This window comes from Onychomys torridus, chromosome X, assembly GCF_903995425.1.
Source record: "Onychomys torridus chromosome X, mOncTor1.1, whole genome shotgun sequence".
Classification (NCBI taxonomy): Eukaryota; Metazoa; Chordata; class Mammalia; order Rodentia; family Cricetidae; genus Onychomys; species Onychomys torridus.
Window position 1 is genome coordinate 93,516,761 of NC_050466.1, and position 288,358 is coordinate 93,805,118.

Below are 288,358 nucleotides of genomic sequence, written 5' to 3' on the forward strand. Positions count from 1 at the left end.
AAGCCAGGCACCTTGAAAATGCACCATTCTTTATTACCTGCCTGTCTTCCTACAGGGACTCTGTTTAACTTCTGATCCCTCATTCCTCCCTCTCACAGGGGTTTTGAGCACAGACCACTCTAACTGCTTTAAAGCTAGCAAAATGGTGATGTAGACGGTGTAGCTGTTAGAGTACATCAGAGGAGGGTAAATCTAAGGGGCCATGATAAAACTTTACAGATGGCAAAGATACAGAACATAAGATATCCATCTCTGTGGTGACAGCATTCATCCTTAGAGCATGTCGTGTGAGTGAGGTAGCAGCTGTAACAGGAGAAAAGTAAGGCTGTTAGTACTACCATAGTTCCTACTGAGAGCATAATTAAGAAAATCGTTGGGGCAGTTTTGCCCTTATTAGAAGGAGAGGACAGTTAGGAAAACAAAAGTAAACAAAACAAAAACATCCAAAGAATTTTTGGCAGCCTTTGTCATAGGCATAAGCAGGATGGATGATTTCTTTGCTACAGCTGTCCACTATAAGACGTGCACTCTGGAGAAAGCCATTAGTTTGGATTAAGGGCCTGAGATGCTTTTCACAGGCCAGTGTCAAGTTCAGAAATCAGCCACCAGATCTCCTTAACTACAACTTCCTGGAGAGCATTACCAAGTTAGTGAGGAAAATTCCTCCACATTGAGATTAGCATTAAGTCCTGCTTAGTAAGGGAAGCACAATTGTCCCAGAACCTTTACCAGATCCCTGGAGAAATGAGGTCTTTTCTGTATCTAGACTGATATGAGTTGTGTTTGGCCGATCAAAGTGTGCAATCATCTGTTTGTTACATCAGACCGAGCCACATAAGGACCGAGTGTCTGGAACTTTCTAAGATAAGCCATTTAAAGTAACTTTCTCATAGGCATGATAGGAAGGTGTAACCGTTGAGCTGCTAACACCCCTCTCCAATCCTGGGGCTGGTAATTTTATTTTCTTGTCTCTAATAAGGACAGTCCCCTTAGATGCTTCTCCTTCTAACCTAATGTCTGTGTATACTAGGAGGCAAATTAATCCGTTTGGTGGCTAGAGCCCTCTAAACAGAAACTGAAACTTCAGTACTAAGTTAAGTCTAGCTCCATAGTGGTGTTACTTCCCAGGGGTCAGGGTGGAAAGCCGATCTGCGGTGCTAGCCGGAAGGAGGGACACTCCTTAGTAAGGCTTTCCTTCAGATTTTTCAAAGTGCCTGTAACTCCCATCCTCCTTGGTCCCTTCGGCAACCCCAGGGAGTAGGGGAAGGGAGCGGGGAAGGGAGGGGGTTCACTATTGTTTTGACTTAAAAACCGGATAATGGTTAAATTTCTTCTCTGTTTCTTTATCTGAGAACTCACACTGATTCAAGCTATCCTAACAGATAAACATGCGTTCTACTTCTTTGAGCTGAGAACATGAAATTTCTTCCTCTGTTTCTTAATTTTGACGCTTTGGGCAGAGGACACAGGTATCATCTCCTCATATAGCCATACTAACCTAAAAAAAATGTATTTTTTAAGAAAAGGGATGTAACAGTCCACATTCAATCTGTGAGATGTGTGGACTCCACAGGGACTTGTGCCTTGATGGGGGATGGGAAAGCTTTACCAAGGAACTGAGCTCACTATTAGAAGAAAGCAACAGTGTGATTTGCCATCATCTTGGCTGGTGACCTCATTAAGTTGACAGCAATCATGTGACTTGACTGCCATCATTGCTGATGATATCAAAGAGAGGAAATACCATGTGGCTTCACCGACACAAAGCAAAATGGTGGCACCTATAAAACTTTCTGGTCCCACTGACCTTTGGGGGATTTCTGCACCCCTTTTGATTTTTTCCTTTTCAAAATAATTTATTCTTTTTCTTTTTTTCTGTTCTTTTGTATTTTTTATTTTATTTTTATTTAAATAAATTTTTCATATATTTTACATACTGACCACAGTTTCCCCTCCCTCCTCTCCTCCAAGTGCCCCCCCCCCCCCCCCCCTGCACACTTCTCATCCACCCCCTCCCCTTCTACTCCTCCTCTGTCTCCATTCAGAAAGGGGCAGGCCTCCCATGGGCTTGAGAAAAGCGTGGCACATCAAGGTGAGGCAGGACCGAGCTGCTTCCCCTGCATCAAGGCTGGGATAGGTAATCCAACATGGAAAACAGATCCCCAAAAGCCAGCAAAGCACCAGGGTCAGGTCCTGATCTCACTGCTAGGATCCTTAAAGAGACCAAGCCACACAACTGTCACACACATGCAGAGGACCTAGTATGGTACCATGGAAGCTCCCTAACTGTTGGTCCAGAGATCATGAGCACTCACAAGCTCAGGTCAGCTGTCTCTGTGGATTGCCTGTCAGGACCCCCCTGGCTCATACAATTCCTCTTGCCTTTCTTCAGCAGGACTTCCAGAGCTCACTCCATTGCTTGGCTGTGAATCTCTGCATATGCTTCCATCAGTTACTGGATGAAGGCTCTCTGATGACAATTACGATAGTCACCAATCTGATTACAGGAGATGGCCAGTTCAGGCACCCTCTCCACTGTTGCTAGGAGTCGTAGCTGGAGTCATCCTTGTAGATTCCTGGGGGTTTCCCTGGTGCCAGGTTTCTCCTTACTGTGAAATGGCCCCCTATCAAGATGTCTCTTATTCTCTCCCTCTGTCTGGTTCCCAACCCACCTCCCACACCCAGCCCACCCAACCTGCTCCCACCCCTCCATCTCCCCTCCCCCACCCCAGTTTACCCAGGAGATCTCTTCTATTGCCCCTTCCCAGGGAAATCTATGTCATCGAGGAAGGACATGGCAGCATGCAGGCAGACATGGTGCTGGAAAGGTAGCTGAGAGTCCTACATCTTGATCCACAAGCAGGAGAGAGAGAGAGAGAGAGAGAGAGAGAGAGAGAGAGAGAGAGAGAGAGAGAGATTGGTCCTATCTTGAGCATATGGAATCTCAAAGCTCATCCCCAGTGACACACTTCCTCCAAAAGGCCATATCTACCCAACAAGGCCACACCTCCTAATAGTGCCACTTCCTATGAGCTTATGGGGGCCAGTTACATTCCAACCACCCTCCAAGGTTTTTTTTTTCTATTTTTCTTTTTCTTTGTTTCAATTTTTGACACATTATTTTACATGATACATATTTACTGGTTTCCAGAGGGTATGTAAGAGTTTTTCCAGCCAGGCATGTGCTTCCAATATTAATAATGGGAGCTAACACTTAGAGATTTAGGGCTGAATACTGGTAAGGTGTGAATTCCAATGCGGACTTAAAGCATAAAAGATTTATTTGTATTATTATTATTTTTAGAGACAGGGTCTTGCTGGAGGATGTCTTTCTGTATGCTGTGAATATATGTTGTTCCCATTGGTTAATAAATATGCTGCTTTGGCAAGGCAGCTTAGAGGCAGGCGAGAAATCCAAGGAGAGAGACAGGAAAGAGAAAGGCGGAGTCTGGGGAGATGCCAGCCGCCGCCGAAGGAGAAGCAAGATGCTAGCAGACCAGTAATGCCCCTGCCAGGTGGCAAAAAATAGATTAATAGAATTGGGTTAATTTAAGATTAAAGAGCTAGCTAGCAAGAAGCCTGCCATAGGCCAAAGCAGCTTATTTATTAACCAATGGGAAAAACATATATTCACAGAGTACAGAAAGATATCCCCCAGCAGGATCTCTTTATGTAGCTCTGGGTGCCCTATAGCTTACTATGTGGACCAGGCTGGCCTCAAACTTAGAGATCTGCCTGCCTCTGCCTTCAGAGTACTGGACTTTTTAATTATGTGTGTCTCTCTCTGTGTTGGTGTGTGGATATGAATATATGTATGCAGGTGCTTATGAATACCAGGGGCCACAGATCCCCATGGAGCTGGATTTATAGGAGGTTGTGAGCTGCTTGATGTGGGTCCTGAGTACTGAACTTAGGTCCTCTGGAAGGTCAGTACACGTTCTTAGTCATTAAGCCATTTCTATAGCCCCTATAAGTAGCATGTTTTAATTACATGCAACTAATATTTTTCCTTACTTTTGTCACATTTTATATTAAGTTTTATATATAAAAAATCTATCATGACATAATTGTCATCAGAGAGGCTTTATCCAGCAACTGATGGGATCAGATGAAGAGACCCACAGTCGAACATTAGGTGGAGCTCCAGGAATTCTGCAGAAGATGGAGAAGAAATAAAGTAGGAGCCACAGAGGTAGAGAACACCACAAGAAAATGGCCGACAGAATTAACTAACCAGGACTCACAGGAGCTCACAGAGACTGAAGTGATAATCACGGAGCCTGTATGGGTCTGACCCAGGCCCTCTGCACACATCTTATGACTGTGTAGCTTCGTGTTCTTGGGGGACTCCTAACAGTGGAAGCAGAGGATGTAGAGAGATACCTCTTGGGACCCTTTTCCTCCTATTGGGTGCCTCATCCAGCCTTAATATGAGGGTTTGTGCCTAGTCTTATTGCAACATGATGTACCATGTTTGGTTGATATCCCTAGGATGCCTGTCCTTTTCTGAAGGGAAATGGAGGAGGAGTGGATCTGGAAGAGAAGGAAGGTAGGGAGAGGGGCTGGGAGGAGTATAGAGAGGAGAAACTGAGGTTGGGATGTAATATATGAGGGAAGAATAAAAAAATTAATGTAAAATAATAAAACAAAAATTTTTAAAAATCTGTCATGACAATCTGGAGATTTTTGACCACACAATTTTTGTTTCTATCACAATTATTATTATTATTATGATGATGATGATGGTGATGATGATGATGTGTGTGCACGTGTGTTGGGTATTATATGTGCATATCCATGGGGAGTGCATGTGTGTGTACATGTGCACATGTGTGCATGTGTATGTGGAGGTCAGAGGTCAACTACAGGTGTTGCTCCTCATGAACTGTCCACCTTATTACTTGAAGCAGAATCTCTCTCTGAGACCTAAGGTTTACCTATTCATATAAACTGGATAGCCAGCAAGCCTCAAGGATCCACCTATCTTGGCATCCCAAGCACCAGGGTTATGAATGAGTGCCACCATGTTAGACTTTTTACATGGGTGTTAGGGATGAACTCAGATCCTCATGATTTTGTGGCGAGCACTTAACACACCAATCCATCTTCCCAACTCCTTGTTATATTTTATGATAGGCAAAGGATCAAATGTTTTGTTAGCTGATCTTCACTTTGAGAAATTCAATGAGAGTTAGGTACAAAAATAACATTTCTGCATATCAATGTGGTTATTTGTTTAAAAAATTATTTGAGGATTTCATATGTGAGTACACAGCATTTGCATCTTTCCATCCCCTTTCCTCCACCAAATCTTCCTATATTCTCCCAACTGCCTGTTCTGGAATTTATGACCTCTTCTCATACCCCGCCCCCTAAACAACATTAAAAGTGGAGCAGATTGCCGAGTGGTGGTGGTGCACGCCTTTAATCCCAGCACTCGGGAGGCAGAGCCTGGCAGATCTCTGTGAGTTCGAAGGCCAGTCTGGGCTACAGAGTGAGATCCAGGACAGGCTCCCAAACTACACAGAGTAACCCTGTCTTGAAAACAAAAATGGAACAAGTACAGAGAATTTCTAGTTGAAATTCCCACTCCTGCCATTGCATCATATGACCAGGAGGGACATCCCAGTTCTTAGATTCTTTTGGAGGATAAAAGAAAATAAACTGCACAGTTCACACCAAACAAGAGGGTAGTGTGTATCTCATCTATCTCAGATTGATGACAAGACCTTGCATTAGAGTCCATTGGCGGATAAAAAACAAGCAACAGCCTGAAGTATAATGTGGCATCTACCATAGCTCCTCCCCATAGCACAGGATAAAGTGGTAAGTGATATATGCTAGCTCCCTGCTTCTCCTTAAGGAGGGAAAGTGTGGACTGTACACTCATTGTTCCACCTTCCTCGGGTGCTGGTTGAGTGACTTCTGACCTGCACGTTTCAGAGTGCTGATAGGACCAGGCAGACTCTAGTTATCCAAAGACCACCAAACACCAATGTGATATAATGGACTAAAGGTTTCAGAGTTCACAAAAGTTTTATCCTGGATGATTGATGAAAGTATTCTGTTTGAGGCCAATCTAAGAAGTCAGGAAGAGGTGTCACTTTTTCACTATGGCATAGTAGAATATTAATACAAACACACCAAAGCAAGAGCCAAAGATAATACTAAAGGGGAAATACACTCAAGAAAAAAAAAACTAGATTAAAGTCGCAAAGCAAATGTACTGCAAAGGAAACTTGTAAAATATTTGATAGAATGGGTCTGAGGTCCCAAGGAAATGATCACACCACCCAAAGAATTTTGGCAAGGCAAGTTTCACTTCAGCAGGAGAGCTCATAGTCACATCAAATAAAGCAGCAAATATACCCAACAGAGTGCCTGCTGAGTTCTTACTCCTAATGCAAAGGTGACCTGTGTCTTACTGAGTGGTCAGAGCAAGGCCTCACATTCTCACATGACTGGCTAACTTGAAGTGGTGATAGGAAGGATACAGTTGGGAGTACCAAGAACAACCTTGAGCACAGATTTTCATTTCAAGAAGTGTTGAGCCTGGATGAATTTGAATTTCTGCCAAACAGCTTCTTTACAATTTTTAATGAATATTTTTTTCATATTTAAACCTTTGATTGAAAAAAAATAGTGCATCTCTTTTACATTTCGCACACAAAAAATTCCAAATTTCATTGGATTCTCACTGAGCTCAGAGAACAATGGGCCAAAAAAAGGATAGAATTTCAAAGAAGATATAAACTTTTAGAAACAGGCAAGCAAAAATCTTGGAACTAAATATTATAACTGGACTTAAAATTTGAATATAGGAGTTCAATAGCAGAGTAGAGTATGCATCAAGAACCAACAAAAACAAAACAGGTCATCTGAATTATCAGTCACAAACAAAGAAAACAAATGAACAGACAAATAAAAAAGATAGCAAAAAGAATTTATGGACCACCAACAAGTGAATAAGTACAACAAACTATGAAATGGAGAAGGGACTAGAAAGCACATGCAAAGAAATATTTGTAGAAATTTTCCAAAATCAGGAGGAGATATCAAAGTTTACAGAATGAAACTCAAAAGTCTCAATATGAATTAATAAAATATATACCAAACCATATTGTAATTAAGTTGTCAGAAATCAAAGACAAAGTAATAATTTTGAAACTATTTAGAAAGAAGGGAATTATTAGTAGCATTGTCAGTCTAAGTAGCTTAACTTCCTTTAAGATAAGATGTGTGTGCATGTGTGTGTGTGAGTGTGTGTGTGTGTGTGTGTGTGTGTGTGTGTGTGTACATACTGTTATATATGGTATGTGCAAGAACCACAGACTAATAAAAACCCCAGAACCAGGAACCAGAAACTTCCTTTTTAGTGGTTGGTCAGGGTAGAGCAAGTGACTCCCCAATACAGATTATAAATATAGATGTAGCACTTTATTGCCTCTAAGAGGTTGAAGGTGGACCCTATTGCTAAATATACCTCATACTTTAGGACACAGGACTCACATGATTTTAGCTGGATCTGTCCTGAAAGCCACTTTCTCATTGTCTGGCTTTCATGATTCCAGAAAATGTATATGCAAGCTACCAAGGGAGGGAATTAATTAATTAAACAACTGATGAACCATGACAATGAACAGCATGGCAAGATATACATAAAGATGCAATAAGTGGCACCCACATGTCAGTAATTTGTTTTTGTTGTGGCAAATCTAATCACTGAAAACTGCCCTTATCTTGAGTGCTGACAGTTGCTGTCCAAATTGGATGAGCAGGACACAAAGAAAAAAGACTGCTGAACTTTGTCAAGACAAGGTAGGACTGTCCTTCAAAATTCCTGCTTCACAGAAAAGTCTGCCAGCTATTCTAGTCCTGTGGGTCAAAGATGTATGCCCCAACATTGTAAAAGAACAGCTGCTTCTGTCGTTTCTAGTTTTGGAAGATGCCTGCTCTGCACTTCCTGTTCACACAGGATTGTTTACACAGAACTTCTTGGGTCTCTGATAAAGTTGTAGTTACAGTTTTCCTTGTTACCAAATTCAGAAAAGAAACTCACAAAAGAGGTACAAAGTGTATAAGGTTGAGAGACATAAAAACATAAATTGTTTTTCTAAGAAAATGTTTTGAGGTCTAAGAAGACAGTTTTGTGTTGGTAATACAAGTTAGAATACAAAGTGAATTAGTTACAAAACTTTGGATTCACCAAGATAGGATAGATAACAGAGTAGTTCCTCTGAATTTGCCAAATACAATTGGACTAGCCATTGTGAATATAATCCTTAGTTGATAATTGTTCTTATTGTATATCATTTTATTGTGTTAAAGTTGAAACTTTTCCTTTTTGTTTAGACAATATCTGATAACTGTTCCTATTGTATATAGTTTTACTATATTAGAGTTAATATTTTCCTTTTTATGGAGAAATGTTGGGGGATATTGGATCACACTGTGAACCTTGAGTTTTCATTTGCATTAATTTAATAAAATTAACCTGGGGTCAGGAAGCTGTACTAGCAACTAGTTGACAGAAATCAATCATAGAGCATCAGGGCATCAGGAGAGATAAAGAGACACAGGAAGTAGTAGGGTAGGGTTTGGAGTGGCACAGCTTTTTATGGTTTGGCAAACAGGTCTTTTTTTGGCACAGGTCTTTTGGAGACACCAACAATGAGGGAAGGTTAGCTAATTGCAACTCAGCCTTTCTGAGCTCACAGGTTTTCACCACAGCCTTTGAATCTTGAGTCTTATAAATAGAATGATAGAGATTTAGTTCAAGCTACCTTTAGCAGCAGTGACAGGGCTTGTGCCTGCAGGAACAGAATTCCCGCCAGGCTATGAGTGGCCAAGCTGTTGCTACAGAAGCAGGCCAGTAACTATAGACTTGCAATTGCTGGCTGAAATAGCAGTAGATTAAGATGCAGCCACTATGCTGAAGCTAAAACAACATATGTATTTGTAAAATTTTACAAAATAAGTTAATTAAAAGAATTAGTACAAGCTGGGCAGTGGTGGCACATACCTTTAATCCCAGCACTTGGGAGACAGAGTCAGGTGGATCTCTGTGAGTTCAAGGCCAGCCTGGTCTACAGAGCGAGATCCGGAACAGGCACCAAAACTATACAGAGAAGCCCTGTCTCGGGAAAAAAATTAGGACAAGTATTTTTTTTTTCAAACTTAACTTTCCTCACAATACAAAGTATAATATAAAAGCAAAATGTATGGGAGATATTAAAAATTTTTAATGAATTGGTTCTTCACAAAGGAAAAAAGATAAATAAAATTGACCAGAATTTAAATCATGAAAAAAAGACACAAGATTCAAATAGTTAAATTATGAATGAAAGGGGAAACATTACTACTGATAGAACAGCAATGAAAAAGATTATGAGAGATTCCTATGAATAACTACATGCCAGAAAACTGGATAACTTAGAAAATGAAGAAATTTATAGAAACATACACTCCACAAAGACTGAATTATGGAGACAGAAACTCAGAACAGACCTGTAACTAGTATGGGAATTGAATAAATTTAAGAAAAAAAATCATTCAAGAAAGGAAAGCTCAGAACCAGATGGCCTCACTGTCAAATCTACCAAACATTTAAGTAAAAAATAAGTGCCAATCACTTACAAACTGTTTGAAAAAATTTTAAAGAAAACTTGCAGAAAATTGAAAGGAACATTTCTAAACTATTCCCTTGAGGTTAGCATTCCCTTGATAACTAAACTAGACAAAGACAACGCAAGAAAGCTACAAGCCTCAACTATCATTAGAGAAGCTTCCTCCTGCAGCAGATGGTAACAAATATAGAGACCCACAGCCAGACATTATGCAGAGAGTGAGAGACCTTGGAACACTCAGCCCTAAATGAGATGTCTCCATCAAATCTTTCCCCTCATGTCTCAGGGAACCCCTCAGAAGAGGAAGCAGAAAGAGAATAAGAGCCAGAGAGGATGGAAGACACCAAGAGAACAAGTCCCTCTACAGGGCCTGTGCAGGTCTATATTAGGTCCTTTGCAGATATTTTGGGGTTTCCAGTTTACTGTTTTTATGGGATTCCTGACTGTGAGGATGAGTGAGTCTCTGATTCTTTTTTTTAAGTATTGATATTTTTATTTTTAAAAATATAAAAATTGAGATTCAAGGCAATGCACCTGGAAAGTGGGGAGCTTGAGATTCTCATCAAAGCCCTCTATGACCAGAAATAAATTGTATGTTAATAAATAATGGAAGCTGCTTACAAAGATGAGAAAGGAACTAATTCTCTATAACCACATTTTCTTACTTTGGGAGTTTTTATATTCTATTTTTTTTCAAAAAGGTACTCTTCTACTAATACTATAATTAATACTTAATGAAGGTAATCTAAGTGAGTTGCAAATGTGCATAGAATTTGTAACACAAATGCATATTTTAACCCTATTGTTCTTTTCTCTTTGGGTTTTCCTACTCAACAGTATAGTGAAGAGCCTAATATGAAAAGGACCGTCTTTGATCATAATGATGGGGGAATGTTTTTCTGTACACTGTGAATATGTGTTGCTCTGATTGGTTGATAAATAAAGCCATTTGGCCTATGGCAAGGCAGCTTAAGAGAGAAACAGGAAAAAGGCGGGGGAGATGCCAGCAAGCCGCCCAAGGAATAACATGTAATGGGATGCAGGTAAAGCGACGAACATGCAGCAATACATAGTGATGGGTCTATTTAATATATGAGAACTATCTAGCAAAAAGCCTGAGCCATGGACATGCAGTTATAATTAATACAAGCCTCAGTGTGTTTACTTGGGGGACGCGAGTGGGAGAGATTTGTCTCAACCGCCAGAACACAGGAAATCTTCTTCTGGCTACAAATGGCACCCAACGTGGGGCAAGAGTTTCCACCTAAAACCTGAAAAAGCTTTTTTAAAAAAGTTCCTAAAACAGAGATAAAAACAGCTTCCTAGTTGTCTCTCTCAGGCCAGCTACAGCCTGTGGCTTGAGCTAATCTATGGCAGGTTCGTGGCATATGGTGGATTCCCACTGCAGTACACAGAGGCATCTCCAAGCTGCACAGTATACTGCATGGTGAATTTAGCCTTTGCTAGTACAGAAAAAAGTTTCTGGGCTACAGACTGCGTTGATAAAAGCATAGACCCACTGCCTACCAGAGTCAGTGAATAGCATGGCTCCCAGAAATGGTGGTGAATTATCTTCATCATGTTGAAAAGCTGAGATGGGCAGAGTCAGCAGCCAAGGCTGCTGCTTCAGTACTAGCACTGCAGTTTAAAGCAATAGATTCACAATAAGGCAGGTTCAGATGGGAAAAACCCTAAACAATTTGCAGTGTGTGTAAAAATGTATATAGGCTTGGAAGAGAGAAGAAAAGGAATATAGACAGTTACATAAAGAAATAGAAAGTTAGGGCTGGAGAGGTGGCACAGAGGTTAAAAACACTGGCTGTTCTTCTAGAGGTCCTGAGTTCAATTCCCACCAACCACATGGTGGCTCATAACCATCTACAATGGGATCTAATGCCCTCTTCTGATGCACAGGCATATATGCAGACAGAACACTGTATATATAATAAATATATAACTCTTTTAAAAAGGAAATAGAAAGTTTAAAAAATAAAGTCTTTAAAGAGAAAGTAAAATATAAAAAAAAATAAGCCATGTAAAGATGGAAATCACACAGAGAATCTGGATTATGTTATCTTTGGGATTTTTTACTGGAGAAAGACATTTGGTTGTAAAGGCTGCTAAGTTAAACCAATATGTATATTTTAAAGGTATCTTGACTTCAAAATTTGGATCTAAGGATATGTTGCTTTGGAAAGGAGGCTCTGCTTTTGTTTCCACAAGAATCAAGAGGCTATGGATTTGTTCCAGGTTAAGATGGATCAGATTTGATCAAGCCAGACCTCCTGAACCTTAACAGATGGTGACTATCAACAAAGGTTATAGCTGGTCTTCCCAGGACTTGAACATTATCTCAAATTTTCTCAGGATCCCCATAAGACTACCAGGGCCCTCTATCAGCAGGAAGTAGCCTAGAATACTATACCCACATTCCCAAAAAATGGATTATGGATGTTTATCTTTGTTTAGATTGTTGGTTACAAATTGTTATTGGTCACAGTCAATCTCTTTCTAAAAGAAGAAAGGAGGATATGATATAGAAATATAGAATATTGATATGATAGAATAAAAGGTTAGATATTGAATCTATTTTTAAAGAGCAACTTGTTTTAAATTGCTATAGATTTTAGTTTATTGACACACATTTAAAGTTAATTTTGTTATACTGTATGTAAATTTCTACACTTGTTTAAGGTATTATGTTTGTGCAGCTCATTTGAAATTGTAATGGATAATAAGAAATACAGATTAATAACTAGTCTTCTTCTATGATAGTCAAACTTATAGTCATGTTAGTTAAGTTTTCTAGGTATACATAGATATAATTCAGTTAGGTTATGTAATGTTCCAACACTTCAAAGACTTACATAATATGGCCTTTAAAATGTTTTAAAAACTTAGACTTTTCTGGATAATGAGACACATCTGCTCCTGGCAGCACCAATTACTTCAAGGAAGATGATGGGCACCAAAGACACTCCACATGGAGTTTATCTTCTTCTTGGCAGAACTGGCCATTTGTGCAAGAAACTGCTCTTGCCTGGACTGCTTGACAGTATGCTGTATAAACTGAACATGCAGGATCCATATGAAGGTGACCACAGAACTTTGCAAGATGAGATGGTCCGTTGGGTTCCTGCTTTGCAGAGGAGACTGCCAGACATTCTACAGGACACATGGAGAAACAACTAAAAAACTTTAGGCCTATAGGCTGAAGATGGATGCTCCAATGTTGCAGAGGAACTTTGGGTGATTGTCCAGGCAGCCAGCTGTCTCTGTCATTCTAGATTTTTGGAAGTTGCTTACAATGCTCTTCCTGTTTAGTTAGTTATATCCTTCTGAGGTCTTTGATGTAGTTGAAGACTAGATAGTTTGTGGCAGGGTCCTGTGCTGTTGTGCCCTTTGGGGGAGAGGGCCAAGTAGGTGCATAGTCAAACCACACAGACTCTAGGGTAATGTCACAACAACAAGCTCAGTTTATTCAGGAAGAGGCAAGCGCTCTACCACTGAGCTAAATCCCCAACACCTTTTTGTTTGTTTGTTTGTTTTGTTTGTTGTTTGTTTGTTTGTTTGTTTTGAGACAGGGTTTCTCTGTGTAGCTTTGCGCCTTTCCTGGAACTCACTTGGTAGCCCAGGCTGGCCTCGAACTCATAGAGATCCGCCTGCCTCTGCCTCCCGAGTGCTTGGATTAAAGGCATGTGCTGTGGCCACTACCACCACCTCCTGTTACTGAGTTTTGACAGAAATGCCAAAATACATATTTGGGAAAAGTCAGCATCTTCAACAAATGGTACAGGATAAACTGGATGTTTGTATGTAGAAGAATGAAGCAATCTTTCCTTATCTCAGTCACACACAAATCATGTCCAAGTGGATACAGATCTCAACTAAAACCTGAAAGGTTGCAACTCTAGATGAAAGTGTGGAAAATACACTAGAAGACATAGACATAAACAATGACTATTTTTAAAAGATTTATTTATTTATTATGTATACAATATTCTGCCTGCATATGTCTCAGCAGGCCAGAAGAGGGCGCTAGGTCTCATTACAGATGGTTGTGAGCCACCTTGTGGTTGCTGGGAATTGAACTCAGGACCTCTGGAAGAGCAGTCAGTGCTCTTAACCATTGAGCCATCTCTCCAGCCCAACAATGACTTTTAAAACTGGACTCCTGTTGCTTAAGAAATATGGCTAACAATTGAAAACATTTCAGTATATTCAGAAAACTATCAGTGAAAGGAAGAGGCAGCCCACATCATAGGAAAAATCATTTGCCAGATTATTAATATATGGAACATGAAGAATAAAAAAGGATATCTGGAACATATCAATATTGATATATGGAACATGAAAAATAAAAAAGGAAACAAACAACCTAATCAAAATAATGTACCTGAACATATAATTTTTTTTTCTGCTGAGTAGCATTTTAATTCTGTTCTTCATAAAAGCAAAACTAACCAATATTTTGGTAATCTTTTTTTTTAACAACAAAATAAAATATAATAAGATAAAACAAAAACTATCACATTGAAGTCAAACAAGGCAAACCAGCAGGAAAAGAGCCCAAGAGAAGGCACAAGAATCAGAGACCCACTCCTTTGGACACTCAGGAATCCCATTAAAAACACTAAATTGAGCTGGGCGTTGGTGGCGCACACCTTTAATCCCAGCACTCGGGAGACAGAGGCAGGTGGATCTCTGTGAGTTCAAGGCCAGCCTGGTCTACAGAGCGACTTCCAGGAAAGATGTCAAAGCTACACAGAGAAACCCTGTCTCGAAAAAAACAAAAACAAAAGCAAAACAAACCACTAAACTGAAAGCTATAATATAAGAACAGAGGAACTGGTGTAGACCCTGTGATTGCTGCTTCAGTCTCTATGAGCTCATATGCACCTTCCCTAGTTGACTCAGAGGGTCTTGTTCTCCTGGTGTCCTCCATGCCCTCTGGCTCCTATACTCTTTCCACCACCTCTTCTTTGTGTGTGTGTGTGTGTGTGTGTGTGTGTGTGTGTGTGTGTGTGTGTGTGTGTTTCCTCTAGCTCTGGGGGGAGGGATTTAATGGAGACATTTTATTTAGTGCTGATTGTTCCAAGATCTATCTCTCTCTCTCTCCCTCTGCATAATATCTACCTGTGAGTCTCTATATTGTCCCTGTCTGCTGCAGGAGAAAGTTTTTCTGATGATGGCTGAATAAGGCATTTATTTATGAGTATGGCAGAATATTGTTAGGGGTTATTTTATCACTACTTTTTTTCCACAGATCAGTAGTGTTTGGTTTTACCCTAGGTTTCTGGGCTATCTAGTCTCTGGTTCTTGGCCACCCAAGCAGTGTTGGGTATGGGTTCCATCTCATGGAATGGACCTTAAGTCAAATCAGATGTTGGTTGGTTACTCCCACAAGTTTTGTGCCACCATTGCCCTAGCACATCTTGAAGGCAGGACAGCTTTGTATATGAAAGATTTTGTGGCTATATTTACATTTCTCTTTTGGAAGCCTGAAGAGTACTTCCCTGTACCAAAGACACTTGAACATAGGGGTAAAGGTTCTATGTAGGCATCAGTTCAACCTCTCCATGTTCAATAAGTTGTGTAGGTGTCTTCAGCAATGGGGCCCTGATGTCAGTTTGTGAAGAAGAGCCAATTGTCTTGACAACCGCTTGAGTTGTTTTGGGGTTTCCATGGGACCCCTTTAGCCAACAACTCAATTGGATGCAACCCAGTTCTGGAACTGGAATCTTCATTTGGTGACTAGAGAAGACCAGTTGGGACTCTGTCTCCCCTATTGTTTAGAGATCACTTTCTTATATTTTAGGAGGTTTCCACTGCACTAGGCTTCCATACCACTTCTTAAATGCCCTTCAATTCTAGCTGTCTCTCCCTGCATTTCCTCCCTCAACTCTATCATCCCTCCCTCTCTCTACCTGATCCTCCTGTTTCCATCTCCTCATACCCCCAGTCCACCCATCAAATCTATTCTATTCCCTACTCTCAGGGAAATCCTCATGTCCCCCAGTCCCTTCTTCTATACCTAACATCTCTGAGCCTACAGCTAATATCCAGATATAAACAAACACATACCATATTTATCTTTCTGGGTCTGGGTTATCTCATTCAGGATGATGTTTTTCTAGTTCTACCTACTTGCCTCCAAATTTCATGGTCCATTTTTTTAACAGCTGAGTAATACTCCCTTGTGTAAATTACTACATTTTCTTTATCTGTTCTTCTGTTAAGGGACATCTAGGTTGTTTACAATTTCTGGCTATTAATGTAGAGGCTTAATGAACATTGTTGAGTTCATGTTTCTATGATAGAGTGATTTGTCCTTTGGATATATGCCCAAGAGTGGTATAGCTAGATCTTGAGGTAGAACAATTCCCATCTTTCTAAGGAACCACCACTCTGATTTCCATAGTGGCTATATAAGTTTGCACCAGCAATGGAGGAGTATTCCCTTGCTTCACATCCTTGTCAGCATGAGCTGTCACTTGTGTTTTTGATCCTAGCCATTCTGATAGGTGTAAGATGGAATCTCAAAGTCATTTTGATTTTGCATTTCCCTGATAGCTAAGGATGTTGAATATGTGTTTCTCAGCCACTTGAATTTCTTCTATTGAGAATTCTCTGTTTAGATTGTACTAATTTTTAATTGGATTATTTGGTTTTTTTTATATATATTTTCTTGAATTTTTTTTAATACATTTTGGATATTAGTCCTCTATTGGATGTGAGGTTGGTAAAAATCTCTTAACATTTTGAAGGCTGCTGCTTTGTCCAAATGATGGTGTCCTTTGCCTTATAGAAGCTTTTCAGTTTTATGAGGTTCCATATTAGTTGTTGATCTTAGTGTCTGTGCTATGGGTGTTCTGTTCAGAAAGTTGTCTCCTGTATCAATGTGTTCAAGGCTGTTCCCCATTTTCTCTTTTACTAGGTTCAATGTATCTGGTTTTATGTTGAGGTCTTTGATCCATTTGAAGTTGAATTTTGTGCAGTGTCATAAGTATGGATCTATTGTCATTCTTCTACATGCAGATATCCAGTGTGAAGAAGCACCATTTATTGAAGATTCTGTATTTTTCTACTGTATATTTCTGACTTCTTTATAAGAAAATCAGGTATTCATAGGTGTGTGGATTTATGTCTGGGCCTTCAATTTGACTCCATTTACCAATATGTCTGTTTTTGTGCCAATACCATGCTATTTTAATTACTATAGCTCTGTAGAACAACTTGAAATCAGGGGTGGTGATACCTCCAGCAGTTCTCTTACTATGATTGTTTTAGCTATCCTAGATTGTGTGTGTGTGTGTGTGTGTGTGTGTGTGTGTGTGTGTGTGTGTGTTTCCATATAAAGCTTAAAAATTGTCCTTAGAAGATCTTTGAAGAATGGTGCTGGTTTTGATGGAGATTTCCTTGGATCTGGTCTCCAATTCTTGTATCTTCTCTTGGGCTCTTTTCCTTCTGTTTAGTCCAATTCTGATATTTTAGTTTATGTTTTATCTTACTATATTTTATTACTAACCCTTAGAAGCCTGTTTGTTTTCCAAAGAGAGACAGAAAGGGAGTGGTCTGCATGGGAGGGGAGGTGGGAGGAACTGGGAGGAGTAGAGGGACAGGAAAACAAATTAGGATATATTATGTGGAAAAAAATCTATTTTTATTAAAAGGGAAAAAAGAAAAAGAGATCTGCAAGTCAATAATGATAAACATACATGCAAAAAACTTCAATAGCAGAGCATTAAAAGGATTATACAGTACTACCAAATGAGATATATATCAGGAATGTGTGATGGATATTCTTGAGGGCACACATGAGAGTTTTTTGTTTGTTTGTTTTTTGGTTTTTTTTGTGTTTTTTGTTTTGTTTTGTTTTTTGTTTTGTTTTGTTTTGTTCTTTTGCCTGGCTTGAAGTGTGTTAATCCACTTCTAGTCTGGATCTTTGAGGTAGTAAAACATACATCTTTGATCTGGATCTTGAGGCAGGAAAACACATGTCTTTAATTTGGATCTTGAGTTGGGAAGACACACCTTTAATCTGGGCCATACCTTCTTCTGGAAGTCTATATAAGGAGATAAAAGAAGGGAACTTTTGCTTGCCCTCATCTTCATAGCATATCTCATTCCTTCATTGGCCTTAGCCTTTCTTCAGAATTCCAGCATATATAGAAGACCAGGTGAGACATTGAGCCTTGTGAACTGAGCAACTACTAGATTCTTGGACTTTGTGTTCACAGCTAGCCATTTTGGATTATCTAGACTGTAAGCCATCCCAACAAATAAAGATTCATCATGTAAGTTCTGTTACTCTAGAGAAACCTAATACAAAGGGAACCATGATTCAATATATGTAAACTGTAAGATATTTCACATTACTGATTATAGAGAAAACCATATTAATGTATCAATAGATGAAAAGACAGTATTTGATAAAATTCACTACTCTTTCATGCTTGTAAGAAAAAGCCAAATTGTGGCATTCAGAAAAAAATGGTTCTGACATAAAGCTATACATATAAACCAATGAGCAGAATGGGAGCTCAAAAGTAAATCCACACATATATGACTAACTACACTTAGACAAAAATGCCAAGAATAAACAAAATGGAAAGGGCAATCTTTCCACAAATATTTTTTTAGGAAAATTAAATATACACATGCCAAAGAATAAAATTAGATATTTATATTGCACACAGATGGGAACTCAAAATAGATTAAGACTTTCTTTTTTTCTTTCTTTAAAGATTTATTTTATCTTTAAGTATATGTATGTATGTATCTGTGTATGGGTATGATGTGCAGGTGCCAATGGAGACCAGAAGAGGGTATTAACTCTCCTGGAGCTGGAGTTACAGATAGTGTGAGTTGTTCAAGGGGAGAGCTGGGAAACAAATTCAGGTTCTCTGAGCAGTACACAGCTGTCTTAACCACAGAGCCATCTCTCCTGCCTCTTAACTGTTTTGATTGTGAGTGTGTTGTTGGAGGGGCTGTGCACATGCTTGGCACATATCAGGAGGCCAGAGGACAACTTTTTGAAGTCAGTTCTCTCCTTTAACCTTTACATGGGTCCCGGGGATCAAACTCAAGTCAAGCCATCAGGCTTGTGTGACAAGTGGTTTACCTGCTGAAGCATCCCAAGGGCTCTTCAATGTACACTCTAAAAATTTCAAACTCATAGTACAAAACTTTAGGATATGGTTTCATGATATTGTCTTGGATATGAAAAAAAAAACCAACAGGCAACCAAAGTAAAAATGGATGGTTGGTACGACATCAAGCTATAAAGGTTTTGTACAATAAAGGAAATAATAGGATGGAAAGACAATTGTTCTCCTGTGACAGAGCAAGACAAAGAAAAGGTTCTTCCATCTAGTATTATTGCTGAGGCCATTCCAGGTTTAAGAAGAATTTGATCTCCTTGATGGAGAATCTCATAGAAAATTACCCAACCTTATTCTAGAATCAAATGTTAGGATGTCCCCAGCAAATTCATCTTAGCTTCCATTAAACTGCCTGTTTGTGCAGAACCCCTTCCAGCTAACTGCTTATTTTAGCTTCTGTTAAACTGCTTCCTTCTCCGAAGGCCCCTGCAGCTTCTGAGCTAGATGCCAGGAGGTCATTTCTGCCTTTCTAGACATTCAGGGCCACACCTAGGTCCCGGAACACTTGGGTGTGGTCACAACCAGCTGGACTAAAGACTTTCAATGGGCTATAAACTGTGCCTGAGTGATCATCTTTAGGGGGCTACCCATAATACTACCTTCAGTCCCTGGCTATAATAAAATACTCTGGTGAAAGAAACTTAAGGAAGAGAAAGGGTTAATGTGGCTTACACTTCTCGGTCATAGTCTATCATTGACAGAAGTAAGGGCAGGAGTGCCAGCAGGAAGTTTGAAGCAGAAACCATAGAGGAAAACTGCTTAGTAGCTTACTCATTCTCAGGCTCGTGCTTAGCTAGCCTTCTAATACATCCTAGGATCATGTGCCTGTGGATGGTGCTGCCCACAGTGGGCTGGGCCCTCCTGCATCAATTAAGAATCAAGAAAATCTTCCAAAAATACATCCACAGACGAATCTGATATAGGCAATCCCTCAACCAAGAGGCTTTCCTCTCAGACAATTCTAGGCTGGGTCAAGATGACAAAGCAAACTACAACAACAACCTACAGAATGGGTAAAAATATTCCCAAGTCATATTCCTAGTAAGAGTTAATATCTACAATAAGAAAATAGACTAAACGTCAATCAGCAATTCTCCAAGGAAGACATCCAACTGAACTTCACTAACTCAGCCATTGGCAAATCAAAATATTAATAGTTTATCACCTCACACCTGTTGGGTTGACTATAATAGAAAAAAATCAACAGCATAATACACGTGTTGTAGAGTTGTAAAGGAATTGGAACCTTTGATAGGAATGCAAACTAGTTAAGGTTGTATGGAAAGCAGTGTGGTGATTCTTCAAAGATGAACTCCAATTCTGAGCATTTACATAAAAAATGAAAACAAGCCAGGCGGTGGTATTGGTTAAGGCGGCGGTGCTCGTGGCTGCGGCGGCCATGCTGACAGAGGAGAGTGCTGGAGTCATGAGCTATAAGTTACCTTTCTAGAGGTTTATTGGGAGACAGAGAGAGAGAGAGAGAGAGAGAGAGAGAGAGAGAGATCCAGAGAAACAGAGAGACCACGTGGAGGGAAGAGAGCAGAAAGAGAAAAGGAAGGCACAGAGGGCCCGCCTGATTTTTAGGCTGGGACACTGTCACAGGCTGATGACGTAATTAAGGACAGAATCCTTACAGGTGGTGGCATATGCCTTTAATCCCAGCACTCAGGAGGCAGAGCCAGGTGGATCTCTGTGAGTCCAAGGCCACCTGGGCTACAGAGTGAGTTCCAGGACAGGCTCCAAAGCTATATAGAGACACCCTGCCCCCAAAAACAAAACAAAACAAAACAAAAATAATGAAAACAATCTTCAAGACATATCTATACTCTTGGATTCATCATACCATTTATTACAATACTCAAGATTTGTAAATGAAACAGGAGTTGCTAATACATGAGCATGAAATATCAATTACATTAGTTAATTCTAAAAATCTGCTGAAAACCACTATGCCTATAAATAACACTAATCCACAATATCTTTAAAATATATTGAGAGATGGCTCAGCAGCTAAGAGCACTGGCTACTCGTCCAGAGGTCCTGAGTACAATATAAGCAGCCACATGGTGGCTCATAACTGTCTGTAATGAGATCTGATGCCCTCTTATGGCATTCAGGCATGTGTGGAGATATAACAAATAAATGATTTTTTAAAAAAATTAAAATCCACAATATTATTCATCCTATTAAAACTTAGTACACATACAACTAATATAGAAATTATGAAACTAATAAAGAAAAAACAAAAACAACTGTCCATAGAGGAGACTCTGAAAGCCAGAAAGTCCTGGACAGACATTATGCAGACACTAAGAGACCATGGATGCCAACCCAGATTATTATACCCAGCAAAACTCTCAATTGCCATAGATGGAGTAAAACAAACTATTCCATTATAAAGCCATATTTAAACACTACCTATCCAAAAATCCAGTCCTACAGAAAGCTCTAAAAGGAAAAATCCAGCCTAAGGAAGTTAGATACACCCATGAAAACACAGGCAATAGTTAATCCCACACCAACAAATACCAAAGAAGGGAAACACACAACACTACCACTGAAAATTAACAGGAATTAATAATCACTGGTCATTAATATCCCTTAATATCAATGGACTCAATTTGCCTATAAAAAGGCACAAGTTAATAGAATGGATACAAAAACAGGATCCATCCTTCTGCTGCATACAAGAAACACACCTCAACTTCAAAGACAGACACCTCAGAGTATAAGGCTGGGAAAAGACTTTCCAATCAAACAGACTTAAAAAGCAAGCTGGTGTAGCTATCCTAATATCTAATAAAATAGACTTCAAACCAAAATCAATCAAAAAGGATCAGGAAGGACATTACAAATTTAAGACAGAAAAAATCCACCAAGATGAATTCTCAATTCTGAACATTTATGCCCCAAATACAAAGGCACCCACATTTGTAAAAGAAACACTACTAAAGCTTAAATCACACATCAAAACCCACACATTAATAGAGAGAGACTTCAACACCCTACTCTCACCAGTGGACAGGTCTTCCAGACAGAAACTTAACAGATAAATAAGGGAACTAACAGACATTATGACTCAAATGGTCTTAATAAATATCTACAGAACACTCCACCCTAACACAAAAGAATATACCTTCTTCTCAGCACCCCATGGAACCTTTTCTAAAATTTACCACATGCTCAGTCACAAAGCAAATCTCAACATATACAAAACAATTGTAATAACTTCCTGTATTTTATCAGAACACCATGGCTTAAAGTTAGATTTCAACAACAACAAAAATTACAGAAAGTCTAAATCTCATGGAAACTGAATAATGTCCAACTGAATCACCAATGGGTCAAGGAAGAAATAAAGAATGAAATTAAAGATTTCCTAGAGATCAATGAAAATGAAAGTACAACATACACAAACTTACGGGACACTATGATAGCAGTGCTAAGAGGAAAATTTGTAGCACTAAATGCCAACATAAAGAAGATGGAGAAATCTCACACTAGCGACTTAACAGCACACCTGAAAGCTCTAGAACAAAAAGGAGCAAACTCACCCAGGAGGAATAGACTCCAGGAAATAATCAAATTGAGGGCTGAAATCAATAAAATAGAAACAAAGAGAACAATACAAAGAATCAATGAAACAAAGAGTTGGTTCTTTGAGAAAGTCAACAAGGTAGACAATCCCTTATCCAAACTAACCAAAAGGCAAAGGGAGCATCCAAATTAACAAAATCATTAGTGAAAAAGGAGACATAACAACAGACAATGAGGAAATCCAGAGAATCATCAGGTCATACTTCAAAAACTGGTACTCCACAAAATTGGGAAACCTAAAAGAAATGGACAAATTCCTGGGTAGGTACCACATACTAAAGTTAAATCAAAACCAGATAAACAATTTAAATAGACCAATAACCCCTAAAGAAATAGAAACCATCATTAAAAGTCTCCCAACCAAATAAAAGCCCAGGACCAGATTGTTTCAGTGCAGAATTCTACCAGATTTTCAAAGAAGAGCTAATACCAATACTCTTCAAATTGTTCCACACAATAGAAACAGAAGGAACATTATCTAATTTTTATGAGGCTACAGTTACCCTGATACCCAAACCACACAAAGATGCAACAAATAAAGAGAATTACAGACCAATCTCCCTCATGAACATTGATGCAAAAATACTCAACAAAATATTGGCAAACCAAATCCAAGAACACATCAAAAAAATTATCCACCATGATCAAGTAGGCTTCATCCCAGGGAGGCAAGGGTGGTTCAACATATGAAAATCAGTCAATGTAATACACCATATAAACAAACTGAGAGAAACAAACCACATGATTATCTCATTAGATGCTGAAAAAGCTTTTGACAAAATCCAATACACCTTCATGATAAAGGTCCTGGAGAGACCAGGAATACAAGGAACATACCTAAACATAATAACGGTAATTAACAGCAAGCCAACAGCCAACATCAAATTAAATGGAGAGAAACTCAAAGAGATTCCACTAAAATCAAGAACAAGACAAGGCTGTCCACTGTCCCCATATTTATTTAATGTAGTACTTGAAGTTCTAGCTAGAGCAGTAAGACAACAAAAGGATATCAAGGGGACACAAATTGGAAAGGAAGAAGTCAAACTTTCACTATTTGCAGATGATATGATAGTATACTAACTGACCCCAAAAATGCTACCAGAGGACTCCTACAGCTAATAAATAAGTTCAGTAATGTGGCAAGATACAAGATTAACTTTTAAAAAAATCAGTAGCCCTCCTATATATAAATGATAAATGGTCTGAGAAAAAAGTCAGAGAAACATCCCCCTTTACAATAGCCACAAATAATATAAAATACCTTGGGGTAACTTTAACTAAGCAAGTGAAAGACCTGTATGACAAAAACTGTAAGTCTCTGAAGAAAGAAATCAAAGAAGATATCAGAAAATGGAAAGGTCTTCCATGCTCATGGGTAGGTAGGATTAACATAGTAAAAATGGTCATCTTACCAAAAGCAATCTACAGATTCAATGCAATTTCCATCAAAATCCCAACACAATTTTTCACAGACCTGGAAAGAACAACACTCAACTTAATATGGAAAAACAAAATGAAAAAAAAAAAAAAAACCAGGGTAGCTATAAGAACCTTGTACAATAAAGCAACCTTGGAGACATTACCATCCCTGACCTCAAGCCCTATTATAGAGCTAATAGTAGTAAAAACAGCTTGGTAGTGGCATAAAAACTGGCATGTGGACCAATGAAATTGAATTGAAGACCCTGACATTAATCTGTACACCTATGAACACCTGATTTTTGACAAAGAAGCCAAAACTGTACCGTGGAAAAAAGAAAGCATCATCAACAAATGGTGCTGGCATAACTGAATGTCAACATGTAGAAGATTGCAAATAAATCCCTATCTGTCATCACACACAAAACTTAAGTCTAAGTGGATCAAAAACCTCAACATAAATCCAGTTACAATGAACTTGATAGAAGAGAAAGCAGGAAGTAGTCTTGAATGCATTGGCACAGGATACTACTTCCTAAATATAACACCAGTAGCACAGACACTGCGAACAACAATTAACAAATTGGCCCTCCTGAAACTGAGAAGCTTTTGTAGGACAAAGGACATGGTCAATAAGACAAAATGACAGCCTACAGATTGGGAGAAGATCTTCACTAACCCCACATTTGACAGAGGGCTGATCTCCAAAATATATAAAGAATTCAAAAAACTAGACATCAAAACACTGAACAATCCAGTTTTAAAAAAAATTGGCTACAGATGTAAACAGAGAATTCTTAACAGAAGAATCTCAAATGGCTGAAAGATATTTAAGGAATTGCTCAACATCCCTAATCATCAGGGAAATGCAAATCAAAATGACTCTGAGATACTGTCTTACACCTGTCAGAATGGCTATGATCAAAAACACTGATGACAGCTTATGTTGGAGAGGATGTGGAGCAAAGGGAACACTCCTCCATTGTTGGTGGGAGTGAAAACTTGTACAGCCACTTTGGAAATCAGTGTAGTGGTTTCTCAGAAAATTGGGAATCAATCTACCTCAAGACCCAGCGATACTATTCTTGGGCATATACACAAGGAATGCTCAATCATACCACAAGGACACATGCTCAACTATGTTCACAGCATTATTTGTGATAGCCAGAACCTGGAAACAACCTAGATGCCCCTCAACTGCAGAATGGATAAAGAAAATATGGCACATAAACACAATGGAGTACTACTCAGCAGTAATAAACAATGACATCATGAAATTTGCAGGCAAATTGATGGAACTAGAAAATATCATCCTGAGTGAGGTAACCCAGACTCAGAAGGACAAACATGGTATGTACTCACTCATAAGTGGATACTAGATGTAAAGCAAAGGATAACCAGACTACTACCTACAGCTCCAGAGAAGCTAGCTAACAAGGAGGACCCTAAGAGGGATGCATGGTTCGCCTTGTGAAGGAGTAATAGATAAGCTCTCCATGAGCAAACTGGGGGTTAGGGTGTGCAATGGAGGGTAGAGTATGGGGGAGGAGAACACAAGGGAACATGATATTCAAGCTGGAACAAGGACAGGGTGGAAGAGCAAGGAAAGAGATACCATGATAGAGGGAGACATCATGGGGATAGGGAGAAACAGGGTGCTAGGGAAGTTCCCAGGAATCCACAAGGATGACCCCACCTTAGACTACTAGCAGTTGTGGAGAGGGTGCCTGAACTGACCTACTCCTGTAATCAGATTGGTGAATACCCTAACTGTCATAGAACCTTCATCCAGTAACTGATGGAAGCAGATGTAGAGATTCACAGCGGGGCGCCAGGCCAAGCTCCAGAAGTCCAATTGATGAGAGAGAGGAGGGACTCTATGAACAAAGGACATTGAGATCACAACGGGAAAACAGACAGAGACGACCAGGCCAAACTAGTGGGAACTCATGAACTGTGGACCAATAGCTGTGGAGCCCCCATTGGACTGGACCAGGCCCTCTGGATAGGCAAGACAGTTGTTTAGCTTGAACTGTTTAAGAGGCACCCAGGCAGCAGGATCAGAATCTGTCCCTGGTGCATGAGCTGGCTTTTTGGAGCTCAGTGCCCAAGGTGGGACACCTTGTTCAGCCTTGGTGCTGGAGGAGGGGCTTGGACCTACCTCAACTGAATGTACTAGGTTCAGCTGACTCCCCATGGGAGACCTTGCCTTGGAGGAGGTGGGAATGGGAGTGGGTTGGGGGGCAAGGCTGGGGAGAGGGAGGAGAGGGAGACTCTGTGGTTGGTATGTAAAGTGAATAGAAAATTTCTTAATAATTAAAAAAAACTGTCCATAGAACCTGATCAGAATTGACACAGATTTAAGAACGGGTATTCAGCAGGGGATATATCACAGTGATAGAGTACTTGCCTAGTATGTGTGAGACCCAGGGTGCCACATCTAGCAATGTAAAAGAGATAAACAAAGCCACCCCCTTCAAGCAAAGAAAAACAAGAATTAGCATAAAAGTTGAAGCAATTATGTTAATTTTGTATTCAAAACATTAAGTAAAGCTAAAGAAAAATCATAAAAAATGAACTCAATTTGAACTTTTAACAATGGAAACTACAAATAAATAAAATAAAACATATGTGGATTTTAAGTGATCAAAGTACAGAGAACAACTGACCTTGAGGTGACCAGCTCAAATTGATACATATCTATACACAACTCCCAGACCTAAGACTCAGGGAACATGGGGGAAAAGAGGATGGAAAGATTGTTAGAGCCAGAATAATAGGAAGTCTGCTAAGAGTGTGTCTTGTAGATTTGACAGCAAAGCTCTAGCCCTGAAATCTCAACAGTGTAGCTGCTTAAACAGGCGGTGAACAATAAAATAATAACAGCACTAGTTGACATGCCAAAGTGTGGTGGGGGAAATATGACAGGGCTCTACCTCCAGATGACGAATTGCAAGCAGTTAAAGACTGCTGAGAGAGGGAGAATTAATCTTTTCAGGAGATGAGCCCTAACTGCTTATCAGATACCAAGTGGTCAACCTGAGAAACATATACATACAAGCAACACTAGAGATTCAGCCGGTTGTGTTTACATACTTATTCATTTATATATGTGTCACAATAATAACTAAAGTAAAGAAGCCATAAATTGGGGGCTGAAGAGATGGCTCAGTGGTTAAGAGCACTGGCTGCTTTTCCAAAGGTCCTGAGTTCCCAGTAACCACATGGTGGCTCATAACCATCTATAATGGGATCTGATGCCCTATTCTGGCCTGCAGGGATACGTGCAGACAGAGCACACATACCTAAAAAGTACATACATAAATAAGATTAATAAAGGAATAAAAAACCCAAGTGTTAGGATAAAAAGCCATGAATTTGAGTAGAGGGGGACATGGAAGGTTCTGGAGGGAGGGGGAATGTTATAACAATATCTTAATTAAAAATAAAATAAAATTTAAAATAAAACATCATGTCATGGGAAGTATGTAAAAATGCTATGTGGATTTGGCAGTAGAACAAGAATTCAGAAGAAAAGAGAAGTGAAATTCTTGGTATACCTGGAGTAAAACTGAAAGAATTGTCTAAAAGGGAAAACATTGAAAAATCTGATTGACAATATCCACAGGCCACATATGCATACATCTGGAGTTCAAGGGGGAATAAAGAAGAGAAATGAAGAAAAACGGCCGAATTTTCTAAAAGAACAAAGAAGCTAAGTAAGCCCTAAAATAAATGTAAAAAATAAAGTAATAACAACCATATTCTTAAAAACCAGTGAAAAGAAAACATTAAAAATGCCCAGAGGGGAAGCAAAAGCCATATTATATTTTCAGAAAGATATAAAAGGGCAACATTTCTCATTTGGAGTAATGCAATAAGGAAGACAGACAGTACAGCTCTATAGTGGGATGGTTAATTTTCTGTGTGAGTTGGCAGGGCCTTGATACCCAGGTATTTGCACACACGTTATTATTGCTGCTTCTGTGAAGGTGTGTTTTAGATGAGGTCATATTACTGTCTACTCCAACCACATACTGCTGAAGAACAGGAAGATTAAACTAGAACTATTGGGTCTGGGACTGTAGCTCAGTAGTAAAAAGTTTGCCTACTATATGCAAAACCTAAGTTTGACTCCCCAGCACCATAAAAGAATTAGAAAAGGAAGCCAAAAGAAAAATGCCAAATCGGCTGCAAAAAGCCAAATGCCAGCAAGTGTGAGTGCATAAGGCCAGTTCTCAGGCATGAACAAGTTTTTCCTTTGTGGCTTTTTCCTAAGAATATACCAGAAAGACCAAGGATCCCTAAGAAAGCTCCTTCCTGGCTGGAAGAACAACAGCCACTGTCCATGTCCACCTAGTCTGACATGCACACTACATCTGCACTATGAAACTATCAGAAAGAACTATCTGATGGAATCTCATTAGAGTTAGGTGAGAGACAATTATGAAAACTGCATCCATACTTGTCTTCTTAGATGCTTCTCCAGTAATGTTGTGAATAAGAAACCCCACAACCCAAGTTAAAAGTATTTGTTCAAGATCAAGGCTTAAGAGAAACATCAGGGAACACCCAGTTTTGTCCCCGACCCCTGCCAACCAGGCAGCCAACCTTGAACAAATACAGTGTGGTACAGCGGGAAGAATGGCAAGACAGAAGAAAGATCCGGAGCCAAGTGCAGAAACAAAAACAAGGTATCACTAGAGGATTTTGAAATCTCTGGTGCCCATGGCAACAACAAATTCCAACTCTGATAACCATAGCAACAAATTCTAACTCTGGTAACCATAGCAACTATAGCAACTAAGCAAATTTCAAACCTAGACCAATTCCTGACTAGATCAACACAAACCCCCACAATAAAGTCCTAGTAGAAGGAAAATCATGCTAATATCTAAGTATAAAACTTAATATCCTTATATAGAACCCTATACATGGTCATCTTTCAACCAAAAATAAAGTAGCACATAAAAACATAAAAATACCCAGTAGGAAGAGACAAAGAAATCATATGAAACAAACTCATATATCATATAGCTGTTGGAATTATCATAAAGAGTATTTAAAACAATTATGATTAACATGTTTAAGCACTGGTTCTCAAAAGCAGATAATGTTTTTCTACAGGGAACAATTGGCAATATCTGGAGGCATTTATCTGTATCTTAATAGAAAAGGCGCTACTGGCATCTAGTGGGTAGAGGCCAGAGATGGTGCTAAATATCTTACAATGCACAGGATACCACTTTCCAACAAATTTCTGGCTGAAAATGTCAATTATTTCAAGGCTAAATCTGTTTTAAAAGCTCTAATGGACAAATTCAGAGACACACAAAATTACACTAATACGTTTGGCAGAAAAAAATGGCAACTGTAAGAAACAAGTAGACATTTTAACATGACTATAGCAACCATTTCATGATGTATCTTTATATTCAGACCACATTTACACCTTACATATACAATAAAGAGAAAAGATGGAAATATCCTAAATAAAAATCACACAACATTAGATTATCTCTGTTGGGGTCATCAATAGACTCACTAAAGCTGAGCAAAGAATCACTAACCAGGTTGTCAATAAAAATCACCTGAACTAGATTACTAAGTGAAAAAAAGGACTGGTGTACAGAATATGCAAGTGATGTAAGACAATAACAACTAGTCTAATATACATGTCACAAAAATGATAGAAGAGAACAGAGAAGGAGCTATCTGAAAAAAAATAATGCCTGAGAAGTCTCTAATATGAGTAGCAAACACTGCAGAATCAAGGATTTCAGAGAGTATCAAATAGGGTAATATCAATAAAAGCAAAACAATGAAATTTCTTCTTGATGTACAATGATTAAACTTTTTAAGTTTACAATAGTTTCCTCCATGCAATGATTATGTAATTTAATTTTGGTATAGTATTTAATCAATTACAGAAGTAATTAATACCTTACCAAATAGACGAGTTAGATGATATTACCCAAGTGTAAACTACTATGAGTATTATCATGTTTAAGATAGTCTAAGCTAAGCTGAGATGTTTTGTAGCTTATGTATATTATTCAGTGTATCTTCAATTCATGACACTTTCAACTTACAATGGGCTTATTATGTATCAATCTCCTTCCTCATTATTGTGACTATTACACCTGATGGAAGCACCTTAAGGGGGAAAAGGTTTATAATTGCTCATGATAAGGGACTATACTCCTTTATGACAAGAACAGCATTGCACCTGGAGATCCACCTATTTCAATAATGTTTGGTGGCATGTCTCATTATATGGCACTGACTAGGAAGCAGAGAATTCAAGCTGGACATAATGGTGCCATGTAACTCTTTTTTTTTTTTTTTTTTTTTTTTTTAGTTTTTCGAGACAGGTTTTCTCTGTGTAGCTTTGTGCCTTTTCCTGGAACTCACTTTGTAGCCCAGGCTAGCCTTGAACTCACAGAGATCCACCTGGCTCTGCCTCCTGAGTACTGGGATTAAAGGTGTGCGCTACCACCACCCGGCGCCATATAACTCTTAAACTGTACTCTATAACTCTTAAGCTGTGCTCTTAGAGCCCTATGTCTAAGGCTCTATGGACAAGAGGTGTTCAAGAGGTCCCATGGCCTCCCAAAGCAGTTCCACCAGCTGGAGATCAAGTGTTAAAATACAAAAGCCTATCGCTTCTCAGCCTTTTGGCTAAGATCAAGTGTAAAATACAAAAGCCTTTGGGGAACATTTCACATTCAAACCATAAGACCATACATTGAGGAGCAACTACATACATACTTAGGCATAGCATGTTTATACTGCTAAGAAACCAATGGCAAAAAGAGATTCTTGGAATTGGTCAGGGTTGGGAGCACACTGCCTACAGAGAAAGAAGGATAAAAAGGACAGGAGATTTCATTTTAGAAATCTTGAAAATAATACTACATTTTCAGTATTTAAAAAAACTTATCAATTTACTATATCCTATTAACCAGTAAAATTATCTTTCAAAAGTAAAACCAATGAGAAATAACTGACCTTAATAGAGTACCCTCTCAACAACAGAAGACTATATATACTTCTCAATTGCACATAAAATAGTCACAGAATAGGCTATATACTGAATCGAAAGACCAATCTTAGCAAATGAAAAAGAATAGAGATCATCTGAAGTAAATTCTCCCACAAGCACAATCAAAGCAGAGTCAACAACAGAGACAGCTGGAAATCCAGCACATATTTGGAAGTTAAACAAAACTCATGTGTGAAAGAAGTCTCCAGGGAAAGCAGAGAACATTTTCAACTAAATGAAAGTAAAATGCAATATATCAAAATTTGTGATTTACGGCTAATGAAGTGCTTAGAGAAATATCAAGAATTAAGTGCAATATATTAGAATAAAAGAGATCTGAAAACCAGTAACTAGGCTTTTGTCTCAGGAAATTAAATTAAGGAGTAAATAAAACCTAAAGCAGAAGAAAGAAAATGACAAAAATTCAACAGAAATCAGTAAAATTAAAATAAGAAAACTACAGAATAAATTAAAAACAAAAGATGATTCATTCAATAGATAAGTTGGTAGGCTCTAGGGCAGTAGTTCTCAACCTTCCTGATGCTATGATCCTTTAACACAGTTCCTCACATTGTGGTGACCCAACCATAAAATTGTTTAGTTTGCTACTTCTTAACTAATTTTGCTATTGTAAATATCTGATATGCAAGATATCTATAAAAGGAGGTCATGACCCTCAGGTTAAGAACCACTGCTCTAGGGTAAGTGGCAGGGAGAGACAGAGAGAAAGAGAGAAAGGAGGATGAGAAGGGGGAATGTGCAAATCAGCAATGAAACAGGAAACATCACTATTTGTCCTAAAATAATAATAAGAGACAAATATGAACAATCTATGCCTATAAATTGTATCATGTGTTCGGTGATTTACTAGTATTAAAGCAAAATTCGACAAACCATATTATTCACAACGTACAGAAATTTATTTTTTCACAGTTCTGAAAGCTGAGAAGTCCAACATCAAGGTGCCCCCAGGCCTCTGTTTCTAGAATTGTACCCCGAATCTGAGTCTTGTAGAAGGGAGGAATACTGTAGTCTTCTGTTTTGGAAAACACAAAGGCAAAAGAGAATCTGGTCAAGATATTTTTGTGATTGAGTCGTTCCATTCAAATGATATTCATTTCTTTTCTTGTTGCTGCGATAAACATCCTGACAAAGGCAACTTAAAGGAGAAAGAGTTTATTTTGGCTCATAGTTTGGGAGTACAGTCCAATATGGTGGTGATGTATGGATGGCAGGAACTTGAGGTAGCTGGTCTCACTGTACCCATAAAAATTGGAATGATGGATGCTAGTGCTCAGCTCATTTCTCATTTTTTTATTCAGCTCAAGAATAAAATGGTGCCACCCACAGTGGACAAATATTCTTATCTTTATTAACCTAATATATAAAATCCTTCACAGGCATGCTTAGATGCTAACCTAATCTAGATAATAACTCACAACACACCCAGAAGCTAAGCTAATCTAGAAAGTCTCGCACAGGCATGCATAGAAGCTTGCCTCTCAGATGTTAAGTTGAAATAGAAGCAGTAATTAAAAATTTCCCAACTAACAAAAGGCAAGCCCCAATAGACTCAGCACCAAATTCTACCAGACCTTCAAAGAACATTCAACATAAGAAAAGGTACTAGGAAAGGAAGAAACACTTCCAAACTTGTTCTATGAAGCTGTGACTACCCTGATACCAAAACCAGACAAAACTCTGACAAAAAGAGAAAATTATCAGCCAATCTCTCTAATGAATACAGATGCAAAACTCTCAATAAAACACTTACAAACAATACAGGAATATATCAAAAAGATCACCCACATCGATCAAGTAGGCTCTATCCCAGAGATGCAGGGATAGTTCAATATACATAAATCAATTAATATTATCTACTACATAAATAGACTCAATGCCAGAAATCACACAGTCATCGCATTAGACACAGAAAAGGCTTTTGACAAAATCCAGTATCTCGTCATGATAAAAGTCCTAGAGAATCTAGGGATACAGGGAACATATTTTAAAGTAATAATAATAATCCCACAACCAACATTTTGTTAACTGGAGAAAAACCTCAAAGAATTTACACTAAAATCAGGACAACTGAATTTTGGAGAGAGTACATTCAAACTGTACCAAATCAAGTCTTATAAAGATAAAACTATTCAAAAAAATCACTAAAGAAGAAATGGGTAAGTTATCCATTAAAACAGTGATTTTGTAGTTAATCTGTGAAAAGGTGGATTGAGCTCCATATTGTTTCATCAGTGAGTTCTATTAAGCATGTAAGGAAGAAGTAGTGCCAAAGGCACAATCTCTTCTAGGAAATCAAAGTAATTTCATAAAGCTAACTTCAATACTGAAACCAGAAAAGGACAATACAAGAGATGAACTTATTATACCACAAACAAATATCTCTTATGAGCACAGATGCAAAAATACTCTAAAAATGAAAAAAAAATCAATACATGAAAACGGCATTACTTCTTCAATATAAAAGCTTTCAACATTTGCAAGTAAAGCTGATAGGACAAAAAGTCTACTGCATGATACCCGCAGCTCCCAATGCCTTGAAGACCAATGGAGAGGTGATGGAGAGGCGGGAAAGACAGAGGGGTGAAGTGTTGTTGTTTTGGTTTGGATTGTTTCTTTTGTTGGGGTTTGAGCTTTGTTTTCTAATTAACATTTGTATTTGTATTTTTCATTTTTATTTCTTTTTAAAGTTTCCTGGGGGGAGCGATGCTATAAGGGTAAGGACTGAAACAGAAGGAAAGGGAAATGAATGGGTGCATACCGTAAAATTCCAAAAGGATAAATAAACAATTACATCTTTTAAGAAAGCTTTCAACAAAGTGGAGACATAAAAGGCCTTCCATAACCTAGTAGTTTCTGAGAAAAAAAAAACCCATAGCTAATACCAAAGAACAGATAGAGTGAATTCTATCCCACAGCATTAGGAATAATGAAAGTATATGCAACTACACAGGACTAGTAAGGTCATGGCTCTTGGAGGAGAACCTATAATCACCACTCTACTAAACCAGCATAATCCCTAACTACACTCTTAATATTTGCTCCTATACACATAGATAATGTAGTCCTCACCCCACATCAAGTAAACCTCTCTTTGCAACAGAAACCATTACAGAAAACCACAACTAATCAATGTGCAGAATGGTGGAGCCCAGTCCCAATGGATACATCTACAATGTAACTCCTGCATCCAAGATTCAGGAACATTGCAGAAGAGGAAGCAGAAAGAGCGTAAGAGCCAGAGGGCCAGATGAGTTTGCTGTGAGACTGTGTCTCCTAGAAATAACAGAAACTGCATCTATAAAACCTTACCAATATGACTGCCTAACATGAGCTGAACAAGGATGACAACAACAGACAAGCCCAAGTGGACGGGGAAAGATCACCAGGCCTCAGGCCTACACAAAGAACTAAGGGTAACTAAGGGATGTGCAGTAGGAAAGACAGTCTTCCCAGGAAAGAGCACATCAGTTGGTTATCTAGTACCAAATAGTCAGATCTGAAAACATACATACAAGTAACATCATGCAGACTGATCAAACTGATTTAGGAATACATAGACATAGGTACATACACACATACACATGTAACAACAATTAATTCAACATAGACCATGAATTTGAAAGAGAGCAGGGATAGCATATGGGAGGATTTGGAGAGAGGAGAGAGAAGGGGGGAGTGATATAATTACATTTTGATCACAAAAAAATAAGAAAGAATTGAAATGCAGGATGAAGTGTAGAATATTATTTTTAGGTGTGTTACTTTTGTTTATGTTGCATTTGTTTAACTCTGTGAAGCTGTGTTACTGTGCCTGTGTGAAACACTTGATGGTCTAGTAAAGAGGTGAACGGTCAATAGCAAGGCAGGAGGTAGGGTAGGTGGGGCTGGCAGGCAGAGAGAATATATAGAAGGAGAAATTTGGGAGGAGAAAAGGAAGGAGCAAGGGAAGGAGGATGACATCAGGGGCCAGCTACCCAGCCACTCAGCTACACAGCAAGCCATGGAATAAGAGTAAGAGTTTTAGAAGTAAGAGAACAGGAAAAACCCAGAGGCAAAAGGTAGATGGGATAATATAAGTTAAGGAAAGCTGGCAAGAAACAAGCCAAACTAAGGCCGGGCATTTACAAGTAAGAATAAGCCTCCATGTATGATTTATTTGGGATGTAGGTGGTGGGACCCTCAAAAGAGCAAAAACAACCAACAACAATGAGGGGACCAAACCATAGAAAAGCAGACTAAGCAGGGCATGGAAATCAAGCCATTAAGTAACCAGTATTCTTCCACAGTCCCCTGCTTCAGTTTCCTCCTCTAGGTTCCTGCTGTGTTTGAGCTCCTATCCTGACATCCCTCAGTGATGGAGTGTGACCTGAAGTAAACCCTTTCCAAGTTGATTTGGTCGTAGTTTTTAATCACAACCATCGAAACTTAACTAAGACACATACTTAACTTTTAAACAACAAACATAACCATCTTTTTATGACAATACACAATTATTCAAGATTAATATTTGGAGGAGGAAGGGGGTCCCTGTCTATAAGGTTTGTCTCACATGAATGTATGTGGGTAGGTAAGTTCAGGACATTTGTTGCTATGACAAAAATTAATTTTGGCTTTTACTCTTTAGCTTGATTGAAGCATTGTCTTATCATAATGCCAATGCCAGCTGTGCAGAAAGGACTCTAAAGAGATCCTCATAGCAGTACCCATCATCAGTTCTTCTTGAGCTCCAGAGGACTTACAAATATCAATACTGCTTTCTCTGTATTTTTGTGGAATTGAAGAGCATGCCGCATATTTGAGGGCCTTTGGCGCACAGGCCAGCTTTTCCACAGTCTCTGTAGTGATAGGCTTTTGTTTGTTTTTGGCAGGGTTCTCAATCGTAAGGAGAGTCAGCTCTAAGATTAGTTTACATTCCAACAAGCAAAACAGAAGTGTTGTGTTACATTTTCAAATGAGATTATGAACTAAAGAAAAGCAGACTAGAAATATATACATTTGTGGATAACTTGGAGGGCACAATACTATTTCTTTGAAGTATCAAAAAGTCCAAGAGTGTGGAGATTGCCCTTAATAATAACTGTGACTTTAAGAGCTAAAAACTAGTCAGTGCTTATTCTGATGGAAATGATTGAGTAGAATATTGGAAGATATGTTTCACCAATAACACTATTGCCACAACAACACACTCAGTTGTCTATGTTGCTGAAATAGTTTTCTGACCACCTTAAATATTTCAAATTTGATATTAAACTCTTCTTCTCTGTGGGAGTATTGGCAGCACTCACATTTTTTCAATTTCTGATGTAGTCCAATTTATATTTTTGGTCTGTGTTTCAAATCCTAGAACTCATTGCCAAGTTGGATGTTATGAATCTCCCTGTGTTTTACTTTAAAAGTTTTATATCCTGGCTTTTTGTGTAGGTCCTTCATCAATTTTCAGTTAATATCAGCATACAATATAACATAAGGATCCAATTTTAATTTTCCATATATGGATAACCAATTTTTCAAATATATTTGTTGAAAAGATCATTTTACAATGATCCTCACAATCTGTGGGAATTTAATTTCTGGCTCTCTCCTCTGTTCTAGTGGCCAGCACCATAAGGACTCCATCTTTATGATGTAATTGCATCATTCTCCATGAAATAATCATTTCTATCCCATCACATAGATGGTTAGGCTTCAATGCATGAATCTGAGGAATATAAACATTGAGATTATAGTGACCTCTTTGGTTCAATTATTCTTAAGCAGTCTATTCTTTTTTGGCTATTGTAAACAGAATTGTTTTCAGATTGTTCATCTTTAGGATTTAAGTGGAACTGATTTTTAGCATGTTGATTTTGTAACCTGAACCTTTGCAGCTTGAGTTTTAAATTTATTTGCTAAATATTTAGTGCTCTGGATATATATAACATGGCGTCCTACAAACATGGATAATTTTACTTCTTCCTTTCTATTTTAGAAGACTTATTTCCTTTGCTTGCCTAATTAGTGCTTCTAACAAAAAGTGGAATAGAAATGAAAATAAGCATCCTTTTCTTGCCCCTGATTTTAGAGATAAATTGTTCAGTCTTTCACTATTGGTTAAAATTGTATTGTGGTCATGGGCTGCTCATATATTATATTTTTATTATGCCTAAGTAATTTCCTTCTATTACTAATTTGTTAAATGTTATTCTTTTTTTTTTTTTTTTTTTTGGTTTTTGGTTTTTGGAGGCAGAGTTTCCCTGTGTAGCCCTGGCTGTCCTAGAACTCACTCTTGTAGACCAGGCTGACTTTGAACTCAGAGAGATCCGCCTGCCTCTGCCTCCCAAGTGCTGGGATTAAAGGCATGCACCACCACGCCTGGCTGAAGTGTTGTTCTTTTATTGCATTAATTGAGATTGTTATGGGGTATTCACCAGAGAAGACTGCTCAAACTGGGGCTTAAGCCAATAGAAAGTCTTCATTATCCCTCTGTCAACTACACTGGGTGTTCGGGATCCCAGTGTAGCACCAAGCTTTCTTCAGGGTGAGCTTTTAAGCACAAAAACCATGTACTGGGCTGACATACTTCAGTTAACAAGAACAGTTAGCCAGAAGCAGAACTACAGAAGCCAAAAGGCAAGGTTAGTACATTTAGAAACTTTTCCAGAACTATGAATTTTGATGGATTAGTTATTTATTTTCATTTTGGCAGGTGGTGCTGTCTACATGCTGAGTTTTACAGCCTGAATGGTACGTCCATCATGGAGTCAGTTTTGCTAACATTTCAGGGCCTACTAAGGTCTGGGGCATGGTATATTCCCCACTGGTCTTAGTGAATGAGTCAAATTGTGGACTCATCCTGCTCTGAAGAGATGTAGTTGGTCCTAAGGACCATTAATTTTACTGAACTGATACATAATTTGCCATATAGCTAAAATTTAGGAGCCTTCCATTAATCTAATCAGAATGAGTATTAAAGGCCCAGTCAGTGCTGATAGCAGAGTAGTTAGTCAAGGGGACCAAGAGAATAGAGATCTGATTTACATGTTTATCTCTTTCTCTTTTTAAGGTGTTTTTTAAAAACCATGGCAAGATTGTTTTCATTACTCTTGATCAATTAGCATAGGAACAACAGGTTGTTCCCAAAGCCAGATGTAGCTTTCTCATGAGAAGTTTAAACATCTCCAATTTTAAGACCATTTCTGCAACAAAATCTGTTGTTTTAATACCTCTAGGTTCTAATAAGCCTGTCTACTTAGTTGGGAAAGCATCAGAAGAGGCATGTTTAGTCAAACCATTAGTACATGCCCACCAGGTATTCCCAGTGACTCAGTAATATTGTTGTCCAGATGAATTAACCCATAAGGCAGAATAGCAGGCATCAAAATAAGAGGAAGTGCCTAGGCTAAAGGTTTTGGATATAAGACAAGTTTCAGCCCCTTATATGTCTTCTAATGTTAATTTGGGGTACCTCCAGTCACATGAGTTTTGTCAGTCAGGGGGCTGACAGTCTGGTTAGTTCCTATCCCTATACACTACAGGGGCTGGGTATGTAAGCATAACCAGCAATCTTGGCTGATTTTTGGCTGGGAATTATCCCCAGGGTCCCTTCCTGTGGCACAGAGTCTGATTCCCCTGATTTTTTCTGTTTCCTAAAGGCCAGAGTCTTTTTTAAAATAATTTTTTCAGGAAACCTCAGTTTTACAACCTCAGTTTTTGCAATGGAAACTCCCTTGTTTCTGGCAACTAGGAGACCCAACCACAGTATAGAACTATAGACTGTGTTTTTATCTTAAAAGATAATTATATGTGTGTGTGTGTGTTATATTTTATATACATGTGTATTTTACATAAACACATATGTGTTTTATTTATTTATAACCAGACATATCAGTAAGTAAAAGTTAAGACAGAATATGGGTTGCTGGTCTATAGTAACAGTAGCTAATACCTTCCCTGTATCTGTCTTCCTCAGTTTCCAGTCCAGGCCTGAGGGCTGTGGGGGTTTGATCAGTGAAATTGAGAATCAAGATACATTTTTCCTTCCATAAGTTGTTTGTCTCACACATGCAGAGGGTCTAGGTTGGTTCTATGCAGGCTCCCTAGCTGATGGTCCAGAGTCTGTGAGCTCCCACGAGCTCAGGTCAGCTGTCTCTGTGGGTTCCCCTGTCATGTTCTTGACCCCCTGGCTTGTACAATCCTTCCTCTCTCCTGTTTGTGGGGCTCCTAGCAGTGGGATCAGGACCTGTCCCTGGCACTTGCCTCACCCAACCTTGATGCAGGGGGAGGAGTTTGGTCCTGCCTCAACTTAATGTGCCATGCGTTGTTGACTCCCATGGGAGGCCTGCCCTTATTTGAATGGAGACAGAGGAGGAATGGATGGGGGAGATTGAAGGAAGGTAGGAGAAGGGATCAGGAGGAGAGAAGGGAGGGGATACTGGTCTGTATGTAAAATAAAAGGAAAAATTAGTAATATTTTTAAAAAGTTGTTTGTCTTATGGGAGGAGGGGATGAAGATGGGGTATATCTGGGAGGAGTTATGAGGAGCAGAGGGATGAATATGATCAAAATTTATTGTCTGCATGTATGTAATGCTCAAAGAATTAATAAAACTATTATATTAAAATGGGTGAATAACTTCAATAGGCTGTTTTCCAAAGATGTGAAAAGTTTGTTTGGGGTGGTTTCAAGAAAAATCAGGAATAAAAAAATACACAACAATCTTCGATAATCTTTGATATAATAGCAGAGAAGAGATGATATACTAGACATGTTTTTAAAGGTAACATTGGGTTTTTGTTTTGCTTTATGTTAATATGTGATGCTTTGTAGAAAGTTTGTGTGCCAGCGGGAATCACTCATCAGAGAAGGGTAAGTTTGTGGAAGAGATCATCAGGATTATCACTAGGGCTATGCACTGACTGGATATAAAGGTTTGGAATCAACCGATCAAATACAAGGCTTGGTTTAGACAGCCGTGTGGACAGTTATCCAAAGTGATGAAAGGACAGCAGAGTACTTAGATACAGGTACATGGCATGTTTCCTTCACTTGTACATTACTGCAAGGATGTGGCCATCCAAGTATTAGACGATTTGTGGAGAATGGATGAGGTGGGAACTGCAATGTGTACAAGTAGAATGAGTTGACTTCGCAGAAAAAGATGTGCAGCCGTGGACACGCACCTTAAGAGTATATGTACCATCACAGATTTCTTTAGTAATGATTTGGGATGGGGGCAAACAACAAACATTTTGTTGCCAGCATAATGGCTCATGGGAAGAAAATGTGCTCTGCTTATTCTCATAATTTTAGGCATGGAGGATAGGGTGGGGTGTTTAGTGTGGTGCACTGAGTGTGTGTGTGTGTGTGTGTGTGTGTGTGTGTGTGTGTGTGTGTGTGTGTCGGGGGGGGGTCAATGGACTACTCCTCTCTAGCTGGGAGTTATTTTCCTTTAGAGTGAGGCCCTTTGCCACATACACTTCAATAAGCTTTGATGTTCAGTGACAGCAGCAATCTCCTACTCTGGCTTCTGGTTGCCATGGCAATTCTGCTGGGGCTAGGAGCTCTGATCTTAGTGCAAATAACGGGAGCCTGTGAGTAGAGAGAGGAGTATTGAGAGGGTGGGGGAACTCTTACTGAAAAGAATAACCACATGCACTTAAATGTTTATGATCACTTCCTGTGCCCTACTTTGGGTATTCACACTGTCATGACTAGAACCAGGCCAGCTGGACTGTAAGCAGGAACCTTAAACCCAATGGAAGATGATGACTTTCCCCAGAAGAAACCATTGCATTAGGAAATTGTCACTTGTTCATTATCCAAGTGGCAGCACTGTCCTTTTGTTAGTGGAACCCTACTGTTGGGAGTGGGCACTAAGAGCCCCTTATGAGAGCCAGGTATATTCACTAAAAATGCTCTGTCTCTCTCTCTCTTCTCTCTGTCTCTGTCTCTCTTTCTCTCTGTCTCTGCCTCTCTCTGTCTCTGTCTCTGTCTCTGTCTCTCTCTCTGTGTGTGTGTGTGTGTGTGTGTGTGTGTGTGTGTGAGAGAGAGAGAGAGAGAGAGAGAGAGAGAGAGAGAGAGAGAGAAAGTGTATGTCCCATTTGTTTGCCTATAGAGGCTAGAACAGGGTTGGATGCCATGGCACTGAAGTTACAGACAGATGTGAGCTAGCAGATGTAGGTTCAGAGAACAAGATTCGAATCCTCTACAAGAATAAGTACTGAATCTTCCCTCCTCAGCCATCTCTTAAGAACAAGGGCCAGGTACCTTACTGGGAACTTGGGATGCAAAATGGGCATAGTTCAACGACAGAGTTGGGAACAGAGGCAAAGTGAAACATACATCCTTAGTAGTATGTTCCCCACAAGACTCCTGCAATCTCCCCCTTCATCAAGAGAACGAGGCATATTAAAAGGGAGGTCATGCTCAGAAGTGTAAGTTTGATGCCTAGCAGGGGGATGCTCTAAGAGTGTGAGCTGACACCCAAATTCAGGCAATCATACTTAATTACAGGCAACCCCACCTATAACTACTGCTGTCTCATTCTTCACCCCTACCAAAGCAAACAGGGTCAAGATGAAGTCAGGAGCTGGGGTTTCAATGAAGTCCTGAGCTGTTGAGCTGCCCCTGCTCTCCAGCTAAGAGCCCCTTGTCCAAATTCCAGGATTCTTGCTCAGCCATCCAAGTTTCCAGACCCATAATCAGTTTTGAGTGTCAGTGTCCAGACCCATAATGGCTTAATCTGCCCAGTAGCCTGTTGCTATGGCAATTCTGCAAGAGCTTTATTCAGTAAGTGAAATGAAAGGCAGCAGGAAACCAGAGCTGGGGGGGGGGGGTGCGGCTTAGGCACATAGGAAAGGGGTCCAATTATAATTTGAATGTCTTAATTGTGCTAATTGATACATGTGCGATTAAAAACGCACAAACACAGACCAGAGCAACAGGGGACATGCTTGGGACCAGCAAGTCAGAAAAGGTCCCTTTCATTGGAGAAAACTCCACAGAGTAAGGGGGAAGGTGAGGGAGGTACCAATAATTAGGACTCAGGGTGAACTGTGTGACTGCCCCTGTCTGTCCTGCTGAATGTCCTTCAACACTGCAGACTCCAGTGGCTGCCTGGGGACTGTTGAGAGGGGGCATTCTCAGAGCAGGAGAGGTGACCTTTCCTGGCTTGGAGGCCTGGGACACAGGCCATGGAGACGACACACAGGCCCACAGCTCGCGTGCTCGGAGCCCAGGGTGCCAAGGATTTTCAGCACTCACCGCCTATGCCACTCGTGTCTCTCAGCGAGGACCTGCCTTGTTTGTCTCCTTTCGGCCAATATTTTGGACTCTTTAATCAGCTTAGGAGTCTAATGGCTCAGTCATGGCTTAATTGGCCCTCAACTCTGGTTGCTATGGTGATGCAGACAGGAGCTCTCCTCACTAAGTTAAAACAGGAGAGAGCCAAGGTGGGAGGGGGTGGGGGAGACAGAAAATGAGACAGGCCAAGACTGAAGATGAGAACACATCGTTAATTACACTAATTGACGGCCTTTGGTGATTAAAAACCCATAAGCCCAAGCCACAGGGCCAGGGCAAGGGGGCCTGGAGGCTGACCTGGGCACAAAAGCATCCAGCACAGAGGGAATCTATCAAAAAGACACTTCCAAGAAGAAATCCAGAGGATGACAGAGACTCTGTGTATCCGCTGCGGGTCTCTGGTATGAGCTGTAGAAAGACATGGGCACGGGAGGGGTCAAGACCCTCACCTAAGGAATCTATGGCTCCTCAATTGTCAGTCCTGCTGGTCCCTGGGAAACTGAGGCTCGGGAGTGACAAGCCTAGAATTTAATGCATGCTGCACATAAAGCAGAACCGCATGGACTTCTGGGTTCCTGACCACTTAGAACTGGCTCCCATCAAGCCTCCAGTTGAGACCAGCACAGTCTTGCTCCTCACTTCCCAGAGTCATGAAGCCCAGAAGGAGGAGGCCTGCCTACAGCCACAGCCCTCCATGGCAGAACACAGCTTTCCTTGCACCTAATGCAGACCAGGAAATGGCACATGGCCAAGAGTGACCTTGGGGGCACGGAAGGATCACTGGGTTTTATAGGCAGTCTGTGTGACTTGAAAGGCAGGATGAGGAGTTTCCCAGGGACTCTGCATTCTGGAAGGAGATAATGGTCCTTCAGAGGTGAGAGATAATGGTCCTTCAGAGCGAGGTGAGAAGTGAAGAAATGGGAGGAAGAACCTCCTCCTTGCCCCCTCCTGAGCAGTGTCTGCAAATGATTTTCAGAGTTTTCCCAGGGCCACCTTGCCTGGGGACATGTGGTGCTGATCTGCAGGGTTCTGAGAGCCTTTCTGCGGTGTGCTGTGGGGCAAAGGAATATTCCACAGTCAGGGGATCGCATCTGCAACACTGGACTCCAGCCTACTGGCAAAGCTGGATGTGGACCCAGAGTGTCGTGACCGGGCACCTGGGCTGTGTGTGTGCAGCGCACAGCTACAGTTAGAGCACTTTCCACATGCCCACCCTTCTCAAACAACGTTCCCTGGGAAGATGCTCTCACCTAGGTGTCAGCGGACATGATGGGAGCAAGGCACTCTGTGCACTGTCCTAGGGCCCTGGGTCCCTGCTCCTGAGCAGAGACAAAGGTTGTGTGACTCTAACCAGGAGGCTTTCCTTGTACTTCCTTGTGTGTGTGTGTGTGTGTGTGTGTGTGTGTGTGTGTGTGTGTGTGTGTGTGTTCTGCGTAATTAGCTAACAAAGCACAGCTCTCCTTCCAGCATTTCCATTTGGTTCCCTCTCATCTGGCCTTCTTCACTCCGAACACCCATATCTCTGACTCTCATTTTCCCAGCTGTGCCCTCTTGCCCCCAATATTCCTGCACTTCATTTTAATATCTCATGTCATCTACTGTTCTCCCCACCCCCTCCATCAAAGCCTATTTTAATTTTAATTTTGAGACAGGGACTCAAGTAGTCCAAGCTGGCCCTGATTTCACTGTGTAGCCAGGGGTGGTTTTGAAGTCCCGGTCCTCTGTTGTCCACTTCCCACGTTCTGGAATTACAGGTATGAGCCACCCCACACTGATCTGGAAGGCTCTGCAAGGATACTGGGAGAGAATGGTGGCTGTGCTCAGAAGCAGCATAGAATGAGTTAAAACCAATAGTGACGAGAAATTAGAGGGATGCTGTAACACACCGGCTGGTATGTGGAAAGGGCAGGGGAGATTACAGGATTGCCTTAACAGTGATCTTTGAATGTTTCACATTGCTGGACTCTTGGGAGCTGGGTCAGAGTGAGGAGACTTTCTGAGTGGACTGAGAAAATGTTGTAGGGAAAGAGACGTGAGTCAGGAAGCTTCCACCATGCCAGGCCAAGGACAGGTATCTGGAGCAGTGAGATGGTAGAGCAGAATCCGAAGTGGATACCTGGAGGAGGTTTGGGGCTGACGAGGGAATGAACAATGAAAAGAGAGGTGAAGATATGGGGGGGGGAGGCAGAGAGAGGACAGGCACAGAGAAGAAAGAAGAGAAAAAGAGGAAGAAGAAGGAGGAAGAGGAGAGGAGGAAGAAGAGAAAGAAGAAGGCAGAAGGAAGGAGAAGGAGAAGTTGTTGAGGAGCAGCACAGAGAGTTGAGAGGAGACAGAGGATGGATGAGAAGATGAACCTTGTCCACCACTGCGTGTTGGTTTCAGAAATTCCAGACAGGGTCTTGAGACGCAGCTCAGTTGGTAAAGTGCTTACTATCCAAGGTTGAGAACGTGAATTCAGTCTCCAGCACCAAATGAAAGCTGGGCCTGCTGAATTCATCTTTGATCCTGCGCTGGGGAAGCAGAGTCAAGGGAATCCCTGGGGCTTGCTGGCCAGCTGTCCGGTTGAACCAGAAAGCTCCAAGTTCAATGAGAGACCCAGTCTCAAACAATATGGGGAAAGTGACTGAGGAAGACACTAGAAGTCAAACACACACACACACACACACACACACACACACACACACACACACACGAAGAGAGATGGTGTGGAGGGGTCATACAAAACTGCCTCCCCCGTGAGAAGCTATAGCTGATGTACAGGACACCCATGTGGTCAGACACACCCACACAGAGGTAGTCTCAGGTGAGTACCAAAGGTACCAGCTGAGAGAGAAGGATGACACCTCATCTTTGTGCGTGTGTTTGCCTAGACCAGTGACTGGAGCTGCCCTCCTCTTGTCTGTCCCCTTGAGCACAGCTGAGTAGCTTTGATCTTTATTACCTGCAAAGAAGCCCACAGTTGCATCCTGTCCCATGGGAGGAACTTCCATGCCCAGTGACAGGACGTAGTCTTCCCTTTGAAGTTATTCAGGAGAAGATATTGACAGGGTCTTGTAGTGGGTAGCCATCCCAGCCTTGGCCTGGAAGTTCCAACCCCCACTGAGGCTTCGGTAATGGTCACACCCACAAGGTGGGGCTGAGGGAGGACACTGAAGACCCAAGATGGAGAGTAAAGGCCTCTCTTGGTTCCAGACCCTGGACGCTGGAGGTAGACTGAGCAGAGTTCTCCAGAGAACACCGCTGGACTCTGCCACACCTTTCCCAGACCCTGCAACCTATCCCTTCATTTGTAAGTTACCCCACAAAATAAACCTCTCTTTTAACTACGTGGAGTGGCCTTAATAATTTCACCAATAGGGTGGCTCATCAGCACGTGTATTTTCATGTGGGCATGTGAGGGGATGGCCCATGTTAAGATCCAAACTCAAATGTCTTAATCAGACCTCCGTGTTCCAGCAGGAGGTCTGTGGCAGTCTGCCCCTTTCCTGAGTGCACACAGCGGTCCATCACACAGGGCTCGGGGACATCACCTCCTCCGAGAACCCTCAGTGTGATCTGGTGCAGCACGTGCTTCTAGGAAGGCCAGTCCCTGACACGGGTTTTACTCTTGTCACCTGATTGGCCCTGGGGATTAATTCAGGGAGGGACCTGGGGCACAGATCCACAGGTGTGTGCTCAGGCAGCTGCAAGATTGAGGCTCATGGAAGGTCCTCTGTTCTGCACAGTGTCCAAAGGCTCACTAGCAGACAAGGGGAGAGCTTGGGCAAAGAACACAAGCCCCTCCTCTGTCACCTAGAGGAACTGCAGTTCCATTTTAGATCTCTACATCTCCCAGGAAATTGCAATTGAAAGCAGCATCTGCTGTGGGGTCACGGGGTGTGTGTGCACATCATTACCGAGAGGCTGAGTGTGGGAGTAGGGCTCGTGACCCAGGCCTGTCTCTGCAGAAAGCACAGATCTGTTTGTTAAGGAAAACTCTTGCTGCATCCTGCAATAGAGGCCAATGATAGTGCACAGTGGAGGAAGCCAGGAAAAGCAATTTCATGAGCTTCCCAGACACAACTACAAAAGCTTGCTGTTGGAGAGGCATCTGCACACACAGAGACAATGGGCAATGTGTCCCTGGGGCGAACAAAACTTTATCAGCTCTCTTACAATGACGCTCTTGGTGTGTGAGAGAGAACTGGCACTCATCTGGTCAAGAGGGTCTTCCCAATCCCACTGTCTGCTCCCCAAAGCAGTTTTTCTCCTGGAACACTTTCTGCTCTGCAGTAGGAACATGTTCTTTGTGTTTGTTGGTTGTTTGGGTTTATTGTTGTTTTTGTTTTGACAGGGTCCTTTCTTAACCAGGATGACCTCAAACATCTTATCTCCCTTCCTCCACTTCCCAGTTGTTTGTATACCTAATACATGCCGGCACACCCAGCTAGAAATATTGTTCTTTCCAAGTGCCCCATCGTCTTTTATATTTTCTTTTATTGGCACGTATCGATTACACACAGCGATGGCTTTGTAGTGTCATTTCATTCAAACCTACTGTACTCTGACCATGTTTTCCCTACACTGTCTTCTTACTTTTCACTCGTCCTATTCCATCCCCCAGTCTGACTTCAGCTTTCATGTCACATGATATGGTATATGGCATATAACATGTAGGATGTCTGTATTAGTTAGGGTTTCTATTGCAGTGACAAAACACCATGACCAAAAGTAACTTGGGGAGAAAGGGTTGACTTCACCTTCCATCTTCTAAGTCCATCACTGAGGGAAGCCAGGGCAGGAACTTAAAGTAGGAACCTGGAGGCAGACATTGATGCAGAGTCCTTGGAGGAGTGCTAATTGCTGCCATGCTCTTTGTGTCTTGCCCAGACTGCTTTCTTATAGAAACCAGGACCGCTAGCACATGAGTGGTAGCAACCACGACGGGCTGGGTCCATCAACCACTAAGAAAAGGCCCTATAGGCTTGCCTACAGTCTATTCTTAAGGAGGTATTTTCTCAATTGAGATTCCCTCCTCTCAGAGGACTGTAGCTTGTGTCAAGTTAACATAAAAAGTAGCCAGAACAATGGCCAAACAAGAGAAACTATGCAGTATAAAAATGTGGAGATATGCCCTTTTGTGTCTGGCTTAGGTTAATTAATTTGATATTGCAGTTGTATTTATTTTCTACAAATGGCACAATTTGATTCTTGTTTATAACTGAAGAAAATTTCATTCTTTCTCTCTCCATATATATATATATATATATATATATATATATATATATATATATATAAATTCATCATCTATCCCTAACCAAGGAGAGATGGTCCTCTGCACAACTTCTTGATTATTAGAAGAGCTGGGATTGGAGTTCAGGGCTGCTGACAATTACATCAGTGCTTTACCTTGTATGGCTGATGGGCATGATTGAGCATGCCCATTTTGTGTCTGTAAGTAAATTCTCTAGACACTGAAAAAGATTTTGAGGTTGTACCTTAGTGATGGTAAGATAATCTCTCTCTCTCTCTCTCTCTCTCTCTCTCTCTCTCTCTCTCTCTCTCTCTCTCTCTGTGTGTGTGTGTGTGTGTGTGTGTGTGTGTGTGTGTGTGTGTGTAGACATTGAAGGCCCAGAGGACCAAGGTGCAAAGACCCAATGTTCTCTATCCATCACTCTGTGGTTAAAGGTACAATCTTTGTTCCCAAAGCCAAGTCACCAATACCTATGAAACAAGAAGAGAAGAAAGAGTAATGTTCAGTTTATGAGTTTTCTCCTGTCTTATAGGTTTACAGTTGATGAAGCTGAATGCAAAAAACTATGGCAGAGGATTGAGTACACACTTGCCCTCTTCTAAAAGATAATTTTTTTTTCTTTCCACAAGCTCCATATTCCACCTAAATGATATAGAACTGAAAATCTGTTTCATTAAATAACTCACATTCCTGATTAGTCGGGTGCTTATTGCCATAATACTTTGTACTTGTGTTATACTCTCCTAGTGAAAACAATAAGGAAGGAGCCTGGAAGGGTTTGAGGGAGCACTATGTATGGGTGAAACAAATATTCCAAAATAAATGTTTGTGAATTTTCAATAGCCAGTGACTAAGGACCTATGGTAGGAAAGGAAAAGACTTGAATGTAAGTACTAAGCCTCAAACAGGAAGGAAAGAATTTTTATTAGAGAAATTTTGGAGAAACAAGCCAGAGGGTTAAGTTTTCCCATGTTCAGGACTCAGAGTCTATCCAATCATAGACTTACAAGGAACCTATAATAGAATTCTTGAATGCCAGGTAGGGTAAGAAGATATCTTTTGTTTGTGGTTTTTTTCCTATGAAAATTTGGATAGAAGTTTCATGAAGGGACTACTTTGTGTAACATATTATGCTACTCATTTTCATATTGTTTCACTGATAACTTGTAATCCAAAAATAAGGTTGGCCTGATTACTCTATTTCATGTACAAGAAAGATAACTAATACTTAGGAAGGCTGAGAAATTGACTTAAACCATGGCAGAACTCCTAACCACATTATGGTTACAATATGTGTTTGAGAGTTAGAGACAAACAGATAGCACACAATGAAAGAAGAAGCTTTAGATATGACCTTACTAGGCATACTGTCCTATATTAGGTTTGCACCTAATGGTATAGTGTAGGGCCTTTAAAGTGTAGTTTTAGAGAGGTCCTATGCATAGTGTGCCATCATTTTATTTGACTGTAATTTAATCAGCCCCTTATTGATGAGTGTTTGGTTATTTATGTCTTATTTTGCATTTACAAATCGGTGAAGAACACCGAAACTATATCTTTGTGTACATGTATATGTTTATATAAAAGATTTCTAGAATACGCTTTTTTGATTTATAAATCTATTATGTGTGTGTGTGTGTGTGTTTCAGTATCACATTGTTTTACATTCATTTTGAGCATATTCATCCACTAGGCCTCCTCCTAACTCAAGTGAACTCAGAATGGCACAAGGCTTTAAAACCTCAAAGCCCATCCCCAGTAACATACTTCCTCCATCAAGGCCACACTTCCTAAACTTACCCAAACAGCATCACCAACCCGGGACCAAGTTAGTCTATGGAGGACATTCTCATGTGAAACTAGCACACTCTCATAAAATTTGTTTCATTATTGCACCCAAGGGCATATCTCTCCTTGCTGGTCATTATTGTGGTTCCCAGCTGGGAAAGACTGATGATGCCTCATCTCTCGCAACAGCCTCCATAGAAACCTTCTAGGACTGTGAAAGCTAGCCAACAGTAAGGAAGCTTCCTGACCAGTGCCGTTTTGATTTCTCCATGTCCTGTGACCAAAGTGTGTGGTATCTTCAGCAGTAGTGTCTTGCTATCAAGTTTTAGTTGGCACCCAAGAACAGTGGCAATAGCGTGTATTGATATGGAGTTGCCAGGGCACCCCTGACCGACAGCTCGAGTGGAGGTATAACTCACCTGGCACTGGGCTTTTTCTATGGCAACCCATGGCTTCTCGAAGGAGCATTATTCCCCGTGTAGGATAACGCCAGTTAAAACTCTTTTATATGAAAATATAAAAAGCTTATAAAATGGTATGTTTCCATATGGCTTTTCCACACATACTTATTGTTAGTTATCCCTTTGAATATTCTATTTATATCTTTTAGTCATGTCTCTACTATGCTATTTTTCTTTTTCATTATTATTGTTAATAGCAATTTTATTAAGAATATCAAAGTTCAATGTACTCAAATGTCCCAAATTTAAAGTGTTTTCTATTTGTGCTTTACACCTGACCAGTTTGGGATTCTTCAATGTATAAGGTGGTGTAGAGGCTAAGATGACAGACTGAAATCAGACTGTCTTAATTCAAGGTCTGGTTCTACTCTTTGCTAGCTGGGTGTAAAATGAGTTGTTTCTAATATCTTTGCTTCAGGTTTTTTTTTCCATCAGAAAAGTTTTAGGGAAATAAAAATATTTCATGTGGTCATTGTGAAAGTAAAATGCTAAGAATCATAGAGCATATTGTAAACCCTGAATAATATAAAGGACTCCATGGTCTCCTAGACTGTCTGTTGACATTGTTACAAAATTAATTTTAATAACCCACATAAAAAAAAAAGTCAGGTATAGTGGCAAGCATTGGTAATCCCAATACTGGGGAGGCTGAGACTAATAGATTCCCGGGGCTCACTGACCAACCAGTCTAACATATTTGTTGAGCTCTGGGCCAGTGATAAATCCCATCTCAAAACAAAATAAAACGAAAACTAAAATTTCCACAAAACCAAGAACAGCACCTGAGGTTGACCTATGGCCTCCATGTGAATGCACAACACACATACAAACACTCCTCCAAAACCTCCCCAAGTATTGAAAATGATGACAAATTCCACTGACAGTTTATACTATAAATCAATAATCACTAAATCTTTCACCCAGGGCAAAGAAACACTGATAAGATATTGCTAAATATTCTTCTATTTTAATATATTATATCATTACAGAAGTAATAAAGCACAGTAAAAGGTTTAGAAGAATTTTTTTTGCTGTGGGTCTCCATTTGCTGTAAAGAGAGGCTCTTTGAAAAGGAGTGGGTATAGGGAAAAGATTTAGAACGTAGTAGGGATTAAGCTGAATATACATATCTATATAATATATAATGTATACATACGTATACACACAAATATAAGTTAAGCCCTTTGGCCTGACATTGCTACCCACAAGAACCAGAGACTAACCAAAACACTAGTAGAATGCATGAGAAACCTTTCAAAGGGTTGGTCAGGTAGTTCAAATGACTCCCAAAATAATATAGATTATATATGTGGCCCCTGATTGCTTCTCAGGAGTTGAGGATGAACCCCTATAGCCAAAGACACCACACACTTAGGACACAGGACTTCGATGATTCAAACTGGATCTGACTTGAAACCTTCTTTCCTGTGGTCTAGTTCCCATGGTCCTAGATAACACTATGCAAGCTACCAAGGGAGAGCAGGAATTAAACAGCCCTCCCAAGGTGTTTAACACCTACCAACCATGGCAATAACCAACATGTCAGCATATGCATAAAGATGCAGTAAGCGGCACTCACATGTCAGTGGCAGCCAACAGCTGTCTAATTGGACTCAAGGTTCACTCTCTCAACAGGAAGGAAATCATGTCTGAGTCTAGAGACCTAGCCAGAGCTAGTGAGGTCATGGACCGTAGGAAAAAAATCTATTACCACCACTTTGCTAGGACAGCATAATCCCTTCTTGCATTCTAAACCTTATCCTTATACCCACTGATAAGTGTAACTACCACCCCTCATAAAATATTCTATCTTTACAGTAAATAGAAACCATCACAGAAAACCACAACTGGACACAACAGATCATGGGGAGCCAGTCCTAATGGAGACACCACAGCCTCTGCATCTATGGCTCAGAAAATATCTCAGAAGACGGGATGGAAATATTGTAAAAGTCAGAATACCAGATCAAACAATCTCCCTTAGACACGGCAACATAAACAATATCAGAACAATGGTAATAACAATGGATGTGCTAATGTGGAAGGGGAAATTTTTTGCTGGCTCCCACCCTTAAATGAAGAACTATGGGCAACTGATGACTGCTGGGAGAAGGAGAATTATCCTCTATCAAGGATGAGCTCCATTATTGGTTGTCCAATGCAGAGTGGTCAGCCTTGAAACATATACACAAAAACCACAAAAAACAGACTCAGCAGGACATAGATACCTGGTAAGGGCTGAAGTGAAGAAAGGGAAGGAAAAGTGATGTAACTATTTCAATTATTTATATGTATATGTACACACACACACACACACACACACACACACACACACACACACACACACACACGGGTTTTTTTCTCAAGAAATGATTTCTCTGTGTAGCTTTGCTGTCCTGGAACTCATTTTGTAGCCCAGGCTGGTCTCAAACTCACAGAGATCCACCTGCCTCTGCCTCCTGAGTGCTGGGATTAAAGGCATGCAACACCACTACCCAGTTTACAAACATATTTTTAAAAAAAGAATTGGGACTTTGTTTTGAAAGAGGGAGCTTCTTAGATAAATATGTATGTCATTTAAAATGACAACTTATCAAGAAATACAGTGCTGAGATAACTTAAAGTAAAGTAGAAACATTTTCTAAGGATTACCTCTGGCAAAATGCTTCCAGTGTGGATCATTTTATAACTGAATATTTTAAACATGCAAAAAAAGCTCTTTTCTCTCCCACTGTTTCCCTCCCTCTCTCCCTCCCTGTCTCCTGGTGGTTGAAATCAGGACTTTGCATGCTACCACTAACCTCTATCTATGAAACCTTATCAACTAGTTCTTAAGTAATAATAATTTTCATAAAATAGAATAGAAATCCTCCTAATTCAGTTTTTGAGGCAACTGCAAGTTTGATACCAAAATATTACACAGAGAAAATAATTAATAGTGGTGGCAGCAAAATAATAGAAGAGAAAACACAGTACCTCATTTCTCCATGGAAATATTTTTTTACTCTAGGCAATTAATAAAATAAGTTTGTAAGATCCTTGGAAAATAGTCCAAGATTGACAACAAAGTCAATGCCTCCCAAAATTAAAATGTCCAATTCAAGACAGAAGGAATTCCATGTCACTTTTGCTGATTGTTTCCCCAACCCCTATCTGATACAACATGGGACAGACTGGAGGAGACAGCAAGCAGCCCAGAGAGAACAGACCTTGTTATAGCACTCTCCCTTGTCTGGAAGTCTGCCCAAAGGACTGGCCTGTTTCACTGAAGAGCTCATATGAAGAACACTAGCATAACTCAATCCCTAGCCTAATAAAAGCCATGAAGTGTTTGAAAGGTTCAGGGGGACTGAGGGCACTTGTGCCCAGGGCAAGATTATGTGTAGAGTAATAGAATAGAAAATCTACAGCCCCAAGAAGCTAGAGTAAGATACCTGGAAATTAGTATATTTTAAATAAGCTATGTATAGGGGAGCATTTCAAAAGTACATGCACAGATCTAGGCAACATACATACTCAGAAAAGAACAGACTTCAAGCCTCACTGGGGACTGATTCCAAGGCTCACAACACACACTGTTAATTGGCATGGTGAGGATCTTCTCAGGTGCAGAGCTAGTTTACAAAATCTAAAACCATAGCTACTTTTCTAAATATAAAATGTGTGACAGATACAAGATGGAGGAGCACAAGATGTACCGAGTTCAAAGGAAGAAAGATGAATCGTCACTCAGGAGGCTTAGGCAGGAGGATTTCGAATTTGAGGCCAGCCAGGGCTACATAGTGAGACTCTATGTTTGAAGGGGGGGGGACAAAGAAAAAAGAAAAAGGAGAGAAAGAAGATGAGGAAAATACTGTTCCTGAAGAAATGGTGCCTTTGTAGCACTGTGATGGTTTGAATGAGATGCTCCCAATAAGTATTAGACACTTGACCATTTGGTCCATGCTTGGTAGCTGTTTGGGGTTGATGAAGTATGATTTGCTGGGGAAAGTGTGTCACTGGGGAGGAACTGGCGTTTCAAAAGACTCACACTATCCCTGGGGTGCTCTCTCTGCCTCCTGCTTGCAAATGCAGGCGTGAGCTCTCAGCTGTTCTTGCATCCATGCGGTTGCTCCATCATCATGGGCGCTAACACCTGGAAAACATAAAAGCCTAACTAAATGTTTTCTCTCGTATGTTGTTCTATAGCAGTGATGGCAAAGTAATTCAGCACACCTTCAAGCGATTGTCCTAACTTTCAAATTATTGTCTTAAATATGCACAAATGTGTTCAAAGAAAACAAAGCTGAAGAACGAAAAGAAATCAACAAGGACACAATAAACAAAATAAAATTGTAAACAAAGATATAAAACTTACAAAATGGAACTACATAGAAATGCCAAGTTAATCAAAATTTTCAGTAAGGATGTTCAACAGCAGATTCAAACAAAGAGAAATCACAGTGTTCAAGACAAGACATTTAAAGTTGTTGACCCTGAGGTTCAGAAAGAAAAAAGAAATATAATGAAGAGCTGCAAGCATAATTTAGGAAAATTGAGCTGAATTGAAGATGCATTGTAAAAGTCAACAACTAGTCAACAACCACTGGGAGGGAGGGAGGGAGGGAGGGAGGGAGGGAGGGAAAGACAGACCGGGGTAGGGGGGGGGGGGGAGAGATTGAAGACAAGCTATCCATTCAAAGAGCTGAGTTAGCTATACTGAGATCAGCAAATATAGACTTTAAGTCACAACCTTACAAGAGACAACGAAAAAAAGACATTGTATATTGGTAAAAGGACCAATTCACCAGGAATATATAATATTTATAAAATATACATGCATTAACATGAGAGTTCCAATGTATATAAAGCAAACAGCAAGAATACAGAAGAGGAAGTAAGCAATTTTACAGGCCAATTGAACCTAATGGACATAGATAGACTACTCTATGCATAAACAGCAGAATATATAATTTTTCCAATTTCACATAGAACATTCTCCAACATGGACCATATATTAAGCTATAAAACAAGTCTTAATTAATTTCCAAAGATTGAAATAATTCACTTTTTTATTCTTCCTTTCACTTTACAGGGAGGGAGAACATATTTTTTTTCTTTTTTCTTTTCCTTTATTATTATGTGTTTTAAATTTTATACATCAGCCATGGGTTCCCCTGTCCTCCCCACTCCCGCCCCCACCCCTACCTTCCCCCCAGCCCCTCCCCTCCATTCCCATCTCCTCCAGGACCAAGACTCCCCTGGGGATTCATTTAAACCTGGTGGATTCAGTACAGGCAGGTCCAGTCCCCTCCTTCCAGGCTGAGCAAAGTGTCCCTGTGTAAGCCCAAGGTTCCAAACAGCCAGCTCATGCACTAAGGACAGGTCCGGGTCCCACAGACTGGGTGCCTCCCAAACAGATCAAACTATTCAATTGGAATTATAGTGTCACCTAACAGGAACCAAAAAAACTTGCAGTTCTTCTGAGGTATGAGGCAATGATTACAGTTGGAGAACCTGTATCTTTGGGAACTTCAGTGTATTTTCCATCTTCTTCTTCAACTATCAAGCTGAGTACTAAACCTGGTCACATGTTTATATCCTTCTTCAACCAGTTTTGGCGAAGATGTTCTAATCCCTTGCAATATCTATCTATCTATCTATCTATCTATCTATCTATTTATCTATCTATCTTCTCCCTTCCCCCTCTGTCATTTTCCTGAAACAGGGTGTTGCTATAAAGTCTGGGCTGGCCTGACACTCGCTTGTGCTGGCAATGGACATTATCACAGTCCTCCTGCCTCAGCCTCCTGAGTGCTGGGATATCAGACATGCACTAACATACCAGGCTTGTTGTTTTCAAGGGAAGGAAGACAGTATCACCATGTATTTCAGTGCAGTTTTAACTCACTATTAGCTCAGCTTGGCTTTGAACTCACAATCCTCCTGCCTCAGCCTCCTGAGTGCTAGATTATATACATTAACAACCACACCTAGTAGCTATGAAGAATCTTTTGTAACGATATAATCATGAAATGTAATCTGGAAAATTAACAAATGTAGAAATTAAAGAACATACTCTTAAAGAACCAATGGATCAAAAAAGAAATCAATAGACAAATTAAGATAAATTTTGAAAAAAGGTGAACATGATACAAAACATACAAAACCTCCTGGAAATAATAGTTAACAGGTCAGATTTTTTTATATAAATACTTTCATTAAAAGAAGTTTCTTAGGGTTGGTCTGAAGCTCAGATGCTAATGTGCTTGTTTAGCATGCATGACACCCAGCTTTTAGTCCCCAGCACTGCCTAAATCACACATGGTAGTACAATCCCTGTAATCTCAGCAATTGGGAGGTGGAGGCAGGAGGATCAGAAGTTCAGAGTCATCTTCAGCTATATGATGAACTAAAGATTGGCCTGGGCCATGCAGTGGTAGTGCATGCCTTTAATCCCAGCACTCAGGAGGCAGAGGTAGGCAGATCTCTGAGTTCAAGAACAGCTTGGTCTACAGAGCGAATTCCAGGACAGCCAGGGCTACACAGAGAAACCTATCACAAAAAAAAGATTAGCCTAGGATACATGAGACCCTGTCTCAACAACTTTTTCTTAAACCAACAATTCAATTTTATACTTTGTGGAATTACAAATAGAAGAATGAACTTATTTAAAATTCACTCCAATGAAAACAACAAAAACAATAGGAAAATTAAAGCAAGAGTGAGCTCTTCAAAAATAACAACAAAATTTAAGAAGCTGTATTGAGTCATAAGAGAGATGAGAGAACACATAAATATTTAAAATTATAAATAAAAGAGATTTATTATCAATTCAGTGAAAACAAAAATAGATTATGGGGTAGTACTATGAATAATCATATAACATGTGTGGTGATTAATCTTGGTTGTCAACTTGACTACACCTAGAATCAGCCAAAAACCCTAGCAACTGGGCATACTAGTGGGGGATTTTTTGTTTTGATTTGTTTTTCGAGACAGGGTTTCTCTGTGTAGCTTTGTGCCTTTCCTGGAACTCACTCTGTAGCCCAGGCTGGCCTTGAACTCACAGAGACTCACCTGCCTCTGCCTCCCGAGTGCTGGGATTAAAGGCGTGCACCACCACCACCACCACCTGGCGTAGGGGATTTTCTTAATTGCATCACTTGGTGTAGGAAGACCCACCCTAAATCTGGGCCACACTTTCTGATGGCAGCCTATATAAAAGGAAGCCATTGCTTTTTGCCTGCTTGCCCTCGCTCTCACTGGCAAGTTCACCTATCCTGTTGCTGTGGCATTCCTTTCCTGGAATTCAAACCTACTTATTCAGGATTCCAATGCAGCCTGAAGGCCAGCAGCTCTGTAGGTATTCCCTGGGACTCTACCATCATCACATTGAGACTACTGAAACATCTAGTCTCATGAACTGAACAGCTCCTGGATTTTAGCCTTTCCACCATTGTAAAACTACCTGGACCATAGCCTATAAGCCATTCTAATAAATCGTGTGTGTGTGTGTGTGTGTGTGTGTGTGTGTGTGTGTGTGTGTGTGCGCGCGCATGTCCAGTTCTGTTCCTTTAGAGAACACTAATACAACACTTAGTTGGATAAACTCTGTAAAAGGACAAATTCCTAGAAAGCCTGCTATGACTGAATCATGAATATACAGAAAATATGAAAAAGAACTGTAAGTAGTAAGGACACTCTCTCAGTAATCAACAGACTCTTGACAAAGAAAAACTCAGAACCTGATGGCCTTATTAGTGAATTCGTTTTTTAAAAACCTCTATTCTCAAACTTTTCCAAGAAATTCTTGAGGAGAAAATGATCCTTATTTCATTCTATGTTGCCAAAATTCACTTGATATTAAAGCTAGAAAGGATAATTACACAGAAAGAAAACTGCAGGCCAATATCTTTTCTGAATGTTGACACAAAAATTTTCAACATAATCCAGAATAATTTGGGAAAAGAACTTCAATGAGGTATTGTCCAGATCATGTTGGCCTGTGGGTGTGTCTGTGGAGGATTATCTGATTATACATGAAGTGGGAATATTCTCCCACTGTGGGTGGCACCATTTCCTAGGCAGGAAGCCTGACCTTTCTAAAAGTGGAGAAAGTGAGCTGAGTACAAGCAAGCATGCATGCATTTGTTCTCTCTCAGTGACTAGCTGCTTCAAGTTCCCACTTCTACTTATTCTCACTGATGGAGTGTAACTTGAATTTATGAACCAAATAAACCCCTTTTCTCTAAAAACAATTGTAAACAAAATATCAGCAAAGCTAACTCAACAAAAAGGCTTACACACCATGCCTAGATAAGGTTTATTTATTGAGTGCAAGAGTGATCACAGCATGATATTTAGTCACTACTCCATCTTACTAAAATGAAGGGGCAAACATAATCATCTCAAACTTCACAGAAAAAGAATTTTATGGAATTCAGTAGACTTAAGGACTGAAAACACCCAACAAACTAAGAACAGAAGAAAACTACAACAACATAATGAAAAACTATACTCAATGGGTAAATTCTAAAAGCTTTTTTTCTCAAGATATGTTTGTTATTAGAAGCCTTAGCCAGAGTAACTAGGTAAGAAAATAAGACACAAAAGTTGGAAAGGAAGAAATAAAACTACCTGTGTTTGCAGTTGACATACTCTTCCATGTCGAAAAATGTAAATATTCCACACCAAAAAGAAAAATCTGTTAGTTCTAATAAATGAATTTAACAAAAGGGAAAAATACAAAATCAACACACAAAAGCCAGTTACAGGGCTAGAGAGATGGCTCAGCCGTTAAAGGCTAGGCTCACAACCAAAAGCCAGTTACAGTACATACATTTATGGAAATGTCAATGAAATCAATTACTTTGCATAATATATGCTAATAAAAGTGGTTAGTGTAGAATAGACTGTCAGTTATATTTCTGTATATTAACAATGAACGAACCCAAAGGAAATTAAGAAAAACAACTCTATGAATAACATCAAAAGGAATGGAATACTTAGTAGTAAATCAAATTATACTTTAAAATAGATGTTTATTCACTCTTAGAGAATTTCATACAAGGGATTTTGAGCGTATTCATCACCCAACTCCTCCCAGATCCACCCTCTCCTTTACCCTCCACACTTACTGTCCTCTTGTTTGTTTGTTTTTCAGAGGAGACTATCACACTGTAACTGTTTTTTTCCTATCTCTTACAATCATCCCCTCTTCCACAATGCTCCCTGAGCCTTAAGTGTAGGGGTTTTATTATAAATTTATTCATTTGGGGTGGACACCCCAGAGTCAGTTGATATTTCCATTTTGACCAGTTGTGACTTTCTGTAATGATCGTCATCTGCTTCAAAAAGAAGCTTCTTTGAAGAGAGTGAATATAAGGAGAAGTATTTAGAATGCAGTTAGATATTATACTGGTTTAGGAAACTGGCAGTAGTAGGTCCTCCTCTAGGGTCTATGACCTCACCAACCATAAGTAGTTAATTAATTTTACAGTGCCAAGCATGAATTCCCTCAAGTGATGGTTGATTACCCCAGGATGTAAGTGCTACTATTGCACCTTTAGAATATCTTTTCATGGTAGCCACTGTTGATATGTTGTATTACAGCTGGATAAGACTATTGATTGTTTTTCTCCACTGTTGAAACTGAGAGAGCTAGTCCTCAAGGAGGAGGCCTCTATGTCAGATCCAGGTTGATTTCCTTAAATCCTGTTTACAAAGTGTGTCTCCAACAATAGTCTGTCTGTCTGTCTTCCTTCCTTCCTTCCTTCCTTCCTTCCTTCCTTCCTTCCTTCCTTCCTTTCTGTTTTTGTTTTTGTTTTTGTTTTTCGAGACAGGGTTTCACTGTGTAGCTTTGTGCCTTTCCTGGAACTCACTTGGTAGACCAGGCTGGCCTCGAACTCACAGAAATCCACCTGGCTCTGCTTCTCCAGTGCTGGGATTAAAGGTGTGCACCACCACCACCCGGCTCTTTCTTTTTTTCCTTCCTTCCTTCCTTCCTTCCTTCCCTTTTTTTGGAAGGCACCAAGGGCAATTGCAATAGCCTGTAGAGGCAGGGTTTCTAGCCCTAGCTGGCCTCAAGCTCTTTATGTTGCTGAAGATGATGCTGAACCCATAATCCTTTGCTCTTCATGTCCTGAATGCTGGAATTGTGCATGCACACACCCAGTGCCACTTTATTTGTTGTCAAGGATGGAATCTAGAGCTATGCGCATGTTAGGCAAGTAATCTACCAACTCTGCTACATCCCCAGCTTTCCTCCCTGTCACATTATTCATCTCAAATTTAACTCAATTTTTCTTCAGGTACTGGAGATTGAAAATAGAACCTCACACATCTGGACAAGGAATCTACCACTGAGTTATATACCCAGTCCAATGAAAGACATGTATATTGAAAGCTGAAAAACTGCTTTGAAATAAATCTGAAGACAGAAATAAACATAAACTTTTCCCATTTCATTTTCATGAAGTGGAAGAAGTAATGTTAAGAGGTCTATACTGCCCCCAAACATCCACAGATTTCAGATTCAACGCAATTCATACCAAAATTCCTATGATATTTTCCCAAAAATAGACAGATCTCTAATAAAATTCATACAGAATCTCAAATGACTAAAACAGTTTTGAAGAACTTGGACATCTCACACTTACTGATTTAAAATGTATCACAAAGCCACAGTAATCAAAACAGTGTGAAACAGGGCAGAGAGCCCAGAAATAAATCCTTGTCTACACATCAAATAAGTTTCAGCAGGAATGCTGAAAATACTCAATGCCAGCAAGATGGCTCAGCAGGTAAAGGTCCTTGCTATACAAGCCTGACTATCTGAGTTTGATTCTTGGAAACCATGTAAAGGTGGAAGGAGAGAACTGATCCCATAAAGTTGTACTCTGGTACACATACACCATGGCACACATACCCTCCCTCCCCATACCATGTTCATATATATATATATATATGTACATGCACACACAATAATAAAAACTATAAAAATCATGGGAAAACCATATATTCACATTCAAATGAATAAATATGGTCCCTTAACTTTGAAAATGCAATCTCAAAATGGGATCCATTTCTTTGAAAACCATACACTTTAATGAGCTATTTGTAGGTGGAAATAAAATTGTGTGCCAATACTTAAAAGACAAATATCCAATTAATAAATGGACAGAGTATCTGAATAGACATTTCTTCAAAGATAAAGAAATGGCTGATAAAGAAGTGAGAAGCTGCTGCAAGCCATTTACTATCAAGGACATGCAAATCAAAACCACAATGAGATACCACTTGACATCCAATGCAATGGTAACAAGAGAAAAGAAAAAGTGTTGTCATAGAAATTGAGGAACCTGACCACATTCACTGCTGGTGAGACTCTTAAGTCCTGTTGTTCAGAACAGTTTGGCAGTTCTTCAAAAAGTTAAACATAAAAGTACATGTGACCTAACAAGCCTAGCCCCAACAAAGAATTGAAAATGTCTATACAAAAGCTTACACACAAATATTTATAGCAGCATTGTTCATAAGAGATCCAAAGTGGAAAAGAACCAAATGTTCATTAAATGATGAGAGCCAAAATGTTCATACAGTAAAATTCTATACTGCAAATGAAGAGAATCAAAGAAAGGAAGAATCGACCAGTGAGACTGCATGAAATTAAAAAGCTTCTGCACAGCAAGGAAAGCATCATTAGGATGAAGAGACAACCTACAGAATGACAGAATTTTCCCTACTATACATCCAACAAAGGATTGTTAAAAAATATCTATAATGTATAAACAACTCCAAAAATTAAATCCCAGGAAACTCCATAAGTCAATAAATGGGCTGATGAACTGCACACACGGTCCTTGTGGTCACTGACCACCTCTGGTTCTTACACTCTTTATGGCCTCTGGAAGAGGGCTCCCACAATGATGCTGAGCCTTGGGAGAAAGGGGTGAGATAGAGATGTCTTGTTTAGGGTTGAACATTCCACAGCCTGTTTTTGTGGGACTCGGTGTTAATTGCCATTACTGAAATGGGAGCTTCTTTGATGAGGATTGAGAGTTGTATAATGAAAAGCCATTAGGAGTTGGTTTACCACCATGTCCTTTTAACAGAATAATAGTAATGGCTTCTCCTCTATGGCCTATGACCTGTCTGGCTGTAGGTTCTTGGACTTGTGGATCATGCCTTAAATCTAATAAAAATGTGGTTGGTTACTGTCATGACAAAAATGTGGTTGGTTACTTTCATGACATTTGTGCCACTTGCAGGGCTCATAGCTGGGTCAGACAATTATATGAAGTTAAAAAAAGAACTATGAGAGGAGAGGAAGAGGTCTAAAAGAAGGCAGAACACGGGAAAGCAGTAACACAAAAGCAGAAGGGAAGATTATTTGGGAGGAGAAGGGGTGCCAGCAAAACCTGGTACAGTGATACAGATGAGGATAGTGAAAAAGCAAACAAAAATGGAGTATAATAATTTCTATGTATGAAAACTTTACACTGAAAAGTATTTCTTTGTATGACAGCCAAAAATTAGCTTAAAAATAAAAAGCAAAGAAGAATGAAGGTAAACAAGTAAAAGACATATGGCACACCATGAATGAACCTTGAAAACATTAGACTATGTAAAATAAACCTGTCACAAAAGAACACATTGTATGATTTAGTTTCTGTAAAATGTCTCAAAAGAGAAAATTCACTGAGAATGTAGATTACAATTTGCTTATGACTGGGTGGATTGAAGGAAGATAGAGGGAGCTGTGATGGTCACAAAGATCCACAAATATATTCAATTTAATTGTAGTAAGTGAATTATATTTCTCCTTAGTTTTCTACAAAGAAATTATATGGGACACATAAAAGAAAGAAATCATCCTTTACTTAAGTTTGATTAAACATACTGCATAAAGTCATATTTCTATGGTCTCTCAGTTTCACTGTGTAAGCATCTCTCTGTTATTCACTCTAAACTGCTTTACCTAAAAAGGGACATGACTTTGGTTAACATGTATGCTTTGGCATGGTACAAGGTAAAGCAGCAAACTTCCATTTGTAGGTTCTTAGAATCTTAATCAGTACAAACAAGAAAACAGTCCTGGGCCAAAGAAAACACCATCCCAGCTGGCAGAATATGTTCCAGCAAGAGTAGTGAGCGATTCTTAGGACTACTGCTGATTAATAACATGTCTCTATCTGGAGCAGTAAGAGCAAAGACCATGGAGTCTGACAAAGCTTTGGCACTGTGCACATAGTTCTATAAATAAAGTGCTGGGAAAATCTGCTCATACTCGTGTGTTGAGGGTACAATGTTGAGGGTACAATGTTGAGGAGAGATTCCCCCATGTGTCTCCTTGAAAGGACCTAGTATCCCCACTTGGCATAACGTTTAAAGACAAATGCCATGATGTTAACGCCTAAGTCTGTGGCTCCTATGGAGTGAAGGTAGAGGCTGGCTCTTCTCTCTAGTTAAGATATGCCTCATCCTCCCTCCTGCCAGCTTGTCTCCTCAACTCAGTATTCCGAGCTCTATGAGCAACTTAGGTATCTAATTACACAGCTATAACTTAATTGGTCCTAGCTGCTAGTTGCTATAGTGATGGAACCAGGTGCTTTGCTCACTAAGAGGGAACCTAAGGTGGTAGAGGACAACATGAGGAGAGGGTGAAGGCTGAAATGAAATGCTTTAAAAATTCCTCTGTGTGATTAAAATTCCATTTTAAACTATTTTCTACTTTCTCCATGAAACAAGTCTCATTTGGAATTAAAGTCTTTCAATGAGGACAATTCCAAGGCAAGGACATGGCTCCACATAGTCCAGACGTATAGCAGTTTCAGACAGCAGCTTTGAAAAGACACAAGGAGGGATGAAGGTCAGGAACTAAATGTCCATCAGCACATGAATGGCTAAAGAAAATGTGGTGTACATACCCAATGAATACTATTCAGCCTTAACAAAGAAGGAAATAATGTTGATCCTGACAATGTGAATAAACCTAATGGTGTGTGTGTGTGTGTGTGTGTGTGTGTGTGTGTGTGTGTGTGTGTGTATGTGTATGTGTTTCCTGTCTCTGAATCTCATTTCATTATGCTTCTTTGGCTATGGCAACTTCTCTTGTTTTGATGACTCTGACAGTTTAAAAAACTCCTGGCCAAATGTTTTATAGACTGTCCCTCAACTCACATTTCTCCGGTGTTTTTCTCATGTTATGATTATGGATTTGGGGTGGAATAACACAAGACAAAGTGCCATTCTCACCATATCACATCAAGGGTACTTGCTATCCAAATAATTTAATGGTCCCGATATTGGCACGAGGCCAACTGGCTGAGACAGTGCTTGTTGGGATTCCCCAATACAAACTAAATCCTCCCTTTTTGCTGTACTCCTTGTGAGGAAATCGCTGTGCACAGCACCCATGTAAAGATTAGGAGTTATACTTTCCTACTTAAGGGTAGCATTATAAATTATTCAGAATTCTGTGAAAAAGATTTATCTTCTCTATTTGGTTTATTTCACAATTTATGCCAATATGAATTAATGGATATTTATTTTAGACTCAAGATACTAATCAAATAATACTGATTTAATTGTCTTAGTTGTCTTAGCTTTGGCCATTGGGAATCCCTTTTAGTTGGCTGCTATGTCCTTTTGATGTCCTTCATTATTTTAGGTTTTTCCTTTGCTTGGTTGTCTTCTTTGGGTTGGGATCATTATGATTTTTATGCATTGTCTTACTTTCTACACTATATATAGTATGCTTCCCATTAGCTTTTGTATTTGCTGCCCCAGTATCTGTATCAGCCATTTCTTCAAGAAGTCTTCCTTTTAGTGAAGAATTAGAAACTAAAATCTTGTGGCTAGGTAAACTGATTACCACTGGAACATTGCTGACAGAGGAAATGAAAAAAACAAACAACAACAACAAAAACATATAAACAAACTTGCTTCTCTATATACAAATATCTAACATATTGGTATACAGCACTGTCTATACATTATGCTAAACATGATTTGATACTGGCATTTTCAACTCTAATCAACCACCACATGAAATTCTACCCATTTCCTTTACTTATATGTATACTTTCACTACAGTTCTAAGAAATCTGATCTTGGGGCTGGAGAGATGGCTGAGAGGTTAAGAGCACTGACTGCTCTTCCAGAGGTCCCTAGTTCAATTCCCAGCAACCACATGGTGGCTCACAACCATCTGTAATGAGATCTGGTGCCCTTTCCTGGCCATACATGCAGGCAGAATATTGTATATATAATAAATTAATAAATAAAAATATTTTTAAAAAAGAAATCTGATCCCTACCAATCATATCCACTTATTTGCTAACTTGCAATATACATGCTTTTAAATATGTTTTGTTTCAGTGATACAAAGAACTAAATGGAATTACAAAAGAGTGTAAGGGAATATATATAGTTAAGTACTTGACTTCAGGGTTGTAAAATCTTTCCAAAATAAAAATAAAAGCAGGTAGGCCATAGGGGAAGTTAAAAACTAAGAAAAGGCAGAATTTATACACATTTAAATCGATGTTTAAATGTTTATGTGGAAAATGAACATCAAACTTAAAAAAACAGCCTTTCAACACATAATCATGGACTAATAAATATCTTTCAAAGAGATATGAACTAAAGTGAAATACATACATATATATATATGTATGTATATATCATATCATAATGCTAAATAATACAGGTGTGATGGTTAATTTTAATTGTTCATTTGGCGTAATCTAGAATTACATGGAAAAAGACTATCAATAAGGGATTGTCTAGAGCAGGTTGACATGATATAAGGGACTATCTTGATTATGTTAATTAATGTGCAATGTTCCAGCCCACTGTGAGTGGCACCATTCCCTGAGTTTGGGTTCTGGAGAGAAGGTGCTGAGCAAAAATCATGCACACAATCTTATCTCTCTGCTCTTGACTTTGAAGCTATGATGGACTATAACCTGGCATTGTGAGTTAAGATAAGTTGATTTGTATTTAAAAAGTTTTTCATACAAATATATTTTGATCATATACTTTTCTGTCCTCCAACTCCTTCCAGATCTTCCCCATTTCTCTACCTACCCAGCTTGATGTTCATGTTCCCCCCCTCTCTAAGAAAAGGGAAAAAACAACAAAAGGATTTTACTTTTTGAGAATTTCATGAGTACTCTATTAAATCATTTTGCCTTCTTTCTCCTCTTTCCAATTCTTCCCATGTCCTTCTCACACCTACTCAAACTCATAACTTTAAAAAAATTTTCGGGGCTAGAGAGATGGCTCAGAGGTTAAGAGCACTCACTGACTGCTCTTTCAGAGGTCCTGAGTTCAATTCCCAACACCCACATGGTGGCTCACAACCATCTGTAAGGAGATCTGGCACCCTCTTCTGTGTACATAATAAATAAATAAATCTTTAAAAAAAATTTTCTCATATATTACATCCCAACCTCAGTTTCCCCTCCCTCCAATCCCTCCTCCTCACTTTTCCTCTCCTCCAGTTCTACTCCTACTTTGTCTACCTTCAGAAAAGGGCAGGCCTCACAGAGATGACAACCCAAAACAGCATATCAAGCTACAATAAGATCAGGCACACCCCCTCATGTTAAGGCTGGATGAGGCAACCCAGTAGGAGGAAAGAAGTCCCAATTGCCAGCAAAAGAGTCAGAGACTGACCATGCTCCTACTGTTAGGAATCCCACAAAAATACCAAGCTACACAACCAAAACATATATGCAAAGAACCTAAGTCAGACCCATGCAGGCTCCCTGATTATTGATTCAGTTTCTGTGAGCCACTATAAGCCCAGGTTAGTTGATTCTGTGGGCCATGTTCTTATGGTGTCCTTGACCCACTGGCTGCTACAATCCTTACTCTCCCTCTTCTGGAGGATAACTTAAGCTCTGCCTAATATTTGGTTGTGGATCTCTGCATCTGTTTCCATCAGTTTCTGGATGGAGTCTCTCTGATGATGATTATTCTAGGCTCCAGTCTATGAGTATAGCAGAATATCGTTAGAAATCATTTCATTGACTTCTTTTTTTCCAGTCATGTGCAGTTCTATCCTTGGACTCTGGGCTATCCAGCCTCTGGATCCAGGCCCTCCAGGAAGTGTCAGGTCTCTCTTGTAGCATGGGTCTCAAGTTGGACCAGTCATTGGTTGGCCACTCCCATAAGCTCTACAACCACCTTTATCCCAGTACATTTTGCAGGCAGGATAAACAGTAGGTCAAAGGGTTTGTGGGTAGGTTGGTCTCCCAGTCCCCCCACTGGTGGATTTGCCTGGTACAGAAGATGGCCAGTTCAGGCTCTGTATCCCCCATTACTAAGAGTCTTTGCTTGGGACACCCTTGTAGATTCCAGGGAGTTTCCATTGCACTCGGTTTCTACCTAACCCCTGAAAAGGCCCCCAATTCCAGTTGTCTCTCCCAGTACTCCATCCCCCAACCTTATCCCTCCTGTTCCCATCCCACCCACCCCCAAAATCTACTCTAATTTTCCTTTCCCAGGAAGATGCATGCAGCCTCCTTTGAGCCCTCCTTGTTATCTCTGGGTTTGTGGACTGTAGCATGATTATCCTTTACTTTACAGCTAATATCCACTTATAAGTGAATACATAACCAAGTTTGTCTTTCAGGGTCTGGGTTATCTCACTCATGTTTTTTTCTAGTTCCATCCATTTGCCTGCAATTTTCATGATGTTATATTTTAACAGCTGAGTAATACTCTATTGGTTATTATTAAGGCCACTCCACGTAGTTAAAAGGGAGGTTTATTTTGTGGGGTACTTACAAATGAGGGGGTAGGTTACAGGGTCTGGCAAGGGTATAGCACAATCCGGCGTTGTTCTCTGGAGAACTCTGCTCGGTCTACCTCCAGCGTCCAGAGTGCAGGAACCAAGAGAGTGAGTTCTTCCCGATCCTTCGTCTTCCGCTTCCTCCTCTGCCCCGCCTTGTGGGCGTGACCATTACCAAAGCCTCAGTGGGGGTTGGAACTTCCAGGCCAATGCTGGGATGGCTACCCACTACAATACTCCATTATGTAAATGTACCCCCTTTTTTTTGTAATCCATTCTTCTGCTGAGAGACATCTAGGTTGTTTCCAGTTTCTGGCTATTCTGAATAAAGCTGCTATGAATATGGTTGAGAAAGTATCCTTGTGGTATGATTGAGCATTCTTTGGGTATATGCCCAAGAGTAATATAGCTGGATTTTGAGGTAGATCAGTTCTCAATTTTCTGAGGAACTGCCATATTGATTTCCAAACTGACTGTACACCCACCAGCAATGGAGGAGTGTTCTCTTTGCTCCATATACTCACCAGCATGAGCTGTCACTTGTGTTTTTTATCTTAGCCATTCTGATAGGTGTAAGATGGTATCTCAGAGTCATTTTGATTTGTATTGGTGGCTAAGGATGATGAACATGTCTTTAAGTGATTCTCGTCTCAGCCATTTGAGATTCCTCTATTGAGAATTCTGTTTAGATCTGTACCCCACTTTTTAAATCAATTATTCAGTTTGTTGATGTCTAGCTTCATGAGTCCTTTATATATTTGGGATATCAGCCCTTTGTCAGATGTGGGGTTGATGAAGACCTTTTCCCATTCTGTAGGCTGTCTTTTTGTCCTTTTCAGTGTCCTTTGCCTTACAGAAGCTTTTCAGTTTCATGGGGTCTCATTTGTTCATTATTGATCTTAGTGCCTGAATGATATGTATGCAAGCTTATATATACAATATCCTGAGATACTTTAGTGTTACTTTCACATGTGTTTAGGGCTGACCTCTTGGGATTAGGTAACCTATCAGGGGGTTCATCCCTGAAGAAGACTGAATTTCCCCCTCCCAGCAACCATCAATTTCCTGTAGTTCTTCTAGGCAGGAAGTGCTGTGAGAATTAGATCAGCAACATTAACATGGCAACTAGTGTTGTCATTTTTAGGTTGTGTTTAGGCAACCATATTGTTGAGATTTCCTGGGTTAAGCTTCCCTGCCATATAGAAAAGAAACTGTTGTACATCAGATATCTTGTCCTGATCTCTGGCTCTTAAAATCATTTTGAACCCTCATTTGTGATGTTCCTTGAGCAGGAGTAGGGGTTGTGTTGTAGATGTATCAATTGGAGCTAAGCACCACATAGTTAGTTGTTCTCGACATTTTGACCAGTTGTAAATTTCTGTAATGCTCTTCATCTACTGCAAGGAGAAGGTGGTGGGTGAGAGCTGCATTTATCTGTGTATATATGGGTAGATATTTAGAATGTAGTTATATATATTATACTGGCTTAGAGAAGTGGTAGTAGACATTTCTCTTGGCTTCATCAACCAAGGGTAGTGGGCTAGGTTTACAGTACCAGGTATGAATTCCCTTCTATTGGGTTGACCTTAAGTACAATCAGATGGCTGTTGGGTACCCCTAGGGTATAAGTGCCACTATTGTAACTTTCAGGATATTTTGCCATTCTGGCCATTTTTGTAGTTCACAGGCATTACAGATAGGTACTACTATTGATTGCTTTTCTCCTTTGGCAGCTTGAATAATTCCTTTCAGTACTATGAGAGCTAGTCCCTGGAGAGAAGGTTTCCAGGTCAGTTCCAAACCCATTCCTCTAAATCCTGTGTCCAATGCATATGTTTCTTTGGCAATAGGTTCTTTACCTTCTATTTCTGGGAAGCTATGAAGGGCAATGGGAATAGCCTTTAAATTTGGGGGGGGGGGTGTTTCTTTGACTGCCCTGACCAACAGCTCAAAAGAAAGTTTCCCATGCCTGGAACTAGAGTTTTTGTTGGAAAGTCTATAGCTCTTGGGGGAAACATTGTCACCTTAAGTGGCATAACTTCAATTAAATATATGTACTTGGATATGTGTAATTTTAAGTAGACATAAAATAATAGGATTCCCTGTGGCTTTTGAAAACCCTTTGTGTTGCCCTGCCCCCCTTCCCTGAGGATGTCTCTCCCTTGTTTTCCCATTTCCCATTCACAGCACCCGTGTCCTATTATTCCCAAGAGACATGAAATGAGGACAACAGGTTACCAACTCACACACAGAATCTCAATGAATAATTAGTACCTGAAAAATTGAATTTCATGAATATCAACAAGAAAAATCATAATCAAAGAGAGGGAGACTATTTTATTCAATGTCATTGAGCTTTTGAAGACATGTAAGTGTTCTATCATTTTAAATATAGCTCTTACATTTTTGTGGTGTTGGAGATTAAACTCAGGACCTTGTAAATGCTAAACAAAAGCTCTACCTCTGAGTTATATCCCCAGCCCCCAATATTGCTTTCAAATGGAAATTTTAAAAGTGATTAAATATCAATCTTCATGTATGTGAAAGAAATTTGTAATGAGGTGTGGAGAAAATGTTCTCTGGTATATTTCTTGAGGGAATACATTTTGGTATTTTTCTTTTTTTATAATGATATATATATATATATATATATATATATATATATATATATATATATATATATAAATTTAATTTACATACCAACCACAGTTTCCCTCCCTCCTCTCTTCCCATTCCTTCCTCCAACCTCCTTTCAACACCTCCCCCATCCACTCCTCAGAAAGGGTAAGGCCTCCATGGGAGTCACAAAGCCTGGTATGTCAAATTGGGGCAGGACCAAGCCCCTCCCCACTGCATCAAGGCTGAGTGAGGCATCCCTCCACAGGGAATAGGTTCCAAAAAGCCAGCTCATGCACCAGGGACAGATCTTGTTCCCACTGTTAGGGGTCCCACTAGTCAACTATCACCCACATGCAGGGTCGGTCCCATGCAGGCTCCCTAGCTGTAGGTCTAGATAGAGTCTGTGAGCTCCCATAAGCTCAGGTCAGCTGTCTGTCTCTGTGGGTTTTCCCGCCATGATCTGAGCCTCCTTATTCATATAATCCCTCCTCACTCTCTTCAAGTGAACTTATGGAGCTTGGCCAGTGCTTGGCTGTGGGTCTCTGCATTTGTTCCCATCGGTTACTGAATGAAGGTTCTATGATGACAATTAGGGTAGTCACTGATCTGATTACTGGGGTAAGCCAGTTCAGGCACCCTCTCCACTATTGCTAGGAGCCTTAGCTGGGGTCATCCTTGTGGATTCCTGAAAGTTTCCCTGACACCAGGTTTCTCCCTAGCCCCATAATGGCTCCTTCTATCAAGGTATCTCTTTCTTTGCTGTCCCTCCCCCAGCCTGGCTATCTCCATCCCTCATGTTCTATCCCCCAACCCCTCCCCTCTACCCTTCCACCCCTCCTCCAGTTTACCCAGGAGATTTCATCTATTTCCCCTTCCTGGGGTGATCCATGTATCCCTCCTATGGTCCTCCTTGTTACCTAGCTTCTCTGAGACTGTGCAGTGTAGCCTGGTTATCCTTTGCTTTATATCTACTTATGTATCTACTTATGTATCTACTTATGAGTGAGTACATACCATGTTTTGTCTTTCTGGGTCTGGGTTACCTCATCCAGGATAATTTTTCTCTAGTTCCATCCATTTGACTGCAAATTTTATGATGTCACTGGTTTTTACCACTGAGTAATACACCATTGTGTAATCGTTCACATTTTCTTTATCCATTCTGAAGTCGAGGGGCATCTAGGTTGTTTCCAGGTTCTGGCTATTACAAATAATGCTGCTACGGACATAGTTGAGCAAGTGTCCTTGTGGTATGATTGAGCATCCTTTGGGCACATGCCCAAGAGTGGTATATCTGGGTCTTGAGGTAGATTGATTCCCAATTTTCTGAGAAACTGCCATATTGATTTCCAAAGTGGCTGTACAAGTTTGCACTCCCACCAGCAGTGGAAGAGTGTTTCCCTTACTCCACATGCTCTCCAACATAAGCTATCATCAGTGTTTTTGATCTTAGTCATTCTGACTGGTGTAAGATGGTATCTCAGAGTCGTTTTGATTTGCATTTCCCTGATGACTAAGGATATTGAACACTTCCTTAAATGTCTTTTGGCCATTTGAGATTCTTCTGTTGAGAATTCTGTTTAGATCTGTACCCCATTCTTTAACTGGATTATTTGGTATTTTGATGTCTAAATTTCTTGAGTTCTTTATATATTTTGGAGATCAGCCCTTTGTCAGATGGGGGTTGGTAAAGATCTGTAGGCTGCCATTTTGTCTTATGGATCGTGTCCTTTGCCTTACAGAAGCTTTTCAGTTTCAGGAGGTCCCACTTATTAACTGTCAATCTCAGAGTTATATTCAGGAATTAGTCTACTGTGCCAATTTGTTCCAGACTACTTCCCACTTTCTCTTCTATAAGGTTCAGTGTGACTGGATTTATGTTGAGGTCTTGGATCCACTTGGACTTGAGTTTTGTGCATGGTGATAGATTTGGGTCTCTTTGCATTCTTTTTCATGTCAATATCCAGTTATGCCAACAACATTTGTTGAAGATGATTTCTTTATTCCATTGTACAATTTTTGCTTCTGTGTCAAACATCAGGTGTTCATAGATGTATGGATTTATGTCAAGGTCTTCAATTTGATTCCATTGATCCACATGTCTGTGTTTATGTAAGTTTTTTATTACTATAGCTCTGTAGTAGAGCTTGAAGTCAGGGATTGTGATGTATCTAGAAATTCCTTTATTGTATAGGATTGTTTTAGCTATCTTAGGTTTTATAAAGTTGAGTATTATTCTTTCAAGGTCTGTGAAGAATTGTTCTGGGATCTTAATGAGAATTACAGTGACTCTGTAGACTGCTTTTGGTGAGATTGCCATTTTTACTATGTTAATTCTACCTATCCAAGGGTATGGGAGATCTTTCCATTTTCTGATGTATTCTTCAATTTCTTTCTTTAAAGACTTAAAGTTCTTTTCATACAGGTCTTTCACATTTTTGGTTAGTAACTCTAAGATATTTTATATTATTCTAAGGCTGTTGTAAAGGGTATTGTTTCTCTGATTTATTTCTCAGCCCATTTATGATTTGTATATACAAGGGCTACTGTTTTTTTTTAAGTTAATATTGTATCCTGCCACATTACTGAAGGTGTTTATCAGCTGCAGGAGTTCCCTGGCAGAATTTTTGGGGTCTCTTATGTATACTATCATATCATCTGCAAATAGTTAAAGTTTGACTTCTTCCTTTCCTATTTGTATCCCATTGATCCCCTTTGTTGTCTTATTGCTCTATCTAGAACTTCAAGTACTATATTGAATAAATATGGGGAGAGTGGACAGCCTTGTCTTGTTCCTGATTTTAGTGGAATCACTTCGTTTCTCTCCATTCAATTTGATGTTGGCTATTTGCTTGTTGTAAACTGCTTTTATTATATTTAAGTGTGTTCCTTGTTGGATTTTGTCAAAGACTTTTTCAACATTTAATAAAATGATGGTGTGGTTTTTTTTTTTTCTTTCACTTTGTTTATATGGTGGATTACATTGACAGATTTTCATATGTTGAACCACCCCTGCATTTCTGGGATGCGTTCTTGGATTCAGTTTGCCAGTATTTATTGAGTATTTTTGCATCAATATTCATGCGTGAGATTGGACTGTAATTCTCTTTCTTTGTTGAGTGTTTGTGTGGTTTGGGTATCAGGGTAACTGTAGCCTCACAAAGAGTTCGGCAATGTTCCTTCTGTTTCTATTGTGTGAAACAATTTGAGGAGTATTGGTATTAGCTCTTCTTTGAAAATCTGGTAGAATTCTGAAACCATCTGGTCCTGGGCTTGCTTTTTTTGTTCGTTTTTTTGTTTGTTTGTTTGTGAGACTTTTAATGACTGCTTCTACTTCCTTGGGGATTATAGGTCTATTTAAAATGTTTATCTGGTCTTGATTTAATTTTGGTATGTGGTACCTATCCAGAAAATTGTCCATTTTATTTAGATTTTCCAATTTTGTGGAGTACAGGCTTTCAAGGTACAACCTAATGATTCTCTAGATTTCCTCAGTGTCTGTTATATCCCCATTTTCATTTCTGATTTTGTTAATTTGGATAGTCTCTCTGCCTTTTGGTTACTTTGGATAAGGATTTGTCTATCTTGTTTTTCTCAAAGAAACAACTGTTTCATTGATTCTTTGTATTGTTCTCTTTGTTTCTATTTTATTGATTTCAGCCCTCAGTTTGATTATTTCCTGTCATCTACTCCTCCTGGGTGAGTTTGCTTCTTTTTCTTCTAGAGCTTTCAGATGTGCTGTTAAGTTGCTAGTGTGAGATTTCTCCAAATTCCTTATGTAGGCATTTAGTTCTATGAACTTTCCTCTTAGCACTGCTTTCCCAGTGTCCCATAAGTTTGGGTATGTTGTGCATTCATTTTCACTGAATTTTAGGAAGTCTTTAATTTCTTTATTTCTTCCTTGACCCAGTGGTGATTCAGTTAAGCATTGTTCAGTTTCCATGAGTTTGTAGGCTTTCTGTAATTTGTGGTATTGTTGAATTCTAACCTTAAGCCATGGTGATCCAGTAAGATACAGGGCATAATTCCAATTTTTTTTCCCTATCTGTTGAGATTTGATTTGTGACTGAGTATGTGGTCAATTTTAGAGAAGGTTCCATGAGGTGCTGAGAAGAAGGTATATTGTTTTGTGTTTGGGTGAAATGTTCTATAGATGTCTGTTAAGTTCATTTGAGTCATAACATCTATTAGTTCCCTTATTTCTACGTTAGGTTTCTGACTGGAAGATCTGTCCATTAGTGAGAGTGGGGTGTTGAAGTGTCCCACTATTAGTGTGTGGGGTCTGATGTGTGGTTTAAACTTGAGTAATGTTTCTTTTACAAATGTGGGTGCCCTTGTATTTGGGGCATAAATGTTTAGAATTGAGACTTTGTCTTGATGGACTTTTCCTGTGATGAATATGAAATGTCCTTCTCCATCTCTTTTGACGAATTTTAGTTTGAAGTCTATTTTGTTAGATATTAGGATAGCTACACAAACTTGTTTCTTAGGTCCATTTGATTGGACAATCTTTTCCCACTCTTTACTCTGAGGTAATGTCTGTCTTTGAAATTGAAGTGTGTTTCTTGTATGTGGCAGAAGGAGGGATCCTGTTTCCATATCCTTTCTGTTAGCCTGTGTCTTTTTATAAGCAAATTGAGTCTGTTGATATTAAGAGATATTAATGACCAGTGGTTGTTAATTCCTGTTATTTTTTGGTTTCGTTGTTGTTGTTGGTAGTGTGTGTGTCCCTCCTTTAGGATTTGTGTGAAATTATCTATTACCTGTGTTTTTGTGGGTGCAGATAACTCCCTTGGGTTGGAGTTTTCCTTCTAGTACTTTCTGTAGGGCCGGATTTGTGGACAGCTATTGCTTAAATCTGGTTTTGTCTTGGAATATCTTGTTTTCTTTATCTATAATGACTGAAAATTTTGCTAGATATAGTAGTCTGGGTTGGCATCTGTGGTCTCTTACTGTCTGCAAAACATCTCTGTTCAGGACCTTCAGGCTATCCAGGTCTCCATTGAGAAGTCAGGTGTTATTCTGATAGGTCTGCCCTTATATGTTACTTGGCCTTTTTCCTTTGCAGCTCTCAATATTCTTTCTTTATTCTGTATGTTTAGTGTTTTGATTATTATGTGGTGAGGGGACTCTTTTTTGGACCCAGTCTATTTGGTGTTCTGTAAGCTTCTTGTAGGCATGTCCTTCTTTACATTGGGAACATTTTTTTTCTATGATTTTGTTGAATACATTTTCTGTGCCTTTGAGATGGAATTCTTCTCCTTCTTCTATTCCTATTATTCTTAGGTTTGGTCTTTTCATGGTGTCCCAGACTTCCTGGATGTTTTGTGTTAAGAATTTGTTGGATTTAACATTTTCTTTGACTGATGAATCTATTTCCTCTATCGTATCTTCCACACCTGAGATTCTCTCATACATCTCTTGTATTCTGTTGGTGATGCTTGCATCTGTAGTTCCTGTTCATTTACCCAGATTTTCCATTTCCAAAATTCCCTCAGTTTGTGTTTTCTTTATTGCCTCTATTTCAATTTTCAAGTCTGGAACTGTTTCCTTCACCTGCTTGATTGTCCTGTCACACCCCACACACCCCCCCCACACCCCCGCCTTGGCTTTCTTTAAGGGATTTATTGATTTCTTACAATTTTTTGTTTGTCTTTTCCTTGATTTCTTTAAAATAAGTTTTCATTTCCTCTTTAAGAAGCTCTATCATGTTCATAAAGTTAGTTCAGGATCGTTTTCTTCTGTTTCATCTGTGTTGGGATGTTCGGGTCTTTCTGTTGAAGAACCACTGGGTTCTGGGGTGCTGTATTGTCTGTTATGTTGCTGCATGTATTCTTACACTGCCTTTTACTCAGTAAGTTTGGGATAATTATAGGAACAGGTGTTGATTCTTGTGATGTCTTTGTTGGGTGGGTCTTTTGTTCCTTTATTGTCTGTTTGATGATGATGATGATGATGATGATGATGATGATGATTTACCCTGAATGGCCAAGGATTCTGGTGATTGACTGGTTGTCAGGTCTAGTAGGGTTTGACTCAGCTGAGGTTTGTGGGGGTTTGGGTGCCTAGATCCAGCATATCCTCCAGTTCTTCTGGCTGATGTGGGCTTTTCTTGTGCCTATGGGCTCTGCTCTTCAACTGGTGTGGGTTGTGCCTATGGACTCCATTCTTCCATCAAGTGTAGGTTTTGCCTGTGCCTGTTCTTCCGATTGGTGCAGGTGGTGCTTGTGCCTCTAGGGTCTGCTGATGGTCCTGGAGAGGGCTGTTCATGGGGAGGCTCTTCTTCCAATTGGTGCAGGTGGTGTTTGTGACTCTAGGGTCTGCTGATGGTCCTGGAGAAGGCTGTTCACGGGAAGGCTCTTCTTCCGATTGGTGCAGGTGGTTCTTGTGACTCTAGGGCTGATGTTGCAGGGGATGGTTGGCCAGGGGGAGGATGAAGGGTTTGGTGGGTCTGGGAGGTTGAGTTGGTCTTGTAGGTCACAGAGTCCAGTGGGTGGCAGCAGTGGTGGAATGGCATGCCTCGGGACCCTTACCTGCTGGCCAGCTGCTGGGGCTGGATAGGAGAGGGAGAGGCACAGGATATGCCCTGGAGCTTAGAGCCTAGAGATTGGGGCAGTTTAGCTGAGAGACCAGTCATTCACCCCTTCTTCCAGTTAGTGCAGGTGGTGCTTGTGGACCAATTTTTTCTTGTGACAAATGTAGCGGTACCTGTGAAATGCGTCATCAAAAATGTCCATAGTTTACTCTGACCCAGCACTTTCTTAAAGAAGAATGAATCCTGAGGAAATCATTAAACAAATGCAGTAAGATGTATATACATAGGTGTGTGTTAGAGTAGTGAAAAAAATCACGTGTACATGTTCACAGCAGTAAATTGGTTGAATAATCATGATAGCTCCATATTCTGAAATACTATACTCATTAAGCATGAGGGTGGGGTGTATATTTACTCGTATCAGTAGAATTCATGGCTACCAAGTGTCTATTCTCACTCATATATGGTTATTCTAACACAACCATTATAATCACATCTTTTTTTAATAATGGTGATTGTGATAGGTTTTCACCATATATGAATAACTGTAACTACATTCTAAATACTTATCTGTATACGCAGAGAAGCTGGTGAGAAGTAGTCTCCAGTAAACAGTACATATATACCTCTTAGAATAGCTACAATTCAGAACAATGACAATACCAAATGCTATCAGGGATGTGAGGAAATGGGAACTCTCATTCATTGCTGGTGGGATGTAAAATGATAAACACTTTGGAAGATTGGCAGGTTTCTGCAGCTCTAAACATAATTTTCTCATATGATATGGTAATTACACTCTATTTGCTCAAATGAATTGAAAATGTACATCTATACACTCAATCTCTGGTAGCAAAATATAAAAATAAAAATTTATGTCCACACAAAACCTGCTCATAAATGGTTCTTGTAATTTAACACACAATTGTCAAAATTGGACATAAACAAGACGTCCTTCAGTAGGTGAATGGATAGATTGAATGTATATTTATGTGATGTATTTATATCGCTTTGGTCATTATTTAATTTGCAATTCTCAGATGTGATATTGAACATCACTTTTAAATGCTTATTTTGCATATGTACATTTTGGTGAGATGTCTGTTTATGTATGTTTTCCGATTTTAAAATTGGGCTTCTGATTTTCTTATAGGCTATAAAGGCTCAGGAGAACCTAGACTAAAGGAGGATTAAGAGCAATATCAAAGCAGAGGCATTATTTGGATCCTGACTTCATCTTATTTAAAAAAATATATATTTATTATTATTTTTAATTGTCTCTTAACTCTGTGCATGTCTCTCTCTGTCTCTCTCTCTCTCTCTCTGTGTGTGTGTGTGTGTGTGTGTGGGTGGGTGGGTGGGTGTATGTGTGTACATGCACAAATGAGTGGAGGTGGTGCCCATGAAGGCCTGAAATGAATGTTGATTCTCATAGAGCTGGAGTTACAGGTGGTTATGGGGCATGCAGTATGGGTGCTAGAAATCAAATTCAGGTCCTCTGCAAAAAACAAGACATTATATTAACCACTGGGATATATCTTCAGCCTCTCAAAGACTACTGTAAGTGAATAACTGACTTTTAGGTAGGTATTTGAGGAAATCTCATGGAACAAGGTTGTTTGAGAATGATAAATAAACATGTTTTCTTAAAACCTCTTTTTGTTTTTTTTGTGTTGCCCTGGCTGTCCTGGAACTTGATCTGTAGACCAGGCTGGCCTCAAACTCAAAGATTAACCTGCTTCTGCCTTCCAAGTCCTGGGATTAAAGGCGTGTGCCACCACCACCACCACCGACACCCCTTTTCTTTTCTGTAGCTGGAGAACTTCTCTCTAGCCCCCGCCAAGCCCTGTTAGTCCAACAACCCACTTATAAAACAAACACACAGACACTTATATTATTTTATTTAAACTGCTTGGCCATTAGCTCAGGCCTATAATTATCTAGCTCTTACTCTTATATTTAGCCCATTCCTATTAATCTATACTTTGCCACGTGGCTCATGGCTTACCAGTACCTTACATCTTTCTTGCCATGGCAACAGCAGGCAGTGTCCGTCCCTCCACCTTCCTGTTCCCCAAATTCTCTTCTCTGCTTGTCGCGCCTATACTTCCTGCCTGGCTACTGGCCAATCAGAATTTTATTTACACAGAGCAATATCCACAGCACTTCCCCTTTTCTTTTTTTTTAAGGAAAGTTTTAACTTTTACATAGGAAAATTACATATAACAAAACAATTATCAAGCAAGAATTACAGTTACAAATTAAAGAAGATATCCTATCTATCTTATATTTGTGAGTCTAAGGTTTTATGTCTAATTTATCTTTTATCATTACTGACGAAATTATAACTATCTAGTCTTCAACCACATCAAAGACCTCAGAAGGATATAATATTACCTGAGAACCGGGAGAAGGATGCAAGCAACTTTCGGGAGTCTTGCAGGGTAGACAGAGACAGCTGGCAGCCTGGACAGTCACCTAATGTTCCTTTGTAAAGTTGGGGCATCTGTCTTCAGCCCACAGGGCTAGAGTCTCTTGGTCACTTTTTTCAGTATCCTGTAGAATGTCTGGCAGTTTCCTCTGCAAAGCAGGAACCTGAAGGACCATTTTGTCAAGCAAATTTCAGTGGTCACTTTTCTATGGGTCCTGCATGTCCATTTGATCAAGCAGTCCAGGCAAGAACAGGTTTTTTTTGCCCAAATGGCTATTTTTGCCAAGATGAAGATAAATTCCATATGAAGTGTCTTCAATGCCCATCCTCCTCTCTGAAGTAAATTGGTGCTGCCAGGAGCAGACATGTCTCACTGTCCAGAAAGTCTAAATTTTAAAAGTATTTTAAATGCCATATTCTGTAGGTCTTTGAAATATTTGAAGATTACCTATCTATCTGAAATATCTCTATGTATATCTAGAAGACTTAACTAACATGGCTATGAGTATGATTATCATAGATGATTAATTATTAATCTATTTTTAATTATCCATTACAATTTTAAATGAGCTATATAAACATAATACCTTAAATAAGAGTAGAACTATACACACAGTATAAGAAAATTAACTTTAAGTTTGTATCAATAGACTAAAATCTATACCAATGTAAAACATTTTAAACAAGTTGTTGCTCTTTAGAAGTAAGTTTCTTAATTTACACTTTTTTTCCTATTACATCTATATCAGTGAGCTGACCACATCAGTGGAAAGTGGCACATCCAAGAATATATGGGCAGCATGAACTCAACTTGATGGGTTAAAAAAAATAGAAAAGAGGAAACAAAGTTAGGAGGTGTGCTGGCTAGTTTTATGTCAACTTGACACAAACTTGGGTCATTTTGGAAGAGGAAATCTCAATTGAGAAAATTGCTTCACAAGATTGTCCAGTGGGCAAGCCTGTGGTGCATTTTTCTTGATTGATGTTCAGTATGTGAGGGACCAGCTCACTGTGGGCAATGCCATCCATGGGCTGGTTGGTGCAACAAAAAACAGGCTGAGAAAGCCATGGGGTGCAATCCAGTAAGCAGCACTCCTCCATGGTTTCTTTTTCAGTTTCTGCCTTCAGGTTCCTGCCCTCCTTGAGTCCCTCCTATGATTTCCCTCATCCCCTCCCCTCCCCACATTGTTTTGATCACAGTGTTTATTCACAGCAACAGAAACTGAAGACAGGTACTGAAGATACTAGGGGCTGGATCTGTGAGAGGGTAAATAGGATCAAAACATGCTGTATAACATTCTCAAAGAACCAATAACAATTTTTTTTTTTTTTTTGGAAGCTGAGGATTGAACCCAGGACCTTAAGCGCTCTACCACTGAGCTAAATCCCCAACCCCCCAATAACAATTTTTAAAAAGAAAATAGTGCAATTAACCAATCCAACTGCTAGAGTATTAAAAATAACTTTATATTTACTATATATTGACCTTTATTCATCCTCTTGTCTCATCCCAAAAGCTCAACTTGTCCTGAATTTTTTTTATTGTTACCTTGTTATTCTGTTTTTATAGATTTCATATATAAACATAAAATATGTATTTTTATAATCTTGCATGCTTTTGAATTTAGTTGGTTCAACAAAGCAAAATAATGTTATATATGGATTTTTCTGAAACTTGGATTTCTCACACCGTATTATCTTACGATGGTCAATCTGTGTTGCAATATGTACTTTTAGTAGATTCTTTTATGCTGTTGTATTTTTGGAATATACCAACATTGTGTTTAGCAATTCTTGTGTTCTTGGTATTTTTTTTTTTGACTGTTGTTTTCCAAATAGTGCTTATATGTACTTTCTAAACTAATGGTTCCTTTATGTGTTCAAAACATTTTTGGAGTGTATAGCTAGAAGAATTTCCAGTTCATGTTCAGTATGGACAGTGCCAGTTTTGGGGGGAGAGCATTTAAATTTATAATCCCAGCAGCAATGTATAAGAGAGTCCAATGACCCAGATATTCTTCTGTACTCTGTCATATAATATTATTTTTCTTAAGTAGTTTTTTATCATTTTAACCATGATGTTCTTTTCTTAAATTTCTAAGCAGAGATTCATTTCACATATTATATTGGCCTTATGTTTTTCCTCTTCTATGAAATATATGTTTGTTCTTTTTTTCCCATTTGTCTATTGCATTATTTATCCTTTGCTGTTGATGTATAGTTTATGTATTATTCATGGAAATACTTTATTGATTAGATATGGTAGGTATCTGCTTTCATCTTGAAGCTTGTCTTCATTTATTTTAAGGTTTTTTTTAATAGGTACATTTTTTAAATTTTTATATTAACTTTACTTGTATTTTGTGGATAGAGCTTTTATATGCTTTAGAGAAATCTTTCTGTATGTCAGGGTCTAAAAGATGTTGCTCATATTTATACCTAAAAGTTTAAAAGACTTAAGTTTTATATCTGACTTCCTTATCTGGAGTAGACTTTCATTTTAAAATTAGATATAACCATTTTTTCTATCTCCATTTGCTAAATGACCCCATATTTCCACAGTGTTCTTCAGTATTTTGTGTTTTATATCAAAATTCCATCTGTGCATGGCTCTGCTCTGTGTTCATTGATCAATTTTCTACTCTTTTCTCAGTTTTTATCTGTAGAATTTTTTTTCATATATTTCCTCTACTTGGGGAGGGAGAAATTGTAGTCCAGTGTGTCCCCACAGTCATCCTGTCTCTGTTTCATGAGTACTGGTATTACAGATACATGACATCATAACCAGCTTCCCCCAGTTTTTTAAATTAAGCATTACACAAATTTTCAAACATACACAAAGGCAAAGAAAATGTAACACTCACTTTTATACCTGTTACAAACTTGTGTTCAATAATTAAATATTGGTGAATGTCATCTTGTCTATAGTTCCACTCAACTCCTATTGATCTTCTCTAGTATTTCGAAGTAAATTCCAAGGAACATCCTTAAATATTGAGCATGTGTCTCTAAACAGCAGTTCTCAACCTTCCTAATTCCATGACCCTTTAATCCAGTTCCTCTTGTTGTGAGAACCCCCCAACCCCATTTTGTTGTTACTTCATAACTATAATTTTGCTACTGTTACAAAATGCAGTGTAATAATGTAAATATCTGGTATGCAGGACATCTGATATGCAAACTCTGCAAAAGGGTCATTTGATCTCCAAAGGAGTGGCGACCCACAGGTTGAGAACCAGTACTCTAAAAGAAAAGGGATGGGGCTGGAGAGATGGCTCAGTGGTTAAGAGTACTGGTTGCTCTTCCAGAGGTCCTGAGTTCAATTCCCAGCAACCACATGGTGTCTCAGAACCATTTACAATGAGAGATCTGATGCCCTCCTCTGTCATGAAGATGTACAGGAAGACAGAACACACACACATAAATAGATAGATAGATAGATAGATAGATAGATAGATAGATAGATAGATAGATAGATAGATAGATCTTTATTAAAACAAAAAAAGAAAGAAAAGTGTAGCTAGAGTTTTCCTGCCTGGCCGACAGTCAGGACAAATCTCTCTCACCTGCCAGGCCCATGGATGCTCAGACCCAACCAAGTAAACACACAGAGACTTACATTACTTATAAACTGTATGGCCATGGCAGGCTTCTTGTTATCTAGTTCTTATATCTTAAATTAACCCATTTCTGTTAGTCTATAAGTTGCCACATGGCTCGTGGCTTACCAGTACCTTACATCTCGCTTGTCATGGCAGGGGCTGGCAGTGTCTCTGCCTCAGCTTTCCTGTTCCCAGAATTATCTTTTCTGCTTGTTCCACCTATATTTCCTGCCTGGCTACTGGTCAGTCGGCATTTTATTTACACAGAGCAATATTCACAGCACTTCCCCTTTTCTTTTTTTTTTTTTTCAAAGGAAGGTTTTAACTTTTACATAGTAAAATTACATATAACAAAACAATTATCAAGCAAGAATTACAGTTACAATATTAAGGAAGATATCCTATTTATCCTATATTTGTGAGTCTAAGGTTTTTATATCTAATTTGTCTTTTATCATAACTAAGGAAAATTGTAACTATCTAGCTTCAACCCCATCAAAGACCTCAGAAGGATATAATATTACCTGAGAACCGGGAGAAGGATGCAAGCAACTTTTGGGAGTCCTGCAGGGTAGACAGAGACAGATGGCAGTCTGGACAGTCACCTAACCACGGTGAGTTCATATGTGCCAAGAGATACTATTTCTGTGTATATACCCACTACCTCTGGCCCTGACATTTATTCCTCCCTTCCTTTCACAATGATCCCTGAGCCTTGGGAGGAGGGGTGTAATACTGATGTCCTGTTTAGGGTTGGACATTCCACAGTGTTTTATTCTCTGCACCTTGACCAGTTGTAGGTCTCTGTATTAAGCACCATTTATTGTAAACAGAAGTTTCTCTGATCAGAGTTGAGAGATGCATTAATCTATAAGTTTAATGATAAGTCATCCATAGTTGGTTTAATACTATGTCCATTTAGCAGAATAATAGTAGTAGTTTCTCTCCTAGGGCCTAGGGCCTGTTTAGCCACAAGTTATTGGCCCAATAATGGTATCTGGTATGGGTTTCATCTTGTAGAGCAAGGCTTAAATCCAATCAGAAAGTGGTTGGTTACTTCCAGGATGCTCATGACACTATTTTGCCAGTGGATATGTCTTGCCAGGCTAGTTGTTATTGTGGCTCACAGGGTTTACATCTGGGTAAGACTGATGACTATTTTTCTCTCTCAGCAGCACTATGAAAGCTATGCAGTAGGGATAAAGCTTCCAGGTCAGTACCAGTACCATGATTTCTCCATGTTTTGTGACTCAGGTATGTGTGTCTTCAGCAATATGGTCTTACCTAAATAGCATCAGCAGTAGCCTATACTGTTTAAGAATCTATGGGACCTCACTGTCTAGCAATTCCAAAAGTAACCCATTCTTGGGACTGACAATTTTATTTTATTTTTTTAGCCTGTAGAGACATAATGATCCCATTATAGAGTAATTTCGTGTTCTCTCTCTCCCTCTCCCTCTCCCTCTCCCTCTCCCTCTCCCTCTCCCTCTCCCTCTCCCTCTCCCTCTCCCTCTCTCTCTCTCTCTCTCTCTCTCTCTCTCTCTCTCCCATATATATATGGAAGGTTCTGTAACTTTCCACATGACTTTTCTTAGTGTTAATTATTCCTCCCTATATCATTACCTTCTCTATCCTGCCCTCCCATCCTACCCCACTTTAACCCTTCCTGTTCCATTATTCCCCTTTAGCCTTTTATGCCACCGAGGTTTATCTCCCCTCCCTGAAAAGGTCCACAGCCTCTTCCTAATTTCCTCTAAATGGGTATTCCAAATGAGACATACATATCTGAAGATTCAAACAGAAAGCATGTGAAATTTGTTTTATGTGTGTGGGTCAATTCCATCTATTTACTTGCAAATTTCACAATTTTGCTTTTCTTTATGGCTGAATAATCTTCCACTGTGTCAAGGTACCACATTTTGATTATCCATTCATCAGTTGATGGACATCTAGGCTATTTCCATTTCCTGACTATTATGAATAGAGCAACAATAAGCATGAATGAGAGGAGTCTCTAGAGCAGGAAATGGAGTCCTTTGGGTTTATACCCAAGAATGGCATAAGCTGGATCATGTAGTAGGTCTATTTTCAGCTTTGTGAGGAACCTCCACACTGATTCACATAGTGACTCCATCAATTCATACTCCCACAAGCAGTGAATAAGTGTTCCCCCTTTTCACATCCATTCCAACATTAGTATTTCATATCTTAGCCATTCTGACTGGTAAGATGAAATGCCACCGTAGTTGTAATTTGCATTTTCCTGATGCCTAAAGATGCTAGACATTTATGTGTTTCTAAAGGTGCTGGACATTTTTAAATGTTTCTTGGTCATTTGTACTTCATTTTCTGATAACTCTCTTTAGTTTTGTGCCCCATTTTAAAATTGCGTTGCTTGTTTTCTGGTATTGTACTAGTTTTAAAATGAGTGAGAAAAAGCAGCCCCTAACAATCAAAAATTGCTCTGACATTTCTTAAAAGCTTTCCTGCTGCTCATAGCAAGGTTGAGTTATTCTCTGGTGGAAATAAAGATTCTCATAAAATATCAGCATCAAACAAGGTCTTTCTGAACCAGAATGCTAGAACAATAAGACTACTCTGTAAATTTGTCTACCACAAGCAAATACAAGAAAAAAATTTGCAATCTATGAAATACTAAACTCTCTTTTCTCAGATAAAAGATTAATGATTCTTATTTCTTTACCAATTACAACTTTGGCCCCAGAGTAGTTAGCTCTTATTATTATAAGATATATTAAGATGCCCAGCCATATAATAGTCTCTGTTTCTTAATAACATCCAACCCAGAGTCTCATTTTTTATTAAATTTATTCATTTATTTTATATCCCAACCGCAGTTTCCCCTCCCTCCTCTCCTTCCCCCACCTCCTCTCTGCCCCTTAACAAAATCCACTCCTTCTGTTTCTGTTCAGAAAGGAGCAGGCCTCCCATGGGTATCAACAAAGCATGGCATATCAAGTTGAGATAGGACTAAGAACCTCCCTTGTATTAAGGCTGGGGAAAGCAACCCAGTATGAGGAATAGGTTCCCAAAAGCCAGAGTGTGACCGACCCCTTTAAACAAACAAACAAACAAAACAAAACCAATTGTAGCAGGCTTTCTCAGACTGCCAGCCAAATCATGACACAGAAACTTATTAGTTATGAATGTTCCACCGTATCTTATGCTTGCCCCACCAGCTCTTATAACTTAATTTAACCTGTTTCTATTCATCTATGTTTTGCCTTAGGGCTTTTTACCTTTTTTTCATTCTGTATGTTCTGCCTTGCTACTTCTTCCATATCTGTCTGGCTGGCCCCCTGCTAGCTGGCCCCTGACTACCTGGCTGGCTCTCCTTTTCTGTCTGCCTGTCAGCCCTGCCTATCCTTCTTCTGCCTCGCTATTGGCTGTTCAGTATTTTATTGGACCAATCAGGTGCCTTAGGCAGACTAGGCAAAACAGCAACACATCTTTTCATAGTTAAACAAATGCAGTGTAAACAAAAGCAATACATCTTTACATAGTTAAACAAATATTCCACAACAACCAATCACATAGCAAAAGCTTAAGTCATGTTATGAACCCTTTTAAAAACCTGAATGGTCCACCCCTAAAACATTTGGCTCCTGGATCTGGGAGAAAGTCTTGTTTCCTAGATCAAATAAGGATCCCACAGCTACACAGGAGTGTTTCTGGCTTTTGTTTCAACCCTTCTGTAAACTGTAGCAGTCCTGTGGGAAAGGCTGAGACCCACCAGAAGGGCTCTTACTAATTTTGGCAAAAACTGTAGAAAGTTTTTTCCATGTTTATATATTTTATGTAATTTCTTACTAATGCAGAAGAAATGTTGTGGATAGGATAGTGATTCGAGAACCAGACCCTGGGCTTCTTTGCCAGCAAGCACACACATGTGCACATGAACACACACACACACACACACACACACACACACACACACACACACAAGTGATGGAGGCCAGAAAAATAATTAGAGACCTGAGGCTAAAAGCCTCTTGAGTTACATTAACTCATGTTCTACTTTTCCAGCTAAAAATCTCATTCCTTTCACATTCTGTTTGAGGGTTATTTTATAACATTTTCATGTGTACTGGACCCTGAAGGGGAGGCATGGAGGAGTCCAACTCCAAATTCAGTCTATTAGAGGAAAATGTCAAAGAAGGAAGCAATTATAAGAAAAGCAACATCACCAAGAGGGGAAATAACCTCAGGATGCAGAAGGACATGAAAGACTTTGTAGTGACCCAAGCCAGTACTTTACTGACCGGCCCTTTCTGTCCTCTCATCCAGTATCTCCAATTTCCAGGAAGTGTTTTTCAGCATGAGTAGAGATAAACAATCTGCATTGTTTGCTTGAACCATTGTGAAGAGAAGGGCAGGAAAGGACGTCTCTCAATCTCAACACCACCTCTTTCATCTTCCATGGTCCAATAATGGGTGGGGGTGAGGGGTGGAAAGGGGCCTAAAGTTAACTCATGGGATTGTATATGAAGGGCATAAGCTTCAAATAAAAAATAGAGTATTTTATACTTTGACAGCTCACATGCTAAAATGAAACAATACAGAGAAAATTGGCCATGTCCTGTGCAAGTATGACAAGGAAATTTGAAAGGTATCCTAGTTCACTGACGGGTCGTAACAAAACACCATGCTGGGTGAATTAGCAACAAAAATGTATGAGCTTTCAGAAGTGGGGGCTGGATACTGGGCTTTAGATATTGGTCACTTTGGTTTCTTCTAAGATTTCCCTCCACATGTGCAGATGGCCATGTTCCCACAGTGCTATCACATGGGGTATTCTCTATGCACACAAATACATGTCTTAATCTTTTGTAAGGACACAGGTCTTACTGGATTTGGGTGACCCACATGAATCAATCATATTCTGAGGTACGGAGGGTTAGGACTTCAACTTATGAATTTGAGAGAGAGAGAATTCTGCCCATCCATAACAAAACTTACTATGCATTTAAAATTAAATTAAATTTGAATACACACAAAACTACTTAAATAATACAGTTGAAGTTATAAATATAGCCAGACTATATTATAAACACCTTTAATATTATGACTTAATTTTAATTTAGAATGATTGGAAAAATCAATAAATGATTTGGTTTGGCTTTATATTCAGAAAATTTTACATGGAGATTTATATAAAATGTCAGCAATACCTTAATGATATATTGGAATCATCAGAATACAGGCTATGCTCTGAGTGCCCATGATTCTCAGGGAGGAAGGAAGCACCAACCTCCTGTGTGTGTGGTGGTTAATTTTGTCAGTTGGATTGGTCAAGTCCAAGGCGATTAGTCAAGTGCACCTCTGGGTATATCTTCGAGGCTGTTTCTAGAGAGGATTAACTAAGGGAGGAGGTAGAGGGGGAAACAATACAAGGACAACAGTGGAACTTGAATTTGGGGCCCAGACTGGGTCCAGGTGGAATAAAAGAAGAAAAAGAGAGGGACCCAGAGCACAGGCATTTTCTTTCTTTGCTTCCTGAGTGTCATGATGTGACCTACTCTATTTGACCACATATTCCTTTTTATGAAAGGGCTGAAAGCATTTAAAATGGTGACCCAAGGACCAAAGGGATTGTTCAGTGGTTAGGGAAACTTGCTGCTCTTCTGGAGGACCTAGATTCAATGTCAGCATCTACCTGGTGGTGCACTACCACCTGTAACTCCAGTTCCTGGGCATCTAATACCCTATCCTGGCCTCCAGCAGGCACTGGGATACACATGTTGCACAGACATACATGCAGACAAAACACCCCTATACATAAATTTAAATTAAATTTAAAAAATAGCAAAAACGGTGAGCCAAAATAAATTCTTCCTTAAGTTGTTCTGTGAGGTACCACATTATGGTGATGAAAAATTCAACTGACATGCTCTGAAACTACCATATGTATCAAATGTACAAGTAATGAGACTATCTAAACAGTTCCTCTGCCCAACTGTTCTTCAGCGGAAGAGCCATTCTGCATTTACTCCACTTTTTGAATGGCTATCAGACAGTCTGCTCTTTAATTCCACCATTCACTTTGTCACATTCCTTGGGGGGAAAATATCTAAGAAAAGACACCAACACAGAAATAACCTTAAAACTTATTAAGAAGAGCAGACCTTGAATTCTTGCATCTTTAATGAGGAGAGGTCTGATCCCATAGGGCCCCCTCATCTTTTCACATGACCTGCCATAGGACCGGTCCATGAGGGATAGCCCTCAGCTCCTCATAGGTTGGACAGCAGAAGGTGATGGAAGAAAGTGTGTTAGGCATTCAGTAGATTCTAGCAATGACATGGCTGGGAACTGTGAGGAAACCAAAACTAACAAGGAGAATATGGCAAGTGTTAAAGGATTCCTAGAGCCCTCTCCATTTCCAACTACTAAGGTTATTTTAAGGACCAACTATTTAGTTCAGGTTTTCTTTTCTTTTTTAAGATTTATTTACTTATTATGTACACAGAAGAGGGCGCCAGATCTCATTACAGATGGTTGTGAGCCACCATGTGGTTGCTGGGAATTGAACTCAGGTCCTCTGGAAGAGCAGTCGGTGCTCTTAACCTCTGAGCCATCTCTCCAGCTGCTAGTTCATGTTTTCTAAGTACTTAAAAATGAAGGGCATTAAGCAAATACTTCTGTTTGGATACCCACTGTAAAAGTGATTCTGGGCTTCCCCTGTGGGCACAGGACAGGCACATATAGGACTTTCCCTCTCTAATGTTACAAAGTCTAATTCTCATCATTTCATATACTAAGAAAGCCTGGGAGCTGAGATGTGAGTGAACATGTGTGATGAAATTGGAGAGCCATGCTGAGCCAGCCACGTCCTTTGCTGGCCCTGGGAAAGCTGGACACTGCAGCAAGAGAGCTGGTCCTGATCCCCCAAGGCACTCAGATGAGTTGGCCCCACCTCTCACCACAAGTGAGGGAGAACTGACATTGATGGCCAGTGTAGGGGAGCTGGCTCCCCCACCTCACCTGAGGAGTCGGCCCCAGTGGTCTGGACTGACCAGCTCTGCTACCACCCAGGCCCACAGCCGGGCCTTGGGTTGGCCCATCCTAACATCTACACACATACCCAAATTTCAATCTGTTCATTCGAAAATGCAAATCCTCGGCGGTCTTGTGACGGTACTTGTCAGAGAGAGCCATGTACATCTTGCATTGAATTGCCCTATGTGGCTGGCACTCCTGTGCTATTTTGAAGTCATCTGTAAGTGAAGAGGCCATCTTACATTTTGGCTGCTGTTTTAACTTTTAACATTTGTTCTTTGTATTGTTTGTTTTGTTTTTGCCTTTTGGTTTTTTGGTGTTTCAAGACAGGGTTTCTCTGTGTAGTCCTGGCTATCTTGGAACTAGTTCTATAGATCAGGCTGGCCTCAAACTCACAGAAATACCCTTGCCTCTGCATCCCAAATGCTAGGATTAAAGATGTGTGCCACCATCACCCAGCATAACATTGGTTCTTTAGCCTTCTGCTGGAACCAATTAGATACAGTTACTAAAGTATCACCATGCTGAAAAGCCATCAAAACAGGGAGAGAGAAGAACAGGTTTTGCTCTGCCCACGACACATCCCCAGCAAATGAAATAGCTCTCTTCTACACACACTCAAGTAAAAAAAATTAGGGAATGTAAAAAATCTGGTAAGAAACCATAAAGAATGAATTGTATATTAAAATATACTGACCCCATAAACTTTATTAAATCTATCAAATAAACAGTATGGGTATAGGGGCTGGGGAAATGGCTCATCCAATAGTGTGTTTGTCATGCAAGTATAAGGACCTGAGTTCAGATCCCCAGTGCGCATGTGAAAAGCCTGTTGTCTTAGTTAGGGTTTCTGTTGCTGTGATGAAACACCATGACCTACAGCAACTTGGGGAGGAAAGAGTTTACTACATTCACACTTCCAGCTAACAGTGAATCACTGAGGGAAGTCATGGCAGGAACTCAATCAGGGCAGGTTCCTCTCAAAGCAGGAACTGACGCAGAGGCCATGGAGGGGTGCTGCTTACTGGCCTGCTTCCCCTGGCTTGCTCAGTTTGCTTTCTTATAGAACCCAGGACCACCAGCCCAGGGATGGCACCACCCACCATGGGTTGGGCCCTCCCCCATCAATTACTGATTAAGAAAATGCCTTACAGCTGGATCTTACGGAGGCATTTTCTCAATGGATGTTTCCTCCTCTCAAATCACTATGGCTTGTGTTAAATTGACATAAAACTAGTCAGTCCACACACCTGTCATCTCACTGCCGGAGAATAGGATACACAGCTCCCTTGGCTTGCTGGCCAGCCACTCTAGGTGAATCTGAGAACTCTTGTCTCAAAAAATAACACGGGGAGAGAATGAGGATAACATCTGACATTGACCTCTGGTTTCTACACACATGCTAGCACACCTGCATGCACAGACACACAAACACAGGTGTGAACACATACGTATACACAAATATAAAACACTGGTATATATCACACACACAAGAAAAGCCTAGAATAAAGTGCAGAGAAAGGGCGCTATTGTAGTAGTGATGACCTCTGACCAGGAAATCTGTGTTTAAGAGGTCAGACAGGAAAATACATTCCAATTCAGTATTTAAGTTTATTTATTCACTTTTATGTTGTGTTTTTGACACAGGGTTCACTATGCAACCCTAACTGTCTTAGAGCTTGCTATGTAGACCAGGATAGCCCTGAACTCACAGAGATCCCTGCCTCTGCATCTTGAGTGCTGCTGGAGTCACATCATGCCCATTAAACTGATCTATTAGCTCCTTTTTCATATAGGAAGAAATGAATAAAGCTACAAAGAACTGGAGTGGGGAAGAGGGATGAAAGGGCATGGCAACTGACTAGGAAATGTTTTTCCCCTGGGAATGACTGTGTGGTGGTTCAAGCTGATGATGGGTCAGGCTTAAGGAGCCCGGGGAAAGGAGAGAAGCTTCCCTTAGTTTATCAAGTTAAGCTAGCAGGTACGTTGTACCAGTCTGTCAGGGGTCAGAGAGCACAAACAATTCAGGCAATAACTTAGAAAGCAGCAAATGTGCCCGGCTTTGTTGTAGGTAAATACGGTTGTCGTGTACAAATAACGTGAGGAAGGAACTTTCCTTATGCTTTTGTTTGGTTGGTTGTGATGCTTTGCTTTTTTTTTTTGCCGTTCTGGGCATTGAACCCAGGACCTTGCACATGCTAGGCAAATACTTTACCATCCCCTGGACCTGGAAAGACTTTTTAATTGGCTCTGTGTTCCAGAATCATAAAGTTCAGGTAAAATTCAACAATGTCGGACCTTTCTTTCATTAAAAATGAATGATATTTGTTGCCAGGCAACTCAAGTATATGTAAACCTCCTGAACTTTGCAAAGCCGTGTCCCCAAGCATTTCATCAAATTTTCTTAACTGTCCAGGCAAGGTTTGTCCAGGTAGTAAGCCAGCCATGAGCCCTTCGAGGTAAGGAATAGACAGCACTGAGATGATGCACTGACAGGAAAGAGACGATATAGGAGACTGAGTAAAAAACCCTGTTTTAATAAGCTGAGTGGAAATGACAATAATGGGTGACATTTACTTAGCACTTACTTTATTCCAGACAGCACCATCAAATACTGCGCCTTCCCCTCTAATTATACTTAAAGTATAACTTCGGAGCATGGGGCATTTGTGCGGGAGCGCAGGAGTGGGGGTTGCCAATGAAAGCAGCTGCCTAGGCTTTGCAACTCTTTCCAAGCCCCAAAGCCCCTCTGGGAAGCCGGGGTTATTTTCACTGACAGTTGGTTTCCGGGTGCAGCTGGGACAATTGCTTCCCTTTGTTTAATTTCCTTCTTTACTAGTCCAAGGCCCTGTTCAAATTTTCTTCTCAGATGTGTTTGCTTGGGGTTTCCTTTCCCTGAGGTGTATCTACCACACAATCCTCCCACATCAAATGTCTAACTTGATAATATTTTAGGAAAGGATACCTTTGACTTCCTACCTTCTTTTATTTTCCATTTCTGGACCATTACCTCTAGTCTTCTCTTCTCCAACAAACGTACAGGCTTCCTATATGTTGTTCCACCTCCAGGCAGAAAGCAGCATCTACCTTGATTAAAATAATCTTCTCTAAAATATCGATGAATACGAGGATTCTCGGGCCTCCCATTTGTATTTAGACAGTTCAGTTCCTTGGATCTCTTGGCTGCTCCAGCTACGTCTCCGTGTCTCCAGCCATAAACTGTTGATAATAATAGCCATACTTCAAAGAGTCCTCATGACTCTTAAATGAGTTCATCTATAAGAGATAATTCTAATGTGTGCCACAGGGCAAGAATTCAGTGTTTGCTGCTGTTTTCACTACTGCCGTTAAGCCCCCCGGCAGTGACAGTGGACCATGTTCTGGGGGTGGGGGTGAGGGTGGGGGGGGGGGGGCACCACAGATAGTCTTAGATGTTTCTCTTTAACTGAAGCATGCTAACACTGGGAAGAGAATTTAACTTACCAAATTCAAAATTTCTGGATTTGTCAACAACAGTGGTGCGATACAGCTCAGCACTGCCATTGGGAAAACACACACACACACACACACACACACACACACACACACACACACACCTGCTCTGCTCCTGAGGGGCCTGAAGTCAGGTAAAGCTGGATGTTTCACTACATCACAGAAAATAATTTCAAGAGACTATGTGTGAAGCAAAGTTAGTGAGTTTATTATTCCAAGATAAGGGATAGCACATACTTCAGATTTAAGCACGGGTCTGGAGCGGGGGTTGGGGGTGGGGGACCGAGTGAGGGAAAGAGGGGATACTAGAAGTGGGGATCACTGACTTTGAAAAAGGACAGTAGACACACCAAGGAATGGATGCAGATTTCGGGAGAGAGAGAGCTGTGCTTAGCGTCTTCTGTGGTTTTCTAAGTTTCATTGCTCAATGGCTTCAAGATAAAGCAGAGTTTAAAAATTAAGTAAAACTATATGCTTCTCTTAGGAAATTTCCTTTTGTAAATGAAACTGGAAAGTGGTTTTATGGGGTTTGCTGTTTAGATTTCGGGATGCCAGAGGAGTGCTAATACAGTTAAACCATTGTTTGTGTGTGTGTGTATGTGTGTGTGTGTGTGTGTGTGTGTGTGTGTGTGTGTGTGTAGGCTAGCCTCAGACATCTGCCCATCTCCAGCTGCTTAATTTGGGGACCACAAAGGAATGCTACTATACTCAGCTTTTTGATATGAACTTTGGCCATCAAGACTGGCTTACTGAGTGAGCTCCAGAACATGTCTCAAGCAAGTGGATGGCTCCTGAGGTTGACCTCTGGCCCCACACTCATGTACACACAAACCCCATCAGACAGAGACAAATACACATATACACCAAAAACTTAGTAACAGTTATTTCTGGGTTGTCCAAATTACATCTTCCAGTATTTATCAAGTACTTAATAGTACTAATGAATTACTCTCTAAATCGTAAACTAAAGCTATTTTCAAAATATATGCAGGAATTATTAATGGCATGGGGAATATCAGCAAACAGTTATATGAAAAACACAGGATAAAGCAAAATTATATAAAATGTGGTCAAGGCAAGTACCTACACAGATGGTAGTAAAAATCAATCTAAATGTTGAAGACATTGTCTCTGGGAGTATAAATGGGAGTATGTAAAATTTCTAAGTTTATTCGATTCTCAATGGTGCATGCACATCATTTTTAAAATGAGAAAAGGAAAAAGCCACAAAATTAAATCCTGGTATAAATATAGGATAAAGGATATGAAAATCGTTCGGGGAAGAAAAAGAAGTGCTTTGAAACACAGAAATCTGTTCCTCTCCTGACTATCAAAGAAATGCAAATGGAAACAATGCTGTGAGGCAGATTTTCACCCATCACACTGATAAACAATTATGTTAAAGATCACAATCGATGCAGGAAGCAGTTGTAAGCATTTCATACCTAACCTGCTTGGAAACCTATTTTCCTCTAACTGGAGAGAAAGGCCTGCAGAGGCTGATTTCACGGAACACTGCTGCCCTCTTCAGGAAGCTAGTGTAATAGATCCAGGCTCTCTTCCATTTTTTCCCTTCTTTTCAATTTCCTTTTTTAGTTCAATCCCGTTCTTTTTTCTTTCTTTCTTCCTTCCTCCCTCCCTCCCTTCCTTTCTTCACGTATTTTGGCCTTTCTGTATTGCCTTTTCTTCCTTTCTTTTTTAGTTGATTTGCTCATAAACACGAGCCTCCATGAAGGCTTTACTCCAAGTGAGCTGTACCTTACGCCATGGATACTTAGCAAAAAGAGATGGAGAGAACATTGTATGAAAGGTAAAGGTGTATAAGAGTTTGTTTATAGTGCACTGGGGGCCAATCACTTCGCTGGCTCACACTATCACTTTCTCTGCCTTACATGCCATTGACAAGAAGTACATTTTCGGTTGAGCCTAGCCTTTAATGGCTGAGCCATTAATATCCCTAGGAGGCCTGCTCTTTTCTCAAGGGAAACAAAGGAGGAGTGGATCTAGGGGAGAGGAGTGGAGGGAGGGGAGGCTGCAGTTGGGATGTAATTTATGAAAGAAGAATAATTAGAAAGAGAGAGAGAGAGGAGAGAGAGGTACATTTTCAAATGTCCCTCCTCTGCAAAAGTTGGTGCTCCAAGGAATTCTGTCAAAGGCCCTCTGCTCCTCTGACCGTCCACGGGTGACAGCAAGACATGAGGAATGTAAAGACTCAGCATGCATACGGGCTTGGAAGGCAAAGTCAAAAGGCAAATGCACTAATGGAAGCTGGGCCCTAACTGAAACGAATCTTGATAATGGCAGAATAACAGCAGCGAAGGTGTGGACGAGGGAGCACTAGGCTCCTTTCTCTCTCAGGGGGCAAAGCAAGGAAGCAAAGCAAACCGAAGCGGAGACTCTTGAAAACAACACTGCTGGGGTCTGGCAAAGAGCCAAAGATTAGGCACCAAGCAAGCCATCTTCAAAGTGATGGGTTGTTGTGTTTCAGCCACCCTGGCTCACGTCCTTTGCAGTGAAGGGATGGCTGGTTTTGGCCTTGAAGATTCAATCCCAGCCTGCAGTTCTTTTCCTTGAACAGGAAGATGTAGAAGACAGTTTTCATGGTACTGTGTACACCTGTACTATCCTGTGTAAAAAACAGCTAAATAAATGGTTGGTTCAAGACATTTGTCTTTACTGAACTTGGAACTTAGAAGGAGGCATTCAGTATTGCTCACAAGAGCTGTCAGGAAACAAACCAGACAACAAGAAGGACCAAGACATTGTAAGTGGAGGCATACAACAGGCTCTCTAAAACACAAAGAAGCTGAAGTAAGACTGTCCAGGATATTAGGATCTGTAACAACTGTCATATGAGTGTGGGAACTCATGAAAGTCACCAGCACAATGAGGCAAGCTGGGCACTCAGAAAATGGCCTTGGAAGAAGACTGATCTCCCTGAGCATGTTAAACTGTCAAGGACTGTCCCAACAACGACCAAATCAGCAAAGCCTTAGGAAGCTAACAGACTTCAAAGAAACTTGTTAAAATGTTAGCAAAGGACCAGGCATAGCTTAGTTGGGAAAGTGCTTGAATTGTAAACAGGAGATCCCGAGTTTACAGTAAACTTGAAGTATGGCAGTTGACACTATTGACTTCAGGCAACAGACCAAAAAGAAGAACAGAGTCCAGGAAATTTATTTTAAGGGTTTAACTCATAAAATTGCTGAGACCAAACCTACAAAGTACCAGGAAAGACTGGTAGATTCATGACAGCACTAGTCCCAGGAAGCTGGGGAGAGTTTCAGTACCTGGCATGATCACCCTTATGTGAGTAGACTTAAGTGAAGCTATTGGCTGCCACTGACATGTGAGTGCAGTTTACTGCATCTTTATGCATATGCTGCCATGCTGGTCACGGTCATTTTTCATAGGTGTTGAGTTGGGAAGGGCTATTTAATTGCTTCTGTCCCCTGGCAGCTGGCATAATATTTTGGGGTACCATAGATGCTAGACTGCAGGAAAGTGGCTTTCAAATCAAATCCAGCTTGAACTATACAAGTCTTGAGCCCTAAATTTGAGGTGTCTTCAGCAACAGGAGCCCACCCTCAACCCATGAGATGTAACCAAGGGCTACATCAGTAGTTTTTGTGTTGTCTGGGGAGTCATTTGGACTATCCTGACCATTTGAAAAGAAGTTTCTTGTGCCTGGGGTTTTTGTTGGTCTATGGTTCTATGGGGAGCAATTGTTAACCCAAGTGTCTTAACTTCCTTTAAGCATCTCTCCTAGAAATGGCAGCAGAAACAATAGTAGAACAATGGTAATAACAATGGACATGTTATTTGTAAAAGAAACACTACTAATGCTTAAATCACATATTGACCCTCACACATTGATAGCGGGAGTCTTCAGTACGCCACTCTAACCAATGGACAGGTCATCAAGACAAAAACTAGAAAACCTCTGGCCCACATGCAGCTGAGGCGGGCAGGACTTAACCAAATGCAACCCAGGATTTCTATCCCTGGCCCACAAAAGGACTGCAGTAACACCCACGCAACTAAACAGGACCCCACCCCACGCCATAGGCACCAGAGAGTTGGGCACTATTATGATTTCTTTGTGATGAGGAAGCATGGTCCTGCTAAGTGCCATGACAGACTGAGCAGGACAAGGAGACCCACACGCAGGCCTGGGCAGTTCACTCCAGGATCCATGGAGAGCTGACCCTGTTTGCAGGGGTATGGATGAGCTGACTGTGAGGGCGTGAGAATGGAAGAGCGGGCCATGCCCCTCCCATAAGCTATATGGTGGCATACTCTCCCATATGCCATGTGGTGGCATGGGTGATGTCTTCCTCTCCTTGACCCTAGCCACCTGCAGCAGGTGAGGGACCTGACCCAACACCTCACCAGCTGCAGCACTCCAGAGAATGAATGTGGGAGATCTGACCCCACCCCTCATCTGCCATATGGTGGTGTGGGGTGGGTGGCGGAGAGATGCCCTACCCCCTACCCCTCATTGCCTGTGGCGGGAGAGAGAGCTGGCCCTGCCCCTCGACAGCTGCAGCACTCTGACAGCGGCCCCTGCACCTCACCTGGACAACACAGCAGAGCTGGCCCTGCTGGTGTAAGAGTGAAAATGCGGACCATGAGGGCATGAAAGCAGAACTGGCCCCGCCCCTTGCTTATCTGCTGCAAGGGGTGAACTAGCCAGGGCAATGCTAGAGACCTCACCATGGTGGTGAGGACAGGGGAGAGCTGACAAGCTGACCAACCCTATAACGACTCAGGCCTAGAACCAGGGTTATGAGTTGGCCTATCCCAACATCAGCCCATCTATAACCTGCAAGAGCACATGAAGTAACCAGTCCTGCAGACCTACGACACAGAGCAGCAAGAGGTTATCCAAGAGGAGCCCAGCATCGATAGTGTAGCAGAAACTAGAGGCCTCGAACCAGACCAATGACTCTTTGCAATGAACACTTCCAAGTAAAGATATATAGACACAAAAAGTCTCTGCATGATTCACTGGGTCACAATGCAGCTTTCATGTTGAGATGTTTCCTTTTCTTTTTCTCCCTTTTCTTTTTTCTTCTTTTTCTCTTAAATTTTACTTTATTGGGGGGGGGGGTGTTGCAAGGGCAGAGGGTGGATATGAAGGGGTGGGAAATGAATAGGATCAAGATGCATGATATGAAAGACACAAAGAATAAATAAAAAGGTAAAAAAAGAAAAAAACTCTGTAATCCCAGCACTCGGGAGGCAGAGGCAGGTGGATCTCTGTGAGTTCGAGGCCAGCCTGGTCTACAGAGCTAGTCCAGGACAGGCTCCAAAGCTACAGAGAAACCCTGTCTCGAAAAAAGAAAAAAACTGAACAGAAATAGTGGAGCTAACAGACGTTATGAACCAAATGGACCTAACTAGATATCTACAGAACATTTCACCCAATCACTATATATATATATATATATATATTTTTTTTTTTTTTTTCTCAGCACTTCATGGAACTTTCTCCAAAATTGACCACATGCTTGGTCACAAAGCAAGTCTCAACAGACATGAGAAAACTGAAATTACCCCCTGTATCTTATCAGACCACCATGGATTGAAGCTGGATTTCAACAACAGAAACAGAAAACTTACTAACTCATGGAAACTGAACAACTCTCTACTGAGTTACCACTGGGTCAAGGAAGAAATAAACAAAGGAATTAAAGGTATGCAGAATAAAAAGAGGAACATAAATTGATACTGAAAAAAAAATCAAAGACAATAACCTTTGATGTGAAGAATAAATATGTGCATATAGCAATGGTGGACATTAATAGTTAATTGCTCCTGGGTATCTGTTCCATGAAAACAGGGACTTTTATTTCTTTTTGTTACAGCTGTGAATCTGAACTAGTCCTTGAAGGGTTTGGTTGCCATCTGATGGGCTTTCAGCAGGTGATTGGACCATGAGGGCTCTAACTTCATTAATGGATTGCCTAATGATGAAATCATATCTGAATGGACTATTAGGAAGGTGGGGCCAAGTTGGGAGAAGCAGGTCACCTGAGTGGGTGCTATTATCTTGTCCCTTAATCCCTTTCCTCTCTCTCTGCTCCTCAGCTGCTCCACCATATCCTTTCCACCACATTTTGCCTCAGATCCAAACAATGGAGAACAATGAAATCAGCTGACCACAAACTGAAGCTTTGAAAGCCATGAACAATAATAAATCTCTCCTGTGAGTAGTTTTTCTCATGAAAATGAAGACAACTAACATGCTTTATTCGTCTTCAGGCCTACACCTCTGGAGGTGATAGAATAGAAGCTAGTATGTGGTAGTACCACATAGGTATTTACTGAATGGATTCATAGCTTTCTTGTGAATCCATAAATCAGTTTAGAAAAGGTACTAATTACAGATGAAAATAATTTGGGCAACATAATAATCTTCACTTAATAACCATATAGATACTTTGATGGTGAAAACACAAAGTGAACGTTCTTTTCAAAGAAACATGGCATAGTCAACAATGATGATGGATTAGACCACAAAGAAAATGTGTGTAGTACCTCTCTCTATGTGTGCATATATACATATATTCATATATATCAAAAAAGTATAAACATATGCTTTATTTTTGAAACATGAACTCACTGTGTAGCCTTGACTGTTCTGAAACTCATTATATAGACCATGTACATGGGCCTCATGCTCTTGCCTCTGTCTCCTGGATGCTTATCGGTGAAATTATTAAGGCCACCCTATGTAGTTAAAAGAGAGATTTTGTGGGGTAACTTACAAGTGAGGGGATAGGTAACAGGGTCTGGGAAAGGTATAGTGCAGTCGGGCGGTGTTCTCTAAAAAACTCTGCTCCATCTACCTCCAGCATCCACGGTCCAGGAACCAAGAGAGCTGGCGCATCTGGATAGCAGGTCTTCAGGGTCCTCTCTCAGCCCTGCCTTGCAGGTGTGACAGTTACCAAAGCCTCAATGGGGGTTGGAACTTCCAGATCAAAGCTGGAATGGCTACCCACTACATCTCCCCCTTTTATCTAAATAAGAAGGTTCTAACCTAAACAAGACAATATACAAAGAGATGGTTATCAAATATTGTCCATGAGTAATGAGGGATAATGACCTAGATAAGATGGAACTACAATCAATGCTAACAATATCAAGCAAGAAACATACACTAAAATCCAGGGAAGTCTAGAGGGTAGGTAAATGGTGTATTACAAAGATCATTCCAAAAGGTGTCTTATCCTAAATAACCTGAATCTAATACTTAATATGTTCTATCTAAGATACTATATATATACTAAGTTGTAACTATAACTGCTAGTCTTCAATCCCATCAAAGACCTGAGAAGGAATATAATGGTACCTGAGAAATGGAAGATGGATGCAAGCAATCTTCGGGAATCTTGTAAGAGTAGACAGAGACATCTGGCAGCCTGGACAGTCACCTAATGTTTCTCGGCATTGTTGGTGCATTCAAATTGGCTACAGGCCTAGAGTTTCTGACAGACCATTTTTAGAAGCAGGAATTTTGAAAGACCATCTTACCCTGTCTTGGCAGAGTTTAGAAGTCACTTTTCCTTGTGTCCTGCTTGTCCAGAAGGACAACATTTGTACTGTCAGCACTTGAGGCAAGGGCAGTTCTTTGCCCAATAGGCCATTTTCTGACAAAAAGACAAACTTCCAAATGGAAATGTCTTAGAAGCCCAACGTTCTCTTGGGATCAAATTGGTGCTGCCAGGAGCAATCATGTCTCACATCAACAGAATTCTAAGTTATTTAAATGCCATATTCTCTAGGTCCATGAAGTGTTTGAAGACTACCTGTCCATCTGACCTATGTATCTGTAAACCTGGATAACCTAACTAACATAACTATAGAGATGACAAGCATAGGTGACTATAAGTCTATAAGTCTTATCTACCTAAACAACCTAAGGACTAAGGCTTCATGTAAACAAGGTAAACAGTCTGTAAGCAAATGTACAGTAAAAGGACAATGACTTTAAAATTGTGACAATACACAAAATATCTTTAACAGAGGTAGGATTGTATAGTGCAATAATATGCAATATGACAATAATCCTAAATATATATCAATATACAAAATATCCTAAACAGAGGTAGAACATACATATAATATGACAGATATAAATTTACATTTGTATCAATATACAAATATTTCAAATAATAGAAATATATGTACATTATAACAAATATAGTTCTGTATTTGTATCAATATACAAATTATTTAAATAGGAATATAAAAATAGTTTACATTTGTATCAACATATAAGAATCCATAACAGTGCAAATTATCGAAGGCTGCTATTTAACTAAATTTGTTTACTAGTATATACAATAATCTACTATATCTTATACCTATCCATTCCACTTATTGTTATTATTATTATTATTATTATTATTATTATTATTATTAAGGCCACTCCACGTAGTTAAAAGAGAGGTTTATTTTGTGGGGTAACTTACAAGTGAAGGGATAGGTAACAGGGTCTGGGAAAGGTGTAGTGCAGTCCGGCGGTGTTCTCTGGAGAACTCTGCTCAGTCTACCTCCAGCGTCCAGGGTCCAGGAACCAAGAGAGCTGGCACATCCGGATCTCGGGTCTTCAGGGTCCTCTCTCAGCCCTGCCTTGTAGGTGTGACAGTTACCAAACTTCCAGATCAAAGCTAAAATGGTTACCCACTACAGGTGCTGGGTTAAAGACGTGCACCATCTAAAAGCACACACTTTTGAATTATCAGTACTACTTACTTGAGTGGGGCTGGGAGGGAGCACTTTTTACTCTGTACCTTTGTATTTTTCTATACTGTTTAGATTTTTCAGAAGCATGTATAATTGTGCAACCATAAATACAAACCAGACAAAGAACGAAAAATAAACAAAAACAAACATATATTAAGCTATTCCTAGTGGGTTTTGAGATTTTCATTTTTCTTCTCCATTTTGCTTTTCTGTATTGCTGAATGTCAACAATAAGCATATATTACTTCAAACATTTTGGTAAACTGTGCACTGGATAATAAAATTGAAACATGTTAACCTTTCCATTTACTATACAAGGAAGTTCATGGCCTTCATTTTCCCCACTCATGGTCAAACTGTTCCCCTCATTGTCAGACCACTCTTAGCTGCCATGAGGGAAAGAAAAACTCCTAGAAATGTGTTTAAGGAGAAAGTTGTGAGCCAGAGAAATGGCTCAGCAGGTAAAGGCGCTTGCCAGCAAGCCAGGTAACCAGAGTTAGTTGCCAAGAACTCACATGGTGGAAGTGTTGAGTGTTGTTCTTTCAAGTCCACATGTGCTAGACTAGATAAAAAGTGGTAAACCAACAAATAACAAAGAAACAAGCTATATGCTTGGATGTGAAATCTAATTATTTTATTTATATTACTTCTTTTATTTTTGAGATTATAACTACATCATTTCCCCTTTCCCTTTCCTACCTCCAAACATTCCCACATACCTACGCCTCCTTACTCTTTCAAATTTTTCAATTTTTCCCCAATTGTTGTTATATGCATACAAAACTAATTATTTTAAAAATGTAACTTCTTCACAAATGAGTATAGAGATTTTAAGTTAATTATCACATTTTACATAAAACCTTACTATTTATTATTATTTTATTTAAAAGGGTTTTTTTCCACTTTACATACCAGCCACAGTTCTCCCTCCCTCCCCTCCCCCCACTCACCCTCTACCTTCCCCCCATCCCACCCCTCATCCACTCCTCAGAGAGAGTAAGGCTTCCCATGGGGAGGCAACAAAGTCTGGCACATCAAGTTGAGGCAGGACCAAGTCCCTCCCTGCTGCATGGAGGCGGAGCAAAGTGTCCCACCATAGGGAGTGGGCTCCAAAAAGCCAGTTCAGTCATCACAGAACCTACTTGTTTATTATTTTAAAGTGTGTGTGTGTGTGTGTGTGTGTGTGTGTGTCCAAAGATCAGTGTCAAGTATCTTCCTCTACCACTGTTATTTTCCAGAACTATCTCAAACTTCAGTTTTTATTTACTTTAAAGGATACGCAGAAAAAATCTAGTAAGATAGAGGCTCACTTCCAATTTTATTTAAAAACTGGGAAATTTTGGACAAAATGAATAATTTAAGCTCACAATATCCCTCCAACACAAAGTAATACAGGAATGGATAAAATGTATTAAAATGTTAAAAATGGCAATATGTAGGTTTTGTTTTCCTTTCTTAGAGTGTTTCTGATATTTTAATTTTCCATAATGATATATATATATGATTATAGAAAAAGCAGTAAGTTTTCCTATTAACCCCAAATAGGGAAATTAACAATAGAAATGAAAGGATAAATTAGAGGGGGGAAAATAGCCAATAAAAACATGTAAATGTAAATTTGGCCTACCATTTGTAAGTGGCACTTAGAACTAATAAATCTTTTTCATGTCTGAAATTGGAAAATGTATTTAAAAGGGCTTTTTTCCAGCTTTCAGAAAGCAGAAAACACCCATTTCTGTTTCTTTAAAACACAAAGGATGAAGAAAAAGGAGCTAGTTTTTTGTTACTTTGCTACCACCCACAGGCAATAATGTAAAATACAGCTAAGAAATTATTCTCTTAACCTGAAATTCACATTAGTACCGGATTCCACGCATATTCCCAAACACACACACAAGCAGAAGAAATTTAAGAAAATTAGCATTCCTTAAGACTCTGTGACTGTAGCTACAGAAGTAAAATAGAAATAATGAATGGGGAAATCTTTAGCAAATGATTAGTTCTCAATTTAACGCATGGGGAATTCAGATGAATGGAAACTCATGTACAGAAGCATAGATTGCATCTTGGGCCATAAAAAATTCTACTAATTACAAAACAATGGAAATCATATGGAATGTATTACCTTACCATCATAGATTTAATCTAGAAAATATTAGAATAAGAGATTTCCAGTCTCTCATTTTTTTCTGCACCATGGTCAGTTATGGGTCTCTGTGTTAATCACCATCTACTGACAATAGAATTCTCTAATGAGGGTCAAAAGATTCATTACTATATTAGTGTATGGGTATAAATGTCAGCTTAATACTGTGTTCATTCAGCTATACATAAGAACTCACAGTGATTGTGACAACATGCAAAAACCCCATGCAAGCCTAAGCCAGACAAGATGCCAGCATGGAGAGAGAAGGTGGACACACCCCTACCCAAGAAGCTATCGGTAATTAATAGGTAGCGGCTGGAAAGGAACATTCAGTTTGTCTGTTTATTTGTTTTTTAAAGATTGATTTATTTATTATGTATACAGTGTGAATGACTGCAGGCCAGAAGAGGGCACCAGATCTTATTACAGATGGTTGTGAACCACCACGTGGTTGCTGGGAATTGAACTCAGGACCTCTGGAAGAGCAGTCAGTGCTCTTATCCACTGAGCCATCTCTCCAGCCCTAGAACATTCAGTTTTATCTAAGAATGTAGCTGCTGTTAAGTCAACCATGCTCCAGTGGAAGGCCACGTGTCCAAGAATATTTGGGCTTTCACAAATGGGATTTGATTGTTTTTAAGGAAACACAACTGGGTGGGTAGGGAGGTGGGGGTAAATCTAGGAGTCCGAGGAGGGGTGAAAATTATCAAAACACATATGAAATACTCAAAGAACTAATAAAATACATATTTAAAAGAAACCTGTTTCATTAAACACATTAAATAGTAATTTTAAAATTATAAACAGAAAATGAAAAGAAACTGCAATTAAAAAGTACAGCAACTGTACTAATTTGAAGGCAACTACAATGTGGACAAACCTTAAAATTCTATTCTAAATAAAAGAAGCTAAACAAAAGGTCATGTATTAGAAAATTTCCATTTATTTGGTATATCTAGACTAGGCAAGCCCATAGACAAGAGATAAAAATGAATATTGGGTTTCCTTTTCTGTGGGAATTGAAATGTTCTCAAATTAGTGGTAACAGATATACAAGGTTGTATGTGTACTAAAAACAACTGAATACTACATATCTAAGCAATGAATTCTATGATAAATGAATTCTCAATAAATGGAATGGTTAACTTGTTTTCTTAAAGCAACAATAACAAATGATGATGAGAATGTAGGGAACTGGATCTCTCTTACATTGTTGAGGAGAGTGTAAAATGGTCCAGTAATTCTTTGTAGTTTTTCATTTCTAGTTCATTAATTTCTTCCCTGCTCTTAATTTCTCCCCATCTACTCTAACCCAAAGATTACACAATTCAGTAAACTTCTATACAGTTAGAGTAGCCATTTGAAAAGGAAGGTGGGCGCTGGAGAGATGGTTCAGTGGTTAAGAGCAATGACTGTTCGTCCAAATAAATAGACCAGGGTTCAATTCCCAGCACCCACACGGCAGCTTACAACTGTCTGTAATTCCAGTTCTGGGGGATCTGACACCTTCATACCAATGCACATAAAAATAAAGTGAAATAATAAACTATTTTTAAAAAGAAGAAAAAGAAAAAAAGAAAAGGAAGCTGTGGAGCTTCACGCTGGTTTTATGCTTTCACTATTGCAGGAACAGAGAGCCAAGGCCAAGGCCTCAGACTTTTGTGGGATCAAAGTGCACCATGTAATCAGAACGCCACTCTAGTGGCTTCAAAGGTGAGTGCAGGGCCTGGGCTTTGGCTCCAGTGTGCCCAGCATCCCCTAAGAGACTGAAGCGTTGGTTCCAGTAGTCTATGGGGTCATGATGGGTATAGGATTCTGATTTCTATGGTTCCAGTGATCACTGCAGTACCTGGAGTCTATATTGCTATAGTTTCAGAGGCTACTTTGGGGCTGTGGCTCTAACCACAGGCCCGGATAGTAGACAGACTGCTTGGGTATGAAATTTGGTATCTTGTTTCCAGCAGGTTCATATAATCTAAGGAGTCACCAAGGTTTTGGTCAAGATGAGATCATTTCAGCAACCCATTCAATAATCATCACCAAGTTTCACAACTTCATCCAGATATCCCTCTAGGCAGAAAACAGAATCTCCTAATAGGCTTGGAAGAAGAGGAAAGTAAAAAAGAACCCACTTCAACAGATGCATAAAACACCACGAAGCAACATAAAAACTGACACAACCACGACAAATGGCCTGTGACCAACAGACCAACGCCCCTACAAGGAAATCCTAAATTAAAGAGATAGCTCAACTGAGAGTGTACTCTTGCCATTCAAAAGAAGTAATGGTCAAATAGAAGCGTTAAACAGATGCATGAATTAAAGACATCTATCCAAGACCTTCACAAGGCAGTCTCCAAAGTGAATGTACACATTAGTATATTGGAGGTAAAAGTCCAAATATGGAGGAAAAATTTAGAAATGATATGGAAACTTTGTGGTGGCGCAAGCCTTTAATCCCAGCACTTGGGAGGCAGAGGCAGGTGGATCTCTGTGAGTTCGAGGCCAGCCTGGGCTACAAAGCAAGTTCCAGGCAAGGCGCAAAGCTACACAGAGAAACCCTGTCTTGGGGAGAAAAAAAGAACCCTTTCCTCTCCAAGTTGCTTTTTGTGATGGTGTTTTATCCTAACAGAAAGCAAACCAGGATAATGTCTATCCAAGACCTTCTGGCTTTAAAAGTTTCACTGAATAATAAGCAGTTATTTGGATTGGTTTGCCATTGTATTTTGACTTTTTTCCCAGATTTCAATACCTTCCTTTTTTCTTTTTCTTTTCTTTTTTTTAAGCTTGAGTTGGAAGGTTTTTTGTTTTGTTTTTTAACTTTTTATTTACTTTTTGTGGCTTTCCCATCATGCAACTTGATCTCATTTATCTCCCCATCCTTTCATATCTGCCCTCTGCCCTTGCAACGCTCCCCTTCCCAATAAAATAAAGCAAAATTTAAAAGAAAAATCTCATCATGGAAGCTGTAGTGTGACACAGTGAGTCACACAGTACACCCTTCAGTCCATATATCTCTACTTGCACGTGTTCATTGCAATGAGTCTGGTTCGAGGCCTCTGGTTTCTGTTACACCATCAATACTGAGCCCTCACTGGAACTCCCCTTGGATATCCTGTTGTTGCCCTGTGTCATGGAGATCCTGCAGCTTTGGATCTGGCAGGGAAGGTCCCTTCACATGCTCCAGCAGCTCATATATAGATGGGGTGGATGTTGAGGTGGGCCAACTCATAGCCCTGGTTCTGGGCCTGGGCAGTTGCAGGGCTGGCTGGTCAGCCCGCCAGCTCTCCTCCATCCTCTTCACTGGGGTGAGCTCTCCAGCACTGTCACAGGCTAGTTCACACTATGCAGCAAGGAGCAAGGGGCAGGAGCAGGAACAGGGAGGGACAGGTTCTCCTGCTTTCATGCCCTCAGGGTTGGCTCACTAACACCTATACCACCAGAGCCAGCTGTCCATACACACACCCCATATCACCATATGGCAGATGAGGGGTAGGGCCACACTCACGCTCAGAGCAGCTCACCCCCCACCCTTCCACCACCACCCCCAACAGGGTTGAGGTTTGTGGTTTCTTTTCAACTGATTTTGAGTGCTCCACTCCCTCTACCTTGTCTTCAAAGCCCTGATATTTTTTTATGTGATTCATTCTGTTGACACTTTCCACTGAGCTTTTTAGCAGACTTTTAAAGTTCATTTGCTATTTTGTCTCAATGTTTTTTATTTGTTTGTTTTGGTTCCTATCTTTACTGAATTTAATTTCTATATATTGAACTGTCCTCATTGTTTTGTTTAGCTGTTTTTTGTTTATGTGGACTTCCATCATTTTATTCCTGTTGTATTTAAGTTCATTCGCTATTTGAGCCCTCTCTGAATGCTTTGAAATTTTTGAACATGTTTATAATTGTTGTTTGGAATTCTGTGTCTTGAATTTCTTCTGACTTATTATCTTTAGGGAACATTACTAAGAAATTGGTGATTGGAGGATGATTAGATATTGGTTTCATTATCTAGTTTTTGTGCTGTAACCCAGGCATCTGGATTTACAAAGTATGCTGTACTTTGGCAGGGGTTTTTAATCCACCAGGTGAGAATCCCAAAGTGGGATTGTGGGCTAGGTAGCTTGGGGGACCCTTGAGATGACAGAACCCATAAGGAGTCTGAGGTTTGGGTGGGGACAAGGTCTCCTACATAGTCTGAGTGGAGTGGCTATGGAGAAACAGACCAGAGGCCAATGGCTGAAGAGTTGGGATGGGAGGGTCACTTACTGGGGCCAGGGCTTGGTGATTGCACGGGGTAGCTGTGGTGCATAGGACCAGATGTGGAGCATGCCAGATGTCAGGGTAGGTAGGGGTAGAGTCACTTTCCCAGCCAGAGCCAGAGCAACCCTGTGGAACAGCTAGGATACACTTGAGTGGAGACAGAATGGGTCAGGGGCCAGGGCAAGTATGCAGGTTTTTTCAGGACTCACATCTGGAAGGAAAGTGTGGCATGGCTGTAACATGAGCACACAGAGGTAGAGTGTGCCGGCTTCAGGCCAGGGAACAATATGGGTCAGCTGTGGGGTGTGGGACCAGAGGTGGTGATATAACCTTTTGATAATACAAAATTATGGAGATGTACCAGAAATTTATGGTTCTCAAGTGTTAGGGATAGACATGGAGGATAAGAAAGCAGAAGTGGTATGGTTATAAAAGAAGAACATTTGAGGAATCTTTGTGCTGAAAAACATTCTGTATCCTGACTACGATGGTCATGGATTCACAAACCTACACACTTGATGAAATTATATACAATTAAACTCATACACATGCACAAATGAGTACACACATAAATAACTAGAAAAGAAACATGGATTAGATTAGAAATTATATAAATGTCCACTTTCTGCTTGTGATATTGTTTTGGAAAATGTTGTCATTAGGGAAAACAAGGTAAAGAATACATACATTCACATAACCATTTGTAAATCCACAACTGTTTCAAAGTTAAACTTTTTATTAAAACAACTTTGAAAACTACAGGAAATTATGCATAACATAAAGGTTGAAGAGTCTTACGTTGAGACACATAGAATTCCTTTAGGAAAAAAAAATCATATATTCAACTACATCAAATAATTTAAATGCCAAAAATATCTAAATTAAATGGAGGTTTCTTTAGCCATACCATGGACTATTTTGTGGCTATTCAAGACTAAGCATGGGCGAGGGAAGTGGCTCAGTGCAGTAGTAGAATGCCTGCTGGCAGATGTGAGACACAGAGCTTGAGCCCAAGCTCTGGAAAGAGAGAAAGAAGTTAACACAGTTAACTTGCAGGAATTGCCCAAACAGCAAATCAAGCTGCAAATACATCCAGGTTACAACAAGGGTTCCTTGAAATTTCTTCACATCAGGAGCAATAGTAGAGCAAAACATCTATAAAGTTATCATCTGAGTCACAGACCAGATAAAAAAGTTTCAAGTGAAGGTCTGCCTTCCACTGGTTTGAGCAGGACATGCTCATATTCCCATTTTCCCAGGAAGTGAGCCTGAGGCAGTGAGAAAACGTAGCCGAGACTATTTCTGAGACACCCTGTTCTGCTGCTGTTGAATTCCTATGACGGACCTTGTGTGTTAATTCAGTTGTCACTGTGACAAAACAGCTCCATCAGCGTAAGAGGAAGGATTGACTTTCTTTCCCCTTCAGTTCATGGTCAGTTGACCCCACTGCTTGTGTCTGCAGTGGCATAATACATCACGGCAGGAGTACGTGGCAGCTGGGAAGCAGAGAGAGAGAAAGGAAGAGCCTGGAATCTCAACATGCCCTTAAAGGCCATACATACCCCTACTAAGCTAACGTCCTCCCATTCGGTTCCATTTCCTGAGAGGTCTGCTGTCTTTCATCTTTAACATGTGGGTCTGCAGGGAAACTTCATGATTTAAACAGTACCCAGGGAAATCTACTAAGTGGATGTGCGATTCTGGGATGTCTTCTCTCCCTCTTGTATAAAATGAGAATTCACAGCAGTACCTATCTCACAGAAGTGTTCAGAATTAAATAGGTTAGTGCATGTCATTAGACTTGTGCTGGAGAATATTATTTTAAGGTGTTACTCTTATTTATTTTGCATTTGTTTAACTCTGTGAAGCTGTGTTACTGTGCCTGTCTAAAACAACTAATGGTCTAAATTAAGAACTGAACAGCCAATAGCGAGGCAGGAGAAAGGATAGGCGGGGCTGGCAGGCAGAGAGAATATATAGGAGAAATCTGAGAAGAGAGATCTAGGAGCGGGAGGAGGAGGAGGAGGACTTCAGGGGCCAGCCACCTAGCTACACGACTAGACAAGGATTTAAAAAGGAAAGAAAAGGTATACAGAAATAAGAGAAGGATAAAAGCCCAGAGGCAAAAGGTAGATGGGATAATTTAAGAAAAGATGGCAAGAAACAAGCTAAGCTAAGGCCAGGTATTTATAATTAAGAATAAGCCTCTGTGAATGATTTATTTGGGAGCTGGGTGCCCCCCCCAAAAGAGAAAAAACAATCAATGGGAGCTGGGTGCCCCCCCCCCCGAAAAGAGAAAAAACAATCAACTACAGAATTGTGCCTGGTTCAAAGTGTTAATGAAAGGTTGGCACCTATTGTCACTATTTCCATTCATTCCATTTTGTAAGGTTTAATTTTATTTTCTATGCATGTATGTCACATGAGTGAAGATGCCCTCAGAATCCAGAAGAGGGCACTGGATTCCCTGGTGGTTAAGAGCCTCCTAATATGGGTGTTCAGAACTGAACTAAGTCCTCTGCAAGAGCAGCAAGCATTAACCAGAGTCTTCCAGCCCCTAGAAGAATAGTTAAGACCGTTTTCCCTTAAATCAACTCAGTTGTCCTTTCTCTAGTCCACTGTCTTACTTGGTAGGGTCTGCGTCACACGAAGAACAGTGGCTATAAACCACAGACACCCTGAGTAACAGGCCAAGCCCCTGCAGGCGGCTACTTCCTTCTGTCTCGGTCACCCTTTCCTTTCTATCTCCTGTTTGAGAATTGTTTTGTGGGGTTTATAATGAGTACCATAACAGGAAGGAAACATCTCTAAGGGAACTCTCCCCAGCTTCCTGGCTGAACATGGTGGTGCATACTTGTGATTCCTGCATTTGAGTGATTGGGGAAGATAGATCTGCAAATTCCAGACCAGTTTGTACTGCATAATAACTTCCAGGCCAGTCTGGGCTAGAGTAAGAACTTCAATCAAAAGAAATCAAACAAGGGAAATAATCAATGTAACAAACAAACAAGCCATAAACTCCTGAAACAGAGGAAACAGGGAGGAAACTGATGGTTGAGGAGAGCCCAACATAAATTAAGCCTACAGCTTTAAAAAATTTTCCCTCTATTCCTGCTCCTTCGGCAACACTGCCTGCCACCTTTGGAGAAATATTATGAGATGAGTAGGGTGCTTCCAGGGATGTCACTGGGCAAAGTTCCTGTACCGAATATCTGACTCTCCTCTTCCCTGATTCACAAGATCTTGAAGATGGAAGGACACATGATATGACAGACGAGGAGCTACTTGCCTAGCTCTTCCAAAATAAAAACTGAATATTGGCACATCCCTGTAATCTCAGAACTTGGGAAGCCCGGGCAGAAGGATCAATGGGAGTTCAGGGCTAGCCTGGCATACAAAGAAAATACTATGTCAAATTCCCTCCCACCTCAAAATTTGTTCGCCACAAATGGCTGAAGTGCTCTAAAAGGAAAGGCTCCACTATTCATACTGGCTAGTGCTGACAATTGCTGTTAAAATCTTTTATAACTTGGGCCACTGAGATAGCCCAGTGAGTAAAAGTGTGTGATGCCAAGCCTGATGAGGTCAATCCCTGGAACTCTGGTGGTGGAAGGAGAACCAACTCCAGCAAGTCCTCCTCTGAGCTCCACAAGCTGCTGTGGCATACATACACATGCACACTAAATAAATGTAAATGTATTTTAAAAACATTTATACTTGATATACAATAAAGCACAATCTTATTACTTTCTGCCTTTAAAAATTGCGAGTTGGGGATTTAGCTCAGTGGTAGAGCGCTTGCCTAGCAAGCGCAAGGCCCGGGGTTCGATCCTCAGCTCTTTAAATGTGAATTTTTTTTTTTTTAAGCCAGCACTCAGGGAAGCAAAGGCAGGTAGATCTCTTTGAGTTCGAGGCCAGCCTGGGCTACAAAGCAAGTTCCAGGAAAGGAACCCTGTCTCCAAACAAACAAACAAACAAACAAACAAACAAACTTCACATTTATTTTCGTGTGTGTGTGTGTGTGTGTGTGTGTGTGTGTGTGTGTGTGTGTGTATGGTAGGCAGTGGATAACTTTCAGGACTCAATTCTCTCCTTCCACCCTTTAGGTTCTAGGGGTTGTGCTCAGTCTGTCAGGATTGACAACAAGCACCTTAATTGGCTTTCATTTCACTAACCTTAAAAAATTGTGATTTAAACATTTTTTCCCATTGTTTACTATTTGGCTATTTCACATTAGTGTCTGTGTACTTTATTTTTCTACAGTGATTTTATGCTCTCAGTAAGTTTATTATTACCATTTTCTCATCATAAAACTAGTATGTCGGGTTAGGGATTTAGCTCAGTGGTAGAGTGCTTGCCTAGCAAGCGCAAGGCCCTGAGTTCGATCCTCAGCTTTAAAAAAAAAAAAAAAAAAAAAAACAAAAACAAAAAAAACTAGTATGTCATCATTACTGAAATCCTGAAAAATTCACAAGTGTAAAAAGCTAAGGAAAGGAGTAATTCAGAATCACTTACCACCATTTTCTCTACAGTATTTTCTCTACAGGTTCCTCAGATAACTGCACATACATGAATCCACACACATGATGAGATGGTATTTATACTTTATAATTTCTATGTAATATCTTAAATTGATGAGTACTATTCACACCACTAAAAATTCTTCCAGAATGGTATTTTGTTTACATAGGAATACTTTATATTTTAATTTCAAGTTTTAAAATTAGTTTTGATGATTTCAGATGTAAATATTGACTTTAGAACACTTCCATCCTTTGCTCTCTACCTCCAACTCCTCCCACTGCATGAGAGAGAGAGAGTGCTGAGATAGTGAACTCCCACTCCTTCTCAGATTCATGGCCTCTTATTCTTTAATTATTATTGTTACATATGCATGAGTGTTTATTTAAACAAAACCTGCTCAGTCCACTTAGTGTTGCTCATATATAGGAGTTTAAAGCTAAATACTTAAGATTGGATACCCATAGAGGCTAGGTAAAGGACCAGGGGGATGGGAGGGTCTCCCAAGAAAGAATGAATAGAATACAGTATTGTGGAGAGATAAAGGGAAAACTAGAATGGGAGGACTAAATGGAGGGGGAAGGGAGGCCTTTGAAAAAATAAATGAAAACCCACTACTACAGAAGCTTCCTAAAATATACACATATATGAAATAAATTCAAATGGAGTCATCATATAAGGAGTGAGACTGCCAACTACACATTTTATGTCACCAAGTAAAACCTTCAGTATCAGGCAGGAATGGGTTACATTTTGAGTCACTGCCCAAAGGAGATCCATGGACCTCCCCTAAATTTCACAGGCTATTGTGAAAGCTTTTGGTTGCTACCCACAACCTGACAGTAAGGCTCTAACTGCTGAAGACAATACTTACTCATGTCATGGAACATGAAGAAACTGAGCTGGTGCCCAACTAGAAACTTCACCACTATTGACTAACTAGTGTTCATGGTACTGGAAGGTACTCTGCACACTCCTAGAGGAGAAAAGTACCATCAGTATCTCCAGCAACAAACGCTACCCCGGTTGGTTACCTGCTTGGAAGACATGCTGGTACAACAGTGGCACAAATGTCTGGGAGTAATCCACAACTTTCTGATTGCATTTTAAGCCCAATACACGAGATGGAATCCATACGTGACAATGCTAAAGGGGCCTAGACCTGAGTATAGATAGGTCATGGGCTTAGAGGAAACCTAATACTATTATTCTGTTAAAGGAACACAGCAATAAAATGACTCCTAATGACATACTGCAATAGCCATAGTTCAATGCATCCCTCCACCTTCATTAGAGAAGCTTCTTTTAGCAATAGATGGGAATTAACATAGAGACCCACAACTCTACAATGTGCAGAGAGTGAGAGGCTTTGAAACACTGTCTTGAATGGGATGTCTTCATTAAACACCTCCCCTCAACGCTCAGTGATTTATGTGGAAGAAAAGGAGAAAAGATGTTAAGAGCCAGAGCAGCAGTGTCTCCTTCCAGACACAAGAGAACTGACACACATATGAACTCACAGAGATTGCTGCAGCATGCACAGGACATGCAAAGGTCAAGTCAAAGTGTACATGGAGTCTTACCACTACCAACGAAGTTGTTTGCAATTAATACCTACTGGCAAGGGAAAATGAGTGTTTTCCAACGGAGCTTCACCGGGTATCAACCACAATCCAGGGCAGGCCCCATGCCTAGGAATAGGTGGCCAACTAAAACAAACTCCATGGGGTAGTTTTTCTGTGTCAGTGTGGTGGTAATGGGGGCACTTTAGTTTTGGCTTTTTTTTTTTGGTCTTAGTGGTCTGTTGTTTTCATTTTTTCTTTTGTTTCTTTTTTTTTTTCTTTCTTTTCTTTGGTTTTTCGAGACAGGGTTTCTCAGTGTAATGCTCTGGCTGTCCTGTAACTCACTCTGGAAACCAGACTAGCCTCAAACTCATAGGGATCCTCCTGCCTCTGCCTCCTGAGTGCTGGGATTAAAGATGTGTACCACCACCACACAGCTTGGTTTCCTTTTCTTTTGAGGGGGTGAAATAAACACGAAGTTGGGTGAGTAAGGAGAGGGGAGGATCTTGGAGGAGTTGGAAAAGGGGAAAAATGATCAAAATATATTGAAAAAAAATTAACTAAAAGAGAAAAAAAAAAACAAAACAAAAAACAAAAATAAGACCAAGCGATGGACCTGATCACTTAGCAGTAGCCAATTTGCCTACCATTTGCAAGGCCCTGCGTTCAAGCTCTAGAACCAGAAAACTTTTTAATTAAAAATAGAAAATAAGAGGTAAGAGTCCTGTGGGACCACCGCCAGCCAATAGACGCTGTAACCTACAAGACCCACTCCACTGCCCAAACCAAGCAAACCCATCATCCTCTCTGTGGCCAACCATCCTCAGAAACATCAGCAGCCCTTAGAGGCACAAGCACCACCTGCACTAACTGGAAGAAGGGGTGAATGACTGGTGGTCTCTCAGCTAAACTGTCCCAGTCTCTAGGCTCTAAGCCCCAGGGCATATCCTGTGCCTCTTCCTCTCCTATCCAGCCCCAGCAGCTGGCCAGCAGGTAAGGGTCCCGAGGCATGCCATTCCACCACTGCTGCCACCCACTGGACTCTGACCTATAAGACCGACTCAACCTGCCAGACCCACCAAACCCTTCATCCTCCCCCTGGCCAACCATCCCCTGCAACATCAGCCCCTAGAGTCACAAGCACCACCTGCACCAATCGGAAGAAGAGCCTCACTGTGAACAGCCCTCTCCAGGACCATCAGCAGCCCCTAGAGTCACAAGCACCACCCACAACAGTGGGAAGAACAGGCACAGGCAAAACCTACACTTGATGGAAGAACGGAGTCCATAGGCACAACCCACACCAGTTGAAGAGCAAAGCCCATAGGCACAAGAAAAGCCCACATCAGCCAGAAGAACTGGAGGATATGCTGGATCTAGGCACCCAAACCCCCACAAACCTCAGCTGAGTCAACCCTACTAGACCTGACAACCAGCCAATCACCAGAATCCTTGGCCATTCAGGGTAAATCATCAACATCATCATCATCATCATCATCATCATCATCATCATCAACAGACAATAAAGGAACAAAAGACCCACCCAACAAAGACATCACAAGAATCAACACCAGTACCTAGAGTTATCCCAAAACTAGTGGGTAAAAGGCAGTGTAAGAAGACATTCAACAACATAAAGAGCAATATGGCACCACCAGAACCTAGTGATTCTACAACAGCAAGAATGCAGATGAAGCAGGAAAAAAACCTTAAAAATAACTTTATGATGATAGAAATAACACCCTGTATCTTATTGAATCACCATGGGTTAATGTTAGAATTCAACAACACCACAAATTACAGAAAGCCTACAAACTCATGGGAACTGAACAATGCTCAACTGAACCACCACTAGGTCAAGGAAGAAATAGAGAAATAAAATACAGACTTCCTAGAATTCAATGAAAATGAATACCACAACATACCCAAACTTATGGGACACTATGAGAAAAGAAAGTAGTACTAAGAGGAAAATTCATAGCACTAAATGCCCACATAAAGAAGATGGAGAAATCCCACACTAGTGACTTAACAGCAACCTGAAAGCTCTAGAACAAAATAAACCAAACTCACCAAGGAGGAACGGACAACAGGAAATAATCAAACTGAGGGCTGAAATCAATAAAATAGAAACAAAGAGAACACTACAAAGAATCAATGAAACAAAGAGTTGGTTCTTTGAGAAAAATCAACAAAATAGATAAACTCGTATCCAAACTAACCAAAAGGCAGAGAGCATCCAAATGAACAAAATCAGAAATGAAAAGGGGGACATAACAACAAACAAGGAGGAAATCCAGAGAATCATCAGACCATACTTCAAAAACCGGTACTCCACAAAATTGGAAAATCTAAAAGAAATGGACAATTTTCTGGATGGGTACCACATACCAAAGTTAAATCAAGAACAGATAAACAATTTAAATAGACTTATAATCCCTAAGGAAGTAGAAGCAGTCATTAAAAGTCTCCCTACCAAAAAAAGCCCAGGGCCAGATGGTTACAGTGCAGAATTCTACCAGAATTTCAAAGAAGAGTTAATACCAATACTCTTCAAATAGTTTCACACAATAGAAACTTAAGGAACATTGCCAAACTCTTTTTATGAGGCTACAGTTACCCTGATAGCTAAACCACACAAAGACCCACAAGAGACATTGATACAATAAAATACTGGCAAATTAAATCCAAGAACAGATCAAAAAACTCATCCACCATGATCAAGTAGGAGTCAGCCCAGAGATGCAGAGGTGGTTCAACATATGAAAATCTGTCAACATAATCTACCATATAAACAAACTGAAAGAAAAAAATCATATCATTTCATTAGATGCTAAAAAAAGCCTTCAAGAAAGTACAACACGCCTTCATGATAAAGGTCTTGGAGAGATACAGGAGAGATACAAGGAACATACCTAAACATAATAAAAGCAATATACAGCAAACTGACAGCCAACATCAAATTAAATGGAGAGAAACTCAAAGCGATTCCTAGAATCAGGAACAAGATAAGGATGTCCATTCTCCCCCTATTTATTCAATATAGTACTTGAAGTTCTAGCTAGAGCAATAAGACAACAAAAGGATATCAAAGGGATACAAATTGGAAAGAAAGAAGTCAAACTTTTGCTATTAGCAGATGATATGATAGTATACATAATTGACCCCAAAAATTCTACCAGGGAACTCCTACAGCTGATAAACACCTTCAGTAATATGACAGGATTACAAGATTAACTTAAAAAAAAAATCAGTAGCCCACCTAAATACAAACAGTAAAAGGGATGAGAAGGAAATTAGAGAAACAACACTCTTTACAATAGCCACAAATAACATAAAATATTTTGGTGTAACTCTAACCAAACTAGTGAAAGACCTGTATGACAAGAACGTAGAGTCTTTGAAGAAAGAAACTGAAAATACCAGAAAATAGAAAGATCTCCCATGCTCTTGTATAGGTAGGATCAACATAGTAAAAACGGCCATCTTACCAAAAGTAATCTACAGATTCAGTGCAATCCCCATCAAAATTCCAATGCAATTCTTCACAGACCTGGAAAGAATAATACTAAGCTTCATACGGAAAAACAAAAAGACCAGGATAGCTAAAACAATCCTGTACAATAAAGGAACTTCCGGACACATTACCATCCCAGACTTCAAGCTCTACTATAGAGCTATAGTAAAAAACAGTTTGGTACTGGCATTAAAAAAAATACATGGATTACTGGAATTGAACTGAAGACCCTGACATTAATCCACACACCTATGAACACCTGATTTTTGACAAAGAAAACAAAACTGTACAATGGAAAAAAAGAAAGCATCTTCAACAAATGGTGCTGGCATAACTGGATGTCAGCATGTAGAAGACTGCAAATAGATCCATATCTATTGCCATGCACAAAACTCAAGTCCAAGTGGATCAAAGACCTCAATATAAATCCAGTTACACTGAATCTGACAGAGAAAGTGGGAAGTAGCCTTGAACACATTGGCATAGGAGAGTACTTCCTGAAAAGCTTCTGTAAGGCAAAGAACACGGTCAATAAGACAAAACAGCAGCGTACAGAATGGGAAAAGATCTTTATCAACACCACATCTGACAGAGGAATGATATCCAAAATATATAAACAACTCAAGAAGTTAGAATCAAAATTCCAAATAATCCAATTAAAAAATGGGCTACAGATTTAAACCGAGAATTCTCAACAGAAGAATCTCAAAAGGCCAAAAGACATTCAAGGAAATATTCAACATCCTTAGTCATCAGGGAAATGCAAATAAAAACACGACTCTGGGATACTTACTTATACCTATCAGAATAGCTAAGATCAAGAACACTGATGGTAGCTCATGTTGAAGAGGATGTAGAGTAAGGGGAACACTCCACCACTGCTGGTACAAGTGCAAACTTGCACAGCCACTTTGGCAATCAGTATGGCAGTTTCTCAGAAAACTGAGAATCAATCTAACTCAAGACCCAGCTATACCACTCTTGGGCATACACCCAAAGGATGCTCAATTATACCACAAAGATACTTGCTCAACTATGTCCATGGCAGCATTATTCATAATAGCCAGAACCCAGAGGCAACCTAGAGGCCCCTCAATTAAAGAATGGATAAAGAAAATGTGGAACATTTACACAATGGAGTATTACTCAACTTTAAAAAATTAATGATGGAACTAGAAAACATCCTGTGTGAGGTAACCCAGACCCAGAAAGACAAACCAGGTACGTACTCACTCATAAGTGGATGCTAGATGTAAAGCAAAGGAAAACCAGGCTACAATCCACAGCCCCAAAAAAGCTAGGTAACAAGGGGGACCCTAAGAGGGATGCAAGGTTTGCCCTGGGAAGGGGAAATAGATGAACTTTCCTAGGCAAACTGGGGATGGGGGGAAGTTAGAAGGGAGAGGATGAGGGATTGGGAAGGTATTGCAGGAGGGAAGGAGAGGGAGATCAATGAAAGGGTTATCATGATAGAGGGAACCGTTTTGAGTTTGGGGAGAAACCTGGTACCGGGGAAACTCCATAAGGATGACTCCAGCTAAGACTCCTAGCAATAGTGGAGAGGGTGCCTTCTCCTATAATCAGATTGGTGACTGTAATGATACAGTGCCCGGGAGACTTTGGTGGGTTTTGGACCAAGGTGCCCCATGGCGGGTGAGACACACCATGTGGGCATGGCAGAGAATGGAAAGTTACTCACAGGGCAAATGCAACATCCATGTGCCAAGTTTATTTTGGGGGGAAGGTAGAGGGAATGGAGGGAAGAAGAAAGGAAAGGGATAGATAGAAAGAAAGAGATGCAGCTGAAGTTTTTCTGTGTCCTGCCTGGTCTGCAGCCACTCAGAGGCTTATATTTGCTAAAACTGCTCGACCATTAGCTCATAGCTCCTACACATTTCTGTTAATCTATTTGTCACCATGTATTCTGTGGCTTTACCTGTGTGCCATTACATGCTGGTCGCTGGACGACAGGCTGATGAATCCTGACTCAGCCTTCCTCTCCCCAGAATTCTCCTTATCTGCTTATCCTGCCTATACTTTCTGCCTGGCTACTGGCCAATCAGCATTTTATTTATCAACCAATCAGAACATCCCACAGAAAAGGGGGGGAGGGTTTAGGATCCTGCCCTCACAAATGATAGGATGAATGGTGCTGGTGCAGCAATGGTTACCAGCGTACAAGTCACAAGCCATGGACATGACTACCAGAGTTACAGAGAGCTTTATTAGGAGGAAGGAGGGGATAGGAGGGAGGAGAGCCAGGCCTGGAGAGAGAGAACAGAGAGGGAACAGAGGGTAGAGTCCACATCCAGCTTTTTAAAGGCACAGACTGCTTGACCAGGCGGCACGTATGTAGTCGCCAGCACCTGCTGATGATGTAAGAGGCAAGACCCCTAGGAGTGAGGGCAGGATGCTAACAGGAGGGGGGGGGGGAAGAGCGGGAGAAGGGGAGGGAGGGAGGGAGGGAGAGAGAGAGAGAGAGAGAGAGAGAGAGAGAGAGCGAGCGCGAGCGCGCAAGCAAAGGGAAAGGAGTTTTTCCTTAAAGGAAATGTAGGATGGCATCAGGAGGACACTGGGCGGGTCCCCAAGGGGATCCTAATTGTCATCATATAACCTTCATCCAGTAACTGATGGAAGCAGATGCAGAGATCCACAGCCAAGCACCATGCCAAGCTCCAAGAGTCTAGTTGAAGGGAGGGAAGAGGGATTATTATGAGCAAGTGGGGTCAATATCATGACAGGGAAACCCATAGAGACAACTGAACTGAGCTCATGGGAGCTCATGGACTCTAGATTGAAAGCTAGGGAACCTGCATGCGACTGACTTAGGCCCTCTGCCCTCTGCACATGGGTGACAGTTGTGTAGCTTGGTCTGTTTGTTGGACCCCTGGTAGTGGGACCAAGATCTGTCCCTACACCGGGATGCCTCGGTCAGCCTTGATGCAGGGGAGAGGAACTTGGTCCTGCCTCAACTTGGTATCCCATGCTTTGCTGACTCCCATAGGAGGTCTAACCCTTTCTGAGTAGTGGATAGTAAGGGGTAGAAAGGTTGGGGGAGGGAACAAGAGGAGAGGAGGGAGAGAAAATTGTGGTTGATATGTAAAATAAATGAAAAAAAAAATTGAAAATTAAAAAAATAGAAAATAAGTAAAGGGATACAATGAAAAGTATGCCTTTTAATTTGATCTTCCATTTCCTTTGTTTGTACTTACCCAGTCACACACAAAGTTAACCAGTTATTCCTTTCTTCTGTAAACTTCAAGTACAAGTGCTTGTGTTCAATTAAAGATATAGCCCCCCAAATATACAATATGCAATATTCAACAAAAAATTTAGCAAACATTTCCTGTTCACTTAACAGTGTATCTTGTTGGTCTACACACTGCAGTATATAAAACATTTCCTCATTCTTTGGAGAGTCATTGTAGTTCCATAATAATTTATTTAAGGGTGCTCTGATAGACATTTAAATTTTGTTATTAAAAACAATGCTGTAGTGAATGACTGTGTATATATTTGAAAAAACATGTATACCAACACTGCCATACTTATGGGATACATTTTCAGAAATGAAACTGCTGGGTTATAGCCTATATGCAGTAACAATTTCACAAACTGCTTATACTGCCTTCTTTAAATAAACATATCAAATTCCACTGTTACCAAGAATGCCTAAATTTCCCTCCCAGAGCCCCAAGAATAGTATTCTTTCAAATGTTTTGTCATTAAAATCGGTGAAATAATAGTCTCATGTCTTTTAAGTTTTTATTTTTGGCTTTTCAGTTTGTAATGGCCATTGGCAAACAGGTCTTGATGCTTCCTCCCCCAGCTTCTGGGTAAAATACCTAAGAATATCCAGAAAAGGAGAAAGCTTGCAGCAACTCTACAAAGTATAAGTGACAAGGAACCCATTGCCAGAATGTGTGAAGCGTTTTCATTAACTCCAAAATAAAGCACATGCTCATATACATGCAGGCTGTCTCTGTCTCTTTGTCTCTGGTATTCATGTACTTTTCCCAATGATCCTGTATGGTATCGTGAGACATATTTGACAAGTGAAAAGGCCATGGCTCAGAAAGCTGAAACTACCTGTTTATCTACAGATATATCATAAGAGTCAGAGCTAAGGGTTAGAAAGATAGCTACTCTTGCAGAAGACACAGGTTCACTTCCCAGCACCCACATGGCACCCATCTGTTCCTGCTGGAGAGTCTTTCTGTATGCTGTGAATATGTGTTGTTCCCATTGGTTAATAAATGGATTGCTTTGGCCTATGGCAAGCGGGAAATCCAGGACAGAGACAGCAAAGGATAGGCACAGGCAGAGAGGAGACACCAGCCGCCACCAGGAGAAGCAAGATGTGAAAGTACTGGTAAGCCATGGCAACGTGGCAACTTACAGATTAATAGAAATGGGTTAAGTTATGGGAGCTAACTAATGAGAAGCCCGAGCCATTAGGCCACACAGGTTATTTTGGGTTTTTTGTTTGTTTGTTTGTTTGTTTGTTTTTGGTTTTTCAAGACAGGGTTTCTCTGTGTAGCTTTGTGCCTTTCCTGGAACTCGCTTTGGATACCAGGTTGGCCTCGAATTCACAGAGATCCTGCCTCTGCCTCCTGAGTGCTGGGATTAAAGGTATGTGCCACCACCGCCCAGCGCCACAGTTTTTAAGTAATACAAATAATACTTGTCTGAGCAGCTGTGGGATGGGCAGGACACAGAAAACTTCTGACTACATATATCTCCAGTTCCGGAGTATCCAGCACTCTTTTCTGGCTTCCATGGACATGTGAACATACATACATTCAGGTAAACACTCAAACACATAAACTAAATATATCCTGTTCTTTAAAAAAGTGGCAGAACTGAGGTTCAAACATAGTTCTGCCAAACTACAAAGTGATACTCTTTCCAATATACCACACATTTAATCCCTTTGTTTTTACTCTTGGTACAAGAACAGAATTATAACAATCAGAAAATTTGTCAGCTCCCTCAGATTTTGAGTACTGGTTTCTGAGAAAGTTCAAAATGCTTTTCTTCTACTCCTTCACACCTACAGTATTTTCCCCCTATATCCATGGAAAAGAAAAACTTGGAAACTCAAAGTGTATGTGTAAAATGGGTAAAAGAATGTAGACGTGAAAAGAGGGATGCATTTGGTGGCTAGTGGAGAAGATAACACACAATCACAAGTGTTGTCAGAGTAGTCAGATATTGGCCAAGAGTTTTCATCAGAATAGTGTACAGACTGCTAGCCCTTCAAGGTGGAGAAACTGAAGCTTGAGGAAGTTAACTGCTTGCTCAAATCAGCAAAAGCAGAGGTGGAGCTGGGCTATTTCTGTGTAAAGATTATTTGCTCACAGAGTGAGTGCAAAGACTGGAGCATGAATAACCAATGGATTATTGAAGAAACCATGAAAAAGTTCCTAGAATCAAACACCAAACTATAACTTACCAGAACCTTTGTGTGACCCTGGGAAGATGATTTTACCTCCCTAAGCCTGTTTCCTTAAATTGTTTCTAGGCCAAACATCCTATAACTCATGAAAGTTTAACAGTACTGTTAATTGTGCTGTTCAGGGTGACAGTGGTTTGAGCAGAGAAATGAATAGGCTAAGAAAAGTGTGACCTTCCTCCAGAGATGTAAAGATTTTTTTTTCTCCAATTAAATGCATATGTTCAAAAAGCATTCTCAGCTAGGCGAGTTGCCGGGAGTCACCTGATGATGAGACTGCATGGGTGGGAATTCATAATTCAGCTTCTAATCTGTCTTAGCAAAGCAGGAGCATCACATTGTAGACACACACACACACACACACTCTCTCTCTCTCTCTCTCTCTCTCTCTCTCTCTCTCTCTCTCTCTCTCTCTCTCTCTGAAGAGGTATCAGAACCATGACAAAGATGATGAGAAAACTGACCTATGACACACAAGGAAGAACAGAAGGAAGAGATCAGGGATGACAAGCCAGGTGAAGCTCTCCCTGAAGGTCTGGGTCCTGTTCCAAGTTGTCTAAGGGAGCCAAAAGGAGAGAGGAATGATTTCAAACCTGAATCAACAGATATCTGGGCCCTGACTGTCTCTGCCCCAGGGTATTTATAGAGATGCCAAGGAGTAGAGCAAAAGACCTCCTCCCCCAGCACAGCCAAGGGCAGTCCATCTCAGACACCTGCACTCAGGCCAGTGGACCTAATCATTCACTGTGAGGACATGCTGGGTAAAGCCACAAGGAACCTGAAAACGGGCTCCCATAGGTCCCCCTTTCTTAATATATAATAACTCATTATTAAGAGTTCACAACAATCTCCATAGCTGTTACACCTCTATTGGTGAAATTATTAAGGCCACTCCACGTAGTTAAAAGGGAGGTTTATTTTGTGGGGTACTTACAAATGAGGGGGTAGGTTACAGGGTCTGGCAAGGGTATAGCACAATCGGCGTTGTTCTCTGGAGAACTCTGCTCAGTCCACCTCCAGCGTCCAGAGTCCCGGAAACCAAGAGAGTGAGTACTTCCCGATCCTTCGTCTTCCGCTTCCTCCTCTGCCCCGCCTTGTGGGCGTGACCATTACCAAAGCCTCAGTGGGGGTTGGAACTTCCAGGCCAATGCTGGGATGGCTACCCACTACACACCTCCCAGTATGGGAGTAGAGGATGATATAGATGGCATTTCTCTTTTGAATTAGGTCCAAGGTGACTACAGCAGTCTTTAGCTGCATCAAGCCCTTTCTAAACCAAAAACTTAATGCGATTTCAATCTTAAAGAATCCCTTAGCTTCATCATTACCATTAACAGGTTAACATAAATATTGCTATACATAGTCACAATTCTCCTAGTCTTACAACTCAAAGCAAACTCTTTACAGAACCATTTGAATTAACATATATGGTGCTATATATATATAGTTAACAATTTTCCTCAGTCTTACAACTTTAACTGTTAAATCATTTGAATTTCTTGCTAACAGAACTTAGGAAAAACTTCTGATGTATTCACATCAAACTTAAATATTTCCTTAACTCCACAAAACCACGATGCATTAGTACCAATAGGATAAACATAATTTCTGCAAACACACATTCAACCTTAATTCACTCATAATGCCTCCTTTTCTTAATTTTTTTAAACAAAATCTCAAACCTAGTTAGAAGAAACCCAAAATTATACAATTCCTACAAACCCATATTGAAAAGCAATATTCTCAATCTAACCATTAACACTTTGAAAGCTTTTAGCAAAACATCCAAAAGCAGTTTAATAAAACTCTTTACACTTTAAAGTAATCTTAGTATACCCATGTGCATTTCTTACTAACAAAATATAACATTAATTCACTCAAAATAAAATATTTTTTAAATTAAATACACTAAGGAATATTAACTCTTCCTTTCCTTCATAATTTTTTAACCAAAATCTCAAGCCTAGTTAGAAAACCCAAACTTTTCTATTTAAACAGTTTCATTTGTAACACAAAACAGGTTCCATAAGTAATTCCATTTTTACATAAACAGTTCCATAAAACATTCCATTTTTAACACAATTCATGAATCACCAGTTAATAAAGCATATATACATACACAAAACTGCATTTTTAGTCTAGGTAGAAACAATAATTTCTTCACTTAAACAGTTCCATTTTTAACACAATTCCAGAAAACAGTTCCTAGATCATTACTATAAGTAAACTCAATTGTCCCATTGCAATGAAATCCATTGTTCTTTTCATTTCTTAAGTCCCAAAATGCAAATAATAAATTCTGGTACTTCCAAATACGAAGAAATCCATAACAAAACCTTTCTGTAGTTTTCTCTCATTTTGTTAAGTTCAAAAAGTAAATTAATTCTGATATCAGACTTCAACTTCCAAATACGAAGAGACACTTTACAACCAAAACCTTTAGCAGTTAACCATTTTAGTTCAAACAAGCATCTCGGCAACTTTTGTTCTCAGAGATCTTTTTAGTTACAGTAGTATTCTAAACTGCACCGTTTTTGATGTTGGCTCAGGTTTTTCTGTGTTGTGTTGATTTTCCACGGATCTCAGCTGCAGATGCCTTGTGCTGGTTCTGGCGTCCGCCATTCTTAGCTTCTTAGCTGCCTCTGGAGCTTTTGAAAACCGCTCAGACTGCCTGCTTTGCAGTCTACTAGGACACTACCTTCTGTGTCTCAGGTTCTTTCACCATGTACATTAAGCATAGATTCACACTCAATATTTACACTTTTTTACAAACTCACATATAACATGTGCTTAAGCATGAACTCACACTCAACATTTACACATTTTTACAAACTCACATATAACATATTAACATCTACTTATTTATAGTCTTTAAGGAAAAAGAACTACTTTAGCAAATATATTTCTTATTACTTATATACTTCTTATTCATTCCATCTTATTTCTTACTTAAACTTACATTTACAACTAGCATCTTTACTTCTTACAAGCTTATTACTACATGTGTTAAGACTACCTTAGATACTTCTTGCAAGCTTATATTCTTGTTTTTTGTTTGTTTGTTTGTTTTTGTTTTGAGCTGAGGATCGAACCCAGGGCCTTGCGCTTGCTAGGCAAGTGCTCTATCACTGAGCTAAATCCCCAACCTAAATCCCCAACCTGCAAGCTTATATTCTTAAAGGAACTCTATAGCTCTATTTTACAAACTTACACAGGGCTACCATTAGCATATATTTAACTTAGCAAACACCTAAAGGTTTCTTAACACAGATCTAACCAGATAGAATAATTTCTACAAACTCACATATTTTCATCTTTTTCTACTTCTCACTCTTAATTATCATCACTATCTCTATTAGAAAGATTCCCTTAACTAGACAGGAAGTACATACATCATTTCTAAAGTTTAAAGTTTATAGTCAGCTTTGCTATTCAACACTGGGATTTAGTGAGTGTTGTTGTTATAGAATTGTGATAGTTGTTGCTAGGGGACTAACATTCTTGGGACGAAGCCACACCCCAAAGTTGCCAAGTTCTCTCAGCCGTTCCAGAACCGGCAGAGATGCACTGTCAACGGTAAACGGTTTTTAACTAGATGCTGTCCCTTCACCCAAATTCATAATAGCTCCTCTAAGTGCTTCAATTTAGACAAACGTTTCTATTGTAGCAGTACTTTTGGTTTGTTCGACCGAAAAACTTCACATCACCGAGGGTGAAATTACCGTATTTAGCTGCTGTAAAGCTCTTCGCAAAATACTGCACAGCTATTAGGTGATATAAAATTTTTCTAAAGGAGCTAGTAAGCCAAACCTCAGAAACACTAATCGAGCCACTATCATTCTGGTTCCTTAAAGGAACGTCATTGGAGCTGACCTTCCTTAGTTCCATGCTCCTTCCCAAATGCCCCAATAACTGAGCTTCATTCTCCTCTCGTGAAAAAAAAAAAAAAAAAAAAAACCACAAACATGTCCTCGACCCCATATTAACACAGGATCCTTCCATAATCCTGAGCAAGGATCTTTCCATTTCACTTGAGCAAAAGTCGCTTGGGTGCCACTGTGCCAAAATCTATCTGCAGCAGACTGCTCGAGGATGTCCATATTCAAAAAGTTCAGAACCAAAAAGAGCATGATTTAATGCATTATGTGGTGATTGAGGGTAAACTTCTTCTTTTTCTATTTTTATTTTTTGAAAGTTGTATTTAAGACTCTGCTATGAGCCCTTTCCACAATACCTTGTCCCTGAGATTATAAGGATGTATAAGTTTTATATCCAATTTTCCAAAGCGGCACAGCTCCGAACTCTATTTCCAGTGACAAAACCTCAGAAACACTAATCGAGCCACTATCATTCTGGTTCCTTTAAAGGAACGTCATTGGAGCTGACCTTCCTTAGTTCCATGCTCCTTACCAAATGCTCCAGTAACTGAGCTTCATTCTCCTCTCGTGAAAAAAAAAAAAAAAAAAAAACCACAAACATGTCCTCGACCCCATATTAACACAGGATCCTTCCATAATCCTGAGCAAGGATCTTTCCATTTCACTTGAGCAAAAGTCGCTTGGGTGCCACTGTGCCAAAATCTATCTGCAGCAGACTGCTCGAGGATGTCCATATTCAAAAAGTTCAGAACAAAAAGAGCATGATTTAATGCATTATGTGGTGATTGAGGGTAAACTTCTTCTTTTTCTATTTTTATTTTTTGAAGTTGTATTTTAAGACTCTGCTATGAGCCCTTTCCACAATACCTTGTCCCTGAGGATTATAAGGATGTATAAGTTTTATATACAATTTCCCATTAGGTACAAAATTGTTGAAATGCCTTACTACTATATCCAGAACCATTATCAGTTTTAATAATTTTTGGTATACCCATATACACAAAACACTTCAAGCAGTACATTATTACATGTTTTGTAGCTTCCCCAGATTGTGCATTAAAAATCCTGAAGAAGTGTCAATGGTCACATGTACATATTTTAATTTACCAAATTCTGCAATATGAGTAACATCCATTTGCCAGAGATGGTTAAGAAGAAGACCTCAAGGGTTTACCCCTAAGTGAGGGACAGGAAAATATTTTGGACATACCCCACCCACATCGTTTAACTATTTGACGAGCTGCTTCTTTGGTAAGATTGAATTGCTTTCTTAAGCTTTTGCTATTTTGATGAAGAACATGTGACTGTTGAGCCATTTCCACTTGGGATAATGCTCAGCCACTGCATTACCCTCAGCTAAAGGACCAGGAAGATTGGATGAACTCTAGTATAGCCCACAAAGCATGGCAGCTTTTGTGAAATAGCATCTTGAATTTGTTGAAACATTTTGACTTGATTGTTGTTAGTTCCAATATTTTCACCAAAACTGTTACTATTCAAAGGAGTCAAGAATAGATGTTCTTTCATGAAACACATCCTTCATTAGCTTACTCTGAGAAAAAGCATTTTCAGGATTTAATATTTTCACTTCATTAGCTTTAACTCCTGATATTAGCAGCTATGATATTTAGCATTGATTTCTTATAAGGAACTTTCAGGTGAAGCAACTCTTTTGTAAGACAGCTAGATTTTCTGAAGTATTTTTTTCATCTATAAAGCAGTCATTTCTTTTTTGAATGTCTGTTTCCTTCGTCTCCCAAAGGAATCACTCATTGCAGGCTGTTTGTTCAAGAGGTAAAGAAGTTTTAGTTTCACATAAGTTTCTTCATAGCTAAGACAACGTTCAGTGTATAAACTGTTTTCCCTTGTTTTAAGGATTTTAAAGTGGCTTGTTTGCTCTTATAGGTAGCTTTTTTTCTGATCTGAGTTCTCAAGAGGTAAGATTAAGCTTTCTAGCATTCCTTTAAGAAGAAACTTCATTCTGAGCTATAAAGTTTTTGGACAGTATTGTCATCTTTAGCTGAAAAACTACATTTCCCAGAATGCATTTCTCTTGTATCAGTCCTTCGTTGCAAGCTAGCTTATAGGTCTGAGAGTCAACTTCTGGTACTTTTACCAATCTTGCTTATGAAGTTTTTGCTTTTTGAACCAAGCGTTTTAAGTTTTCAATTACGAGACATGGGAAGATTTCTGTTCTGAGTTGGCTTCAACAGGTGTCTCTCCTTCATTTGACACTGCCCCACCCCAACCTGGCTCCTTTGCCCTTTGAGGTGGGCAAGTTCTGATAGTAACTTTCCTCGGGGCTTGTGTTTGCCTCAGCCAGTCAGTGAAAAACAAAAACATTTACAACAGCTTTTCCATAGCTCCTTCAGAGAGATTTTCTCCCACTGATTTTATTCTCATTTTGCTTGTTCCTTCCCCCAGATGCAGAGCTTCAGGTATCTGTCTGCAGCTCTGTACCTCTGCTAGCTGCCTTTGGAGCAGCTTTTTCAGGTCATGCATTTTCTGGGGAGGATTATGTCCCTTCTCTGTTTCTTCAGAGAGTTTCTCCAGACAGTTCCCAGTTTGGTCTCAGTTTATCCCCTCTACCCCAGAAACAGTTTCCAACACTACAGTGGCCGCTTTCCCTGCTACTGAAGGTAGGGGCTTTATGTCTGGTTCTATTTTCAGGTCTGTGTGGTTTGCATACAGACTGAAATTCTAGCAAGGGAGGTTTTCGCCATTTCTAAACTCCCATTTAGGACAGGCGTTTTGACTCATCAGGCCTTCACCTGGCCCAGTCCTAGTGGGTTGTTTGTTTGTCTGGGTGCTCAAGGACAGAGGCAATCACCCCTCAGGGCTACACTGCCCCATCTCACTGAGAGTCAGTAGAAACAAAGCTTTCTCAAACAGAGAAGAAAGCTTTACTTCTGGATAGTTCTGCTCTGCCCTGGCTGGGCTCTTTCCCCAGTGTTCTTACTCAGCAGCACAACTGCTTTAGACATAGTTCAACTTTCCTGCTTTCCCAGAAAGGTCCTTACTCTGACAGGAAAGCTTTTCTCAGATTTCTTGTGCAGCTGTGGACCTATCAACCCAGGACTTGTAGGAAAGCGGACAACTGTGCTGTTCCCACGGGCTTTAGCTTTGGTTGTTCATTAGCAATCTTCCCCTGGGTCCTGCACCTTCCTGCCTCAGCTCTGTGCTCCAGGAAGTTTACAACGGCAGGAACCCTGGTATCCCCGAAACGCACTCCAACTCAGAAGCGCTGGCCAGTCACCTCTGAGTTTGTGGTCAGAAGTGAGGATACAATGCTAACAGAGTTTGCATCACTTCAGGGCATCTTTGCGATAGGACGATTAGGAGCACCTGTTCATAGCTCACTCAGAAACACAACCCTTGATGCCTCAGCTCAGCTGGAACTGAAAAGCTTGGCTTGTTTGCTTTTCTCAGGTAAAATTTCCTGCCCTTTGGGCTCTGTAGCTCTTCACCCACACTCTCCCAGCATTTCCCTCAGGGGACTCTGACCCACTGTCTTTTACTAGCTTCAAGAGACAGAGCTTGGTAGAGGTTTTTAGAAACTTATCCCTACCTCCTGCATTGCAGGGAGCATCTTTAAGCTTGAAAGAACTTGGAGAGGTTTAGCTGTCTGAAGAGGTTTGTTGTTTTCCCTTAGAACTAGTCACAGGTGATTCTCATTCTAATATCTCCAGGTGATTCTAATTTGTCCTTCCGAGTTCGGAAAAGCTTTAGTTTGTCCTTCTGAGAGAGAAAGTTAAAGGCTTTAGTTTTTAAGTTTTTAAAGAGCTTTTGAGAAAGAGTAGGGCTTTTTAAGAGATTTTTCCCAAAAAAGTTTCCTAGAAAAGCTTTATAGTTTGTTTTTTTTTTTTCCCACCCAAGAAAGAGAAAGACCAACTTTTCCCAAAACTTCAGAACTTTAAACTTTTTGGCTTTTTTACACCCACATTTTTGCCTCAGGGAGAAATCACTTTCTCCTGCCGCTTGGACTTAGCATTTCAGCTGTCCCCAGGTCAAAAGCTTCCATAGGAAACTTTTTCTTCCCCATAACCTCAAAGAAGAGCTTGTTTACTACCCGTAAAGCCCAAAGAGATTTTTTTCCCCAGTTTGCGTTCATAGCCCCCAAAGTTAGAAAATTGAAGAGTTTTTCTGTCTAGTTGCCTTATTTTCTCTACACAATCATACACTTCTAAACTTTTCCTACACTGTATTACTACACTAGAATTGATATTTATCACAGATAGAAATTGAGAACGGGATAGAAGATAGAAAATTTTGACAGAGAATTTTGCACTGCAGCATCGGACATCCTTCCAGTCCATTTTCCTTTTCTATTGAGGATAAAAACCCCTGCCCCTCATATATATATATATATATATTCCATAACACTGGCATGCCACTTTCCACTGGCAGGGCTGACTCACACTTTCACCAAAAAATCTGTAATAAAACTATTATTTTCCTTTATCTTTTGTCCCTGTTCATTGGTCTTTAGTGCCCCCCCCCCACCGCCGTTTGGGTCTTTAGTCCCCCCTCTTTTTTGTCTTTAGTCCCTGTTCATGGTGCCATTCTGTGGGGCGTTTACCCACCAACCCCACAGCTCCACAGAGTTTTCTTGAGTGTGAGCAGCAGGAAATATCAGATAGAAGGATTTAGATTGCGGAGATAAACAGAAAATACAGGATAGCCTCGAGAGGGCGGGGAACCTATTCCAACTGGCCTTGACTGTCTCTGCCCCAGGGTATTTATGAAGACGCCAAGGGGTGGAACAAAAGACCTCCCCCCGCAGCACAGCCAAGTGCAGACTGTCTCAGACACCTGAACAGGGACTAAAAAAGGGACTAAAGACAAAGGAAAATAATAGTAATATTTAGTTTTATGTGAAAGTGCACTGTCAGACCCTGCCAGTGGAAAAAAGGGGCATGTCTGGTGTTGTAATGGAATATGAATATTAATAAGAGGCAGGGGGTTTTATCCTCGAGAGAAAAGGAAATAAAAAAAAAAAAGGACTGGAAGGATGTCTGATGCTGCAGCAAAAAAAAATCTGTCAAAATTTCTATCTTCTATCTTTCTCAATTTCTATCTGAAAAATAAGCATAAGGTATAGTATAGTAATATAGTGTAGGAAAAAGTTAGAAGTCTAAGATCGTGCAGAAAAAATTTAACATAAGGCAACTACACAGAAAAACTTTTCAATTTTCTAACCTTGGAGGCTATGAATGCAAACTGGGGGGGGGGTTCTTTCTTTGAACTTTACATGTAGTAAAAAAGCTCTTCTTTGAGCTTATCGGGCAGAAAAAAAAAGTTTCCTATGGAACCTTTTGGCCTGGGGACAGCTGAAATGCTAAGTCCAAGCAGCTTTCTCCTTGAAGCAAAAATGGGGGTATAAGTGTTAGTTATTATGTGGCGCTCTTACCCCATGAGGAACATGTCCCGAACACAACAAATCCACAGAAGAGCTTTTATTAATAGAGGATAGAGGATAGAGGTGACAGGCCTGTGTGAAGCACACACGTGAGTGAGGAAAGGAGAGAAGAAGAGGAAGGAGGGAGGGGGAGAGAAGAAGAGAAGAGAGAGACCTGTGCAACATGGCGCTGGCTTTTTTTTAAAGAGTGAGCCACACATGCGTACAGGACAGCATGTGGCTACTCCACGCATGCGCGTAGATTGCATGGCCACGCGCGCGCTTTATGCAACCATGTAAAGCCACGGAGTCCTAGTCATGCAAGATGTTCTGACCTGGAAATGGCTACTTTGAACCGGAAATAACTAGGCGGTCTGCCGGGAAAACCCAACCATGTGGACATGTTGTGATTTCCTATCAATAAGAAGCCAAAAAGTTTAAAGTACAAAGTTTTGCGAAAAGTTGGTCTTTCTTGGGAAAAAAATCTTTCTCTTAAACTAAAAAGCTTTTCTTGGAAAATTTGGGGGGGGGGGGAATCTCTCTAAAAAACCTTAATCTTTCTTTCTCAAACTAACAGCTCTCTTAAACTTAAAAACTAAAGCCTTTACCTTTCTCAGAAGGACAAAAATTAGAATCACCTGAAGATAGTATGGAAATCACCTGTGATTCGCTCTAAGGGAAAACAACAAACTTAAGACAGCAAAATTTCTCTAAGTTCTGTCTTTCTTTCAAGCTTGAAAAATCCTCCCTGTAAAGCAGGAGGCAGGGATGAGTTCCCAAAAACCTCTTCTAAGCTCTGTCTCTTCAAGCTAGTAAAAGACAGTGAGTCAAAGTCCCCTGAGGGAAATGCTTGGGAGAGTGCAGGTAAAGAGCAACAGAAAGCCCAATAGGGCAGGAAACTTTAGGTGGGAAAAGCAAAAAGGCAAGATTTTCTGTTACAGCTGAGCTTGAGGCACCAAGGGTTTTGTTTCTGGGTCAGCTCTGAAAGGTGCGAATTCCCCTAAAGCAAAGATCCCCTGAAGCAATGCAAACTGTTAAGCATTGTATCCCTCTTCTGACCAACAACTGAGAAACAACTAGCCAGTATCTCCAGTTCGAGTGCATTTTGGGGATACTAGAGTTCCTGCAGTTGTAAACTTCCTGGAGCTGAGACAGGAAGGTGCAGGACCCAGGGGAAAACTGCTAACAAACAACCAAAGCTAAAGCCAGTGGGAACAGCATAGTTGCCTGCTTTTCTACAAGTCCGGGTTGTTAGATCCACAGCTGCGAAAAAGAAATCTGAGAAAAGCTTTCCTGTCAGAGAAAAGACCTTTCTGGGAAAGCAGGAAAGCCAAACGGTGTCTGTAGTTGGTCTGCCGAGTCAGGAATGCTGTCTGGGGAAAGAATGGAGAACTAACAAGGAGTAACGTTCTTTACTATCAGAGAAAGTATCTTTATGAAAACAGCTTTGTTTTGACTGACTTCCCCATGAGGTGAGGGAGTGTAGCCCTAAGGGTTGATCGCCTCAGGCAATAAGCTCTGACAGCAGGACAAAGGAAAACAATCCACTGGGGAATAGGGCCAGATGAAGGCCTGACTCGAGTTTAGAGATGGCAAAAACCGCCCTTGTTAAAAAAGCAGAAGCTTGATTTTCAGTCTGTGTGCAAACCACACAGACCCTGAAAACAGAGATGAACTAAAGCCCCTACCTTCAGAAGCTGCCACCGTGGCATTGGGAAACTGTTTCTGGGGCAGAGGAGGATAAACTGAGACGAAATTGGGAACTGTCAGGGAGAAAGACTCTCTGAAGAAGAAACGGAGAAGGGACAGATTCCTCCCCAGAAAAGAATGCATGACCTGAAAAAGTTGCTAGGATTTGAGACAGATTGTGGGCAGGGGAAAAGCCCCTATCTCCAAGGAACAGAGCCTGAGATATCTGAAGCTCTGCATCTGGGGGGAAAGGAACAAGCAAAATGAGATGATCTATCAGTGGGAGAAAAATCTCTGAAGGAGCTATGGAAAAGCTCTATTGTAAATGCTTTGGTTTTTCATTGACTGGCTAAGGCAAACACAATCCCCAGGGGAAGATGGTAAAAGGAATGCCCGCCAACAAGGCAGCTGCAATTCTGATCAGGGCCTGTGTCTGATGGAGAAGCACCTGTTAAAGCCAGCTGAGGAGAGACTAGAAATCTCTCCATGTCTCATAATTGAAAACTCAAGCTTGGTTCAAACCTCCTGGGCAAAAACTTTGAAAGCAAGCCCAGTAAAAGAGAGCAGAAATCTCCCAATGTACCGTAATTGGAAACATAAAAAGCTTGGTTCAAACCTCCCGGGCAAGAATTTGAAAGCAAGCCCAGTAAAAGAACTTAGAAATTGACTTTGAGACCCAAAAAGAACTATGAGAAATGAAGTCCATAAGCTAGCTTGCAACAAAGGACTGATATAGGAGAAATGCATTCTGGGAAAGGTAGTTTATCCACTAAAGATGGCGAAATTGTCCTGAAAGACTTTTGTCAGCTTGAAAATATGTTCATAGTAAACTTAAAATATGGCTTTTAAAAGAATAAGGAGGAAAATCAGTTTGTTGAATGTCAGTTCCAATGAAAAATTGAAAGGATATGGAACTCGGAGATTGAAGTTTTTTGGCATCTTTGCATAAAATACCTTAGTTTCCCTAACAGCTGTTTGTAAGCATTGCTGCTAGGTGCTTTATAGCAGTTCAATTTCACTCTCATCTTGAAGTGATGAATTTGGGTAAAGGAGCAGCCTATAACTAGAAACGCTTTGTCAACAAGACATTTTAAAATCCTTAACAAGAGAAAGCAGTCCATATACTGAACATTGTTTTAGAAACGTATGGGAAATTTAAAAAGTTTTTGCCTTGAACAAACAACCGCAATGAGTGATTCCTTTGCAAATCTAATGAGACAAGGAAACATTCAAAAGGAAATGACTGCTTTATAGATGGGAATCAAACTTCAGAAAATCTCTTCTAAGTGTTATGAAATCTTTAGGTGTTTGCTAAGTTATAATATATGCTAATGGTAGCCCTATATAAGTTTGTAAAATAGATCTATAGTTTAAGAATATAAGCTTCCAAGAAGTATCTAAGGTACTCTTTAAGATATGTAGTAATAAGCTTGTAAGAACTAAAGATGCTAGTTGTACATGTAAGTTTAAGTAAGAATATACAATCAATATACCAAGTAAATAAATATATTTGCTAAAGTAGTTCTATACTTTCCTTAAGGAGTATAAATAAGTAGACATTAATATGTTATCCTTAAGGAGTATAAATAAGTAGACATTAATATGTTATGTGAGTTTGTAAAAAAGTGTAAATGTTGAATGTTGAGTCTAAATGCTTTGTAAGATATGTTATATGTGAGTTTGTAAAAAAAAAAAAGTATAAATATTGAGTGTGAATCTATGCTTAATGCACATGGTAAAAAAAACAAAACAACAAACAAAACAAAACAAAATCCTGAGACACAGAACGTAGTGTCCTAGCAGACTGCAAAGCAGGCAGTTTGAGTGATTTTCAAAAGCTCCAGAAGCTGCTAAGAAGCTAAGAATGGTGGATGCCAGAACCAGCACAACCAGGCATCAGCAGCTGAGACCCATGGAAAATCAACGCAACCCAGAAAAACCTGAGCTAACAGCAAAAACGGTGCAGTTAAAATATTACTGTAACTAAGGTCTCTGGCTTGAGAATGAAAGTTGCAGAGACGCTTGTTTGAACTAAAATTGTTAATTGCAAAAAGTTTTGGTTGTAAAAAGTCTCTTCATATTTGGAAGTGAAAATCTGATACCAGAATTTACTTTTTAAACTAAAAAGAGAGAGAGAGAGAGAGAGAGAGAGAGAGAGAGAAAAATCTACAAAAAGGTTTTTGTTATAGATTTCTTCATATTTGCAAGGCTCGGACCAGAATTTATTATTTGCATTTTGGGACTTATGAAATGAAATGAATAGTGATTTCATTGCAATGGGACAATTTTGAGTTATCTTATAACTGGGACCAGGGAATTGTTTTCTGGAATTATTTGTGTTAAAAATGGAACTGTTTAAGTGAAGAAAGTTGTTGTTTTTACCTAGAGTCAAGATGCTTTTTGTGTATGCATATATGCTTTATTAACTGGTGATTCATGGACTCTTTTATGGAACTATTTATGTTAAAATGGAATTAGTGCCGGGCTGTGGTGCCGAATGCCTTTAATCCCAGCACTCGGAGGCAGAGCCAGGCGGATCTCTGTGAGTTCGAAGCCAGCCTCGTCTGCAGAGTGAGCTCCAGGAAAAGGTGCAAAGCTACACAGAAAAACCCTGTCTCGAAAAACAAAAAACAAAAAAAAAAGGAATTAGTTATGGAACTGGTTTTGTGTTACAAATGGAACTGTTTAAGTGGAAAAGTTTGGGTTTTCTAACTAGACTTGAGATTTTGTTTAAAAAATTATAAAGAAAAGGGAGAGTTAATATTCCTTACTCTATTTAATTTAAAAAATTTTGTATTTGAGTAGGTTAATGTCATGTTTTGTTAGTTAAGAATTGCAATGGATACACCAAGAGATTCCTTTAAAGTATAAAGAGTTTTATTAAGAAGTTGTTTTTGGATGTTAAAAGTTTTCAAAGCATTAATGGTCATGAGGGTTTACCCCTAAGTGAGGGACAGGAAAATATTTTGGACATACCCCACCCACATCGTTTAACTATTTGACGAGCTGCTTCTTTGGTAAGATTGAATTGCTTTCTTAAGCTTTTGCTATTTTGATGAAGAACATGTGACTGTTGAGCCATTTCCACTTGGATAATGCTCAGCCACTGCATTACCCCAGCTAAAGGACCAGGAAGATTGGATGAACTCTAGTATAGCCCACAAAGCATGGCAGCTTTTGTGAAATAGCATCTTGAATTTGTTGAAACATTTTGACTTGATTGTTGTTAGTCAATATTTCACCAAAACTGTTACTATTCAAAGGAGTCAAGAATAGATGTTCTTTCATGAAACACATCCTTCATTAGCTTACTCTGAGAAAAAGCATTTTCAGGATTTAATATTTTCACTTCATTAGCTTTAACTCCTGATATTAGCAGCTATGATATTTAGCATTGATTTCTTATAAGGAACTTTCAGGTGAAGCAACTCGATTGTAAAAATTGTGTAAGTTTGGGTTTTTCTAACTAGGTTAGAAATTTTTGTTTAAAAAATTATAAAGAAAAGGAGGAGTTATGAGTGAATCAAGGTAGAATGTATGTTTGCAAAAATTATGTTTAACCTATTATATTATTGCATCCTGTTTTGTGGAGTTAAGGAAATATTTAAGTTTGTGAATACATCAGAAGTTTTTCCTATGTTCTGTTAGCAAGAAAATTCAAAGCCGGGGGGGTGGGGGGGGGGGTGGGGGGGGTGGGGGGGGGTGGGGGGGGGTGGGGGGTGGTGGCGGCGGCGGCGGCAGCTCAGGCCTGTAATCCCAGCACTCGGGAGGCAGAGGCAGGTGGATCTCTGAGTTCGAGGCCAGCCTGGTCTACAAAGCGAGCTCCAAGACAACCTCCAAAGCTACACAGAGAAACCCTGTCTCAAAAAAACCAAAAAAAGAAAATTCAAATGGTTCTATTAAAACAAAGTTGTAAGACTAAGAAAATTACTAACTTTATATAGTACCATTTATGTTAATTCAAATGGTTCTGTTAAGAGTTTGAGTTGTAAGACTGAGAGAATTGTGACTATGTATAGCAATATTTATGTTAACCTCTTAATGGTAATGATGAAGCTAAGGTATTCTTTATGTTTGCAATTGCATTAAGAGTTTTTGGTTTAGAAAGGGCTTCATGCAGCTAAGACTGCTATAGTCACCTTGGACCTAATCCAAAAAAGAAATGCCATCTTTATCATCCTCTACTCCCATACTGGGAGGTGTAACAGCTATAGAGATTGCTGTAAGCTATTAATAACGAGTTATTTTTTATAAATTAAGAAAGGGGGCACTGTGGGAGCCCGTTTTCAGGTTCCTTGGGTCTGCATAGAGAAGATGATTAGGACTGTGGGGTTGGTGGGTAAACACCCCATGGGGAGTAAGAAAAACACCTAATTTCGACCACTGATACATATGGGCACATGCATCTGCGCTCGCACACACACACACACACACACATAGTGACATACAGAGAAAAACACTACTAAAGATGACAGTCATCCCAACACAAAATCACAAATCAAGCAGCTGGCCCGACGTGGTAATGCACACCTTTAATCCCAGCACTCAACAGGCAGAGGCTGAGATCAGAATGGTCTATATAGTGAGTTCGAGAACAGCCAAGGCTACATAGAGACCCTATCCAATATATATATATCAAGCAGTCACATCTCACAGTGACTTTTAATGGTGAAGAGGGGGATGTGTAAGCTGATCACTGTCTACCACTACTTGATAAAACAGTCTTGTCCTCAAACAAAGCTCAAGGATACAATGCAGGAAAAAACAGACTGAAAAATCAATATGCGGTCTGCTGTATAAAACCATCTATACCCACATTCTATTACAGTTGGCCAGGAACATTTCGAAGGCAAGTAAGGAAAGGTGGAGAAGGGAGAAGAAAACAATGCAGAGGAAAACATGGCTTCTTTGCTGCTATCATGGTACTTCTGGGGTTTTCCTGTCACCACCTCTCTCATAACCATAGGAACACTCGTATTACAGACATATGCTACCATGCCAGATTTTACCTGAGTTCTGGAGATTTGAACGCAGTTCTTCATACTTGCATGACAAGTACTTTACCTACTGAGCCATCTCTGTGTTTATATATATTTCAATTATTTTAATTGAAGCATTTCATATATATACAAAGTGAAATGTGTCAATTAAAATAATGAACACATCACCAAACATATTTATTACTGAGACCATAAAAATAACTTAGCAAATCTGAAATACACAATATCTTATTAAGTCACCACGCTAAACAATAGGCCACCCAAACTTTCTCCTCTTGTTCTAAGTGAACTTTGTATCCTTTAACAAGTCCTGATGTCTATCACCTGCCCCACCCCACCCTCTGGCAACTATCCATCTATTCACTACTCCCGTGAGTTCCACAATTGGGAGATTCTACAGATAAGTGAGATACAACAGCTGTCATTTTTGTTTCTGTACTCATTTAGCATAACGTCCTCCAGGTTCATCCACACTTAAGTAAATGGCCAATTTTCCTTCTATTGTAAGGCTACATAATATTCCATTGATGGATTCTTTGACTGCATTCACATATGTGTTTAAAAACACAAGACAGCATGAACACGGGATGTCCTAACCTAAGAAAGCCATCATAACTTGCCCTCAATAGTAAGAAGAAAGGGGGACACAAGGCCTTATCCCTAGCTGAGGAATGACTGGTAGTTGACAGCTTCTGGGGAAAGTAGAGTAAGTTTTGTCCAGGGCAATGACTCTGGTAGGTTAACTACAATCCTGTGGATGGTTTCACACCCATCCACCCATGTGTATTTTATGAGCACTAATTTTGGACTCTGGGATTACACTTAAAAAAAAAAAAGTTGGGGGGGGGGGGGGGCTGGAAAGATGGCTCAGGTTAAGAGCACTGACTGCTCTTCCAGAGGTCCTGAGTTCAATTCCCAGCACCCACATGGTGGCTCAACCACCCATAATGAGTTCTGGTGCCCTCTTCTGGCCTGTAAGAACACATGCAGGCAGAACATTGTATACATATAAATAAATCTTTAACCAAAAAAAAAAAAAAGAGGGGGGGGGGGGCATGAAGTTGGGAGGAGATCAGTGTGGGTAGATATGACCAAAATACATTATATACATGTATGGATTCCAGGAGTAATTTTAAATGGAAAAATTGTGGAAGGGTAACCAGAGAGAGTGTGGTGGTAATGCAATGCTTTGTGCAGAACAAGAAATGCATCAATTTGAAGGATGCAGCTTTAAAAACATTTTAGTCGACTGGGCAATGGTGGCGCACACCTTTAATCCCAGCACTCGGGAGGCAGAGGCAGGCAGATCTCTGTGAGTTCTACAGCACAAGATCCAGGACAGGCACCAAAACTATACACAGAAACCGTCTCGAAAAAGAAAAAAAAAAAATTTAGATGAAGAATTCAAGTCCCAAACATGGATTTCTGATAAGTGATCTGAACAGAATGCATGCCATAAGGTTTTATACATTGGATCCCAGATGGCCACAGGTGTGGACCTAAGTTTTCTAGTTACACAGATGAAAAAAGGGAAATGTAATCCCCCAAAAGACTCATGGCATCATTTAAATCTAACCCAGCTAACTGCTCAGAAGAAACAACTGGCCTTTTTCTCTGACATGAACCTTTCCCAGGAAGGATTTCATGTCTTAAGTGGACTTTCTTTTCAGTGCTAACCCTAACATGAAATACAAGATTTGTAGAGACAGGTTCTTACTCTCATTGTGAGTACAGTTAAACCACGCCATTTGCTTTCTACATTCACCATCATCCCCAAGCTGCTCACAAACAGTGTCCATATATTTATGATTTCAACGTGTTTATTTATTCTTTCCTTTCTTATCTCCTGATAGCCTTCCCTTCCTTCACAGGGTCTCTAGCTCAGGCTGCCCTTGAACTCCCTATGTAGCCAAGAATAATCTTTGTGTTTGTTTGTTTGGGGTTTTTTTGTTTTGTTTTGTTTTTCGAGACAGGGTTTCTCTGTGTAGTTTTGGTGCCTGTCCTGGAACTCACTCTATAGCCCAGGCTGGCCTCGAACTCACAGAGACCCTCCTGCCTCTGCCTCAAGTGCTGGGATTAAAGACGTGCGCCACCACCGCTGGGTTGCCAAGGATAATCTTGAACTACTCTTCATGCCTCTACCTCTAGAATGCTGGGATTAAAAGCATGTGCTACTACACCAGATTTATGGGGGGCTAGGCCTCATGAATATAGACAAGTATCCTACCAAATGAGAGATATATATCTTTCAGCCTTTAAAAATTTTTTTGTTTTTGTTTTTGAAACAGGATCTCACTAGGTAGCCAAGGCTGGCTTTGATCCTCCTGCCCCAAACTCAATCCTGAGTGTTTCTGTTATAGGGATCCACCATCATGCCCAGCATGTTTCTTTCTTAGGGTTATTTACTGTTTGCCTGTTATATACATTACAAATATTATCCTTTGCTTTATTTTGTTTTTTTTTTTATTTTGTCCATGATGGCACAACTAAAAGAAAAAGAAAAACTAAGAGAAAGATAATGTTATAGGGCACTTTCATATCTCTCATTGTTCACTGAATTAAAAAATAGTCAGGAAAGACACAATATTTCAATACATGTTTATTCATTCAACAATCATGAATGGAGGCCCTACAGCCAGTCCCAGCAGGAAAAATTAGTAAATAATCAAACACACACTAAAGATAACAAAAGCCAACTTGATACAACTGACCTTCTAGGGAGCAGAGAAAAGAAAAAATCATAGCAAAGAAAGTATACAAAAAGAACAAAATACAACTTTCAAGGGAAATGTGTTTGGATGTGGATTCCCATCTGATGTTACATGTTCATTGTAAAAGGACATTTAATCAAAGACAGGAGAGATGAGGAAAATACGCATGTGATGAAACCTGGGAAAGAATGCCCTCGAGAAAAAAAAGAGCAGAGTGCAAAAAGCTTTCCACGCTAGAATCACTAAGATGGTCACCACAGACAAAGGGGATGGAGGGGGAAAGGAGCACTAAGAGAGCATCTACGAAAAGAAACTGGTATCCAAATAACAGACAGACTTACAGGCAAGAGTAAGGGGCCCTGATTTACCCCGCTGTTTTTAAGTGGAGGCATTTGTTAGCTTTTCTTAAGACTCTGTTTTTTGAAAGTACTAGGGATTGAACCCAGGCACATATGCATGCTAGCAGTGTTCTATCTGTGAGCTGTATCTGCAGCCCCAGACTACATGTTTCATAGAATTATCCCGGCGGCTGGGTTATCAGTGTGGACAAGAGGAAGACAAAGCAGGGAAAGAATCAGGAAACAATTGTCATAACCCAAAGAAATTGATGGTGGCTGGGAAAAGCATGGTGGCAGTAGAGGCAGTGAGGTCACTCATCAGACTACAACCATTTCGACAGGAGAACTCACAAGATTATTGACAGATGAAAAACAAGAGGCGACGAAAACAGCCAAGGTCATTCTCAGTCTGTGCCCTGATTGGGATAGTAGTTGCTATCATCTGCCATGCTGAATACTGAATTTGAGGGTTTACAAAAGGTGTACAAGTTCAATGTGGAGCTGGGTTGAGTCTTGTGCAGTTTTATCAATGAATCAGCAAAGAGTGGGGAGATGTATGTTAGTAAGATTTCCACTGCTATGAAGAATGACTAGGGGGATGGGGGATAGGTTGGGGGAGGAGCAGGAGGAGGGATAAGGGGGGGGATTCACAGATAGTTTTGTCTGCACTGTTATGAACTAAAGTAGTTGGCCAATACAAGATTACTGCAGTCCCTCTCTAGTGACATCCCTAAAGTGGTGCTTCTTAGTCACCATTGCTATCAATTATGTCACATGTGGCTATTAGATCTCAGTAAGGGCAATTATAATACCTGACAGTTGGTAGACTATAGACTGGTGGGAGCAATAAGAGCTATAGTTTTGGTTACTAGCTTCCCCTCATGTTTTCCAGAATCTATGAAGTCACTCTTTTAGAAGCACTTTGGCCAAAAGCTGGGGCTTTAAGGAGCAGCATCTTACACCCCTATACTGCCCAGCCACAATAAGATGTCCTGTAGGTAGCCTACCTTCTCTAGGTGTACATGCAGCTTATCACTGAGTTGATGAAGTTCTGGAACATCAGTAGGGCCATGGAGTTGCCTGGACATTCTCTCCATCTAATCCAGTAGTCCTCCATGCTCCACCTGCCACAAATAAGGCATAATCGGTTTTTGCTTTGTCCTCATTTGTTCTATCTATAACAAATACACACCAAATACTTAACACTAAAAGACAAGTAGCTTTCTATAAGCAGTCCTACATGTCTTAGGAACCAGCAAATGTGCCCTTTAATATTAGTTCACTTTAACAATTGAGAACACACAGCATTCCAAATAGAAATTACTTGGATGCCATCCGCCACTCCATACACACATTTGGAGAGGCACACCAACCTTATTTTATCACTAGTTTGGTAAGATCATTCAGGCTCTTCATTACAGCATGGTAATCCCAACATTTCCAAATCTTGTTTTAAGTTGTTTGACGTGAGTGCTGGCCAATAAGTACACATCATCTCATTCAGAAAATGAATACTCAGACTGCTCCTTACCTCTTCTTTTTTTTTTAACCAGGGCCCTCCATTTCCCAAATGAAGCTTAGGAAGGTCTGCTTCCTATTGGCCAAAATTGGAATCTTCTAGTTGTCCCCAGTCTGGTTCATGCTTGTTGGTTCCTTCCTGTTTCCTTCTCCTGTATCCTAGATTCCTGTATCATCTTTCTCTTCAAGCAGATATTTGACAAAAACAAATCATAGACAGTGGGGATAACTAAGAATCCTATACCCTGTCTGCTCTTAGAAGGCATGACTTTAAAGAGGCTAATCCTTCACTTCATTAATAACTATGCTCACCTAAGAAAGCCAGGGTACAATACAGCACACAGCCTATAGCACAGTCCATGGACCAGCCTATGACTCAGACTTTGCATGTGATGTGTAAGTGGATCAAAGCTCCTGTAAAGTTCAGTTTTACTGGTTACTGAAGAGCGGGGACACCGGTTATAGCAATCATTCTCAAATTCAATTATGTATCAGAATTACCTGAAAAATGCATAAAACATAGATGGCTGGGCCCAAAACCCAGTTTCTGATTTATTGAGTCTAGCTTTTGCATTTCTAACATGTTCTCTTGTGATGCCTTTGTTGTTGGTCTGGGGAAACTATACTTGTAGAAACACTGGGTTAGAAGTGAAGCTGGACTATTGTTAAATTGCTGCAATTACCTCAGCCTGAGTTTATTATATTTAAGTTCAGCTATCAGTGTGTCCAGTGTGTATGAGGAAATACAGAGGAAACCCTTAGCATGAGTTAGCATTTGGTAAATCACAAATGGATGCAAGCAGTCAGTAATGTCTATGGCTCAAAACATACTACAGCATGATATTTTCTCTTCCTCTAACCTCCCTTTCTCAACTGTCCTCCAAACAAAGTACCTAAATATGCACAATCTACAGACAATCTTAAATCATAGTACCTAGAACAGAGGACAAATCACCCTATAGGCTGTATCTGGAAGAAAAATACTAGACAACAAGCCACCATCCACCATAATGGGACAAGAATCTGGCATTGTCTTGAACTAAAACAGCTGGGTGTCCTTACTATTCCAGCTAAAGTCAAGTAGTGAGGCGTCTTGAAGCAGGAAATGGAGAAATCTTGCCAGGCTGTAGCTTACACTACAGTAATGTGCCAACCCACTTGCCATCTTCACCCCTCCCTGCAACCCCAGCTCATGTCTCCCCGCCTACTTAGCCATTTACCTTGCCTTAGTCTAGTTACACTTCTTTTGCCAGGACTGCAATTTTCTCAGATCATTTCCGTGGACATTAGCTTGGACTGTGAAACCTTGAATCTGATGGCTTCTTTCTGGAAATCTTTTCATTTTTATTTCTCATCATTGTGCATCTCAAAACCTAGAAAGGAAGAACCAGGCCAAGTGTGATGATGGTATATACCTGTAATCTCAGCACTTGAAGGATGGAAAATTCAGGGTTGAAGTCAGTCTAAGCTACTTGAGACCATATAAAAGGGAGGGAGAAAGGGGGCAGAGGGCAGGTGAACTGAGACTGGGAGGTGAGAGAGTAAAAAGGGAGGAGATGGGGAGAGAAGAGCAATAGAAATGCCCAACACACCCCCACGATTGGGAATGGTCACGTCTGCCTAGTCATTTCCGGGTCAAACTCCTTCGTGACCCATGACCCTGTAGGTCTTGCATGCCTGCCAGGACACCTAGTCACTTCCGCCCAGTCATTTCCGGGTCAAATGTCCTGTGTGACCCATGACCCTGGGAGTCACGCATGCCTGGTAGGACAACTAGTCATGCAGGACACCTAATCGTTTCTACCCAGTCATTTCTGGGTCAAATGTCCACTGTGACCCATGACCCTGCGGGTCACACATTCCTGGCAGGACACCTAGTCATGCAACACCTAGTCATGCAGGATACCCAGTCATTTCCAGGTCAAACGTCTTGCATAACCCAGGACCCAGTGGCTTTGCATAAAGCATACAGCACAACCATGTGATCTACGTGTATGCATGGTATAGCCCCAGGTGCAGCTCAGCCTTTATAAGCTGGCCCCATGATTCCCTGGCCCCCTTCACACACGTGTCTTTCCACAGGCCTGTGCACATCTATCTCTCTCTCCTCATCTTAATAAAACACTTGTTAGTGGATTCTGTCGTGTTTCCTGACTTTTCCTCACAGGGTAAGAGCTCTGATAAAAACCAACAAAGTGGAAGGGGGATACTGAACAGGAAGGAACAAACAAGCACAAACCAGACTGGAGTTAACTGGAAGGATTCTAGTTTTGCCCACTAACAATATGTCTGTGTTTATTTTACTCAACTTACCATGTTGTTGTTGTCATGGTTGCACCATGCTGAACTACAGGATTCTTTAAAATACCAGTCATGATCACAGTGCAGCAAGGCCCCATTCCAAACTCTTAACCAGAATTAAAACTCCACTGGCATTCCGCTGATAGCACTGGAGGGTCTGTCTGTGCCACACTCCTTCCTCACAGCAAAGTGAAGCCCACACACACCCAGTCTGGAAGGGTAAGATCCCAGGACCCATAGGGAAAGGAGACAAGACAGGAAAGCAAAACACAAAAAGGAAGGGAATCTGATTTCCCTCACCCTCCGGCCTAGTGGGAGTCTTACTCAGAAGCATTAACCGAAGTGCTCAGAGTCCTAGCGTGCATTGTTACCCAAGCTCTAGAGCCTGCACTTCTTCATCCCATTGGATCCTTCTACTAGTATATCCTATTCTGATGCTAGTTTTCAGTGTGGAATGAAGCCGTAAACAGCTGTCTTTTAAGTCATTAAAACCCTATCACACCATTTCTAATGTCTTCAATCATTTCTGGAGGAAGTAGGATCTGACCATTTAGTTCAAATTAAGATAGTTAGATCCAATTTATTGGGGGGGGGGGTTGTTTTATTTTCTATTACTTATGTTTATCTGAAATTAAGTCAATAATTTGTTTATTGTCTCCACATATTAGAATGAATGGTACCTGAGAAGCGAGTCGATGTGTCTCAGGTCTCCACGGTCTGGCACATTATGGAGTCAGATGTTTCCTGAACGAAAGGACAGACGGATGTCTAGACAGGTGTGTGGATTGCGCCGGTAGAATCCCAGCGCGAATCCCAGCGCCAACTGGCTTTCGCTTCTCCCCACTCAACCCCAGCCCGGACCAAAGAAACTTCCCGCCAAACATCTATACAGCCCAATGCACATGTCCAAGTAGAATGTTGCTCTTTGTGTTAGTCCCCAAGATTTCTCTCAGATAAGGTCGGAAGACTAAGACCTCCTAACTCGCGTTCATTCCTACCAGCAAAGGAAGCCACCGCGGTCCATCCTGGTGGAGCGGGCGATGTCGGGGGTATCTCGGCAGCATGGAAGAGTGAATCGAATTGCCTAAAGCTAGACAGACAAATTCACGCTTCCCATCGTCCTTTGCGTTCTGAATACCGGAACCGCGACTTTAAAACCGCCGGGACTTCCTGTACTGTTGCTATGGCATCCAGGCTCTGATTTGAAAGAACTACATGTCAATCAATTCCGAATTCACTTCCGGGTCACACTCACGGGTTAGGTGGTGAGGCTTTCTGGTCAGTCGTCCGTCTTTCGCCTTCGCTTTTCTTTTTGTCTCCCTCTGGGTCTTCGCTGGTCCATTTCAGTTCAAACAGCCAAAGTTGGGAGATAAAGAAAACATTCTTCTGGCCTTTGTTTTCGCCTGTGAAACGTTACCGCTTGGTGGCAGCATGATTTCACCAGAGCATACAGGTCGGCTCTTCCTCCGCCCTTTGTGTTTAGAAAAAAAGGCACCTCAGTGGAAAACTGCTTCCTTATAGACACACTGATCTTTTCGGGCATTTTAATAGCCCCCAGGTTTTCCAAATTCTGAGTCAATCTGATGAATAGAAAAGTAGCTGGAAAAAGATGTTTTTAATGTGTTTTTTTATTATTAGACTTGCTATATATTTTCTCGGATATGTATTTTGATTCTTAAAAACAGCTATATCTCCCATAGAGCACATTTTCTTTATAGAGCTGATTATTAATAGAAAATAAAGGCATAGTAGGTTAGTTTGTGCTACTATTAAAAATATCAGACCTGCCGGGCAGTGGTGGCGCACGCCTTTAATCCCAGCAATCGGGAGGCAGAGGCAGGTGGATCTCTGTGAGTTCGAGGCCAGCCTGGTCTACAGAGTGAGATCCAGGAAAGACACAAAGCTACACAGGGAAACCCTGTCTCAAAAAAAAAACAAAAAAAAAAAAAAAAAATCAGACTGGGTACTTCATAACCATTGGAAAATAAATTTCTCATATTAGAGGTTGAGAAGGACAAGACAAAGGAACGAACTGGTTATGACCTCTCACTGCTTTCAAAATGTAACATTATTGCTTGGTACTCGGAAGGAACTGTTTAATCACAAAATGGAAGAGGTGTCAAGGAATTCACTGCCCATTACATCTCTTTTTTATGAAAATCTAATCTTGTTTATAAGGGTTCGCCATCAAAAACCTTCCAAGCCCAAAATATTAATACAGTTGTACCTAGCTGCCATATATTGAGCAGGCCTCCTAGGTTAGCTAACACTCCACACTGCATGAGTAGTTGCAGGATAACTACAAGGTGGGTAGATTTGTTCTCATTTTAAAAGTGTGTGTGTGTGTTATACATATAATTATACATATGTGAGGACTGTTTAAAACTAGTAAATAGCATAATTAGGAATCTAATTCAAAGATTTAGTTTACCACGTGTTGGAATTATGAGTATTCAATGTTTTCTTCCTGAAAAGCAATTATGTTCACTGGGTACAAAAAAGCAGTGGCTGGAGTTCCTGGCTGGAATGGATTTTCTTACCTCATGTTAGATTATTAAAAGGCATCTGTAGAGAGACGAAGGCAGAAAGAATGAGAGGTCTGCTCTGACCTTAGGTAGGAGCATGTTTATTCACAGTGAGGGAGCATTTTGTCATCCACATGAGCGATGGACAAAATGCCTACAGGGATTGTGGGACCCTTATAACGTCAGAAGTGTAGTGGACCCTTATAACGTCAGAAGTGTAGTACACATGGGAAGCTCAGAAGTGTATTCTTTCAGCAGGAAACTCAGCTCACACATTGGGAAAACTGAAATTGCGCTTGATGGCCATGAGGCAGAATGGAGGTGGGATCCTGGACAACACAAAAGTGAGATACTTACGGAGACAACACATGAAATAACCAATGTCCTGGTTAGTTTTATGTAAACTTGACAAAAGCTATAGTCATCTGGGAAGGACTCTCAATGGAGAATATGCTTCTCTAAGTTTGACTTAGTGATTGATTGATTGATTGATTGATTGATTGATGTGGGAGAGTGCCACCCCTGGCCATGTGATCCTGGGTGGCACAGGAAAGCAGACTGAGCAAGCTACAGGGAGCAAGCCAGTAAGCATGACTTGCTTTTGCTTCAGTTCCAGCCTCTAGGTTCTTGCCTTGAGTTCCTGCCCTAACTTCCTTCAGAAATGGACTGTGATGAATAAAACATAAAAGGAATAAGGAGTAAATCCTTTCCTTTCCCAGTTGCTTTTGTTTTTTTGTTGTTGTTTGTTTTGTTTTGTTTTGTTTTTTTGTTTTTCGAGACAGGGTTTCTCTGTAGCTTTGGAGGCTGTCCTGGAACTCGCTTTGTAGACCAGGCTGGCCTCGAACTCACAGAGATCCACCTGCCTCTGCCTCTCGGGTGCTGGGATTACAGGCATGTGCCACCACCACCCAGCTCTACCAGTTGCTTTTGGTCATGGTTTTTTACCACATCAATAGGAACCCCAAGACAGCCAATAAATAAATTCAGAGGTTTTGAGAAATGCAATGAACAAACTTAACTGAATGCCTATAAATTGAACACTGAAACCAACAATCACATAATATTCATTATTTTCCAGCCATGGAACATGTATGATAATTATAGTACAAGATACACAATCAAAAAGTGGGACTGGAAAGATATCTCAGTGGTTAAGAGTGATTGCTGTTCTTGTACAAGACCTGAATTTGGGTTCCCAGAACTCACATCTGGCAGCTGACAACTGCCTAAAACTTCAGCTCCAAAGTATTTGATGTTTCTGGCCTCCATGGGCAACCACATGCACATGCAAACACACACACACACACATACATATTTGTAGCAGGCTTTCTTGGACTGCCAGCCCCTAAATCATGACACAGAGACATTATTAATTATGAATGCTCAGTCTTAGCTTAGGCTTGTTTCTAGTTAGCTATTTTTTAACTTAAATTAACCCATTGCTATTAATCTGTGTGCTGCCCTGAGGCCCATTTACCTCATCTATGTACTGTCCATCCTGCTTTCCTGCTTCCTCTGAGTCTGAGTTCTTCCATAGGAAAACATTCCCTTTTTCATTTTTCAAGGGCTGGGCAACCAAAACACGTTTGAAATGAAGAACTTACCAGAAAATGAGCACTGGTAGTTAATATCAGATTTCAACAACTGTTTGCTACTATTGGGTCATCATCTTTTAAGATTATACAGTAAATCTTATTTTAAGTATTTATCACAAATGTTGCATCATTCTTTGTCATTCTCTCTCTATTTCATTTCTATGTCCCTTTTTCTGTTTTATGAGTACACATACAGAAACATTTAAATCTAGATTCTTCAGATGTGAGAAAATGTAGTATTTGTCTTTCTTTGTCTGGCTTATTTCCCTTAACATGGTGATTTCAATTTCCCTCTATTTTCCTCATCACAAGATTAATCTTTCTAGATTTTGGACTTCTCTGAGTTTTCTGTTTCTTGGCATTTTTTTTAAAAAGTTTATTTAAGATATTTTTGGTTTCAGAAAGCATGTCTGGTGTGCAGAAAGGAATGTTACTGTTCTATTGTGCCTGTATACTTTCCTATCGTTCTTAAGATTATGATTTTCATCTACAGTATTTTTTCCGATCTTACTGCCGAGATCCTGCTTTCCAGTTGTCAGTGGACACCAGTACAGTGCTGTTGTTCAGACACTGAGCAGTAATTCATAAAGTCTTCCTGAAAGTCCATTGACCTTTGTGAACTGCCATTTACATCTAATCCTTCTCTTCAATGTTTGAATAGCTACTTCGAGTCTGAAACAATAGTCATAAATGAAAATAATTATTGTAATAGCTCTGTCTGGGCTAGTTTCCTTGCCTATGAGTGAGAAGAAAACTCCAGGTGATAGTCTTGTCTCTTGCAGTTTTAGGTTAGAAGACATACCCTTATCCAATATTGTTAAGATCTACTACTTACTGGTCAATGCAAATATCTGTCGGCAAATAGTTGAATCATAAACAGTTACTTTACTTTAAAATATTAAAAATAAGTCAATACACTATTCACATATTATATGTTTTAATTTTTAAAACCTAAAACATCAAACAAAGCAAATTACATAAGTTGTTTCCTGAAATGAACGGCCTGTTGAGTCTCTTGAGTTTACTTGGAATGTAGCAATTTAGCAATCAGTTTCAGTCTGCTCCTCCATGTTACTCTTATCTATTGACCTCTGCATTTGCCAACATTCAACATCCATATGGACAATGCGCCCTACATTCAGATCTCTGGGTAGCACATAGACTCATGTACTCTCAGGTCAGCTGTTCCTTGCAAACCCTCCATCTGCTTCTTAAATTGGCTCTTGTACTGCTTACAAAGGCAGTTTTCTTAAGGTCACACTAATACCACTTTTGCTCAGCTTTTCCCTGGTACTTTGTACAAGAGAACAAGTGGTACTTGGGAGCAACACCTCACTTTTCTACTCCTGCTGCTGCCTGTCTCTGTGGAGGTTCACCTACTTGCCCCCCCACCACTAGAGCCAATTTCTAATAGAAAAAATATAGTATCTCCAACCTGAAAATGTAATTTCAAAAGTCCTGGAGGCTCTGCAAATACACAGAAAATTTTAAAATATGATCCATTAAGCACATGATTAAATGTACTTTCCAGGAACGTAACTGAAGGCAGGATTTCAAAGTGGGATTTACATACTCATCTTCACAGCATTATCATTCATAATTAGTGAAAAGGTGAAGGTAATCCAAGTGCTTCTCCATGGACAAATAAGACACACTATTTACATACAGTAGAATATCTTGGCTTGAAAATAGAATGCAATCCTGTTAGTCATCAGATCAAGTGAAATAAGCCAGTCACAAAGCAGAAAAACTGCATGGACCCACCCATATGGAGCATCTAACAGACAAATTCAGAGAAACTGAATGGTGATCTCAGGAACTTGGAAGAAAGCAAAATGGGAATGTATCATTTAGTAAGCAAGGAGTTTTTAGTTTTGCAGCATAAAAAAATTGCTGGAGATGTGCTATAGAAAAACATGAATATATGTAACACATTTGAATTGTTTACCCATAAATGGCCAAAACAATACAATTTTAAGTTATTTGTCCTTTACCAGAATTCAGAATTCCTAGACCATCTGATAGCTCTTCCTATTTGTAACTTATCAGGACTTTCTATGGGTACTGTCATCTCTATCTCCCCTGCCCTCTGTAACCCATTCCCATCTGACCGCAATTACCTCTCAGCATTTCTGGCTGCAGTATACTCAGGCTATTGGAGTTTGTTCACCACATATTTCTAGAAGTTTTCTGATCCCTTGGCTTCTGTGAGACTCTGCCTTATAACTTTGCTGAAGTCTCAGTGACAACTCGTTTTCTGTTTAGTCTTTGTTTTCTTGCCTATTCATAGATGCTTATGGCCTTGCCCTGTCTCTCTTGGTGCCTTTTACAATTTTACCATTTTCCTTGTGAAGGCACAATTAAACAATTTGCCTGCTATCAAATTTACATCCCTGCTCAGGACTCTCTCTACCTTGTTGACTCTATATGAGTGCAATAAGCTATTTCACCTAGTCAAATGACACTCACCCTTCCTCCTATCTTCTAACTCAGTAATATCCCCCTCTACATTGTGTTCTAAAGTCTGAAGTTCATATTAGGATCCTGATTCTCTTTTATTCTCCATATCAAATTGGTCCAGAGGGTATTAATTCATTCTCAAACTTTGTTTCAACTATCAGTGTTTTCTGTTCCATCACCTACCACCTTCAAGCTGGTCTGCTTTTAATTTTGTCTTCAGGTTAACCTTACACATCTTTTTATTGTTTGGGGAGTCTCTTGAACTCCCCTGATCAACAACTTCAAGGGAGGCATCCCATGCCTGACACTGGGGTTTGGCTTTTGGGGAGTATTATTACCATACAGGATGTAACTTCATTTACATTTTCATTTAAATTACATATGCACACACAAACACTTAATGTTTCTCTGGCTTTTTCAACCTCTTTAATGTAATGTTCTTTCTCTTCCTTCCCTCTCCCTCTCGATTGCCCTCTTTCCCACCAGATGAAGTATCCTCATTTTTCCAATTTCCCAATTCATCCTACTCTCCTGTTTCTAGTTCCTTCTACCCCTGGTTTCTGTGGTTATACACTTCAGGTTATACACTCACATCTTAAGATTCAGAACTAGGACCCACAAATCAGAGCGAACATGCAGTATTTGTCTTTCTGGATCTGGATTACCTCACTTAGTGTAATAGTTTCTAGTTCCATCCATTTACTTGCAAATTGATTTTATTTTTCTCTACAGTTGACATAGAATTCCATTGTGTATACATACCACATTTTTATTATCTTTTCATCAGCTGAAGGACAACTAGGTTCTTTCTCTTTCCTAGCTATTATGATGAATGTGATGAACGTGGCTGAGCAAATACCTGTAAAACAGAATATTGAGTCCCTTGGACATACACCAAGGAGTGGTATAGGTACATAATGTGGTAAGATTTCAGTACTACAGTAATACAACTACTACTACTACAAATAATAATAATAACAGCACAATAATACAACAAAACAGACTATTAAATCAACAGAACAAAATAGAAGTCCCAAACATGAGTGCATGTAATTTTATAGCCATCTGATATTTGACAAAGATGCCAAAAGTACAGGCTGGAGCAGAGACAGCATCTTCAACAAATGGTACTATGAGAACTGAATGTCTACAAGAAGAAGACTGAAACTAGACCCATATGCATTAACCTGAACTAAAATCAACTTGAAATGGATCAAAGAGCTCAATGTAAAATAGGAAATGCTGCGACTGCTAGAAGAAAACATAGGTGGTACCCAGAGATATAGGTGTAGGAAGAGCCTTTCTGACCAGGACTTCACTTCATTAGGAGTTAAGGCAAGCAATTAACAAATAAGACCTCATAAAACTAAAATACTTCTTTACAGCAAAGAGAACAATGTGTTAGCTGAAGAGGAAACCCACAGAGTGGGAGAGAGTCTTTGTTAGCTATTCACTGATAAACTATACAGAATATATAGAGAAAAAAAATCAAGAAAACCAATGATCCAGTTAAAAAGGGCCTGTTGGAGGTGGGGGAGACAGGATCTCAATAGAAAATTCTCAAAAGGAGATGAAAAATGGCTAAGAATTATCTTTAAAAGTGTTCGTCATCTTTAACCATTAGGGAAATGCCAATTAAAACAACTTTGAGAATCCATATTACTACAATCAGAATGGCTAAGATCAAGGAAACAACTGACAATAAATGCTGGTGAGGATGTGGGAATGGGAACTCTTGTTCATTGTTGATAGGATTCCAAAGTGGTGCAGCCACAGTAGAAATGAGAGCGGCTATGTCTCAAAAGCAATCAAGCAAACAAAAAACCCAGATTAAAAAAATTCTCATCTCTTTAAAATTCACCACACAAAGATCCCGACTGCACTCCTATAGCTAGATTGTTCTTTGCAAGGTCTTATGATGCTTTTTCACTAATACCTTTGCCCATGCTATTCCCTCTGCTTCAAATCTTTCTGCCCATCATGTCTCAGCTCAGGTATGCTCCCACAGTATAGGATGAAGCTCACCTCGTTGTTCCTCACTCTAGCTACTTGTTCCAAAGCAGGTAGCAAATTCTTCTCTTTCATCCCGAATTCCACCGTCCAGCCTCTAATACCAGGCTTGTAGCCAGAGAGAGAGAGAGAGAGAGAGAGAGAGCGAGCGCAGGAATGGAGTGTGAATTGGACTCTGCTGAGAACACAGCACACGGGACTTAAAAACAGCATCACTTAAAACTTTTTTTTTTTAATACAACATATTTTCCTTGTTGACTTAAAGAATTCGTCTATCACCTCGGCTATAGGAATAGCGTTGCTAAGCAACAACATACCACTTTGGCGCCTGCTTTGCCCGGATGAGGCGGGGCCAGGGCTTCCTCTGGCGGGGGGGGGGGGGGGGAGAGGGGTGCGCAGGCGCCAACAGAGAAAACGGTCTCCGTTTCCGCCCTACTGTTCCCAATCAACTGTTAAAGCAGCAAGCGCAACAAGCCACTTCCGGACAGGTAAAGCCGCACGTACCCGGCTGTAATATGGATACCACCTGCGAAAGTGTAGAGCAGGTAAGATGCTGCTCCGGGGCTTGGTAAATACCCAAGTAGAGATTGGGTGATAAGCGACCCAGGGAGTCGGGAATCGCTCACCCAGTCCCGCTTTTTCTTTTCCTAGGTTTCTGGCGAAGTGGTGTCAGTGGCCCATGCTCTTTCTCTCCCAGCCGAGTCATATGGCAACGACGTGAGTATGACTCACCTACACTTCCTTTCCAACCAGTTATGCCATAATGTCTGAATGCCTCGGCACCAAATTATAAGTCCCTTTCCTGTTGTCTTCTTCAGACCTCCCCACGTCAACCAAAAATTGTACCTTCTTTCACATCATCTAATCGTAGTTGACAAATGTAGTACTCTAATGCCTGTAAAGGTGATCCCCTAACTTTCCTATGATTTAGAAACACCTGGGAGGCGTCTAAACACCCCACATGTCCAGATTACAACCCATATCCGATCAAATCAGAATGTCTAGTAGTTTTTAAAGGGCCTTATGATCCCATTGTGCAGCAAAGTTCCACTGGTTTGTGATGTGCTTCATTTGGACCCTTATACATGCTGTGTGTTGACAAATAAGAAAAAAAGACAGCAGGACTACTAATACCACCCAAATCAGAATGTAATGTGTACTAGATGAATGGCTCAGGCAAGGATGGAGGCAGTAGATTTCATCAGGGAAGTGTAACTTGAACTGGACCCTCAAAGAGTAAGTGGACAGAAGATATGGATTCAAAAGTAGGAAAATTTCTTGGTCTACAGTGGGGAGGTGCATATGCAGATAGATTTTTCTGGCTTTATGAAGGAAACAACAAGTGGGTTGTCTCCTTCAACAGCTAGTGGGTACTTGGCCAGACTTATTTATAATCTAGCTGCATCATTTGTTCTGGGGTTTTACAGTGTGGAAAATGACTATCAGATATACACAAATGACGAGTATAACATGCTACACTGATGAAAGTGAAAAATAGTTTCACATGTATTTTTGTCCTCCCAACAACTCTGAGGGGTATATAGGTGGGTGTATTAATGTAACTAATAGTCATTTAAGTCAGTCCTGATTTTCCACACTTTCACTAGCTGCTGGAAAAAGATGTCCAGTGGTCCATTATTTTTTTTTATTCTGTGTTGACAGCTTCTGTGGTCATTATAAGGGCAGGTGGTTTATATTGTCAAATCTATTCAGCTTTTATCCCTTGACAGCAACATCATTTTCTTTAGACCTCTTGAGATTTAGCAGGGTGTCTTTAATTTACTCATTACAAAACTGAGAGATTTCTGGGCTGATGTTCTTCCTCTTTTGCAGCCTGATATTGAGATGGCTTGGGCCATTCGAGCAATTCAACATGCCGAAGTCTATTACAAAGTGAGTTGTCTTCATCATTAAGCAGAAGTCAACATGTAATTTTAGCGTATGATGCTATGCTAATCATAGTTCTCAGCAACTCAAACTGTTAAGTTTTGCAGATTGTTTTAACTACCAAAGAAATCTTTTTTTAAAAAAGATTTATTTATTTATTACGTATACAGTGTTTTGTCTGCACATATCCCCACAGGCCAGAAGAGGGCACCAGATCTCATTACAGATGGCTGTGAGCCACCATGTGGTTGCTGGGAACTGAACTCAGGACCTTTGGAAGAGCAGTCAGTGCTCTTAACCTCTGAGCCATCTGTCTAGTCCCAGAAATCCTACCTCCAGGGAACAAGGGTAGAAATGAATTTGATGATGAGAAGTTCTGCTTGTCTGCCCCCTGTTTTTTTGGTTTGTTTTTTTTTTTTTTTTGCTACCTGGAGGAAAGATGACTGGACTATACAGAGCAGACACTTAAATGTCTGTTGAATGGATGAACACGCACAGAATGAGAACCAGGCTGAGAACTGAAGGGTTCGTTCAATTGCCAAACTGGTAAAAGAGGAAAAAGGAGAGAGAGAGGGAGAGGGGGAGAGGGGGGGAGGAGAGAGAGAGAGAAAGACTCTTATTATAGCTCTTAAAACCATGTAAATGACATCATAAAGACCTGGTCTATTAATACTGCCTAAAGTAATCTTCTGTCCATAGGGTTTCCTGATTGTGTGGCTCTGGAGGGGTAGAAGTGTGATTAGTGACTAGCATCTTTATGTTTGTTTTATTGTCTGGCAGTTGATTTCATCAGTTGACCCACAGTTCCTGAAACTCACCCAAGTAGATGACCAAATCTACTCTGAGTTCCGTGAAAATTTCGAGAAGCTCAGGGTAGATGTATTGGACCCAGAAGAACTCAAATCAGAATCAGCTAAAGAGGTAAGTATCATCTTAAACAATATCTAACATCTGGCCAATGCTTTTGATTGTATTTATATAAGCTTCAAATTTGTTCAAGGGACTTACAATAAGAACCCTGGATTTTATAATAATGAAGTCAATTATGGAATGAATTATTTTTTGTCTTATGCACTTTTTCTGTTTACTGAGAGTATTTTTTTTCCTTTCCTTATCTTGGGCACTTCAACTACCCCATTTACCTATTCCTTAAGTGGGGAGGAGGGATGAGTTCATGTTAGCAGGAAATTTAGCTGGAAATTTTGGTTGATGGAATAGTTAATAGGATACAGAGAATATAGGGAGATATTTTGATTCTCTGAATTTTTGTTCTATTGATCATAAGTCCTGGATAGCATAGAAATGGTGTTTCTTGCTTATGTGATCATTTCTTACTGACACAGAACACTGATATTATAGTAGGAAAAGTATTTTCCTTAAAAGTGGGCTCTTGACTAATGAAGAATTTAAATTTTAAAGTCCTAGCAGACTGTCAATGATCATTGAGAACTTGCCCCTAATAGATGGACATGTATAACATAAAGGTAGATGCCTGTCCTCTCTGTCTCATTGGTACTTTGGTGAGGATGAATAACCATTTTGGCCTGAGCTGCCTGAGGCCAAACAAAGCAAAACAGAGATCCATTTTAGAAATCACATTTTAATTTTGCAGTAAAAAGCTTGAGGTGGTTAGTTTTGCTCTTTGTCTTTTCCTGGTCAAAACGTTGTGTAGGGACCAGCAGCCTACAAATAGAACATATAGCCTCAATACTAGTTTTTTTCACTCTGGATTTTAGTCTCCCTGGGGAAGCCCAAACCTCTTTCCTGGCTTGAGTACATTAGACTCTTGGATTCATCAGCTAAGGTGTCTTTTTTTTTTCTTTTTTTTCTTTTTTTTTTTTTTTTTTTTTTTTTTGCTGCCTTTATAGAAGTGGAGGCCATTCTGCTTAAAATTTGAAGGGATCGTAGAAGACTACAACTATGGTACTTTGCTACGACTGGATTGTTCCCAGGGTTACACTGAGGAGAACACCATCTTTGGTGAGTTTTTTGCCTCTGACATTGTTTCTGTAACAGGATCGGAATTGAGGAGTCTGGGTTCACTGATGAATCACTAACAAGTATAGTTACCTTGGAGATCATCTTATTTTCTCTGTCTTTCAAGATCATGTTCCTTTCCTTAAATAACTGTCACATAGGTACATATTTTCATTAACAGATTGGAATTCAAGATTTCTAGCTTATATATTTGAATGGCTTTCATGCGAGTTCAGATTTATCTATGGGTTTCTAGTCAGTATTCATAATTACCTAAGACAAGGACAATCAATTCTATTTACCTTTCAGCACCCAGGATTCAATTTTTTGCAATTGAAATTGCTCGGAACCGGGAAGGCTATAACAAAGCAGTTTCCATCAGTATTCAGGACAAAGAAGGAGAGAAAGGAGCTGACAATAAAGAAGAGGAAGCTGAGAAAGGAGCTGATAGTGGAGGAGAAAAAGAGGAAGGAGTCAACAGAGAAAAGTAAAAACTAACCAGGGAGGAGAAAAGGAAAGCCAAGAAACATGTGACTCAGCTGAACCCACGAGTATCAGGTGCTACTTGCCCTGACCCTTTGATTGCCCCTGTGCAAATGGAAGACTGTGAAGGACTTCTCTCTAGCTAGGGAGAGAAGTTGCTCCGGGTGTAATAGCTTAAACACAATTAGCAGAGTCTCTTAGTTAACTGTTGCTTCATATCCTGTTTCTTGGCTGGAACTGTTGCTGAACTGTTGCTGAAGTAAGACATTTTGTAAACAAATTCCTTTTGGTTTGTATTATGACTGGTTTTGGAGAGTATTTACATTTATGTGAAACTTCAAAAAAATTCAGGTATATGATCTCATTACCATGTCTCATATAAGACTGTCTATTAATGTATTAGCCTGTACCTGGTATTGGCATTAGAAGGCCATATATATGAACTGACTCTTAGCCAGGCCTAGTGGCTCATACTTGTAATTCCATGGAAGGATGAAATAAGAGAATTGCATGACTTTGAGGCCAGCCTGAGTTATAAAGTGAGACTGTGTCTCAAAAATAAATTGCCTCTGTGGTGACTATAACTGTCTGATTTCCTTTGCTCTATTAGAAAGATAGAAATCCTCGAGGGAACAGCCGCCCCAGAGAGTGCAGACCCGTTGATTAGAGAAAAGAGAAGAGCAGAGAATGTTGGCACTCTCTTTTGTTGTTGTTTGTTTTTCTGAGACACAGTCTCACCTTATACACTATTCTGACCTAGTATTCCCTAGGTAGGTCAGGTTAGTTTCATACTCAGAATCCTGTCTTGTTCATCCTCTGATAGCTTGGTTCTTATCTGAAATCTAGCCAATAATAATAAAGGTGGCCTTTTATCCCCCATTAAACACAGGAGAAAAGTAAAAATTAAATGTGATTGATATATTGTACTGTACATAAGAAATGAAAAGAACATCATGTAGCTAGCAATAGCACTTGTAGACAAAGCAAACAAGTTTCTAACTTCTCTTTCGCAAACTCTTAAGACTATTTCAAACATTCATTAAAATTTTCCTTTTATAAAATAGTGAATAGTTTTGAAAGAATAGGAGACTTTCCTATATTTTATATTAGCCAGGCTGTTAAGAAAAAAAAATCTATTCTGTACTGTGTACATTTCCTCTAGTTCTAGTTGGTTACAGTTGTATGTCCATATATACTGTCTGAGAAGTTTAGAAAGAAAAATTATTCACCACATATATTGCAGTTCTGTCACAGAGACTGAGGCAGCACACACAGAGCCTGCACGGGTCTGCATCAGGTCCTTTGTGTACATATTATGGTTTCCAGATTAGTGTTTTTATGTATGGGATTCCTGAGTGTGCAAATAAGTGGGTCTCCATTTCTTTTGTTTGTTTGTTTGTTTGTTTAGAAACTGTATGGCTGTGGCAGGCTTCTTGTTATCCACTTCTTCTATCTTAAATTAACCCATTTCTATTAATCTATGCTTTGCCACATGGCTCGTGGCTTACCATTACCTTACATCCTCCTTGTCATGGCGGTGACTGGCAGCCTCTCTCTGCCCCCACCTTCCACCTCCCAGAATTCTCTTCTCTCTTGTCCCACCTATACTTCCTGCCTGGCCACTGGCCAAACAGCATTTTATTTATACAGATCGATATCTACAGCACTTCCCCCTTTTTTTTTAAAAAAGGAAGGTTTTAACTTTTATATAGTAAAATTACATATAACAAAGCAATTATCAAGCAAGAATTACAGTTACAATATTTTTTTAATTATTATTATTATATTTGTTTTAATTTTACACATCAGCCATGAGTTCCCCTGTCCTCCCCATCCTACCCCAACCCCTACCTTCCCCCCATTCCCTCCCTCCATTCCCATCTCCTCCAGGGCCAAGACTCCCCTGGGGATTCATTTAAACCTGGTGGATTCAATACAGGCAGGTCCAGTCCCCTCCTTCCAGGCTGAGCAAAGTGTCCCTGTGTAAGCCCAAGGTTCCAAACAGCCAACTCATGCACTAAGGACAGGTCCTGGTCCCACAGCCTGGATGCCTCCCAAACAGTTCAAGCTATTCAATTGTCTCACTTATCCAGAGGGCCTGATCTAGCTGGGGGCTCCACAGCCTTTGGTTCATCATTCATGTGCTTCCATTAGTTTGGCTATTTGTCCCTGTGCCTCTCCAATCTTGGTCTCAACAATTCATGCTCTTACAGTTCCTCCTCTTTTTCGACAATTGGGCTCCTGGAGCTCCACCTGGGGCCTGGCTGAGGATCTCGGCATCAACTTCCATCAGTTATTGGATGAGAGTTCCAGCACGACAGTTAGGGTGTTTGGCTATCTGATCACCAGATTAGGTCAGATCAGGCTTTCTCTCGACCATTGCCAGCAGACTACAGAGGATATGTCATTGTGGATTTCTGGGGACCTCTCCAGCACTCTGCCTATTCCTGTTCTCATGTGGTCTTCATTTATCCTGGTCTGTTATTCCTCGTTCTCCCTTTCTGTTCTTGAACTAGCTGGGATCTCCTGCTCCCCTAAGCTCTCTTTCCCTCAAACCTTGCCCTTCGTTACTCCCACTGTCGTCCAGGTTGTTCATGTAGATTTCATCCATTTCTAAGGGTCTCCCTCTTTGGGGCTCTTTTCCTTCTGTTTGTTTTGTCCAATTCCAATTCATTACTTTTTGTTTTATCATATTTTATTTTTATTATTATTTCTTTTTTTGTTTTGTTTTGTTTTTTGGTTTTTTGAGACAGGGTTTCTCTGTGTACCTTTGTGCCTTTCCTGGAACTCACTTTGGACACCAGGTTGGCCTCGAACTCACAGAGATCCGCCTGCCTCTGCCTCCTGAGTGCTGGGATTAAAGGCGTGCGCCACCACCACCCAGCTTATTATTATTTCTTAATGAGAGACAGAAAGGGAGTGGATCCACAAGGTAGAGGGAGGGGTAACCATAATCAGGATAGATTATTATGAAAAAAATCTATTTTCAATAAAAGGAAAAAAATGACTCTTTACAGGTTGCTCACTGACTGACTCTTCAATTTTATAGGGGATAAGAAACATGAAAATCAGAGTGCCATGATGCAAGAGACATCTCCTAAGGAGCAGGTGATAAAAAGTGGAAATTAAGAATAAATATAGAGAAGGCAGATGGACTGTAAGAGGTCAGGAGTTTAAGGCAACCTCCCGGATTAGAGGGGAAAGAATGGGTAGAATGGTCCTGATGCTTTAAAGGAACCTTAAGATGATTTCAGTATTCTCCCCTTGTCATGAGTGTTCCAGTATACTCCCCTGCTGTTCAGTGCGGATAAAGCCTGTGAATGTGAAGAGATTGCATTCCTCAATTGAAAGATGATTGGGTTTTAAGTTAATCAAAGGAAACGTTTTCTTGGGTAGGTCCTTCCTAATAGGTAAGTCCTTAAAAGAGACAAGCAAAAGCGGGTGTTCTGTTGGGGAAACAGACAGCCATGTTTTGAGAGAAAGACTGAAGGTGACATTCTTCTCTGGCTCACAGCCCTCAAGAAAATCAGGATTCCAGTGAGTTCTAAGAACTTACTTCTGCCTGCTAGTGAGGTGGAAGAGAACCATGATCCTCAGATGAGATTGGCAGTAAGATCTGGGGCCAGAGCAGAGGATCTAGTTAAGCTGTTCTTGGACTCTTAACTAGACAATAAATGGATGTTGTCTCAAGTCCCCAAACATGGTAATTGGTTATAGAGTATTGGAAAGCTATAGGTTTTGGTACTAGAAGGGAGGTGCTAGACTTCACCAATACCTAAAAGTTGGAACTTAGGCTTGGAATCAGAGAGCAAGGTTGAAGCTGAAAAACTTTGAAGCACAAAAATCCTCAACTGGTTTGAACAGACTGTCACTACGAATATGGACTTTTGTTGTTTAGGCTTTTTTTTTTTTTTTATATGTATGTGTGGCTTTTTGTTTTGTTTGTTTGTTCTTTGAGACGGGTTATCTTTATGTAGTCCTGGAACTTGCTTTGTAGCCCAGGCTGGCCTCAAATTCAGAGATCCTCCTGCCTCTGCCTCCTGAGTGCTAGGATTAAAGGTGTGCACCACCAGGCCCAGGCCAGTAATATGGACTTTAAGGGTGCTGCTAGAAAGAGCTCAGAAGGAAGTGGGGGAGCATGTTATTAGAACTAGAGGTAAGGGGATTCTTTTTTTTTTTTTCCTTTTTTTTGAAGCTGAGGATCGAACTCCAGGCCTTGCGCTTGCTAGGCAAGTGCTCTACCACTGAGCTAAATCCCCAACCCCAAGGGGATTTTTTTTTGGTGGGGGGGCTTGGTTTTTTTTTTCTTAAATATATTTATTTATTAAAATGTTTTCCAAAATTGGAGATTTAGCTCAGTGGTAGAGTGCTTGCCTAGCAAGCGCAAGGCCCTGGGTTCGATCCTCAGCGCCACAAAAAAAAAATTTCCATTTTACATACCAACCCCAGTTCCCCCTCCCTCCCCTTCTCCCGCCTCCTCACCTCCCTCCCTCTCTACCCCCATCCACTCCTCAGAGTGGGTAAGGCCTCCCATGGTAGTCAACAAAGTCTGGCATACCAAGTTGAAGGAGAGCCTAGCCCCTCCCCATTGTATCAAGGCTGAACAAGGTATCCCACCACAGGGAATGGGCTCCAAAAAGTCAGTTCATGCACCTGGAATAAGTCCTGGTCCTACTGCCAGGGACCCCTCAAACAGATCACCAACCTAAGACAGAACACCTGTGTGGCCTGGACAGGTGTCTCCATGACAGGTAAGACCTGCTGACGTCCCACGCAACCTAAGTCAGAAGCTCATTTTTTAGTAAAAGAGGGGGACCTGTAGGGCCCTGGCCCCCATTTTGGGTAACCGTTGCATTGCTTGCTGACCTTGACCTTGATATCCTCCCCATGCTAATTCCCTGCAAGATTCCACCCTCACGAATGCCTAAGGGAAGCTCCTTGTCTGTGTATCCAGTACATTGGGCATTAACAGCTTAGATGCAAGATTGTAAAATATCAGAAGCAGGGTTAGGGACTTAGCTCAGTGTTAGAGCATTTGCCTAGCAAGCGCAAGGCCCCGGGGTTCATTCCTCAGCTCAAAAAAAAAAAAAAACAGAAGCAAACTTCTGCCATCCAGGGTTCTCCCATTGTGCTGTAAGTCTGTATTTAAGACCTCCTCTCTCCTTCAATAAATGGCATTTGACATTCAAAAAAAGGAGAAGAAGAGGGGGTCAACATCATGATGGGGAAACCCACAGAGACAGCTGACCGGTGCTAGTTGGAGCTCACTGACTCTAGACTGACAGCTCGGGAACCTGCATGGGACTGAACTAGGCCCGTTGAATGTGGGTGACAGCTATGTGGCTTGATCTGTTTGTGGGGATTCTTAAAAGGTGGTAGCATTGAACTTAGACCCCTGGATTTTTTTTTTTTTTTAATTTTATGTGCCTGCATGTATGTCTGTGTGAAGGTGTCAGATCTTGGAGCTACAGACAGTTGTGAGCTGTCATGTGATCCCAGGAAGTTTCTGAATTTGAGCAAGGCTTAACATAGAAATCTATGATTTATTCAAAATAGGGCAATATTCTAGTTAACTTATCTCAGTATCTTTTAGAGGCAGAAAACAGACAGTGATTATTTGTACTTGCAGAAGAACAGAAGGTAGGTTTAAGTCAATGATTATGTAATTCTCTGTCAAAGAAAGTAGAAAATGACTTGAGGAAGCATACTGGAGCCTACCCGTAAAGTAGAGGCTTGCACTGTACTGCCATTGCTTATTTGGAAAGTCTAGTTTAAACATAGGGATGTCCTTTATCAGAGGATTGGAAATAGAAACTGTATTCAAAATGATCTAGAATCATTTTGAACCTACACTATAAAGGATGTATATCACTTAACAGTAACAGCTTTTGTTTTTGTTTCCTTGCCAAGACAGGGTTTCTCTGTGTAACAATCCTGGCTGTCCTGGAACTCACTTTGTAGATCAGGCTGGTCCTGAACTCACAGAGCTCCACCTGCCTTTACCTCCTGATTGCTGAGATTAAAGGCGTGCACCCCCCACCGCCCTGCAATAGTAATGGATTTGAGTGTGTGTGCATATCTGTGTGGATGCACATTCATGTGTATGCTTATGTGTGGAGGTCAGAGATTGATGTCAAGGGTCTCTCCGTCTTATTTTTTGAGACAGGGTCTCTCACTGAACTTGGAGCTTGCTGGATCAGCTAGAATTGACTAGCCAGCATGCTCTAGAGATTTTCCTGTCTCTGCTTTTTCTTTTTACCTAGGCACTGGGGATTGAACCTCAGATTTTCATGTTTGTTCTTGACCAATCAAACCATCTCTCCAACATTTCTCAGTAACTTAAAATAACTTCAGTTGTAAAGAGTTTTCTTTGGCACAATATTTTATGGTGAATATAGTTTACAATTTCTAGAACATGGTACTTTAAGCAGATCAGGGGGTTATTAGTTTTGTTGATGGCCCTGGCACTTGACTTCATAAGAACAAGCCCAGAGCCTGACTTGTCTACAGTTGGATGGGCCTTTAACTTGAGTTTGTGGTGGCAAGTCTAAAGCATTCCTGGCTGGAACCTGAGTCTGTGGAGGCCAGAGACTATTGGAGTAGCCTGGACCATAGATGTACTGGAGTTTGGGGGCAGCCTAGCCAGTGTAGGGCCTGAAGAGGGTTTGGAGTCTAGTTTGTGAATGCCAACCTAACACATCAGCTACAGAGGATGAGTCTTTGAGTCCTGTCCTGAGGCTGGGTCCATTAGACTGGCCTGAGCCTATACCTATAGGTAATAGCATAGTTTTTCTGGCCACTGAAGCCAGCCTGTGTTTGATACCGGACTAGAGGCTGTGTTCTCAAGGCAGACTTAGGATCCAAGTTCATGGAGACAAACTGGACACCAAAGACAATTGGGACTGGCCTTTACTGGGTTTGCTGAAGTGAGCGTGGTCCCTGAGCCCTCTTGGAGGATGGAGCTGTGGGGACTAGTGTGGATCCTTAGAAAGCAAGAGACTGGTGTGTGTGCCAACCAGCCTGGAATCTTGGTCTCCATCAGACTGGTCTGGTCTAGTTCAGAATCTGAGACTGCAAAGGCTAGCCTGGTAAAGCGAAATTCTGGGGAAATGATGCTGACCTGTCCCTGGGGTTGGCCACAGTCTAAGGCTATACAGTCTGGTTTTCCAGTGGTCTAAGCTTGGAGCTGGGCCTGATCTAGAACCTGGGGTGGGTCTGAAACATAAGTGTGCAGGCTCTGTGGGCCTGCCTGACTTTGAGTTTCATTGTTAGGGCTCTGGTGCTGTGCCCTGCAGCTTCAGGTGTTCAATTCACTCTCCGTCTCCTACTGTGCTGCTTGGGCTGCGCAGAGGGTGACACAGGTGATGTGAAGCCATGCTTACTTTAATATGTCTTTCCTTATTTCTACACTTCAGCCAGGTGCTGCAAGCTGTCACCTGGATTGCTGAGCTCTTGCAAAGGTATTGTGATGTGTGAATAGTAGTTGAATGTGATGTTTGGGGGAGGGGTAAGAACACTGGAAAGTCCTGTTAAGCCATCTTGCTATTGTAACTCCTAAAATGTAAACTTTAAAGCGGGTTCCTGAAAGCTAGGTTTGCTATTTTGCTTTACAGATCAAGTATGTGAAGCACCATAGGTGGGGTTATGATTCTTTTCTGTTACAAAAGTAATGTTCAGATTATGGGTATTCTATTCAGCAAAGAAGTTGTTGCTAGTGACTAAAGGAAAAGTCGAGAAATGAATATCCTGGGTTTGACTTTCAGCCAGTCACCTTGTAATCCATTTCCAAAATTCTTTGAACTCATGGTCATCCGCCTACCTCAGGCTTCCAGGAGCTAGGATTACAAGTATGTGTAAGTATGCCCAGCTCAGAAATTGACTCTTGAGACAAGGTCTTAGTATTTAGTATGTAGCTCATGCTGGTATGGAATTCACTGTGTAGCCAAAGCTGGCCTTGAACCTATTATTCTTATATCTGTCTCCTAATACTAGGATCACAGGCACATGCTACCACACCTGATTTGTCCTGTCATATTTTTATGTTACAGAGAACTTGATTCTTCTTGCCTTGCTCTGTAGACCAGGCTGGCCTTGAACTCAGAGATTTGCCTGCCTCTGCCTCCTGAGTGCTGGGATTAAAGGTGAAGATTGTTGGGGATAAGAAAAGTGATGGCGCACACCATAAAGCAGGGCCAGGAGGTGGTGGTGCACGCCTTTAATCCCAGCACTCGGGAGGCAGAGGCAGGCGGATCTCTGTGAGTTCGAGGCCAGCCTGGTCTACAGAGTGAGATCCAGGAAAGGCGCAAAGCTACACAGAGAAACCCTGTCTCAAAACAAAAAAGAAAAAGAAAAGTGATGGGAGCAAGAGAAGATGAGAGGATGAACATGAACAAAATTTGATATTCATGCATGAAAATGTCATAATAAAAATCATTTTGTATAATTGACATCCATTTGCTTTTAATTTCTATCAGTCTTTATTTTTACAAGGTTTTTTTAAATCATTTTTGTACTTGCATTAAAAGAAACACAAGGACAATGGAGCATAATACCTAGAAATAACCTTACACCTTCATAATTAGCTAAATTTTGACAAGTGTTCAAGGACATACAAGGGTAAAAAGTTCTTCAGTGAATGGTATTGGAAATCTGGGTAGTCACAGAAAGGAGGAGAAGGAGGGAGAGAGAAGAAAGAGGGAGAAAAGAAAACAGGAAGGGAGGAAACAAGACCTCTGACAGGTCACTTATGAAAATTTAAAAATGTCTCAAATGCTAAATGTAAAAACTTGAAATCACAAAACTCTAAAAAGAAATACAGGGGAAATTGTCTTTGACGTCTTGGTGAGAGTTTGTTGACCTGACTGTAAAAGCTTAAGCAACACATATAAAGATAAACAAGTGAGACTTCATCAAGCCAAAACCTTCACAACAAGGGCAACAAAACTAAAATGAAGTCTCCAGAATGTAAGAAAACACTTGCAAACCATGTGTCTGATACGCCTGTTGCAAAGAAATTCCCTTGATGTAGTTACTTAACACATTCATTGTATCTTTTCATTAGTTTAAACAGTATGGAGATTACTCAAAAATCTTACAAATAGAATCATAGGGTTCAGCAATGCCACTTCTGTATACATTCACAGAAAATAAGTGTCTCCTTTTGTTCTTATTCACATTCATTTACTTGTTTATTTTATTCACTGTGCAGCTGTGGTTGGCTTAGAAGTGCTAGGCTGGCCTCACTATTATTTAAAAGTTCGCCCTGCTGTTGACTCTGCCTCCTGAATGCTGGGATTAAAGGTATGCATGTGTCACCACACCTGGCCTTATTCATTTATTTCTTTAAAGATGGGTTTTAATGTGTGTCTGTCTGTCTGTCTGTCGATGGGCATATGCAGTGCCCATGGAGGCCAGAAAAGGGTGTCAGATCTCCTAAAGCCGGAGTTAAATGTAGTTGTGAGATACCTGATGTTGACTCTGGGAACTGAACTTGGTTCCTTCCACTGGAAGAGCTGCAAGCACTACTACCTGCTGAGCCATCTCTCCAGCCTGAAATCATATTTTAATGATGGGTGATAGTGCTCTGTATGCTGTGAATGTGTTGCTCTGATTGGTTGATAAATAAAGGCATGCTACAGGTTTGTCAGGCAGAAAAATATTATCAGAAACTTATCTACACATGTACACACAAGGTAAAGGGCACTGGAATTTGAACAAATCTAGTTAAAATATAGGCATTTCTCATTTTCTGTTCTAGTTCTAGAAAATGTCTGTTCTTGTCCCTATAGAAGTTGTTTCTCCAGGTTTGTTTTGGTTTCCATAAGTTAGACATCACTACTTACTTACAATTCTCCCATTCTGGAGGCAGGAATTTTGCCCTGTGATTTCATTTCTGTGACCGAGCTAATTAGAGTTGTTGGTTTTGATTTTGTTCAACTTTTTACTTAATTTTTTTTGTTTTATCTATTTTTTAAATCCTCTGAGAATAATTAGTGCACTTGTATGTGGATGGCCATGAGATCACAGACAAGTGACTCTCCCTCTCGCAGTCACTAACAGATGCTTTATCATGTTCAGGTAACCCAACCCCAGCTTCTCTGAGTTTATAAGTACAGAGCCAGGCCATATCCAAAGGACAATATTTCCAAGCACCATTCCTTCTTCTCTAGCTCTTAGTTTTTCTTAACCCTCTTCTTCAGTGTTCTCTTAATGTCGAGGGGGTGGGATGTTGGCTATAGATCTTTAAAAGGTATTACCTTCCACCTTTACATGCTGGAAACCCCAAATGCATTTGCATAAGAAATGTTGCCTTCCTTGAGGTTTATTGTGCTCCTTTTTGCCTGCAAAAGCATTATTGTTTTAAATGACAGGGATCTCTTAAAATTCAAATAAAAATAAGATACCATTTTTATTACTTAAAATCAAAGTTGATATCATCAAGTTTTCAGGTACCTTATACCTTGGACCACTTTCCTGTGTCCTGTCACTGGGACGGATGTGTAAATGCCTGTCTTTTACCTGCTAGAGCAGTATGCACTCTCGCTTCCTGAGTCATGTCTCCTCGTAGGTGTTGCACTATTTATGGCTGTATTATATTTTATCCTTGTTGATGGATACCTAGGGCGTCCATCCTGTTTTAAACTATTATAAATAATTACAACAAGCTGCTATGAAAATGTTCATTCCAGTCCTTATATGGATGTACATTTGATTTCTTTGGCTAAATAACTCTAAGTAGAATTGCTTCACGTAAGATTTCGTATTGAATTTTAAAAGAATGTATCTAACAATTTTTCAAAGTCATATACCATTTTCATTTCACAAACAGTTCAAGCTATTCAATTGGCTCAGTTATCCAGAGAGCCTGCTCCAGCTTTTGGTTCATAATTCATGTGTTTCCATTAGTTTGGCTGTTTGTCCCTGTGCTTTTTCCAATCATGGTCTCAACAATTCTCACTCGTACAATCCCTCCTCTTTCTCGCCAATTGGAAGTCCTCATTCTTGAGTCTGGTTTAAATAGTACACCAAGAGGACTAGGGAGATGGCGCAGTTACTAAGGTGTGAAGCTGAAGTGTATGGCTCTGAGTTCAGATCTTTGGCACTAACATAAAGAGCTAGGCTTGGTGGTCAGTGCCTGCATCCCTCATGCTGGGGAGGCGGAGTCAGGCAGGTCCTCAGAGCCTGCTGGCCAGCCAGCCCAGCCAAGTAGGTGAGTTCCAGGTTCAATGAGAGATTTTCTCAAATAATGGTAGAGAGTGATAAGTGAAGATACTGGACTGACGTGGCTTCCAGATTTGTGTGTACACACATGCATGTATACACACACATAGGCACAGGTGTCAGTCTTAACCTCCCACCTTGGTTAAGACAGTTGTTTGTTGCTGCATATGTCAGGCTATCTGTCCCCTGAGCTGTCAGGGATTCTCCTGTATCCATCTCCCATCTTGCCCTAGTAATGCTGGGATTACAGACACACTCTACTGGGTCCAGCTTATGTGGGTTTGGAGCCCCACACTCAACTTCTCGTAAGAAAGCACTTTACCCTCTGGGTCATCTTATATATCATCTATTTTTAGAAAAATTGCCTTTTCAAATATTTTGGCCAGGTAAGCAAGCTGATGGATGTATTATTTATGTTCATACAATCATGCCACGTTATATGCATGTATCAAGCTACTACTCCATATATTATATGCACATAATAGTTGTTATTTATCAAGTGTCTTACTTTTCTAATACTATGAAGAGACATCAACAGTTTCAGAAGGTGAGTCCATGAACGTCATGGCTAGGAACATGGTGGCAAGCAGGCAGGCAGGGAGGGAGGCAGGCAGGCATGTTACTGGTGAAGTAGCTGAGAGCTTACATATTGAGATAACCATAAGGCAGGAAGTGAGAGCTAACTGGGAATAGTGCCTGCCTTTGAAACCTCAAAGCCCTCCTCCAATGACACACTTCCTCCAAAAAGGCCGTACCTCTTAATTCTTTCCAAACAGTCCTACCGTTTGGGAACCAAGCATTCAACTATATGAGCCTTTGGGGGCCATTCTCATTCAAACAGCACACAGAGATAATGTTGGTAATTTCTTTAAATTGGCCTGATTCTTACCGATTTCTGAAAGTCAAAGTTCTGAGTGAAACATGTGTGTGTCTGTGTCTGTGTCTGTGTCTATCTGTCTGTCTGTCTTCTCTTTAATTACTGGCATTTTCACTATTTTTTTTAAGATTTATTTATTTATTATGTACACAGTATTCTGCTTGCATGTGTCCCTGCAGACCAGAAGAGGGCACCAGATCTCATTACAAGTGGTTGTGAGCCACCATGTGGTTGCTGGGAATTGAACTCAGGACCTCTGGAAGAGCAGTCGGTGCTCTTAACCACTGAGCCATCTCTCCAGCCCCATTTTCACTATCTTAATGGTATATCATGAACCAGAATTTTTATAGAATGATGTTTGTTAGGGTCGGCGTCCAAAACAGAGAGCTTCACTCCAATATCTGATCACAAAAGAAGCTTTATTAGCACGAGCTCGTGGGCCACCAGCGCGAGAAGTAGCAGGTGACCCCGAGTCTAAGGCTCACAGGCCTTTTAAGAAGCAGTTCTATCAGGGCGGGGGAGCGGGGTCATCCAGAGTGCAGACATCTGGAGACCAGATGTCTCCGAGGTCTTTCTCAGAGTCTGGGTAGGTAAACGAATTCCAAGCTTATCTAGCAAGGGGTTATTTTGCAAGCATTCTTTTCAAGCAATTTATCTTGCAAGCACAACCGCAGGCAGTCATCCTGCAAGCATCCTGTTAGCACAGCATGATGGGCTAACTTTTCTGGTATGGGGCGTGGGGGCAGAGTGCAGTATTTTCCACTGAATCTACAATTAGCAGAGCTAGTGGGGTGGGGGGGGGCTTGTTTCCCTTACAATGGCCTTTCAATGTTAACTAAACTTTCTTTTCTGCTAATTTTTTCTATGCTACAAGCATTCATTTTTAAATGCTGTTTTGAGAATTGCATATATATTTTCATCATATCCATCTCTCCATCCTCCCTCCAACTCCTCCCATGTCCTCCTACAGATCACTCTTAAATTCATGTTCTATTTTTCTGTATAACATCAGAAATTCTAAAGAGCTGGCTCCAGGATTAAGACCACATGTTGATCTGACAGAGAACCCAAGTTTGATTCCCAGCACCCACATAGTGGATTACAACTATCTGTAATCTTCAGTTCCAGGGATCTGATGCCCTCTTATGATCTCCAAGAGTACCAGCCACAGACATGTGGTTCACATACATACATGGAGGCAAAACACTCGTAACATTTGGCTAACATCTCATTTTTCTCATCCTGTAGCTTTTGGAGACCACCTTTCTATTCTCTATGAGTTTGATTCTTTTAGATTTCAAATATACAGGAGATTTTGTGCTATTTACCTTTTTATGTCTGGTTTACATCACTTAGCATAATATCCTTTAGGAGAATCCACATTGTTGCAAATGGTGGGATATCCTTTCATCTCCTTTATGCTAAATAATAACATGCAACACCCCCACACACAACCTGTCTGTTTATCTCATTTTTCATAGATGGTACTATGTTCTTCTGATGATTCGTTTAATCTCTCTTTTGATTTCTTTACTGCACTGATTGTTCAAGGATGTGCCATCTGATTTTCATGTATTTGTGAATTTTCTAGAACTCCCTTTTTATTGTTTCCTATTTGTATACCATTATGGTCAGAGAAGATTCAATATGATTTCAGTCTGCTGCACTAGAGTCTGACCTGTGACCAGGGGGAGAACCTTGAATTTAAAAACAGAAAAGTCTTTGTTTACGGAGGTGTATCATGTACACATGTGGTCATAGGAAAAGCTCAGGTGTTGTTCTTCCTCTCCCACCATGTTTGAGACAGGGTCTCTTGTTTGCTGCTGTGTACTCCAAGCTAGCTGGCCCATGATCTTGTAGGGATTCCCTAGTCTTTGCCGCCCATCTCTGCTATATATGCATGCTACTGTAGCTGCCTTTCTATCTGTTCTGAGGGTGTAAACTCAGGTCTTCCTGCTTATGTGGTAAGCATTTTATCCACTGAACCATTTCCATAGCCCATTAAGCCTGCTAAATAGTCTCCTTGACTCTATTAACAATAAATCTTTTCTGTGTGTTCTTTAATAAATTATTTTTATTTACTGTGTTCTTATTCTATTTCACCAATGGTATCTCTCTTTTGCACGCGCAATGCATACGTGCATGTGTGTGCGCACACACACACACACACACACACACAGTGTGGCTGTATTGCACAGGCTGCTCTTGGCCTCGTAATTCTCCTGCCTGAGTCTTTTGAGCCCCTGTAGGCACCTAGCTCATTTTTTTCTTATAACAATAGGTAATATGGTCTTCCCTTTACATGCCCAACACTTCTTGATTATATGCAGCACATTCTGTTTATTATTTTGTTTGCTGTTTAACGGGGTCCAGCCCCTCAATAGTCCCCTTCCAGGGTCCGGAAAGAATCTACAACCAGCTGATAATTCATCTTTGAAGAAAAGGAATGATTCTATGTACACAAAACTCCTTAGTCGAGGGGTTGGGGATTTAGCTCAGTGGTAGAGCACTTGCCTAGCAAGCACAAGGCCCTGGGTTCGATCCTCAGCTCCCCCCCCCCCAAAAAATGAGACATTTGCTGGGCGGTGGTGGTGCACGCCTTTAATCCCAGCACTCGGGAGGCAGAGCCAGGCGGATCTCTGTGAGTTTGAGGCCAGTCTGGTCTCCAAAGCGAGTTCCAAGAAAGGCGCAAAGCTACACAGACAAACCCTGTCTCGAAAAACCAAAAAAAAAAAAAACCTCCTTAGTCCATACACTTTATTATTCTGTCAGTTTTCTCTCTACATTATACTCAGCTCTCATTTTTAGCTCCTTTCTTGTCCAATTTCTCTTTATATTTATCTGTTGTCCCCCCAAGGTTCTATCTTAATTCCTTCATCTAGTTCTGCCCCTTCTAGGTTCCCATCCATCTAGTTCTTTCCCATATCAGCTCCTCTCCCATCTTCTTCTCTCCCATCTCCTTCTCTCTCATCTTGTCCTTCCTCATCTTGTTCTTCCTCATCTGGCTCTTCCTCATCTTCCATCTCGTTCCTCTAGTACTCTCTTCTAGCCCTTCAATCTAGTTCTTCCCCATCTCAGTTTGTTCCTCTCAAGTTCTTACCCATCTAGTTCTTCCATTCTCTTTTCTCTTCTCAGTCCTCTGTTCTCCACGTTCCACCTAAGTCTCCCCGGAATCCAGTTATATCAAGCCCCTAGTTGAGCAAGGTCACCAGGCTTGAATTCTACAGGGTCATAAAGGCAGGTAAGAATTTTTCCTCAGGCTTTCTTTTACAATCCAAAATGGGAGTGGTAAAAGAGGTCACCTGAGTGCTAATGACCGGTTAGCATATCAAAGGGGCAGTCTACATTCCTAGTAGTGGTTAGGAAAGAAGTTAGGAGTCTATTAGAAAGGTTGTATAAGAAAGGAGGGTCCAAGCTGAACTGTAAAGCTATTACTTAACGTCCACCTGACCTAGGTGGTGTCTCCTTATGGAATTAAATCAAGAGACTTGCATGTGGGCTGTTATCACTGTTAGTCCTTGAAAGTGACTAAGGGAGATAATCTGATTCCAGAGGAAGCCTTTCCTGAGGCTGTTCTCCAAATACCTGGAATGTGTATGTCCAGAGTGATCAGTCCACACTGTTAACCCTTCTTAGGGAAAAGTCAATTGGGAAAACTCTGAAGGCATACATGATTTTCATAACAGAAGACAGCTGATATATAACAAGCCAAGTAACACCAAAAACTCCTTGGAATTTGGCTTCCTCTGGAGAAATTCTCTGATCCCTCCAGGTAGTGACTTTGCCATAACCAGCTGAGTTCTCACTCAGTTATTTTTGTTTGTTTGGTTTTTTTTTTTGGTTTTTGTTTTGTTTTGTTTTGTTTTGTTTTTGAGCTGAGGATTGAACCCGGGGCCTTGTGCTTGCTAGGCAAGCGCTCTACCACTGAGCTAAATTCCCAATCCCCAGCTGAGTTCTTATGATACATTCCTGCGGCCTGCAGCAGCTGTTGAGTATCTTGATGTCCCTTGTGGTTTGAGACAAATGTCCCACATAAGTCTCTGGCATTTGAATGCTAGGTCCTCAGTTGGTGGAAGTATTTAGGAAGGATAAGGAGGTGTGGCCTTGCTGGAGGAAGTGTGTCACTGGGGGTGGGAGATTTTAAAAGCTAAGTTCTTCCAGTGAGCTTTCTTGGCTTCCTGCTTATGGTTCAAGGTGTGAGCCCTCAGCTCTTAGCTTCCAGCTCCAATCCTCATGCCTGCCTGTTGTCATACTTCCCTGCTGTAATGATGTTACAGTCTCTCTAGAACTGTAAACCTCAAATAAACCCTTCCTTTTATAAGTTGCCATGGTCATGGTGTTTTATCACAGAAATAGAAAAGTAACTAAAATACCTGTAAGTATTTTGTATTTCATTGTACTTCACACTAAGGCAACATAAGAGTTAATTCATATGTCCTGGTTTGCTCTTACATTTAAGCAGCTTATGTATAATTTTGTATTACAGTAGTCAGTAGCCTTCTGAGTACTTTATACAACTCATGGGTGTGTAATATATATTTTTTGGGAATTTTTCTTTGTTTTATAGTTTTTGTTTTGTTTCTTAAGTTTTATTTTATTTGTTTGTTTATTTATTTATTGTGTTTATGCAATATTCTGCCTTCATGTATGCCTGTAGGCCAGAAGATTGCACCAGATCTCATTATCGGTGGTTATGAGCCACCATGTGGTTGCTGGGAATTGAACTTATGACCTCTGGAAGAGCAGGCAGTGAACTTAACCTCTGAGCCATCTCTCCAGCCCAGGAATTTTTCATTCATTTTACATACGAATCACAGATCCCCCTCTTCCCTCCTCCTGCCCGCCCCCAGCATTTCACCCCCAACCCCATACCCCCGCTTCTCTCCTCCAACAAGGCAAGACCTCTCATGGGGAGTCAGCAGAGCCTGGTCCATTCAGTTGAGGCAGGTCCAAGCCCCTCCTCCTGCACCAAGGCTGTGTAAGATGTCCCACCATAGTCACTGGGCTCCAAAATGCCAGCTCATACACCAGGGATGGATCCTGATCCTACTGCCAGGGGGCCCGTTAAACAGACTAAGCTACACAACTGTCTCGCTTATACAGAGGGCCTAGTCCAGTCCCATGGAGGCTTCACAGCTGTTGGTCTAAATTTCATAAGTTCCCACTAGTTTGGTTTGGTTGTCTCTGTAGGTTTCCCCGTCATGATCTTGATGACCCTTACTCATAGAATCCCTCTTCTCTCTTCAAATGGACTCCTGGAACTTGGCCTGGTGTTTGGCTGTGGATCTCTGCATCTGCTTCCATCAGTTACTGGATGAAGGCTCTATGATGACAGAGTATTCACTCATCTGATTACTGGGGTAAGCCAGTTCAGGCACCCTCTCCACTATTGCTAATAGTCTAAGCTGGGGTCATCCTTGTGGATTCCTGGGAACTTTCCTAGCACCCGGTTTCTCCCTATCCCCATGATGTCTCCCTCTATCTTGGTATCTCTTTCATTGCTCTCCCACTCCATCCCTGTTCCCTTATGTTTTCATCTCCCATCCTCTACCCTCCATTGCCCACCCTCATCCCAAGTTTAAAAAACAATGACATCATGAAATTTGCAGGCAAATGGATGGAACTAGAAAATATCATCCTGAGTGAGGTAACCCAGACTCAGAAGGACAAACATGGTATGTACTCACTCATAGGTGGATACTAGATGTAAAGCAAAGGATAACTAGACTACAATCCACAGCTCCAGAGAAGCTAGCTAACAAGAAGGACCATAAGAGGGATGCATGGAACACCCTGGGAAGGGGAAATATTTTCAACTTTGGTTGGGTAACAGGAGTGGTTTTTGAACTTGGGAGAGCTCGCATTCTTCCTGACCCTTTTCCATTTTTCCTTAGACTTAGTTTCCTCAAATACAATGCACTGATCCTTAGTTTTCTGGAGATAGAAGAGGGTATGGGTCTTTGGATCTCTGTCTGTCTGTCTCTTTGAATCTCTCTCTTGTTCAGTGCTCAGTCTGGTTGAATCTTTTTTTCTTCTGTCCTGCAGACTGCCTTGCTATTAAAGATGGAGGTTGCTAACCTATGATTTGCCTTATATTGTCTCATTTCTGGTAGGAAGCCAGTATTGATATTCCTCCTTCACTAGCAAGGTCTTGTATCATCTGAAACCTAATAATTGACAATGGCTGCTTTTTCACTGATTTTTTTAGTTGTTTCAGGTAGGAGGGTAAACCCGGGGCATCATCTCCACTGCAGTTTTCTCATTATTCAACACCAAGACTTGTATTTCTAATTTTTTTTGGTCAAAGAATGGCTGGCCATACAAGATTATCACAGTACTGCTCTCAGCATACGTACCAGACATAGAAACTAATACAGTTTCAATTCTCTATACTACTTAACTTGCTCACAATTATTATTATATACAAGAAACCACAGCAGCAAATCAGTAGTATGTGAGAGAGAAAGAGCAGCTGGAGAAAATGTTGATTTTATTTGCAATATGCCAGTTATTTAATGTCAGGTATTATGTCCATGGACCTGAAACACAATTGAGAGAAATCTCCCATAAGATTTTTCACACACACACACACACACACACACACACACACACACACACACATACACACACACTCACATCTTGAAGTCCAATAGAGATCAGTCTATCCTCCCTCTTTCAAATTACTGCATTAGATATCTGCATGCAAAACTTTGGAAATGCACAGTGATAGCATCCCCAAACCACAAGAGCTCCATGGGTAGCTGTCTCCCACTCAACCTATCTAAAAAGAGCTTAAAATCTTATCTTAGAGTACCCTGAACTGGCTAATTATGACAAACAGGTAATCTTCAATTAGAACAAAATTTTTAATGTGGACCTGAACTTCATCTATCAGTGTAACAACTGATTGTTGAGTAACTGTCATATTTGCTTTACTGTTTTTTCTTTTTTTGATTTATTTGTTTGTTTTAAGGGAAGGTCTTCCTATGTAGACCCTGACTGGACTAGAATTCACCATGTAGACCAGAATGTCCTTGAACTTGTGGCAAGACATATACACAATTCACAAAGGAGTACTATTAAGCCACAGAAAGAATGAAATATTGCCACTTGTGACAGTGTGGATGGAACTGTAGATTATTATGTTAAGTGAAATAAACCAAGCACAGAAAGACAAGTACCACATATTGTTACTGATACTTAGAATCTAAAGATGTAGAACTCACTGAAATTGAGAGTAGAATTGAGATGCAGGAGTCTGGGGAGAGTAGAAGGGAGGTAGAGTGCAGGCATATTGATCAATACCTATAAAGTTACAATTATATGACTAAGAATTACCCCTACCCTATAGTAGAGTAACTATAGATAATAATGTGCTTTGCTTTAAAAAAAAATGTAGAAGAATGATTTTTAATGTTTTAATGTAAAGAAATGGTAACTGAGGAGATATATGTTTCCTATGATTTAAACTTTTCAGAATATATACATTTAATGAAATATCATATGTTATCCCATTAACATGGAATCACTTTTATGTAGCAGTTAGTAAATATTTAATTTAAAATGTCCTACTAGGGATATAGCTCAGTGTTATTAGAGCATTTGCTGGGCATAAGTGTAGCCCTGGGTTCATGCCCCAGTACTGAAAAACAAAACAAAACCAAAAACAACAACAACATAGTGGTGATGCAGGACAAAAAGATATGGGAAATTAAGGGGACATGAAGATGAAAAGGAGCCCCTCACCTCAGATTGATGCCTCTGGCTGCTAGAATTCCAGCTCAATAACATTTGTGGTTTCTTTCTCTCTCTCCTTGTTTCCTCCTCTGTATGTGCATGTCTTGTTGATGTGTGTGTGTGTGTGTGTGTGTGTGTGTGTGTGTGTGTGTGTGTGTGTTTGCATATATTGTGATATATGTGTATTTATGTGTATGGAAGCCTGAGGTTGACTGCTCTTCATAAATTTATAGAGACAGGCTCTCACTGAATCTAAAGGTCCTTGATTTTGTCAGTGAGCTTCAGGAATCTACCCATATCTGCATGCTCCCCACTTGAGTGCTGGGCCTGCAGACACACACTGCTGTATGTAAATGCTGGGAATCTGAACTCAGAGTCTCATGCTTGCACCATAGGCACTTTACTAACCCTTTCTGTGGTGATCTTTTGTATAAAGTGTATTGTGTTAAAATAGCATTGAACTAGGCTCAAGGTCTGGATGTGTATGATCTCGGGTAGGGCCTCATTCCTTTCCCAGATATTTTCTGATCAACTTAAATGAAACTGTTAACTTTATGTTCTGTGAAGATGCCTTATCTTCCTACATCCCTGTGATCTAGACTTTTTCCTTTGCAATTGTAATCCTGCTCCACAGGAATCACCCAGTGATTATTTCATTTCTGTTCCTTAGCAACCTTGCAAGGATAATAGCTTCAAAAGCTATCAAAATGGTATATATAACTATTTTATAAAAACACTGTGCCTGGCAATGGTGGTGCACACCTTTAATCCCAGCACTTGGGAGGCAGAGCCAGACGGATCTCTGTGAGTTCGAGGCCAGCCTGGGCTACCAAGTGAGTTCCCGGAAAGGCACAAAGCTACACAGAGAAACCCGGCGCCTTTCCTGGAACTCACTTGGTAGCCCAGGCTGGCCGTGAACTCACAAAGATCTGCCTGCATCTGCCTCTCGAGTGCTGGGATTAAAGGTGCGCACCACCACCACCCGGCCACAACTTTTTCTTAGAGAAGCACACAAGCATGTTCTGAGGTGTATCGTGCCTTCTGAGACACCACACACACACACACAGACACACAGACACACACACACACACACACACACACACTCACACACACACTCACACACACACACACCCCACAACCACCAGACAGGGTCTCAGTATATAGTGCTGGCTATCCTGGAACTCACTGTATAAACCAGGCTGATCTAAAACTCACAGGGACCTGCCTGCCTCTGTCTCCCATATGATGGGATTGAAGGCGTGTGCCACCACTCCTGGCCTCTGATTTCTCTGCCTCCGCTTTCTCTCTTAACCCTCATGGTTAAGCTTTTATTACTAATAAAGTATCTTTGTTAAATCCCAACTCTGAAAAAAATTTTTCTTAATCCTAACTCTGCTTCATACTGGTGAGTTCTGAAATTCTTTTCTGCAACAAAGCCACAAATTCACTTTGGCCGAGGCTGCTGCTACTGCTGCATGTGACAGTCCAGTTATGCCTCTTGCCTGTATTCCCCACATTGTGGACAGTTGTATCTGATGGAAGTTAAATGTTGCTCAGCTTGAAAAGGAGGTTTTGTGTGTAGCAGGACTCATTTGAAATTGTTAATGTTCTTAAAATTTGTCTTCTTTTAGCTCTAGTTTCACCCCCAGCATATAAGGCTAGAAGCCCTGGATTCTGGCACCAGGTAGATTTCACAGGAACCTGAAAACCAGAATTGGGACCCACCACTCAGCAATACTCAAAGGGTCCCATGGCTGCATCTACCTGTGTGTGTTTCCTGCTTCTAACCTCCTGTAAGTTGGAACTTTGATCTAGGGAAGACAGAAATAAATTAAGTATGGCTCTACCCTCAGAAAAGTATAAATTTTCCTTTTCCTTGTTTCTTTTCCAGTCAGTGTCAAGGCATTCTTTCCCAGGGACTCTGGGATTTCTCACTTTTTTTCTAAAGCTCTCCCACTCGGTTCCATGGTGTTTGCCAGACTTGCTGACTTTTTTAAACCCTAAAATTTAAAAATACGGCATTTCTTCTTTCCCTTCTTTATCTCCCTCCTCCAGACATCTTCCTGCCCTGTTGTTTTTCTTGTAAAGCTTAATAAAATTGTCCTTGACCACCCTTCCTTCCCAGTACATTTTAAAATTTCTTTCTTAATGAGACTAAGAATCCCAAAGGAAATCCTCAGTTGCCATGGTGATCTATAGGACCCAATGTGGGACTCCCCAGTTTTCTCCAGTAACATTAGTTCAATTTTTAAATTAAATTTTATTTATTTACTATGGGGAGAGGGCATGTAAGGGCATACATGTTGAGGTCAAAGGAGAATTTGCAGAAGTTGTTTCTTCCTCTTCAACTTTGTTGGTCCCAGAGATTGAACTCAGGCCCCTGGGCTTGGCATCAAGTACCTTTAACAACTGAGCCAGCCCACTTGCCCCTTAATAAACATTTTTTAAAAAGACACAGATAAACATAATCTAAAAGAAATTCACTTTACTTTCAAGGACACGCAGATTGTCAAAGGGATAAAAAATATATTCCATTCAAATTAAAACAAAGGGGAAAGAGACAGCTATGCTTATGGCAAACAAAATAGATTTGAAGTCTTGAACCTAAAACTTGGAAAATGGGCATGCTTTAATGATAAAATGGCCAATTCATCAATAGTATATGACAATTGTAAAAATTGTAGTGAAACACAGTATCCCACACATTTAAACCTAGCACTTTAGAAGCAATTGCAGTAGGCTTGCAGCAAGTTCAAGTCGACTGTGGGCTACAGAGTAAGACCCTGTGATGGTTAGTGTTAATTGTTAACAAGCCAAAATAAGACTTTTCTGTCTTAGGTTTCCATTGCTGTGATAAAACACCATGACCAAAAGCAACTTGGGGAGAAAAGGGTTTATTTAAGCTTACAGTTATAGTCCATCATGAAGGGAAGTCAAGTCAGGAACTCAAAGCAGAAACCAGGAGGCAGGAACTGAAACAGAGGCCAAGGAAGAACACTGCTTATTGGCTCAAAGCTTGCTCCAAGCCTGCTTTCTTATATCACACAGTACCACTAGCCTGGGAGTGGCATGTACCCCAATGAGTTGGACCTTCCTACATCAAACATTAATCAAGAAAATGCCATATAGACTTGCCTATAAGTTATCTAATAGAGGCATTTTCTCAGTCAAGGTTCCTCTTCCTAGATAACTGTAGTTTGTGTCAAGTGGACAAAAACCCTACCAGGGTACCTTCTTAAGTTGTTTTTCTCGGGATATTTTAACATAGCAACAGGAAAAGTAAGTAATATTGATCCTAACTCAGAAACAACATAAAGTATATAACAATTGTAAGCATATATGAACTCATCATTGGAGCACCTAAGTATCTATAAAGTAAATATTAGGAAATCTGAAAGGAAAGATAAATAGTATAGTGATTATTTAAAAAAAAAAATCCTCCCCTCAAAGGGAAAATAAAATAGTTCATTCTGGATCCAATTCTGACTGACCATGACCCAGAAACACAGATTTAGGTTACTCCAAATACTGTGTTTCAGTGTGGTAACAGTTTCATAAACTTTTATAGTCACAGAACTAAAGATGATTATAAATGAAGACACTTTTCAGTATATATAGATGGAAGCATGAGGTAGGCAACTTACAGCAAAGTGGGGAAATCTCTGCTAAAGGCCTCTGCTATAGGGTGAGATCCTATATAATATATAATTTCAGCAACTGGGGATCAAGTATTCAAACCACCACAAGTATGTACTCAACCACCGAGCCATCTGCCCAGTCCTGTTAGTTCTTAAAAACAGGAATAAATACTACTTAAATATATACAATAAGCTTCACCTTTTGACTTTTTGCTTTTGCATAAACTCCTCAGTGGTGGTTTAAAAGAGAATAGCCCACATAGGCTCACATATTTGAATACTTGGTCCCTAGTCGGTGGAACTGTTTGGGAAGGATTAGGGTGTGTGGCATTGTTGGAAGAGGAGTGACACTGGGGGCAGTCTTTGAGGCGGACTAGTGCCATTACCAGTAGCTCTCACTGCCTCCTCCTTGCTGATCAGGACGTGAGCTCTCACCTGTTTCTGTCACCAAGCCTTTGCACCACCATCACAGACTCTAACCCTCTGAAACTGTAAGTACAATTAAATTTGTGAATTGCCTTGGTCATAGTAGAAAAATAACTAAGTCTCTCAATGATGTTTATAATCAGTTCATCTTTGCGATGTAAAAATTTTTACCTTGTTTCTACTAATTTTCCATACCATTGGAGTAAAGATTTAGAATTAAAGGTTGCTTAGAGGAAGTAATTAGGTCCACAGTCTAACTTTTCAGGGGGAGAAAGCTCCCAACTGGCAGATGATCAATTTAAATGAAATCTGCATCATCTTTGAGGCTTTTGTCTATTTTTTGTCTGTTATCTCTACAAGTGAGTGCATGTTTGCATACTATTTCCATGGTACCAAATTGGTTTATAGTGAGAAATCATGTAAATTAAAACTGATAAATTAACCCAGATCTCTCTGATTTAACATGACTTGGGTAAATCTTTGACAAACAAGTGGATTTAAATTTACTGGTAAGATGAAAGTAAGGATCTTTGAGACTGCTAACATATTTTTTTTTTTGAGTTGCTAGCCAATCAGGGTTGTATTTGTCTCTGCTGGCTGTATAAGTTTTGATATTCAATTGCTCTAGGCCTTTGGGCTAACATCAAAGAAGATAAAATAACCCAAACATGGTGTTGTGGCCAAGTCCTTTAAGTTGCTGGGTTAAGAAACAATATTTTGTTTTGTTTTGTTGTTCAAATACAGCAGTTATCAGAGTTTTCTTTGGCAGAGAAATAATTTACAATACCAGCTCTGCACATCCTCCATGCTCCTCCTCTGGACAGCTGCTGAGATTTACACCTGGGATATTTTCTTTTAAGCTCTAATAAAATTGTCCTGAGCTTCTTCTGTTTTATTAATGAGACTCAGAACACCAAGTTGGACTTTGGTCAAAGGTAAGAGAGGCTGGGGAGGACTGCAGCAGATACCCTGCCCTTCAGCATGCCCTCCCACTAAATCAAAACTGCTGATTCTGAAGATCCCACAGACGGATGCCCTGTAAAACTGGTGCCATGCCACATGCCTGCCAGCTGGGACTTGTTACCTCTCAGTGTTTTCTAAGATGTTACTAGCCCTGCCAAAGCAGATCACTTATTTAAATATGTTTGCATCCCTCCTGGTTTCTGAGGAGGCAAGCTTGTTTCTGGGAGTGGCTGAATTTAGTGGCAGTACCTTCCAAAGTTGCCCTCTGATGTGGAGTTTGGGGATCTGCCATTGTGAAGGAATTTGCCTGCAGGTTTAACAGTTAAATCTTTTCTTCAATAAAACTTGGGTGAAAGTTGTGATGTGTGTGGGTTCCCTGGCAATAGGACCAGGACTTATCCTGGGTACATGAACTAGCTTTTTTGAGCCCATTCCCTATGGTTCAATGACTTACTCAGCCTTAATGCAGGAGGGAGGGCTAGGTCGTGTCCCAACTTGGTATGTCAACTACCCAAGGGAGGCCTTAGCCTCTATGAGGAGAGGGGGAGGGTGGAATTGGGGGAGGTTGGGGGGAGCAGGAGAAGGAGAGGGAGGTGGAACAGGGGTTGGTATGTCAAAAGAAAGAAAAAAATTTAAATAAAAAAATGATTTCCAAGGAATTGTGAACTTGAAAAAAACAAAAACAAAAACTTGTTTTCAAGCTTAGGGGGAAAGTTGGCAGTCTAGCTCCCCTGCTATCACTAGTGAAGTGTGCCACCACTGGGCTAAATTCCCAGCCTTCCCTTTACTTCTTGTTCTGAGCCAGGATCTTACTAGGTTGCCAAAGCTTGCCTTGAACACACATAACCCAGTCAGGCCTTGAATTTCCAAGCAGCTGGACTTAGTAGTCTTGTGCTAACAGACTTGACTAAAACCACCTATACAACCAAGACAATAAAAATAATAAAATAAAAAATATAGGTTGAAATATATAATATCAATGTAGTGGTAATTTGATGACTAATTAGTTTATTCTCCTTATGTTTATCTGTTTTGGTTAGAGTATCAGTGTATGGGCACAGATATTTCAAATTTTAGAATGGTATTCTGGCTTACCTTTTACTTTGGATCCAGACAGTGCCTCCTGAAGAGATTACGACCTCCTGCCTTTATTTGCTATTCTTTTTCGTTTGTTTGGTTGGTTGGTTTTCAAGACAGAGTTTCTCTGTGTAGCATCCAACTCAGAAATCCACCTGCCTCCGCCTCCAGAGTGCTGGGATTCAAGGCATGCGCCACCACATCAGCTATTCACCATACTTTTAAATTTAAAAACTCCTGCTTTTTGATAATATGTATGACAAGAATTATGGATGATTGCTTCTTTACCCAGAAACTGTTTCTGTTGCTCACATGGTTGTTTAGTGACTTTATAGTGTATTTTGTAATTGCTTAGTCTCTCTGGCAGCATCTGGCTGGCTACCTTTCACTTTGCATAATTTTTTTGTTATTGTGGGTTTTTTCTTTTTTAATTGTTTCTGTCATTATCTTTTGAGTGGTTTTCAGATTTCTAGTCTAGTTACCTTGGAATTGCCTCTGTGTCAACATAAGTTATTGTTCACCAAGTGTTTGGACAGAGGTGGTATCTAAACACTGTGCCTGTATGCCTGCCAACCTTTACTTAGGAGATCAATGTGAGCGTACTCAAAGTTCAGGCAGTTGATAATGCTGCTTTAACATTTACTTTTTACTTGGGCAAGGACTCATTTTCATCTAAGGACTTACATGGAGTTTAAAATTTTTATTCCTATAAATAATATCGAGATTTGCTTTCATATTAAGTTAACTTATTTAAAAATAGTTTGAATTCTTGGGTTTTACTTTTACGCTTCATGAGATGAAGGTAGAGTAATGATTATTTTAGAAATTTTTTTTTCTACTACTGAGGAAACAAAACCCTATCTAGATTTCTTAACACAGTTTCCAACAAAATCTCCTGCTCTGGATGGTTGGTCATTTCTGGGCCTGTATTGGTTTCGGAGCCCCCCCCCCTTAGAATCCACTGCATGAGTGCACTAGTCAGTACTAAGCTGAATAATTGAACCCTATTGCAAATGTGTGGAGTTCATACCTGGAATCCAAGCATTTGGGAGGTTTACGCAGGTGGATTGCCATGAATTCCAGGCCAACCTAGGCCACAGAGTAGGATTCTGTCTCGGCCCTCCTTGCATTGGAGTGTCTCTCTCTAGCTTTCTCTGCTCTAGTACTTTGCTTCAAAAGTCTCCTTACCTTGGCTTCTGTGAATTTATAGCTTCTTCCAATCATTTATTCTCAAGTAGTAGTACAAATGTTCCTATCCTTTATTCTTATCTCATTTCTGCCTTCTTTCATTAGCTAGAATATCTACTAATATAATATTCAATAGAGTGTTGGAAAAAATCCCCAATCTCGTTTTGTCGCAGCCTAAATAAATCCTGTACTTATTAGGGCCAATCATTCCCCATTTCTCTCTCAGCCCTATTCTGAGGCAACAATTAATATATATTTAATTTCAACGCATTTAATTTTTTTTTAGACATCCACATACATACATATAACTTCTTTGATTTGACACAGTTATTTTCATGTTGGTGATGATGCAAGAGAAACCCTTATAAACTGCTGGTGGGAACGTAATCAAACCACTTTGGAAACCTCCAGGGGGGTCCTCAGAAACTGAAAGTGGATCTCACACAAAGATCAAAAGTCAGCTTACTCTAGAGGTTTCTGGACCACCATGCTGTCTCTTCTATTATTGAGAATCACTAAGATTGTCTTGGGTTCCCTGTGATAAACGGTATGTTTTATGACCAGGTAATTAGCAACCTTAATTTCACCCACTACATTAATTTCTTTCTTTTCCATGAAACATAATATGTTTGTAGGTCTTGGTAATTAGGATGTGGGTATATTTGAGAGGATGTTACTCTGCTACCCTGTATTGTGTCAACTTTTGCTTAATATAATTTACTATTATGCTACTTGGTGTATACAGATTTGGAATTGTTATGTCTTCATAGTGGAGTGACAATTTCATAATATGTCTTTGTTTATAATGTTTATTTAATTAAGCTCATGTTACCTAATATTATTGTTACCACAAAACTTAATTTTGTGTTTGTGTGACGTATTTTTCTATTGTTTTACCTTTAATGTTTCTATAACCTCATATTTAAGATAATATTTCTTGTTGGTGATGTTACTTTTCTAATTTCATGCTGTTGGTCTTTGTCTTATTTATTGTAGTCTGTAGCATAATAGCATTTAATATAATCAGAGTATCTGTTATGCATATATCAATTTATTCCTTGCTTCCTATTTATCTCACATTCTGTCTCTTGTATTCCCCCTTTTAAAATTTTCTTTTTAATTATTCGGGCATTTTATCTTTGCACCAGCGTTCATTTCAGCTTCTAGTGATGGCCTTTACCAGTTCCTTCCCTCTATTTATGCACATGTGTCTCCATTCTTCAAGAGTTTGAGCTGACACAGGCAGTAATCCCAGCTGCCCAGGAGATGAAGACAAGGGGATCACAGAAGGCCTACCCAGGTGACAACGTAAGTTCAAGATCAGCCTAGTTAACTTAGCAAGGCTCTTTCACAATTTAAAAATAAAAAAGGGCTCTGGCACAATACAAAAGCAAAAACACTGACCTTTGGTATAGTTTAACCAAGGGGGCAGGATTTGTTCATAAGAGCTCTGATCTGTTCACTGATCTGAACTCTTGAACAAAGGCTGACCTCTCTATGAATAGCACAGCAAATGTGGTATTAAAAAGAACTAGGAACTTTTTTCTTAGTTTTTTATAGGAGTTTCATAAGGGAGGAAATTAGTTTTGTGTCCTATTGACTCAGAATAGCACACAAAGCCACAAACAGTTGTTATCAATCTATACTTTCATCTGTTGATTTCAGCATTTTTCTTGGTGTGTATGGGGGTTGTTTTCAATGGGATGGCCTTAGGGGGTAGTCACATATGCTATACACACAGGCATTATTCTGAAACAGGGATATGAATGGGTCACAAAGGAAAAATAGGGAACATGCTACATCAGAGTGTTGAAAGCATAGTAACATTGATTACAGTGTTTTTCTTAGAAGTTAATTTTGAACAGGTTGAGAACATAGTATGTAAGCAGAATGTCATCCATTGAACCTAGGACCTCATATATGCTTAGACAAGTGTTCTATCATTGAACTATATCCCTGGCCTGTGGGAATGTTTTTCCTGAGAAATGCTGTTTGAAGCTTGTTTTTACATTCAAACTTTCACTCAACTCATAATCAAATTAATAATGTGCTTTGAGACCATTTGTAACTGTAAAAAGTTGTTTTAAGACTCTAACTTTTGAAATATACATTAACATTATAATATGTTATACTTAAACAGAAACAGCCTCATCTTTATGCTTACTTTTTTTTAAATTTTTTTCTTTTTTGGAGCTGAGGATCGACTGAGCTAAATCCCCAACCCCTTTATGCTTATTATTATTTTATTATTATTATGTATTATTGAGTTATTAATTAATTAAAATTGTTACTTTCCCATCTTCCCAGATAATGTAGAACATTTTATCTCCATTTCCCTTTTTCCCTTTCCACCTTTTTTTTTTTGGTTTTTCGAGACAGGGTTTCTCTGTGTAGCTTTGCACCTTTCTCTCGCTCTGTAGACCCAGGCTGGCCTCGAACTCACAGAGATCAGCCTGGCTCTGCCTCCTGAGTGCTGGGATTAAAGGCGTGTGCCACCACCGCCCGGCTCCCTTTCCACCTTTTAATGCTGTTCACTTTGTTATATAATTGAGTTAAGGATGTGGCTCCTGTATACTGGTCGTATGTTACTTATTCAGAAGAGGTTAGAATCCATTAGCTCAAAAGCCTGTTGATTGTTGGGGGGAGTTTTTAAAAGCCTGATGATGCTGAATTTAAACATTTATATATTCAATTATTACAAGGGTAGCATGCCGAGATCTTTAGATCGTTGGGTGCTGAACATTCTATATTCACTATGGGACTCTACAGAACATTTGCTAACCCTAAGTAAGATGAGCCCTGGGCTAGAAGACCCTAAGCTACTACTAGCCTCCAGATCTAGATCCAGAGATTCCCTCGTGCTTCTTAATATTACCTAGACACGTAAGTCTGATCTTTCATCTTCCTCTGATTCTCTTCTCCCCGTGGAAGTCCTTGTGCCCTTTCTTTTGGGTTGGTTCCTTTCTTTTTTCCTTCACCTCTAGCCCCTGGAAAGTTTCATGCTGAGACAGGCATGTGTCATCTTTCTACCCCCACCCCCCCCCCCGCCTTTAGCCCAGTCTTTTCCCCATTCAGCATGATGTTGCTAACATGAAGGGCATTGTGTACTGCTGCCACCTCGTGGTTATCTTCTCCCTCCTTTTAAACATAACTACATTACTGAAACTAGCATGCAGGAAAGGAAAAAGGAGACAGCTGGGTGATGATAAGGGGCTCATCCGGTCAAAAGGAAAACTATTTGGCAAAAAGGATCCTGGAAGGCCGTAAGTGACTGGGACTCACATTTTGGGATGTGTATGCATCAGTTAGATATGCATGTTCTGTTCTGTTTTTTATTCGAGTCTCCCCTTGTGCCTCATGAACCTGGCCAAGTAGTCGCACCATATTTTGCAAAAAAACATACACAATTGGAATTGGTTTTGACTGTCTACCTGTCTAAAGAGGGGAGTCAATCAGCCTGCTTGGGTTTCATGCTAGGTAGGCAGTGAGCCTGAATAGGATAAAGGAAGAATGCCTGCCTGTCAATCAAGAGTGGCTTGCCTGCTGACTCCATAATGAGAGAGAGGGTCTGCCTGCAATCGAGCTAATTGTTTGGGGCGCTCTGAGATGAGAGGACATTCTCATCCCTGTGGCTGTTATGGCAAATACAAGACAGTAAAGCTGATACCAGTTTCCTAAATTTAACTGCAGTAGGTACCTCTGTAGAAAATTAGTTTACCTGTGATTAAATGCACTTGCATTTGCTGTTCCAGATGGCATCATTCCAGTCCTTCTTCCAAGGGATGTTGAGGCTCCATTGCTTGTGTCAAGCCAGCCAAAACATTAAGTTGACCAAAGATAAAGATTTATTCCTATCCCTCTGAGGACTTGCAGAGAAGACCATCCATCTGAACCATCAATCCAAACCACCAATTGGACTTTGTTCTAGACTTTGTCTTACCAGGACACTATATGGAGATACGGTAGGATCTTAGGCTTTGTGTGGGAAACCAGAGAGGAAGGTTTGAGGGAAGAAAACTACTGTCCTCTGTAGGAAAAGGCAGCATAGTATCACCATGATAGTGATGAAGATATGATTTATGCCCCCTCCCTCTGTGTGTGTGTGTGTGTGTCCAGTTATTTAAAAATATTTTTAGGGGGCTGGAGAGATAGCTCAGAGGTTAAGAGCACCAACTGCTCTTCCAGAGGTCCTGAGTTCAATTCCCAGCAACCACATGGTGGCTCACAACCATCTGTAATGAGATCTGGTGCCCTCTTCTGTATACATAATAAATAAATAAATCTTTAAAAAATATTTTTTTAAAATGTCAGCAGAGGCTGGGTGGTGGTGGCACATGCCTTTAATACCAGCACTTGGGAGGCAGAGGCAGAAGGATCTCTGTGAGTTCAAGGCCAGCCTGGTCTACAAATCGAGTTCCAGGAAAGGTGCAAAGCTACACAGAGAAACCCTGTCTTGAAAAACAAAAAACAAAAAACAAAACAAAACAAAAAAATGTCAGCAGAGGTAGGAGGATCTCTGAGTTCAAGGCCAGCCTGGTCTACAGATCGAGTTCCAGAATAGCCAGGAATGTTGCACAGAGAAACCCTGTCTCAAAACAAACAAACAAACAAACAAACAAACAGTCAGACATGGTTGTTAGTGCCTGCAGTCCTAGAATTTACCAAGAGTTTGAATCTAGGAATATATAACCTTTCCCCCTAAACCCAGATTTTTTCATAAATACTTAAATGTTGAATCAAGCAAAACAATGGCTGCCCAGCTGTATGGAATACATCTAGTTAGGAGAAAGTTTCAATAACCAGGGCTGTGAAGGTTTTCACAGATCTATCTATCTCTCTCTCTCTCTCTCTCTCTCTCTCTCTCTCTCTCTCTCTCTCTCTGTCTCTTGCTGTGGGATGTTCAAGTATGTCAAATGTGTTGCTCTGATTGGTTAAAATAAAACTCTAATTGGCCAGTAGCCAGGCAGGAAGTATAGGTGGGACAAGTAGAGAAGAGAATTCTGGGAAGTGGAAGGCGGAGGTGGAGAGACCTGCCAGCTGCCGCCATGACAAGCAATATGTAAGGTACTGGTAAGCCACAAGCCACATGGCAAAGTATAGATTAATAGAAATGGGTTAATTTAAGATAGAAGAAGTAGGTAGCAAGAAGCCTGAGCCATTAGGCCAAACAGTTTAAATAATATAAGCATCTGTGTGTTTATTTTATAAGTGGGCTACTGGACTGCTGGGGCTTAGTGGGACCTGGAGAAAAACCCTCCAGCTACAGTCTCTGTCTCTGTCTCTGTCTGTCTCTGTCTCTGTCTCTGTCTCTGTCTCTCTCTCTCTGTCTCTCTCTGTCTCTCTCTCTCCTTCTCTTCTTCCCTTCCTTCCTTCCCTCTCCCTCCCTCCAATATTTTTCAAGATTGTGATACATTGTTATTAACAACAGTAGCCATGTTGTGTAATAGATGTCTGAGCTTATTCCTTTTACCTAACTGCAATTTTGTATCATTGTCTGTCACTTCTCCAGCCCCCCTTACTGCCTGACACCACCACCACTACCACCCCACCCCCACCAACCACCCTTCCACTTTCTACTTCTGTGGGTTCAGCTGATGGAATGTTAAAGTCTAGAGGACTGCCACCTCATATGAAGCCTCATAACAGACTGTTCAAACTGTCCATATAAATTGCTAGCTAAAGTCAAATCTTCCTCAGTCAGCTTGAATGGAATTGGTTGTGCAGCATGATCATGTGGAAAGTCCAGAGGAAGCTGAATTCAGTCCACCCACTTGTTTCTCATGGGAGGTTCTGACAAATGTAAGTCTTCAATACTAGTATTGGTGGGTGACATGAAAACAATTCAGTAGCTTGTGTCTGCTCTGGATTTAATAAAAACTCATGAAAAGTGAACTCAGAGTCAGATGTTGCCCATTAGTTCTAATAAACAGTACCGTGTTTGGTTCAAATCAGTCACTACAAACAAATGACACTGTCCCATTCTTAAGCCAAACAATCCATTCACAGCCAAGACTGCTTGCTTGTGAGCCCGGAGATTAAAGGGGAGCTTATAGGGACCAAAAGGCCTAAATTAGATGACACCTGTTAAATCAGTAGGCAAATTACAATGCTTTTTGGGCTTAGAGTGCAATATCAGGTTTGTACTTAAGAAACAGTCTGAGCTTCATATCTGCCTCTAATTTATGCTTGAAGAACTAATCATAGATGGAGTACCCCTTGGCAGACAGCCATTCTTTATACCACATTAATAGTAGTGTGGGCTCCAAAATAGACAACCAACACTGGCTACGTCCCTTGGCCATAGATATCCAACCATCCCTAATCACAGGAAATGTTTGCGCTTTAAATGAAGCCTTTTGGGAAGCCACTTGCTTGGAGAAAAGATAATAAAGGTGACTGCCTACTTAGCTATACAATTGGCCCAGTTTCATTAGGAGATACCTGTGTTCTGATTGTTGTCAACAAAATTATCCCTTTTCCAGTTATTCAAATGGACTGTCTCAGATAGGAGGTGACCTCTTTAGACAAAGCTTGAATGTTACTGGTAGGCACTGTCTGGGAGAAACCGTTAACTGGAGCTGGAGAGATGGCTCAGCAGTTGAAAGTACTGGCTGTTTTTCCAGGGGAAGATTCCAAACACCAGCAGGACAGTTTCCAACATTCCTTAATTCCTGGTACAGGGGATCCAGCGCCCTCTTCTGGCGTCCTCCAAAACCAGGCTCATAACCAGTCCGCACACATACATTCAGGCAAAACACTCAAGTACATAAAATAAAAATAAATCTTAAAAAAAATCAATAAGCCTTCTAACTAGCAAAAGTGACACATATGCCACAGCTCTTGTTAAGTCTGGGAATTAAAGAATATGCTCTATCATAGGAGTACCAATTATTATTTTCTGACTACTCAATTCTTAGTATGGCCTGGGCTTAAATACGGGGCTAACTATGAACTCGGAGGAGTTAAGAAGGCTGTTCTGTTCATTAGTGAATATCTACTGGACAGTGGTACCTTAGTGAATGCCATTTTAAAGGCAGGGGTAAATACTTGGGTCTTAGCTGATATGTTCTATGGACTGAAAATTTTATAAGAACGACCTTTTTTTCATTCGAAGGACAATATCACACTTTTCACTGTTTCCATGGCATACTTCAATCATGCAGGACATGTATGTGCCTGCTCCAAGTCTCTCTAGAAACTCTGTTTGGGTGTTACATCAATTGCTCCAGTCTCATAGGATAGCAAAACTATGGGTGTACCTATGGCAGATGAGAACTTGCTCTATATAAGGTAAAAGATCCTTCCTGGCTGTTAACCTTGGGAGCTAGATTTAGAATGCTATTCCCAATCTTGCAAAAGTGTCATCTCCTAACCTTCCTCTTGGTAGGATCAGTATTTGATAGGCATGTGTGGAGTTAAACACCAACACATTCTTTATCTCTAGTACTTATGGCTCTGATTGTTTAAGTCATCTGTAAGCCTGCCACTTTTCAGTGGGAACTTGAACACCAGGCACAAGATAAGCTTCCAAAAGAAGGCTATAGTGCTGTCTCTCCCAAAGCCCCTCAGGACAGAAATAGAATGAAAACTTTCAGCCACCCGGAATTTGCTTCCTCTAGCCTTTGGACTGAATGTACAAATAAATATTCAGTATTCACATGTCTGCTATAAGCAGCTTCCATATGTAACCCAAAGATATTTACCATTAAAGAAGGAGGGTCTAGCAGGAGATGTAGTGGCTCACACTTGCAATCTCCGCATTTGGGAGGCTAAAGCCAGAGGACTTTAGACCAGTCTGGGCTACACAGTGAGAGCCCGTCTAAACCAACCAATGATACAAACAACCAAACAAAACCGAGTCAACTATTAGTGCCATATCCATCTCTTTTCAAAACTCAAGTGTTTACTGTGGCAGAGCCAGGAACTCAAGAACTGAGATTTTAATTATGCTTTGAAGAATGACCAATTACTCAAAAATAGATTGGTACAGAGTCCTTGTTTATGAGGTTGGGTAGGGCTTTAGATTTTGTTTTGTTGTTGTTGTTGTTGTTGTTGTTGTTGTTTTGAGAGGGTTTCTCAGTATAATAGCGCTGTCCTAGAACTTACTATGTAGACCAGGATGTCCACAAACTCCCAGAGAGTTACCTGCTTCCCAAGTACTAGGATTAAAAGTATGTGCCACCATGTCCAGATTAGGTTTCCTTTTTCCAAAACTATTATTTTAATTGACAAATGGTAATTGCATACACTTATGGAGTATTGTGTTATGTTTTGATGTGTGTATAAAATAAGGAATGATAAAATCAAGATAATGAACAGGTGTCATTTCATTGTTCATATTTTAATAGTCAGATATTTAAAATTTAAATTTTAAAATTCGATATATACACTATATTATTATTCCCATAGTCATTCTGCTTTGCAAATAGTCTCAGAACTTATTCTCCCTGTGAATAACTTTGTATCCTTTGATTCCAAACTTCTTGCTCCCTCTCATATCTACCCACCTCTAAACCTCTGGTAATTAGCATTCTACACTCAACCCCTATGAATTCAATTTTCAAACTACTACATAGGACTGAACTCATGCAGTATTTGTATTTCTGTGCCTGGCTCATTTTACCTAGCAGAATAGCTTTTAGACTTCGGATTTATCCATGACAATTTTTTAAAACAAGATTTATTTATTGTGTATACAGTGTTCTGTCTACATGTGTCCCTGCAGAACAGAACAGGGCACCAGATCTCATTAGAGATGGTTGTGAGCCACCATGTGGTTGCTGGAAATTGAACTCAGGACCTCTGGAAGAGCAGCTAGTGCTCTTAACCACTGAGCCATCTCTCCAGCCCTCCATGACCAATTTTATTCTTTCATTTTTTATTTTTGAGTTGTGATACAAACGTACATACATACTTTGTTCATCTAATAGACACAAGCTGATTCTGTATTCTGACTGTTATGAGTAATGCTGCAATTATATCAGAATACAGATATCTCCTTAACATACTGGTATTTCTTTTGATGTGTGTGTTGGTATGCTTCTGCATATGTGAATACAGTTGTGTAGAAGCCAGAGATTGATGTCTGGTGTCTTCCTCTATTATTCTTGTTCTAGTTTCTTTTCTGTTTCTGTGATAAAACACACTGGCCAACAGCAGGGAAGGGATTTATTTCTAGGGCACAGTCTATCATTGAGGAAAGTTAGGGCAGAAACTCGAGGCAGGAACCTGAAGGCAGGAACAATGCTGCTTGCTGCTTGCTGACTCAGGCTTGTGCTCAGTCTTGGACGTTAATACAGCTCTGGCCTACCTGCCTAGGGACATAATGCTCACAGTGGGCTGGGCCCTCCTACATGAATTAGCAATCAAGATACTGCCCCACAAACAGGCCGATCTGATTCAGACAGTGCTTCAACTGAGCGTCTCTCTTCCCGGGTGACTCTAATTTTTATGAAGTGGATAGTAAAAACTAATCAGCACAGCTGTCCACTTCATTTTTTGAAGACAGTCTCTCTCATGAACCTGAAGCTTGCCATTTCGCCAAGGCTAGTTGATGAGCAAGCTCCCAGGATTTGCCTCTCCAGCCCGCTCCTACACCAGCACTGTGGTTACCGACACATGCTATTATACTTTGGTTTTTACATGGGTGCTGGGGATCATAATTCAAGTCCTTATACATGCCAAGCAAGAACTTTACTCACTGACCCACCTTTCCAACTCTTTCATATTGTTATCTATAATGTTGGTATTAACCTATATTCCCACCAAAAAGTTATGAATTTTTTTTCTACATCATCACCAATGTTCATTATCATTCATCTTTGTACCACCATTTTAACTTATGTGAGGTGATAGCTGATTGTATTTATTTTTATTTTTTAGAGATTTATTTTATTTTTTATGTGTGAGTGTTTCGCCTATATACATTTATACACCACATTCATGCAGTGCCCTTAGAGAATAAAAGAAGGTATTGGATTTCCTGAAAGTGAAATTACAGACAATTGTGAGTCACCATGTGGGTCCTGTGAGTTGAACCCAGGTTGTCTGGAAGAGTAGCAAGTGCTCTTAATTTGCATTTTTATAGCAATTAATGATGTTGAGCATTTTTCGTGTATCTGTGTGCTGTCTGTGTGTCTTCTTTCGAGAAATGTCTGCTTAACTCTGCTGACCATGTTTAAATTGTTATTTGATTTCTAGCTTTTGAAGTGTTTGGAGACACACACACACACACACACACACACACACACACACACACGGAAAAAAGGAAGAGTAGAGAAAGAGTCCATGTAGTTCAGGCTGTTCTCAAACTCCCTATATAGTAAGGGTGACCTTGAACCTTGAACTTCTCATCCTCTTGCCTCCATCTCAGTTTTAGGATTACAGAATGTACTACCATATGATACTGCTTAACCCCATTTTGATAGGACTTGATGCCCACACATAGGTGGAATACTACGTCTGTAAACCAGGCCAAAGTTTGTAGCTAAGGAGATCATAGCTACTGTTTTTGTTTTTGTTTTTTTAATTTGGTTTTTCAAGACAGGGTTTCTCTGTGTAGTTTTGGTGCCTTTCCTGGAACTCACTCTGTAGTCCAGGCTGGCCTCAAACTCACAGAGATCCATCTACCTCTGTCTCCCAGAGTGCTAGGATTAAAGGTGTGCACCACCACCGCCTGGCTTGTTTTGTTAAAAGGAGATGATGTACATATCAAAATTGTCCTTCTAATTAGTTATGTTTACACCCATAGAGTAGCACTTTTGTCTGCTTTGGTCAGGAAAGCTTTTTTTTTTTTTCCACAGTGGTCAGTGGTAACTGCAGAGACATAACTGGTGAAAATGCAGAGAATAAGTGACATAAGCAGGACATCAATGCCACCTTCTCCATAGGTCAGGGAACATTGCAGAAAAGGGGATAGAAATAATGTAAGAGCTGTAGGAGAGGGGGCAGGGAGTGCTGTGGAGCCCTGACTTCTGGATATGACAGGGCTGTTGCACTCGTGAAGTCATAATAGCTGTGATTTCCTGCACAATATCTCCACAAGATTGGACCTGCCAACACCCTGGTGTGGAAGAGGAAACTCATGTAACCTCACTCCTCTGTGGTGGTATTTTGTTCCCCAAAATATTGTGCACGCTAATAAGTTTATCTGGGGTCAGAGAACAGACAGCGACAATGTTAAACATAGAGGATAGGCAGTATTAGCACACGCCTTTAACCCTAGCATTCCAGAGGCAGAGATCTACCTGGATCTCTGTGAGTTCAAGGATACAGCCAAGCATGGTGACTCACGCCTTTAATCCCAGAAAGTGAGCTTTTAATCCCAGGGAGTGATGGCAGAAAGCAGAAAGGTATATAAGGTGTGAGGACCAGAAACTAGAAGCTTTTGGCTAGTTAAGCTTTTAGGCTTTTAGTAGCAGTTCAGCTGAGATTCATTCTGGATGAGGACACAGAGGCTTCCAGTCCGAGGAAACAGGATCAGCTGAGGAACTGGAGAGGTAAAGTTGGCTGTGGCTTGTTCTGTCTCTCTGATCTTCCAGCGTTCACCCCAATAACTGGTCTCAGGTTTGATTTTATTAATAAGACCTGTTAAGATTCCTGCTATACTCCTCCCTGAACATATCTGTAGATAATGGTAGATGAGGGAGGGGGAGAATGACGTTTTCTTCAGTGGTGTAGCCATAGAAACCTCCTCATCTATGCTCCTGGAAACAGTCCTAATAAACTCATTGGGTGACACATACACAAGAGATGTGAAGAAAGAAGAAGCCCTTGTTAGAAAGAGGAAAGGGGATCAGCAGGAATAGGAATGGGACAAAATGCAATACATACATGTATGAAATGGTCATAATGAAACTCATTATGGATAATTAATATGTACTAACAAAAACATCAAAAATTGATACAATTTCTCTTGTATATTTTTGCTTTCATTGCCTATGCTTTTTGGGTCATATAAAAATATTTCACAGAGTAATGTTATAGATATTTTGCCCTAAATGTCACTAGAAATTTTATAATTTCAGATTATGTATTTAAATCATTAATTCATTTTGAGTTGTTTTTAGCAATATTTTATTAATTCTTTGAGAACTCAATACAATGTATTTTGAATGTATTTACCTCCCCTCAACTCTTCCCCTTATCACCCTTTCAACTACCCTCCGATCCTTCCCTACTCAACTAACTATTCTTGTTTTGTTTCCTGTCTCATAGGGAAAGCTTTTCAACTTTTTAAAAAAGATTTATTTATTTATTATGTATACAGAAGAGGGCACTAGATCTCATTGCAGATGGTTGTGAGCCACCATGTGATTGCTGGGAATTGAACTCAGGACCTCTGGAAGAGCAGATGGTGCTCTTAACCTCTGAGCCATCTCTCCAGCCCGCTTTTCAACTTTTTAGCTGTTGAATTGGATGATACTTTATGGTATTATGATACAGAACTTTTCCTGTGTTGAGATACATTCTTGATAAATCCAATTTGTTATCAGTGTTTTCTTGGCTGTTTTTATTTTTATTTTTGAGTCAGGGTTACATTCTGTAGCCTAGGCTGGCCTGGAACTCATTATATTGCCCAGGCTGCTCTCAGACTTATGACTATTTGAATGCCTTAGCCTTCTGAGTATTTGGATTGTAGGCTTTAACTACTACATCTTGCTAAGAGTCTTTTTTATTTTAATTTTTTTGAGAATTGCATATATGAATACTGTATTGACATCATTTCCATTTGTCTTAGTTAGGGTTCCTATTGCTGGAAGAAACATCGTGACCACAGCAAGTCTTAGAAAAGAAAGCATTTAACTGGGGCTTTTGCCAAGTAGAAATTTCTTAGGCAGGTGGTAGTGGCATACAGCTTTGGTGCTAATAGAGGCAGGTGGTTCTCTTGAGTTCGAGGCCAGCCTGGTCTATAAAATAATCTCCAGGACAGCCAGGGCTGTTACACAGAGAAACCTTGTATTGAAAAGAAAAAAAATATTTATTCTAAAATTAGAGTTCACCAAATATCTTAGCAATGTGGAATATATGAAGTTGAAATACTGAGACTTAAGGAGATATGTGCCAACCCTTCCTAAGTTAACTGAAAGCTAGGAAGTTATTTAAAAAATGGTTCTTATGCACCAACTGAATGTGTTCTAACAATGCTTTCTTATTACACTTATTTTGTACATGTAGGTTTCCTATCTCAAGACTGAAGTGTTGAAACAAAAAATGAGTTGCAATGGGTCTGGCAGAGTTGAAGATGTTCTACAGAGACACTTGTGTCTTTCATTCTGACTATGAGACTATTCAAACAATGGCCCCCCAAAGAAATGGAAATTTCCCTAGGAATCTCATGCTGGGAGAAAGAAAAGGTCTTAGCCAGAGGAAGAAACTTCTGGAAAGAGGTTTCACAGTTATAATAATTTGTCAGATCACCTCGCAGGATGAGACAATGACAGGTTAGTGGTAGACTGGACCACATCTTACCTTGGATTGCCTAGGTGTGCATGTCTTTAGCTCTCAATTGAAACTTTATTCTCACTTCAGGACATGGAAGTTGGATTGACAAGGCTTACTGAATCACTCTGTTCCTCTTCCAAATGTGGACACATTGAAGAAGTCCACCAGAAAACAAAGGGAGGGAACAGAGTGGAGACAGGAGGAGAGGAGGGAGGGGAAACTGTGGCTGGGATATAAAATACATAATAAATAATATTTCAAGAGCATTGTTTTAAAATTAGCACAAAATACTTCCACCTATTTTATAGATTGCTTCTAAAGGTTATTACAGTATGTAAATGTATATAAACAGAAGGTAGAAGAATTAAAAACTAGCATCTTCACATATAATTATTATTTATTATTTTTAAATTGTTGTCATTTGTTATTTGTACAATTTTTGCAGATAGCTGTGCCTTGCTCATTTATGTCGACTATTTTGACATTTTTAGAACATGAGCTGAATTCATCATTTGTCTCAGCATGCTCTGTTGCTTTAACATCTTTAGACATAGTTCCAGCAATCCATAAGGCAGAATTGAATGAACTGGTATTTCCTGCCTAAAATATGTGCAATATCCAGGGTTCTGCTAGTGAATCTAGTGGACCCTCAACTTGAACATGACTTTGCTCTTTGGGAGCTCTAGGTTGGCAAAGTTGAATATAAGTACATTTGAAAACCATGCCATTTTCTGACACATCAAGAAACAAGTGAGTACTTGAGAATAAAATTCCAATTTCTTCTAGCATAAAAGTCCCTTCACTGCTGAGGTGCAGTCTAACTTCCTGGCCTTTTTACTATCTATATTCTTCCCTAAATATGCATGGACCTACTTATGATTTCTGGGTGTATGGTTCTTATTTTTAGATTTCTGTGTTGTTCTCAGTGTGAAATATTTTTTAACTGTTGTGTGCTGCTTATAGCCTTCAAAGTCATTTTATTTGGACATGTTCTGTTCAGTGGGCCCTGACTCATTTATGAAAATTGATTTTTCTTTCCATGTTTCCATTATACTTTACACATTGTTAATTTACAGATTAAAGTATAAAAAAAATATGGTTATTTCTCTCTCTCTCATTAGTTGCTATCTTTGAGAATAAATTGTCTTATTATTTAATATTTCATATTGTATAATCAATTTAATTATAAAAATAAACATTTCCACATGGTTAAAACATTGTTTTGGAATGCATTTGTGGGATCTATCTTCATTTCTTCCTCTCTTGCTATCTTCTTGGACAAGATATCATCCTGGGAACAACCAGATCCCCCAGTTCTGGTTCTGTGTGACTTCTAACTCCTGCTCTGTTATTGTAGCCATTCCTTATTTCAGAAGATTGTACCATGGTCAGTGTTGCTCTGGCAATGTACAATTGACAAGTCACCACAAGGAGACACACAATGGTGGGTCGGTTTAAGGAGACATGGGATCATACTGTTGGGCATTTAGGTTAGACAATCTTATTAATAGAAACACAGACATCCTTCCTAAGGCAAGAGTTCCTTTTTTTAATGCTCATAGCATTCAGGCTAAGCTGGATTCTAAGGTAGCACTTTTGAATCATAACTACTTTATAAGTTCTACAATCTAACTTTTACTTAAAATTAGATTAAACTCCTTTTATTAACGGTTGCCATCAAATTAATAGAGCAGGCTCCACTACATTTTAAACACTATTTAAGAAATTCACAGGGAAGCTATTGTAACCAATGTTTTAACCAAAATACTCATGGTTGTTGGAAGCATGTTAAAACAAAACCAAGCATGGTAGCACATACGTGCAAACTGAGCACTTTAGAGGCTGAGGCAGAAGAATCACAAGTTCCAGGTAAGTTTGACCTATTATAGCAAAACCCTATAAAAAGCTATATTAAAAAGCTATAATCCGAGCTGGAGAGGTGGCTCAGAGGTTAAGAGCACTGGCTGCTCTTCCAGAGGTCCTGAGTTCAATTCCCAGCACCCACATGGTGGCTCACAACCATCTGCAATGAGATCTGGCACCCTCGTCTGTATACATAATAAATAAATAAATATTTTTTTAAAAAGCTATAATCCAAAGCTAATACTAACAAAACACGAAGGATTATCAAAATGAAATTATAACATTTATGAAATGACTATAATTACAAATAATATGAGTCTCTGCAACTATTGTTCTTATTTCTTGTTCTGTTTCTCTCACTCTACCTCCTCCCCTGTAAGTCCCATTTATAAACACCAAAAACTGTTGAAGTGGCTAGAGGCACTTTATTATGAATTTATACCATGACTGACAATCAACATGAATAAGTGAAACCATGCATTCGATACCCATTTTGAAAGTTCTTCCAAAGCCTAACCTTCTCACAGCACTAACTGTAAGTTCTATATAATACTCAGTGGAAACTGACTGTACAACAATTGAAAAGCTGGCTGCCATATTAAATAATCAAAGCTAGTAAGTGTTACCTCAAAGATGGTTCTTACTGAAAACATATTAGATCCTATGGAAAACTCTAACATCTCTGCTATTAGGAGATGTTCTGTTTAAATGATCAACTAATCCCTTAAAGCTATTAGAAAATCTACCGGGCCCACTAAACCTAATAGCAATAAAACATTGACAGATACTTGAAGGGCATTTCTGGTCAACATTACTTCTTTGTGGTGCTGGGGATCAAATTCACTCACACTAGGCAAGTGTTCTACTACTGAGCCATATCCCAGTTCTGATATGAGTGTTTTTGAGGGATCCTAAAATAACATATAGTGGAAATAGTAATGATCACACAATGTGCAAAGACTTTTTATTCAGGACTTACTACAGCAAAGAGGCAACCACTGTCACTTTTGTTTTAGCAGAGACTCAATGACAGGTAGAGGAGTGAGAAAATTTTGTAGTGGGAAAAGGCAAGCTTCTGGTATGTATAGGTTGGCAGCCATTAAACTGGGGAAGCTGCAGACCAGCTAACTAGAAATGGGACGTCCTATGTGAGTTCTCAGAGTTGTGTCTTTGAATATCTCTTGTTGGACCTAAGTTAGAAGCATAGACAAAAAATTATGGAAGTTGTTAATTATTAATCAAGTCCTGGCCATTAGGGCTGATTGTTACAGAAGTTATTCTTTAGCTTTCTAGATCGTTGCTAATGTTAGCAAAATGACATCATCCAAGGTCTGATTGGAAGGAGGTGGGTTTCCAGGGCTGTGTCATTTTTCTGAGAAGATTGCTAAAAGCTGTGGATTATAATTGTACTTTCGTATATGGTTCAACAATTGGCAATTTGAGTTTTCTGTCTCTCAGTACACATCTCACATACAGCAATGAGAACAAAAGTGTTCAAGCTGACCTGGGAAGGAATTTGTTGGTGTTCTGGTGCTGCTGCACCCCCAGGGAGCAATCCTTAAGGCTGTTAAAACTATATAAATGAGCTGGGCAGTGGTGGCACACACCTTTAATCCCAGCACTCGGGAGGCAGTGCCAGGCGGATCTCTGTGAGTTTGAGGCCAGCCTGGGCTACAGAGTGAGTTCCAGGAAAAAGGCACAAAACTATACAGGGAAACCTTGTCTCGAAAAACAAACAAAAAACAAAAACAAAAACAAAACTGTATAAATGAACTCTCTAGAAAAGTTCCCTTGTGAGTGGATATGATAGAGCAGGTGGTCCTTCACTGAAATATAGCCACATCATGATAAGAAGGGACAGAAATAGACCAAACATATGATACAGTTAGTGTTTATTTTTGAAGTAACGTGGCCACCTCTGATGATCCCATATGTGACTATTCCATAGAACACAGTATGATTTTGTGTGTGGCTATTAAATTAACAACTAACTTTATTTATTTATTTATTTATTTATTTATTTATTTATTTATTTATTTATTTATTTATTCATTCATTCATTCATTCATTCATTCATTTATTTAAAAGATTTATTTATTTATTATGTATACAGTGTTCTGTCTGCAAGTATCACTGCAGGCCAGAAGAAGGCGCCAGATCTCATTACAGATGGTTGTGAGCCACCATGTGGTTGCTGGGAATGGAACTCAGGACCTTTGGAAGAGGAAGCAGTTCTCTTAACCTCTTGAGCCATCTCTCCAGCCCCAACAACTCTAATTGCCAAGAATTCATGTGAAATCTATTGTAGGCCCATGGAAGCACCTCTTTTTGTGTGCTTGACAATCATCAGGAAACAGCTGAAGTACACACCAATATGAACAAGAAAGAACACTCAACGGCCCAAATCTACATGTGTCTTCAGCTGCGGCAGTGTATGAAATGGCATACTTAACTGCACTCTGGGATTGCTTCTGGCCAGCCTGATTTTAGTACAGATTGCAGCAGAATCTATCTCTTCTAGAAAGCTCCCCTCACTCCCACAAGCCTCACTTAGGAAGATGAGCCTGCTCTCCAAACCATGGACATTCACCACTTGATTCAGAGGCTAATCAGACACAACTATTTGGGTAATGCTGTGCTAGGCCCATAACCAATTCTGTGAAACCATGTACTGAATGCAAGGTGGATAGCATAAAATCTTGTCAGAATATGACATCATATGATTCTACTGAAACCAGTTGGTATTGCACTAAGCCACACAAAATTATCTTCCCAGGAACATACAGAATACTGGCAGCATAGGTTACCAAATGATTCCCTCTATCCATTAATTCCCTCTCCTTGCAATCCTGGGCTATGTTTCCTGCATTTGACTGTGCCTCAAAATTCCAGTCACTTTTTAGTAACTAATAGAAAGGTCCCCAAAGACTTGCCTCCATATACCATGCTAATTGCAGTTTTCCAATCTAACAATGAGGTTTCCTAATAGCCCCCATGGTGCTAACTGCCCTAGGATCACTGATTTTGGATGTGGCTGGAATAGTACAATCGCAGGACCCCACGAAAGAGATTATATTTTTCTGTATTGTAAGGGTTGGGACTGTGCACAGTGAAATTGTCTAGGTAGCTACAGGTTTCCTAATTAGAACTAATTCTCAGCCCTTTGGAGAAGGGCCAGGGTCGTATAGCTGGCAGCAATATAAGAATTATTAGAGACTTCAATAGAGAAAATGACAGAGGAGACAAGGGAAGGGATGAGAGCTTCACCCTTCCACGCAGCACGCGTATTTTTCCTCATAAACGGTTTTGAGGGAGATACAAGTCCTAAGGATACTAACTACCAATTTTGAAAATGTATTAAATAGCTGACACATGAGTAGAAACCCTCTAATAGGTACCCTGACTCTGAGAAATAGCTAGTGTTACCTCCATTTTTATTCTCTGCCCATCTGCTTCGAGCTCCTTGTTTCACCCTACCAAAGCCTCCCTCCAGCCATTGCGCAGTTTTGGTGCAGAATCACCAGGTCCACTTTCGCAGACCCACGGGAGGGGCTGGGCGGGGCGGGGTCGCCTTGCCGCAGAGCCCAACTGCGCCTGCGCGGACTGCGGCAGAAGGCGGGGTGTGAGAGGCGAATATTCTGAGACTAGCGTTCTCTGTTGGCTAGAACCTTCGTTCTTTCCCACCACCTCTAATTTCGGCTCCTGTGACTTGCTTGGAACTTTGGGTCTGGCAGTAGCATCAGCATTACTGCTAGCAGCAGTTCTGTGCAGAGGCGCCTACACACCTCGCGTCCTCTCCTGGGAGACCGCGGGCCTGTCGGTGTCAGCTTCCACACGCCGGTTGACAGGACCATGTCGCTGGTAAGCCAGAATTCGCGCCGCCGCCGCGGTGGAAGGGCAAATTCGCGCAACAGCAAAGGGAAAGGTCTCCCTGCTGCCGTGCCAGGCCCAGACGTCCCTAAGGATCCCAGCGATCCTCAGATCCTCCAGGGCCTCTGCGCCTCTGAGGGCCCAGGCACCTCCGTGATGCCCACCCCCCGGGAGGGCCCAAGCACCTCTGTGTCACCCACCGCCTCTGCGGGCTCAAGCGCCTCCGGGCAGCTCCTCATCTCTAAGGGGCTGAACACCTCCGAGCTGCCCATCTCCGGGGAGGGCCCTGGCACCTCCCGGCCTCTTGCAGTCTCCGCGGGGCTGAACACCGCTATGTCAATCACCGCTGCAGAAGGCCCGAGCACCTCGGTGCCGCCCACTGCGCCTAAGGGCTCAAAGGCCTCTGAGCATCTCGGTGTCTCTGAAGGGCTGAATATCTCCGAGCAGCCCCACTCCGATGAGGGCCCTGGCGGGCAGCCCACCCCGGGTGAGGGCCTGGGAACCTCAGTGCCTCCCCCCTTCTCCGAGGAATCGGGCATTTCCGTGCCGCTTCCCTCTGGCGAGGGCCTGAGCGCCTCTGTGTCGCCCACCGTCTCTGAGGGACCGGGCATCAACTTGCCCTCCCCCGCTAGTGAGGCCCGGAGGCCTTCGGTGCCGCCCACTGCCTCTGATGGACTGGGCATCAACCTGCCGTCCACCCCTGCTGAGGGCCGGAGCACCTCCGTGCTGCTCTCGGTTTTGGAGGAACCCGACATCTCCGTGTCGCCCCCCTCCACGGAGGGACTGAGCATCTCCATGTCGCCCCCCTCCCGTGAGGTCCAGAGCACCTGGGTGCCGCCCACCATCTTGGAGGGCTCTGGCGTCAATGCGCCGCCCACCTCCAAAAAGGGACTGCGCACCTCGGTGCCACCCGCAGCCCCCGAGCGCCTTAGCACCTCAGCTGAGGGCGGGGGCACATCCGTGCGATCCATTGCTGCTGAGGGCTTCAGCATCTCGGTGGCGTCCTGCGCGGCGGAGGGATCCGCCACCTGCGGGCTGCTTCCCTGCATCGATGGCCCGAGCACCTCCGGGCTGCACATCCTGGAGGAGGACCGGTGCACCTCCGGGCTGCACATCCTGGGGGAGGGGGCGAGCACCTCGCAGATGCCCCTAGCTGCCGAGGGCCTTGGCGCTTCCGGAATGTCCACTGCCGCTGACAACCCTGAAGCACCGTTGACCTGCGGTGCTTCCGTGGGCATGAACTTATGCAAGTGCGCCTCCCTTGCTCTGCAAAAGGACTCTGGTCCGGTTGTACGCCCGAAGCGTTCTGAAGGCTTCCTGGATTTCCAGGTCCTGAGAGACAGCGAGAATTCCAACTCCATTACCATTATGGGCCTTGGCACCGCCCACGTTGCCCTCACGCTGAAGCCTCAGGATCCTATGGAGCAAAATGTAGCAGAATTGTTGCAGTTTCTGCTGGTGAAGGATCAGACCAAGTACCCTATTAAGGAATCTGAAATGAGGCAATTCATTGTTAAAGAATATCGCAACCAGTTCCCTGAGATCCTCAGACGAGCAGCAGCCCACCTGGAGTGCATTTTTAGGTTTGAACTGAAGGAGCTAGATTCCGAGGAGCACACCTACATCCTGCTCAACAAACTGGGACCTGTGCCCTTTGAAGGGTTAGAAGACATCCCAAATGGGCCAAAGATGGGCCTCCTGATGATGATCCTGGGACAGATATTCCTAAATGGCAACCAAGCCAGGGAAGCTGATATTTGGGAGATGCTCTGGAGGTTCGGAGTGCAGCGTGAAAGGCGGCTTTCCGTTTTTGGGAACCCGAAGAGGCTTCTATCTGTAGAGTTCGTGTGGCAGCGTTACTTAGACTACAGGCCCATCACTGACTGTGTACCAGTAGAGTATGAGTTCTACTGGGGCCCACGATCCCACCTTGAAACCACCAAGATGAAAATTCTGAAGTTCATGGCTAAGATCTATAACAAAGATCCTATGGACTGGCCAGCACAATACAATGAAGCGCTGGAAGAAGATGCTAACAGAGATGGTGGTGATTGGCGGGCTGTTCCTCACTTTAGGAGGCCCTTTTTTGAGGAAGTTTCTCCAGAGCTACTGGCTCCTGATTCAGATGCTCCTGGCTGTTCCTCAAAATATTCTCCCCATTCATGGCCTGAGTCAAGATTAGAGAGCAAGTCAAGGAAATTGGTCCAGTTATTTCTGCTGATGGACTCAACTAAGCTGCCTATACCAAAGAAAGGAATTCTGTATTACATTGGTCGGGAGTGCAGCAAAGTGTTCCCTGACCTCCTCAATCGTGCTGCTCGCACCCTAAACAATGTGTATGGCACGGAGCTAGTGGTCCTTGATCCCAGGAACCACTCCTACACCCTGTACAACCGAAGAGAAATGGAAGATATTGAAGAGATTGTGGACAGTCCAAACAGGCCCGGCAACAATTTCTTAATGCAAGTCCTAAGCTTCATCTTTATCATGGGCAACCATGCAAGAGAGTCTGCAGTCTGGGCCTTTCTGAGGGGCTTGGGAGTTCAAAATGGGAGAAAGCATGTGATTACCTGCAGGTATTTGAGTCAGCGCTACCTAGACAGTTTGCGGGTTCCTGACAGTGATCCAGTGCAATATGATTTTGTGTGGGGCCCTAGAGCCCGCTTGGAAACCTCCAAGATGAAAGCCCTGCGATATGTGGCCCGCATCCACAGAAAGGAGCCACAGGACTGGCCAGATCAATACAGGGAGGCCCTGGAAGATGAGGCCAATAGAGCTGAGGCGCACCGGCCACTGGTCGTTCGCAACTTGCGATAGATGAATGTGTGGGGTAGTCAGCGAGGCCTTGTATAGCCGGGCCTAGAGTCCTGGTTCTCATGTATTGGGGTTAGGGGTGGGTGGGGGGTGGGGAACGTATTGTATTTGATGTTTGTGTTCCAGTTCCATTTGTGTATTTTCATGTTTAGTTCTTGTTTGGTATCTTGAGAAGTTTCAATTGTTTTAATAATACTGTCCAGTAATGTAAATGTGATTGACCACTTGCTGTCTTTGTTGTACTTTGCTATAAGAGTTTTGATAGTGTTGTACAATGTTTTGGGACTCTTTCCATCTTGTTGCATTGTCTGAAAGATAATATATAGCACATAGCTATAGATATAGGCTTTGCCTTGAAAGCTTGAAAAAACACATTAAAGTGATCTAGCTTCAGATATTAAACAAACAAATATACAACAACTGACAAAGCACTAAGTTGTGGCTGGCTTCCCTCTCTGTCTGCTATTGTGTAAAGAATACTAATGTTTACCTGTATTTGCTTTGCTGTACTAAAGTGTATTGAAAAATAAAGGTGTAATAAATCAAACAATGCTAATGCACTAATTTATTCAATATTTATTAAATTCCTCTCATATAATGGGGACAGTAGTATATTCTGGTTATAGTATGAGAGACATATACAAGAAATAGCACCTTCTCTAGAACTCCAGGACCAGAAGTTTTATTATGAAATAAGCTATATAGTACACTAAATAGAGAGTTCTATGGGTCTTAAGAGGAGGTACATCAATCTAATTCCTGAAGCCAAATAGTCCATAGTGAACATGATGGGGTGGGAGGAAAAGATTGGGTTCTTGATACAACATGAGGTAAATAAACTCAAATCTGAATTTTAGTCTTCAGTGAGTATCGGTGTGGATTGAAGTCAGTCATCTGAAGGTAAGAGGTTTAACATGTCATAAACTGTCTCATTAAGGTAATTGAGTCATGGGGCTGGATAGTCCAGTGGTTAAGAGTACCTAATGCTCTTCCAGAGGACCCAAGCTTGGTTTCCAGCACCCACTTTGGGCAACTCACAATTGCCTGTAACTTCATCTCCAGGGGATCTTCTGCCCCTGGCAGGCACCGACACATGTGGCAGATACTCGCACAAAGATATACACATGCACAAAAATAAAAAAATAATGAAAAAGATATATGATTCTGAGAGCTGAAGCTGTAGCTCAGGGTGTCTGTACAAGGCCCTGGGTTCTATCCCAAGCATCGCATAAAGCAGATGTGGTGGATCACACCTGTAGTCCTGGCCCTCAGGAAGTAAAGCCAGGAGGGACAGAAATTCAAGGTTATTGTGAGCTGCATAGAGAGCTCAAGGCCAGCCTGGGATCCATAAAGACTTGTCTTAAATAATTTAAAAAGATGTTTGAATTAGCTTCCTCTGAGTTATACTGTTGTTTTAATATGCATCCCCAAACTGAGTGCTTAACCCTAAATTGGTACATCTTTCTTACCCTACCACCAACAAGGAAGGGAACTTGGAAAGAATTTTAAGAGCTTGATGATGGGGAAGAGTGCTGTGAAATGCAAAGTTCTAGCTTGGCATGGCTATTGTTCTCATGCACTCACACCAACCATGGTTACCCTCACAAGGCCTGCACAAAGTCAATCTAGCCAAAATTCTCACATGACGGGGAGCAGTGCTCTCCAGGCACCACCTTTTCTGAGGAGCTAGCTATTGGCAGTTGATGGCTGCTGTGGAAGGGAAAATTACTTCTTTTTTAACTGTGTGGCCACTGGTGGATTTTCCATACTCTATTAGATGGCCCCACACCCATGCACACAGGGGAAGTACAAATTAGACATAGTAGGTTATAAAAAAGAGGACATGAAGTTGGGAGGGGGCATGTTGGGGAGGACTTGGAGGGAGTTGGAGTAAAAATGGGGAGGGGGTGGATATGATCATGGTTCATTGTGTATATTAAAAGGGGGGGGGGGGCTGGAGAAATGGCTCAAATCATTTGCTTCTTCTAGAGGATCTCAGTCCAGTTTCCCAGCACCCAGCACCCATACCAAGCACCTCACTGCCACCCTCTTCTGGATTCCACAGGTACAACGTGCCATACGCACAAACACGTGTGCACGTGTGCTTACACATAATTAAAAGTAGACATTTAAATATGTAAATAAATAAATGCATGTATAAGTAAATCAATCTCTTAACTCTTAATGATATACACAGCACAGTTTTTGAGCCCATTTAGCATAGTCTCCATGGGTTCCCTGTCATTCTGCTTATTTTGTTGTCATTCAGGTAAACAAGCTAAAGGAGTAGCCTGCATACAGAAAAACTTTTTTTCTAGCAAAGGTAAAATAGCCATACTTGAACAATATGGCACTTTTAAAATTTTCTGCTGAGGTGTATTATAGTCCATTGGCAAAATTTAAGTCAAATAGTCAACCTTAATGTCAACGGAAGGAGAGTACTTCTTCCAAGGAAGGATAGGTAGTGATTGGCCTCAGAAAGAAGCTACACATATTTTGAATAAAAAAAAAAACAATTTAGTCGACCATATAAGAGTTTAGTATTTGTTGTGAGATGGAAAGCTATTGAAAGCTTTTCATCTGAGGAATGGAAGGTTAGTATTGACAGAATTATGTTGGCTCTTGTACTGAAAAACTAAGGGGCCAATGAAAACAGAACTTCTAATTTTAGGATAGCATTTCTTTCCTAATTCTTTTATGAAAATATATTTTTCAAGGAAAATTGAACTAGTATAGTTAGTCAGGCAGCCTAGTTTTTAAAAATAAAATACCCAAGAAAACAATCTCCATTGTATGAAATTATTAAAAGAATTAATGCATAGTGATTGAGAGTAAGTGGTCTAGAGCTTTAGTGCCTGGTACAAAGTCATGGTCTTCCTCATTATCAGCTATGGGACATTGAATAAGTTACTTAACACTTTTGCATTTCAGTAACCCTGTTGTAAAATGGGCATAATGATTTTACCTGGCCCATAATCTTGTAATAATTAAATATAACATGTAAAATGCAACAGGACCAGATATAGTTAGCAATACAGAAATGATGTTGCAGGTTGATTTTTCCAGGAATTAAACCGAGAAGTGGAAATTTCCCTGAAAATTTTATTGGGGAGTGTGTTGAGGTTCAATACCTGTGAGAAAGCAAAGAAAGCTATAATCTGCAGAAGTGGACTAGTGATAGTTGCAGCAAATAGATTGGTTGATTTCAAGTCAGGGTGGTCCTACAGAATTGTCCCAAGTTAGGAAAAAGGGACTATGTTTTTATATTTCCGTAGTGCTGCTCAGTCATGGGATGCATCCTGTCTTCTGGTGAAGAGCCTTGTCTGTGGATAAGTTCATTCTTTCCAGACAAGAGTGATCTGTGGAAGTATAAACCTGGTAACTGTCAACAGCCTCGAGTGCCGGAGGAATAAGCACTTCAACCCTGTAGAACTGAGGCATCTGGGTGGTACATAGAACATTCACTAAAGTTGTTGCTTCATTCCATTTACCACCACTATGCAATTCCTCTTCCTCTTCTTGTCGCTACTGTTGTCATCAAAAGGGAATAGATAATTTTTCATTGTTCTTCATGGGTGTTATTCATCCACATCAATGAACCATTTTACTTTCGGCATGCCCTTCTTGAAAGAAAGGATCTGATAATATATCTTTTGCTAGTTAAGTTCTGTATCAGTTTTCTGTGTTTAGCAGAAGTGTGTCTTTTGGAGTAACATGTATTTATTGTACAAAATATTGGATTTCATTATGACATTCTCATGCATATATATCATGTACTTTGATCTTTATTGCCTCATCACACTCTCTTGTTCTTTCTCCCTCAATCTCACTGGTCCTGTTCCTCTTCTAAATCATCCTCCTGCTTTCAAGTCTTACTTTATTTATACTTAAATTATGAATATGGAAGAAAATATGAGATATTTGTTTTTCTGGGCCTGGCTTATTTTGTTTAACATTATGATCTTCAGCTCCACCCATTTTCCTGTCATAATAAAATTTTGTTCTTTTATGATTATATTGTATATATATGCCACATTTCTTTATCTAGCCATCTGTTGGTGGACACCTAGACCCACTGTATAACTTGGTGATTGTGAATAGAGCCACAGTAAATATGGATGAGCAGGCATCTCAGTACCAAGCCAACTTGGAATCCTGAAGATAAGTACCTAGGAATATGACTGGATAATAAGGTAACTTTAATTTTACTTTCTTCGGAAATATCCATAATGATTTCTTAGTAACTGCACTGATTTACATTTCCATAAATGGTGTATAGGGGGTGCTTTTCCCCTGCATCCTCACCAGTATTTGTTGTTTATTTTGATTCTAGCCAGTCTGATCAGGATAAGATGGATCAGAATGTACTTTTGATGAACATTTCTCTGATAGTTAAGGATGTTGGGTAATTTTGTATGTGTGTGTATACATCTGTCTGTCTGTAACTCCAGGCTATCTAGTGCTTTCATCTGGCCTCTTCCAGCTCCATGTGCAGACACACACACACACACACACACACACACACACACACACACACACATACACACACAAATAAAATAAGTCTTTTTAAAAAGCTGGTTCATGGAAGAGAAAATATGATTATAGAATTGATAACTGTCAATTTTGTTATTTTAAAGATGAATATGATTTTTGCTGAGAGAAATAATTTTGTTCAATCTCTTTCTAGATTATAATATTTCAATGAACAGTGACAAGAATTTGGTAAGTAAATGTCAGTCATTGGATTTGGATGAAAATATGTGATGAAATACCCAGGTCTCAGATAATCACACAAAATACAAAAACTAAAAGTCAACTCCAAGACAAAATCCCAGTAACTAAATGAGAAAAGGTAGAAAATTGGAAGGCAGCAAGTATTTTTCAGGGAAGTTGCTTAAATTGAGAATCAAGTAGTGTTTTTACTTATGTCCTTCTTGAAAGTAGTATTACTGACATTTGGTGTTTAACTAAAATTATCTTTTAATGAGCTCAGATTAAATGATTCCTTTTCCAGGCAGAGCCAGCATACCATTCCCAGCAAAACCCGAGCTCTCTAAAAGAGAACATATAGTTATTATTTCATTTTTATCTCTTACATTTTATTTCTAAACTAAGTAAAATTAGAGTTTTCTTTACTGTTCAACTTCAACTGCTCTTCACAATGTATGTAATAACATCTAAATTGATAAATCTACTCATCACTTATCAGGCACTGATCTTTTTAGTGACTTTTGACATAGTTATTTTTCCTTCTCTAAATGTATTACACACATTGAAATCATAGTCTCCCAGTTTCTTCCTGATCCACTACCAACGGCTTTCCTTTCTTAAAATTCTAGGAATAAACTTTTTTTGTACTTACACCCCCGCCTGCCCTAGATTTTTCCTAGATTTACAAGTTATTTGTGATGCTGGTGATTCCAATTTTTATTTCTAATTTCGGAGTTTGGGTTCACACTATAAAGTTCTCTCATAACAACCAACTAATTTATAAAAATTTTTACTTGTATGCAAAATATGCATTACATTCTAAAATACTCAAATTTCAGCCCTTGTAATTCACTTTCAAATCAGTTCTTTTTGTAGATTTTCTTATGTTAAAGAAGGTTGATTGACAATAAATGATGGTTGATTAATTCTTACAGTTAAGCTGGGTAAAAGCTTGGTATCATACCAGACTAACTTCATTTTAAGGATATTAGGAAATCGTTATGCTAACAAATCCTGTTAATTCTACCATGAAAATAAATCTAGACTCTGAAAATCAACTCCAGAATTACTACTATTTTCATAGCCACCCAGATTATTGGTGTGGGCTTAGAATTTTTCTCCCTACTTCTGATATTGTGAGGGAGAAAACTGCAGTAAGAGATAAAGTCAGAAATGACTTGTGGGCTGGACCAGAAGACTGAAGCATGTATTATGAGCAAATCAACACATTGAAAGGAAATGTAAGTCATTTATAGAAATTAAATATACCCTTGCATAATTCTTCTGGCTATTGTGTTGAGAATAAATTGTCTAGAACAATTTTATTCTCTCTGCTTCTTGCACAAACCAGACAGGCCATACCTCTGGGCTTTTGTACCTCTTCTCATTACCTAGAACACTTCAAATATAGAAATGTCTTATGGACTTCTTTTATGACTTTAATAAAAATACAGTTTTTAGGAAAGATAGTCTATCTTAAACTATAACTTCCTTTTTTTTGTTTTCTTTATTCTTCCCAGCCCAAATTATCAACAATCTATCTTAATCAATATTTGATTTTCACTGTATAAAGAGTTCATGACCACCCTGGGCTGTAGAAAATCCTGCATCAAACAAGACCAGCAACAAAACTTTGTTGTTTTCCCAATGTAGTTTGCATTTATTTATTTATTTATTTATTTATTTATTTATTTATTTATTTATTTTGCCTACTTGTCCCTTTTGGAATGGAAACATGTGTCCTATGCCTGTTTCAGTATTGTAGTTTGGATAAAGATGACTTGCTTGATTTCATAGGCTCACATTAACTTTGGGATGAATCATGGCTTGAGTTTTACTCCTATGTCATTTACATAAGACTCTGGAATTTGGACTTGCAAGGATTTGTTAATTTGGTATAGCATGAATGTATTTGCACATGAGAAAGATATTAATTTTGAATATGAATGCTGTAATGCTATAGTTTGAATGCATGCCTCAAAAGACAATTCATGGTAAATTTACCAGTAAATTCATGTTAATGGTATTTGCATATAAGGATTTGGGGAGGTAATTAGGGTAAATGAAATCGTTATAGTCTCTCTTTTCTCTTTGCCACCACGAGGTAAGTAATTTGACTTTTTCTTGCATTTCTGCTACCACGATGTTCTACCTCACCATAAGTCTGTGGCATAAGGAGTCAGAAGAGGGCATTTGGATTTCCTGAAACTCAAGTTATAGATGATTGTGAGCTGGTGTGTGGGTGCTTGGAGCTGAACTTGGGTCTTCTGCAGGAACAGTAAATTCTCTTAACTGCTGAGCCATTTCTGTCACTCCCAGAAGCAGTTTTTGAAGTTGCCTTTCTTTCTCTTTATATCCCTAGGTGTTTTGATGAAAAAAAAAATCTGTTGAGTGTAAGTATGTGGGTTTGTTTAGGACCTTTCTATCTTGTTTCACTGGTCAGTTGATCTCCCTATTTTGGTAGCATCCTCTTTTTTTCCACATAAGAAAATCTCTAATTTTAAACAACAGTCAGCACGTAGTCACAGGTACCCATGTTATATTAAAATTGCATAAAGCCTAGGTATAAAACTACACTAATTTTGCATTACTTGAAATTTTTGAATATATACAAATATGCTACAGAAATTTGTTTTGGTTTTTTGATACAGGGTTTCTCTGTGTAGCTTTGTGCCTTTCCTAGAGCTTGCTTTGTAGACCAGCCTGGCCTCGAACTCACAGAGATCCACCTGCCTCTGCCTCCCAAGTGCAAAAAAAATTTTAAAACCAGTGTAGAGTGCTAAATTAATTTTACATACACAGCTTGCTATATTAATTTGGCGTTTATTTTACTTGAAGACAATGAAAACTTAAAAAAAAAGCATGGCTGTGGAAGAATAAAACATTTATTGTATATGTTGTATTCCAGTTAGTAAAATCCTAACAATTTGCATTTACAAAATAGTAAATTTGACTTAAAAATTTGTCTGAGTAGATTCATAAAATAACCTCATTTTTATTGGAGTTCATTAATCCTCATTATCTATGGATTCAATTTATGTGCTCTCCACTTTAGCTTTTGAATGCTCACATAGTTCAGTACCTACCTTCCTTTCCAGTTTCTTCTCCTCCTCCTCCTCCTTCTTCTTCTATCTATGTATATATGTATGTATGTATGTATGTAGTTAGTTAGTTAGTTTGTTAATCAGTTAGTTAGTTTTTTTGTTGTTGTGTTTTTTGTTTTTGTTTTTGTTTTTTTGTTTTTTGTTTTTGTTTTTTTGAGACAGGGTTTTTCTATGTCGCCCTGGTTGTTCTGGAACTGGCTCTATAGACCAGGCTGGCCTGAAACTCAGAGATCCACCTGTCTCCGCTTAAAGATGTGTGCCACCACCACCTTGCTCATTTCCAGCTTCTTGATTTTCCTCCTTCCCTTTTCCAAACTTCTTAGGAGATGTTTGTTTTGGCTTAGATTCAATTTTTGGAGTAACACGTTTCATTGACAATCTGGCAGATGCTCCTGTGGGCTCCTGTTTAGTTCATTTGAATCTATCTAGAGGGGCCAGTGTGGCTTGGACTGTACAGTTCCTTTTGGATTACAGTTTCTTTATGGTATATTTCACTGTGGGATTGTGAAACTTCTGGCTTTGTCCTTTTAGCAGAAGTTACTTTAGCTGATTGGAGTTTTCTAAAATTTGATGCAGATTTGAGCTTCTTATTTCTATTTGCATGGAAAGTGGCATAGAAATTTTGAGGGTTTTTTTTTTTTTTTTTTTTTTTTTTTTTTTTTTTACAATTTGTATATCCCATTGGATCATATGGCATTTTCAGAATATTAATTGTTTCAATCTGTAAGTAGGAGGCACAGAACCATTTATTTGTGTCTTCTTTAATTTCTTTCACCAGTTTTTATAGTTTCCAGTATAGTTTCCACTTCTGCCATTAAATTTATCCATAAGTACATATATTTTGTTTGCATTATAAATGAATTGGTTTTTAAATTATATTTTTTGAATAATTTGTCATTAATGTTAGAAATAGAATTGACTTGTATGTTGACTTTGTAACCAACAACTGTCCTGAAATTTTTGTAGTTCTAAGAAGAGGTTTTTGTTTTTGTTTTTGTTTTTGTTTTTGTTTTGGGTGGATTCTTTATAACTTTCTGTATATAAGATCATATCATCTACCAGAGGTACTTCTTCCTCTCCTTTTTGGATTATTCTATTTGTTCCATTGGTCTATCAATATGGATAGGACTGCTAGTACTATACTGGACAGAAGTGGTGAGTGAAGGCATCCTTGTCATGTTATTGACCTTAGAAGAAAAGCTTTCCACATTCCAGCATTTGTAATATTTTAATTTGTAATATCTTAAAGCCATTTTGGTTTTTTATTTTACTTTCGTTTTATGTGCGTTGTTATTTTGCCTTCATATGTGTCTGTGAGGGTGTTAGATTTTCTGGAACTGAAGTTACAGACAGTTGTGAGCTGCCATGCAGGTGCTGGAAATTGAACTCAGGACCTCTGGAAGAGCAGTCAGTGCCCTTATCACTGAGTCATCTTTCCAGTCCCAAGCCATTTTGTTTTGAGGAACATTTTTCCATATTGAATTTACCAAGTGTTTATCCTGAAAGGTTGTTGAGTGCTGTCAAATGCCTTTTCTACATCTATTAAGATAAGCACATTGTTTTTGTCCTTCACTATATTGATATAATATGCAGCAATTATTTACTTGTGAGCATTGAGCCATCCTCCACTCCAGAGATACATACCACTTCATTTTGGTGATTGGTAGTGTTCATGGACTATTGAATAATGTTTTGTTGAAGATCTTTGCATTTATGCTCATCAGGAATGCTGGCTTATAATTTTTCTTCCTGAGTCTTTGTCTGGCTTTAGTACAAGGTAACACTGATGTAATGTTTATGGAGGTGTTCTCTCCTATTGAATTTTTGGAAAAGTTTAGACAGGACTGGTATGACATTTCCTTAAATATTTGGTAGAATTCACCCACCAAACCTTTAGGTTCTGGGCAGAGGCCATGGAAGAATGTTGCTTGCTGGCTTGTTTCTCTTGGCTTGTTCATCCTGCTTTCTTATGGCAACCACAACTACTTGACTAGGGGTGGTACCACCCATAGTGAGCTGGGCCCTTTCACATCGATCATCAATCAAAAAAATGGTGCTAGGGCTGGAGAGGTGGCTCAGAGGTTAAAAGCACTGGCTGTTCTTCTAGAGGTCCTGAGTTCAATCCCCAGCAACCACATGGCGGCTCACATCCATCTATAATGAGATCTGGTGCCCTCTTCTGGCATGTAGACAGAACACTGTATGTGTAATAAATAAATAAATCTTTTTAAAAACTGTACTATAGGTGTACTGGGTAGCTATTCCAGCTTTGACCTTGAAACACTGCCCCTAGAGTGACAGCAGGTAACTGCCATACCTGCCTATGACCTGCCCCTGGGGCATGGCTGAGAGGGAGCCCCTTAAGACTCAAGATGTGTATATGCTGGGCCCTTCTGGATACCTCGTGGTCCTGGAAGCTGGATGGGAGACCAAACCAGAGTTCTCTGCTGGATGGTACCTCATCTCTCCTGGATCCTGTAACCACCCCCTATTGACTGTAAGTTATCCCAGAAATAAACCTCTCTTGATTACCAGATATATTACGTGGATTTGCCTCATTAATTACGGTTATATGTAGGCTTGCCTACAGGTAAATCTTATGGGAGCATTTTTTTTTCAATTCAGAGTCCCTTTTTCCAAAAGACTCTAGCTTATATCAAGTTGACATAAAACTGACAAGCACAATGGTCCTTATTTATCCTTCATTTCTGAAATACAACTTTGTCAGGCAAAATGTTCTTGATCAGTACTTACCCTCCTTTGGTTCTCTGAAATGTATTATACTAACCTCTTCTTTTTTTATTAAAATTTTTTTCCATTTTACATACCAACTACAGATCCCCCTCTCATCTCTCCTCCCACTCCTCCACCACCAGCCTTGCCCCCAAACCCATCCCCCATCTCCTCCTCCAAAAGGGTAAGTGCTCCTATGGGAAGTCAGCAAAGCCTGGTACATTCAGTTGAGGCAGGACTAAGCCCCTCCCCCCGGAATCAAGGGTGAGTAAGGAGTCCTACCATAGATGATGGGTTCCAGAAAGCTAGCTCATACACCGGGGATAGATTCTGATCACACTGTCAGGGGACCCTCAAACAGACCAAGTTACATAACTGTCTCCCACATGCAGAGGGCCTCGTCCAGTCCCATGCAGGTTCCACAGCTGTTGGTCTAAAGTTGGTGAGTTCCCACAAGCTTGGTTGAGTTGTCTCTGTGGATTTTCCTGTCATGATCTTGATCTCCCTTCTTCACATAATTCCTCTTCCCTCTCTTTGACTGGACTCCTTGAGCTCACCCTGGTGCTTGGTTGTGTGTAGTTGGAGACCTAATTTCACCGAGAGTTGTGGATCTCTGCATCTGCTTCCATCAGTTACTGGATGAAGGCTCTATGATGACAGGGTATTCACCAATCTGATTACCAGGGTAGGCCAGTTTAGGCACCTTCTCCACTATTGCCAGTAGTCTAACCTGGGATCGTCCTTGTGGATTCCTGGGAATTTCCCTAGCATCAGTTTTCTCCCTAATCCCATAATGTCTCCTTCTATCAAGAGATCTCTTTCATTGCTCTCCCAGTCGCTCCCTTCGCAGCTGTCCATCCCATTCCCCCATGTTCTCATCCCTCTTTCCCTCCCCTGTATTATCCCTCTCACTCCCAGTTTACCCAGGAGATCTCATCTATTTCCAGTTCCCAAGGCAATCCATGCATCCCTCTTAGGGTCCTCCGTGTTAGCTAGCTTCTCTGGGTCTGTGGATTGTGGTCTGGTTATCCTTTGCTTTACAGCTAGTATCCACTTATGAGTGAGTACATACCATGTTTGTCCTTCTGAGTCTAGCTAACCTATTCTAGACTGTAAGTTTTCTGTTGAAAATCTTCTGTGACCGCTTATGGAAATTTCCTCGTATGTGCCTTTGTTTTGCTGAATTTAGGATCTTTCTTAGTATTTCTTTGTTTTTGTTTTGTTTTGTTTGTTTGTTTTGGCAATTTGATATTGATGTATCTTGGAATCATGTTTCCTAGATTAAATCTGAAGAAGTTTGAACTTCCTGTACCTGCATGTTCAAAGCTTTCTCCAGAACTGGAAAACTGTCTGATATTATGTCTTTAAGGAAACTTTCTATTGCTGTTTCCTTCTCAAACTTACGCTGCTCAAATGGTCCTTATGCTGATGTATCTCATAAATACTTTTCATTCCTTTTCCTTCTCTTTACTTTTTTTCTTTTCTGACCATATTTTCAAATAACCTACCTTTAACTCCACAGATTATTCTGCAGTGCTCAGCTGTGTTTTTATTTCATCAGTTGTATTTTCAGCCCCAGAAATTTAAAATTATAGTTTTCATCTTTCTGTTAAGTTTAAAATTTTGGACGTTTTCCTGATGTCTTTGAACAATTTATTTGTATTTTTTTCTGTTTGCTGATCTCTTCTTAAATAGTAATTTTGAGTCTTTATTAGCTGGCTTATATCTTCATTTTTTGAGGCATCTGCTACTGAGATTGTTATTTTGGTGGCATTAAGCCTCCTTTGTTTTTGTTGGTTTTTTCTTTTCTTTTTTTAAATACAGCACCCTGTTTTTTTTTTGTTGTTGTTGTTGTTTTGTTTTTTTAAGATTTATTTATTGATTATGTATACAGTGTTCTATCTGCATGTGTCCCTGCAGGCCAGAAGAGGGCACCAGATCTCATTACAGATGGCTGTGAGCCACAATGTGGTTGCTGGGAATTGAACTCAAGACCTCTGGAAGAGCAGCTAACGCTCCTCACCGCTGAGCCATCTCTCCAGCACCAAGCTTCCTTTGTTTTTCGTAGTTCTAGTTACCTTGCCTTGATGTCTGCAAGTTTGATGGAATTGCTACATGATGCAGATTATTAGCCTTAGTTTTGTTTTGGAAATTCCTTTTTCTACAGGTTGGTGCAAGGCACATTTTGGGTGATAGAAAGCGGTTTTTCATTGTCAGTGATAATGATACCTGTGTAGTCTATGTGCTGTGTCAGCTGAGGTTGCTGTTGATGAAGTTTTCAGGGATCCTCAGTAGCTGAGCTTCGGTTATACTCCGATGGTGGGGTTGCTGGGCATCTTGATGATAACTACTAAAATACTCCTAATCTTTTTCCTCCTTCCAGGAACGTTTTGACTGAAAGGATCCCTCTTGGTACTCAGATTGGCTTGCAGTGTCACTTTCCAGAGGTCTCAGTATTTTGACATTAGTATGTCATGTGTGGCACTCATGGTGTGGCCACTGAGCTAAGGCCTCGCACACAGGCATTTGTGGAGGTACCACTTCTCCAGAATCCAGGGAACTAATGGCACTGATGTCTGGGGTGCAGATACTCCTGCATTGTTTCAGAGTATACAAGGCATGAATGCTTATGAAGTAGCCGGTCTTGAAAAAAAAAAACAACAAGCAAACAGTACAAAAACAACAAAAGGAAGAGATAAATAGCATTAGTCAGAAAAAAATTATTTTTGAGGGTAAAAGTATTGAATACTAGAAAAAGATGACTTTCAATGTCTTTATTAATAGTTCCTTAGTATAAAAATATGCTATACTTATTATACATTCTCTTAATGAATATTTAGGATGATTCTAAGTTTTGATTATTATAAGTAAGGCTATGATAAATAGTTTTGTCAACTTTTATTGTGGGCATGTTTCTAAGTAAAATAACAGAGTGGAGTTGAGAGGACATACAATAGTTGTATGTTGAACATTCATATGAAAATTTTTCCAAAATGTTTATGCAGTTTTCCTCCCACCAGCAACATATGACAATTCAAATTGCTTTGATAATACCAATGATTGACATCATCGGGTTTTATAAATAGTCACTGTAGTGGATGGAACATAGTATTTCACTGTGATTTTAATTCACATTCTCTAATAGCTGGCTGCATCTGTTCTTATTGGCTGTTGATTTCTTCATTTCATATATTCATGAAATATGCTGTGAAGTTTTCATATATGTGTACATTATGAAGTAAATAAAGCTAACTCACATATCTATCACCTCATATACCACTTTTTTGGTGAGACTATTTAAAATATTCTGGGAAGAATATTAGTAATGTTCAAGTATATAGTATATTATTATTATTAGTTATAGTCACTTTGCAGTACAATATATCTTGAGAACTTATTCCATTTGTCTAACTCACACTTGATAGTCTGTCCTCATCTCCCCATTATCCATTATCCCCCAGTCCCTGGTGACCACTATTATACTTTTACTTCTATGTATTTAATTTCTTTGGAGTCAATATGAGAAGAAGATCATGCAGTACCTTTTGTTCTATATCTGTTTTATTTCAATTACCATAATGTCTACTCATTTTATCATTATTATTACTATTTAAGTAACACTCTATTGTGTATGTATATTATATTTACTTTATTCATTGTGGACATTTCAGTAGAATCCACATCTTGTCTCTTATGAACAATTATTCAGTGAACATGGATTAACACGGGTGTGCAGATATCTCTTTTAATGGTTTGGTTTTTAAGTATATGTTAGTCAGCCTTGTTTCTCTGTGACATAATAGTTCATTCACATAAACAACTTAAAAGGCAAAGTGATTTCTTTTGGTGGACAGTGTCAGAGATTTTAGTCCATAATCACATGACTCCATTGCTATAGGACTATGGTGAAGCAGAATGGCATGCCAACATGAATATGTACTCACTTCATGGCAGATAGGAAGCAGAATGAGATGGAGAGGGGGCAGGAGACTGAAGAGACAAGATATTACCCTTCATTCAGTACCCTCACTGATGTGCTTACTTCAGCCAGCCCTACTACCTCTTAGCCCATTCAGCTATAAATTCATCAATGGGTTAATCCACTGATAATGGGCCTTCATGATTCAATGACTATATTGCAACCAGTAGGGAGTCAAGTCTCCTTTTGCTATCAGTTTGGGATCAAGCCTTCAATACATAATACCTTTGAAAGAGCACTTCATATACAAGGCATAACAAAAACCCAGAAAGGGTATTGCTGTGTCATCAGATCTTTCTAATTTTTTGAGAAATCCCAATACTGTATGCCACAATGTTTATACTAATTTGCACATAATAGTACAATGGCTCCATTTCCTCCCCATCTTCACTAACATTTATCTTCTTTCTTTTATATAAAGGTTTTTCTAAAGGTGCAAAATAATATAGCATTGCAATTTTAATTGCATTTTCATGATCATTAGTAATGTTCAGAAGTTTGTCATATGCTTATTGGTCATTGGCTTGCCTACATTTAAAGAATATACGTTCAGGGACATAGTCTATTTTTAAAATTGATTTATTTGCTTTGCTACTATTGTTTGAGTTTATATATATAATCCATTGCCAGATGAATGGTTGCACAACATTGTCTTCCTTTTCCTCTTTGCTCTGTTGAGGGTCTTATTATTGGTGAAAAGCTTTTAAGTTTCTTGTAACCTCATTTGTATATTTTTACTTTTGTTTTCTAGGCCTTTGGAGTCACTTGTATTCAAGAAATCTTTACTAAAGCCAATTTCAATAACTTTTCTCTTGTGTTTTCTTCCAACAGTTTCATACTTTTAGATCTTAGGTTTAATTCTTTAGTAATTTTTTATTGGTTTTGTGAATAGATGATATACATCTCAGGAATCATTTGTCTACATGTGCATATCCATTTTTCCCAACACAATTTATTGAAGAAACTTTTCTTTATCCACATGTGTCCTTGGTACCTTTGTTAAAGATTAGTTACTTTTATGCACCTAAGTCTATTTCTAGTCCTTCTATTTAGTTCTGTTGTTCTGGATGTCTGTTTTGCTTATAGTACCACCCTGTTTGCATTGTTTTAACATTTTTAGTTGATCAAGTAGCATCCTTAAGAGTGCTTGGATTATTCAGTCTTTTGTGGTTTCAGACAAATTTCAGGATTGTTTTGATATTTTTGTGAAAAATCACATTGTGATTCTTATAGAGACTGCATTGGATCTTTATACAACACTGGGTAATGTGGATGCTTAAAAGAAAGATTTATTTACTTTCATTTTGTTTGTATGGGTGTTTTGCCTGCGTGTTTGCCTGTGCAGCACATGAATGCACAGAGGCCAGAAGAGGGTATTGGATCCCTTAGAAATGGACTTAACAGATGTTTGTGAGTCACCATGTTGTGCTGGGAAATGACTATACTACCAAGATTAATATACAGATTTAGTGCCATATTTGTTATCATTCTAATGTCTGATTCCACTGATTTAGAAAGAACAATCCAATAGTTCATACAGAACTACAAAAGGCCATGCATAGTCAGAGCAATTCCAAGGAGTAAGAACATTGCTGGAGGTATTAAAATGCCCAACTTCAAATTACACTACAAAAATGTTGAATTTTGTCAAATATTATTTGTGCACCCGTTGATGTGATTATATGATGTTTATCCTTTTTGATTCATACATGTTACATTATTAACCCCAGGAATACATTCCAGGAGGTAAATTAAACTTAAACCTGGTGAATGGCCCTTTTAATGTGATGCTGAGTGCAATTTGTTAGAAATTCCACTGAATACTTTTAAAAAATCTGTGTTTCTCAGCTTTAGGAACAAGGGGATTGCTAGCTTTGTAGCATGTTTTTGAAAGCATTCTCTAATATCTGGGAGGAGGTTGGCAAGGATTAGTGTTATCTCTTCTTTCCACAGTCAATGGAATACAGCTGTGAAGCTATCTGATCCTGGGCACCTCGGCGCTTGATTTTACTCCGCTACTTGCTTCTACTCTGCTCAGATCTTATATTTCATTTTACTTCAGTCTTGGTCATATCTATAAGTATAGGCATGTATCCATCTGTTCAAAATTATCCAATTTGTGGTATGTGCTTGTTCATAACTCTACTGAGTTACTACTGGGTCAAGAAAGAAATAAGAAAGAAATTGAAGACTTCCTAGAATTCAATGAAAATGAATGCACAACACACTCAAACTTATGGGACACAATACAAGTGGTGCTAGGAGGAAAGTTCATAGCACATAAAGAATTTGGTGGGGTTGGAAATTTAGCTCAGTGGTAGAGCACTTGCCTAGCAAGCGTAAGGCCCTGGGTTCAATCTTCAGCTCAAAAAAAAAAAAAAAAAAAAAGAATTTGGAGAGATCTAAAGATCATAAAGATTTAGTATACCTGTGTTGTCATTTGAAGTGCATTACATATTTATTTGGATAGTTTCCTTTTTTATTAGTCTACCTAAACATTTATTTTATTTTATTTTTTATTTATTCATTTATTTTACATCCTGACCCCCAGCCTCCCTCCCTCCTCTCTTCCCTTCCTCTCTCCCCTACACCCCCCCCCCCCAATTCACTCCTCCTCTCTCTCTGACTTTATGTTAGTTTGGATAAGGGTTTGCCTATCTTGTTGATTTTCTCAAAATATCAACTCCGTTTTTCATTGTTTCTTTGTATTCCTCTCTTTGCTTCTATTTTATTGATTTCAGCCCTGAGTTTGATTATTTCCTTCCATCTACTCCTCTTGGATGTGTTTGCTTCTTTTTGTCCTAGCACTTTCAGGTGTGCTGCTTAGTCACTAGTGTGAGATTTCTCCAAATTCTTTTTTTTTTTTTGGAGCTGAGGATCGAACTCAGGGCCTTACACTTGCTAGGCAAGTGCTCTACCACTGAGCTAAATCTCCAACCCCACCAAATTCTTTATGTAGGTCCTTAGTGCTATGAACTTTCCTCTTAGCACCACTTGCGTTGTGCCCCATAAGTTTGAGTGTGTTGTGTATTCATTTTCACTGAATTCTAGGAAGTCCTCAATTTCTTTCTTATTTCTTTCTTGACTCAGTAGTAACTCAGTAGAGAACTGTTCAGTTTCCATGAGTTTGTAGATTTTCTGTTGTTTCTGTTGTTGAAATTCAGCTTCAATCCATGGTGGTCTGATAACATACAGGGGATTATTTTGATTTTCTTGTATCTGATAAGACTTGCTTTGTGACCGAGTATGTGGTCAATTTTGGAGAAGGTTCCATGGGGTGCTGAGAAGAAGGTGTATTCTTTTGTGTTTGGGTGGAATGTTCTGTAGAGATCTGTTAGGTAGGTCCCTTATTTCTCTGTTTAGCTTTTGTCTGCATGACCTGTCCAGTGGTGAGAATGGGGTATTGAAGTCTCCCACAATTAATGTGCCGGGCTCGATGTGTGATTTAAGCTTTAGTAATTTTTTTTATACAAATGTAGGTGCCCTTGCATTTGTGCTTCAGTTGCCTTGGAATATTCAGGACTTGCTGTCATATGATAGCTGGGCTCTGGTGGTGACTTATTGCCCTGGATGCTGTTGAATGTGTTCTTACACTGGTGTTTAGATATCTGGTTTGGGGGTGGTTATAGGTCTAGGTCCTGATTTTGGGTCCTGATTTCTAAGTTCGTCTTTTTTGGATGGATGTTTTGTTCCTTGGTTTCTGTTTCCTTTTTGGTCTTCTTGTCCTTGTGGTCTGGATTTCTGGCAGTCAGCATGACCTCTGATCTAGTAGGCAGTCAAGTTGGAAGCTGGCATTCTGGTGGTTAGTTTGGCCTTTGGTGCAGCATGGGAGGTCTCTGTTCTGACTGGTGTCGCCTGTTTTTCTAACTGGTGTGATCTGCATCTGTTCTTCCCACTAGTGTGGTCTATACCGGAGCCGCTGAAGTCTGCTCCTCAGACTGTGTGGTCTGCACCAGAGCAGTGGGATTTTATCTGAGTTGGGGGCCTGGCCCTGCAGTGGTGCTGGTGATAAGGCAGGAGGGGGATGAACACAGGATGGGTCCTGGGGAACAGAATCTGGGAAGCCTGGGGAACAGAATCTGGGAAGCGGTGCAACTTAGCTCGCAAGCAAGTTCTTCAGACTGGTATGAACTGTACCTGAGCCAATGATGTCTGTGGGAGTTGAGGGGAAGATCTGGCTGTGGGGAGGATGATCAGATGGGAGAGCTTGGGTAGCACAATCGGTCTTGGGGGAGCAGGTTCCAGGCAGTGGGGACAGTCCAGCTGGCAGGCCCATCAGTTACCTGCTCCTCTGGCTGGTGTGGCTTACACCCAAGCAGTGGCCTTCTGCTGAAGTTGGGGGTGCTGTTCTTCAGACTGATCTGGATTGTATCTGAGCCAATGGAGTCTGATGGAGTTGGTGCTTACCTAAACATTTATCAGTTAGTGTTACCAATTTAAAACCCAGGTTAATTTTTGTTTATTTTATACTGCTTTTCCAGTTTCTAGTTCATTACATTTGATCTGGTCCTATTTTATTTATATTAACTTTGTGTTTATTTTACTCTGTTCTAGTTACCCGAGTTGTAGTATCGAGTTGGTTGAGAGCTTTCCTCTTTGATGTCATCCCTTACTCCTGTAAATGTTGTTCTTAGGACTACTGTGGGTTCTAAATCCCATTAGATTCCAAATATTGTGTTGTCATTTTTATTTTTCTCAATACATTAGATTTCAAATGCTGTGTTGCCATTTTTTCTTGATATCTCTTTTTATTTTCTTTGAAAACTTTTTTCTTATCCCATTGGTCATTTAGTACTATATTTGTGAATTTCTCTAAATCCTTAGTGTTGCCAATTTCTGTACCATTGTGTTCAGAAAATATGCTTGATATGAGTCCTATCTTTTGAAATTTATTAGAACTCTTGCGCCATTCCTATAGTGTATGCCATATATGCATGAAGATAATGTTATTTCTGCTGCTATTGGACAGAATGCTTATATATTTGTGTTAGATCCATTTTACTTACATTATACTAAAGAAGTCCTAAGTTTCCTTATGGCTTCTTTGGATGTTCTATTCATTGTTGAAAGTGGAGTATTTCCTTACTTGTATTTCTGCTTCTCCTGTTAGATTTATTAATATCTGCTTTATACATTTAAGTGCTCCCATGTTGGGTATATACATTTGCGATTTATATATCCTCTCTCTTTAAGGAAATGAGAGTGAATTTATTACAGGACAATGGTAACACACTCAAGGGGTGAGTGTAGGTGTTAGGATTTCTATTGCTGTGAAGAGACACCATGACCATGGTAACTCTTAGAAATGAAAACATTTAATTGAGGTGGCAGCTTACATTTTCAGAGATTTAGTCTATTATCATTATGGTGGGAAGCATGGCCACTTGCAGGCAGTCATAATGCTGAAGAAGGAGGTGCTACATCTTACATCTTGACATGCAGGCAACAGGAAGTTGTCCAAGACACTGGCTGTGGCTTGAGCATATATGAGACCTCAAAGCCTGCCTCCACTGTGACACATTTCTTCCAATAAGGCCACATCCACTCCAACAAAGCCATACCTCCTCATAGTGCCTCCTATTTGGGGGCAATTTTCTTTCAAACCACCACAGTAGGCTTTTTTTTTTTTCAAAAAAGAATTTTTGTTACAATATACTCTGATTATTATACTTTTTCCTCCCCTACTTCCTAGATCCTCCTCACTTCCCCACCCACGCAACTGCACACCTTTTCTTTCTCTCTTTAGAAAAGAAACATGTAGAGAGCTGCGTACAGCCGCGCCTCAAAGATGGCGCCGGCTTCCGCCTTCCACCTTCCCAATGGTGAGCGCTCTCTGTGATAAACAACTCCTTAATTGGCTAAGGCTGAGAATCTGGCTTGCTTACGCGCACCTGGACCTATTGGTAGTGCCCACGTAGCGTATCAGGGTTGGCTACTCAGTGATTACTTAAGGCTGTGAGCAGGTTTCCCCAGGGTCAGAAATCAGAAGATTGTTCAAGGTTCCTGAATAAACTGCAGAAAGAAGAGCCTGGTGTCGTGTCTTCCTTGCTGGTCAAGGCGGTCGCGGCAGAAACATGCAAACAAACAAAAAACAAGCTAGCAAAACACACACACACACACACACACACACACACACACACACACACACCCCACAAAAAGCACTAAATCCAAGACCATAATATACAAGAAAAGACCAATAAAAGACATATCACTGGGATGTTGGACAGCTTATTTTGTGGCTTTAGCTTTGATGGAGGAGAAGTGAGGAATTCAAGAATGAATTGAGACGTTCCTGGAATAGAAGTTACCCTCCTTTTCTGTCCTTATTTGGGAATTTTCAGATGTGGTAAGGAATCGGACATATAACAGAGTGGACAATTTTGCACAGCTGCCAATATAATGAAGCAAAGGGCAGTTTGTCTTCTCAGTTGGCCATTTTGGTATCACCTCATTTGGGGTGGTTTTGTATCTTTACTGTTTGCTCATTTGAATGATGTCCTCTTGTAGTACAACTCTACAGTTATATCAGCCGTTAGCCGTTAGCCATCTGTCTCTTACCCCTCTGTGCCTATCTAGCTTATTTCTTCTTGTGAAAGCTCCCATCCCTTAGTCTCGAGGGGTGAATGACTCCCAGTTGACACTGTGCTATTGGCTCTACCTATTGAGGGTAAAGAAATCTGACTCTGATCCATGGCAGTCAGAGGTACTGAAGGTGCCTTTGAAACCTTGCAGGACCATCTTTTTAGCATGGAACAGTTGAAGTCAGAAAGATTTGTATTTTTACATTAGAAAAAATGTAGGGAACAAATATGAGGAGCAGAATAATGGCTACCAGGGGCTTAAGAATGATAGGAACTAGGTTAAACCTTAGAAGAAAGACAATTTTTATTGCTGTCCAAATGATGTTTATATTACTTTAAAATAATCTAGACATTTCGTCCTAGAGTAAGAATTATGGTAAATCATAATGCAAAGCAAAGAAAGAAATGTAGCCTGTAATGAAGCCAAATGAAGATATTTATCTTCTTGTTTGACTATTAGGTCTTTGAATAGCACAGACACCTTGGAGTAACCTCTATTATAGGGTTCACATCTCAGGATCCACTTTGTAGCACTAAAGATAGTCCTTGGCAATTATTGGCTTCAGATAACCCAAACATACATCCCAGTCCTGAAGTAGATAACAGAATTTTGTTTACATAATTGAAAATACACTTAACTTTATGTTAAAATAACTTAACGGCAGTATGTTAAGAAGGGCTGAATAATACATTATGATGAAGGCTAGCTGGACTGAACTTTTTATGGCCCTTGGTTAAAACACCAGAGGCGTGTCCAGAGACTTTCAGAACCTGTTGGCTTTTTGCCCCGAACACTACCATGGATGTCTTTTATTATTTTTGTGAAGCTCCTGTAACAGCTGTTGGAGCGAGTACTGAGGGCCCTCTTTTAGATCTAGTCCGCCTCTATTTGTTTTGTATTATTGTTACCAACTAGTTCATTTGTTGATTATACTTTTCTGGATGTTTAAGACAATGCCTGTGTCTAAATGATCTTTTTCTTCAAGATTTTACTGTTAAATTCAATGGAGGCTCTTTAGGGATTACTTTAGGGATTCATGAGGACTCCTGGTCTCCTTTAACTTTTTTCTATCAGTTGTATCAGTTTTATCATCTACTGTGATGAAACACATATTCGGTGTTTATGCAACTTCTCTGATCAAGAGGATGGGTGTCTTAGTAGAACTGTAGGCTATGAGTCCTGGCTGACCTTGGAGAGTATGAACCAAAATATAGACTGTCTTCTTAGCCCATTTATCCTTTTTGACCTCCAGATTTTGGTTTTTTTATTTAAGATTTTTTAAAATTCATTTTACATGCCAACTGCAGATCTGCTCTCATCTCTCCTCTTGCTCCCCACAAGCCTTCCCTCATGGATGAACCCCCATCCCCTCCTCCATAAGGGTAAGGGCTCCCATGGAGAGTCAGCAAAGCCTAGTACATTCAACTGAGGTGAGTTCCTACAAGTTTGGTTCAGTTGTCTCTGTAGATTTCCCCACCATGATCTTGACCCGCCCCCACCCCTTGCTCATATAATCCCACTTCCTTCTCTTCAACCTGGCTTCTGGAGCTCAGCCTGGTGCTTGGTTGCAGATCTCTGCATCTGCTTCCATCATTTACTGGATGAAGGCTCTATGATGAGAGTTAGGATATTCACCAATCTGATTATCAGGGTAAGCCAGTTCAGGCACTTTCTCCACTATTGCTAGTAGTCTAATCTGGGATTGTCTTTGTGGATTCCTGGAAATTTCCCTAGCACCAGGTTTATCCCTAACCCCATAAAGTCTCCTCCATCAAGATATCACTTTCATTGCTCTCCCTCTCCACCCCTCCCCCAAGCTTGTCTATCCTATTCCCTCATATTCTCATCCCCCATCCCCTCCCCTCTATTGCTCCCCCATACCCAGTTTACTCATGGAGATCTCATCTATTTCCTCTTCCCAAGGGAATCCATGTGTCCCTCTTAGGATTCTCCTTGTTTCCTAGCTTCTCTGGAGCTGTGGGTTGTAGTCTGATCATCCTTTGCTTTACATCTAGTATCCACTTATGAGTGATTACTACTTATGAGTGTAATTTAAAGTCAGGTATTGTGGTAACTATAGAATTGTTCTTTCTGTTTGTTATTGTTCAGCCTATTCAGAGTCTTTTATGATGCAGTAAGAATTTTAGGATTGTTATGTCTTGCTCTATAAAGGTTGCAATCTAAATTTTGATGGAAATTTAATGAACTTATAGATGGGCATTGGCAAGATAGCCATTTTCACACTAATTCTGCCAACACACAGGCATAGGGGAATCTTTCTGTCATCTGGTGTCTTCTTCAATTTCTTCAGTGTTTTGACATTTTAGTTGCAAAGGTCTTTAATTTTCTAAATAGTTTTATGCCTAGATGTTTTATTATTTTAAAAATATTGTGAAAGGCATATTTTCTTGTCCAGTGAGAATTGCTAGCTGAAGTTTCTTTGAGGGATACTAAGACAGGTAACAATAATTAGCAGTTCTCAGTTCTTGTAGATATTCAGTGCAAGTTTGCAGATTGTCCTCTACTCTTGGTCACTTTACACTATGGTCACTTGGTCACTTTACATCTCTGTTGTGTTCCTGACTACTCACTCTATGTACTTCAACTCTAGCATCAGTCCCACCTAAAATAGTAGTGGGAGACTACAATACACCACTTTAATCTTTAGATAGGTTTCCCAAACTGAAAATAAACAAACTTCAGAGCTAACCTAAACCAGAAGTCAATAGAATGTAATAGATATCTTCAGAATATTATATCTAACAGCTATAGAGTATATATTCATCTCAGTGGCATGGAACATCTCTAAAATGGTGCACTTTATATGGCAGAAAGCAGCTCTCAACAAAAGAACCAAAATACTTTTTTATACCTTATTACATTGTAGTAGAATAAAACTAGAAATCTACAGCAAGAGAAACCCTGGAAACTACACAATACTTGGAAAGTAAAAACTGTTTTAAAGATATACTTTAAATTTATGTTTATGCGAGGGCAGTATATACACATGAGTGCAGGTGCTGGTGGAAGGCTGAAGAGGAAGTAGTATCTGCTGTAGTTATAGGCAGTTGTGTGCCACCCAATGTGGGTTCCTGGAACTAAATTCCAGTCCTCTGAAGACTAGTACACACTTAACCACTGAGCCATTTCTCTAGCTCCTGTACAATATGCTTTTCTTTTTTTTTCTATTTTGCCCTTCAATTTATTATTTTATTTTATTAAATTTTCTGTTCATTTTACATACCAACCACAGATCCCCCTCTCCTCCCTCATCCCACCCCCAGCCTTTCCCCTTCAACCCACCTCCCCTTCCCACCTCCTCCAAGGCACGGTCTGCCATGGGGAGTCAGCAGAGGCTGGTACATTCATTCAGTGGAGGCAGGCCCAAGCCCCTCCTCCCTGCACCAAGGCTGGGAAAAGTGTTCCACCATAGGCACTAGGCTCTAAAAATCTGGCTCATGCACCAGGGATGCATGTGGGCCCCCCAGACAGTTCAAGCTAAACAACTGTCATGCCTATCCAGAGGGCCTAATCCAGTAGCATGAGGGGGCTCCACAGCTATTGGTCCACAGTTCATGCGTTTCCACTGGTTTGGTTGGCTGTCTCTGTATGTTTTCCCATTATGATCTCTATGTCCTTGCTCATAGAATCCCTTCTCTCTCTCATCGATTGGACTCCTGGAGCTCGGCCTGGCACCCAGCTGTGGATCTCTGTATCGGCTTCCATCAGTCACTGGATGAGGGCTCTATGATGACAGTTAGGGTGGATACTAGATGTAAAGCAAAGGATAACCAGACTACAACCCACAGCTGCAGGGAAGCTAGATAGCAGGGAGGACCCTAGGAAGGATTCATGGATCGCCCAGTGAAGGAGAAATAGATAAGATCTACATGAGCAAACTGGGAGTGGCAGGGGGCAATGGAGGGCAAGAGATGAGGGATGAGAACATAGGGGAATGGGAGGTTTGAGCTGGAACAGAACAGAATGGGAGAGCAAGGAAAGAGATACCATGATAAATGAAGACATCATAGGACTAGGGAGAAACAGAGTACTAGGGAAGTTCCCAGGAATCCATAAGGTTGACCCCACCTTAGACTGCTGGCCTACTCTGGTGATCAGACGGCTAAATACAATATACTTTTCAAGGAACAATGGGTCACTTAAGAAATGGGAAAGAAGGGCTGTAGAAGTGGTGTGGCATTAAGAGCACATACTACTATTTTAGAGGGCCAGTGTTTGATTCCCAGCATCCGTGTTAGATGGCTCGTAAATGCCTGTAACTTCAGCTCCTGGGGTATCCAATGCTGTAGCTTCTGCAGACACCTACACTCATATGCACACACACACACACACACACACACACACACACACACACACACACACAATTTAAAAAATAAATATTTTTAAGCATCAAAGAGGAAATTAAAATATTGCTAAGAATCAAATGAAAATGATGACACAGCCAGCCAGAACTTTGAGGATACAAGGAAGGCAGTTCTAATAGGAAAGCGAATAGCTTGAAGTACTTACGTTAAAAGTCACCAGGAATATCTCAAATAAATAAGCAGAATGTTTCACATTAAAGTTCTAGGAAACATGAATAAGGCAAACTGAAATCTAGCAGAGGGGGAAAATGAGATAGATTAGAGGAGAAATTAATGAAATGAGTACTAAAAGAATAATAAATAGACTATGTAATACATAGTATGAATAATACATATATTCAAGGAATTGCTTATTTGATGCCACGTTTCTTTGTTGTTTTCAAACAGGGTCTAATGTAGCCCAGGTAGCCCTGGAGCTTGCTAAAGTCCTGACCCTCCAGCTTCCATCTCTGGAATGGCATTAAACAGATGACAATCCTGTTTACTTCCATCCCCTCATCTGAGATGGTGAGACAATTGCACTTGCACTTATTCTCTTTATTGGATAATTCTCATATTTGATTCTGTATTCATCCTGTTGTGATTAATTCCTTAAATTGAAGTCTCAGAAGAAAATCTGGTCTCCTGTACATAGGTAGCTGAAAAAAGGAGGAATATGTTAATATCTTTTCCAAATAATTATAAATATACTTTTTGAACCCTATGAACTAATGAAGTGTAATTAAGTTGCTAAGAATACTGCTTTTGAAAATTATTATGCTAGTCTCACAGCATGAGTTAGTTTCTTCAAGAACAGGTTCCTCTATAATATGAGCCTGACCTCTGAATCTCTCTGGCCTTCTGTCTGTTCACAATATCATACATATCCTTTCACACATGATGCTGCCATCGACCTTCCTTTCCTTTGTGAGACATCAAAGCAAGCCCTTGACAGAAGCTGAACCGATGAGACATCCATCTCCACAAACAATAAGGTTCTTATTTATACAGTAACCAGCCTAAGGCATTTGTTTATAGCAACAGAAAATTGACTGATACATTATAAGAGGGAAAAGACATAAGGAAATAAGATTATTCAAAGAAACAATGACTAGAATACCCCCAAATTTGGAAACAGAAATAGACGCTCACTATGAGGACTGAAGTTTCTCAAATATTTGAAACTCAGAAAGATTATGCCACTGAATTAGAACTGTGTTATCAAAAGCCAAACTCTAGCAAAGAATTATAAAACAAAATACAACAAAAAATAAAGCCATTTGTCACATGAAAAGGATCACTACCACAAAAGTGCAAGTGGATTTCTGAGGAAAAAAATCCTTGTAGACTGTGGGAGGCCATCCCTTACCCCCACATTTCCCAAGAGTACTTTTGAGTAGAAGCAGCAGGAAATATTAGTTAGTTAGAAGGATAGATGGGAGAGAAAAAGATAGCAAATACAGGATAGCCTCCAGAGAACCTGGATTCTAATTCATCAGGTCCTGACTGTCTCAGCTCTGGGGTATTTAAAGGAATACCAAGGGTTGGAACCAAAGACCTCCCCTGAGCACAGCCAAGTGCAGATCATCTCAGACACCTGCACTCAAGCTCGTGGTCCAATCATCCCCTTTATGCAGAGATACTGCTGGGTAAAGCTATTAGGAAACCTAAAAAAGGGCTCCAACACATTGCAGTGTCTCTGATCACAGGAATGGCATACAAGACTGGAGCTGGTCCCTCCACCATGGTTCTGTCAGAAAGCAGCAAAATCGCAGTGCTTGAGACTCTCGGTGAGGGGAAAAGGCACATTTTGGCTACCTAGGTAGCAAGAAATTGGTTATTAGGATGGCTTATCTCTAAAGTGCTCCTGGAATTCATGTTGAATAGCCTACCAATGGCAGATTTACAGAAAATCTGAGCTTCGGTTGCCCTCTAGTGCCAAAATAGTAAAAACACACCATAGCAGACAGACAGGAAACCCAATGGTACCATCTAGTGCTGAAATTGCAGAAGTATCTTAGAGAAACTAAGCAGCCTGTTAGACTTTAAGGGAAGATGGGCACATACAAAGGCAGATGGGAAAACATAGCCTTTCATATGCAAATGACATTGAATGCCAACAGGGAGTCAGGTACAGTAGCACACATTTGTATTCTCGGTGCTCAGGGGGCCCAGGCAGGAGGATCTTAAATTCTAAGCCAGCCTGGACTGCAAATCACAGCAAGAACCTACCTCAGAAGAAAAGGAGGGAAGGAGGAAGAGAAGGAGGAGGAAGCAGAAAACTCGCACAGAATAAGGTTTCAACTTGTCAAAAAGAGGTACAAGGAACTGAGAAACTGGGAAGGTGGTAAGCGGAATGGCTGAATTCTGGAAATGTAAAAGGAACTCAATGAGCTTCAAGAAAACATTGAAAACGATCGAATATTTTGACAGAGAAGCTTAACAGAGCGGTGGAAAGGATTACCACAGAATTCCTTGATCTGAAAAAATTAACTTAGTGGCATTTTTAAATGCTATAGGAGGATTCTGTACCTGAATAAATTAAAACAGAATGTAGAATGAGTGAGTTTGAAGAGACAGTGTGAAAATACACAGCAGAAGAGAGTGGAGATAAATTATTCCAAGCTTGTGAAAACATGAAGACAGTATTTAGAAGGACAAATATCCAGGTGTAATGGATAGTTTTGAGTGCCAAGTTAGTGGAATGAAGAATCAACTAGGAGACATGTCTCTGGGTGCATATGGGAGAGCATGTCCACACAGCACCGAGAAGATTCCCTCTCAGGATGGACAGCCCCTTCCCACAGATGGCCAAGCTATAAAGAAGTCTGAGTGGGGAAAGCAATGTTGGGTGCTGATCAGTGTCTCTCTCCCTCCTCCCTCCCACTCCCTCTCTCCACCTCTCCTCTCTCCTCCCCCCTCCCCTCCCCCTGCAGCTGCTGCTACTATCTTCAGTGACAGAGTTTGGTTGGCCTTCCAAGTGTGGACTTCAGACCCACAGCTCCCCGAGAATCCTCAGGACCTTCAGCAGCAGCAGATCGAGACTGCCCTGACACCAGCTTCATGGACTGAGTCACTATTGAGTTCCCAGTTTCCTCAGACATCCATTGTGGGACTACCCAACTCCTGATGTGAAAGCCACACACGCACGCACGCACGTACATACGCTCTCACGACACACACGCACACGAACATTCTATCTGTTCTGCTCTTCCTGAGAACTCTACCTAGTATACCATGCTATTGGGGATCAAGAGGGACTTGAGAATGTCAAAGAGGTCAAAAGCTTATCTTAAAAGATCGTTAACAGAAAACTTCAATCTAGAGAAGGATGCAAATGTCCAGGTACAAAGACCACCAGTGAAATTTAACCTAACCAAGTGTACCCCACAACATAGTGAAATTATGCTCTCAGAGGTAAAAGATGGTGCCAACAGGAATAGGAGAAATTTCACAAGGTCCATCTCAGGATGAAGAGCTACAGGCAGTGAGTGGTTGCTCAGAAGAAAATCCAGTTTTTTAAAAGATGAACCCCTGATACATGTTTATCCAATACAAGGTGGTCAGCCCTAAAAACACATACATGTGGTCAACTCTAAATGGACTCAGTGGGTTGTGTGTGTACTTGTCTGTACATGTGTGTAAAGCAATAATTAAAGAAGGGGTCACGAATATGAAAGGTACTGGGTGGCACAGAGGGAAGAAGAGAGTGGTGGAAATTCTATAAATATAATACTCCTGTAGGAAATTCTCAAAAACCAAAAAGTTAAATTAAAAAAAAAATCAGGTCTCCTAGTTAGGGGATGTGGAGTCTCAGCTGGCCATGTCTTGTAGCCAGGTGAGGCTACCAGTAGTGGGACTAGGTTGCATTCAATTGAGTTGTTGGCCCAGGGGGTCCTGTGGAAATCTCCAAACAACCCAGGCTGTTGCTAAGACAAAAGCTTCCTCTCCAGCAGGGCCCCACCGCTGAGGACAACAGCCACACACCTCATTAAACATGGAGAAGTCCAGCTGGTGCCTGCATAGAGCCCTCATCCCTACACCCTAGTCTCTTTGGAGTGGAAAGGTACCCTGCAGGCCACCAAAAGAGAAACATGAACAACAACCCAGCCACAAAACCTTTGATCTACAATGGTGTCTTGCCTGCAAAATAGGCTAGGGCACTATATACCAGAGACTGCTTGGGTAACCAAGGAACAGAAACTAGTTAGCCCCAAGACCTAGGGTAAAACCAAATACTGCTGGTCCTAAATAAAGTATCAATAAAATGACTCCTAATGATATTCGTGCAAGTGCACACAAGCATATAAAAAACTTTATTCATATATCAGTGCCTTATCTAGTCATCATCAAAGAGGCTTCCTCCAGCAGCAGATGAAAATAGATGCAGAGACACAAAACCAGACATTACTCAGAGAGAGAGAGAGACAGAGAGACAGACAGAGAGAGAGACAGTGACAGAGACAGAGAGACAGAGACAGAGAGAGACAGAGACAGAGAGAGACAGAGACAGAAAGACACAGAGAGAGTCAAAATGGAATGACTCCATCAAATCCCAGAGCTCAGGGAATCCTGTGGAGATTATAAGAGCAAGAGAGGATGGAGGACACTAGGAGAACAAAGCCCTCTGAATCGACTAAGCAAGGCACATACAAGCTTACAGAAACTGAAGCAGTGAGCACAGAGCTTACCATGGGTCTGGACCAGACGCTCTGCATATATATATATATATATATATATATATATATATATATATATATATATATATATATATATATATATATATATATATATATATATATATATATATTACATCTATGATCTTGGTACTTTTACAGGACTCCTGACAGTGAGAACAAATGGGGTCTCTGACCCTTGTGCCTGCTCTTGGGATTCTTTCCTTGTACTTGGATTCTCATGTCCACCTGCAATAGGATAGTTTTTGCTTCCTCTTACTGTATTTTATTTTGTTACGTTTTGTTGCTGTCTCTTTTCAAATGAGAAACATAAAGGGAGTGGGTCCAGAGGTGAGGTGAGGTGAGGAGGACCTGGGAGGACCAGGGGAGAGGAATCTATAATCAGAATGTATTGCATAAGAAGATAATCTGTTTTCAATATAGGAAAATTTTTAAAAAGAAGGAAAACAAGAAGGGTGAACGATGAAGAGAAAAATACTCAAAGCCACAAGAGAAAAGAAACAACACATAGTGATATCCAGTCCATGCAACAACACGGTCAGTAGAAAGTGGCATGAGATTTGCACAGGATGGAAGGATAAAATATCCAGCCACTTGAGAATGCTGCATCCAAGAAGGCTTTTCTTTTCTAAAGAAACAAAGGTGTGACAAAGATTTTTCCAGACAAACAAAATCCAAGAGAGAGCAAATCTCCACCATACCTGTTCTAGGAGAAATGCTACAAGAAGTTCTTCAAATTGAACCCAAGGTAAAACCCAGTGCTGGGAGGTAGAGGTAAGAGGATCAAGAGTTCAAGACCAGCCTCTGGAACAAAGCAAGTTGGAAAGTCATCATGGGCTATATGAAAATCTGTACCAAAAACAAAAAAAACAAAAACCAAAACAAAACAGAATGCAACATTAAAGAATAAGAAATAAAAATGGAAGTAAGAATGTTACTGATAAGAATAATTATCCAAAAAAATTAGAGTACACTAAGTTTGTAATTGTGGTATGCAAAGAATAATAATAAAAACCAATTAAAAGTAAGTAAATTAATATATTAAGCAATGAACAATGCAGAAAGATGTTTGTTTTCATTCCTATTATATGCTATTCATATCATAGTTTTCCTTCTGAAAAACAAATAATTTGACACATTAGACCACTATTGGCTTGAGATTATAAATTTATTTGGTTTGCTGCATGTTCATGAAAAGGAACATTGTAATCTAAACAATTTGGGGTTTTTGCCTTCTTTGGTGTTACATTTTCTCTGAAGTGTCTATCCACTGTTACACTTTTATTAAATAAACAATAAGTTCTTAACATAAAAAATTAATGAGAACGTTATCCACAGAAATAACAGAAATGCTGCAAATTAGGCTCTATCTTCTGGCTCATTTAGAAATAAAACAAATTCTTTCTGTATTGCTTAGTGTTTATCCCATTCAGGGCTAAACACTCCAGTTTCTCATTCTCTGCATCTTGAACAGTTGTGGGTCTCTGTGTTAATTGGCATCTTCCACCTAAAGAAGCTTCTCTCCTGAGGACTGAGAGATGAATGTGGATTAGAGCAAACTACATTTCATGTATCTATGAATATTAAAGATTTACCTTTTATAAAGAGGAATGATGTTGGGGAGATGGAGTTAGAGACAACACAAAATATGGGTGGTGGTGGTAGTGAATGGCTATGACCAACATGCATTGTACCAAGACATGAAACTTTATGGAAGAAAAATGTTATTTAAAAATAAATTTAAAGCACGGTACCATAGTCAGGCAGTGAGTGGTGTTGCACGCCTTTAATCCCAGCACTTGAGAGGCAGAGGCAGAGGCAGGCAGATTTCTATGAGTTCAAGTCCAGTCTGATCTACAGAAGGAGTTCCAGGACAGTCAAGGATACACAGAGAAACCCTGTCTTGAAAAAAAAACAAAGAAAGAAAGAAAGAAAGAAAGAAAGAAAGAAAGAAAGAAAGAAAGAAAAGAAAAGAAAAAAGCAAAACAACCAAACAAAAACCATGGTAACATAATACAACAACAGCCATTGTTCACACATCAGGGGACAGCTAGGGAGCTGTATCATAGTGCTGTTTGGAGAAGTGAGTTACATGGATTACAAGTCATTAGGTCTTTGGTATACCTGACTCCATTACATAAGGAACAGCATTTGGCTCTACAAACAAAGAAATTTGTTGTAATATTTTTTGAGAAAAAAAAAAAAAACAAAGATTCTTTAAAAGAAGATCTAAATTTCTGTCTGGAATTTTGATAATTCAGAGATTGGGACTGAGACAGTCAAGACAGGCTGCTTTGAGGGCATGTTACTTTGCATGAGAATTTGAATTTAAATGAGAATCAGTCCTCTATTGCCAATGCCTGGTCCAAAAAGGAAGTAACCAAAAATGACCTACTAGGTTTTCATGAATTTTCCATATCCCGGGTCTACAAGGAGTCCCCTGTCACTGCTGAACTTCTAATTCCAGCACCCAATAAACTTTGTCAGGAAAACCTGCTTTCTTGAAAGTATAACCAACTATACTCGAAATAGCTCTTTTATAAAGAAGTGTAATGCTTAATTTACTTCAGGGTCACATCACCAAGACACGGAATAGGACCTTCCTTTGCTTTTCCTCCCATGGGAACATCTATTCACACAGGAAAATACTTTCACAAGACACGAGGACATCTAGTGAGAGAGGAGAGCACAGACATCAGAAATGAAGGAGGAAGGACAAGTTCCCGTTATGTGCACCCCCACTACTCAGCCCCAAGCAGCCTGCTCTGAAGAGGCACCCTCTAAGTGGGGAGAGACATGAGCACTCGACATCATCTCACACTCCAGATCAAAACCGAAGCCGCGCCTCACCTAAGACAAACGCTGGCAGGCTGCTTTTGAAATCAGCAACTGTTTAATTCTGAAAGGTAGAAAGGGTCTCCACAGAAATAATCGTCCTTAATACTTGTTAGTTGATCGCTTTTTGGCTGGTCAAAGATTTAAAGTTTTTCTGGGAAACTTCTTGAAAACTGTCACGTTGGAGGTTTTCTTTAGTTTTTCCTTTTAGCCGTGGAAGGCACTACACAGACCCTTGCAACACCGTCGTAGTGATACTTGGTCTTGACTCTTACGTCTATTATCCGTATGCCAGAGATGCCCCTTAGGCCAAGCTGTAAGAACAGTAGTGTCAGGTTAAAAGAAAGCGACGAGCCTGGCATCAGCGTACCAAGCTTTCTTCCTGAACAGCCACACCAACGAACAGCAGTTGTATCATGCGTCTTCACAAGCAGTTTCATTTCCTTATCAGTGCAATTTGTAATCTTGAAGGCAATTTTCAAAGGCTCTTCTCGGGCTACAGTGTCTGGAATATTCTCCAGAGACAGCTTCAGTTCTCTGCAACTTCGAGCTTCTCTTTCAAGTGGGACTGTGTGTAGCATCGCCATTTCGCCAAGTTCCTGTTTCCACAAGATCTGTAACTTTCCCATTTTCATTGGTCCACTGAGGGTTCTTGCTTTCTCCAGGTATTCCTCCTTGAGCCGCAGGCGATATAAGTAGTGGCGTCCTTCTGAAGCCTGCAAAAATGTTCTGGTTCCAAATGTACTCTCATCTTCTCCATCCATGTTGAGAGTATTTAATGCTTCTTCGGTGTACATTTCAGGTAGCTCCAAGGAAACTTTCTGTATAAACACAGTTGAAGGTGAAGTGTTTTTAATCTGGACTTCGAGAAATAAATCATCCTTGTCTGAGTTATAAAACCTGGTTTTGACATCCAGTGGTTGGGAATGAGAAAATACGCACAGTTTACTTAAAAACATCTCTGTGCACTGAGTTGAAAAGACACTGAACTCATGGGAAAAACTCTTCCAGGGTCCACTGTTTTGTCATGAATGACATCATCAATACAATGTTCTACCACGGTAGCCATGGAGACCAAAATGGGTAAAGCCTAAGCTCTTGGATAAAAACCAATTTTTTTCAGTATTATTTTGTTATGACTTAATTGCTATTACTGGGAATCCTCATGTAACTGTTATTTTCCCCTCTTTCTCAGAAATGTAGCTCTGGGAATTTAAAGCGATATTAATCTTCAAACATTTACTACATTTCTGGTACAGGGCTACTTCTCATGGGCTAGAGAAATTAACAAGAAATTCAGTATCTTCACATGTGTCTTGGAATTTGGGGAAAACACCTATGCTTAATAGACACCTTGAGTTTCAGAAAAATTTCCAGTCTCTGTAGATTCCCTTATATTTGACTATAATTTTATCATATTGAAACGTACCCAGTATTTGTTTTAATCAGATATGGGAAGATGATCGAGACAAATGCCTTGGAAAAAAAGTTAGGTGCTCTCAATTTCCAATGCCAAGGTTGGTCTAGTGAGAAAGATGGAATGTGGTATAAGTCTTTATTATGTTTTCCACGGGAAAGGCTAAGCAGGGCAGGATAAGTGACCCAGAACCGACAACTACGTATAATGTCACCAGACTCGGATATTTTAGGATCTGCCCATACCTGTCTAGTGTCTGCTGTCTTGGCATCCTATTGGGAAAGGAGAACAGCAGTAAAACATAGGGAATTAGTTGACAGGTATGAGCTCTTGGCTGGATAGTTCATGGCAGGTATACCCATAAGGGAGTTGGTGGCTATCTCAACGATTTAGCTAGCTTTGGGGAGGGAAATGTCTTGAGCAGAAGAATTAAACCCCAAGAGGTCAAAGTATCATTTTATATATATATAATAAAAATATGATGAATGTACCCACAGGGATAGTATGAGGTACAGTTAGGCTCCGAACAAATCAGGAAGGATGTCACACAGAGTATAGTACCTGGCCTCAAAATAACTCCTACATTCAACCCAGGTCTTGTGTGAGGAGTAGAACCAGTAGGAGACATCATAGAACTATACTTAGTACAAGAACTTGCTTTACACAAAACGGTAGAGAGCATTTCAACAGTGCCTACAATGCTGTTTCCGTGAGTGGTGGTGCAGTTGCTTGGATTCCGTGGGTAGGGATTGGGAAGGGAAAATGATAAAAAGAGGCAAACCTCGAGAGAAAAAGCTGGCAGCCCAGAGGACGAAGTCAAGGTCACGTTGTTAACTGCTAAATGAGGCAGGCATCTTTGAGGCACAGCTGAGCAGGGCACAGCATGCTCTTGCCTGACACTTTTTAACCTTTCAAGTGTTCATTAAATATACGCCAAAATGTGTCTGCTACCTTTCTTCCTTGATCTGTAACCTCCTTAATCTGAGCATGTTCGGGAATGTATATCTAAACTATGTCCCTAGATGATATGTATAAGCTCTCCAAATAAAATCAACATGTTGTCATTGTCAAAGAATGTCGTTACTTTAGAAAAAACTCCTGTGCTGCCCTTACCTGTACCAAGTAATAGATTTTTCCCTCCATTCTTTTACAGTTTTGCCATGCTTGATTTAACATTGCATTCACCAAGATATGAACCTATTGCATCGGTTTACAATATCTGTTCTGGATGACTCTGAGACTGGTGATGATCATATCCTGAATCCAGGACTCTGTCCTAGAGCTATAGATGCTCAGTTTAATTAGCTATTGTTCCATCTTGAATCGAACCAGCAGGTAACCAATGAGTTTACAGAATGGGTGCTACCTTTCTCCTACCTTCCAAAATCTAAGAACAATTCCCCCTGTGATGCCCTAACAGGAAACAGGAAAACATCTAACACTGGGGAATTTACTTCACCCCAAGACAAAACAAGTGTATCAACAACCTCTACCTTTCAAACCATGGCTACTTTGTTGCTAGCGCATTTGGGAAACAAGAAGTGTGTCTGGTTAAGTATCTTGACTGATACCCACAGACTCCTCATAGGAGGAGACTGGGGCTTCATTTGACACCCATGACTTGTTATTAAATCAACGCACACTTTTTGGAGATTTTTTTGGTTGTTGCTTTTTCTAGACAGCGTTTCACTGTGTAGTTTTGGTGCCTGTCTCGACCAGGCTGGCCTCGAAATCACAGAGATCTGCCTGTCTCTGCTTCCCAGGTGCTGGGATTAAAGGCATGCACCACTGCCACCCAGCATAACTCTATTTTCTTAATATCTGAAGATACTAAAAGCTATGATTTTACATTTTCACAAAATCACCTTATGAATGACTAATTTTTAATAAACTAAATCTGTATTCTTAATTTTTGTATGATGTATCACTCCCCTTTTGTTATGCTAGTTTTAATTTCTCCAATGCAAGCTCCATGCTCAGGAATAGTCATTGAACTTAAATTAGACTCCATGTTTATTACATAAGATGCCATGGAGCAAAGGGTAGTTGTCCTTGTGGACTGTGTGTCTCCCATTCTTAAGGTGATTTTTGTGGAAATTTAAAATTGAGCTGAGAATAAATAGATGTACTGAATTAAAAAGATAGAAACTGAATTATTTACACTGGTCAATATCAAAACCATATTATAAGCTATAATAATAAACATGGTGTGTTTATATGCAGAGATGTAAAGCAAGTGACCAACCAGAGTGAAATTCAAGTGCATCCACATGTATACAACCAGATGCTCTTTTGGCAACACTGACAGAAGAATGAAGAAAATGTATATCTCGTTAACAGCTAGCACAGTTTCACTTGGGTATCCAGAAGGAAAATATTGCCTTATTATTCTTGTCTCATTGTCTTCTAGATTTATTTATATTTCCGTTTTTGTACAGCGTACTTTGTATGTTAAGAATATCGCTCACCCACTCTCCTCTTCTTATCCCTTACCCTCCTCTTAGACTTTTTGCTCCTTAGACAGTTTCATTTCTATTCTCTTGTCATAACTTCATATCTCTACATAAAATTGAGGAACAACAATGAGAAAATATACAATATTTGTCTTTCTGACGCTGGCTTCATTCACTTAGTCTGATTATCTTCAATTGTATTCATTTTTCTGTAAATTGATAAGATTTCTTCTATAATGGAAAAAAATTGCATTGTATATACATGCTAAGGTGTCATATTTGCAGACCAAAGGCCACATGGTCTGAATGAATGCATCCAAAATGATTAGAATTATAATATTTTTGTGATTTTTTTAATAACCTGATTACACAGTTTCCAAGCATGAATTTTTAGATGATAGTCAATAAAGTACACAGGGCACATACCATAACTGTTCCCATGTTAATTTGTGCATGCATTTATTATTGCTATTGATGTTTGCATTTTATTACATTTTCATTTATTTTTGTACATGTGTATTTGTATTGATATGGGGGTGGGAGTTTATAGGCCATGGTTTTCTTGTGGATGTCACTGAAAAGTTTCTAGAGTCAGTTCTCTCCTTCCAACATATGAATCCCACAGATGCAACTCAGAATGTCCCTTTCTTTACCCAGTGAACCATCACACTGGTCCTGTTGTTTTTCAACTTTGAAAACTTCACGTTAGTGGGCCTAGAGAAATGGCTCAGTCATTAAGAACACTTGGTGCTCTTGCTGAGGACCCAGATTTGGCTCCCAGCACCAACATGGCAGTTAACAACAATCTGTGACTACAGTTCCAAGAGATTCAATACCCATTTCTGACCTCTGTGGGCACCAGACATGCATGTGGTATAAATATATACCCTGCAGGCAAAACACTTGTGCATATAAAAAAAATCTTCAAAAACCCTGTTCAGCATATAAAATAATTTGTTTCGTTGTAGCATTTTAATACATGTGTCATCATACTTTGTTATAGTTTGTCTCCTCCTCCACTGCCCTCCCTTGTGTCCTCTGCCTCCGACTCTAGCCAGTTCCCTTCCCTCCTGCAGGCAGTCCTCCCTTTGGCTTGGCTTTCACATGACACACGCTCATTCTTTTAAGGTTTTTGCGACAGGGTCTTCCTTTGTAGTCCTGGATGTCCTGGAACTCACTAAACATACCTTCCAAGACACATGTGAAGATACTGAATTTCTTGTTAATTTCTCTAGCCCATGAGAAGTAGCCCTGTACCAGAAATGTAGTAAATGTTTGAAGATTAATATCGCTTTAAATTCCCAGAGCTACATTTCTGAGAAAGAGGGGAAAATAACAGTTACATGAGGATTCCCAGTAATAGCAATTAAGTCATAACAAAATAATACTGAAAAAAATTGGTTTTTATCCAAGAGCTTAGGCTTTACCCATTTTGGTCTCCATGGCTACCGTGGTAGAACATTGTATTGATGATGTCATTCATGACAAAACAGTGGACCCTGGAAGAGTTTTTCCCATGAGTTCAGTGTCTTTTCAACTCAGTGCACAGAGATGTTTTTAAGTAAACTGTGCGTATTTTCTCATTCCCAACCACTGGATGTCAAAACCAGGTTTTATAACTCAGACAAGGATGATTTATTTCTCGAAGTCCAGATTAAAAACACTTCACCTTCAACTGTGTTTATACAGAAAGTTTCCTTGGAGCTACCTGAAATGTACACCGAAGAAGCATTAAATACTCTCAACATGGATGGAGAAGATGAGAGTACATTTGGAACCAGAACATTTTTGCAGGCTTCAGAAGGACGCCACTACTTATATCGCCTGCGGCTCAAGGAGGAATACCTGGAGAAAGCAAGAACCCTCAGTGGACCAATGAAAATGGGAAAGTTACAGATCTTGTGGAAACAGGAACTTGGCGAAATGGCGATGCTACACACAGTCCCACTTGAAAGAGAAGCTCGAAGTTGCAGAGAACTGAAGCTGTCTCTGGAGAATATTCCAGACACTGTAGCCCGAGAAGAGCCTTTGAAAATTGCCTTCAAGATTACAAATTGCACTGATAAGGAAATGAAACTGCTTGTGAAGACGCATGATACAACTGCTGTTCGTTGGTGTGGCTGTTCAGGAAGAAAGCTTGGTACGCTGATGCCAGGCTCGTCGCTTTCTTTTAACCTGACACTACTGTTCTTACAGCTTGGCCTAAGGGGCATCTCTGGCATACGGATAATAGACGTAAGAGTCAAGACCAAGTATCACTACGACGGTGTTGCAAGGGTCTGTGTAGTGCCTTCCACGGCTAAAAGGAAAAACTAAAGAAAACCTCCAACGTGACAGTTTTCAAGAAGTTTCCCAGAAAAACTTTAAATCTTTGACCAGCCAAAAAGCGATCAACTAACAAGTATTAAGGACGATTATTTCTGTGGAGACCCTTTCTACCTTTCAGAATTAAACAGTTGCTGATTTCAAAAGCAGCCTGCCAGCGTTTGTCTTAGGTGAGGCGCGGCTTCGGTTTTGATCTGGAGTGTGAGATGATGTCGAGTGCTCATGTCTCTCCCCACTTAGAGGGTGCCTCTTCAGAGCAGGCTGCTTGGGGCTGAGTAGTGGGGGTGCACATAACGGGAACTTGTCCTTCCTCCTTCATTTCTGATGTCTGTGCTCTCCTCTCTCACTAGATGTCCTCGTGTCTTGTGAAAGTATTTTCCTGTGTGAATAGATGTTCCCATGGGAGGAAAAGCAAAGGAAGGTCCTATTCCGTGTCTTGGTGATGTGACCCTGAAGTAAATTAAGCATTACACTTCTTTATAAAAGAGCTATTTCGAGTATAGTTGGTTATACTTTCAAGAAAGCAGGTTTTCCTGACAAAGTTTATTGGGTGCTGGAATTAGAAGTTCAGCAGTGACAGGGGACTCCTTGTAGACCCGGGATATGGAAAATTCATGAAAACCTAGTAGGTCATTTTTGGTTACTTCCTTTTTGGACCAGGCATTGGCAATAGAGGACTGATTCTCATTTAAATTCAAATTCTCATGCAAAGTAACATGCCCTCAAAGCAGCCTGTCTTGACTGTCTCAGTCCCAATCTCTGAATTATCAAAATTCCAGACAGAAATTTAGATCTTCTTTTAAAGAATCTTTGTTTTTTTTTTTTTCTCAAAAAATATTACAACAAATTTCTTTGTTTGTAGAGCCAAATGCTGTTCCTTATGTAATGGAGTCAGGTATACCAAAGACCTAATGACTTGTAATCCATGTAACTCACTTCTCCAAACAGCACTATGATACAGCTCCCTAGCTGTCCCCTGATGTGTGAACAATGGCTGTTGTTGTATTATGTTACCATGGTTTTTGTTTGGTTGTTTTGCTTTTTTCTTTTCTTTTCTTTCTTTCTTTCTTTCTTTCTTTCTTTCTTTCTTTGTTTTTTTTTCAAGACAGGGTTTCTCTGTGTATCCTTGACTGTCCTGGAACTCCTTCTGTAGATCAGACTGGACTTGAACTCATAGAAATCTGCCTGCCTCTGCCTCTGCCTCTCAAGTGCTGGGATTAAAGGCGTGCAACACCACTCACTGCCTGACTATGGTACCGCGCTTTAAATTTATTTTTAAATAACATTTTTCTTCCATAAAGTTTCATGTCTTGGTACAATGCATGTTGGTCATAGCCATTCACTACCACCACCACCCATATTTTGTGTTGTCTCTAACTCCATCTCCCCAACATCATTCCTCTTTATAAAAGGTAAATCTTTAATATTCATAGATACATGAAATGTAGTTTGCTCTAATCCACATTCATCTCTCAGTCCTCAGGAGAGAAGCTTCTTTAGGTGGAAGATGCCAATTAACACAGAGACCCACAACTGTTCAAGATGCAGAGAATGAGAAACTGGAGTGTTTAGCCCTGAATGGGATAAACACTAAGCAATACAGAAAGAATTTGTTTTATTTCTAAATGAGCCAGAAGATAGAGCCTAATTTGCAGCATTTCTGTTATTTCTGTGGATAACGTTCTCATTAATTTTTTATGTTAAGAACTTATTGTTTATTTAATAAAAGTGTAACAGTGGATAGACACTTCAGAGAAAATGTAACACCAAAGAAGGCAAAAACCCCAAATTGTTTAGATTACAATGTTCCTTTTCATGAACATGCAGCAAACCAAATAAATTTATAATCTCAAGCCAATAGTGGTCTAATGTGTCAAATTATTTGTTTTTCAGAAGGAAAACTATGATATGAATAGCATATAATAGGAATGAAAACAAACATCTTTCTGCATTGTTCATTGCTTAATATATTAATTTACTTACTTTTAATTGGTTTTTATTATTATTCTTTGCATACCACAATTACAAACTTAGTGTACTCTAATTTTTTTGGATAATTATTCTTATCAGTAACATTCTTACTTCCATTTTTATTTCTTATTCTTTAATGTTGCATTCTGTTTTGTTTTGGTTTTTGTTTTTTTTTGTTTTTGGTACAGATTTTCATATAGCCCATGATGACTTTCCAACTTGCTTTGTTCCAGAGGCTGGTCTTGAACTCTTGATCCTCTTACCTCTACCTCCCAGCACTGGGTTTTACCTTGGGTTCAATTTGAAGAACTTCTTGTAGCATTTCTCCTAGAACAGGTATGGTGGAGATTTGCTCTCTCTTGGATTTTGTTTGTCTGGAAAAATCTTTGTCACACCTTTGTTTCTTTAGAAAAGAAAAGCCTTCTTGGATGCAGCATTCTCAAGTGGCTGGATATTTTATCCTTCCATCCTGTGCAAATCTCATGCCACTTTCTACTGACCGTGTTGTTGCATGGACTGGATATCACTATGTGTTGTTTCTTTTCTCTTGTGGCTTTGAGTATTTTTCTCTTCATCGTTCACCCTTCTTGTTTTCCTTCTTTTTAAAAATTTTCCTATATTGAAAACAGATTATCTTCTTATGCAATACATTCTGATTATAGATTCCTCTCCCCTGGTCCTCCCAGGTCCTCCTCACCTCACCTCACCTCTGGACCCACTCCCTTTATGTTTCTCATTTGAAAAGAGACAGCAACAAAACGTAACAAAATAAAATACAGTAAGAGGAAGCAAAAACTATCCTATTGCAGGTGGACATGAGAATCCAAGTACAAGGAAAGAATCCCAAGAGCAGGCACAAGGGTCAGAGACCCCATTTGTTCTCACTGTCAGGAGTCCTGTAAAAGTACCAAGATCATAGATGTAATATATATATATATATATATATATATATATATATATATATATATATATATATATATATATATATATATGCAGAGCGTCTGGTCCAGACCCATGGTAAGCTCTGTGCTCACTGCTTCAGTTTCTGTAAGCTTGTATGTGCCTTGCTTAGTCGATTCAGAGGGCTTTGTTCTCCTAGTGTCCTCCATCCTCTCTTGCTCTTATAATCTCCACAGGATTCCCTGAGCTCTGGGATTTGATGGAGTCATTCCATTTTGACTCTCTCTGTGTCTTTCTGTCTCTGTCTCTCTCTGTCTCTGTCTCTCTCTGTCTCTGTCTCTCTGTCTCTGTCACTGTCTCTCTCTCTGTCTGTCTCTCTGTCTGTCTCTCTGTCTCTCTCTCTCTCTGAGTAATGTCTGGTTTTGTGTCTCTGCATCTATTTTCATCTGCTGCTGGAGGAAGCCTCTTTGATGATGACTAGATAAGGCACTGATATATGAATAAAGTTTTTATATGCTTGTGTGCACTTGCACGAATATCATTAGGAGTCATTTTATTGATACTTTATTTAGGACCAGCAGTATTTGGTTTTACCCTAGGTCTTGGGGCTAACTAGTTTCTGTTCCTTGGTTACCCAAGCAGTCTCTGGTATATAGTGCCCTAGCCTATTTTGCAGGCAAGACACCATTGTAGATCAAAGGTTTTGTGGCTGGGTTGTTGTTCATGTTTCTCTTTTGGTGGCCTGCAGGGTACCTTTCCACTCCAAAGAGACTAGGGTGTAGGGATGAGGGCTCTATGCAGGCACCAGCTGGACTTCTCCATGTTTAATGAGGTGTGTGGCTGTTGTCCTCAGCGGTGGGGCCCTGCTGGAGAGGAAGCTTTTGTCTTAGCAACAGCCTGGGTTGTTTGGAGATTTCCACAGGACCCCCTGGGCCAACAACTCAATTGAATGCAACCTAGTCCCACTACTGGTAGCCTCACCTGGCTACAAGACATGGCCAGCTGAGACTCCACATCCCCTAACTAGGAGACCTGATTTTTTTTTTTAATTTAACTTTTTGGTTTTTGAGAATTTCCTACAGGAGTATTATATTTATAGAATTTCCACCACTCTCTTCTTCCCTCTGTGCCACCCAGTACCTTTCATATTCGTGACCCCTTCTTTAATTATTGCTTTACACACATGTACAGACAAGTACACACACAACCCACTGAGTCCATTTAGAGTTGACCACATGTATGTGTTTTTAGGGCTGACCACCTTGTATTGGATAAACATGTATCAGGGGTTCATCTTTTAAAAAACTGGATTTTCTTCTGAGCAACCACTCACTGCCTGTAGCTCTTCATCCTGAGATGGACCTTGTGAAATTTCTCCTATTCCTGTTGGCACCATCTTTTACCTCTGAGAGCATAATTTCACTATGTTGTGGGGTACACTTGGTTAGGTTAAATTTCACTGGTGGTCTTTGTACCTGGACATTTGCATCCTTCTCTAGATTGAAGTTTTCTGTTAACGATCTTTTAAGATAAGCTTTTGACCTCTTTGACATTCTCAAGTCCCTCTTGATCCCCAATAGCATGGTATACTAGGTAGAGTTCTCAGGAAGAGCAGAACAGATAGAATGTTCGTGTGCGTGTGTGTCGTGAGAGCGTATGTACGTGCGTGCGTGCGTGTGTGGCTTTCACATCAGGAGTTGGGTAGTCCCACAATGGATGTCTGAGGAAACTGGGAACTCAATAGTGACTCAGTCCATGAAGCTGGTGTCAGGGCAGTCTCGATCTGCTGCTGCTGAAGGTCCTGAGGATTCTCGGGGAGCTGTGGGTCTGAAGTCCACACTTGGAAGGCCAACCAAACTCTGTCACTGAAGATAGTAGCAGCAGCTGCAGGGGGAGGGGAGGGGGGAGGAGAGAGGAGAGGTGGAGAGAGGGAGTGGGAGGGAGGAGGGAGAGAGACACTGATCAGCACCCAACATTGCTTTCCCCACTCAGACTTCTTTATAGCTTGGCCATCTGTGGGAAGGGGCTGTCCATCCTGAGAGGGAATCTTCTCGGTGCTGTGTGGACATGCTCTCCCATATGCACCCAGAGACATGTCTCCTAGTTGATTCTTCATTCCACTAACTTGGCACTCAAAACTATCCATTACACCTGGATATTTGTCCTTCTAAATACTGTCTTCATGTTTTCACAAGCTTGGAATAATTTATCTCCACTCTCTTCTGCTGTGTATTTTCACACTGTCTCTTCAAACTCACTCATTCTACATTCTGTTTTAATTTATTCAGGTACAGAATCCTCCTATAGCATTTAAAAATGCCACTAAGTTAATTTTTTCAGATCAAGGAATTCTGTGGTAATCCTTTCCACCGTTCTGTTAAGTTTCTCTGTCAAAATATTCGATCGTTTTCAATGTTTTCTTGAAGCTCATTGAGTTCCTTTTACATTTCCAGAATTCAGCCATTCCGCTTACCACCTTCCCAGTTTCTCAGTTCCTTGTACCTCTTTTTGACAAGTTGAAACCTTATTCTGTGCGAGTTTTCTGCTTCCTCCTTCTTCTCTTCCTCCTTCCCTCCTTTTCTTCTGAGGTAGGTTCTTGCTGTGATTTGCAGTCCAGGCTGGCTTAGAATTTAAGATCCTCCTGCCTGGGCCCCCTGAGCACCGAGAATACAAATGTGTGCTACTGTACCTGACTCCCTGTTGGCATTCAATGTCATTTGCATATGAAAGGCTATGTTTTCCCATCTGCCTTTGTATGTGCCCATCTTCCCTTAAAGTCTAACAGGCTGCTTAGTTTCTCTAAGATACTTCTGCAATTTCAGCACTAGATGGTACCATTGGGTTTCCTGTCTGTCTGCTATGGTGTGTTTTTACTATTTTGGCACTAGAGGGCAACCGAAGCTCAGATTTTCTGTAAATCTGCCATTGGTAGGCTATTCAACATGAATTCCAGGAGCACTTCAGAGTTTTCCATCCAGTTGTGGTCGAACTTAGGCGGTATGGTGGAGGCGGCTGGTGTTGGATGAACCCGGATTCCAGACGACCGAAGAAAGTTGCACTCTACCCGCGTATGAGCCGAAAGCCGAAAAGCACAATCATGTATTTGAGGTGCACCTGGAGGTGAGGTCGGCACCATGTCCGCTTTGGCTCCCAGTATGGGCCCCCGGGTCTATCTCCAAAAATTTGGTGATGACATTGCCAATCAACCCGAGACTGGAAAGGCCTGAGGATCACAGTGAAGCTGACCATTCAGAACAGACAGGCCCAAATTGTGGTGGTGCCCTCTGCCTCTGCCCTGATCATCAAGGCCCTCAAGAAGCCACCAAGAGACAGAAAGAAGCAGAAGAACATAAAACACAGTGGAAACATCGACGAGATTGTCAACATTGCCAGGCAGATGTGATACCGGTCTTTAGCCAGAGAACTTTCTGGAACTATTAAAGAGATCCTGCGCAGTCTGTGGGCTGCAATGTGGTTGGGCGCCATCCTCATGACATCATCGACGACATCAACAGTGGTGCAGTGGAATGCCCAGCTGTAAGTGACTTTGCATGATTCCTCTTGTTATAGTGGGGGCAGCTGGGCTTTTGTTGCCTCTGATATCTTTTTGGGGCATCCTTAAACAATGAAAGTTCTTTGTAATGTGTATTCCCCATTGTGATTGAGAATTTTCCTCCCTTTTCCACAGAGTTATGAACAACAAGAGAGAATATTTCAATAAAATACCATCTATCGATAAAAAAGAGATAAGCCATCCTAATAACCAATTTCCTGCTACCTAGGTAGCCAAAATGTGCCTTTTCCCCTCACCGAGAGTCTCAAGCACTGCGATTTTGCTGCTTTCTGACAGAATCATCGTGGAGGGACCAGCTCCAGTCTTGTATGCCATTCCTGTGATCAGGGACACTGCAATGTGGGATCGTCCCCTGGCCCATAGCCTGCCGAGACTGGTACAGTACTAGTCAGCACCAAGTCCAAGTTGAGTTTTCACTGCCGACCGCTGCAGTAGACGTGTAGTCTAAGACTGCAGCCACCTGCCACAGATGCAGTGATTTGGAATAGAAGCCCAACTCACGGGGGTTATTTGTCTTACTTGACGCCAGGGCTTACCCAGAGTCTACAACTGTGGGCGCAGGCCTGATGGTAGGGGCCATTAGAATCTTATCGATGCTAGCTTTCACTAACCTGGGTTCCAGTGCATAGGTCTCTGCTTACTGGAGAGTTCTACAATGGAGTCTTATTCTATGGTATGTTTCTCAATGTGGGAGATTGCTAGTGAACACTGCCCTTTTCCCACAACATATAGATTATTACATGAAATGCTTGCTTTTTTAATATTTAAATTTATTTTTTATTTAACTTTTAAAAATTTAGATTACATACTGACCAGAGTTTACCCTCTCTCCTCTCTTCCAGCCACCCCCACTCCCATCCTCCCCCTCCTCATTCACTCCTCCTCTCTCTCCATTTAGAAAGGGGCAGGCATCCTACATGGTTAGCAAAGCTCATCAGGTTAACGTAGGACCGTGTTTCTTCTCCTGTATAAAGGCTGGGTAAGAGAATCCTTCATGGGGAACAGGTCCCACAAAGCCAGCTAAGCACCAGGGACAGGCCCTGATCTCGCTGCTAGAGCCTTTCACACAGACTGAGACACATGGGACCTCATTTCCCCATTCATGGTGGAATGTTGATGGGCCAGATCAATCAGGTACAAATCCCAGCCAGGAAATCACAGCTGCTGTGAATTCAAGAATGCAATGGCTATGTCAAGCCCAGAAAACAGTGTTCCATAACACTCCACTCATTCCTCCAGCTCTTACATTCCTACCACCTTTTCTTCTGTGATGCTCCCTGAGCTTTGGAGGGGGTATCCTAGACGTCCTATTTTTGGCTGAGCATTCAACAGTTATTCATTCCCATCACTTTGAAAAGTTATCTGTCTATGTAGTTGCTGGTGCTTGCTACAGAAGTAGTTTCTCTAACTAAAGTTGACAGCCACACTAATCTGTGCACATAAATATAATTACTTAGAAGGCAAGTTGACAGGTCGCATTATGTCCCATCAGAAGAACAACAGTAGTAACTTCCCTGCTAGGAACTATGACTTCCCCAACCAGGCCTTTTGACATACCAGATGTGAATTCCCTACTGTGGGATGGGCCTCAAATTGATTCAGAAAGTGCTTTGTTAACGTCTTAGTTACATTGGTTTTCATAGTATGCCCTAACAAAAGCTACTCAAGGAAGAGAGGGTTTATTTTGGTTTATAGTCCATCATAGTGGTGAAGAAATGACATCAGGCAAGAAAGACATAGTAGCAGAAGTAGCAAGTGGGTTGGTCATGCTGCTCAGGAAGCAGAAGTGAATAAAACGTGGAACTGGGCTATAACACCTCAAAGCATGCACTCACTTCCTACAGTGAGCCTCAGCCTTCCCAAGCAGTCTTCTCATCTGGATACAAAGTATTCCAATGTGAGACTACGAGAGACTTTTCACGTTCACCACATTCAGTCCCTGCCCCGCCCCCCAATAGGTTCATGGCCTTCTCTTGATTCAAAATGCATTCAGCCCAATTTCAAAAGTTCCTGAAGTCTTTAGTAGTTTCAACATTGTTTAAAGACCAAAGTCTCCCCTGAGACTCAAGGCAATCTCTTAGCTGTGACCCTGTGCAAAAAACATTACATGATTGCAGTGTGAAATGACACAGTATAAACATTTCTATTCAAAATGGGAGGAATTGGGATGAATAGCAAAGAAAGATCTGACCAAAGTAAAACTAAAACCTAGCAGAGAAAACACCAAATTCTGCAACTCCATATCCAGCATCCGAGCCTCAGTACAATCATCTTAGCTCTAAAGAGTTTAGGTAGCTCTGTCCCTCCATCTCTGTTGCCTATAGCACACAGAATCTCTCTCTTAGTCACGATCCATACAGTGTGTGCAGCTTTATTCAGTGGAATTCACATGGTTCTGGCTCCTCCAACATCCTGGGGGCTCTAACGCTTTTTAAGCTTTCCTTCACAGCTTCATCCAGTTGCTTATCAGGGCCTTCGTACAGGCAGGTACTCTAATCCCAACACACATTGCTTGGCTTTCAGCAGCTCTCTGCAACCATGGTACGAGACTCATGACTCCCTCAATCTTGCCTCTTTCATGCCTCCAAAGCCAGTACCACATAGTCACCTGAAGGTTGACCTACTTCCCATTGGATCACAATTGCATCAGCTTCTGTGTGTCAACACTGAGAAAAACTTCCTTGGCAATTGCTTTCCAGAAACAGGAAGCCCCTTTAGCATTCCAAGTTCAGCAATAGGGTCTGTATTAGTTACTTTTCTGTTGTTGTAATGAGCACCATGACCATAAAAACTGATGGACGAGTTTATTTTTGCTTACAGTTCCAGATAAGAGCCAATCATGGTAGGAAGGTATGGCAAGAAATGGCAGGCATCATGGTAGGAACAGGATACTGAGAGCTCATCTCCTTTTGTTGTGTAAGTACAAAGTAGAAAGAGTAGACTGGAAGGGGCATGAGGATTTTTTTGTTTTTGTTTTTGTTTTTTGAGATAGGGTTCCTCTGTGTAGCTTTGGAGCCTGTCCTGGAACTCACTCTGTAGCCCAGGCTGGCCTCGAACTCACAGAGATCCTCCTGCCTCTGCCTCCTGAATGCTGGGATTAAAGGCGTGCACTGCCACCACCACCACCACCACCACCCAGCTCATGAGTATTTTAATATTAAAGCCCATCTTCATTTTAATATCAAAGCCCACCTCCATTTGCGTACTTTTGCCAGCAAGTCTGCGCCATCTAAACCTCCCCAAACAGTGCCACCAAATGAGAAACAAGCGTTCAAATACATGAGTCTGGGGAGGAACATTTGTATTCAAATGACTACAGGGTTTGCCATTTTATTTTGATAGCTTACTTGGAGGAGTCTGTTCTCCTCTTCCACTACAGTTTCTGGGAACTGAACTCAGAGCTGCCTTTGGAGTAATAAATTATTTTAGCCTACTTGCATCATGGATTTTTTTCCTTCAACCATTACAGGGCTTTACTGTGGTATAGTAGCCTGAGTTGGCAGCTGTGGTATTTCAGAACTTAAAACACATAATTCCAAGTCCTTCTGGCATTTAAAGTTTTTGTTGAGAAATCAACTTTTGGTGTGATGGGCTTGGCTTTACATGTGACTTAGTGCTTCTCTCTCAAAGCTTTCAATATATTCTCTTTGTTTTGTGCATCTGGCACTTGAAGTGCAGTAGATGTGGGGAGTTTCTTTGTCTTATAATTTTGTGTTCAGCTGGGCAGTGGTGCACGCCTTTAATCTCAGCACTTGGGAGGCAGAGCCAGACAGATCTTTGTGAGTTCGAGACCCTGTACCAAAATAATACAGAGAAACCCTGTCTCGGAAAAACAACAACAACAAAATAATAATAATAATTTTGTGTTCAATATGGCTCTCATATTTGGTTGGGCACCTCTTTTAATAGATTTGCAAAATTTTTTGTTACAGTATGTCTAAAAATATTTTCTATGCTGTTGACATGAACTTCTTTTATGCCCAGAACTTATAGATTGTGTCTTTTTATGGTATATCAAAGATCTTACATGTTCCATTTATGTTTTTATTTATCTATCTTTATTCCAGTTCATTTATCTTATCTTCAGGCCCTTGCATTCTGTTGTCCCATGATCCATTTTGAGGATTTTCTTTATTGAATTCCATCTTCATGTGTTGTATTGAATTCTTTATTTCATTCATGTTTGTGTTGTTTCAAAATTCATCCAGAAACTTATGTACACTTTTATTTTTAACATATTTATTATGGCACATTTTGGGAGGAGATATATTTTATCTTGGTTTTTCACTGTACTTGTGTTTTTGTTTTTTTTTCCACTGAGACATGTACATCTGGAGTTAGAGCACCAGTAGAATCTCATTTTATTTAAGTCAAATTTATTCTTTCAGTAGATTTGTTTACAATGTTTAGGATGAACTTAGTTGTAGTAGGAATGAGGTACAGTTTTCCTCTGTTGTATTGGTGTTCAGAGCACCAGGCTCTATCTCTGATTCTTCTGTAAAAGTAGAATGTTGCCTACAACAACAGCCACTTTGCAGAGGTAGCCCCAATGTGGAAACAGGGTGATGCCTAAATACAAAATAATCACTCCTTAAGCACTAATCATTTTAGGGCATGTAGAGACAGTGCTAGTTCTATATTAACATATTAGTTACTGTGTGTATGAGTGGAAAGAAACAAAAAGGAAGAAAAACATTTATTAGTATTGGGTTGATGCATAGAAGGTAGAGGAGGAGAATGTAAACAGAAGATGGTACTGTAGAGTCAACAATAAGAGGAGGACTAGCGAGTTTTGGCTAATGTAAATTGAAGGGAGCACTCTACCACTGAGCTAAATCCCCAACCCTGTTATTTTTATTTTATATGTCTGTTTATGTGAATGTCCATGTGCATACCAGTGCCTGCAGACACGAGAGGGCATCAAATCTCCTGGAGTCAAAGATTCTGGTCATTGTGAGATATGTGGAATGCATTCTGGGAAGCAAACTCTGGTTCTCTGGAACTGCAGCAAGTGCTCTTGATTAATGGACTATCTCTCCAGCCCTTGGTCTGCTAATTTGACACTCATAGTTAAATAAAGAAGGAATGGATGTAGGGGAGAGAGTTAGATCTGTAGGGACACAGGATATGAAAACTGACCTACCTTATCGGAGACTATGGGGGTCCAGCCCCTCAATAGTCCCCTCCCAGGGTCCAGGAAAAATCTACAACCAGCTGATAATTAATCTTTGAAGAAAAGAAATGATTCTATGTACATGAAATTCCTTAGTCCATACACTTTATTATTCTGTCCGTTCTCTCTCTACAAGCTTCTATTCTGCTCTCATTTTAGCTCCTTTCTTGTCCAATTTCTCTTTACATTTATCTGTTGTCCCCTCTAGGTTCTATCTTAATTCCGTCATCTAGTTCTGCCCCTTCTAGGTTCTCATCCATCTAGTTCTTTCCCATCTCAGCTCCTCTCCCATCTCCTTCTCTCTCATCTTGTTCTTCCCCATCTGCCTCTTCCTCATCTTCCATCTCGTTCCTCTAGTACTCTCTTCTAGCCCTTCAATCTAGTTCTTCCCCATCTCAGTTTGTTCCTCTCAAGTTCTTACCCATCTAGTTCTTCCATTCTCTTTTCTCTTCTCAGTCGTCCCGTGACTAAAGGCTGAATTTGGGTACTATCTAAGAAGAGGGATCTTAAGCATGATTGGTAGAAAATGTTAAGACTCTATAAGTTGCTAGGTCAATGGGAGAAAACAAACTGCCTTCTTTTTTGCTGTGGCTCCTATCTGTCCAAGCTATCTGCTGTTTTCCTGCAGGGTGGGGGAAAGTGTGCTCGGTCGCTAGGCAGCCTGTGTACGGCCAGATGTCTCTGGTGATAGTTCAAGGGAGATCTGGAGCTAGAGGAAAGATTTGGGAAAGGAGGAAGTTAAGCTTAATTGGCACATCTGCCAGGCCTTCTCAAACAGGTAGTCTGGACGCTTACGTCTGTTCTTGGAGAGTACAGAGGTGTCTCTGATAAGGTACTTTCCTCCATCTGGGGATGCACCTGGCTGGATGCTGCCAATGACGATAATTACAGGGAGGCTTGAACTAGGGTTCTGGCTGAGCATAGCTATCAGTGCAGATCGTTATCTAAATATTCCTCGAAGTGGTTAGATAAGGAGTTAGAGGTCTATAAAGTTAGTAAGGCTGTAAAAAAGGAGGGTCCAAGCTAAATTGTGCAAAGCTATTACTTAAGTTCCACCTGACCTAGGTGGTGTCTCCTTGTGGAATTTACCTTAAATCAGGAGACTTGCATGTGGACTGTTATCACTGTTAGTCATTCAAAGTGGCTAAGGGAGATAGCTGATTCCAGAGGAGGCCTTTCCTGACGCTGTTCTCCAAATATCTTGAATGTGTATGTCCAGAGAGTGATCAGTCCACACTGTTAGCCCTTCTTAGGGAAGAGTCAATTGGGAAAACTATGAAGGCACACATGACTTTCATAACAGAAGACAGCTGATATATAACAAGCCAAGTAACACCAAAAGCTCCTTGGAATTTGGCTTCCTCTGGAGGAATTTCTTGATCCATCCAGATAGTGACTTTGCCATAACCAATTGAGTTCTTATATATTCCTGTGGCCCGCAGCACTACCTGATACTGGATTCTGTGCAAAGTCTCAGCATTTCTTCCCCATCTTCAGGAAGCCTTCCTCTGCTACTTAGAGTTCCTCTGTGATAGGCTATCCTGGTCGCTCTTTTGAAAGATCAAATGGTCAATGTCAATGTCATCTCCGTCTTTGGGTGCTGATTCACAGGCCTAATCTCAAATGCTGTTGATATTTCTGTGAATTCCATTTGGTTTCTGGCTGTGAATGCCGGCCCTGGTCCCATGCAGCTCTTCTCAATGTTCAGCATTGCTGCTTGGAGTCTGAAAACTCCCATGTGTTCTTTGGTTCCCATTAGGTTTTCAGCTTGCTGAATGTTGTGTGCATTTGACTCAAAGAGCCTTTTCCACAGTTGTGCAGTATTTTGCTGGCCAGATTTCAGTATATGGTCTGTCGACACTGGTCTGAGTTTCTCTGGAGAGTTTGGTTCCCAGAAGGTCTTGAGTTGCAGGGTGCCTGACTCCACAGAAATCCTTATGACATGGCATCTCATTTCTACTGTTAGTTGCCTAGTGCTGAGCACTCAGTACAGAGGGATAGGGGTTTTTCTTAACATCCCTGTCTGCTGATTCTGCTGCTGCCTTACACTTGGCCATTTTCCAGTTGTTCAGAGGGTCTACTGTTGTTCTGATAGTGGTTCTCTAGCCTTTTCTGCCCTAGGAACTCTGGCAGACCATACCTGAGTGTCATCTGCCATCTTGAAAAACAGCTCTTGTGGCCTTTATTTACTTTTTAACACCTACTTAAAATATTTTACTATGTGCATTTATTTATGTATAAGAAATAAGATAAATGAATTTGTTTCAAATGACCAGATCATTGCTCTAATGCAATAATCTGTTAGTCCAAACTTTCATTAATAATTTGAAATATTTACTTAAATTATATAAAATAAATTATATAAACATACATGCATTTTATATCTCTGTTTCTATATTCTGTCAGAGCAGCTCTGTATTTATGCCAAACTTTTCATTTGTGGATTAACACTTTAATATTTAGTAGGTTTGTCACTCATCATTGCTGTTTATGTTTCAGAACTGAACCATTATTTTAAAATGTTTATTGTTGCAGTTGAGATTTAGACATCACTATATAAAAATAGAATCTATATCATGTCACATCACTTCTCAAAGCAGTCAAGACTTTCCATTCAGTGATGCCTACTAATAAGGAAATTCTTCCTATCCACACAGTGCAGCTAACATCACTTCTTAAAAAGAACAACTGCTATGAATAATGGAATCTTTTCATGTTGTATTGGACCTTAGTTACGTTTTTCTTAGGTCCCTCAATCGTAGACTCCTGAAAGCAACTGGCATCTGTGTCTTACAGACTTAAAACTCCATCAATTTTTTTTGTTTGTCTTTGAGACAGGGTTTCTCTGTGTTGCCCTGGTGTCCTGGATCTTGCTCTGTAGACCAGGCTGCCCTCAAACTCACAGAGATCTGCCTGCCTCTGCCTGTGGAGTGTTGGGATTAAAGGCATGAACCACCACACCTGGCCTTCTTAAATTTTTTATTCAGACACTTTTTCTGTTAAAACACGGATATATATCTGTTTACTATGGAAAGTATTTTGTTATTGTACACATGAGATACACTTACATATAATTTTTTTAAAAAGCTTTTTATTGATTCTTTGTGGATTTCACATCATGCATCCTAATCCCATTTGTCTCCCTGTCCCTTCATATCTGCCCTCTGCCCTTGCAACCTCCCCCACCTAATAAAATAAATTTTAAAGAAAAAGCAAGAAACAAAAAGCAAAGCTAAAACCAACCAAACAAAAACATCTCATCGTGTAAGCTGTAGTGAGGCCCAGTGAATCACACAGTACACCCTTTAGTCCATATTTCTTTACTTCTAAGTGTTCATTGCAATGAGTCATTGGTCTGGTTTGTGGCCTCTGGCTTCTGCTACACTCTCGGTACTGGGCCCTCACTGGGACTCTCTTGAATATTCTGTTGCTGCCCTGTGATGTGGAGCTCCTGCAGTTTTGGATCTGCGGGTCCCACCCATTCACATACTCTAGCAGTTTATAGATGGGGTGGATGTTGAGGTGGGACAACGTATAGCCCTGGTTCTGGGCCTGGGTGATAGCTGGGTTGGTCAGCCTGTCAGCTTTCCGTCATCAACACTACCAGGATGAGCTCTCCAGCCCTGGCTAGCTCACCCACTGCAATAGACAACAAGGAGTGGGGCCAGTTCTGCTCTCATGCCCTTGGGGCTGTCTCACCTGCACCCATACCACCAGGGCCAGCTCTACTGCTTTGCTCAGCCGAGGTGCAGGGCCTGCTCTCCAAAGTGCTGCAGTTGGTGAAGTGCAGTACCAGCTCTCTTGCCTGCTACAGGTTTGGCAAGGGGCAGGGGTGAGGAGAAAGGGCATATTTCCCTCATCCATTCTACCACATGGCAGACAAGGATGGGGGGGGGGAGTCAACTCTCCCGCTCTCATGCCCCCAGGGCCAGCTCACCTGCACCCCTGCCAACAGGATCAGCTCTAGTGTGCTGCCCAGGTGAGGTGTAGGGTTCACTCCCCTGTGTGCTACAACCAGTGAGGGGCAGGACCAGCTCTCCCACTCCCATGACCTCAGGGCTAGCTCTCCCTCCCACCTGCCATAGGCAGCAAGGGGTAGAGGATGAAGGAGGGCATTTCTCCCTTCCCCACTCTATCATATGGCAGATGAGTGGTGGGGCCAGCTCTCCCACAGTCACTCATGCCCCCATCAAATCAATAGGGTCAGCTCCACTGTGCTGCCCAGAGAAGGTGCAAGGTCTGCTCTCCTTAGTGTTGCAGCCGGTGAGGAGCAGAGGCAGTTTTCCCACTCTTGTGACCCCAGGACCAGGTTTTCCACCTATGAGGGGTAAGGGGGGCATCTCTCCCTCACCTATACCACTGCATGACAGACAGATAGTGGGGCTAGCTCTCCCACTATCACACCTTCTGGGCCTACTCACATGCACCCCTTCCAACAGGGTCAGCTCTACTGTGCTGCCCAGGCTGGGTGCAGGGCCTGCTCTCCTGAGTGCTGCAGCCAGTGAAGGATGGGACCAACTCTGCAGACCAGTCCTCACTATCTTTGATGGTAACAGGAGCCACAGACATCTGTAGCAGGGTCACAGACTACAAGTCTCTGGGCATCTTCATGGCCCTTGTTAGCAGCCCAGACGACACCATAGACCCAGGTGGCAGCACAATTGGCCCAGATCTGTATGGCTCCAGCAGTATCACAGCCCTTGGACACTAACTTGACCCTAGGTGGTAGCCCAGACCCTGAACATCAGCGTAGCCCTTAGTGGCAACATGGGCTGTGGAGATCAACACAGACCCAGGTTGTAGTAGGACTATGGACCCAGACATATTCCCTGGCAGCAGCCTGGGCTTCGATGTCATCATGGCCCTAACTGGCATCACAGGTCATGCAGGATGGCATGGCCCCACTGGCAGCATAGCCCTCAAGTGCCAACATGTCCCCAGGTGGCAGCCCAGATCCCAGGCATTTGCTCAGCCTTCAGTGGTAATAGCAGCCACTGACATCAACTCAGAGCCCGGCTCCATCAGGGCCATGGACATGGCCACTCTGCAGCAGTCCTGGCCCAGATGTCACCATGGACCTCGGTGGCAGCACAGGCCTCTTAGATCGGCATGGTTCCTATGGGAGCACATCCCTCAGACAACAACATGGTCACATGTGGTGACCTAGTCTCTGCTGTGGATATCACTCTGTATAAATAAAGTGCTGATTGGCTAGTAGCCAGGCAGGAAGGATAGGGTAGGTGGGACAAAGAAGAGGAGAATTCTGGGAACAGGAAGGCTGGGAGGAGACACTGCCAGCCGCTGCCATGAGAAGCAACATGTAAAGATACCGGTAAGCCACAAGCCATGTGGCAAAGTATAGACTAACAGAAATGGGCTAAATATAAGAGTAAGAGCTAGACAATGGTAGGCCTGAGCTAATGGCCAAGCACTTTAAATAATATAAGTGTCTGTATGATTATTTTATACGTGGGTTGTGGGACCGAGGGGGCTTGGTGGAACCTGGAGAGAAGCTCTCCAACTACAAGTCTCTGGGCATCTTCATGGCCCTTGGTGGTAAGAGGAGCCATGGACATCAACACAGAACACCACAGCTGTGTCAGGGCCATGGACTCAGACATGGCCCTTGGCAGCAGCCCAGGTCTGGACATCATCATGGCCCCTGTGGCAGGCAGGCCACTCACATCAGCTGGTTCTTCACTGCCCTCATCTCTTTAAATCCACCTCTCTCCCCAACACATGAATCAATCAATCTCTCTCTCTCTCTCTCTCTCTCTCTCTCTCTCTCTCTCTCTCCCATTTCCCCACCATATAGTCGCTCAGCACAATGATTTCTGCCTGCCCAGGCAAAGTGTCCTCAGGTGGAGTTGTAGCTGTCCTCCTGGTACCTGGTGCTCACGGCACTGGAAGGCTTGTGGTTGATCTCTGCCTGCTCAGGGCGAGTGTCCTGGGACAGGGCTGTAACTGTCCTGGTGCCTGGGCTTCATGGCACTGGGTGGCTCATGGTTGATCTATATAATTTATTTGTAATAAGTCTCACTATTCCATAAACTTGTAAGAGATTTAAAATTTATGCCAAGCAGTGGTGGCACACACCTTTAATCCCAGCACTCAGGGGAGCGAAGTAAGCAGATCTCTGCTTGAGGCCAGTCTGGTCTACAGAGTGAGTTCCAGAACAGCCAGGGCTACACAGAGAAATCCTGTCTTAAGAAACAAAACATACAAAAACAACAAAAATAAATAAATAAAATAAAATTTTGACTGTCAATGCTATTGACTTGTACTACTAAACCAAAGATTCTAAACTTTGCTTTAAAAATAAAACAAAATTGTAGCAGGAATCTTAAAAGTTCTTATTAATAAAATCAAACCTGAGGCCAGTTATTGGGGAGAACACTGGAAGATCAGAGAAGCAGAACAAGCCACAGCTTCCTCACCTTGCCAGTTCCTCAGCTGATCCTGTTTCCTCAGACTGGAAGCCTCTGAGTCCTCATTCAGAATGGATCTCAGCAGAACTGTGCTGCTCAAAAGCCTAAAAGCTTAACCAGCCAAAAGCTGGTAGTTTCTGGTCTTCACGCCTTATATATCTTTCTACTTTCTACCATCACTCCCTGGGATTAAAGGTGTGAGTCACCACGCCTGGCTGTATCCTTGAACAGATGGATTTCTGCCTCTGGAATGCTAGGATTAAAGGTGTGTGCTACCACTGCCTACCTCTATGTTTAATATTGTGGCTGTTCTGTCTCTGACCCCAGATAAGTTTATTTGGGTCAATATTTCAGGAAACACAATACCACCACACAAAATCAATACCATATATTTAACACCATATATATGTACACACACTCTCTCTCTCTCTCTCTCTCTCTCTCTCTCTCTCTCTCTCACACACACACACACACACACACACACACACACACACACACTGGTTGAAATGAAGAGTTTCCTGAGCTGTTTCTATTGAATCCTGGCATTCTTTCCTTGAAACAGTTTCAAAACTGCTTACTGTTCACTAATGTACCCAAGAAGCTCCTAGCCTGTCTGCCTAGCACAACCTATCAGCCTGTGCACTCGCCATACAGTCTTTGGTTTCTTGTAGTGAAAACTTTTAGACCCTTGGAACTCTACTCACTTCATGCTCCCAAACAGCTCAATGCCAGGCCGTCTATAACCATTCATCTAAGTGACTACCACTGTGAATAATGTTGATTCCTTATGATCCCCTGATGAGGGATTTTGGCAAAGGCAGAAAATCTATGAGCCTACATATTGTTCTTCCTTTCTTCTATTTTCCGTCATCTTGCTCTCCTTTATACTCTTCTCCCTTTCTCTCTTTTACTTCTATGGTCATGAGTGTTTCTTCAGTAATGTTTCTTTTGGTGGCAGTATTGCTCCACTAAAGGAAAACAATTCTTTCCTCCCACCCTTGGCTTTTGAAAAACACCTATTCTTTGAACAAGTGTATTTCTCTTGGAAAAAAATACCTTGCATCTGGGTCTGGGATTTGCATTTAAGGGAGATTTCCTGGAACCTACTCCTAATAATTCTCTGCCCAGGCTTTCTTGATTATATAGGGAAGGAAGGTCAGGCAGCTCCCATGATCTCTCTGTTTCTTCTCTTTGTTTCATATGTTGTTTTCAATAAGTTTTCTTTGGCTATAAAATATACACCTGCTCATTATAGAAAATCTGCAAGCATGTAGAAAAGGCTGAAACAGAAGATAAACATTGTGTATAATCCCATACACATCAGAGAAGTGCTACTGTTAGCAATTGAAGCAGTTCTCTCCTGAGTGGTTTCTTTGTCCACATTTTGATATTATTGCAATCACCTGCTACATATAACATTTAGTTTTCTTATTTATATCACTTATATCTCATAAGTATGCTTATGTTTTTAACTTTAAAAACTACATTATGTTTTAAACGTTTTTTAAGCTTTTTAATACTTGTAGAATAATTTACTATGTATAAGTAGCCTGTGCTAATTATAATCTCCTTTGAAATGAGACATATACTGTTGGTTATATATACTGCTGTTTTAACTAATGCTTCTATCATTCAACTAAGTACACAAGGTGATCCATTCATTGAATGTGCAAAATATATTTCAGAAAATAAAGATCATTGTAACATCAAAAGCAATTGGTTTGAACTAGTGAAAACTTGAACCTCCTCTAGTATCTGTACTTCCTTTTCTATCTGGGAAGGCATGGTACAAAACTCATATCGCCTCCAATAATCACTTAACTAGTGACCCAGAATGCATCAGAGCAGTCCAACATACAAATAATTACCACATCTGTTGAATCTTTGGTTTACTTCTGAGCCCAGCTATCTCTAACTAAACCTTCTGGTGTTTTTATGGTATGGAGAGTCTGCTACTCATTGATCATTGCCTGCATGTATCTAGAGATACCATTACCAAGTATATATTAGATAAGTCTCTTTTTCAAGTAAGACATCATTGCCCATCTCCTGTCTTCCTTACTATCCTACAAATAAACTCACTGATTATTTGTGTTTTAAGTCTATTGACTATTTGGGAAATGGATGAAGGAAAGAAAAATAGCAAATAGAGGCATCGACAAAAATTTGATATTCTTACAAAATTACAAAAATTCTGGAGTGACTTTTCTGAATGCCCAGATGACATGATAACAATAATAACATTTTTGATGTTTCTCATGAATGACACAGTATCCATGTAGATTGCTTAGCTGCAATGCTTGCTGAATATTTGAAATCTCCTTTGACTATTATCCTGGTGCTATACAGCTTGGGTCTGGCATTTCCCTTAAAAGCCTATGTTTTAAAGCTTGGTTCTCAGTTTGGTACTATTAAAAGTTAGTGGAAACTTTTACAATATGTGTCTCATAGGAGGTCAGAGGTTATTTGTGGATACCTTTAAAGGGAATTGTGGGAACCTAGTTCCTCTTCTGCTTCTCAGCTGCCACAAAGTAAGCAGTTTCTTTTGCCATACACTCTTGCTTTCTATACTACCTCTCTATGGGCTGAAAAGTAGATGCTCTGAAACATCCCTAATTGAAAGCTCAAAGAAACCTTTTCTCTTATTAAGTTGATTTACTTCAGACAATTACTACACTAATGGACTAAGGTACCTGGCCTTGACTTTTGCATACATTGCATTTCCCCTTTTTGTATTCTATGTCTTTCTCTTAATAATTGATTAGCTAATGTTAGTGAGTTCCACAAATTGCTACATGAAGATGGTACATAGTAGTTAAATATTATTGAGATATCATATATCATTTGCTAGAAATAACACTGCCATACTAAAATACCCCCATTAGGAGTGAAGTACACAGCAGAAATGTATTATCTCGTGGTACTAGAGGCTACAAATCCCAGATGTAAAACAGCTTTGGTAATTTCTGAGGGTTGTAAGGGAGAACACAATTCATAGCTCTTTACTCTGGTGGTTTACTCACAATAGTTAATATTCCTTGCCTTATAGCAGTATTAGTCCCATCTGTGTCTTCTTTTCCAAACACAGTTGTCATTGTGTCCATGTGTCTATGTGCAAATATTTCCTTTATATAAAATTCAAACCCCATTGTATTAAGGGCCCAACTTGCCTCAACATACCTCATCTTAAGTAACAATATTGTGGTGATTTGAAAAAAAAAAGGCTCCCATAGGAAGGTGACACTATTAGGTGGTGTGGCATTGTTGGAGTAAAGTGTGGCCTTGTTGGAGGAAGTGTGTGTCATTGTGGGGTGGGATTTGAGGTCTCCTAAGGTCAAGCTATGCCCAGTGTAGAACAGTTCACTACCTGTTGTCTGTGGATCAAGATATAGAACCCTCATCTCCTTCTCCAGCACCATGTCTGCCTGTATGCTGCCATGTCCCACCATGATGATAATGGACTAAAGCTCTGAACTACAAGCTAGCTGCAATGCTATGTTTTCCCTTATAAGAGTTGCCAGGGTCATAGTGTCTCTTTACAGCAATAGAAACCCTAAGACAAATATATACAACAATGTTACTTCTAAAAAAGGTCAAGTTTTGGTGAATTGGTATTTAAAACTTTAACATATAAATTTGAGGAGGCAAAATTCAATTAATAGTGTTTCACATATATTAAAATGGTTTTACTCATAACTAAAATTTTATTGGTGTGCTGGTTTAAATGAGAAATGTCCCCATAGGCTCATAGAGTTGAATAGTTGGTCACCTGGGAGTGGCACTGTTTGAAAGGATTAGGGGGAGTGGCCTTTTTGGAGGAAGTATGTCACTGGGGGTGGGCTTTGAGGTTTCAGAAAGCCTATTCCAAGTCCGATTTCTGTGAATCTGGAACTCTCCAGCACCATGTCTGCCTGAATGCTGCCATGCTCCCTGCCATGGCAATAACTCACTAACCCTCTTCTTTTATAAGAGCTGCCTTAGTCATGATGTCTCTTCACAACAATAGAACACTGAGTAAGACAATTGACTATTAAAGTCAAGAACAGAAATAGTTTTGTTTAGAATGTTGAAAACACTATTCCATCAATTATATATATATAGCATCTAATGTTTGCCACTGAGAAATCCAATATTCTTTAATTCTTTTTTTCTTAGATATTTATTTAGTAAATACTTATGTACGCAGGGTTCTGTCTGCATGTATGCCTGCAGGCCAGAAGAGGGCACCAGATGGTTTTCTATCACCATGTGGTTGCTGGGAATTGAACTCAGGACCTCTGGAAGAACAGCCAGTGCTCTTAACCCCTGAGCCATCTCTCCAGCCCCATATTCTTATGTCTTAATGGTTTATATCTTTCTATAAGCGTTAGTATTTATTTGTTAGTGTATTTTTAATTTTACAAAATATTTGGGCTTCATTAGGACTATATTATACCTCTAACTAGGTTTGTTTTTTATCATAGTTATACCTCCTCATCTTATTTGGGTTTCTATTGCTTTGAAGAGACACCATGACCATGACAACTCTTATAAAGGAAAAATATTTAATTGGGGTGGCTAACATTTTCAGAGATTTACTCCATTACCACCATGGTGGGACATGGTGGCATGGGGCAGACATAGTGCTAGAGAAGGAGCTGAGAGTGAGTGGAGAAGGAGCTACATCTTGACTTGCAGGCAACAGGAAGTGATCTGAGATACTTGGTATGGCTGGAGCAAAGGAGACCTCAAAGTCTGCCCACACAGTGACACATTTCCTCCAACAAGGTCATACCTACTCCAAAAAAGCCACATCTCCTAATATTGCTACTCCCTATGAGCTTATGGAGGCCCATTACATTCAACTACCACACTCCTATTACCCACACTTATTTCTATTCCATCCTTCTATTGGTATGTTTCTTATTTCCTAATAGTTCCTCTTCTACTTTCATGTCTTTCTGAATATAACACCAACAGCTTAAGTGATAAAAATAAGAACTTGCAGTGTTGCTTCAAACCCAAATACTTCTGTACAGCAAAGGAAATAATTAACAGAACTTCTAATATATTACCTTTATCCAAAACACTCTGAAGTTTAGTGCTCTTACTTGGTGTGGATTTTTATCCACTGTTCCAGGTATTCTATAGGTTTTTCTTTTTGATCCAGAAATCAGGTATTTCAGTAATGGGACATTTTATTTCTTTAATTTTTATTCATTTTTATTGATTGTTTTTGAAATTATAACATAATTACATCATTTCACCTTTCTCTTTCCTCCTCCCAAACTCTCCCATATGCCCCTTCTTGCTTTCAGATTCAAGGCCCTCTTTTTTATTAGTAGTTGTTATACACACACACACACACACACACACACACATTTATATTCATAAATATATAAATATAATCTTCTCCATCCATATAATGTTACTTGTATGTATATATGATTTCAGGCCTGACCATTGGATAGCTGATTGACTCCCTCTTTACTGTAGAAGACTATTTCTCCAGCTCTCAGCATTCCTTAGGAGCTTGTAGTTCTTTGTGTAGGGTTGAGGTCTCATGGGCCTTCCCCCTTCCACATTAGCATGTCTAGTGGTGTCATTATCATTCTGCTAATGCTTCAGAAATCATCATGTTAGTGAGACTTTATGGGTGTAGCTTTTGACATTCCTGGGAGACACAGTCTCACAGCAAACTCCCTGATCCTCTGGATCTTGCAATCTTTCTTTCCTCTCTTTCACAATGTTCCCTGAGCCGTAGGGGTGGGAGTTGTTTTGTATATGTATCATTTGGGATTAGGCTCCACAACTTTGCATTTTAGTTAGTTGTAGTTTTCTGTAATGGTCTCTGTCTTTTGCAAAGAGAAGTCTCTTGATAAGGGGTGAGAACTAAACTTATCTGCAGATATAGAGACAAGTTTTAAGAATATAGTTAGGGATTATGCTGGTTTAATAAAGTAGTGGTTGTAGGTTTTCCTCCCAGATCCATGACTTTAATAGTTCCAGGTACTTGGTGAGGTTTTTAGTACCGGGTATTGTTTCTTCCTTGCTGAGTGAGTCTTAAGTCCAATTAGAGAACTGTTGGTTATTTTCTTAAAATTTTAAGTGATGTGATTATTTCTCAGCTATAATTTTCACTATTTTCTCTTTTTGTAATGCTAATTATGTAGCTCTTATGTAGCAGTCTTCTAATTTATAGAATGATTTGATATAGGTTTAAACAGAAGATAAAAGGGTAAATCAGCTTGTGGATCTCCCCCCAAACAAATAAAACAATAACTCTTTCTAAGTGGGCCAGTGTGACAAATGCAACCAATGACTAATCCTGTCTAATTCCTGTTGCACTAATTAGTGGTCAGTGGAATGAAATAGTCCAACTTTCATAATCACTGTCTCAGGAATAACACATGTTGGATTCTTCTGGAATGCAAAAGTTGTTCTTTCTACTTCAATACACAGCAAGTTGAATTCACATATCCATTACAGAGGGGAAAAAACTGAGAGAGTAGAGACTAGTGTGAAAAAGCTTTCTATCCTCTTTCCCGACTCATGAATCCTTTGGCCTACACTCTGTCCTTCCTCATCACATATACTTTAAACAATCTGATTTTAACAGAATTGTTTGAAGTTCCAAGAGCTTTTGTTATTCCAACTGTATAAAGTCTTGTCCTTGTTCTTTCGACCTCTCACTTCACTGTCTGGTTTTGCTTTGCATTGCCTCTCTTTTGTTGCCAGTCTCCTCAGTTGTATCATAATTCTTAGGTGACTGCTTCTCCATTTAAGATTATTGGAGTCTCTGTTTACATTAAGGGCTTGTTGACTCTGAACTCCACCTTAACCTTATAATACTGCACAATCTGTCAGCGTGGTTGTACCTTTCTTTTAAAAAATGATCATACTATTTCCCAAAGACTTTTCCATTTTCCCATCACTTCAAAAGCAAAAGACCTATCTACCGGATTTCTAGGAATCGGATGGAAGAAAGCTTTGGGGAATTTCAGGGGACAAACTGGTTTCATTCTCAGGTATGCCCACTATTCTTCAGTGAAGATACATTTAATTTTGCCATCTTAAGCAAAGAAATGACCAATTTCTGCTACAATGGAGTGGAGTTGTCAGTGATATGGAGATGCAAGGGGGCTGGGAGACAGATTCTAGCATTTGACTTCCCCATCCTATCCAGAGGATAGCATTATCATACGGTCTGTTAGGGCAATGAAATGTGAGCATATATCATGTCATTTTAGGAGAGATGGTTTAAGAGTGTGTAATATGCTGTGTTACTTTCCTCCCTGAAATGGCCATCATGGAAATGTTTTAAGATGGTCCTTCATAAGTCTGGGTACTTGCATGATTACATTAGATGCCCAGCGTAAGCAACAAATGAATTTATTTTTTAAATCTATGACATAACCTGATCTATTACAAAACAATCCCCTTTGTACGTTTTATGGATTAGCTTTTATTTTACATATATGAATGTTTTGCCTGTGTCTGTTTGTGCATCGCATGCATACCTACTGACTGTGGAGGCCAGAAGAGGGCATTTGATTCCTGGAATGGAAGTACAAATAGATGTGAGCCCCTATGTGGTACTGGAAATCAAACCCCAGATCCTTTGAAAGAACAGAAAGTGCTTCTAACTGCTAAGCCATCCCTCTAGCCCCTCTAGTTACCTTAGATTTACCATTGCCACTAGTCCTGGGCTTTGGGGTTATAACTCACCACAACCTTCCTTGTCCAGCAGCCTTGTATTGCACTTTTTTAGGCATGCTAAATTGGTTTCTTATCCATCTTCATACTGAATGTTAAAACAAAATTGCTTCTACCTCTTGTCATTCTTATAGGTTTATATCTACACAAAATACCACTTTGTTTTACTTTTACTTCTTAAAGCTCAGTTGGAGTTTATTAAGAAAATGTTATGATATAGGTTTAAACACAGATGCTAGGACTGGGGAGAGAGACAGCTGAGAGAAAGATATTAGTGCCTTGCCTTTTAAGTAAAGCTTTAAGAGATGATTAGCTTTGGTAATTACAGTCAGTCTACCATTTTTACTTAGAAGTTTTATCTCATCTACTGTCAACATTTACATACTCCATACCAGCCCAAACTCTTCCTATCCCCCAAAGAACTTACAATTCCCCAAAGAAGAAGAAAGACTAAAAAATGTGATGGTTAATATTGTCAACTTGACAGCATCTGCTGTCACCCATGAGGCAAGTGTCCACGAACCTGTGATTAGGTTAGCCTCTATGCATGACTATGTGGAGATTTTCATTAGGTTAACTAAAGTGGGACAACCCACCCTAAATGTGGGGCAGCACCTTTGGGCAGTGTCCAAGGTACTGATTCCTCCTTTGTGGTCTAAGGGAAAAGCTTTTTGCCTACACGCTTTTGCATCTTGACTATAAGTGCCACCACCCTGGTTGCTACCATCCTTCCCCGATATTAGAACTCAGTTTCCTTGGTATTCTGATATAGACTGAAGAACAGTGCTCCCGAGGAATTCTTCAGTTTTTCAGCACCAGACTGGGCCAGAGGATATATCAAACTTTGTGGACTGAGTAACCACTATGCTGTCAGCCTCTCTACCATGGAGACAGCCACTGGGAATCTTCTCATACTATATTTTGCAGGCATGTTGATAAAAATTACCCTTTAATATATATTCATCCTATCAGTTCAGTTCCTCTGAGAACCTTGACATGGGGTTTTGACACAGAGTACATTGCTTCTTAGACCCACACTGTCACAAACAGCTGCCTGAGGGTCCCTTTGCACTGTTAGGATGGAAATCACAAATTAGTAAGGTGAAAATCACAAGAGTTGGCAGCACTGAATTATTAAAAAGCCACATGTGTATAGGCTAAATTTGGACATCCATAGGCTTGTATTTAGGTCCTGAGGTTTAAAGGTTTATGGCCCCAAGTTTTAAAATCCACAGACATATATATCTGGATATATAAGCAGGTCAGAGTAGGGTTTTGATGTCAAAGTCATACATTTACTATGGACCCTGAGAACTGAAGGCATATTGCTTGTCTTAGCTACTCTTCTATTGCTGAGATAAGACACTAGGACCAATGCAATTTATGAAAGAAGGCATTTAATTTGGAGCCTATGGTTCATGATGACAAAGTAAAGGTATGGTGGCAAGAACAGCTGAGAGCTTATATCTTGATTTGAAAGTTGGAGGTAGAAAGAGGTGCAGTGTGGGGGTTTGAATAGAGAGTGGCACTATTAGGAGGTGTGGCTTTGTTGGAGTTTGTGTGGTGAAGTGTGTCAAGCCAGGCCCAGTGTGTGTGTCTCTCTCTCTTCTTGCTCCCTGTGGATCCAGATTTAGAACTCTCAGCTCCTTCTCCAGCAACACGTCTGCTTGCATGCCACCATGTTTCCCAACATGATGATAATGGACAAAACCTCAGAAACTGCAAGCAAGCCCCAATTAAATGTTTTCCTTATTAAGAGTTTCCAGGGTCATGGTGTCTCTTCACAGCAATAAAACCCTAACTAAGATGGGGGAGGGTAAGAGAGAGAGAGAGAGAGAGAGAGAGAGAGAGAGAGAAGGGGAGAAAGAGAGAAAGAGGGAGAGTAGGAATGATGTGAGTCTTTTAAATCTCAAAGCCTCAAACCACCAGTGACACAACTCCTCCAACAAGGCCACATCCCCTAATCCTTTACAAACAGTTCTACCAACTAGAGCCAAAGCAGTCAAGTATATGAGCCTATGGGGGCCATTCTCATTTAAACCACCACATTCCATTTCCTGCCTCCCATAGGCTCATGGCTATATCATAATGCAAAATGCATTCAGTCCAACTTCAAAAGTCCCATAGTCTTTTATAATCTCAACACAGTTTAAAAGTTCAAAGTCTCTTCTGGGACTCATGGCAATCTCTTAATTGTAAGCCCCCATAAATAAAAAAGCAAATTACATACTTCCGTATTCAATGGCAAAGAGTATATATTACCATTCCAACGAGATGGAATGGTGGCATAATGAGGAAACACTGGGCCAAAGCAAAATTGAAAGCAAGCAAGGAAAATTTCCAAATTCTGTAGCTCTGTATCTGATGTCAGAGGGCTTACATGGCTCCTCCCTTCCACCTTTACTGCCTTCAACATACATATCTCTTGGGCTGATTCCTTTCCCTGAATGCAGCTCTCCTTGGAAGATGTCTCTTGACTCTGGCATTTCCAACATCTTGGGGGTCTCCAATACAAGCCAGGCTTCACTTTTATAACTTTGCAAAATGATTTCTCAGGGCTTGTTGCCCTCTCAGGGCCTCTGCCACACTCTGCTTTGCCTTAGCAGCTCTCCTTAACCATGGAGGAAGATTCCACAATATTTACTCCAGTATCCTTCATGACTCTGTAGTCAGAACCACATGGATAACACAGCCAGGATTGACTACCTGCTTGGAGTGAAGCCTGTACCCTCCTTTAATTACATTTGCATAAGCTTTTCTATGTTGTTGATTTTTAGGAGCAGAAACTTCCTCAGACCTTTTCTTTTTGCAAATTTTGGAATTATCTGGACAGACTTTTGTCTTGAGGGCACTTCTCAATTTGTTCCTTTTCAGTTCAGCAGAAACCTTAGCTCCAACATTAAATTTCCTGGTACTCTTTTTTGCTTCAAATTTTGTATCTCTTTTTGTTCTGCTTGTTCTTTTCATTACAGACTTGCACAATAGTGATTACTAATAACTATGTGACTGAGTCAATATTAGGCTGTCTTGAAATCTCTTCCACCAAAGAAATTAGTACATTACCTTTCAATTTAGCCATAGGTAGATTCTTAGGACAAGGGCAGAAAGTAACCACATTCTTTGCCAAAATATCATTAGAATGGTCTCTAGCCCAGTTGCTAATTTTGTTCTCTGAAACCTCTTGAGCTTGGCTCCACAGTCCACATTGCTGTCATCACCACTGTCTTCCAAGAACCTACTATGATGGCCTTTGAAGGCATGCTTACAGTGCTCAACCATTTTCCTACTACAAAGTCCCAAAGTTGTCCACATTTCTCCCAAAACCAGCATGGTCAGGCATGTCACAGCAACAGTCCATTTCCTGGTATCAATTTCTGTCTTAGTTACTTTTCTGTTGCTGTAATAAAACACTGTGATCAAGTCAACTTATAAAAGGAAGTATTTAATTTGGGGCTTACAGTTTCAGAGGATTAATTAGAGTCCATGGTAATAAAGCAGAGGCATGGTGTCAGGAACAGCTGAGAGATCACATCTTGATCTGCAAGTTGGGGGCAGAGAAAGAGAAACCTCAAAGCCCACCCCCAGTGACAGTTCCTCCTAATCATTTCCAAGCAGATCTACCAATTAAGGACCAAGCATTCAAATACATGAGCTTATAGGGGCCATTTTTATTCAAACCACCACATTGCTCTAAACTCTAAAATCCTCTCAAGAAGAACAGAAGTTCTAAGTGTCTCAGAGACTGGTCTTTGAATTCTGGTGGTTCGTCACCCAGCAGCTAGTGTTATAACACACAGCTTGGGTGTCAGACCCTTCTGTTCCGTTTTGTAAAATAAATTATTTTTTTTATTTTATATCTGTATACTTCATGTAAGTCTGTGTACCACATGTATGCAATGCCTGTGCAGGCCAGAAAATGGCATCAAATCTCCTGAAACCAAAGTCACAAACCATGTAAGACATCATTTAGGTGCTGTGAATTGAACCCCAGTCCTCTGGAAAAGGAGCCAAGGCTTTTAACTGCTGAGTCATCTCTACAGCCCCTAAACCTTCTATTCTCAATTCCTGGTGGTTCTCCAGAACTTTTCCAGCAATGAAAGCTTTCATCTCTCACTACCTTTGCTTTCTATATTTTCAGCTATGTACTTTCTTACCCAGTTGCTCTGTTCTCTGGAACTAATTCAGTTTCCACCTAGTTGCTAAGTGAGCCCAGGGGTGACAGACACATCTAGGAGTTCTAGGAGCTCAGGCCTTAAGAGTCACTCTCTAGCTCTTTATAACACATGCTGCCAGGTGACTGTGACTGGAAGCCTGGTATTTTAATCCATTAGTCTTACCATCTCAGTCCACTCTACTCAGGATAAAGACCACAAGTAGGCAATAAAAGGCCATCCAGCAGCAGTCTTTATTAGAATGTAGTATTGGAGCGGAACTGATTCAATTGAAAAAAAATGAACATTCTGTGATTACAGTATTCAAAAGTGCTGAACACCTAGTTAAGTACTCTTAGGAAAGGGAGTACCCTCTCATGTAGCTTATTATCACGAGCTAGTTTGGGATCCTCCCACCTATGAAAAATGACTATCCAGAGAGCCATCCATGACTACCAGAGTCTGTATCAAAGAGCCCATATTCTGGTAATGCTCTATGGTTACCATGCAGGTTCTAGGCTTGATTGTCCTTGTCATGCTCTAGGGTCTAGTTGAACTACCACAAGAAATATTTAAATCTCAGGCCTGGCATCAGCCTAGAGAGTATATAGCCAATCAAGTACCATGTGTCTCCCATAGTTTTTCTGCTGTAGGCTCATGTCTCCCAGTGATTATTTAGGTTTTTTATTAACACACCTCAAAATTCTTCCATGTTTTGGTTCATCAGAAATCCAGACAATGATGTGTAAGATATGTGGAAGGTATTGGGCCAGGAGACACATTTAGCAGCTTTATCTGTGTTTACATTTGTGGAGGATGGCCTGAAAGGCCAGGACTATAAGAGTCATATAAGGCCAACCTGTAACACACCCATGAATTTTGGCCTAGGATTCGTGGAATTTTCATACTAGACCATGCTCAGCTCTTAACACTTTGTGTGACCTTGGGAAGACAACATCACCTCCCTGAGCCTCTCTGTTTCTTTAAATTCCTTTCAGTACAAGCATTTTATAACTCAGGAAAGTTTAGTAGCATTGGAATTTGTCTTGCTCAAGGAGACAGTAGTTAAGCAAAGAAATGAATAGGCTGAGTAAAGTGTAACCTTCCTTCAGTCACTTTACTTTTTCTGGTTAAATGCATGTGTTCTAAGGCAGTTCCCACAAGGAATCTGAGATGATAAGCCAGGAGAAACTGTCCCACTGGGACCCTGTTCCCAGTTGTCTTAAGGAGTGTTATGGTAGAGAGGGGTGATTCTAAACCTGAGTCAACAGGTGTACTGGGGTAAGAAGATAACTATAGGAACAGATTTCATGTTACTAGAAACATTCTGCAACATTTTAGACACAAGCAGCTTGTGTCTAAAAAAGTATTGATTTGTGAGGCTGGAAAGATGACTTAGTGTTAAAGAGCTCTTGCTGCTCTTTCAAAGGACCCAGGTTTTACTTCCAGTACCTACATGGCAGCTCACAACCACGGAAACTCTTGTGCCAGGAGACCTGGCATCCTCTTGTGGCATCTATGGACACCAGGCACCACATGGTACATGGACATACATAGACAAAACACCCATACACAGCTTTTTTAAATGTATTTATTTCTGGTTAGTGAGAATTTGTGAGGAATGTCCAAATTAACATTCGATAAAAATAATGCTTATAGATTCAGTTATCAGGTAGGAAATTGGATAAAATATCTTTTAAGTCCTTTTATTTATTTATTTATTTATTTATTTATTTATTTATTTATTTATTTATTTTTTGAGACAGGATTTCTCTGTGTAGCTTTGCACCTTTCCTAGAACTTACTCTGTAGACCAGGCTGTCCTCGAACTCACAAAGATCTGCCTGCCTCTGCCTCCAGAGTGCTGGGATTAAAGGCGTGTGCCACCACCACCCGGCTAAGTCCTTTTTAAAGTCAATAATTTCATATTAGTGATCAAATTAGTGGAAAAGGAATTTTATTCATGAGGTCTGGAACTCAAACTAGGGAACACTTTTGCACTACTATTTATAAGGCTGGTTCTGCCCTCTGACCATTGAACAAATACAGAATTTCCGTTTTAAAGATGGAGAAATTTTGTTATTGTTTGTTGAAACTCCATTTGAGGGTAGAGCTATATATAGCTCAGGGATAGAATGATTGCCTACCATAGACACTACCCTTGTTTCAATTCTAAGCAAACAAAAATATATATTTTTCAATTTGATTATTCTTACCTATTTCTTCAAAGTGTAAATTAAATATGTGAATCACATCACAATTTTCTTGAGTTTCAAGTTTGTGGATAAATATAAAGTTGTTCAGAAAGTTACAAAGTATCACCAAAATTGGTGATTATTATTTTCTTACACTTGGTGGCAAGAGTACAATTTGATCCCTGATAGTATTAAAAGGGCAATTTCTCCAAGGCTGGAAAAGGAAGATTGTTTGAAGAGTAACTTCTTCTGTAGTTTCTAACCTTTAAATTTGTTTCTATGGGCCACCAAGATGGTTCAGCAGGTAAAGGGGCTTGTCATCAACTCTGATAACATGAATTCAATCCCTAGACCAAACGTAAAGGTAGAAGGTGTGAACTGATTCCCAAAAGTTTTCTTTTGACCTCTTCTACAATACTCCATAACATATGTGCTCCCATCACAAATAATAATAATAATAATAATAATAATAATAATAATAATAATAGTAATATCCTCTAAAGCTTGGGGTATGAGAGGAATCAAGACCTACATGAAAAATTGGAGGAAGAAGAGTAAGTAAAGCAGAAAAACCAGTGCCATAACATATAAAGGGCCAGGGTGACACACATAGGACCATGTGCAAATGTTTCTAATACTTTCTAAAAGAAAACTTTTAGAAGTGAGTTATTCATTTTAAACAGCGGTGTTTAGGAAGCCTTACTTCTGTGTAAAGAACATGAAAAGCATGTAAAAAGCATAGGCTTGGGGGCTTTCAAGGAGTATAAAAGTCTCTTTCTTTGGCACAGGTATGATGGGTGGGGAGCTTTGTCTCTGCAAATGGGTTGGCTAAAGAACCAGAATGATGGGAAAGGGAATTGGATCCCTGGAATGAATTCCGGGGCTGGCAAGAACAGATGATATCCTTCCCATACTCCCAACTGTTTCTAGGAAACAAGCATTGTTTACCTTTGGAGAACAGGAGGAAAAAATGACATTTCTTTCACCGGGAAGGAAAAAAAAAAAGATAATCTCTGTCTGATCATCTCTAGGCTTAGGCTTGTTTATTTATCAGCTGCTAGGAATCAACTCTTTTCTGAAGCCAAGTCCCGGTTCACAGGCCTATGTAATGGGGGCATGTATCATTATTTAACAGGAGATTAGCACCACTGTGCTGGTGACGCCTCTGTATCCTTGGTGGAAACCCTTCTATGTTACCTCTCTCTGCTTTTTCTTCTTGCCTCTGCTTAACTTTACTCCCTTCTGATTTTGCCTCCTCTTCATTTTCTTTGTCTTTGCTTATCCTCTTTCCTGGCTCCCTTTTGTAATCCCCCCAACATCCTTCTTCTTTCTGTCTTCTTCATATCTGTATGGTTCTTTGAATTGTTAGCATCCCTGGTTGGCTCAGACTCTAGGCAGTTGTGCATCTAGGATACTTTTCCACTCTGGGCTTAGAGAAAAGATAGATATAAAACCAATATTAACTCATCTTCTTGGTCTCCTGGCCACAGAAGGATTGTTCACCAGGATTCTGTTTTGCCTCACTGCAACATAATATAAAATGACTCCAACCAAAGAACGTCCATATTTTCCCCTGAGAACAATCATTCTACTATTTAATACAATTTCCTTTCCATTTTTCCTATTCTGTGGTTTAATATTTCCTTTAGTTGAGTTCAACTCATTACTCCTGGTAAGATTATCTGGGGCTCCTCTAAGTCTTTCTACTCTCTCTCTCTAGTGTTTATTGTCTAAATGTACTAATCGATGTCTTGTAGAATAACATGGACCTTTAAAAGTTTGGTTCTGTGACTACTTCTCCTAAAAGTAGTAACCATTAGGACTTTTAAAATATAAAATCCAAGGCCTAAAGGGATTTAACAACTTGCAGGATCACAAAGTTAGAAAGCACTGAGCCTGAGATGCCAAACTAGATATACTTTATGCCAAAATCCATGGTCTTTCAGTAATATCAAAACAGGGTTCAGCATAGCCTGTGAGAAACTTCACAAGACTGTTTCTCTAATTACTTGATTGATCCCTGGGGCTGGTTCAAAGATCACACGATGAAATGGGTTTCAGACTACGTAAGAGGCAGCATGGTGTATTAGAAGAATTCTTGGGATGTATTTACACTCACCAAACTAGTCTGGGCATTTTAGGGATAATAACTCATTTTGTTACCTGCAGCTCACAAATTGAGACACAGAAGCCAGTGGTATTAAGTGTTATACTACTCAGTCACTCAATGATAACTATAGGATAAGGTGTGTGTAAGCAGTCTTAAACTAGAGTTCATAGTCTCAACCTCAGTGTTATATTCCTTGACAGATATCCTGTGTAACCTTGACCATATTTCTTTTCCACTCTTTACTTTGTCTCCATATAAAATGAGTACGTTAGACTGGTACAAAAACCTGTAAGCTGTGTTTTGTGAGCCCTGCTGTTTCCCAGAGATATCTTGGAAGGGGACAGTGTAAATGAAGTATTAGTTACGGAAAGAGAATGCAATTACCAATGCTTTCACTTTCCTAACTTGTTTTCAAGCCAGACCAGCTCTGCTTCTTATTTGTTTTACATATCAGAGTTCCTCTACTTCACAAATATTGAAATAATAAAGCAAATCAGTAGTAGAAAGTCTTGGAGAATGGCAATTCCCTTTATAGGATTATTACAGGATGGTAGGATTCACCTGTATTAAGCATTAGTCCATAGGTCACTCAGTAAAGGCTTTTTATTATAGAGAATTTTAAGTTTGCTCCACAATACTGAAACATTTGTATGGGTTTCCACATGAACACCTTTGTATACTTTGCATTTTCCTTATCTCTTTGTCATAAGAACACCAACTCTAATATTTTGAGCTGATTTTAGTACTGTTTTCAATCTTTACCTCTATATCAATTTTCCCACAAACACTGGATATTCTTTTGACTCTTATGGCCACAATATATTTTTCAGTGAAGTAAGCTGCAACATTTACTGGTCAGGGACCCAAAACATTTGTTGCTCTCATACACTCTAGCTTATTCTTAAGCTAATATTTTGATTATATTCAGATATTTCTGAGTACTGAGGACGTGTTAAGTGTAGCTCAAAGATATAGCTGTATGGGAACATAGGATACTAAAAGAAATAATGTGAGTGGAAGGAACAGGAAAATTTACATATCAGTTGTTATATTTTGAATTATACCTAAGACTCCATATTTTACCTTTATTTCCTTATGACTCATGAGATTAGAAGGTCCTCATATGTGCTGAAAGACTGGATTCTTCTCCATTTGGGAAAAATTTAAGCCTAGAAAAATAGTGATCTGATATCTTAGTTACATATCCATGAATTATAGACCATGTTTGGAGTAACTCCCATTAGCCATAGTTAAATTTCAAATCTCATGGAACCTAATAGAAGAAAAAGAATCGAAAACTGTGGCCATTATTTTAATGACAATAAAGTAGCTTCACATAGTACATGTATTGGCGTTATGTATTTTAACTACCAGTGTAATATGTTCCACATCAGATAACTCCTTTGCAAATTACTTCATAATAAAGTAATGAGTGACTTTCTCTGGATTACTAATGTCTGCCTGGTACGATCATTTTGGCTTACCTATCCTGACATGCTCAATATAACAAAACCTTATTATAAAGCCAGAGACAACATGTGGTGGGAAACTTTAATATTGTATGTATAAATAAAGGATATGGAAAACAACTACATAATAGTCACTTTGAGGACCTTTCTAGTCATATTCTTATAGTTCTTTTCAATCCACCATAGCATTGGACCATTTCATAAAACGTGTAGCAGTGCCTTCATGAGGCCTTTTCTCTTTCTGGTTCCGTAAAAAGAATACTTTGTCTTATCAAGCAAAGAAGAAATAGATGTCTTTAATTTTCCTAGAGAAATGTGATACTTTTACACTCACTCAGAAAAACTGATCATCTCCTTTTTTAACCTGTTGTTTCCTTCAAAAGTAGCTGGCTATCAGCACTCCTTTTGAAGTTCAGGAAAGCCTTCTAGAATAAAGTGGACAGTAGAGCAGTGAATTAGAGTGTGGATCAAGGGAGCTACAACAGACTGAGAAGTCAGCCTTCTGAAAACATGATTATTTTCTAATGCCTAAATTTCCCTCATCTGCTGTCTGCCACTTTAACTTTATTTTTAGTATTTTTTCTTTTCACAATTATAATGTTTCATAGTTGTTAAACTGAACAAGAAACAGTGATTATTTTTGTGTCCAAGATTGGCCTGAGTGGAATGGAATAGCACTTTCCTTTGATGTGACTTCAAAAAAGCATACAAGAGAAATTATTACAAGCTATATCCTGCCATTTAGAGACCTTTTTCCTAGAATTAATTTCTACTCCTACTCTGGAAATTTTTTATATAATTAGAGGGGTTATTTGCTTGGCAAACTCATCAAAAGACTGCTACTGGACCCCAAAGGATTAAACTGTTTCTACTTTCACAGATAGATATGACTACATTGCATTTTTAGTGATATACCCTTTGGCCAATGAAAATGGGAAAAAAATGACAACAAACTAAGTTTTTCTTTTGGGTTTATAGTAATAGTTGATATCATTAAACATAAAATGTGTTGCTACTCTCTAAAGTTCTGCCTATGAAAATGAGAAAAATCCAGAGAAAGGATAATTTTGTGAATTACTATAAGCCAAAACTTTTGGCTGGGGAACATTAGGGCATAATAACTTGGAAGACATGCTTATAATACACATGAGTCCTCACATATATTAATAGACTAAGTTTAGATTGGCTAACATTTATTACTGCTAAGAATGAGTTAGTTTTATTGACATGTGATACACAATAACACCTGGCATCATTTTGGCCCACAAGCATTTTACTTTTGAAAACTTTGTCTTCTACTGACCATTCACTGAACTGGTATGATGGGTAGTTTTATTTCAACTAAATACAAGCTGGCATTATGTGATAGAAGGGAACCTCAATTGAGAAAATGCCTCCATAAGGTCAGGCTGTAGACAGGCCTAAAGAGCACTTTCTTAATTAGTGATTGATGAGGGAGGGCCCAGTCCATGGTAGGTGGTGCCATCCCTGGGATGGTAGTCCTGGATTCTATAAGAAAGCAGGCTGAGCAAGCCATGGGGAGCAAGTCAGTAAGCAGCACTCTTCCATGGCCTCTGCACCAGCTCCTGCCTCCAGGTTCCCACTTAGTTTGAGTTCCTGCGTTGGATTCCCTTAGTGGACAGTGACTCAGGATATTAAGTCAGATAAACCCCTTTCTCCTGAGTTTCTTTTGGTCATGGCATTCATCACAGCCATAGTAACCTTAACTAAGACAGAAATTGGTATCAGGATAGTGGAGTGTTCCTGTGATAGATCTGACCATGTTGTTTTCAGGAGGATTGTGGAAGAGCTTTGAAACTTTGGGCTAGAAAAGCCATTGAGTGTTGAAAGTTTGGTGAGCTGTTCTGTGGGAGCTTGGAAAATAAGAGTATTGAAGATGACGGAAGCCTGGCTTGTGAAGCTTCAAAGGGAAATTTGAGAGTCACTTAAAAACTGTATTGGGGCTGTTGCATATTTTGAGTTAAGAATCTGTGGTTCAGGTCAGGTGGGGCTGAAGAACTGGCTGTGATTAACAAGATACAGAACCACTAAAGTGGAACTTTAAACTTTGCTGGGAAAGTTCATGCTGGTCAGTTGGAAATGAGAAATGTGATTAAGAAGAGACCAACTCATTAAGGTGAAATCCTTTGGGAAGTGCTTCCTCAGGTTAGCACACACAGGTGCGTTCCAAAGTTGGCCGAGGTTGTACCTCACACTGGCTGCTGAACTTGGTAGTCTAAAAATCACTCAGGTGGTACTGGTTCTGAATGAATGAAAGGGCAACAGAAAACAGCTCAGTCTTGGCACTGTGTGGCAAGGCTGGAGTCCCTGAAGAGAGACCAGGAAGAGGCTATTGGTGAAAATGCAGCCCAGTTGTAGAGTGGGACCCCTGTATTTTGACGGTATAGTACCATTAGGATAATTTCCAAGAACAGCAGTATCACTGGAATGGAGCCGGCCTGAGCTTTGGAGACAATCTTTGTTGGCTGCAGTGGGTGGAGCCAGAGAAGTGGCCCAGGCCCTTTAGAGGAGTCCAGATCATGAGTGGATTCAGGACATTGGGCACTGAGTTATTTACAAGTTGGCATTGGTTTTTGCCTTTTTCAGATTGTGACTGTGTCCTGGTTCTTCCTTCTTAGAGAAAGAAAGTATCTAACTTATTTTGTACTTTACAGGAGCCCGCAGTTGAGAGATTTTGAACTTTTAAAGAGAGTTTGGATTTCTAAAGAGACTGGATTTTTAAAGTGTTTCAATTTGTAAGGACCGTGGGACTTTTAAAATTATTTATGTTTTATATTATGATGTTTATATTAAAAAGACGTCTTGGGGATAAATGAGAAAGGAAAGAATCTTACTTAAAAGTGATGTGTTTGTGTGTCAAGTAGACAAGGTGTCGGTTGTGCTGGCTCATTTTATATCAACTTAACACAAACCAGAGTCATCCAAGAGGAACAAGCATCAGTTGAGAAAATGCCTCTTTTGGCAAGCCTGTAGTGCATTTTCTTAATTAGTGATTGATGTGGGAAAGGCCCAGCCCATTGTGGGTGGTGCCATCCCCTAGGCTGGTGGCTCTGTGTGCTATAAGAAAGCAGGCTGAACGAGCCATGGGTAGTAAGCCAGTAAGAAGCACCCCTCCATGGCCTCTGCATCAGCTCTTGCTTCCAGGTTCCCGCCCAGTTTGAGTTACTACCTTGGCTTTCCTCAATGGACTGGTGACTTGGGATATGTAAGTCAAAACCTTTTCTCCACAAGTTTCTTTTGTTGATGGTGTTTTATCACAGCAATAGTAACCCTAACTAAGACAGCTGGGTACACAGGCAAATGGCCAGATTTGAAAAAAAATGAGAATAATGTCACATTAAATATTACACCAAGAAGACATAGTCATCAGAGGAATATTAACTCCCTAAACAGGCAAAAGATCTGAGCAATTAGAACTTTAGATATGTTGTCTTGTTTACTTAGAAGCGCAAACTATGGTTAATTGTGTAATTTAGGATTTTGAAATTTAGGATGTTTATTCATGATCACATGCCTAGTCTTGACAACCTCTTTGCTATAGCCTTAATATTCACTGTTGTATTTTTCACATTTATACCAAAATATGTCCAAATGTGCTGACCATATAAACTTGGAATGTTAGAGATTTATTATGAACATTCCAGGCTTACATTTTTCTAAGAGCCTGTTCTGTTTCTTATCAGCATTTCAGAAAACCCACACATGCATGCCTACATCTTCTCCAAACTAAAACAAAACAAATAATCAGGCATTAAGGAAGCAGGCCAATGCATTTCGTTTTGATTGTTGTCCCCATGGATATTGATCAAATCAACACAGCTGTGACAGTGTCCTAATGGAAAGAACAAGGGATTTGGAGAAAACATCTTTGAATGTTGTAGGCTATATTTGGCTGAGTGACTTTTGGAAAACTTACTTAACAGATTTGAGCTTTATTTGCTTAAACCATAAAATAACAAAATAAAACAGATTTCATAGCACTCTTGGGAGGATTTGAAAGGAGATAAGCTGTAGAAATGGTATGTCATTTGCCAGTACTTGTTCTGCAGCATGGATGCACTTTGAAGACAGCAAACAGATAGTAGAATTGTGCCCATTAAGGGATGGGGCAAAGAGAAAAATGGAACTGTTCAACAAAAGACTTTTTATTTCTGGTTTTGTACTACTGGCCATTGAACATACTGAGCAAGCGTTACTCACTGAGCTATGTTCTCAGTCCAAGAATTGTTCAGTGGGAACAGTTTCAGTTTCAAAAGTGGTATGGTGTGCACATAGTGCTGTTAGATGATAAACTTAAAACAGTTATTGGTAAATTTGATGCTACATGTTTTTTACAATTTTTTTGAAATTATAATTTCCCCACTCCCTGCCCTCCCTCATATTTCCCCTTGATCTTGCTCAAATTCATGGCCCCGTTTCTTTAGTTGTTGTTACATATATGTGTATTTATTTAGTTTAAAACCCACTCAGTCTATGTAATGTTACCTGTATACAGATGATCTCAGGCCTGGCCATTTGGTATTGGATAACCAGTTGGAGATTGTTCCCTGGGGAAGACAATTTCTCCTGGTTGCATCATTCCCCAGTTGCCAGTTGTTGTAGAGGGTTGAGGCAAGAGCTTTCTTCCGTCCTCATTAGCAGGTCCATTGGTGTTGTCATTGTTCTGGTATTGTTTAGGCAGCCATGCTGACACTTCATGGATGTAGCCTTTTTGGCATTTCTAGGAGAAAGAATCTCACACTAGACTTTCTGTTTCTCTGGCTCAAACAATCTCTCTTACCCCTCTTCCTCAATGATCTCTGAGCCTTCAGTGCAATAACTGTGCTGTAGACATATCATTTCGGACTGGGAACCACATACTATCTTGTTCTCTGTACTTTCATCAGTTGTGGTTTTCAGTAATGGTACCAAAGATGAGGAATGAGAACTATCCTTATCTATGGTGTAAGGATAAATATTTAGAATGTAGTTAGGGATTATGCTGGTTTAGTAAAATGGTGATTGTAGGTTCTCCTCAAATATCCATGACTTCACTAGCCCTAGGTAGTTGGCTAGGTGTCCAATACAAGGCATGATTTCTCCCTTGTTGACTAAGTCTTAAGAGCAATTAGAGAGCAGTTGGTTAATACCAAGGTATCCAGGCCACTATTTCACCCTTAGGCTTCTCATGTCATGATGCTCATTGTTGTGGTTCATAGTTGGATAGAGATATTGGTTGCTTCTCTCTTGGAAACTGGCATGGTGCCT

The 288,358-nt window shown here is 40.2% G+C and overlaps 2 protein-coding genes, 1 long non-coding RNA gene and 1 pseudogene across 7 annotated transcripts; 3 read left to right on the forward strand and 1 right to left on the reverse strand.

The window, feature by feature from the left end:
* Positions 1-53,685: 53,685 nt before the first annotated feature.
* LOC118573999 lies at positions 53,686-147,686 on the reverse strand. Of its 5 annotated transcripts, XR_004943683.1 has the most exons (6): positions 147,171-147,686; positions 146,853-146,916; positions 145,092-145,244; positions 143,361-143,477; positions 92,643-92,851; positions 53,686-53,775 (listed from the first exon to the last, which is right to left on the reverse strand). It is a non-coding gene; the product is annotated as an uncharacterized LOC118573999 (long non-coding RNA). The 5 variants fall into 5 exon arrangements; XR_004943685.1 differs by lacking the exon at positions 92,643-92,851 and having other exon boundaries at positions 147,171-147,583; XR_004943682.1 differs by lacking the exon at positions 53,686-53,775 and having other exon boundaries at positions 92,616-92,851; positions 147,171-147,582.
* A 7,478-nt stretch (positions 147,687-155,164) lies between these two features.
* Pbdc1 (polysaccharide biosynthesis domain containing 1) lies at positions 155,165-160,384 on the forward strand. The gene is made up of 6 exons (XM_036174601.1): positions 155,165-155,307; positions 155,414-155,479; positions 156,596-156,655; positions 157,430-157,570; positions 158,518-158,629; positions 158,936-160,384. The coding sequence occupies exons 1-6, from the start codon at positions 155,278-155,280 to the stop codon at positions 159,115-159,117; spliced, it is 591 nt and encodes a 196-aa protein (XP_036030494.1). The 5' UTR covers positions 155,165-155,277; the 3' UTR covers positions 159,118-160,384.
* A 44,751-nt stretch (positions 160,385-205,135) lies between these two features.
* Positions 205,136-208,772, forward strand: Magee1 (MAGE family member E1). Its single transcript, XM_036175333.1, has one exon. The coding sequence runs from the start codon at positions 205,394-205,396 to the stop codon at positions 208,226-208,228; it is 2,835 nt and encodes a 944-aa protein (XP_036031226.1). The 5' UTR covers positions 205,136-205,393; the 3' UTR covers positions 208,229-208,772.
* A 44,620-nt stretch (positions 208,773-253,392) lies between these two features.
* On the forward strand, positions 253,393-254,257 carry LOC118574745 (annotated as a pseudogene).
* Positions 254,258-288,358: the final 34,101 nt, after the last annotated feature.

Excerpts from the sequence above, each read along its gene's own strand:
- Pbdc1 (XM_036174601.1), top strand. The coding sequence starts at position 155,278 with ATGGATACCACCTGCGAAAGTGTAGAGCAG. Across the intron at positions 156,656-157,429 it reads ATGCCGAAGTCTATTACAAA|TTGATTTCATCAGTTGACCC; the intron begins GTGAGTTGTCTT and ends ATTGTCTGGCAG. Across the intron at positions 158,630-158,935 it reads TGAGGAGAACACCATCTTTG|CACCCAGGATTCAATTTTTT; the intron begins GTGAGTTTTTTG and ends TTTACCTTTCAG.
- Magee1 (XM_036175333.1), top strand. The coding sequence starts at position 205,394 with ATGTCGCTGGTAAGCCAGAATTCGCGCCGCCGCCGCGGTGGAAGGGCA.